General features: G+C 44.4%; 2 protein-coding genes across 4 annotated transcripts; one reads left to right on the top strand and one right to left on the bottom strand.

Annotated features, from left to right (window-relative positions):
- Nucleotides 1-49,163: 49,163 nt before the first annotated feature.
- Nucleotides 49,164-174,088, bottom strand: CTNNA1 (catenin alpha 1). 2 transcript variants are annotated; one of them, XM_060232955.1, is made up of 19 exons: nt 174,019-174,088; nt 173,777-173,894; nt 165,621-165,727; nt 164,600-164,795; nt 162,389-162,555; nt 157,490-157,609; nt 155,233-155,499; nt 148,593-148,796; nt 106,819-106,899; nt 106,063-106,215; nt 86,087-86,179; nt 85,119-85,275; nt 82,916-83,116; nt 81,539-81,690; nt 60,463-60,573; nt 59,172-59,353; nt 58,025-58,130; nt 55,050-55,184; nt 49,164-50,537 (listed from the first exon to the last, which is right to left on the bottom strand). In XM_060232955.1, exons 3-19 carry the CDS (start codon nt 165,723-165,725, stop codon nt 50,250-50,252), a joined length of 2,718 nt encoding a protein of 905 aa, XP_060088938.1. In that variant the 5' UTR covers nt 165,726-165,727; nt 173,777-173,894; nt 174,019-174,088; the 3' UTR covers nt 49,164-50,249. The 2 variants fall into 2 exon arrangements, with proteins under 2 accessions (XP_060088938.1, XP_060088931.1); XM_060232948.1 differs by having other exon boundaries at nt 173,777-174,036.
- On the top strand, nt 122,011-124,601 carry LRRTM2 (leucine rich repeat transmembrane neuronal 2). Of its 2 annotated transcripts, none has more exons than XR_009555087.1 (2): nt 122,011-122,605; nt 124,151-124,286. XR_009555087.1 is itself a non-coding variant. In XM_060232934.1 (2 exons), the coding sequence occupies exons 1-2, from the start codon at nt 122,602-122,604 to the stop codon at nt 124,378-124,380; spliced, it is 1,551 nt and encodes a 516-aa protein (XP_060088917.1). In that variant the 5' UTR covers nt 122,119-122,601; the 3' UTR covers nt 124,381-124,601. The 2 variants fall into 2 exon arrangements, 1 of the variants encoding a protein (XP_060088917.1); XM_060232934.1 differs by having other exon boundaries at nt 122,119-122,605; nt 122,834-124,601.
- Nucleotides 174,089-268,908: the final 94,820 nt, after the last annotated feature.

Raw genomic sequence — 268,908 nt, 5'->3', positions numbered from 1 at the left:
TGGTTAATCAGCAGCATTACCAGGAGGAGTGGGAGGGAAAGTATCTGTAGTAAGCTGTTGGAAAGCATTTCATGTTTTAATTGCCTTTCTAAACATTTCCACTAGCTTCAGAAGTCTGCAGATCTCCCCCTTCTAATGAGGAAGCCAGCATAAATGATAACATACAAAACTGTCTGAGTAATGTGTTTCTCAGAGCCAGTTTACACTTGAATTATGCAGCTGTTGTGGGCTCCAAGTGATCTCTGGAGCACATGATTTCAGGTCAAGTTGATCCATGTGTCCCACTTCAAACATTACTTTGAATACAAATGTGAAGTGCAAAAACGGGATGTTTTTGCAAGCTGTGCATTTTGATGGGCACACAAACCAGCTCAAAGAGCTACATGTTGGGAGGCAGGCAAATGTGTTTTTAAAGATACTCTGCCTCATTTTTAAAGATACCCTGAGTCCCCAAGACACGTGCAGAGTTTTTGCACAAGCATGCACTGGTTTTTTTTAAATCCACCTCTGACTCCCTCAGTGTGACTGCTCCCACAGGTGAACATGTTCTGTTTAGCACCCCAGCCTTACAGCGTTTGTGTGAAGCTTGTAAAATACAGGCTAGCTCATCAACACATAAACAGCAAGTGCTGGAATAAATTTTATACCCATTGGTGATAAACTAGACAACCTCCTTCCAGAAGTGAATGGATAGCACTTGGTTTGGTATCGATCTGGTTATTTTAAGGCTAATAGCTAAGAGCCTTTCCCTTGCTAGGCATGAAAATATTTGTTACTTTTTGCAGATTTTACAGATTCAGTCCTTGCTATTAAGTAGCAGAAGTAATTATACACATTGATTTTCCTTCTGGTGCATTTTGCTTGTTTATCTTTAATCATGGGGAGGGGAAAAATGAAAGGGGCTTTACAGGAAACACTCCTCTGAGAATGGCATGTGATTATTAGAGGCCGTAAAACATTAGAGCTTCAGAACACGTCAGAGTTTGGACAGCACAGAATAGGATGCTGGAAAGAGAAAGCCAGACTCACTGGTTTTCAGCAGTTCCTTCTAGAGCATGTTTACCCTAAAGACGCCTGGTCCCCAGTAAGGTGGAGGAAGGACAGATACTTGTTATGCATGTTACCCTTCAGGGATTCATCTGTCACTTGGGATACTAAGAACATGTCTAAGCAGATTGGAGCCATGGCTAAATGGGGATGCCACATCTGCAATTGAGTTTGAAGGTTGAGGAATATACACAACATTAACAAAAACATATGGGGGGATTAGTTTCCTGCTCAGAGGTTGCTCAGAGTCCTGGATAGTGCACTCTAGCCTGATCTTGTCAGAAAATTAAATTAAAATTAAATTACCATATGGCATTGTGTGTAGAATAGCCGGGAGATACTTAGATTGTATGGCAGCCAAAAGGTCTCTCTTAGCATTGTGCAGACTTGGTTTTAGGGGATGAGAGAGAGCTCTGAAAGAGCTGTGACTGGCCCAAAGTCACCTGGCTGGCTTCATGTGGAGGAGTGGGGAATTGAACCCAGTTCTCCAGATTAGAGTCTGCTTCTCTTAACCACCACACTGCAAAGAGAGCGCTGCAAAGAAATACCAAGGTTGTGATGCAGAGGCAAGCAATGGCAAACCACCTCTGAACACCACCAGGGGTCGCCATCAGTCAGCTGAGGCTTGACAGCACTGTCCCCCACCACTCAGAGGTTGGAAAACACTGCAAATAACCAGCACTGAGATGGTCTTCTAGGTTTTGGTGTCCTTGTCTGATCGATTGCATTACTTACTTTTTATGGCAATCCTAGATTTGCTTTGAACAATAGTCTCTGTTCACACTAATAATTGTTGTAAATTCTTGTTTTTGGAGGGCAGGAGAGTGTGCATGGGTTTATGGTATTTTGGAATCAGAGCAATGCTGTCCAGTACCAAATCTGGCAGGCTTGAATTCTTCTCTTTACACAGTCCTGCATGTTCCAGCAGAGTGTCAAATACTACCCAGAACACTGCTAAGTGTTGCAGTAAATTCTCTGTATCGCTGTTTTGCCCTGACAAATGCAGCAGCAGAGCAAGAGAACTCTTCTGTTTTAACCCATGCCAGCTGCCAGTGTTTGCATAGCTGTAGCCTCCTGAGAATTCCTCCCCCTCCCCACAACAAAAAGGAGGCAAAAATAACAATCCTTCCCTCTCCACTGACATTTACATTTTGTGCTTGTTGGTCAGTTTATTAAAATGTTTTGTGATGCTGTTCTTGTACTATGATGGCTCTGAACTACTCAGCCCAGGGCAAAATTCCTGTTCTACAGATGTCCAGGTAGGGTTGCCAGCTCCCCCCAGCAACTGACAAGGGATGAGGGGACTTCTGAGCAGGGTCGGCCCTAGACTATCTGTTGCCCTAGGCAAGGTTAACTTCTGCCGCTCCCCCTCCCCCCACACGTTATCAAACACATTTTTGGTATCAGATGAATCATCACCATGATTTCCAGATGCACACACACACACATTTAAAAACAAACAAAGAAACCAACTTGAAATTGCTGTTTAAAAAAAATAATTGTGAGAACAAGTAATACAACCATCCTTCTCATTCCTATCTTTTCCAGTTAGTCTTCCCATGATGTGACCAGAGCACCAAAGATTCTGTTTCACTTTTGTGAGAATCAACTAATTCTTTACTTTTGCATTATTTTACTGGGCCAAAACCCACATACCCTGTAATACATACTCATGTCAGTCAGCCACCAGCATACAGTTATAGAAATCTGTTATGCTTATGAATGATGTGTACTGTGCAAATAAATTGCATGTCAATCTCACCTCAAACCTGTACCATGTGCAAAAAGATACACTAACTCAACAGGGAAGTTTCACACCCTCCTGAAAAATGCTCACGTTTTGGAGGGTGGGGGGAAGGGAATTCTACAGTTTCAAGGCCAGTAACTTCCCAGAGCTGACAAAGTGAAGAAGATTTTTGCCTCTGCCTCCCTCCACGCCTTGCAATACCCAAATTCTAACCCACCCTTTCTAAAGCCTCTGGTTGCTGCTGCAGTGTACAACATCAAATGTGATCCAAGACTGCTTCCAAAACAAAAGCCATCACCTCCAGTAGACAGGTCCTGCCCTGCTGAGAGAAGAGAGAGGCTTTGGATGTGTTGGGACTCACTTCTCTGTCATTTTGCCAGGGAGCAAGGACAGGGTTGACTTTCTGGGTGAAGCAATGCACTGTGCAAACTTCACTCCTCACATAGGAAGAAAACACAACACCAGAGTGGCAGCTCTGAGGTGCTTTTGGGGGGGGGGGAGTGGAGAAGAGCAGCTGGAAGTGGCCAGAAGAACCCAACCAGAGCCAAGCCAAGCTCCAATTGGGACCAAAGCCGGATTCCACTCTTTCCAGCCCCTCCATCTCTCCCTCTCTCTCTCCTTATCCCCTCCTCTTCCTCCCTCCTCTCTCTTTCCTTTTCTCTTCCTCCCCCTCCCACTCTCTCTGTCTTTTCCTCTTGCTTTCTCTCCCTCCCTTAGTTTTTTCTCTCCTTCCTTCCTCCCTTTCTTTGGGTCCCTCTTCTCTTCTGTCCCCATCTCTCTCCCCCTCTGCCTCCCTCTCCTGCCCCTGGCACAGCTCAGTTCCCAGGGAAAGGGGCGCCTCTCCAAAATCCCTTAAGTAGATCTGCCCATCTTTCAGCAAGTCTGGCTCAGGGGATTTGGCCCTCCACAAGCTCCATTTGTTTTCATGCTCCCCCCTCCCCCACCAAGACAGCTGATGTTTGCTTTCATGCTCCCTGCCCCTTGCCAGCACCCTCTCTGGCAGCAGAGGGGAAAGCAGCCAGATCCAGCCTCGTGGTCCCAGGAAGCCGCCGCAGCATGTTGCCCACAAGACTGAGTTTGCAGTCACATGGGTAGTGGCCAGTTTGACACCCCTGGGAGGCCAGTGCCAGCCCTGCATATGAGGACAAAGATAAAGGCCTAGGCTTCCCAACTCCCCCGCCCTGGCGGGGGACCCCCGAATTTGCCGCTTCCTCCCCCGCTCTCAAAAAATCCGATAGCGGAAGAGGGGAAACGGCGCCCAGGCGCAGCTGCCGCCCGCCGCCACCGCCGCAGCAGCAGCAACACCAGCACCAGCGCTGCTGGCCCAGGGCAAGGCGCAGCTGCCGCCCACCGCAGCAGCAACACCAGCACCAGCGCTGCCGGCCCAGGGCAAGGCGCAGCTGCCGCCCGCTGCCCGCCGCCGCCGCTGCAGCAGCAGCAACACCAGCTCCTCCGGCCCAGGGCAAGGCGCAGCCGCCGGCCGCCGCCGCAGCAGCAACAGCTCCTCCGGCCCAGGGCAAGGCGCAGCTGCCGCCCGCCCGCACCCGCCCGCCGCAGCAGCAGCAGCTCCTCCGGCCCAGGGCAAGGCGCAGCCGCCGCCGGCCCGCCGGCCGCTGCCGCCACCGCAGCAGGAGCAGCAACAGCTCCTCCGGCCCAGGGCAAGGCGCAGCTGCCGCCCGCCCGCCCGCCGCAGCAGCAGCAACACCAGGGCTGTGGACCATAATCCTATTCTGCACAATGATTAATGGCATGGCCCAGAAAAGCCTTCCTTCCGCTGCTGCTATGGCCCACCAGCAACTGACATCCGAGGTATGCTCTGAAGACGGAGGCCCACTTCAGTCTTCATAACTGATAGCCACTGACTCTTTTCCCATGAATTTGTCTAATGTCCTTTTAATGCTTTCTAGGCTAACAACTGTCCCTATATCCAATGGCAGTGAGGTTCACAAGAAAGTTATTCACTATCTGAAAAGGTGCTTCTCCGTACCTTCCAATGAAACAATCATCTCCCACGCAGAAAAGTCTTTCTTTTATTCTGATTAATTGGCCCTGCCTTTTTAATACATACACTAACAAGAAGGTGGGGTATGTGTCAGGTTCTTACTGTCCTCCTGGTGCAGTGCTAGGCATTAAATTACTGTTTGCATCAAGCTGATGATCTCCTAGGAATGGGTAATAACAATTCCTGTAACAGTCTTTCATGTTACTGGGCTGACAAAGTTGGTATAGAAACTGTAGTTTAAATTTAAGTTTAAATTTCTAGCTAAGAGAGTGTAACTAATAAAACATAACACAACATTGTTTTAAGGGAAATTTATTCTTTCAATAATTTCTGTTGGGCGCCATTTAATGATCTTCTTGTTCTTAAGAGCTCAAGTTAAAGTCTTTCATCTAGGCAGCAAAGATTTTTATAGACAGGGAGAGAGATCTTTGAGCAGCTGTCAGACATAGTAACTAAAGGGAACCCCCATGTTCAGAGACATTATACCTCTGAATGACAAAACAATCCTATAAGGTTTTTAAGCTGTTCTGTATTGCAGCTGTTTTTGCATGGTAATCCAATTGCATGATTTAATGGACCACATAATTCCCTCCCCCACAAGATAGAAGGACTGGCAATAGTGGGGGCAGACTACCCCCACCCCACCCCTAGGGTTGCCAATCCCCAGGTGGTGGCAGGGGATTCCCCGGTTTGGAGGCCCTCCCCCCCCCCTTCAGGGTCGTCAGAAAGCGGGAGGAGGGGAGGGAAATGTCTTCAGGGAACTCTGTTATTCCCTATGGAGATTTATTCCCATAGAAAATCATGGAGAATTGATCCGCGGGGCTCTGGGGGGGCTGTTTTTTGGAGTAGATGCACCAAATTTTCAGTATAGCATCTAGTGCCTCTCCCCAAAATACCCCCCAAGTTTCAAAAAGATTGGACCAGGGGGTCCAATTCTGTGAGCCCCAAAAGAAGGTGCCCCTATCCTTCATGATTTCCTATGGAAGGAAGGAATTGAAAAGGTGTGCCGTCCCTTTCAATGTGATGGCCAGAACTCCCTTTGGAGTTCAATTATGCTTGTCACAGCCTTGATCTTGGCTCCACCCCTAATGTCTCCTGGCTCCACCCCCAAAGTCTCCTGGCTCCACCCCCAAAGTCCCCAGATATTTCTTGAATTGGACTTGGCAACCCTATAAAGGCCTGGGCCTTGTTACTGGCATCACACAGGAATTGACATCATCATGCCAATGCCATCCGGGCAATGCTCTAGTATTTAGGCAACGTATAGTAGAAGGCAGTTTTACCACAAGAGTTTTTGCCCAAATACCAGACTATCACCTGGATGTTGCTGCATGATGACGTCACTTCCTAGGCCTCTTTCTTTCTCCTGGTAAGTCCCTGCCTCAGGTGGCCAGCTGATCAGCAGCTGGGGGTGGGGCCTGGCAGTGCAGACCACCACCAGGGGGTCTGGCAACCCCTCCCCCACATATAGATGTGTCCAGGGATTTCTTTGTAGCAGAAGCTCCTTTGCATATTAGGCCACACACCCCTGATGTTGCCAGTCTTCCAAGAGCTTACAGGGCTCTTAGTACAAGGCCAACTGAACAAAGCAATAGTTAAGTTGCATCTTTAAGACCAACAAAGTTTTATTCAGAATGTAAGCTTTCGTGTTCTAAAAGCACACTTCATCAGACAACAGTATGGAATGGCAAGCAGTCCTAAATATAGAGAAAGTGGGCAGTGAGTTAGTATGCAGAGTCATGGAAATGTTTTTTAGCAGATTAAAAGAATCAAAAGTTGGGGTCTGGTATTTGTTAATTTGTGTTAACTGGGCTGAAACAACAACAAAGGGTAATATAAATTGGAATAGCAGATTGATATCCATTACTAAACCCATTAAGTATCCTGGGTGTGAAGTGCAATAAAAGAGTCTGTTGTAATGTTAGCTCTGGTTTAAAATGAGGGCACAGGTTTCTCAGAGGTTTGATTTAGACATGCAACACACTTATAAACATAATTCTAGTTTGCCATTAGAAAAAAGAATACATTAAAATATAGTGGAAGATGGGTTAGTATATGTAATGAGATAAACAGCCAATATCCCTATTTGAGTATGTCAATACAAAACACATTATTCTGATACACTATTCTAAAAGAGAAATACATTGGAATACTGTGGATACATAGTTATATTTGGTGAAAGTGGGTTTAGTATATGTTATGAGATTTTAAAAAACCCAATATCCCTGTTCAGTCCTGGGGAGGTGTTTGTTCTGAGTTTCATAATAATTTGTAATTCAGCTATTTCCTTCTGCATTCTGTTCTTGAAGCTCCTTTGCAGCAAAACAGCAACTTTGAGGTCACCCATTGAGTGTTCTGGAAAGTTAAAATGTTCTCCTATGGGTTTCTCAGTTTTGTGATTCCTGATGTCAGATTTGTGTCTTTGTCATAGTGTTTGTCCTAGGTAGAGGACTGAAGGGCTTTGTTGGCATTTAATGGCATATATGATTTTGGAAGATGAACCAGACAACTCCTCACATACAACAATACAACATCTCACTTGAGCATGGACACTGGTACCAGAGCTTGCAATAAACCCAAGTGCCAACTTTGCCGCCACATACACCCAGACAACACAATCACGAGGCCTAACAGCATTAACTACACCATCTCAGGTTCCGTCACTTGTTCATCTTCTAACATTCCAAGGTTTAGATATCTAATAAGCAATGGATTAGGACAAAGATTACTATAGTCTCCAATGTACACATAAAAATATCTGTGCCCTGCCTGCACCTTTATTGTGCAATGCCCTTCCTGGCTATGTGTATACAAAACAGAAAATGAATTTCGCTGTCATAAAACATGACCAAAATTTGGAAAACTACCAACACCACAATGGGTCCTTCTAGACAGGGACTGATAGAACCCCTTTTTTTGAGTTACCTAAAACAGGGATGCCCCCCTGCCCTGGATAACACAGGCTTCTCAGGTCTCAGAAGCCAAGCAGGGTCTACTCTGGTTGGTACTTGGATGGGAGACCACCAAGGAAATCTAGAGTTGCTCCACAGAGGCTAGCAATGGCAAACCACCCCTGTTCATCTCTTGCCTTGAAAATCCTATGGGGTCCCCATGAATCAGCTGCAATTTGATGGGAAAGAATATATTTAGAGTCAGTTAGAATGTGTTTTGAATGCCCAGGGGTTGTAAACACTACTGTAGGGGCCTCTTGGATAAATGCATCTACTGTTACCACTGGGTCTGGCTGTGGCTGTGTGCAGGAGGCTTTACTTGGAAGCTTTTCTTGCTCAGAAAGAGCCAGAGCCAGAGCCAGAAGAACCTAAAGCACAGCTTTATGACAAATGTAATTGGACAAGAGCTGCCTGAACACAGTTCCTCTGCCAAGATGGGAAACAGGTGAGCGGCATCCTCCTGAGCAGGTGCTGGAGGCGGCTAAGACAAGAGAGGAGGAGAAGCAGCCCTCCCTGATCAGATTCTTACTCGTTCAGTTGAGAAAGCAGCCCACAAGGACATTCTGCTATAGAAGCAGGAGGGAAACACCTGAAGGATCTCCTGTCTGCTCACATCTCAATTTGTGAGGCTGCCTTTAAAGAAACAGCCATGCTGAACTCTAAGAAGTGGTGCCTTTTCTGGGATCTGACAGTGCAAAAATGGAGCCCTGGGATTGTGAGAGACTTTTGCCCTTTGCTCCCCTGCCAGCCATGGCCCTAGACATAGGCTCTGGAGCTCTGCTAGTTGCATGGGCGAGGAAGGAAAATAAGTCCGTATACCACCCTATGGCCATTTGGCTGGCAGGCTTCAGAAAGGTACATCAAACTGAAGATTTCCAGTTAGTTATGACCTGTTAAGGTCATGAGGATGCTCTGGAAGAGCCCAGGAAGCTTCACTTTTTGTGTCTTCATGGAACACCCACTTGGAAACAGCTTATAGGGTTGCCAATCCCCAGTTGGGGGCAGGGGAACCCTTGGTTTGGAGGCCGTTCCCCTGCTTCAGGGTTAGCAGAAAGCAGGGGGAAAGGAAATGTCTGCTGGGCACTCCATTATACCCTATGGAGACCAGTCCCCATACATACGGTATAATGGAGAATCAATCCATGGGTATCTGGGGCTCTTGGCTGTTTTTTGAGGTAGAGGCACCAAATGTTCAGCAACCCATCTGTTGCCTCTCCTCAAGAAAATCCCCAAGTTTCAAAAAGATTGGACCAGGAGGCCCCCCAGGTTTCTATGAGCCCCCTCATTATTTCCAATGAAGAGAAGGCATTTAAAAGGGGTATGGTCCCTTTGATGGCCAGATCTCCCATAAGAGTTCAGTCATGCTTATCACAACCTTGCTCTGCCCCCAAAGTTCCTGACATTTCCTGAATCAGACTTGCCAATCCTAAAACAACAGCTTCCATTGTAGAGTGATGCTTGGTTGCAACTTCCTAACATTTTGTGATTGGCCCCGACCTCCACAACTAAGGTTGCCAAGTCTAACTCAGAAAATATCTGGGGACTTTGGGAGTGGAGCAGGAGACTTTCCCATTCCCCTAAATAAAAAAATAAAAATACAGCAGTGCAGTTCCCCTGAATACAGTCTTCATTTCCTCATTCCCCAGTGGCTGCATGTCCCCCCACACACACACACACACAAAGCAGCCAAAATAAATAGTTTGCAATCCCACACTTTTGTGATCTCACTGGGGCAATTTACTCACCATGGGTTGTTGAATGTGTGTTGTATTCAATAAAGTTCTTCAGACTAACATAGGGAAACCAAATGTTCTCTATTTTACTCTGCAAACGACTTCTGAAAAGAATGCAAAACAAACAGGGGAACTGTGCTGCTTTCCCTTCCTTTCTCACAGCTCACTGTGAACAGCCATGTTGTTCTGCTGGCTCACCTCACCCCCATTCAGCCTGGCTCCTACAGATTTAAAGACATGCACACCTTCCAAAAAGCAAGCAGTTTCCAAGCTTCTTCTAGCCTTCCAATGTGGAAACGCACATGATGGCTGTTGGGGCCAGGCTTCCTCGCCCCCCCCCCCCCCACTGGCATCTGGCTGGGTGTGGGAAGGAGCCTGAAAAACTGGGGTTCCCCTTCTGGGCCCTGGGGATTGGAAAGCCTATCCACAACAGCTATTCAGAATTTCAAGAAAGGAGAGTGGGCACCACCACCAAAGGTGCCTACAAGGTTCATCAAGATTGGGGGGCCCAGGTACAAACACTTTATGGGCATGTAAACTTCTTTAACTTGGAAACTGACTGCAGCGCTTGGGCTGTAATCTGCTTTCCAGTGCTTAGGTTACTTAGAAAGGGAGCTTTCTCCTCACATACCACAAACCAAGGTAACAAACAGAGCCAGATTTCTAAATAGGCCTACTAGGCACCGGCCTAGAGGCCCCGACACCTTAAAGGGCCCCGCACCACACCCTTGCCTCAAGGAAGAGAAGGGTTGTCTGCAGCAGAGCCACGGTAGTACTGCCAAAGAGAAGCAGGGGTTGAGGTATTCTTTTCTTTTTTGGTCAGGTTTTAAGGTGCTACTGGACTCTTTGTCTTTTATATTATTGTAGCAGCTAAGCTTCCTTTGTGTTCTCCCATCCAAATTCCTACTTTTCCTCAGTCTTCTCTTCTGAGGGAACCGGTGCCCAACATGGCAAAAACAGAACATATAAGGAGGGTATGAAGTTCCAACCTAGGATCAGTGTAGGGGTAGTATATAAACACCTAGTTTCTTTAAATGAAATTAAGTCCTCAGGGCCAGATGAATTGCATCCAAGGGTTCTAAAAGAGCTTGCGGATGTAATTTTTGAGCCTCTGGCTATTATTTTTGAGAATTCTTGGAGAACAGGAGAGGTGCCAGAAGATTGGAGGTGGGTGAATGTTGTCCCCATTTTCAAGAAGGGGAAAAAAGACGATCCGGGTAACTACCAAACCGTCAGCTTGACGTCTATACCTGGAAAAGTTTTAGAAGAAATCATCAAACAGTTGGTCCTGGAACATTTAGAAAGAATGAATGTGATCACCACTGTTCCCTCTAAGCTGAGTCAGCGTGAGCTAGCTCACAGATTTTTAGCCTCCAACTCACACATTTTTGTCTTAGCTCAGGAAGAATGGCCCTAGAGCAGGGTTTCCCAAACCTTTCTTTCCTGTGGCCTGGTTATTTTTACACTTCTCCTTTGTGGCCCACTAAAATTTGGGGATGGAGCCAGGATACTTTGGGGGTGGAGCCGAGAGACAGTAATTATGTCATTTCCTGTGGTGAAGGACCAAATGATGTCACTTCCGGGGCACACTGAACCAAAACTCCACCTTTTCCTTTGATGTCACTTCCAGGGCACTCTCCCAAACCTGTCTCTTCTTCAGAAGTAAATTCATTTTCAGTAAAATCTCTCTGAAACTCATGCTGAGCCAAAATGGGGTTGGAAAGTGGGCGGTCCTCTCTTTTCACCCCCACACCTTCATGCACCTATCCGTTTGTATATTCTTCTCCAGCTTGCAAACACTCCTCATGCCCATGTTCAATTGCCCGCACCACCTGCACCTACACACCCCTTCCTCAACAGTACTGGCCAGTGTGTGCAGTTGGGAGTGCTGTTGCCCTTGCCATCAGGAATGCCAGCACTGTACCACCCACACTGGGCCCTGGCAGTTGCTCTACCTCAAAATATGCTGACACATTTAGTAGGCCCTTCCTTCAGCTGCTACTACTGGAACCCTGCCTCAAGCTACAACCAAGCTTGCTTGGTTTCAAGAAAATCTTTTCAACAGCTATTTTGGTTGAAACACTGGGAAATTGCTGTGAAAGGCAGCAGAGAATTGTACTGCAATTAATGAATTAATTTCAAGTTATATGAAGTTCATACAAGCTTTTCTGCAGTTATCCCAAAAAGGATATGTATGAGAGGCTTGCAGCTTTTTATTGACTGTTTTTCCCATGCCTTTAAAAGCAGTCTGTTGTGCAGATACTTAGCCAGTGAACTACTTTCATCCTTTTTAATATCTACAGGAGGAGTTTAATTTTGGTGTCAGACAGCTGTTAAAAACAGGACCAGTAAAATGGTGCGAAGTTCATAGTACTATCTCTTCCAATGCTGCTGAGATATACCGCAGTAATCTCCAATGATCTCTTTCTGCTCCACACCTCTTACTCTCACTCACTCACACAGAAATCTCATAGAAGGCCACCTGGCTACAACTGGGGGTGCCAACTTTTCATTGGTAGAGCACCTATGTCTGCAACAACAGTATGATAAACAGAAAAGTTTCATCCAGCAAAAATGGAAGGAAAGAAAGAGAAAGGGAAAGAATAAAAAGGAATGAAAGGAAAAGAAAGACATGGAAAGAAAAAACATAAACATAAGAGGAGCCATGTTGGATCCAGTCCAAAATTCCCTCATCTCTCTCTTGGCTTCGCGAACGAAGATTTAAGAAGGGTGCAATAGTCCACGTTTGCTGCAGGCTCGCTGGTGGCTGACAAGGCCAATGTGGGACAGGCAGGTCCGGCCACAGCGGCTGCAGGGAAAAGTCTGATTTAGGGTTGGTCCTGTAGCAGTGCGATTCTTCCTCAATCTCCTTTTGTCCTCAAGACCAGCTATGCGTGCGTTCTCAAAGGAAGAGACAGCCTGGTGGATAGTGTGCCTCCATGCTTTGCGATCTGAGGCTAGGTCAGACCACTGATGATGGTTGATGTGACAGGTGCTAAGGGATTTCTTCAAGGAGTCCTTGTACCTCTTCTTTGGTGCCCCTCGAAAATTCCCTCATACAATGCCCAAAAAGCACCAGAATGTTCACCAGTGGGGCCAGGGCACTAGAAGCCCTCCCACTGTTGCTTCCCACCCCCCACACCAGCACCAAGAATACAGACAGAGCATCATTTGCAGGGAAGGAAGGAAGGAAGGAAGGAAGGAAGGAAGGAAGGAAGGAAGGAAGGAAGGAAGGAAGGAAGGAAGGAAGGAAGGAACAGCCAAAGGGAAAAAAAGCCTTCCTCACCATCAGATGACCCCAGCCAGCAAAAATTCTGCCCAGGGGTCATTTGGTAAAAAAAACAACTACTGGAATGCCCACTCCCTGCCCCTCCCAGCTGAAAAAAACACACATACCCTTCTTTGCTGCCCAGGCCTCCCAGGGAAATCTCCCCAAAAGAACATACTGCAAGGCACAGAAAGCTCATACCTTGAAAAACACTTCATGGGTCTAAAGTGCCAATTGATGCCAGTTTTCTCTCAAACACTGGGAATGGGGGAGAAGGAAGGAGAGGCATCCCAGCTCCTCTCTGCACAACACAGAGATGGGGTAGGAGTAGCTTTGTTGGGGGCAGGGCTAGCTTTGGCTTTTCTTGTGGCCCAGTAGTGAGGCTTCCGTGGCCTGGTACCAGGTCACGGCCCTGCAAATGGGAAACGCTGCCCTAGAGCAAACTAATTTATGCATTGCTCACAACTTTAATGCCAGTAGCTCACAAAGTAGAATTTTTGCTCACAAGACTCTGCAGCTTAGAGGGAACATTGGTGATTACTAAGAGCAAGCATGGGTTTCTCAAGAACAAGTCATGTCAGGCTAACCTGATCTCTTTTTTTGAGAAAGTGACTACCTTGCTGAATCAGGGGAATGCTGTAGACATTGTTTATCTTGATTTCAGTAAGGCTTTTGATAAGATTCCACATTCTATCCTTGTTGACAAGTTGGTAAAATGTGGTTTGGATCCTGTTACTGTTAGGTGGATCTGTAACTGGTTGACAGATCGCACCCAAAGAGTGCTTGTGAATGGTTCCTCGTCCTCTTGGAGAAGGGTGACAAGTGGAGTGCCTCAAGGATCTGTCCTGGGACCTGTTTTGTCCAACATCTTTATCAATGATTTGGATGAAGGAATAGAGGGAATGCTTATTAAATTTGCAGATGATACGAAATTGGGAGGGGTTGCAAACACAGAAGAAGACAGAAACACAGGATGACCTTGACAGGTTGGAAAACTGGTCTAAAAACAATAAAATGAATTTTAACAGGGATAAATGTAAAGTTCTGCATTTAGGTAGGAAAAATCCAAAGCATAGTTATAGGATGGGGGAGACTTGTCTTAGCAGTAGAATGTGCAAAAAGGATCTAGGGGTCTTAATGGATCATACGCTGAACATGAGTAAACAGTGTGATGCGGTGGCTAAAAAGGCAAATGCAGTTTTGGGTTGTATCAACAGAAGTATAGTGTCCAGATCATGTGATGTGATAGTATTGTTTTACTCTGTTCTGGTAAGACCTCACTTGGAGTATAGTGTTCAGTTTTGGGCACCACATTTTAAGAAGAATATAGGCAAGCTGGAACGGGTCCAGAGGAGGGTGAGGGTTCTGGAGATCAAGTCCTATGAAGAAAGGTTGAAGGAGCTGGGGATGTTTAGCCTAGAGAGGAGGCGGCTGAGAGGTGATATGATCACCATCTTCAGGTACTTGAAGGGCTGTCATCTAGAGGATGGTGTGGAATTATTTTCTGTGGCCCCAGAAAGTAGGACCAGAACCAATGGGTTGAATTAAATCAAAAGAGTTTCCGGCTCAACATTAGGAAGAACTTCCTGCTCATTAGAGTGGTTCCTCAGTGGAACAGGCTTCCTCCGGAGGTGGTGGGCTCTCCTTCCTTGGAGGTTTTAAAACAGAGGCTAGATGGCCATCTGACAGCAATGAAGATCCTGTGAATTTAGGGGGAGGTGTTTGTGAGTTTCCTGCATTATGTAGGGGGTTTGACTAGATGACTCTAGAGGTCCCAACTCTATGATTCTATGAAATACTGACCAGTGCCTACCTCTCCAAGCCTGCTCTCGCCAGTCGTTTAGCTTGGAGAAAGCAAGCAGGCACTTAGAAAGGCTCCTGCCTGTCTCTTAGGACAGAGCGAGAGAAGCCGCAGCCCTAGCAGCCACCACGTGCAGTCTTTCCAGACGGAGGCTTTAACTCTTTAGGAGCAGTCTGAATGGAGTAGGGAACAGTGGCTGTTCCCAGTGCTGTAAGTAAGAAACTAGCCCAATCCTTGTGTTTGTTTTTGCATTCCTTTTAGTTAGAACTCATTGCACAGTAAAAGAGAGAGACAAGAATAAGCTAGAACCTTTGGTTTCCCTGTGTTGGTCTTGAGAACTTGGTTGCATTCAACAGCTTTCCTGTGTGTGTGCTACGTTTAATTTTGGCTGTTCTGTGTGTGTGTGTGTCTTAATTGGGATATTCTAAAACGAATGACAAGATTGCCCATAGGAAACAATGGGAGAGCCTAGATTGCTCATTCGATATAATGGGAGAGAAGATTGCCAATTGACTTGCATGGGCTCCATTGAAATACACTGAAGGACAGAAACAGCTGCAATAAAAATCTGGACTGGATCTTCCAGAAAAGTCAAAACAACCCAAAAGTGCCCTGGACATGGATTGCCAGGGGAAGGGCAGATTTCCAGCCCCTGGGACTGGCACAGGTGTTCTGGATTTGAATTGCCATGAGGGAGGGTGGGTTGCCACCCTCTGGGATTGAATTGCAAGGGGACAGAGCACAATGCCGGGGAAAAGGTACTTTGCCAGCCTCTAGGATTGGGTTGCCAGGGGAAAACGTAGGTTGCCAGCCTCCAGGACTGGGTAGCCAGGGGAAAAGGTAGTTTGCCAGCCTCCAGGACTTGATTGCTAGGGGAACAGCTAGTCTGCCAGCCTCTGGCACTGGATTGCCAGTGGGAAAGGTAGTCTGCCAACCTCCAGGACTGGATTGCCAGGGGAAAAGGTGGTCTGCCAACCTCCAGGACTGGATTGCCAAGGGAAAAGGTAGTCTGCCAACTTCCAGGACTGGATTGCCAGGGGAAAAGGTCATTTGCCAACCTCCAGGACTAGATTGTTAGAGGAAAAGGTAGTCTACCAGCCTCTGGCACTGGATTGCCACAGGGAAAAGGGAGTCTTCCAGCCTCTGGCACTGGATTGCCATGGGGATAGGTCATTTTCCAACCTCCAGGACTGGTTGCCAGGGGAAGAGGTAATCTGCCAACCTCCAGAACTGGATTCCCAGGGGAAAAACTAGTCTGCCAGCCTCTAGCACTGGATTGCCAGGGGAAAAGTTACTTTCTTAGCCTCTACCACTGGATTGCAGTTGGCAGGCTACTTTTGCCATAGGTAACCAACAAGGTTTCATGGCAGCAGTTTTCACCACCACTCACACACACACAAAAAATGCCCTGGGGGTGTTGGTGGGAGGGTATGTGAGAAGTCCCCTGTCTTCAACAGCAGTTATAATCCATTCAGATATGGTATATAGGTTTCTTATTTAACACTGGTTGCTATTAGATTCTGTATTATGAAATGTATTATTAAATGCTTGTATGTTTGCTTCTAAGTCTGTAGGAACTAGAAAATAGCTAACTGTAACTGCTCTAAGTTATTTTATATTTCCAGCAACTTTAGCTATGCCAATTTCCTGAGCTATATTTTAAGATAGAGAATGCTTACAAGTGTGTGTGGGAAATGTGTGTATGTAGTATAAATATCATATAGGTGATATTTCCACCTCTCCCAGTGGAGAGCCAGTTTGGTGTAGTGGTTAAGTGTGCGGACTCTTATCTGGGAGAACCGGGTTTGATTCCCCACTCCTCGACTTGCATCTACTAGCATGGCCTTGGGTCAGCCATAGCTCTGGCAGAGGTTGTCCTTGAAAGGGCAGCTGCTGTGAGAGCCCTCTCAGCCCCACCCACCTCACAGGGTGTCTGTTGTGGGGGAGGAAGGTAAAGGAGATTGTGAGTCGCTCTGAGACTCTTCGGAGTGGAGGGCGGGATATAAATCCAATATCATCATCATCATCATCATCATCATCATCATCATCATCATCATCATCATCATCATCATCATCATCATCATCATCATCATCATCATCATCATCATCATCATCATCTTCTTCTTCTTCTTCTTCTTCTTCTTCTTCTTCTTCTTCTTCTTCTTCTTCTTCTTCTTCTTCTTCTTCTTCTTCTTCTTCTTCTTCTTCTTCTTCTTCTTCTTCTTCTTCTTCTTCTTCTTCTTCTTCTTCTTCTTCTTCTTCTTCCCCAGCCCATGGCCCAGAAATCTGCTGTAAGGTCTTATTTGCCCTAAAGTAAAAGAACTAATGTCTGTAAAATATCCTGTTGCCACAAGGCACATACAAACTGATTAGAGACAGACACTTTGGTGAATGAAGGCTTCCCTTGAATCTGGAGGGTGGCTTTGTAAAACGAATAATAGAATCATAGAGTTGGAAGGGATCTCCAGGGTCATCTAGTCCAACCCCCTGCACAATGCAGGAAACTCACAAACTCCTCCCCCTAAATTCACAGGATCTTCATCGCTGTCAGATGGCCATCGAGCCTCTTTTTAAAAACCTCCAAGGAAACCTTGTTGGTTACCTATGGCCACCCTGTGCCTCACAGGGTTTGTGGGAAGATAAAATGGAGGTGATAATGTTGTGAGCCACTTGGGATCTTCATAGGGGGAAAAAGTGGAACATAAATGAAGATAATAAATTATATTGAAAGCAAAGCTCCATGATGCTCAATAATAGCAGCCAGATGTTCCAAGCACATTTTCAAGCCTGACTTTTGAGTAAAGTTAAGGAGGTAGTTTTTTTCATGAAAGACATCAGAATTTGAGCTGTTCCCGCCTATGCACTATACTTTTATAGCACTGAAGATGTTCCGATGCTACTATGAAAAAACTGGTGAAAACTTGTTTGCACCCTGTTTGGTATGTAGCCAATGTTATTCAGGTCAGTGCGGTATTGCTTCATGCTTTAGGTTGGTGAAAGATGGTAAATCTCTTGACAGTTTCAGAATTTCCCTGTATGTCTAGGATCAAAAATAAAACCACCTATGATGATATTATAATACTTATTCTCACAATTTTTTTTTTAAAAAAAATTAAATTAAAAAACCTTACAAATTTAAATAGTTTCAAGTTCCTTCACAGTTCCTACAATTAATGTAGTAGCTCACAGCTTTAATGCCAGTAGCTCACAAGGTATAATTTTTGCTCAAGAACTCCAAAGATTACAGGGAACATTGTCACTCACTTAGAGAGGGTCTCAGAGACTAGCAAAGCTGCCATGCCTCACATGGCACCCAGACTGGGGCAGGCCCGTAGCTACAAGGGGGCCTGTGGGGGCACAGCCCCCTGATTGCTAGGCAGGGCCCCCTGACTTGGGGCCTCTAGCCAGCCTCCAGTGCCTCATCATCATACACCGTTGCTTCTGCTTGCATAGGGGACGTGATCATACACAGTTGCTTCTGCTTGCTTACGCGCCAGAAGAATTCTCTGACCCCTCAGCAAGCAGAAACAACGGGGCACTTTCAGCACCCAAGACTGAAAGCTAAGCTCGGTGTTGCTTCTGCTTCCTTAGAGGCTGGAAGAAATCTCTGACCCCTCAGCAAGCAGAAACAATGGGGCACTTTCAGCGCCCAGGACTGAAAGTTAAGCTCTGCCTTGGGCTGATGTTGGGCTAGAGGGCACCTGCAAGAAGAGGCTGTTCTGGCCCTCAAGTGGGGCAGTGGGGGTAGGGAGCGGATAGCTCCATTGCAGGCTTTCTCTGCCAGACAGGGCAGGGTAAGGTAGGCTGACGCACACAAGTGGAGGTCCCGGCTGCAGTCTGGGGCTGGGGATCAGTGGAGAGGTGATGTTCGCCTGCAGGGGTTTTCTGGCCTGGTCTCGCTGGCCACCCGAGCGAGGGTGGGAGCTGCGCTTGGGAAGTCTCAGCTCACCCTCCAACAGGAAGAAATCCGAATTGGAGGTCTTGTAGCCCCAGAAGTCGGTTGCGACTTGGTGGTGCCTTCCGCCACCACCCTTTGTCCTGCTGGGCTTGCCTAGCTGGATCATGCTACAGGTAAGGGCAGGAGACTGTGCGGCACGTATCTAAACCTCTGAGTGGCTCCCCACCAGAGCTGCAGGAAGAGGGGTGGAAAGGGATCACCTTGGGGCAACTGTGGGGAGGGGGGAGGCTGTATGGCAGTGAGCTGGCAGCTTTCCTCCTCAGCGGTGGTAGGAGAGAAGACCATGGAGGTTGGGGCCACTATGTGCCCCCTGAAAAAATCAGGGCCCCCCAATTGTTCAAATCCTGGCTATGGGGCTGGACTGGGGTGAGGTGGGGAGTCAGCGTCACCTAGCAGTCATAACCTAGTAGTCATAGTCTTTTGGCTCTCAGGGGAACTGTTATGGGTAACTGTTATTGGATGAAAAGGCCATCAAGGAAAACTTGTGGATAATAACAAACCTCATCTCTTGCCTTGAAAACCCCATGGTCCTTGGGTTGCTATGAATCACTGGGAACACAGTCGTTTCTTTAAGGCAGTGGCAGCCTTAGGGGGATGTGCTACCCTTTGGCAAATCCAGATATGGCATCAGAGTGCATACCTGCAACACCTTTCTGCTCCTTTTGGGGTTCCCAGTAATCTGGTAGTTAAACAGAGAGTGGCTGGAATCCTTTAACATATGAAGAGATAATGTGGTGAGGGGGGGGGCACCCGAAGTGGGGAGGGGAAAGCTGCAGGTCTTGACAAATAATATTTAATAATTCTTGTTTATAACATAATGTGTTAACTTTTAAATTAACTTAAATTAACTTTTTAAATTAACATTAATAATTGCTAATGTTTGTTTTGTGTAATAATAATGTTTGTGTTATTAACATTGTTGGTTGTTAAAATTTAAAACATATTAGGAGATAATTTGTGAGGAGGGACTCGAGATTTAGAGTGCCTAGGGGCCTCCACAGGGTTTAATCCGGCACTGGTAACAAAATATCACATTTCATCCTTATGTCAAAAACATTTATGTAGACACTCTTTGGCAAAAGGAAGTGGGGCTGTGAGGTATTCCTAGGTATCATAGCCTTCCACTCTGTACAACTCCTGTACTTTACCTATGCCTCATGACTGAATCCACAGATGTAAGTATCACACTGTCAAACCACTGGTCCACGTAGCTCAGTACTCTCTACTCTGTAGTTGTAAGTCCCCATCTGGCGACTGTTGGGAGGATTGGGGAGGACACAGACACAAAGAAATGACACTGCAATGTCATTTTCAGCTGAAAAAGTGGGAAGTGATATCACTTTATTGCACAACACTAGGAATCCTCCTGATCTCTGTGGTAAAAACCATAGAGATTGAGGGGATATCTAGAGTATCATGTGACATCACTTCTGTTTTTCTGGCTGTTTGCATGGTTTTTCATGCACCCCACTTATTGCCAATGGCTGCTCCTTGGGAGACTTTCACTGGCAGCAGCTCAGCTGCAGACCAATCGTATTATCTACCAGTGACCCTTCCCCCAACAAAAGCTGAGTACTGTACCTATGCAAAGGGGACCTTTACACTGTAACCAAGAACCGTTTAGCAAAGCAGCAGGAAACCAGAGACAGAACATTTTCTGAATAATTATATACCCACAGGCATTTCCTTTTATGACTACCGATGGAACAGTACTTGTACAGAACAAACAGGATGTTTCGAGGAGGCCAGCAGCAGCTTGGTTTAGCAGAAAAAATGCTTAGGAAGAAACAGACAGTAGTGTTCCAAGAACCAGGTTCCATTAACAACCCTTTTTCCAATTACTTTTCCCTGTATTGTTGTGGGGAAGTCTATGAAATGTGCATATTAGAGGCCTCAGACTAACTTTCTCCTTCTTTCTTGGGCTATAGTTCTGGAGGAAGGAGGTGAGGCCTGCACTAACCTAAACCTGGCATTTCTTTGCTGCACCAAAGGCAAACCTGCCATTGGCTCAATAGGAGGTCACTGCTGTGTGAGGGTTAAGTGCTGTCAAGTTCCTTCTAATGCAACCCTAAGAATTAATGGCCTCCATAATGTCCTTTTGTTAGCAGCCTTGCTCAGGACTTACAAACTGAGGACCCTGGCTTCCATCCATTTCATGTTGGGTCTTGTTCTTTCCCTGTTGTCTTCAGCTTTTCCTGACATTACTGTCTTTTCCAGTGAGCCTTGTCGTCTCCTGCTGTGGCCAAAGAATGATAGCTTCTAGGTAGAGTTCATGTCTTCCTGCTACTTTCCACCATTTTGAGACAGAAGATTTCTGAAACCCAGCACTAGGAGGAGGCAACAGTGCTGGAAGGCATTGACCTCTGTTGCCCTGTTTGTTGGCCCTCCGGGACAGTTGGGTGGGCATTGTGTGAACCCTGGACAAGATAGACCTGGGTTCTGATTCAATAGGACACCTCTTCTGTTCTTACATCTTATTCACAGAGATGGCCTTCATAAATTGGTCAAAATGAGGGTTTCCTCCTGCCCTCTATAATGTTTACTTAGTTAAAACCAATTTAGCTCCATCCCCCCCACCACAGAGGTTTCTGCTTTCTTAAGAGTTTCCTAGTATAGAGCCTCCTGAGAGGTGCATAGTTTGAAAACATAGTTTGGTTTTATTTAGGAGGTTCTTGGTCTTATTGGGGTTAATATTTATTGTATTGCGGATTGTTAAATTGCTGGTTGCTAATTTATGGGTCAGGGAAGGAACAGAGAAACAAAAATAGTTTCTGGCAACACCTAGAATGCTAGTGTTGGGTCAGGAATCCCAGTGATTGGGGGTAGAGGAAGATATGGTGGCGAGAGAAGGTACTGGAATGGAAGGAGGTGAAGATACAAATACGCTTGGTCTCCTTCCAACCTTCATCCTATTCAGAGACACATTGGTGAGGGGGCTAGGAAAATAAACCTTCCTCCAACACTGATGCTGTGTAATGCCAGGTCCATTAATAATAAGACCATGATACTGCAAAACTATTTTGCAGTGCAAGAAGTGAACTTGCCATGTGAGACCTGGTAAGGGAGGGTGAGATGGTCGCTTTGAAAGAGCTCCCCCCCATCCCAGTTTCTTGGTCCTCCATCAGTCCCAGGTAAAGGGTCAGGGTGGTGGCAATATTCATCTGAGAGTCATTTTCCTTCAGGGCACTCCCCACACCAAAGTTCCCTGGTACTGATTGTGTTGGCATGGTTTCGGATACTGAGGAGAGTATAGTCATCTGACTGGTGTCCCAACTGCCTAGTGCAGGACTGTCAAACTCCAAGCCACAGCTGGCATGCCTAGGACTTCAATCAGGCCCATTGCAATATTCTCCCCCTCTTGTCCTCATCCTTTGAAGCTCCAATGATGGCAGTGATGACATTCCCAGCTCTTTCTACCTTGTCTTTGCCTGATTCAGCTGAATTTGCAACGCTTCAAAGAAAATGCAGAATGGATTTTCCATTAAGGTCTCTGCACCCAAATAGACTGGTCTATCTGAGTCCAGTGACCTTAATGGAAAATCCATTCCCTGTTTTCCTTGCAACTTTGTCTGTGCTGCAATTTCAATGGAGTGGAACTAAAGCAGTTTCACTTTTGCAGTGTTTATAGCCACTTGAAGCTCCTTGCAAATAAAGGGCTGATTATTTGAGCCAGCTTGTCTTTGCTGAATGGACCTGAGAACTGGTGCCTAGTGAGTATTCTAACTTGGAAACCCACAGCCAAAGAGAGATATTACACTGGAGAGCCATTGCTAATCTGATTCAACCCAGGGCAGGGTGGGATGGGGAGCTTGTAATGCCCTGCCATTTAATGATTTTCCAGACTGACAGCATTTTATATTTTTCAGTTTATATTTTTAGTTCCTGCTGTGATTCTTGTGCTTTTTCTTGATGTTTTATTTTTAAAATTGCATTTCCAAATCCTGTTATTCCTCTACCTTTCCATTTTAAACAAAATATTGCAAGAATTTTAAGCATGTTTGTATTTTAATTTTTTTTTTTAAAAAAATATTTAATTGTGTTTATCTGTGTCCTTTATAAAGTCTTTACCTGTGCTGCCTGACATTACATTTTATTACATGTATGGCTTGGCCCCACAAAGTCCAATTTGTGTCAGATCCAACCCTTGAAACAAATGAGTTTAACACCCCTGGCCTAGTGTCTGCTGGAGATGGTAGTGGGTTGGGCCTTGGCATTCCCAAGACGGATAGTTCTGGGAGACTCCAGCATCCACACTGATGTGGCTGCCTCCTCACAGAGTTCAGACTTGGTGCTGTCCGTGGGCTCTCCCAGATTGTATCATGTCCCACACATCAAGCAGGCCACACACAGGATCTGATCTTTGGCATGGGGTTAAGAGGTAGATCTGATTGCCACTGCCAGAGTGACATGGTCAGAGACCATTTTGCCCCAGCCCCCTCCTGTATAGGCAATTAGCAGATTTATGCTCACCCACAGAGACTAATAGACCCAGGTGGGTTCCAGAATGCTCTGTGAGATACAGTGCCCCCCCACTGATGTGCTGATAGTGGGCTGGAATACCCATCTTTCTAAAGCCATCAATGAAATTGCTCCCCAGCATCCTTTTCACTTCTGCACAAACTGGAGCTCAGGGGGAGGAAGCAGGAACTTGGACAACTAAAGTGAGCTTGGCGACAGCCTTGTGACAAAGCTACAAGCACATCCCATAGGACAGGGGTGGCCAATGGTAGCTCTCCAGATGTTTTTTGCCTACAGCTCCCATCAGCCCCAGCCAGCGTGGCCAAACATCTAGAGAGCTACTGTTGGCCACCCCCGCCATAGGATATTTATGAAAGTCTGTGAGGTGGTGGTGAAGACTGCTGAAAGGGGATTCTAGCTCTCACCCAGCACAATTATTTAGAGTAATTAGGTCTAACTTCTGTTACAGAGAGAATTCAAAATATTAGAAATCTGGCAATTAACTGTGAGGCTTTTGCAAGCTTTTTTGTGGATAAAGCGTTGTCACTCTGCCACGACCTGCTTGCCAACACTGACACAGTATATGAACTAGAGGCCCCTTGACTGTCCTTGAATTCAGCATTTTAAACTTCAGCTGACTTTCCCAGGCCAATGTTGACAGGATCCTGGGTGCTGTTAATCTGACCACTTGCCTCTTAGACCCATGTCCATTGTGGCTGGTGAGGGAGGGGTTCTCCAGTGTCCTTTAGTTTGAGGATTTTTCTGATGGGATTAAAAGAGACAGTAGTAACACGGTGCTCCTAAAGAGACCATCCTTAGACCCTATGGATCCTATCAATTACTGCCCAGTCTTGAAACTTTCTTTTATTAGCAAGGTGATTGCAAGAGTGGTAGTGGAGCAGCTCCAGAGTTTACTGGAGGGCATGTCAGACCCTAGACCAGGGGTGTCAAACTCATTTGTTATGAGGGTTGGATCTGGCATAAATGAGACGTTGTTGGGCCAGGTCAGGTGTGTCATAAAATGTAATGCTGGGTAGTAGAGGTAGAAATTTTATAAAGGTCACATACAAACACAATTAAAGATGTTTTTAAAACTTAATAAACCATGCTTAAAACATTAGCACGCACTGGTCTTAAAGATGCTTTCTTTGTATCTCTTCCATGTGATCCAGGGAACTGAGCAAAGGAAGCTGTGTCTCTTTCCTTCCTTCCCCAGGGGACCATGAGGGGGAGGAGCCTCAGCCAATAGAAAGAAGAGAGGCTTGGCTCAGTGGCTCTATTGTGCAATTGAGAGAGCCTGACAAAGCAAGCTCTATCCCCCTTCCTTCCCAAGGGAGGAGCCTCAGCCAATGGAGAAAATAGAGGCTTCACTCTGCAGCTCTGTGCAATTGAGCAAGTCTGACAATGCCAGTTGTGATGCAGAAGGCAGCAAGAAAGATGGGGACAGAAGCAGATGACAGCCAGTTGTTTGGGGCCTGATAGGAGCCCTCCAGGGGCCTGATTTGGCCCCTGGGCCACATGTTTGACACCCCTGCCCCAGACCCTGGGGCTTCCACCCTTGGTATGGGGCAGAGATGGCACTGGTTGCCCTCACAGGTGATCTTCACAGGCAGCGTGAATGTTGGCAGTACTGTTATTGTTAGACTTGACAGCAGTGTTTGACACGTTTGGCCATGATTTGTTAACTCACCACCTTGCTGATGTAGGAGTTCGTGGGGCAGCCTTGAAGTGGCTTACCTCATTCCTCCAAGGTTGGAGACAGAGGGTGGTGCTGGGACACCCCTTGGCATGTGGGGTCCCTTGGGGGGCAATCTTGTCTCTAATCTTGTTTGACATCTACATGCCCCCCCTTGCCCAGCTGGGGGCTGGATACACACAGCTCTATCTATTGATGGGTGGGTGGTCAGAAGCCACCCCAGGTATTTGGCCAAGGGGCTAGATGCCGTGGATGGAGGGTTGAAACAGCTGGCTGAGACTGAATCCATCAAAGGCAGAGGTTCTGTGCCTGGGAAGGGGATATTCAGGCCTGGGGTGCCAACCCATCTCTTGGCTGGGTGCCTCAAACACTGGCTACAACTGTCAGGAGCCAGGGTGTGCTTCTGGAGGCCTTCTCATCAATGGAGGCCTAGGTCACAAATGTTGTCAGACTGGCATTCCTCCAGCACCAGATCAGGCAACAGGTTCCCTTCCTATCTCACCCTGACTCAGCCACAATAATTCATGCAACAGTCACCTCCAGGTTAGACTACTGTAACTCACTCTACACAGAGCTAGTCTTAGGACTGATCGGGAAATTACAACTGGTCCAGAATAGCCCTGATCTGGATAGCCCAGGCAAGCCTAATCTCATCAGATCTTGGAAGCTCAGCAGGGTTGACTCTAGCAAGTACTTGGATGGTGATCTCTTTGGAATACCAGAGCTGGAGGCAGGGGCAGGCTTTATTCATGCCCCAAGTAGGGGTCAGTCACCAGAGGTCACTGTGGCTTCCAGGTGCACTCACAAACACACGCACACACAACTTTTTTAAAGAATGGGCACCCAGAATGCAGCTGCACAAGTTTTTACTGAAACGTCATTGATAGCACACATCCAACTGGTGCTTCGCTAGCTGCACTGGCTCTGGGTTGAACAGCAGATCATGCTCAAGGTTTTGGCACTAACCTTCAAGGCCCTGAGCAGTCTGGGACCAACGTATCTATGGGACTCTCTCTTCTACCCCCCCAAAAGCATTATGATCTGGGGAGCAGAATCTTCTGGTGATCCCTGGCCCCAAAAATATACGGCTGCCCTCAACCAGGGCTTTTTTAGCCCTCGCACTAACCTGGTGGAACTCTGTGCTGAATGACATCTGTGCCCTGAGGTGTCTAGTGCAGTTCCACAGAGCCTGAGAGACAGAGATGTTCCACCAGTCTCATTGTTGAGGACAGGAACAGTTTTCCATTGAGCCTGGTTCTTTCCTGCTTTCCTTTCCCCCCACAGGTAAGGATATAAGTTGATTTCTTAGTGTCATCTGTAATTGAAACTGAAATTATATCAAATTGTTTTACTGTTTTAATTGTTTTTAACTTGACTTCTAAGTGTGTTTACAAAAATGTTGTTCACTGCTCTGAGCCCTGCTCACAGGGAAGGGTGGTCTACAAGTTGAATATTTAAATGAATAAATAAATTCAGGTACTATTCCAAGAAAGAAATACACTGAAATAAAGAGGATTTATAGCCCTTTGTGGTGAGAACACAGATGTAAGGACTGAATGAATTTAGCATATGTAGTGAGATAAGAAACCAATATCCCTGTTACAAGCACGAGTAGGAACTAGGGATGTGCAAAACCCCCCAAAATTCAGTAGTACACGGATTCAGAAATATACAGGGGGAAAAATACGGAATCCCGTATATTTCTGAATTCCGTAGTCGGAATAGCCGCATATACGATAGATGCACGGCTATTTCCGAATATACGGCCCCATTATACCCTATGGGCCATTGAAATCAATGGCAAATAGGGTATATTTGAAGCCACCTAGAGGGAGGAAGAATCGCACTGCTACAGGACCAACCCTAAATCAGACTTTTCCCTGCAGCCGCTGTGGCCGGACCTGCCTGTCCCACATTGGTCTTGTCAACCACCAGCGAGCCTGCAGCAAACGTGGACTATTGCACCCTTCTTAAATCTTCGTTCGCGAAGCCAAGCCGAGAGAGAGGGAGGGGGTTTGAGGGAGAGCCCCCAAATTTGCAGGGGACCTGCAGGGGACTCTCCCCTACAAACCCCCAAAGTCCCAAAAAGATTGGGCCAGGGGGTCCCATTCCAGGGGCACCCAAAGAGGGTGCCCCTATTCCACTATTATACTCTATGGGTCATTGCAATCAATGGCAACATAGGGCATAATTAGAGGCTATTGGGGGGCAGGGGGTTTGAGGGAGAGCCCCAAAAACTGCAGGGAACCCGCAGGGGACTCTCCCCTACAAAACCCCCAAGTCCCAAAAAGATTGGGCCAGGGGGTCCCTGTTTTTAGGCTCCCCAAAAGGCCCATTGCCAACAATGATGGGGAAAGCCCAATTAGCCACTTCCTCTACTATAATTGCTGTGGGGAAAGTGGCTCTGGCCAGAGGGGAGTTTGAGGGAGAGGCCCCAAAACTGCAGGGCAGCTTCAGAGGACTCCCCAGCATGAAACCCCCCTGGCCCAAAAAGACTGCACCCATCTGTGGGCACCCCAAAAGGAACACTGCTCCCAATGGTGAGAAAAAACCAATTAGAGCCACTTCCTCACTGTAATTGTCATGGGAAAAGTGGCTCTGAGGAGCAGGAGGTTTTGAGGAGAGCCCCCCAAACTGCTGTGCAGCTTCAGGGCACTGTCCCACACAAAACCCACAAGGCCAAAAAAAAAAAAAAATTGGACCAGGGGGTCCAATTCCTGTGGCACCCAAAGCCAAACCTAACTTCACACCAGAGAATCTCTATAGGACCCAAATGCACTACATCCCTCTATCTACTCTATGAACCCTGCAGGCCTGGAACCAATATAAACCCAGTTGCCAACGTCACTGCCACACAAAACACAATCTGCTCAAGTTCTGCTCTGCAGACCTGGCTGCAGCAAACCCAGATTCCAGCTCTCCAGCCCTGCCCCAAACAACACAGGGAGAGCTGGCCAAGTACAACAAGCATGCTGGCTCTGGGTCTCTCACCCAGGTGCCAGCTTCCCTGCCACAGAACACACAATCTGCAGATGCCAGCTCTCCAGCCCTGCCCCAAACAACATGGGGAGAGCTGGCCAAGCACAACAAGCATGCTGGCTCTGGATGTCTCACCCAGGTGCCAGCTTCCCTGCCACAGAACACACAGTCTACAGATGCCAGCTCTCCAGCCGTGCCCCAAACAACACAACTCTCAAACAAGAGAAGTGGTGGACCACCACACCTAGCTCCACATTATTCTGTATCTGACACAAAGCAAGAAGCATTTTGACTTACCTTGAGTGATGGATGGTTGGCTGGTCCAGGCTCTTTTGCATTACCCAGGGTGCACCATGAGGAGGCGAGCCAGAATTGCACCCCAAATGAGGAAGATCACTGGGAGGGCCTCAGATTGTGTGAGAGGAAGGCAACCATTCCTTCTCTCTCAGCTCAGCAGTAACACACCAGCATCACTGTCCCATTAGAGGGACCTCAACATTGGTATGGCTGCCTGTCATCATCACTGGCACCTCCCTCTTTCTTCCTCCTTCCCCTGAAAAAAAACCTGGGTTATCCGGGCTGGGTCTGTGGGTGCTGTCGGTTACAGTTGGGGGCTACAATGGCCCTTTCAGTATTATTAGGCATGTGTTGATGGGGGACTGGGGAAATTTGGATTGCTTTGCAGTTTTTAAACCAGCAATCACTTTTGGTTTGGGGAGGGATGAGGGGTGGGGGGGGGATGCACTGCCAATCAATTTGTGAGTGAGTTTTTGGGCTGTCTTTGGACTCTAGTCTATTTTTAGTGGAGGAGTGTTTTACAACCACCTTCCAAGCACGGGCCAAGAGAGGATGCAGGCACAAGTAGGTGCTCACTTCATTCACTCTCAAAGTCTACGTTCGGGGAGCCAAACAGAGGCAAGTTGACCTTCAGGAAGACCAACTGCTCAACTGTCCAGGGTTGCAGGCGATTGCGATGTGGACAGACAATGTCGCCCATATGCGAAAAGACGCGCTCGCTCTGTACATTCATCGGTGGGCATGAGAGGAACGCCTTGGCCACGGAGGAGAGGGCCAGGCAGACCTCCTCCTTTGTGACCCAGTAGTCCAAAGGAGACACTTCCTGTGGCTCAAGGGGCTCCAAAAGATAATCCCTCACCATCGCAGCACCCGTCTTCACTCTCGGTGCCCTACCGCACCCAGAGGGGCCAACGACCCGCCTGATGAGTGTCACCTCAGGACTCTTCGTGGCGTGAGTCTGGTGGGAAACACTGCCTAGCTGGGGAGGTTGGGGATGAACAACAGCAGTGGAAGTGGCAGATGAGCGGCTTCCACCCCCCTCCTCCTCAACTACTGGCACTGGAATGCTCGACCTTCTGGGAGAGCTCGTCTCACCAGCGATCGAGCTCGTTGGCCCGCTCAGCGACTGTGCCCTTAAGGCACGGGTCTAACATGGTCACCATCATGTAGACCTTATCCTGGGTGAAAGTCTGAAAGCAAGCCTTGAGCCCTTCCTGCAGCCTAACAACCAGGGCACGCACTGCTGGAAGAACGTCTGCACGGCCTTGAGCTGGTACTAGAAATGAGGCCAGGTCCCCACGGGCCATCTGGACCATGGGGACAACCAGTGCGATGCTCGCCGTGTCAGACGAGAGCATTTCTGTGTGGGTCTTGAAGGGCCCAAGAACCTCCACAGTCTGAGAAATGACCACCCAATCCTCTTGGGTGAGACGGTTCTCATCCCAATAGACCCTTGTCTCAGATACAAAGGCATCCAGGGCCGTTCTCTGCTCCACCATGCACTCCAGAATGCACAGGTGGAGTTCCAGCATGTGCTGACGTCACCAATCAGGCGGTGCCCACCTGTCAGTGTCTGTTTCTCACGCAGCAGATACGAGTCCATATTGCTGCGTGAGAAGTGACCCGTGATGTGTCGACACTTCTGGAGCAGAAGTCGGTACTCATGGGTCGCAGCTAGATACTGACGATCCTGGCTTTTCGTCTGGCCCAATGCGTCCTTAACCACGAGGTGGAGAAGGTGGGCCACACAAGGAAGGCGTTTTAGGCCCTGACGCTGGACAACCGCCTTGATGTTGGAGCCATCAGTCACGATGAAGCCCATGGCGACATCCCCGCTGCCTACCCAGCCCTCTAACTGCCATGAGAGGATGGCTCTGAGAGTGTCCACTGTGTGCGGTGCATCGACTGCTTCGGCGTGCAGCAAGGCACAGCAATAGCCGCCCTGGCAGCCCTGATCCTGCCTGCCACTACTGCTGCCACCCCCACACTGCACTGCCCCCAGCTCTCTGGGTTGCCACCAATGCACAGTCAGGGAGAGATACCCCTCGAACACATGCTGGGAGCGCCAGATATCTGAGGTGAAATGAACAGTCCCCCCCGGCAGCACAGGACAAATGCTCCTTCACCACAGATCTGGTCACCCTGAAAACAGATGGCACAATGGTCCTGCTAATGGTGGTTCTTGCAGGAACTTTGTACCAGGCAGCCAGGTACTTGAGCAACCCTAGCACCCCAGGATTCTTGATCACTGAAAATGGAAGCCCATGGGCGACTGACCTGGAAAGGTTCCAGGCGATAACCCTCCTGCTGTACCTGATTCCCCCTCTTGGCACACAGGTGCGTCCCCCAACAAACATAGGCAAAGATGTCTGGCATCCCTGTACTCCCACGGAATGCTTCTGGAGAGCGGAGGTAGTCGCAATGGGACCGCTTGGGCACCACAGCACCAGCCTGCTTCTCCCCCTTAAGAAGCATCCCCGGGTGGTGCTTCCGCAGGTGATTCCGCATCCCCCCTGAAGTCAGGTGGGCAGGGTCCTGCCCACGACTGATCCGGGCCCTGCACAGCTGGCACTGCGCATAGCGTGGATCCTCCATAAGTTGGAAATGCTTCCAGACTTCAGAGGTGAACGGATGCCCAAACTGACTGGCAGCTTGGGTGTCCGGAGCCACCTCCTTTGAGGTGCTCGGGGCAGACACATCGTGTCTCGTGGTGGCAGGAGGGGCTGGTCACCGGGGAGAAGTGGGGGAAATGGAGGCACCTCGTATGTCTCCATCTCTTCCCCCTCCACCCCATGCGGCCTCCATTCCTGGTCATCCCCTGAAGGACTGCTGGTGCCTGAAGAAACCGAAGAAGGGGGCTGGTCCTCTTCAACCAGCTTCTCCTCCAGCTCCTGCACGATACTCTGCACCCTCCTTGGGGTGATAGTTTAGGACAGAAAACTGTCCCCAAAGCTCATCTCCAAGGAAGGCTGCTCTTGTTGCCCCTCCTCTGGCTGCTGAGGCCGAGCGACATCAGCTGGAGGAGAGACTGCCCGAGCAGCAGACCCCTGCTCAGTGCCAGCACCTACTGGCACCTCTGCTGAGGGTGCCCCAGCAGCAGCCTCGATGAAGGGCCCAAGGCGGGCCTTCTTCTGGAAGGTGGCTGTGGAGTGGCCCCACACACAGGTGGGGGAGAGACCTGGGTCCTCCCCCTCCCCTCCACCCCTCTAGCCTTCTCCTTGGCCTTGCCCCCAGGGCCCCTCTTCTGCTGCCTGTCACTCATGTCACCCTTGGCCAGTCTCACACAACCTGAACTGAGAGTGGGTTTTTTTACAAACCTAACTCACTGCACTGTACCCTGAACCAACAGGTGCCCTGACTTCTTTTTAAGAACCCTCCCACCAAAACTTGTTTGTTTGTTTTTTTGGTCCCTAACCTGTCCCTCTTTGGGTTGGGGTAGTAGTAGTCTAGTAAAGTTTAGGAGACTAGGTGATCCTGCCTCTACCTGGCTACAGTTTTTAAAAGGCTACCTTGAGATGAAGGCAATCCTTGTTATATCCTCCTAGTTAAACTTCTCCTAACTAGATCCTGGGACAAACCTGATTTCCTTGCAAACTAGAAATCAGGTGTCTCCTATAACTTGAGAGAAGCTGTGGTTTACCCTATGGAAATCTTAAGGATGCACCGGCTTTCAGTGGCTGAAAGCCAGAAGCACTGCAACCCTAGTCTCTTTAAAAGGGAGCCTGATGTGGCCTAGTAGTCACGCTGCCTTTTATGAGAAACCTAAAATCTTTTTAAATCACCCCTATCTGGCCTACTTGAATTTTGAAAGGAGATAAAGCCCTAAACTGGATTAATTTTTTTTTAATATCAAAAAACACAATCACTAAAAACACCCTTATTAGTGGGGCAGCCTATTTAGTGGCCCTAGCCAAACTGAAAACACACTCAGACTCCAAAAATAACTCTATAAAAACATGAAAGTGACCCAGCCCACACACACCCTCACCAACCCCCACACCAACCAGAGGTAATTTAAAAAAACCAAAACATGTCAGAAAGAAACTTAACTTTTAACCCACCCCCGCCAAAAAAAACCCAGCACAATCAGAAAAGGCCAAGCAACTCAACTGTTAAAAAGTGGCCTTTTCACCAATAAGAAACCTCAGGCCAAATCAGTCAACAACACCCCCCCACCCCCACCCCAAACCGGAACCAGGAAAAGGGACAACAGGACAGGAGGATGCAAAACCTGCAGCAATAGAGAATAGATCCAAACAGAAGGCCAACACAAACTCAACTGTTAAAAAAGTGGCCTTTTAAACAATGAAAATTAGGCCAAACAGCACAGCCCCCCCCCCCCAAGAACCAGAACCAGAAGAGAAAACGAACAACAGCAGCACAACACAGCAGCAACAAATCAATACAGAATCCTTTTAAAACAAGAAAAAACTTAACTTTTAACAATGCAGGAACTTTCCCAGCCCCTCCCCCCCCAAAAAACCCTTCACTCTAACCCCAAGAAATCCAAGCCACCCAAATCAGGAAAAGTAAAAGGACACTGCTCTTTTAAAAGTCCTCTCACTAAAGTAAGATATGGGCAAATTGGGCCATCACTGAGATATCACTGATATTGGATTTATATCTCAGAGTGGTCACAATCTCCTTTACCTTCCCCCACCCCCCACAACAGACACCCTGTGAGGTGGGTGGGACTGAGAGAGCTTTTACAGCAGCTGCCCTTTCAAGGACAACTCTGCGAGAGCTAAGGCTAACCCAAAGCCATTCCAGCAGGTGCATGTGGAGTAGTGGGGAATCAAACCCGGTTCTCTCAGATAAAAGTCCGTGCACTTAACCACTACACCAGTTAGCTTACTCTCAACAGCTAATTGAACCATCCTGGGGCCAGGCACCTGCAAGAGGCCCTGATAGGATGACAGAAGGGCACAGGAGAAATGGCCTCATAGATATGACTTTCTCAAGCTTTAAAAGTTAACACCAATACTTTGAATTCTATCTTGAAACTACTTGGGAGCAAATGAAGCTGCCCCCAAATTGGAGTAATATGAGCTGACCATGATGTTCTCGAGCATTGATATGCAACAGCTACCAGCTGCTGCATGGTGACCACAAAAGGAGAGTTCTACTTTCCTCAGTCAAGTCCAAAAATGATGCACAGGTTAGGAGCAAACAGAACCAGCAGTCCAAGAAAAAAAGCATTTGCAGTGGGAGAGGCTTGATAGTCATGCCTCATTTTTTCCTGCAGCAGCTTGTTTCCTCCTCTCTCCCTAATTGCAACTCTACCACTATCTCCCTCTCCCTCCCTCTCCCTCATTTTAGGGTCTTTCATTCCTCTTGTATACCAAAAATAAGGTGCTCATAAAAGAAGCTTTGAAAAGTCATCTCCTTCCTTTCCATGCCATGTTTACACAGCTTCATCAAATATAGATCTCCTGATATTTTTAAACAGATTGATATTTAGAGCCTACAGAAAGTTCATTTTTAAATCACAGCAATGGAGTCATGTGCTGGAATGAGACCGGATTGGGGAAGCTGGGGCCGATTGATTATGCAAGCTGTATTCCAAGTGGAAAAGGTTATGTTGATAATGTTGGCTGTTCACTAACAACTTCCTGGCTTGCAATCCCTAGAAGCTCGCGGGCAGGTGTTCTACCTAAAACTGGGTCACTACAGTCATTTATGAGGAACATCAAGCATGGCTCTCTATTTTTGCTCTCTTTCTCTCTCCCTCTCCCAATGCTTGTTTAGCAGCGTGCTACTCTTGGCAATACAGAGTCTGAGCCTCAGCTGTTGGCTCAAAGGGCATCCAAAGAAGATCTCAGGAAATAAATGCTCTGTAGAGTTACCAGGCCAAGCCTGGCAACCAAAAGGAAAGCTGGGACAAGGACATGGAGGGGAGGGGGGTTGATGTCTGCTACATTGCCACATTATGTCCAGGGAAAACCTGGAAGTAGCATAGGATAGCTCTAGGAACTGCCAGAAACTCTGTAGCATAAAGATAGATCCAGGTGGGCAGCTGTGTTGGTCTGAAGCAGTTGAACAAAGCAGGAGTCAAGTTGCACCTTTAAGATTAACCAATTTTTATTTAGAACGTTCTGTGCTGGATTCCTCTGATGAAGTGTGCTTAAGAGCACATGAAAGCTTATGTTCTAAATAAAAATTGGTTGGTCTTAAAGGTGTGACTTGACTCCTGCTTTGTTCATCTGTAACATAAAGTTTCCAGTGATTCCTAGAGCTACGCTACCCTATATCACTTGTGGGTTTTCTCCAGCAGTGACAGCTGATGTCACTGTTTTTCTTTCTTGCTGGCAGCAGGCAATGAGGGCTGCCAGTGGGAGGCCTGGAGCCCTGGCACACTGGTAAGATGGCCAGAACTCCATTTGAAGTTCAATCATGCTTGTCACAGCCTTGCTCCTGGCTCCACCCCCAAAGTCTCCTGGCTTCACTCCCCACAGTCCCCAGACATTTCCAGATTGAACCTGGCAACTCTAGATCATACCAAACTAAACTGTAGGGTGCAGAGTCGTTAGAAAGCTATTCATCTATTGTGATTACAGGCACCTATTTATTTTACTTATGCAATATATTTGTATGTTACTTTTCTCCCCAGTGGGGACCATTTATAGGGTTGCCAGCCTCCACGTGGGCCCTGGAGATATCCTGCTTTTCCAACTGATCTCCAGCTGGCAGAGATCGGTTCCCGTGGAGAAAATAGCTGCCTTGAAGGGTGGACTCCATGCCGTTGTTCCATGCTGAGGCCCTCCTCTCCCCAACCCCCCACCCTCTCTTGGATCCACCCCCAAAGTCTCCAGGTACTTTCCAACACAGACCTGGCAACCCTAGGATCTAAGGCAGTTTACATTACAGGAAAAAAACAAGAAGGGGAGTGTTAAGTGGGTTTTCTTTCTCCACCAGTTGGCCCATCCTGAGCCCAGGCCAGGAACCAAAGCAGAAATGTCCTTTCAATGGCACCAGCAGGATCTTCCCATCTCCTTCCCAGCTGGTTGTATTTTACTCATTTCTTGATTTTCCCAGACTACTGGAGACAATGTTTTCTTTTCAAGGTAACAAAGAAAGCCTGGTTCATCTGCATGGTCCAATCTGTTCACTGCCATTTCTCCCCCATATGGTAGGGTCTATCTCAGTCTACTTCACAGAACACTTGTGAAGGTAAAACAGAGGAAGAAGACCCATGTACATTGCTCAGAACTCCTTGGAGAAAATGTGAGCATAATGATGTGAAAGATTGGCTGGGTTCCCCCCTTGAGAAACATCAGCCACTTGACTGGGTGGACAGTCAGCTTACTCAGGGAGCACAGGAGGAAATGATGTTAGAAAATTAATGGCTTTCTGAGGACACCTGCTGTTTTAAGGGTTCAGTACAAAATAATGGAGTAAAAAAAATTAATACTTTAAAATGTAGAAACAGAAACCAGGCCCGACCTGTGGGCACATGGCGCCCCAGACAGCCTTGATGCTCGCTGCTTCCACGCTGCACCCCCCATGCAGCGCCCTGCTACCCTCCCGCCCCTCTCTGCGGCACCTGCCCCCCAATCTTTAATGCCCAGGGAATCGGTGGTGAAGCGCCAACTCCTGGGGCTCTTTCAAGGCACCCCGCCTCCCCTGCCAATCAGCTGATCGACAGGAAAAGTGACGGGGAGGCCGACGCTCCTATGCTGGCCTTCTGGCAATCTCCAGACCTTCAGCGCTGGGGCGGCAGTGAAAGGAAGGATCTAGGCTTCCCAACCCTGCCGCCCTGGCGGGGGACCGCTGAATTTGCAGCCTCCTCCCCCACTCTCAAAAAATCTGGGGGCGGGGGCGGAGGGGGAGAGAGAGAACATACCTGTAGGCATCATGTTATTGTAGAGCTTCTGATCCGTTTTTAAAATGTGTCCCTTTAAGGCTGCACAGGAAACAGGAAGGGCTTCATGGGAAAGGGTCAGTAACAGTTTCCATGGAGAACGGCCCCTCCCTTTCTTTTCCTGTGCAGCCTTGCTTTCGTTTTCACAGGAAGTTCTGTTGGAAGAAGACCAAGTAAGTATTTGTGTGTGTGAGAGAGGGAGGGGGCAGGGAGGGGGGATTCCCTGGTTTGGAGGCCCTCCCCCCCTTTAGAAAGCGTGGGGGAGAATGTCTACTAGGCACTCTATTATTCCCTATGGAGAACGATTCCCATAGGGAATAATAGGGAATTGATCCGTGGGTATTGGGGGCTCTGGGGGGGCTATTTTTTGAGGTAGAGGCACCAGATTTTTAGTATAGCATCTAGTGCCTCTCCCCAAAATACCCCCCAAGTTTCAAAACGATTGGACCAGAGGGTCCAATTCTATGAGCCCCAAAAGATGGTGCCCCTATCCTTAATTATTTCCTATGGAAGAAAGGCATTTAAAAAGGCGTGCTGTCCCTTTAAATGTGATGGCCAGAACTCCCTTGGAGTTCAATTATGCTTGTCACATCCTTGTTCCTGGCTCCACCCCCAAAGTCTCCTGGCTCCGCCCTCAAAGTCCCCAGATTTTTCTTTAATTGGACTTAGCAACCCTAGAAGGATCAGCAAGCTGCTGAAAAAGTGGCCGCCACAGCTGCTGCTTCCTCTCCACTTCCTTCCCACGTGATCCAGGGAGGAAGTGGGGAGGAAGGGGTGGCGGCTGCTGCCACTTTTTCAGCAGCTTGCTGATCCTTTCGATGGCACCTCTGGGCCTAAAACCCCTGTGTGTTGGGAGGAAAGTCCGGAGAGCGCCGGAAGGCCGGCATAGGAGCGCCAGCCTCCCTGCCACTTTTCCTGCTGATCAGCTGATTGTTGGGGCAGAGGGAGCACCTTGAAAGAGCCCCGGGAGCTGGCACTTTGTCACTGGTTCCCTGGGCATTAAAGAGTAAGTGGGTGGGTGGGGGCCGGGGAAGCAGGCAACTAAGGATTTGCCTAGGGGGTGGTGCTGGGGCCGCTTTTGGTGCCCCTGCCCTCCTAGCACCTTAGGCAAATACCTTGTTTGCCTAGTGGGCGAGCTGGTCCTGACAGAAACACATGGCCTGGGCATGTAGTGAAAAGTCAAGAAATTCTAGTTTGCTGATTAGAAATATCTTCATTGCCTCATTTAATAAAATATTTATTTATTTATTTATTTATTTATTACTTACTTACTTTAGATTTCTATCCCACCCCCTCCGCAAGCGGACTCAGGGCGGCTAAAAGTCAATTTAAAAACAATTTTAGGTTACATTTTAAAACGATAAAATAACAATTAAAATACATTTCATGGTACTGCTCAAAACTTCAGTAAGGCGTAATCATAACTTTCTTCTGACAGTGATCCTATAGTGATCATAATTCCTCATGAGTGATGTCGCTCAGCAGTGTAGGGTGGCAGTCCTCTCCCATTTAGGTATTAAAGGCCTGCTGAAATAATTCAGTTTTACATGCCCTGTGGAATTGGGAGAGATTCCATAGGGCCCTTATGGCCTCTGGGAGGGCATTCCATATTGTTGGTGCTGCCACTGAGAAGGCCCTAGCCTGTGTATGAATGAATGAATGAATGAATGAATGAATGATAGTATTTTATACTATCTTAGGTATTTTAGGAGGGTTTTATATGATGTGTTATAGTTTTTATATTGGTCTATGACTGTAATAAAGTTCATTCATTCATTCATTCAAGCCCCATTAACAGCCGTGCTGCAGTGTTCTGCATTAGCTGTAGTTTCCAAGTCAGGATCAAGGGCAGTCCCATGTAGAGAGCATTACAGTGGTCTATTCTTGAGGTTAGCATAGCATGGATCACCATTGCTAAATCGTCATGCTCCAGAAAGGGGGCCAGCTGCCATATCCGCTGAAGATGAAAGAAAGCGGATTTGGTAGTGACTGGGCCCAGGGCCAGCTTGCCCACCAGGCAAACTAGGCAGTTGCCTAGGGCGCCAGGATGCAGGGGGCGGCAAATTGGCCTCTCCCCCCCATGCTCCAGGGAACTGCTTAGTTTGCCTTCCTCTCCACACACCCCCTGCCGTGGCCGCTGCTGCGGCTGCCCCCGCTAGCTCCCTCTGGCCCACCACTAGCACCCTCTGGCCCGCCGCCCCTGCCCCCCACACCATCTGGCCCGCTGCCGAGCTCTGCTCGCTCTCCCCCCTCCCACCCACTTGCTGCCTCCACAAGTAAGACTAAGGACTGCTGAATCCTCACAGCCCGCACCTGCACATTTTGACTCTTAACAAAATGTGTAGGTGCAGGCTGCAAGGAGCCGGCAGCCCTTAGTTTTACTCGCGGTGAGAAGGATGTGGGGGGGGAGCAAGCAGCGTCGGAGGGGGCGCGTCGGTGGGCTGGAGGGAGGTAGTGGCAGAGGGGGGGGGGGGGAAGGAGGTAAACCAGAAAGGTAGAGAGGGGAGGAAGGGAGGAGGCGAGTGGACATCGTGCAGGGCAGCGGGGGGGTGGGGCAGCAGGGCACAGGGGTGCCTGCCTAGGGTGCCAGGCACCCATGAGCTGGCCCTGGCTGGGCCTCCATAGCCAAAGAGGGCTCCAGGAGCACTCCCAGGCTCTTGACCTTAGGGGCTGGTGTCAGTGGCACCCCGTCAAGAGCTGGCAAAGGGAGTCCTGGGACACCCCGACTCAAAGGAAGCTGTGGGACACATGTACATCTGAACACAACAGAAAGATTCCTCAGTGCGTGTTAAGGGAGAAGCTGCTGCAATCTGTGAGAGGCTGATCAACAAAATTAATTTATTTATATTTTATCGAATCTCATTTATTTATTTATTTAATTAATTTTATTCAATTTACATCCCACCCTCCCCACGAAAACAGGCTGAGAATTTATATCCTGGCCTTCCAGCAAGCGGGCTCATGGCGGGAAACGTAAAGTCAATTTTTACAATAGCAGTAAAAGCAGCAAAAGCAATAAAGCAAGTTAAAAGATGGTGAAATATTTACTCTGTAGCCCTGACAGCCAGATAGTCACAGCAGAGTAAGGACTCCAACACTCCATCTGTTAGTACTGCTGAAGCTCACCTATCTGGCTGTCAGGGATATTGTCTCTCCCCATAACCCTGTATTTATATTTATTTTAACATAATCTGGACCAAAGCATTTACAAACCAGACTTGCCAACTCCAGCTTGTGGAATTCCTGGAGATTTAGGGGTGGTACCTGGGGAAGGGAGGGAGCACAGTGGGGATGCAATGGCATAGAGCCCACCCTCTTATGCTGCCATCTCCCTTGGGGAACTGATCTCTTTAGTCTGCAGATAAGAAGAGTAGTTTTTAATACCCCATTCTCCTCTACCTTAAGGAGTCTCAAAGTGGCTTACAATCACCTTCTCTTCTCCTCCCCACAACAGACACCTTGTGAGGTAGGTGGGACTGAAAGAACTCTGAGAATTCTGTGTCTGGCCCAAGATCACCCAGCAGGCTTCATGTGCAAAAGGAGTGAGGAGTCAAACCCAGTTCTCCAGATTAGAGTCTGCCACTCTTAACCACTACACTACACTAAACCATGATTCCAGGAGATCTCCAGGCTCTACCAGGTGATTGGCAACCAGATTATGAAGACAACTTTCCCTGCATCCAGGAAAAATATATTTTAAAAACTGATGTGGCACTTTATCTTTCTAGTACATTTTAATCTCACCATTCCTCCAAAGAACTGCAAACACAACTCACCTTTTCCATTTTATCCTGTGAGTTTTTTTATCCTGTTTTCCCCTACCTTAAGGATTTCAGAGTGGCTTACAATCACCTGTGTTGTTGCAAATGTGTTTTCTTTGGTCCAAAGTCATCCAGCAGGCTTCCATGGCAATGTGGGGATTTGATCTTGGATCTCCTAAAGCCTAGTTCAACACTAACTATAATACTATAGTCTCTCAGCTAAAATTCCAGCTAGAACTCTGCCTAGAATTTATATCACTGCTAAAGTGTCATCCAATAAACAATGGAAAAGTTGCAAAACACAAGGGACCATCATATCCCATGTGGTGGTCCAGTACAAATCTTCAAAATATTATTTCAACTTTACTCTGGAAAATGAAGCAGAGGGAAAACTATGTCTAAGGAGCACAGATGGGAGCTGTCTGGTATTTCCTTGTCAATGCTTTTTATGCAGAGATTTAATTACTTAGATTCTAACAGCAGTGTACACTGAATTAGGTAGATATGAGTCAGCATCTGCCCTCTTTCTTTAGTCTTTTGGAATGACTTATGGATGAATAAATTCTTACACCAAATAAAACCTCTGTAGCGATCAGAAGAAACCTGAAGATTTGTAAACAAGTGAGAGTCTAGTTTTGATGACATAGTTTGAGAAACAATGGAAGATATTTCATTTTTAAAAACTTTATACTCTACCTTTCTCTCCAGAGGGGACCCAAGACAGCTTACATGGTTCTCCTTGCCTTATAATTTCTCCTCACAAAAACCCTGTGAGATCGGTTAGGTTGAGAGTTTGTGACTAGCCCAAGGTCACCCAGCAAACATTAATGACAAAGCAAGAATTCGAACTTGGGTTTCCCAGATCCTAGTATGACAGACATTCTGTCAACTACACCAGTCTAGCTATGGGTTGGGTCTTACAAACTGTGAGCAGAAGACTGCAATGAGGAGAAGGAATTGGGCTGAATCACCCCTGCAGCCTTCTGCCTCCACTGTCTCCATCGAGCTCATGCAAGAGGGGCAATTTCACCCAATTCTTTCTTCCCCCTGCAGGAGCATGTGGCATTTTGTCCATGAACAGTTCCTCATTCCCTGCACACAGTGGTCTTCTGGGGTGCACAGTGGGTTTGCTGAGGAACGTCCACTTCTCCAAATGCCTTCCACTTGCAGCATATAGAACCCAACCCAAAGTTTCTTCAAAAGACAGGCAAAGTTACTTTGATTAGATCCATGCATGGTGCCTTGCTTGGAAATAATACAAAATATATCTTAGAGATGTTGACAAAGCTAATGGGTTTTTGGTTGGTTGCATTGTTTAATTTAGCATCTGCAATTACATTGAGTCAATATGTTGGATATTTCAATTACTCTTCCTTAATTACTATTTGTTTACAATGTAAAATATATCATTATCTCATAGAGCAGATATAAAGGCAGACAGGTACATGATTCATAATGTTCTAACTTGTTTCTTCAATAAAAAATAAGCACAGAAACTTGTTCTGAAGCAATATCTGTCTGGATCTTGTCACTCTCTCTTTGGAAAGATTGCTAAGAACCAGTGTGCATCACAGGACAAACTATGGTTGGTAGGGGAATAAACTTAGGGAAATCCTTCAGCTTGTGTATGTTGTCTATCCTTTGGATGCAAGTTCAGAATTGAAACATTTTCATCGTTGCTGCAAATTATAGTTTGTTGTTTCATCCATGTAACAAACTAGGGTTTGTTCTTTGCCCTCTAAAGCAGGGTTCTGAATCTGTGTTTGATTGTGGCTTGGAATCGTTTTGGAGGGCAAAGAACAAATGATAGTTTATGATTCTGATAAAACAACAAACTTTGATGCACTGCGGCGGTATTTAATTCCCTAATCATGCGTGATGTGAGAGAAGAGGAAGAAGGTGTATAAGAACCTGAGACCTTACCAGGGTCCTGAAACAAACAAACAACAACCCCCTCCCCTGTCATTTGTTCTTAAAAGTGAATCTGGACAATGACCTGTGAAGTTAATAGCTATGCACAGACCTGTTGTTCATGAATGTGCCTTGTCTTTTTAAAAAGTCAGCTTGTAGTAGTGAAGTCTATAAACTAATGAGGCAGTGTGTGGAAGTATTTCCTTTTTTTCTATCATGAACCTACTCCAATTGATTTTATTGTGCTATAAATTAAGGAGGATAATTTCTCTACCTGCACTCGTCTGTTTATTATTCTATAAACCTCTCTCATGTCCCCCCACCCAGTTGCCCAAACTAAAAAGCCCCAGACTTTTAGCCTTACCACATAGGAATGATAAACCCACTCCCTTGACTATTTTGGTTGCCCATTTCTACACTTTTTCTGGTGTGAGGCTATCCTTTTTGAGATAACAGAGACACACACGCACAAACTGTCAGTCAGTCAGTTTATTACAAATAAGATCAGAAATTGATTCTTTAGGAAACATATCCTTTAGCAGTGTTTTTTCTAAGCCGAGTTAGTGTGGGCTAGCTCACAGATTTTTAGCCTCCAGCTCACACATTTTTGTCTTAGCTCAGGATGGATGACCCCAGAGCACAATAATTTTTGCAGTAGCCCACAACTTTAATGCCAGTAGCTTACAAAGTAGAATTTTTGCTCTCAAGACTCTGAAGCTTGGAGGGAACATTGCCCTTTAGATACAAATCTCAAATATACGCTGTAAAATACATTTGTTCAATAAAATTTGTTAAAACAATAACTGAACATGCCAAGGCACAAAATCTGGCTACTTTAAAAGTAATTTCATTGCATTGATTGCCAAGCAAAGAAGAAATATAAAATTGGTTAAATCTACCAGGATGATTGGTCATAATTGGATTAATATACGCACTCTGAATGTTGGTGAAACCAAAAATAAAAGAGGATGTGCTCAATTATCTCTACCATACCCAACTGGCATGGGCAGAGGCATTTTGCATATGGGGTACATGCGTACCTTCCTTCTAAAAGGGCAGATGGAAGAACATTAAGTCAAGCCAGAGTGAAAGCTCTGTGATATTTTGAGAATTCCAGCATAAAGAGAGATGGAACAAAATTTTGGTTGCAGATCCCCTACAGAGTAGGCTTGTCATCTGTCCATTTGCAGGGAGTATTGTGTGCAGTTCTGGAGGCCCCACTTCAAGAAGGATGTGGACAGAACGGAGCAGGTGCAGAGGACAATGACAAGGATGATCAGGGTCTGGAGACCAAGCCCTGTGAGGAAAAGCTGAGGGACATAGGAATGTTCAGTCCAGAGAAGAGGAGGAAAAAGGGCTAATTTGGGCTGTCCAGGTCAGGGCTGTCACTCTCCTACACTACTATTTTTCTCCTTAGCCACAAGGGCCCTTGTCTTGCCTAAAGCCAATATCTTATTTTTTGGAAGACTATAGAATGCAGGTGGATGGGAGGAATGAAATTGCAGCTGTAAACAATGTTCTCTCTAAGATGCAGTCTTGTGAGCAAAAATACTACTTTGTGAGCTACCAGCATTAACGTTGTGGGCTACTGCATAAATTATTGTGCTCTGGGGTCATCCTTCCTCAGCTAAGATAAGAATGTGTGAGCAAAAGGCTAAAAATATGTGAGCTAGCTCATGCTAACTCAGCTTAGAGGGAACACTGGATGTAAAGAAGAGATGGTACAGAGGTTGGCTTGTCTGCATACTGAAACTTCCCTTTGTATGGAACCCATACGTTGTTATGGAGCACACAGCAGCTTCAGGATGGATATGCTCCCTCCTCCAGCAGTGCTCTACCAGCTCAATTCATCCCCCCCCCCAACTTCCGTTAACTTCTGTACAGAGCAGGAAGTGAGATCACAGACCTTCTGACTCATTTGGGCTGAAAGCTTCCTGTGCTTGTGGACAGCACCAGGGGTGTCCTTCCCAATACTGACTGTACTATGTGGCACAGTTGCTTCCCATATGGACCTCCTGTTCATGGTCAAAGAAAACTTTGGGTGGTTTCTGTAGCTCAGTGAAAAAACAAAGTTCGGCTTATGACATACTAGTCATCTCACTGAGTAAGCTCTCAAGATCAGACTTTTACACCCTGGCATCAGATCTGCATTCCACCCTTATCTTCTTAAATCTTGTAAAATCAAGCTTGATGAAGAGTCCTGGTGGGCTTGAGAGCTTGCATAGTTTATTACACTAATTTGCTTGGTCTAATACAAAAGATATTCCATGCGTTTTATGTTTGGGTGATTTAGCAGGGGCCAATATATAGCTGTACAACTTCCTCATGCACACAGAATGTGCATGGAGTAGCTTTATGTGTATTTGGATCTCTGCATGGAAGTCTTGTATCACATGATACATGGTGGAAAGCCCCTCCCCCCAAGGAATTAAGATTACTGTCAGACCAGAATATGAATTAGACATGATATGAAGCCTATTTCCACATGGAAATAAGAGTTCTAGGGGATTATCTTCCTGACAAGTCCATTTAGGACTGCAGCATCACTGTATCCAGGGCATAAGCAAGAACCAACAGGTTATGCCACACTAAATTCATCCTCCATACTTTAGTGGAAGTCTGAAGTATCATGCATAAAATGCAGTCCTTTGCAGGATCATAAAAATTCATAATCCAAGTGCAAGTAAATCAGCTTGTTGACAAGCTACTTTAGGACAAGGGGAGAATGATAGAGCCCATTCTAATAATCCCCTTTGCAGCTACTGGGACAGAGGCAGATGCTTCACCAAGGCAGGGAGGAGCACACAGCAGCAGAAAGACTGCCGTTGCATATCTGGGGACAGTTGACATGAACAGATAGCATGGGACAAGAAATGGCAGGATATTTTACTTTTAAAAAAAATTGCAGCACTTGATGACGGTTCATCGGATGCTGGTAAGAAAATGGGAGCTTTTGAACGGTGTGCTTACTTGCCTCTCTTGGTTTTAAATTTGAAGCTGCAAGGAACACACATCTGGAGCTGTAAACAGACCCTGCAGAGAATAAAGCTGTCTGTTGCAAGGATGCAGGAGTAATTTACTATGCCCTCCATGGCCAGCATTCTTGCCTGGTATCTATTTTGGCTTCCTGGCCTCCAAACAAGGTATCTACATGAACTCAAGGGAACAGGAGAGGGAGCTGGTCACAAAAAGAGACATGTAATAGATCCAGGTGGGCAGCCATGTTGGTCTGTAGCAGTAGAACAAATGTTTCGAGTCCAGTGGCACCCTTAAGACCAACAAAAGTTTATTCAAGGTATGAGCTTTCATGTGCAACCATACAAAAAAACTTCAGGAACAGACTGGAAAGGGAAACAGCTGAGCTACAAGTTATTACAAAACTCGGAACAGAAACACCCTCACCCCCCAGGACTAAACAAAGATACTGGATTCTTATCTTGAGTCATTACATATGCTAAACTTGTTCAGTTCTTATGTATGAATTCTCACCAAGAAGGGCTAAACATCTTCTGTATTTTAGTGTATTTTTTTAATAGTAAAGATAATACAATTAATGAACGTGTTCTTCTGACACAACACAGCGCTCCACCTCAAAGGAAAAGATGCTATAAACTCCATACTTTTGAGAGGAGAAAATGGAGCATGACAGCAGTCTCAATTACTCTTAACAATTAAGAAGATATTTTTACACATTAGTCTCCTACTTTGCTATTTATTGCTCTACTAGTTGAAGTAAAGGTAGTCCCCTGTGCAAGCACAAGTCGTTTTCAACTCTGGGGTGACGTTGCTTTCACGTTTTCATGGCAGACTTTTTTACGGGGTGGTTTGCCATTGCCTTCCCCAGTCATCTACACTTTCCCCCCAGCAAGCTGGGTGCTCGTTTTACCGACCATGGAGGGATGGAAGGCTGAGTCAATCTTGAGCCAGCTACCTGAACCAGCTTCTGCTAAGATCGAGCTCCGGTCATGAGCTGAGGGCTCCGACTGCAGTACTGCAGCATTACCACTCTACTAGTTCCCCCCCGTAATTAAATTCAAACATATTGTGACCTATAAACGTAGATTACTATTTAGTTTTTGCATATGTACAAACATCTTCATTAAGTCATTCACCTATGCAGAAGCATCTGCCTATATGTATGAAATATTAACTTCCATTTCTATGTACCTGAAGTGTGCTTGCACATGAAAGCTCATGCCTTGAATAAACTTAAAGGAGCCATGTAATATTTAGTGTTCATAATGGCACTTTGTTCAATAACATTAAAAGCACAAAGTGGAAATGGTTATAGATACTTGATTATGCTAAGTACCTAATGTGTCAGGTTTGCTAGAAATTTTCACAAAGATATAATAAAGCTGTGAGCAGCCAAATAAAATCTGCAATTTGTTTCCCTTTGGTTTGGAGGTACTGTGCCTCTGGTTATACCAAGGCTGGAGACTTTCAGCAAAGCCAAAGTTTTTGGCCTATGCTCTGCGTGGGCCGGATCAGTGGATCCAGGATCAGCCTAAGACATTGTTTAGTATATTTCCCTCTTTCATTTAAATTGCATATTGCTTCAATTACTTAAACTGTAGTTTTGGTAAGTTATAAGCCATTTGGGGGGAGAAAAATGGTATAAAATGCCCCAATACATCAATTGCTGCGTTCTCCAGCAGACATACTCTGTCGACCAATAAATGCCTGCATGGGGGGGGGGGGGAGTGGGAGAGGTGGAAAAAGAGCAGAACACAAGCTCCAGGCAGCGGCATACCATCTCTCTCCATTAGACCCCCATTCCATTGCTCTTTTCCCAGCTATCACTTTTCTTCAACTAAAACACTTGGAAATAAAAAGGTCTTTATTTAAAAAACAACAACAGTTGAGGCACTTAACTTACCTACAGCCATTTACACAGCTGTGTAACTGAATTTCATCCAGGGTCCTGGTTGCACAGTGTACTTTGCTCTTTGTCCCCTTTCATTTTGACTCGCAAGGCTGGGTAATTTTAGTTATCCTGAATGCCTCTACAGAATAAATGAGGCTGCACTTTTCTTGCTCCTTGTAGCCTCCCATTTTTCTACTACATCATATGACTGAAGAAACCCTTGAGGCACATTGTCAGGAGAGCTGCTTCTTACTCCATGGTTAGCTTGAAGAAGGAGGCCCTTGATTTAGGCAGGCGGTTCAAAGGAAAGCCGATCTCAAAGCAGCGGAGGAACTTGTTCAATTAGCTGCACATATTGATGCAAATCAATCTCATTATAGTTAAACAATCCATTTTAGGTCTCATTTCTCAACTTTGGTTTAAGGCAGAAGGTGACAAAGTGACACTAGTGTGTGATGATACCTAAGCATATAGCATACTGTCACTTTTGTCACTTTTGCCAGTATCTTTGTCTTTGATGGATAGGCCCATATGCTTCAAAAACACTGACAGCATAATGCATCAGAATCCTCCGATTTCAGATTTGCAGCAGCAAACGTAAAGATATTTGAAACTTTAAAATGCACTTAGCAGGCTCTCTAACATACATGCATAAATAGACAATGAACAAATAAGTGACCAGCCCACCCATCCCCCTTCCCAAGTCTGTTAATCTGATTCAGTATACGGCCAGCTGGATTTTGCTGTAGCGTTCGTCTGCATCAAGCTTCCTACCGCCATATGATTTTTGGTCTGTGGCTTTATATGTGCATTGAACTAGACAAGGGAAGATTGCCTCCCACCACTTTCTGGGACAGGAAACCTCTTCTACTAACACAATGTATTTATTTGATTTCTATCCCACTCTTTCCACAAGAGGGTCACGACGTACAAATACTAACAAAGACGAATCAGCTTTAAAAACTCTAAAAACAATTCCAAAATCCCTAATAAACAAGATGACATTCCAAAAACTTGTGGTGTCCTGGGCCTATTTCCATCAGAATGAATATGGAACCTGGTTGACATGGGCTCTCAGAACGGTAAATTTGCTGCCATCAAAATCAAGGGCAACTTGAGCAGGAAGAGCTGAATTGGTTAGATGCGTGCTGCTTCAACCAAAGGCCAGGCAGAACAGCTGTTTTAGAGGCCCTATGGAACTGTAATAGATCCCGCAGGGCCCCAATCTCAATTGGGAGTTTGTTCCACTAATACACCTTGGCTGTGGTTCAGGCAAGATGGATGTATTTTGGGCCAGGGATTAGCAGTAGATGTTGATCTACTGAGTACAAGGCTCTTTGTGGCTCATATGGGGAGAGGTGGTCCTGCAGGTATGTTGATCCCTGGCTGCATAGGGTCTTAAAGGTTAACCTCAACACCTTGAAGTGGATCCAGAATTCTTATTGGCAGCCAGTACAATTGGCATAGCACTGGCTGAATGTGAGCCCATGGAGATGTCACAGTCAGCAACTGTGCTCCTGCATTTTGTGCTAGCTGTATCTTTTGGATCAGGTACAAGGGTAGCCCTGCGAAGAGTGAGTTACAATACTTTAACCTGGAAGTGATCATTGCATAGAACCCAAGTCATGGGAGGAAAGGTAGGGAACTAGCTGCCGAACTTGCTGAAGATGGGTGGAAAAAGGCTGATCTGGCAGCTGTGGTAACCTGGTCCTCCACAGATAGCGAGGCATCCATATCACTCCTAGTCCCAGCATCAGTGGTGCCCCACCCAAAGCTGGGAGCCAAATATCCATATCCAGTCCCCTGAGCCTCAGGTACAGGACCTCCATCTTCCATGGATTTAACTTCAGCTGGCTCTGCTGCTACCTACCAGCCAGCCATAGCCCTCAAAGCCCTGTCCAAAACATCTGGAGTCCATTAACATATATAGTGTGTCATCAGAATATGCTACAATCATAGAAAAATCCTCTCAAGTAACACTCTGTCCCCAACCCTGGAGAAAGTTAGAGAGTCATTGCAGGGCAGTTCTCCGGTTCCCTGCGTCAGTGAGGCGGTGGGTCAAAAGATCATGGTTGACTGTGTCAAATGCTGCTGTTAAGTTAAGAAACTATAGCAGCATGATCCGCCTAAGCCCAGGTGCCTCTAGAGGGCGACTAGTATTGTCTTGGTCCCATGGCTAGGACAAAAACCAGACTGGAAGAGATCCAGGATAGAGGCATCATCCAAGAAAGCCTGCAGCCGTTCAGCCATTGCTCTCTAAACTACCTTACCTAGGAAAGGAAGGTTCGATACTGGGTGGTGGTTGGCCAGGTTTGTCCTTAAGTGAACTCTTCAAATCCAGGGAACCAGACTTAAAACAAATTTTCTGTGCAGAGATCTCTGGCAGTGGTCACAAACTCAGTGTGACACCAGGCTGAAGAGTGCATATCCCAGAATATCTAGTCTATCTAAAATTCAATAACAGTTCATATCAAATTGGAAATCTTTGGTTTGTGACCAATTTTATTTGGAAAATCACATTCTTGAGCCACAGAACAGACCCAAACAACTAAAAATCAAAGCAAACATTCCGGTCAGTTGCCAAGAATGCAGCTGATTAACTTCTGACTGCCTTTTCCCCAGCCAGCAGTTCAAGTCCATTTTAAGATCAGATTCATTTACTATAGCAGGCCTTCTATTTAGCGCATTGTAACTAAACCAAACAAGTGAATCATGCATCAATTACCAATGACTGGCCTGATAGAGCACTCAGCTAATACAGGTGGAATGCTTTTTGGAATTCAGAATTCTTTGTGAATTTTAATAAAAGCTCTGACCTGTGGCAACTAGATCTTATACCGGACTTTATTGGGAAAAAAGGTATAAAAACAGAAATTCATAAAATTTAAAACAGCAAAATTATGCTGCGAAGCTGCAGTGATCACAAATAATGATGTCTAAATTGCAGTCTGAATAAACACTATTTGCTAAGATTCTTTTTAAAACCTAAGGCAGGATGCATAGCAATGTTTTTAGAACACAATGATGAATTTGCATTTGAATGCTAAGGGGGAGAACATGCCCCCACTTACAGCACAACCACACTGGCTGGTACAAGCAACTTTTATTGGTGCCCTGTGGCCCAGATAATTGAGCATTAAAATTCTCAGGCTAGAGAACAATAATTAGTTCCCTTTATGGTGCACCACTCATCACACCCATTTTCTTTTGTGCTGCCTTCCCACAGGTACCCACAGAAATTCTTATGGAGAGTCTGAGGAAGTGCAAGAGCAGGCGCATGACCTGCCTTTCTCTGCTATATAACTCTAATTTGCACACTCTCAGGAGATAACTGGACTCCAGTCATTTAGACAAATGCATCAGTGTGTTCAGTTTCACACAACAAAGGCTAGATTGCTTAAATTAAAAAAGGAATGCTACAGTATATTACTTTGTCAAATTATTTTTCTTACAGTCATCTTAGTGTTGTAAACAGCAACTAGTGTTTTTCATACTGATGGTCATTTCAACATACAGAGCTTACCTCTTTACCCAACCTAAAGTGTATAACAGCTTGAATAAACCCTCATGTGTTCCATTTATACATGAGTTGGGAAAATTTGCCTTATGCTTCAAGAGGAATGACATGATCCAACTATGCAAATGATTAATGTTGCCATAAATTTGTCTTTGGTTACATAATAAAATTTAAAGCAGGATTTGTTAGTTTAAAAGTCAGCTAGAAAAAGTGACAAATCTAAACAGCATTGTCATACTAAAATTAACATGTCTGCAGACTTAAAAGTTTTACTGTCATGCTCATTACCTCCCATTTTACTCTAAATGATTTTATCAAAATATTTAAGTAAATTAATTTTAATGTAACACAAATATTGGAAGAAATTCAGAGAGGAGCAACCCAGAATCCTCTGTTCAAATGCTCTCCATTGCTTTGAATTCACTGAGTGCTTGGACGGGGTTCACGTGCTTCTTCTGAGAGGCCCGCTTGATTTTGGTCTGTGTTTCGTCTTGCTTCTCCCGCTTGACTAGTGGCTTCTTCTCAGGTGCCTTCATCTTCCACGACACTGCAGGAAGGTTCAGGGATGCCATCCCTTGAGACTTCTGGTACTTTGTAGATGCCACATAGGAAGCTTTCACAGTTTGCACCACAGCGTTCATCAGGTTCTTTGCCGCTTGAATCAATGACATGGCACTATCCACCTAAAACCACATAAGTGGAAGACTGCTTAGCTGCAGATAGTTACAGTAACACAGCGTATACAAAAAAAAAGAGGCTTACAGCAGCTGCAAGAATGGAAAAATAGTATTTCATATAATCATAGAGTTGGAAGGTACCTCCAGGGTCATCTAGTCCAATCTGTGCACAATGCGAGAAATTCACAACTGTGTCCCCCTAGTGACCTCCGATCCATGCCCAGAAGATGACAAAACAAACAAACCCACCCCCAAGTCCTCCAGGATCTCTGGCCAAACTGGCCTGAAGAAATTTGCCTCCTGACCCGGAAGTAGTGATCAGCATTTCCCTGGGCGTGTAAAGAAAGGATCACAAGAACTAAGCACTGATGCAACCCTTCCTGTCTTCTTTCTCGTGATCTGCCTAAGTTCACAGAATCAGCACTGCTGTTGGCCATCTAGCCTCTGTTTGAAAACTTTCAAAGGACAGCTCACCACCTCCCGAGGAAGCTTGTTCCATTGAGGAACAGCTATAACTGTCAGGAAGTTCTTCCTAATGCTTAGCCAAAACCCTTTAATTTCATTTTAACTCACTGGTTCTGGCCCTACTTTCTGGGGCAACAGAAAACAACTTTATATGACAGCCCTTCAAGTAACTGAAGATGGTATTCATATCACCTATCAGTTTTCTCCTCTCCAGGGTAAACATAGCCAACTCCTTCAGCTTTTTCTCATAGGACTTGGTCTCTAGACCGCTCACCATTTTCGTTGCCCTCCACTGGACATTTTCCAGTTTGTCTATATCCTTTTAAAATTGTGGTGCCCAGAACTGAACACAATACGCCAGGTGAGACCTAAGCAGAGCAGAGTAAAGCTACACCATCATTCAATGCGAACCAGACACTATACTTTTGTTGATACAGTCCAAAATTACATTTGTCTTTTTCATTACTGTTCAGTGTATGGTCTACTAAGACTCCCAGATCCTTTTCACACATACTACTTCCAAGGCAAGTCTTCCCCATCCTATAATGATGCATTTGATTTTTCCTACCTAAATGCAGAACTTTACGTTTATCCCCATTAAAATTATTTTGTTTTAGTCCAGTTTTTCCAGCCTGTCAAGATCATTCTGTATCCTGACTCTGTCTTCTACTGTATTTGCTACCCCTCCCAATTTAATATCATTTGCAAATTTAATAAGTATTTCCTCTAGTCCTTCATTCAAATCATTTATAACAATGTTGAACAAAACAGATCCCTGAGGCACTCCACTCGTCACTCCTCTCCAAGAGGATGAGGAACCATTCACAAGCACTCTTTGGGTGCAATCTGTCAACCAGTTACTAATCCACCTAACAGTTAGGTGTTAGGATCCAAACCGCATTTTACCAACTTGTCAACAAAAATATTATGTGGAACCGTATCAGAAGCCTTACTGAAATCAAGATTAACAATGTCTACAGCATTCCCCTGATCCAGCAAGGCAGTAGCTTCCTCGAAAAAAGAAATAAAGTTAGTCTGGCATGACAGGAAAGAGGAAGCTGTCCTGACCTCCTTAGGCAGACCATTATAAAAGTGGGGGCCACCTTAATAGCAGCTTGACGTTCAGTTCCCATTTACTACAGAAGCTTTCTTTCTGAGTGAATATTTGAGATGGAGGCTGTGATCTTAAAATATATTGATGGCATGGACTCTGGGGAGTGACCATGGCTTAGTGGCAAAGAATCCACCTTTGATACAGTGGGTCTCAGTTTCAATTCTTGCCATCTTCCTCTCTGGGCAACAGAACCAAATAGCTGGTGATGTGAAAGGCCCTGTTCCCAAGATTAGAGAATTGCTACCAGAGTAGATAATATAGGCCTTGATTTGCAACTGGTCTAACTCAGCAGCTTTATGAACCTAGAACATGACAAAAATTGTTCATGATTTCTTAAATATTGGTAAATTGATGTTTTAATTGGAGGGGGGGAGCCCATTCCATAAGAATGTAAGAGAAGCATGTTGGATCAGGCCAATGGCCCACACAGTTGCCTTCTTTTCAGCAGACTATAGATCAATATGTTAAGGGAAGAAAAAAAAAATCCCCCAAATAACTACAGTGATGATTAATGGTAGATGTTATCCTTAAGGTTATATTGGTTTTCTAATACCTTAAGTTCAAAGTCTGAGTATTGTGAAGCCTTTTGGCTCTGTTAGTGAATCTGCTAGTTCACAGTTGGAATTTGGAATGGAATGGAAGCAGGGAATGTACTGCAGAAATGACTTTTTGTCATTTTCAAAGTAAAACCTAACTTGCAGTCCTAGGCATCCTAGAACACAACCAAGGAAAATGGAAGGGTAGATTACTAGAACACACTTGCTCTAGTGCAAACACAGAAAGATAAGAATTATTTTGGCAAGGCATTCAAGTGTTTTAGCACAACTAGTGAGATCTGACATTTCTCTTCTAATAGCAATTATCACAAAAACCATGTCAAACAGCATTTCCAAGTTCTGACTTGCGATGAAAGTTTTACAATGGGACAGAAAGAGGAAACTGTTCAAGAAAAACTAGACTAAGGTCCCCTTAAGTGTGTGTGGAACTAGTTATGAAGTTCTCAATCCCAGATGCAGCACAGACTAAGAAAATCCCCAATTGCTCCAACAGTCTAATATGCTGAACTTAATTTTCTTTACAATATTTCCATGCCGCCTTTCCACCCAGTTCTGGGTCCCCAAGGTGGCAAACATTTCAACATTTCCAACATTAAAAAGCATGCACATATATATTTGTGTGTGTGTATATATAAAATGTTTAAAGTAACTAAAACAAAACCTACAAACACATAAAAGCACACCAAAAGAGAGGAGAGCTAATGAGATGTAGTGAGGAAATGCCAAACAAAGTGTGAAGACTCTACCTCTTTCAAATAATGGAAGAAGAAGAAGATATTGGATTTATATCCCGCCCTCCACTCCGAAGAGTCTCAGAGCGGCTCACAATCTCCTTTACCTTCCTCCCCCACAACAGACACCCTGTGAGGTGGGTGGGGCTGGAGAGGGTTCTCACAGCAGCTACCCTTTCAAGGACAACCTCTGCCAGAGCTATGGCTGACCCAAGGCCATTCTAGCAGGTGCAAGTGGAGGAGTGGGGAATCAAACCCGGTTCTCCCCGATAAGACAGTAAGTTGGTATGTAGTTGGAATGTTTTTAGCAGATTAAAAGAATCACAAATTGGGGTCTGTGTTTGTTTGTTTGGTATTGTTAACTAGGCTGTAACAGCAGTGGAGGGTGATAAAAAGCAAGACATATCATAGGTGTGAATTGCCATAAATCTGGGGGTCATTCTGACTTCTTAGCTGTGGATTTAAATGGAAGGCATTAGTATCTCAAGAGATTATAACATCATTATAGTTTGCCATTAGAAGAAAAGAATACATTATAGTGGAAGATGGGTTAGTATATGTAATAAGATACACAGCCAATATCCCTACTTGAGTATGTCAATACAAAAAACCAAAGTACATATGACCAGTATAAATGACTATATATAACACGTATATATGCAAAGCAATTGCACTCAAATAACATAAAACCATTGGCAAGAAAAGCGATCCTGAGCACTCAATGAAAATAGTGAGCAATAGACTTAGAACAGATAACAGGAAGTACTTCTTATGTAACACTACTGCTGGGCAGCAGGCAGCCTCACTCTCCCATGAGTTTTTAAAAGAGCCACATATCAGTTTTTGTCTCATGAGGTGTTTATTTTATTCATCTTCCACTTTTCTCTCCAAGGAGGACCACCCCCCCCCCAATGCAGCTTACACTAGTCTCCTCTCATTCATTTTAACATAACAACCCTTTGAGAGAGGTTAGGATTGAGTTATGTGACATTGGCCCAAGGTCATTTAGCAACTTTTCAAGGGAAAAGGGGTAGCACTTGAGAGCAGAAGACCCTGGAAAAGCTAAGCGGGGTGGAATTATGAGAGACAGTTGTCAGCTGGAGCACAATAGGAAATAGTGGCCCAGAGAGTGTGAGGCAAGCTGGATGATGAACATCAAAGCAGGGGCATCACATAGCCTGGAAGAGATGCGTGGTTTGGGCAGTGGGAGGTCAGGATACAAGGGATAATAAGCTAAATATCTGTACACAGCCCAATTCTACCAACCTTGATGCTTCAGTGCCAGCTCTCCAGAGCTAAAACAACAAAACTTACAGCTTGAACCCAACATGTTTATTTTATAGGAATTTTTAAAAAGTAAGATAAAAGGAAGATACAGCACACTTGTGAGAAACTGCAGAGTACTGTGAAGAGCCAGCATAAGAAAGCATTTATAATTCCCTCTGCCCCTGCTCAAACACAAAAGAAAAAAAAACCTGAAGATACCCTGAGATTCTTCAAAGTGAGAATTATTGAGGATGCTTTCCACAACAACGAGTGCATATATAGGTAAGTTTATAATTCTATCAAGTTTAACAAGTTTAACTCAAGTTTGTTTGGGCATCTAGCAGTTTATACAAGCAAAACAGAATAGTTATAATATCTTACATACCCCAGACACAACCAATTCTCCACCAAGATTCTGCACTTCTGCCTTCACTTTGCTGCAAATGTTCAGCTGATGGCAATATAAAGCAATACGCTGTAGGTAAGCCAGCAAGTCCTGTTTGCAAGCAGAATCTGGACACTGAAGACAGGAAAAAATGTGTTTCATTTGAAAAGCTTGAAATATCGTTACCTGTAGATCAAATCTTACTAGGCAGAAATAAGTAAGCAAAATCCTCCACAGTACTCTCCAACATGACAGGGGAGTCCATTGTTTACATTGCATATATATGATTTAAAGCCCATTACCCAACTTATCCCAGCAAGATGTCATTCCAAGAGTGACAATATATAGAGATTGCATCTTTAAATAAATAATCATTCATATACCTGTCCACCCTCAGTCTATGAAATCTATGCCTGCTCAGGCCCATTGTGACATCACGGCCGATCAGCCAATGGTATTAACAAGCAAGATAGGGAAAGAGGTCAGAAGCTGAGGAAACTGCAAGAGGCCAAGAGGGAACTGTAAGAGTTGACAGGTCTCAAAGGCACCAAAACACACATCCTGGTCACTGATCAATGTGCATTTATTATCTTTTTTAAACTATCCTTTGCAAGAATTGAGGTGGTTTGCAAATGTAAAACAAAACACCACAGTAAAACTGACTGCATAACATGACAGTTAAATCTGATGTGCTGCAGCATAACAAAAGAACCAAGAACAAAACCAGTAAGAACAGTACACAGCAGCAAATCCATAAAAGTAACAGCAACCTATCCAATGAGCAATGAAAAAGGATCACCTTTGATCTGTCTGCATGAGGCAGAAGCAGGTAACAGCCACAGTGCTCCTCATCAGTTAATGTCTGTACTAAGAAATTCTTGCCTTAGAATTAAGAAGTGACTATTTGACCTGGTTTTCTTAGGGATTAGGGAAGTAGCCTAACCTAACTCACAGGTCTGTTGTGAGGATAAAATAGAGGTGAACCACTATTTCCCGCTACAGTGAACCACATAAGATGTCCTGAGCTCCTTGGGAAAAGGACGGGATAAAAATGATAGGACTGATCAGTAGTGGAATCAATGTTGCCAAAAGCTTTTTGTCCCTGCTGTAGGGCTGTGAAAATACATTGAGATAGTGCTGTAAAAGATATTCACTGGAAAAACCCAAAGACCTGCAAGCTCTCCTTAAGGATCCCATAGCAAATCTCCTATGACCTTGTGGGTAAAGCCTTCAGCCATCCCCAGAGTGTGTCAGTGGAAAGCAAGAGAGGGGTAACTGATCAATGTTGCATATTACTAGGTTCCATGTGGCCAAGTTGCTTCAGAGTGTTTTGAAGAAACAAACCCTGAATAGTTTACCTCTTGAAGCAATTTTCTACCTCTTTTTAAAAGGAGATGCCCTTATCTATTATGCACTAGAAATTTCCCAAATAATCAGTGTGAGGATATTATACGGCATGCTGATTGTGGCTCATTGTTCTTCTAAATTGGGGCAAGGAGGCTTTAACACAAATTTCAGAGAGTATAAAAATCAGAGGAACCTGCTGGACCCACTTTAGGAGCTCTTAATTGTAGAGTGCAAAAGGTGGGAGGAGAAAGACAGACAATGGACTAGCTGTACAGATGCACAGATTTTCCTGTTCCTAGCTACACTACAAAATATCCATGTCTTCATTTTTAGGGAATGTATGCGAGTGCTCTGAAATAAATTTTGCAAGGAAGCAAAAGCATCAAATTATGGTGGCAAAGGGACAGAGTACTAAATTAATCAGATTATCAGAAAGGGTGAAATGTTCACCTAATTGCTGATTTGCCTTTAAAGTGCAAATGAAAAGGTATACTTCATTTATATCCCACTTTTGCCCTCAGTGAGGACCCAAAGTGGTTTATATTGTCCCCCCCCCCCTTCCATTTCATCCTCACAAATACCGTGAAGCAGATTAGGGCAACAGTGTGTGACCGGCCAAGGTCACCCAGCAAGCTTCCATGGCAAAACGAGGTTTCAAACTTGGGTCTCTCTGATCCTAGTATGGCACTCTAACCACTCCACTGGCTCATTTTATTTGCGCTCTCTGTCAGAGACAGCTGACAGATTCAAACAATGACAGCCCTGTTAGAAGGATGTAAGGCAAGGTTGTTTATTGAAGGCATATACAGTTAAGCACCAAAGAACTGCTTCCCACTGGTCAGCCTGTGCCAAGCCCTTAGTCAATAAAGCAACTAGGAAGTCTGCCAGCACAGGACTTCATAGCACATACATTTTTTCTTGTCCCCCCCCCCCCCGCCCCCGGGGTGCTCAGGCTGCTACATACTGGAAACAGTATTGGTAAACTGGTGAGAAAAACGGAATTGTGAAAGTGAGCAACTATTAATGCTTTTGCCTCCTCCCTCTAAAATGCAATATCTCCAGCAAAACCTGAGCCTTAAGAAAATCCAGAGCAAAACTAGGTAACACATCTCTGTGTGTGTGTATATGCATATTGAGAAGAATAAAGAATGAAAAATGTTTGTTAGGAAGATGCCATACAAACAGCAGATAGCTACAGCATTCTGTTCTGTGAACCAATGACTGAAAGTGACAGCTGTACTGAAAGCTTATAAAAATCCATGACTTGAGTGGTCAGCAACTGTCCATCCTAGCTTGTCCATTTTTTAAAATTAGAGAATCAAAATTTTAACATCTCACTCACATAAAGAAACAAACATATCCAGCACTACTAGCACCGTATAATAAAATGTCATTACTGTGACATCCACTTAAGGGAACCCATAAGGAATCAAGTAAACGTTAAATTAACATAAATCTCCTTTATTTTCTATAACCAGTCAAGGGTATTTGGGGCTATATTCTACTTCCAGAATCTAAGAAAGACAATCCTGGCTCTTGAAATTACATAAAGTAAAATTACCTGAAACCTCTTAGAAAATCTTCAGCACAGTTGCACTGCAGACTTGTAAAAATCTATCACAACTTACATGATCGGCAATTGTCCGTCCTAGCTTGTCCATTCTTGACCCAGCTTCTGCAATTTTTTTTGCTGCACTAATAACATCAGATGTATTCTTTAATGGCCCTTTACCTCTGCAAAAAGAAAACTGCATTAGTCTTCTAAACCAGAGATGTTTTTCCTTGCCACATATTTTCCTATTGTGTAGCAGTCACATCTAGTTTGCACAGAAGCCAAACTACACACAACGCAAAAGAACAGCTGCTCAGTTGGGGAGGAGGGAAGGATAAGGGGAAAAGAATATGGACTAAAGTCTCAAAATGGAGGTTTACTCTACCCATGCTACCCCTCCCAGTTTTAAGGTTCAAGAAGGAAAAAAAGACAGCCACTATATGGTACCTGCTCTTTTCCTTCCCCAGGACACGGGTCCCAGTCTCTACTCTTGCTGCTAAATTGCACATCACACATCTATTCTACAAAATGGCAAAGAATCACTTCACTCATTTTGCAAGTTCAAGGCTTGTATTTCTTGAATGGAAAGTCTCCTACCCCACCTCCACCCAGCGACATGGCACCCACTTCTGCAACTTAAAGCAGTTTTCATAATAGTTTGATGTGACTTGGGGACTTGAGGGAAGGGAATCCACCTGTACATGCCCAAGGCCTTGATTACACTTAAAGTGGAATCTCTGCCACTTATCTATTAAAAAATTCAAAACTCATCACGAGTGAGACTAATTAAATCATGAACAAAAAAGTCCTTTATATTTAAATTTGAGTGCATTCAAAACCTTGCAAGCTTTTCTATTTTGTACCATTTGTAAAAATACATTTTAGTCTAGAATGAGAATGTGAACAAACTACAGGAACAGCGGACAGTTTCCCACCAGTTTCCTAGAAGTTGCATGTAAATCACAATTAACAAATTTGGGCAGTGACACTTTAATCTCTAGAAAATGTGGGGATTTCAAATTACTTTATATTTAGGTTATGTTTTCCACTAACGCACATGCAAGGCAGAAAGTTCCTGACAAGACTGAATGACTGCTAAAGTAATACTAATCAGCATCTGTCAACAGCACCCCATAGGGACCAGTTTCATCTACAACAACCCTCATTGGACAAATTACCCCTGAAATCCTGACTTAAGGAGTACACCCATGAAGAATCCTTACCTGGTGAAGTCTGTCATTTCCATCATAATCATGCACATTTGTTTTGCCAGAACAATGATGTCATTACCACTGTCATCCCATTTGGACACTTCTGCATCTAATTTACTCTTTTCTTCCTGGAAGCTGGCTACTTGTTCGGCAATTTTTGCTTTCTGCTCTTGAGGGAGCTGAGCCATGATAGCCTGGAATGAAGAGTTGTCTGATGTAATTCTAGCCATTCATCAGTAGGAAGTCTTTTCAAGGTGTATTTTGTACCAGCCGATCTTATGCATGGAGGTAGGATTAAATTATATCCATCTGAAGGGCTGATGAGACCATTTAATCCCACTTAGATCTGAAGCTTGTGGCTATGTGAATTATCTAGTAACACCGTAAGTAAACACTACTAAGAAATAAAGCCACTGGTAACAAGGCTGATTTCTAAAGCAATGCACTGAGAAAAATGGTCACCCCCCCAAAAAAAAGATTTGTTTTCTCTTCTCTACTATAAAGAACAGCAGCTTTCACAGCAAATTATGCACTATTTCAAATTGCTACAGAGTTCAGAGGAGTTATCACGCAACCCTTCAGGCGTATAAATGAAGTGGACAAGTTTAAACATTTGTTTATTGTACAAAGCCACCTGTTATTCAGGGAACCCAATATTTTAAAGCAAGAATACATCCTTAGGTCAGTGGGTATCATATTGGTGTGTAAATAGCCAAAGCTCAGGGGATTCAAGAAAACTTATTGGAGTAACTTAAATGGATGTGTGAGGCTGTAAGGCGCATTCTCTGTTGGTCAAACAACCTTACAGCTAGAGATGGACTGGTGTGATTAGAAAGGTGTGTGTGGGAAGGGAACAGATGAACTGACTGAAGCTGAACAGTAGGACATCTGCTCCACGAGCCATGCTATCATCTAAGATCAGACTGATGAAGCTTCTTGCTTTGGTTCTTTAAAAAAAAAAAGCAATGGAGAAGGAAACAGATTAGAAAAGGAAAGCCCAGTATATGGGGTCCCGTCTTTCAAGTCAGGGGTGAAAGCACAGTGTTTGTAAGCAGAGGATTCAATGTTTCAGACTGGGGTGAGAGTACGAAAAGTATAGTAAATATAGAAGAGGACTGCGGTTTCTTCAGGTTTTAGAAACAGATAAATGGGCAAACATCTATATTTGAATAATCCTGCATACAGACTATTCTACTTCTTAAAATAAAAAGTCTGCTGATTTTATTATGATTTTTGTATAGCAGTCCAACGTTTTACACAGGTTGTATTAATCAGACAAGCAGTGATCAGAATATTTTCTTACCCTTGCACTTTGGCCAGCAATAAGTTGATCATCTTCAGTCTGAACGCTTGTTCTGCTTCGAACGTCAAAGTCTTCTGTCTCAAAGTCTGAGTCATCCAATTCTTCAGGAGTCTAAGAAAGCAAATTTGAACACAAATCAAACCCAAGATCAGTAACCCAAAACAGCCAGTTTGATATAGTGGTTATCTCTTATCTTGGAGAACCAGGTTTGATTCCCCACTCGTCCACTTGCAGCTGCTGGAATGGCCTTGGGTCAGCCATAGCTCTCACAGAGCTGTCCTTGAAAGAGCAGCTTCTGTGAGAGCTCTCTCAGCCCACCCACCTCACATGGTGTTTGTTGTGGGGAGGAAGGTAAAAGAGATTGTAAGCCACTGTGAGATTCAGAGTGAAGGGCGGGGTATAAATCCAATATCATCATCATCCTCTTCTAAAAGGGAATGGTCATCTCTAGAGTTTAATTGACTTTGGAACACAATTCAAAATTTCAACTGAACAAAACTGAACTTTAGATTTGGAGAAAACATAGTTTCTCTGAAGCATCTACACATTTGTCAACCAATCCCCAGAGGGAATGTTTGGGTTTCCTCAAGCCAGCACTGGAACTTTCTAGTCTAGTACTGTGGAAAAGGCTAGAACAGGACCACAGCATTTAAGAGAATACCTTTTAACTTTTCAAATGTAAGCAAGTGTTTAAGCAAATGTATGTTTTATTTGATTCCAGTCTATTACAATCACTTTGCAAATTAGTTAGGAAGCTGACAGAAATTCAGCCAAGTAAAATGCAGCAGCTGCTTGGGCTTGGAATTACAGATGACTCTGTAGTACAAACCGTTTAGAAACGTTTTTTTTTTTAAAAATAACAGTTTCTGAGTATTGTTTTATTAAAGCAGTCAACTCTGATTTCTGCATTATTTATAGCTGGCTTTAAAGGTGTCTAACAATTTTAAAACAACCTTAATAAAAATATACTGTAAAGTCAATTAAAAAAACCAGAGCTGAAAATACGTACATATTTTTAAAAAATTAAAATGTAAGGTAGGAAGGAAGGATTACTGAGTAACCACCAGACAACACAAAGCAGTCTTCACTCACTGGCAGAAAACGTGAGGGACAGACAATTATCTCTGGGATGATTAACAGTGGGTGGATTCAGCCACGAGGAAGAGGAGGAAATTGGATTTATACCTCACATTTCACCTAGGAGTCTCAGAGCAGCTTACAATTTCCTTCCCTTCCTCTTCCCACAACAGACACCCTGTGAAGTAGGTGGGCCTGAGAGAGCTCTTTGAGAACTACTCTTGAGAGAACAGCTCTGTGAGAACTGTGGCTGACCCCAGGTCACCCAGCTGGCTTTATGTGGACGAGTGGGGAATCAAACCCAGTTTTCCCAGGTTAGAGTCCACACACTTAACCACAACACCAAATTGGCTAGCGAAGTATGAAACCTTTCTGCAATTCAACTGGCTCTTCCAGAAATTGGAGGAATGCTTCAAAATGTGGTGAGCAGAGCAGCTGGATCCACTACAGTGCTCTATCTTGCTTTTAATAGGTTCAGGAAAAAATGCAGTTAGCTCTACGTTGTGTCAGTTCTCAACTTCAAAATACTTGCAAGATAAAGAAAGTTACTGAAGTCAAGCGGAGCCCATAAAGGCTAATATAATCATAAGCACTACTAACAGAATCTACTTTACAAATTCCATCTCCCTGAGAGGAATATGAGAAAACAAATAAAGGTCAACGTTACCTCTTCTACTCAAGCAGAGAATGAATCCCTGGTCTATCCTGTATTAATTCAGAGGCAGCAATTTGGAAACTAACAGCTGATAAGGAAGACATCCTGGGTGTACTGCCCAGCCCACATCTACATTTATGAGAATATGTTATTTATTTACCTCACTTCTATCTCATTTTTCCACATCTACATTTATGGAAATATTTTATTTATTTACCTCACTTCTATCTCATTTTTCTATCAAAGTGAATCCAAAATGGCTTAAATTGTTTTCCTCTCCTCTATTTTATCATCACAGCAGGTAGGTTTGAATTACATAAACTGGCCCAAGATCACCTAAGTAAGCTTTAAGCCACAGTGTGTCCTTTTCTGGCTGCTTTTATCAGGAAACTCTGCTGAGTCATTTGAGAGAGGTGCAACACACCAATCTGCTGTGTCATCCAGAGATTGGTGCAACTCATCCGTGGTCAAGCAGTCTTTGTGACTGTCAGCCCTAAGCTGCTAGTCACATGTTACAGTGCCAGACCTGCATCTCTCTTTGGGCCTGCCTTCTCCAACATTTCAAGAGCTCTGATGACCCTGGGGTGAGGCTGGTGGCTGCAAGCTTCTGTTCTGCATTCTATACTGCCCTTGTATGCAAAGTTCCCAAGCTGGTGAACATTAAAAGATCAAGACAAAGGATGCATAAAATGTTTAAAGTTCCTCATCAAAGGCTCCTTAGAAAGCTTGAGAATCATGGAGTAAAAGGACAGGTCCTCTTGTGGATCAAAAACTGGCTGAGTAATAGGAAGCAGAGAGTGAGTATAAATGGGCAGTCTTCGCAGTGGAGGACGGTAAGCAGTGGGGTGCCACAGGGCTCGGTACTGGGTCCCATGCTCTTTAACTTGTTCATAAATGATTTAGAGTTGGGAGTGAGCAGTGAAGTGGCCAAGTTTGCGGATGACACTAAATTGTTCAGGGTGGTGAGAACCAGAGAGGATTGTGAGGAACTCCCAAGGGATCTGTTGAGGCTGGGTGAGTGGGCGTCAACGTGGCAGATGCGGTTCAATGTGGCCAAGTGCAAAGTAATGCACATTGGGGCTAAGAATCCCAGCTACAAATACAAGTTGATGGGGTGTGAACTGGCAGAGACTGATCAAGAGAGAGATCTTGGGGTCATGATAGATAACTCACTGAAAGTGTCAAGACAGTGTGCGTTTGCAATAAAAAAGGCCAATGCCATGCTGGGAATTATTAGGAAGGGAATTGAAAACAAATCAGCCAGTATCATAATGCCCCTGTATAAATCGATGGTGCGGTCTCATTTGGAGTACTGTGTGCAGTTCTGGTCGCCGCACCTCAAAAAGGATATTATAGCTTTAGAGAAGGTGCAGAGAAGGGCAACTAGAATGATTAAAGGGCTGGAGCACTTTCCCTATGAAGAAAGGTTGAAACGCTTGGGACTCTTTAGCTTGGAGAAACGTCGAATGCGGGGTGACATGATAGAGGTTTACAAGATAATGCATGGAATGGAGAAAGTAGAGAAAGAAGTACTTTTCTCCCTTTCTCACAATACAAGAACTCGTGGGCATTCGATGAAATTGCTGAGCAGACAGGTTAAAACGGATAAAAGGAAGTACTTCTTCACCCAAAGGGTGATTAACATGTGGAATTCACTGCCACAGGAGGTGGTGGCGGCCACAAGTATAGCCACCTTCAAGAGGGGTTTAGATAAAAATATGGAGCAGAGGTCCATCAGTGGCTATTAGCCACAGTGTATGTGTGTATATAACATTTTTTGCCACTGTGTGACACAGAGTGTTGGACTTGATAGGCCGTTGGCCTGATCCAACATGGCTTCTCTTATGTTCTTAAACAATTCCACAAAATGTACAGACACACAAACATACATCACCACCACCAGGAAAGAGGGCTAATAACAGTTAATGGGGGAAATGCCAAACAACAACAACAACAGTTTTTATCTGAAGGCAGAAGACAATGATAAGAGGTAGACAAGATGGTATGTAAAATGCAGTATTTCACTACAGCCTGACTTTTCTACCCTCCCCATTCAGACCAGCCACCTTGCTTCACTGCTGCTGTATTTAGGGGCAGTGGTCAAAGGGTGAAAGAAGAGAAGCAAGCAGCAGGATATCAGTTTCCTTTTCTTCAGACAGTGCCCTTCCTGGCACCCTGCTAGCTTTGGCTTCTGTAGGCTATCCACTAGTGACAAGCATGGATTCTCAACTTCAGTCTTCAGCAAACCCTTTTCACAGATGTGCAGTGATGGGGCACAGGTACAAACAGATATGCAGCAAGTTTTGGGGCAAAAACGCTTACCGCTGCTAAATCCTGGAGTAAAATATAGTATACTTTTAACTGAAACTCTGATGATTCTATGGAAAAAAATATGTGTCTCAAAATCTAGACTGGATGTATGGAAGGGATCTATATCATTCTCTGTGCAGGACAGGGGTAACTTTAGGGAAAATATTCTCATGCTGAAAACACAAAAAGCAATCTTCAGAGTCTCATGATGAAAATGCATGACAGCCCATATTCCTGAAAGAAAGTAATGTTGTTATGTCCTAGCAAGTTGCATTAATCTCATAGCCATCTTTTTACCTAGAGCCATATTTCATTGTACAAGAAAGGAGGAAGCACTGAAAGACTGGTCCTCAGCTGCTCTGTAGTTAATCCAAGACGACTGCTCAAGGTAGCTTCTATTTTTATTGTGTACTTGTTTAATTTAAAGCATACAACAACAGCAGGATATTCTTGTGCTTCATATTCTAATGTTTAATTTTATTTTGATATGGATCTTTTCTACCACTTTAATGATGTGGGCTTTCAACTTCAGGTGAAGAAAAAAATAAAAGCCATTTAGATTTTAATGGTTGATTTCTTTATTAAAATCGGAGTAGACACTACCAAATGCAAACAGAATATTTGGCTTTTGAATTTGCTTGCTGAAGTGCTGGATCTGATTTTACAAGGCTCTCTCTTCGCTCAGCACTTGCTTCTTGTAAAACAGGGTACCTTCTGCTCTCCAACATAAGTAATTGATATTTTATCATCTTTGATGCCTGTCCCTAATCTGTCAACCTTGAAGTCATTACCATAATAATTATCCCACTCTAGTTACTAAAACGATGAGATACCTAGGGGTTCAAATCCCTGTGCTTCTTTAATGACATTGTTTGGGTAAATATTGACGAATCTTTTAAAATCTGTGTTGATCCTTTTTTCTAAATGGAATAAACATCCGGACAGATCTCATTGGTTAAATCTTTCATCCTCCCCAAATTTATGTTTGTTCTGTGTCCTCCCAGTTAAGATACTCCCAAATAAATTACAGCATTTAATGAGTTTATTGGGTCTTACTGCAGACCTAGAGTTGGGTTTCAGAAACTATGTCAGCCTTCAAATTTGGGTGGTCCCAGACCTGCTTCCTCTCTGGCTCCATTGAACCCTATGGAAGGCTGGATAGCTGTAGAAAATTTCTCTTCATTGTTTTTGTTACCAATAACCATCTGGTCCTCCACTAAAAGTAGACCTGTTTTGATTTCCTCCAATTCCCTAATAGATAACATGCCAGTTTGGCGTAGTGGTTAAGTGCGCAGACTCTTATCTGGGAGAACCGGGTTTGATTCCCCACGCCTCCACTTGCACGTGCTGGAATGGCCTTGGGTCACCCATAGCTCTGGTAGAGGTTGTCCTTGAAAGGGCAGCTGCTGTGAGAGCCCTCTCAGCCTCACCCACCTCACAGGGTGTCTGTTGTGGGCGAAGAAGTTAAAGGAGATTGTAAGTCGCTCTGAGTCTCTGATTCAGAGAGAAGGGCAGGATATAAATCTGCAGTCGTCTTTTTCTTCTGCTTTAAACTTGAGACAAATGTAGGAAAATCTTAACTCCAGGTATTTTTTCCCTTAATGACCTTCATTAATTAGGACTGGTTCCCACTAGGGAAGATTTTAACTGAGTTTAGGGAATGGAGATACTCCGGTCTGTTGACAATTATTAACTGGATTAAAGAAGGGGCAATTTAGATAAATCCATAGTGGAAGAAAGATTTGGAGTTAAGGTCTCTTGGTTTCAATATTTTTAGTTGAAAAATCTGATAATTGATTTGATCAAGTCCAAGGATTTGCTCCTGTCTGGGAGAAATTTTCTGATTATGTGATGTCTTTGTCTAGGAAATTCCATACTGCTCAGCTCATGATTTTTGGTGATTTTAATACTCGGATAAGCAGTAATAATCAGAAATGGATCTCTCATTTTGGCCTTGAAGCGGCTGAATCCCTTCCACTACAATTATGTTTGCCCTGTTGTTCTAAAGATACTTTAACCAATAAGGTGGGTCTTAGATTAATTGAATTCTGCATAGCACACAATGCTATAATATTTAATGGTCTCTCCAAATTTCCGGCTGCAACTGATTTTACTTTTTTTCCTACACAGGGTTGCAGTGTGATAGATTTTTGTTTGGGTTCACCCAGCCTTCTGTCATCTATTGATAACTTTTGCACTGATTCACGCACGGAAAGTGATCACTTGCCCCTAATTCTATCTTTAAGATTGGATCTGGAGGTTAATATGGTATCATCTTCCCAATCTGTGAAGGTCTCTGAGAATGTTCTAAAAAGATCAAGTGGTCCCCAGCCCTAGAAAGGGAGTTTTCTTCCCTCTTTGGCTCTGAAGCACTGTGCAGATTAAGGGATTCAATCATAAATTCCAATTCAGATGATACGATCCTTTCAGGATTCTCATTATTAATTGATTACTGTAGTGCTAAAGCTAAACCTGTGATCTTGTCTAGGTCCAGTTTCTCTAGCTACAGATTGTTTAATTTGGAAAAAAGAACTGAGAATGCTATTTAAAGAGGCCTATCACTCCAAAGACCCAACAAAAATTAAGGCCTATATTGCTTGTAAGACAGCCTACCTGGAGCTTATTACATCCAAAAAGAAAGTTTTCTTTCAGAATAAATGGGACCAACTTTACCATTCGATAAAATCTCACGATAATAAGGCTGTCTGGAGAATCATTTCGGGTAATCCCAAAAACAATTCTGTTACTGACCCAAACATTTCTGCGCAAACATGGGCTGATTTCTTCTGTAACATTTTTGCTGCTCCATGTGTATCCCCTCCTATCTTAGCAAACCCCACAGTTACTGATATGATGATCTGGCCTCCAGTAACTCTAGAGGAAATCAGTGATTTATTGAAGGATTTAAAAGCGGGTAAAGCACCAGGCCCTGATGGCCTTCCCGCTGAGGTATTCACAAAGTTTGCTGATTGGTGGCTCTTGCCCCTTGCAAAATTGTTCTCTTTCATTGATCTGCATGACTCCATCCCAGACTCTTGGCTTGATTCTATAATTATCCCAATTTACAAAAAAAGGGGGGGGGTTTGGAGTTACCAGAAAATTTCCGCCCCATTAGTTTATTATCTATAGTGGGCAAATTGTATGCCAAACATTTAGAACTCCGATTACCCGACTGGATGCGCCTATACAACATCATAGGTCCTGAACAAATTGGCTTCTCCAAAGGCAAATCTGCTATGGACCATTGCTGCACTCTGGCCTTCCATGTTGAAAAATATATGCATGCCGAGACAAAAAAATCATATGCTGCCTTCATCGACTTGAAGGGTGCATTTGATTCAATAGATAGAGCCCAACTATGGATTAAGCTAGGTTACCTGGAAATGGATCCCCGTCTGCTGTTTCTCTTGAGGAAACTTCATTCTAATACTTTTTTGCCAAGTGAAATTTTCTTCCTAGTGGTGATTTGACTAGCAAAATCCCAGTGTTAAAGGGGGTTAAACAAGGTTACGTGCTGGTCCTGCATCTTTAAAATTTATTTTTAACTGACCTGGTACAATTTATGAACCCTATTAATGGTCATCCACCTAAACTAGCAGGCCGAGCGGTCCCCTTATTACTTTATGCCGATACTACCATCCTCTTTTGCACAAGTGTGACCCTGCAAAGGTATCTGAATGCCTTCTATGACTACTGTAATTGTAATTCACTCTGAGCCCGCCTTGGCGGGGGAGGGCGGGATATAAGAATAAATTTATTATTATTATTATTATTAAAGTAGTTAAGCTGGGTTTCACATCATAACAACACCGTCAACTTGGCTAAATGTTCAGTTGCTCAAATTAAACAGTTTTTCTTTGCAAAGGGCAACCAATTAGTTCCGGTAGCAAATAAAACGCTAGCCCAAATTCTCTATGGTATCCCTATATGGATCTCAGCATTTACCAGGAAAGTGGAGGGCATTCAAGCCTCATTCTTTAGACAAATTCTTGGTATGCCAAAATGCGTGTCCTACTTTTGCTCTCTGCTCTGAAGTGGGTCACTCTTTGGTGGAGACAAAAGCATGGATTGCAATGTTTAAATTCTGGCTCAAAATTCACTTTAGAACAGATCCTAACAGCCTTCTTGATTGCATGAAAAGAGACCCATATATTTCATCCTGGTCAGCAGTTCTTATGTCCAAACTTAACCAGTTGGGGATAGAGGCTGATGATTTTTTTACTTCTGATGAGTCATATATCTTCAGATGTATTAAACTAAGACTGCTGGAGTTGGAGGAAACGAAACTACACCCAACAGACCCTTATATCTGCTCCCCAGCTTCCTTAGGGCTTTATGCTTTCTGTGGCAAATGCCCCATTATCTATCAGACTTAACCATTCCAAGTCATTGCAGGGCATTTATGTTGGCTAGACTAAATGTGTTTCCCTCCAAAGTTTTACAAGGGAGATATCATCGAGTCCCTTTAGGCGACAGACTCTGTTCCTGTGGAGTGAATATTCCCGACTCAATTCAGCATATATTGCTTGATTGTTTCTTTTATCATAATCTCCATAAAGATTTATTTTGCAAGCTTTCTTTCTTCCCAGATTTGTCTATTCTGCCACCCTGTTATTATTTATTGAATGATTCTGAGGGGGAGGTTAGCAAGGCTTTGGCAAAATTTTTGGCTGACATCCTTAAATTTAAATCTGACCATGTATGAATACATCTGTAAACTTGGTTTCATTTTGATTTTATCTCCAACGTTTAAATTTTTATATTCTGTGTATTTTTATTTGCAACTGTTATGCCACTAAAGGTTTGGTATGGTCTCTACTAACCACATTTGAGGACTTAATTTGGAATGGGAATGATGGTAAACAAGGTGTGATTTCTGTCCTTTATGAATTATTATTAATTACCTCTGACCATTAAAAAAATGATCTGGTTCTTTAAAATTTGTCTTCTCATAATCTGATTGGAAACAGATATGGAATTCTCCCTCCAACAAATCATGCTGTTGGAACATTAAAATCCAGTTTTACAAGTTGTTAATCTAATTAATATTTAACACCACACAAATTGAACCTGATGAACAAGACTTGAGCTCACTGCGTTGGGAGATCTTGTAAGCAGGAAAGCATATACGTGGTGGGAATGCCATCTTGTTCAGGACTTTTGAAAGATGGTTCTGTGACAGACTCAAGAACTTAGCCTGAGAAGCTGGGAATAGGCTTGCAGCGATTGGCTGAGACACAGCCATGGTAACTGAAATGTAGCGAAATGAAGAGGATTGCAGGGAACGCCTCAGGGATCTTCAGTTTAGTTTGAAAGTCTTCAGTGAGAGTCTGGAGAGTGAATACTGGGGCTTAGGCTAGTCAGTTGTGGTGTGGAGCAACTGGATAAGAAGCTGAGAACAGTCAGTGGGGCCGAATCCCTTGTGGAGACAGAGCTGAGCTAAGCTTCTGTCTGAGAAAGTGTTTGAAGTCAGAAGGGACCTTCTGTGAGGGAAACTCTGTGGGGGATCTGCCAGCACATCTAGGCAGTCTCCTTGTACAAACTGAGATCACACAAACACTCAGAAGAGTGGACTGGGTTCTGCTGGTCAGCAGGGTTTCCTAAGATTCAGACCAGAAAACTAACTGGGGCTGAGACATACCAGGAGTGAGGGGCTGGTATTAGCTCTCAGTGGTGTGAGTTCTGTTTGGTGCAGTGGTTAAGTTTGCGGACTCTTATCTGGGAGAACCATGTTTGATTCTCCACTCCTCCACTTGCACCTGCTGGAATGGCCTTGGGTTAGCTATAGCATCACAGGACTTGTCCTTGAAAGGGCAGCTGCTGTGAGAGCCCTTCAGCCCCACCCACCTCACAGGGTGTCTGTTGTGGGGGGAGAAGACATAGGAGATTGTAAGCTGCTCTGAGTCTGATTCAGGGAGAAGGGCAGGGTATAAATCTGCAATTCTTCTTCTTCTTTTGGATGCTAGTGTGGAATGTCTGTGAGGGAGAATTAATCTGGCACCAGCCAGGAGTTCTCTGTGTGTGGAAAAGAGTGACTGACAATTTGTTATTTTTATGATTTGAGTAGCCAGAGCATAGGGCTATATCATCTGAACTGCAAAGCATTCCTAGTGCCCAGTAGACACTGCCTGCCTGTCATAGAGTTCTGTAGAATTCTAAAGCCTGCCTGTTTGGTAGTTAAAAAAAAAAAAACTTTTGCCAGAGTTATATATCTAATTTTACCTCAGCCTGATAAATCTTTGTTGTTTAGAGACCATCTGCCTGCCAACTGATTTGTTGTTGCTGATCAGATCTAATCAATATTATTTTACCCCTCTCCCTTGCCTTTTGCAATCCAATAAATATTTCTTTGGTTTTTGAATTTAAAACTGTCTGGTGCCTATATTTCTTAAGAGGTCTGACAAGATTTCTGCATATGTGCCTGAGGGACTGAGGGGAGGTGACTGGGGAAAAATTTATAGTGGTCACTCTCCCAAGCTGACCCTGACCGGTTCCTCACAGGTTCATAAAGAGATATTCAACATGGTGGGTTTTCCATTGCCATATTCTCTGGAATTTTTGTTATTGGATTTCTGGGCCAATTCTTAACTTGACAAAAATATCAAATCTTTTGTTTCAGCACTGGTTGCTTCCGGTCGCTTGGTCATTGCCAGAAACTGGAAATCCCTCACAGGCTCTTTGCTCAAAAAAATGGAACCAGAAACTCTGGGAACAATTTTTGATTAGTACAATTATGCATAATCCGGGTTGTTTTTGGGATTCACGCATGGTGGTTCCTTTATTTAAATATGAAAAAATGTGGAAACCAGCCTTGGATTTCCTATGTGCTAAGGATGTAATTCCCTTGATGCAATGAAATTTAGGAGGTTGTTCATTGTGAATCTTGGGTTTGTAATACATTGTGAATTGTTGCTTTTGTTATTTTTTATAGTTTGTTTGTTTTTTTCCTGTTTGTAATTTTATGGTTTTGTCATTTTTTCCAGTTTGTCTCCCAGCTTATATGTTAAACAAATATTAAAAGGGGGGGGGGGGGACAAATTACCATAATATTTATCCCATTCTTAAAGAATCAAAGAAACTTACAATAAAAGGACATTAATTTTATAACTAGACAAAAATCTGGAAAAGCATGCAAACTTCTTTAAAAGGCTGAAAAAATGACTTGAATGCTCTCCTCAAGGAAGTCCTGTCTAACACCGGGACCAGGGAGACCTTGCACTACTCTGTAGCCAAATATATACATGAAGGCTGGCATGAGGAACAATCCTCACAGATCTTAAAGAGAGTCTGAACAGGAGAAAGAGGATACTCTAGATTTACTCTGCCAAGGTGCCTTTATAGTTTGTCACTAGACAAAAGCAACCCCATATCATTCAAAGCCTCATGATACCTTTTCTGGGTTCCCATAACAGTATGAGGCAACATTCTATACAACAGCTGCAACAGGACAGCCCCAACTGAAACACAGTCAATCCTTGGTTACAGAAGAACAGATTGATTAAAATTCCTCAGCCAAGAATTAACTGCTTTAACTCTGAGATACTATAGACTAGGGGTGTCAAACATGTGGCCTGCGGGCTGAATCAGGCCCCTGGAGGGTTCCTATCAGGCCCCCAAGCAACTGGCAGTCATCTGCTTCCTTCTCCCTCTCTCTTGCTTCCTTCTGCATCACAGCTTGCTTTGCCAGGCTTGCTCAATCGCAGAGAAGCTAAAGAGCAAAACCTCTATTTTCTCCATTGGCTGAGGCTCCTCCCTTGGAGAGGAAGGGGGGAAAGGGAGAGCTGGCTTTGCCAGGCTCTTTCAATCACAAAGCAGAGCTACTGAGCCAAGCCTCTTCCTTCTATTAGCTGAGACTCCTCCCCCCTACTGGTTTCCTGGGGATGGAAGGAAAGAACCAGAGCTTTCTTTGCCCAGCTTCCTGGATCCCATGGGAGAAATACAAAGAAATAACCTTTAAGACCAATGTGCTAATGTTTTAAGCATGTGTTATTTTAAGTTTTTTTAAAACGTGCTTGTCTGTGTCCTTTATAAAGTTTATATCTCTGCTACCTAATTTTAAATAGGTACATACAAGGCCCAGCCTGACATGGCCCGACCGGACAAGGTCTCATTTATGTCAGATCTGGCCCTCATGAGTTTGACACCCCTGCAAGACTGTCTGCAGAGCACAGAGAATAATTCTTTCAAATTTCAGGGTAACCGTTCCTTATCATTCCAATTATAAGGAGCCTTTACAAAGCACCTTTATTGGGGAGACGAGGCAGACAATTGGTAGAGTCTTTGCCAGCTTCTCAACACTTTGTGCCGCAATGCAGATTCTACAGCTCTTTTATTTGGGTAAGAGAAGCTATGAGGAAGGACTAAGGAAAAACAGGTTGCTTACCTGTAACTGATGATCTTCGAGTGGTCATCTGTGCAGTCACACACATGGGTCTTGCCGCAGGCAACGGATCCATACCTCGGAGCTCCCATAGCTCGCCTATAGCGCCTTTTTGGCGCGCTTTCCTCCCGCCCTGGGGAGCAGGCAGCGACCGCGCATGCCTAGAGCGGGGGGAGAGCGCCCATTCCACTCAGTTTCTTCCAGCCGCCGTTGGCACTGACACTATACAAGGTTAAGCAACAATTACAAGAGGCCAGCAGCGGGGAAGGCTGGGTGGGCGTGTGTGACTGCACAGATGACCACTCAAAGATCATCAGTTACAGGTAAGCAACCTGTTTATCTTCTTCGTGGTCTCTGTGCAGTCCCACACATGGGTGACTAGCCAGCTAAATGTCCTGGAGGAGGGTGCTGGGAAAGAAAAAGTTAGTCACATAACCCAATCAGAACATATGCAATCACATCATATTATGCAACATAGTATGCAACATAGAGATGGAAGCGGATGCACTCACCCCTGACTTCAGTGGAAGATGGATCTGAGGACCGCTTGACCGAAGGAGGCGTCACGTCTCGCACGAATGTCTAAAGCATAATGGGAGACGAACGTGGATGGAGAGGACCACGATGCAGCCGCACAAATGTCCTCTAGGGAGACGCCTTGCAGAAAGGCCGAAGACGTCGAGACCGCTCTTGTGGAGTGGGCCTTAAGACCTTTGGGCAAAGGCTGTTTAGCCAGTTCGTAGCACAACCTAATGGCACTGACTACCCATTTAGACAATCTTTGGGTAGAAATTTTGTGTCCCTTGTGAGGGTTTCCGTAGGCCACAAACAGGTTAGGGTCCTTACGGAAAGGTTGTGTACGATCAAGGTAGAAAGATAAAGCCCTTCTAACGTCCAGAGAATGCAGGGCTCGTTGTCCCTGGTCGGATGGGTTGGAGAAAAACGTTGGTAGAGAAGTTGAGGTTGATAAGTGGAACTGGGAGACAACCTTAGGCAGGAACGCAGGGTCCGGTCGCAAAACAACTTTGTCCCTGTGAAAGATGGTGTAGGGAAGATCGTAACGGAAGGCGCATAAGTCACTTGCCCGTTTACCTGAGGTAAGGGCTACCAGCAATGCTGTCTTCCAGGAAAGAAGGTTGAGGTCTATGGTAGCCATAGGTTCAAAGGGAACTTTCATCAAGCAGGAAAGGACTAACGATAAACTCCAAGCCGGAACAAAGGGCTTGACAGGTGGGTTGAGGTGCAACATGCCCTTAAGAAAGGACTTACATAAAGGATGGGAGAACACAGTTTTGCCATCGACCGGATTGTGGAACGCAGAAACTGCAGAAAGATGAACCTTTAAGGAGGAATAACAGAGTCCTGATCTTTGTAGAGAAAGTAGATAATCCAGGATCAGGTTAAGAGGTGCAGATTCCGGCTGCAGATGATTAGATGTCGCAAAAGAACAGAAGCGCTTCCATTTACGTTGATACGAAAGTCTCGTGGAAGGCTTCCTTGCGTTGAGGATGATATTGGCTACCTCTGCAGAGAGGTAGGTAGATGTATTCTCCAAGCTGCCAGAGCTAGGGCCCGCGGGTTGTGATGAAGAACCTGACCTCTGGCCTGAGAGAGAAGGTCGCCCACCGGAGGAAGCCGGCGGAAAGTGTGGCGGGACAGTTGAAGAAGCTTCGTGAACCACGGTTGCCGAGGCCACCATGGCGCAATGAGGATGCAGTCTGTGCCATCCCGTGCTATCTTCACCAGCACCTGTGTCAGAAGGGGAGTCGGTGGGAAGAAGTAATGAAGGGGACCTGTCCAGTTGTGTAGAAAAGCGTCGTTGCCCCTCCTGCAATAAAACTGAGGACATTTGGCATTGTCCCTGGATGCAAAGACGTCCACCTTGGGTGTTCCGAAGCATCGGAAGATACGCCGAAGGTAGGTCGGATTGATGGACCATTCGTGGTCGTCTATGCGAATCCTGCTGAGGGAGTTGGCCAGAGTATTCTCCACACCGGGAAGATGAATGGCAGTCATGTATATGTTGTGCTTGACACACCATTCCCAGAGCATTACGGCTATACGGCAGAGACGGAGGGATCTGGTGCCCCCTTGCTTGTTTATGTAATAAACAGTTGCCATATTGTCCGTAGAGATCTGAACATGTCGGCCCCTTATCAGTGGGAGAAAGGATTGAAGAGCTCTGTGTACCGCAATCAGTTCTAAGCAGTTTATATGCATGAGTCTCTCGGAGGTCGTCCAAAGCCCTCTGACAGTTTTGTCCTCTAGGTGGGCTCCCCATCCCCACTTGGAGGCATCTGTTGTTATTGTGGCCGTCGGGGAAGTCGGTAGAAACGGCTTGCCCTCGAGGAGATTGTTGGGTACAGTCCACCACGTGAGAGATAGAAGCGCTCTCTGTGGAACAGTGAGCAAAACACTTTGTGGTTGTGTCTGAGGGTGGTAGGCTCGTACAAACCAGATCTGTAGTTGTCGCATTCGTAGCCTGGCAAAGTGAAGGACAGATGTTGTAGCGGCCGTAAGGCCCAGCAGGCGTTGGATTGTGAACGCAGACTGACAAGGTTGTTGTTGAACTGACCTGGCTAGGGCAATGATAGTCCGTGCCCGATCCTCGGGGAGAAAGACACGATGCAGGGAGGTGCATAGAAGGGCGCCTATAAACTTGAGGTCCTGGGTAGGTGTGAGGTGTGACTTTGATGCATTCACGCGAAGGCCCAGGGAACTCAGGAGAGTGAGAGCTGTGTCGAGGTTGTGCTGCAATTGCTGTTGGGTCGGAGCTACAAGAAGCCAGTCGTCGATGTATGGGAAGACTGGGATGTTCCGAATGCGAAGCGCAGCTGCCACCACTGCCATGCACTTGGTAAACACGCGGGGCGCAGTGGAGAGGCCGAAAGGTAGGGACACATATTGGTAGTGGTCCCGGCCCATGGCAAACCGCAGATACTTCCGATGTTGAGGTCGAATGGTCACATGGAAGTAAGCGTCCTGAAGATCTAGGGAAGCCATCCAGGAATTCCTGGGAATAAGGGGCAGGATGGACTGCAGGGAGATCATTCTGAACTTCCTGTATTCGATGTGCTTGTTGAGCTTCCTTAGATCTAGAATGGGACGCCTGCCTCCATCCCTCTTGGGAACTAGGAAGTATCTTGAATAGAAGCCTGTCCCTCGATGTAGGGGAGAGACGGGCTCTATGGCGTCTTTGTGGAGCAAGTCCAGAATCTCCTGATGGAGGAGAGAAGACGGAGGGGTAGCTATGAAATAGTGGTGGCGAGGTGGAGAAATGAACTCGATTGCGTAACCTAAGCGCACGATGGTCAGCACCCAGGAGTCGGTTGTTATCGAGTTCCAAGTGGGAAGGAATGGTGACAGACGTGTGTGGAAAACCGGAAGGATGTGAGGAAAGTCAAAGAGACTGCTTAGAAGGAAGGGAGGACTTTTTGAGCTGTTGTGACCGAGGCCTTTGTTGAAACTGAGGCTTCTGCTGTCCACTCTTCCTCTTCCAGAAATCATTACGTTTAGGTGACCTTTGACGCCTCTGGAATGATGGTCTCCAGGGTTTTGTACGGTTGGACTGTTGGGAGAACGGTTGGGAGACTCCCAAGCGCTTCGCACGCTTGCGCCCGTCATCTACTGAGGTGAGGACCTCGTCAGTAGAAGCATGGAAGAGGCCCAGGCCATCAAAGGGGAGGTCTTCGATCTTTTGCTTAATGTCCGGTTGCAAATTGGTGGACCTTAGCCAGGCGTGGCGATGCAAGGCAACAGAGGACGCAAAGACCCTGGAAGAGCAGGAGACAGCATGGCGTATGGTGTTGATCTGTTGCTTCGACACTCTAGACAGCTCTGATACCAAGCCGGAGGCCGTCCTTTGGGAAGGTTCAGGAAGGGATGGAATAAGAGGCGTAAATTGGTTGGCCAAGTTGAAGACGTAAGCTGAAAAGTAAGCTAAATAGTTGTTCAGCTTGGAATTTGTGGAGGCAAGGTTGAATATCTTCCTGGCCAGGGTGTCTAATTTCCTGCCCTCACGGTCTGGAGGTGTCGGATGTCTGGAGGGCTTAGCCTTAGTGGCTGAGTGCACAATAATAGAGTTGGGTGCTGGATGAGAAGCAAGAAATTTAGCCTCAGGAGCGTGAACTCTGTAGAGAGAGTCAAAGCGCTTAGAGGTGGGTGGGACTGAAGCAGGTTTGTCCCAGGTTTCGCGGAGGCCTTCGAGGTGCACCGGTAGCATAGGAAGCAATGAGCCAGGTGGAAAGTCCGTTTGTACGAGGTCGTGTACGATGTCAGAGACCTTAGGTGAGTCCGACGGAAGAGTAATGTTCAAGGCTTCAGCCATGGTGGTGATTAGATGGAGATAGGCCTTGGACGCATCTGATGGAGAGAGTCGGGGCTGTGGCGCCGAATCCGAGACTACCGAGTCTGGATGGTCCTCAGAGTCTGATGATGCTGACGAGTCGGCGTCGGAACGGAAATCGTCACCCGACGGGGGATGTGGAGGCGGGATCGGGTCCGAAGGAACGGTCTTAGGCTTTGCTATCTGATCGCGCTGATCCGTAGGAGTGGAGACCGGAGGAGCAATCGAAGCCGAGGCTGACGGAGTGCGCGGCCTAGCGCCCTCTCTTTGGTAGTGGTCCCGGGATCGCTGCAGATTGGAGTGGCGTACATATTCCCGAAGCCGATCACGGAGTCGAGGGGAATAGCGAGAGTAATCAGGTTCTTGGATCCGATCTCGAGAGTAATCAGGCTCTCGGGTCCGCTCTTGATCGCGGGGCCGTGGATAAAAGAAGTCACAGGGTCGAGGAGAATCTGGAAGCCGATCGAGACCACGGGGTCGTGGAGAATCATGGAGTCGTCGTGGGGAATCACGGAGTCGATCACGGGGTCTAGGAGAGCCCTCGTACCGGATTGCTGAGTACGGGGAGTAACCTGAGCCCTCCACAGATGGGGACCGAGAAGGACGATGGTAAGGCCGGCGTCTAGGCGAAGGAGACCGAGAGTAGTGGCGGTCGTACCTTGAAGGGGCGTAGTAGTCCTGATAGTAACCCGAGGAGTCGGAGTCTCGACGCCGACGTGGCGATCTGGAGCGGCCTCTGAGAGGCGGCGACCGGGATCGGACTCGATGGGAGGGCGAACGAGAGCGACCTTGGTTTGAAGCCTGAGTAGCTGAGTCCCTATACAGGGGAGAAATCCCGATATCTCGGAAGGAACCGATCCGAAGCGGAGGTTTAAGGTAGGCCTGAGTAGAATCGGTAGTCAGGTCGGGTTCTAGAAAGTCGGTAGGAACCACGCTGTGCACCGAAGGTGAACGAGAGTGGACTGGTATAACCTCTACTGCTGTGGATGAGTGAGGTGTCAGTTGCGGCATGTCGGTGATGACGTCCGACGGAGCCGACAATTCAAGCGGAAGCGAGGGCTGCGTTGGGGCCGCGGGATCCATAGACGTCGAAGTCGAGGTTGGAGCCCGAGGCTTCTTAGGAGCCGAGTGCGAGTGGTGGAGTTTCCTCGGAGCCGAATCAGCCGATTCGGAACGACGAGGTTTTTTGGGCGCCGGATCCGTGGATTCAAGATGGCGCGATTTTTTCGAAGCCTTATGGCCGGTCCCGGCGTGCTTCGATGACTTTTTCTCGGACTTGTGCTTCTGTTTAGAGAGAGACACGTCCGTAGAAGCCGAATCTCCCGCCTGTTGTTGGGGAGGCGGCGAGCCCGACGCGGGCATAGCCCTCAGGGACAACTTGATTAGGAAACTCCGGAGCCTGGCTGCACGGTTCTTCCGGGCCTGCTTGCCGAAGTTCGCACAGTGAGGGCAGGAGTCGACTCGGTGAGCTTCCCCCAAGCAAAAAAGGCAGTGGCTGTGGCCGTCTGAGGAGGGGATTTTGGTCCCACAGCGCGTGCACTTTTTGAAGGTAACTTTCCCTTCCATGCGCTCCGGACAAGGGAGGGGAGGGAAGGGAGAAAGGGGGGAAAGATAGCGCAGAAACGGATTTTTTTTTTTTTAAATTTTTTCGGGACGAAAAGGGATATAAGAAGAAGAAGAATACGATACCAGGTGAAGAAAAGAAGTCGAAAGGATGAGGTAATGGACGAGCTAAGGAGGAACGCAGCGAGGAGGGTGTTGTCCGGGCGGCGGTAGGAAAGAAACTGAGTGGAATGGGCGCTCTCCCCCCGCTCTAGGCATGCGCGGTCGCTGCCTGCTCCCCAGGGCGGGAGGAAAGCGCGCCAAAAAGACGCTATAGGCGAGCTATTGGAGCTCCGAGGTATGGATCCGTTGCCTGCGGCAAGACCCATGTGTGGGACTGCACAGAGACCACGAAGAAGATCCTCAGTTCCACACCTTTGTATATCTACTAACAGGAGGCAACTGGTATGAAGAAGAGTGTTGTAGCCTAGGATCAGTACACCTAGTTTCTTTAAATGAAATTAAGCCCCCAGGGCCAGATGAACTGCATCAAAGGGTACTATAATGTTTTGCAGAAGTAATTTTTGAGCCTCTAGCCATTATTTTTGAGAATTCCCTGAACAGTTGAAATGGCAGAAAACTGAAGGTGAGCAAATACTGTCCTCATCTTCAAGAGGGGGGAAAAAAGAGGATCCGGGTAACTACTAACCCATCAGCCTGATGTCTATACCTGGAAAAATTTTAGAATAAATCGAACAGTCAGTTGTGGAACATTTAAAAAGGATGGCTGTGATCACTAAGAGCTAGCATGGGTTTCTCAAGAACAAGTTATATCAGACTAACCTCAGCTCTTTTTTTGAGAAAGTTACTACCTTGGTGAATCAGGGGAATGCTATAGACATATCTTCATTTCAGTAAGGCTTTTGATAAGGTTCCATATACTATTCTTGTTGACAAGTTGGTAAAATGTGGTTTGGATCCTGCTAGTGTTAGGTGGATCTGTAATTGGTTGACAGATCACACCCAAAGAGTGTTTGTGAATGGTTCCTCATCCTCTTGGAGAGGAGTGACAAGTGGAGTGCCTCAAGGATCTGTCCTGGATTCTGTTTTGTTCAACATCTTTATAAATGATTTGGATGAAGGAATAGAGAGAATGCTTGTTAAATTGTCGTAAATATAGCAGAAGACAGAGACAGGATACAGGATGATCTTGACAGGTTGGAAAACAATATCATGAATTTTAACAGGGATAAATGTAAAGTTCTGCATTTAGGTAGGAAAAATCAAATTCATAGTTATAGGATGGGAGAGACTTGTCTTGGCAGTAGTATGTGTGAAAAGGATCTAGGATCTTAGTGGGCCATACACTGAATGTGAGTCAGAATTCTGATGTGGTGGCTAAAAAGACAAATGTGATTTTGGGTTGTATCAACAGAAGTTAATTTGCAAGGCTCATCCTTGCCAGAGGCAGAAGTGGCTCAGCTGCATTAGAGGAAAGTGCTTGGAGCTAGGACAGAACTGCTGGTAAGGTGAGTGTTGATTTGCTTTTCTAAAACTGCTGGGGAGAGAACTCTGTGAGTGCTTGGTGCATGCTAGAGAAGGATTTCTGATTGCTTTTGTGTGTCTTTTGTGCTGCTGCTGCTGAGTGAGGAGAGCTTGCTTGCCTGGGGGTAGTTGCTGGCCCCACCCTCTGCTGTTGCTCTGGCTGTTGAGTCAAAGATAGGTGGGGGCTTGAGCCTTTAATTTACAAGGTTCATCCTTGCCAGAGGCACGAGGGGCCTGGACACCAAGTCCTATGAGGAAAGACTGAAGGAGCTGGGTATGTCTAGCCTGGAGAGATGACTGAATGGGGCTTCTCCCAGGTATGCAGAAGCCTCCTTCCCCCTTGTGCCTAGCCCTGTTTTCTTACTTCCATCAGCAGCAGAGGGGACACCCACATCACTATTAGAGGGCAAAAGAAGGAACTTTCAGTAAAAGGCTGCAGATTGTTTTTAGTTTGCTCCTAAAGTACTCCTCCAATCATGCTGAGCTGAATTTATGGAACAAATGCAGAGCAAGCTGAACACTACAGCTCTTCATTCACAAACCAGATTTCCTGAACTTGCGGATCTTAAGGCCCATATTGCTGTTTCTGCAATGGAGAAACTGCAGGATGGCTCCTAAAACCCTCAGATTCAGCCCCAGAAAAACTCCTGCTTGGGTTGGATAGTAGGAAGGAACTAGCTCTTTATCTACCCACTACTGTCTTCTGATCTTTAGGACTCCAGGTTTAAAATGCTATATTGATATTTCTCATCTCATTAAAAGCAACTCAGGACCTCCAGGGGGCCTGCTAATTGGAAGACTAAGCATTGGATTCAAATCCTGAGTCTTCAGGTTAGTAGGTGTGTGTGTTAAGTAAACTAATAAGCAAATGTGTTACGTTTGAATGAAAGCAAGAAGCTTGGGGCTATCCCTCCTTTTGGAGGTGAACAGGGGAAGATAAGCAGAACCTTTCCTATCCTCTGCAGATGGCCCTACTGTGCTGCTTTCATAACTGGCATGGGAGCCAAGCACTTCCTTCTTTGAAGGAAGGACAGCTACTCAACTGTAGACTGAAGTATGGACTAATGAGCTCTATAGGATGGGAGCTCTATCTGATATAATAAGCTCCATGGCTTGTGGAGATTTGTGCATGGATTCATTATTTAGTGTTGTGTGCTTTTAATAAAATATGTTAAGAAAAAAGAGAATGCAGTCTCAAGCAAGTAGAGGCTTGCTCACTTACTCTAATCATTAACACAGCTTTTCTGATGTCACGAATTCCATCATACACCAACCGAGAAGCATCAATAAATTCATTTTCATCCATCGGCTGAGCAGGGTCAGAACTCAGCGCTTCCACAGCAGCTTCTACTTGTTCAGTAAAACGTGGCATAACTGAGGAACACACAGAACATACAAAAATTCTAGAAACCAGAATGCAACAATGAATTTTTCAGCAAGGCAAGGGTTTCTGTTGCCTCATTTCACCAAAACCAACCATAAACATTACTCTGCATAGAATTCAATCCATGTGCTCCTCACTAGAATTAAAGATTCATTAAGGAATGTTAAGCCCAAATATGTGGTAGCCTGTATATACTACAGAGTGCTTCTTGGCAGAAAAAAAATAAAGCTAAAAAGCTATCAATGTGTAACTGGCAATGTGGCAAACCGGCCATAGGCTGCATAAGAATCTTATATGGGTTGCAGCAGGTATAATCCACTGCTACAGTGACACTGGGAATTGGCACAGTTACCTTGTGGAATGGAACAGGGTAGGTCTTATCTGTGCAAAGTTTTGCTTAATGTTCCCTAAGGACATTGGAACCTAGTACTGAACTGATTACAACCTTTTAAAAATGTGCCCTAACACACTTAGTATACATAAAAATGCAATCAAATTTATGGCACCTTATACAATACTATAGCCTCAGCACAAAGATGCCTCAACATGTTCTTATAAGTTGAAGCTTACAATTTACACAAACACAGCATTTGAGCTGAATACAGCACAGAACAACAAATTATTCTGAACTAGGGTATTGATTTTTATGATTAATTCATCTTAACTCAAGGTCAGAAAGAACCAAGTGCCCACTGTGGTTTTCTGTAAAGGCCTAAAGATGAAGCAGACTTTTCAAATATGCCTTTACATTATGCTGATAAATAACTGGTGGCTGGCTGGCATTTGATAGTTCTGACAGTGCAGGCACATTTCAAGGCCAGAAAAATAGAAATGTGCATTAAAATGCACACTTTTTAAATGCACCATTTAAAGCCAGTTCACCCTAGTCCACGCCATTCTGCTTCTACACAGAGAAAACTGTTCTAATAGAACACTTGTTATATCCTGTCTCCACAAGTCTGTCACTTCCTGATGACTCTATTTTCTGTACTTTGAATGGGGTACACCAATACAAGATTAAGGCAACATTGAAGCCAGCTTTCCAGGAAAAACACTGAGCGTAAGGGGACTGATCTTGACACTAATACACCCAAAACACTAATAACACCCAAAACACACAGAGAATTTCTGTATGTCTACAGTAGCTAATAATATAGATACTTTTCCAAATACTTTTAAAAGGTTAAAACTGAAAAACTAGATGAAACTGTTTACCTGTGTTTGACAACAGCTTTGTTGCTTCTAGAACCTTTTCTGTGTAGACTCCAGGTTCATAATTATCCATTTCAGAAGTGACAACATGAATTACCCTGGCTGCACGGCCACGAATTGCACCGGCAGTGCGATCTAAGCCATCAACATCTTTTTCTTGAAGAGCAATGACACACTTGTTTACATCTTCCAGAATATGATTCTCTGGTGGTAAAAAAAGGAATTCAGAATGTAAAAATTTCCCCTGGTGACTACATCAACAAGAGTATGCTTTAAATTCACTTCTAAAAAGCATTAATAAAAATGGTTAAGGTGTCAAAAGCCACACACACTTGATGCAATGAGCATGAACCAAATTGATTATAGAGTTCCCATGCATAAAGAATTCCTTTACTTCCATTTTTCAACTTTAATCATCTACTGGTTTAAAGTCATTCATGTGATATGTGGGTATAAAAATATGACTGTGTTACAATATGTTTATATATCAATCTGGCAACTGAGTGCTGCAGTCCAATTGAATATTTGAACACATGTTTAATAACTATTTGATCAGAACAGAAGGACTGTTATAGAGGATGGTGCAGAACTGTTTTCTGTTGCCCTAGAAGGTTGGACCAGAGCCAACAGGTTGAAATTAAATCAGAAGAAATTCTGGCTCAACATTAGGAAGAACTTTCTGACAGTTAAGAGCGGTTCCTTAGTGGACCAGGCTTCCTCAGGAGGTAGTGGGCTCTCCTTCCTTGGAGGTTTTTAGATGGCCATCTGAGAGCAATGCTGATTATGTGAGCTTAGGTAGATCATGAAAGGGAGAGTAGGAAGGGTTGCATCAGTGCTTAGTTCTTGTGGCCTTTTCTTACATGCCCAGGGAAATGCCAATTGCAACTTTGGGGTCAGTCGGCAATTTTTCTCCAGGCCAGTTTGGCATGGGATCCTGGAAGTTTTTGCCATCTTCTGGGAATAGATCAGGGGTTACTGGGGATGTATGTGTCTGTGTGGGAGGTATTTGTGAATTTCCTGCATTGTGCAGGGGGTTGGGCTAGATGACCTTGGAGGTTCCTTCAAACTCTATGATTCTATTGTTAACTGTGAGTGAAATCAAGAAAATACTTGTTCAGAATATTTTCAGCGAAGAATAGCCCCAGTTAAGCATAACATTAAATCTTAACGAAGTTTAGGCCACTGTGGGATGACTATTGGGCTAAGGAAAACACACAGAAGCAGGCAACACAATAGGACTGAAGCCAAAGGTGACTTAATAAGGAAGGAGAACAGGGTTCTGCATAGAGCAAGAATCTGAGCTTCTATCATCGCTGATTCTTCTGAGAATGAGGTCATAATACCTTCCTTGCCATTATCTCCTCCAAAGTACATGCAGTAGCCAGGCACTTTAAAAGACAGAAAACAGAACCCTGGCTGCAGGCTATAGAATCAAATACATAATTCAAGATACAGCCTGTAAGGACACAGCATGCTAATTTGGCAGAATCTAGATTGACTCTATTCATTTATCCAAAACAATTTGTGTCAGCAAATAAGCTGAGTAGAATAAATAGCTTTGCTTCCTAAAAATGTACAGAAAAAGCATTTGTACATCAAAAGCTAACTTATTTTACAAAACTGGTATCACTCATCACAAGACAACCATAATGAGCCTCACCATACTGCAGCATGTATAGATAATGCACAAAGAAATCAATGAAATGAAAGAGCTGAGAGTCTTGTTTGAAGTTAGTTACTGAGGAGATATTGTGCTGGGGACACCATGAATGTTGACAAATGGGAAAATGAATTTGCCCAGCCAGGGCAGTGTCAATGACCTTATAATCCCAGCTGTCCCCTAATGTGAAGTAATAGTGGGCGAGGACCAAATGTGAAAGCTTTTACAGCTCAACAGGTTGTGGGCTAAAAGCTCTCAATACTACATGTTCCAAGAAGTTTATACGCTCAGGGCTTCATTAATTTCAGCTGATTGGAGTATCTTATTGTAAATTAAGGTAGATACACATGGATTTGTCAACACTTGTTCTGCACTAGATACTTTCGCTGTCCACATATTTGACAAAATAGGCTCTTGCCTACAGAATAGGCTCTTGCCTACAGAAACACATGCTACATTCCTGCAGCAAGACAGGACACCAGTGCCACTGTTTGATAAGCAATAAAGCTAGATTGAGAAGAATCTTTGCCAACCATAGTTCATTACCTGACACTGCCAGGAAGTCATCAATGGAAGTGATGTCATCCACTGCATCTGTCAACACACGGACCTGCTTTTCCCACTGCTCTTTAAACAACTCCATGTTTTCTTGAGCTAGCTTGCTTTGTGGCTTGGCAGCCAAAGCTAATGCTGCATTAATAACCTGTAATGCAGGACAAGGTTCTTAAGTTTTAGCACTGAATTTTCAGATTTGCATTTTTATGAAACTGAGAATTAATTAGCAAACCTTAAGGCAGAAGAAGAGTGGCTTTCCTAAGGTTCCTATGGTGAGATTCAAGCTTGGGGTTTACTGATTGTAGCACCATTTTTTGCTACATGTGCTCTCAGTAAAACAAGGAAGAAGATGAGAGAATTTTTTCATTCTTAATCGAAATACATTTTAATGTTCTACTTTCAGAATTCGTGCTTATGTTCTGCCTTCAGATAATATCTTGGTGTTTGCTTTTTTTTTTAATTACTTTGTTATTTACTGTCTTTAAAAATCATGACAGTAACAAAAAGATAACAGAGGACATATTACTACGGCAAGTAACTAACAAGAATTGCTTCAGACCAATATGGCTATCCACCTGGATCTGTCATGATTAAATGTGTTAATGACTTCAAGATTATGACAGTGTTTAAATGTCTGGTAGATGTTTGAGGGTTTTATAAGCTGTGACTCAACACAGAGCCATTTTTAAGCTCCCATATTAAGAACTGACTTTGACAGAGGTCATGTTTGAAAGAAATGACATTTCCAGACTTACACACTAAAAATGCCAATGTACTTCAAGTTTTAAAGTTACACCAGGTAGTTACATTATCTTTCATATATCCACTTGAAAAAGCAGCCAACCCAACCCCCTGATCTGGTCACAGCATTGTACAAGACCAGTAGATACAAATTTTCCTTTTTTCACAGGAGACAAAGCACAGGATTGATGCACAACTTCATTTGCTTGTTAATTTACCTGAGGACAGAGTGCTTCAAGCTGGCTTGCTGACATGTGAACTAATTTCACACCTTCTTCGTTATTTGAGATGGAACAGGCCAAGTTGGCAACCTATGCATAAAAAGAAAGGAGCTTTAGAAAGTGAACCTGTTTGAACTTAGCATCTGGAATTAAAAAAAATCTTGTATATTTATTGCTTCAGGTAGTTCACAAGGAAACTAATGTAGTTTGCATCTCTCTTCCAATAAGCAAGATCCATTCTCAAGGACACAAAATATAAAATAATAATTTATTTGGGGAACAGATTTAAAGCTCTCATTTATTATAATTAAATGATAGCCTCCAAACAAATAGCCAAAGGCACTATTTAGCAACACTTCACTGAGCAGTTTGTTTTTTTACATATATGTTGTGCTGGCTGTACATTTGTGAAACGCAGCTGTTGAAGAAGCTGATCACCATCTGACAGCAATCCTTTGTCAGTCCTTTCCTGAAAGTCATCATGACATTACGTCTCATGTGCAAGCCAGTTCACTGGGCTAATCTAAACACAACACACATATAGCTAAAACTGCATCCAGAACTCCAGTCTATTGCTTCACTTAACCATTTGGCCTCTCAAAAGCATAGCCTGGTGTAGGAACATCCTCCACTCATGTGCAAGACATTTTTGTGCATTCAAGAATTCTACAAAACACATTATATTGCTGCCAACTGGTGCAGAAAAAAGATGACAACCGGAGGTTTCTAGAGATTTGCTGGGAGCCTTACACTGTTAGCTAGAGACAAGTCCTTCCATTTGCTTTCTGGGAGTGTAATGAAAGGGCACACAAAGCAGTGTTATTTTTAAGTGAAAGTGTTCTATATTTTGGAACTTGTTCTGAGAAGAGGGATTCTAAAATGGTTTATAGTTATTAACTGACAGGTGAATGACAGCTTGTTATTTAAAGCCTAAATCTGAGTGTAGAAATATGTAAAATCAGTACAAAAAGACAAGAATGCTATGTTCTATCCCAGAGCAGATAGGAGGGGGGGAAGCCTCCTTTCAGCAGTTTCTCAAATGATGTCAAAACTATGGTCAGTAAACTAGTTTTTGTAAAGATTTTTCTTGTCTATAAGAATAAGATATGCTTTTCCCTGCCTTGTTGAAAAGCAACGGGTAGGAGTTCAGCTTTACCATTAACGTTCCATTATTTTTGCTGTGGAGGCTCCTGGCTTCCCCTTTGCTCAGCCCCAAAAATTGACATGCATATTCCGGCATCTATACCCTCGTAAACAACACACTGTACAGATGGGATACTTTTCCAGTGATAGAAATGTATCTGGGACTGTTCCCAGCTTACAGCTATGTGGCTCATTAATAATTTTAATGTTAGGATGAACATTAATACATATTTATGTTCATTTAAGCTTAGCTGAAGAGAGGTGTTAATATCAACTGGACATCTGTTACAAACACTATTAACTGCTAAAATCAAGGTTTATTAAGTAAAGGTAAAACATACCAGCCCACAACATGATAATTTGCTGGTATCTTTAAAAAGAAAACAACAGCAGCAGCAAAGTGGACCTAAATAATACAAATCTGACATGCTATGCGTGTTTCCCTTGTTGTTTCTCTGTTTTTTTATCATGAGGTTAAAAAAGATCCAAGAAATACATGTAACATTTTTTTTATATTTGAATGAAAGCTTAAACTTTTTAGACATCTGATTAACAAAGATGATTATTTTAATTTATTTAAGCCAACTCTGCGTTGGAAAAGAAAGGAAAATATTAACGTTTAAGAATCCTATTGAGTTGAATCACTTAATAATGAGGGTTATAGTTAAGTGATAAAACCTCTGCTGCCAACTGTCTTATTTGAGCATATGCACTTAAGGGAAGATGGTTGAGGAGTTAAGGACAGCAGCTTCTCAAATATAAAAATAATGTTCTTTGAACATAAAAATATAATTCAGTTGAAGGGAAAGAAAGTGGGACGTTTTAAAGACTTTCGGGCCTTCCAAGCATATTGACTGAGGAGGAAAAAGGAAAGGGAAAGGTCCCCTGTGCAAGCACCAGTCATTTCCAACTCTGGGGTGATGTTGCTTTCACAACGTTTTCATGACAGACTTTTTACGGGGCGGTTTGCCATTGCCTTCCCCATTCATCTACATTTTGCCCCCAGCAAGCTGGGTACTCATTTTACCAACCTCAGAAGGATGGAAGGCTGAGACAACCTTGAGCCGGCTATCTGAAAACCCAGCTTCCACTGGGGATCGAACTCAGGTCATGAGCAGAGCTTAGGACTGCAGTACTGCAGCTTTAACACTCTGCGCCACGGGGCTCCACTGACTATGGAGAGTACCCCTTGAAATGCTAGCTTGCTACATATTAGTTGTGTACTAAAAGTAAAGGTAGACCCCTGTGCAAGCACCAGTCGTTTCCGACTCTGGAGTGACGTCGCATCATGCAGACTTTTTACAGGGTGGTTTGCCATTGCCTTCCCCAGTCACCTACACTTCCCCTGCAAGTGAGCTGGGTACTCATTTTACCAACCTAGGAAGAATGGAAGGCTGAATCAACCTTGAGTCAGCTACCTGAACCCAGCTTCTGCTAGGATCCAACTCAGGTCACGAGCAGAGCTTGGACTACAATACTGCAGCTTACCACTCTGCGCCACAGGGCTCTTTAGCTGTGTACTAAAGGTAAAGGTAGTCCCCTGTGCAAACACCAGTCTTTTCCAACTCTGGGGTGACATCACATCATGAAGTTTTCACAGCAAACTTTTTATGGGGTGGTTTGTCATTGCCTTTCCCAGTCATCTACACTTCCCCCCCAGCAAGTTGGGTACTCATTTTACCAACCTCAGAAGGATGGAAGGCTGAGTCAACCTTGAGCCGGCTACCTGAACCCAGCTTCCATGGGGATCGAACTCAGGTTGTGAGCAGAGAGCTCAGACTGCAGTCAGTACTGCAGCTATACCACTCTGTGCCATGGGGCTGAGCTGTGTACTAGGGGTGTGCAAAAAAAAAAAAGTATTGTTTTGGGTTCGGGTGTACTGAACCCAAAAAGCATCAATACTTCCTGATATTCCCAAATATTAGGATTAATAATTAGGATTGTCAAATTTATTTGGCTCCATTATATCCTATGGGGACTGTCTTCAGAGGGCATAATGAAAAAGGGAGTGGGTGGGTGAACTCACACCACTTTGAGTTCACTGGCTTGGCTTGCAAAAGTCCCCTTTAAATAGCTTCTGCAAGCTAAGTCTTGCGTCAGTGAACTCGAAGCTGTGTGAGTTCCCTGCAGGCTCAGCTGGGGCTCTCAGAATGGAGGGAAGGAAGATATCAGACCCCTCCCCCTTCCATTCTGCTGGCACTGGGGAGAGTTCTCCCCACAGGATTGGGTCCTGACTGATAGCCCCATTGGACTGCAAGGTTTAAGTGGCTGGCAAAACAAATGGTGCAAAGGATGGAGTCTTTAATGGTTGTATAACCCTCTATTTTTTGGCAATTAAATGGCTCCCCAATGGCTCTTCCAGGAGCTGATCCTGTAGGGAGAACGTTCCCCAAGGCCAGCAGAATGGAAGGGGGAGGGAAGATCTTGCCTCCCTCCATTTTGCTGGCAGCAGGAAGTGAAACTAGCCTATGCAATGGCTGCCAAGCATTTCAACCTGATAACCCAATGGATCTGCCCATCAGCTGTTAGGTTTAAATGGCTCACAGCCATTTAACCCATCCACTGTGCTCCGATCATTGAACTGGCTTCCAGACATTTTAGCCTAACTGGGGATGGGTGTGTCCATCTGCTGTTAGACTAAAACAGCCGCCCTGAGCTCGTTTGAGGAGGGCGGGATACAAGTGCAATAAATAAAATAAAATGGCTGCAAGCCTTTTCAACAATCTGTTTCACTCCCCCCGGGGGGGGGGGGGAGGGACGGACTGACACTGACCTGTGCAAATTGCTGCCAGCCATTTAAACCTGACAGCTCAATGGACCTGACTGTCAGCTATTAGGTTTAAATGGCTAAAGAAAAGCTCAAATGAACACTGAGAAAAAAGATGGTCAAAAATATTTACGATTATAATAAAAGTACATTGAATAACACTTTACACCACGTGTGTTTTTTCTTATCTTTCTCGAGATTACAAAAACACATCAACTACTTAAGAAAGCTGGTGGTTGCGGCTATTCCTGGCACACTGTGCTTCAAGCACTTAGCTCCAACATTTGAAGAGACAATAACCTTGTCAAAGCCAAACAATGAGTAATATAGCAGTCTAAAGCATGGTTTCAAAGGCACATAAGCTCCACATTAACCCACTAAAAACAATACACAAAGCTCCCAAAAATCCTTGTGGCTTGTAATAAAGAAATCTTGACAAAGTCTGATGAAACAGTCTAAAGCAGTGTTTCACATAAGCTACAACAGGTGTGCTGACCAATTGATCTGCAAACATATTTTTAAACTATATTTTATAAAGAATATTTTTAAATGGAGAGGGGAAAGCAGCAGAGCTGTTAATTAGAACTCTACTTTTTAACTAGCCCATTGAGAAACAACTCATGAGAACCTGTATTTCAAAGTTAAAGATGCAATAACTAGAAAGCTAGATGTTATATATGAGAATATGTGGGTGAGTAGGGCTGTCAATTCAGTAAAGGGTTTATCAAATATTTACCGAACAACAGCCTTTTTGGTAAAATTTGGAATTAGGGAATTCCAGATAGGCATCTGAGCCTATTTCTGGAATGCCGAGTAGTTGAATTCAGTGGTATTCAGAAATATTCTGTAAAGTTCTGCTGTCCACAGAAAGCAAAGGGGAAAGGGAAAAGGCAGTCTGTAATTGCTTTTCCCACCTCTGGCTGGGGTGAGGAGGGGGGGTGTGTGTGAGGAGGCCCTTGACCAATCAGATCATGCATTTTGAAAAAGGCATAGCTTTGCAGGATCCTGAAGGGCTGTTTTTGTTGTGCATGGTAGGGGAAAGGGAGAAACTGCCATTCTCCAATGGAATTGCATGTTTTCCCCCTCAATCCAATCAGAGAACAGAATAATTTATTTTCAAACTGTTCTGTTCATGGGCAGAGAGAGGATATTTATTAACAATCTCTTGTCCCCTTGACTCCATTGCTGCTGCTGCCGCCATAGAGACTATGTGAGTGTGAGCTTCTGCTTTTGGCAGTGCTCTGCTATTCTGCTCTCTGGCCTGGTTGGCAGTATTCCTGAATCCTGGACCTGGACTTCACTTCATCTGACTGGTGAGATCTTTCCTTTTTTGTGCTGATTGCAGTGATTGGGGAATTTTTAGAAGGTTTTTCTTTTTAACTTTTTGAAAACCTTTTGTTTGTTCCTCTACTTGCTTCTGCCACAGGCCATCTTTGTGTGACCTGAGCACCTGATTGTGGGGTGTGTGGTGTTTGGGCATCTGGCTCCTTCCTGGTCTGGTTTTTGGGACCTACGGTGTCTGTTGAGAGGGGAAGAGATTAGGGAGATTGTTGTATCTTGTATATCACTCTAAGATTATGAGATTCAGCATGAAGGGCAGGATTGAAATCCAATGTCTTGTTTTCTTCCATTTCTTCTTTTCCTTCTATTTCTTCATCATTGGAGGAGGAAGATGGGGGGGCAGGCTGTGATGAGGAGGGCAGCCACACCTTGGCTAAAGTTTCTCTAATGGGACTGATGGCTGGTGCATGTTGCTGCTGAGAGGGAATGGTTCCCTCCCTCTCACTCTCTGAGGCCCTCCCAGAGAACTCCCTTGTTTGGGGTGCAACTCTGACTTGCCTCATCGTGGTGCACCCTGGGTCATGCCACAGAGCTAGACTGACTGACCATCCACCTATCTCAAGGTAAGTGTAACTGCATCTTCTTTGTGTCTCCTAGGAAGCTGAATGTTCTCCTCCTAATGGTTAGTTTTCTGATTAGATATCCAGGGAGGAGGATGAGCCAGAACTGACATGGTTGATGTGCTTGGCTGACTCTCATGTTGTTTGAGACAGGGCTGAAGAGTTGGCATTGTCAGAGCACGTGTCCTGTGGGGGGGAAGTTGGCATCTAGGTGAGGAAACCTGAGCCAACATGGTTGATGTGCTTGGCTGACTCTCCTTGTGTTGTTTGTGGCAAGGCTGGAGAGCTGGCATCATCAGATTTGATTTTTTGGTTGACAGCCCTATGGGTGAGTAATACTTTATAAAACATGTGGCTGCATGTTGTTATTTTTTGTTATACAGTTCCAATTGAAAGGCAAAATAATACTGATGTGAAGAAGCAAGCTGAAATGCGAGTATACCTAGGATACACGTATTGTCATTTTCCCAAAAGATTTGGACATTATTTCAAGAATTTGGAGACTGCTTACCTCAGTGGGAACACCCTTCCTTTAAGATTTGGTCAAGATTTCTCCATTATATGCCATGAGGATTTTTTGGAACTTAGACTTCTTTATTATAAGCCACAAGGATTTTTGGGAGCTTTGTGTATTGTTCTTAGCAGGTTAATATGGAGCTTTCATGCCATTGAACCCTGCTTTAAACTGCTGTATTATTCAGTGTTCGGCTTTGATAAGGTTACTAGCTCTTTAAATAGTGGAACTGAATGCTTGAAGCATGCTGTGCCAGCAATAGTCATGACTGATGGTTTTCTAAAGCAGATGTAATCTTTTGTATATTTGTTATAAAGAAAAATAACAAACACACATTGTAATGCATTATTCAATATATTTGTATTATAATTGCAAACATTTTGACTGTCTTTTTCTCAGTGTTCATTTGCACTTTTCCTTCTACCTCTACACTGAGAGTCTTGTTTGGTTTGATTTGGGGTTTCCCCTCCTGGACCACGACGACCCAAGCAAAGGACCTCTGTCTTCGCCGGATTTAGCCTCAGCCCGCTCAGCCTGAGCCACCTAGCCTAGCCTGTAACACCCGGTCCAAATTTTCTGGGACGCAGACCAGCCGGGCGTTCATAAGCAGATAGAGCTGGGTGTCATCAGCGTACTAGTGACAACCCAGCCCATACCTTTGGGCAATCTGGGCAAGGGAGTGCATATATATGTTAAATAACATCGGGGAGAGAACCGCCCCTTGAGGCACTCCACAATCAAGCGTGTGTCTCCGGGACAGTTCACCCCCAATCGCGACCCTTTGTCCCCGACCCTCAAGGAAAGAGGAAAGCCATTGTAAAGCCAACCCCTGAATCCACGCGTTGGTGAGGCGGCAGGTCAGTAACCGATGGTCAACCGTGTCGAACGCTGCCGACAGGTCCAACAACATCAGCACCGCCGAGCCGCCCCGGTCCAGATGCCATTGAAGGTAATCTACTAGGGCAACCAACACCGTCACTGTCCCGTGGCCCGGGCAAAAGCCGGACTGAAGGGGATCAAGGATGGAAGCATCCTCCAGGAAACTCTGTAGCTGCATCGTCACTGCCCTCTCGATAAGTTTGCCCCAAAAGCGCAAATTCGAGACCGGCCGGTAGGGTGCCAATTCGGCCGGGTCTAACGTTTTTTCAAGAGGGGACAGACCACCGCCTCTTTAAGCGGTGTTGGAAAGTGCCCCTCCATCAGGGATCTATTTATGATATCCCGTAAGCTTCCTCTGGCAGGATTTAATCAGCCAGGATGGGCATGGGTCCAAACTACAAGTTGTTGGGCATGCAGATAAGAGGATCCTGTCAACTTCCTCCAGGCTGAGAGTACTGAAACCATCCAGAACACAATCCAAAGACAGGCACGGTACCTCGGGTTTGCAAACTGTTACCACTGTAATTACCACTCCCCCTTCCCCACCTCTGCTGACGGAGGTGAGCAACCTCTTACAGAAACAAGCTATAGAGAGGGTCCCAATGGAGGCCAGGACGGGAGGCTTCTACTCTTGTTACTTCCTGGTTCCCAAGCGGGACGGGGGTCTAAGACCAATCATGGATCTTCGGAATATGAACAAATTTATTTTGTACCAGAAGTTCAGAATGTCCACTCTGCAAACAATTCTGCGCCTCATCAACTAAGGCGATTGGATGGCAACACTGGACCTCAAGGATGCATACTTCCACGTCAGCATCCATCCTGCGTTCAGACGTTTCCTTCTGTTTGCAGTAGGTTCTCAGCACTTCCAGTTCAAGGCTCTTCCGTTCGGTCTGTCCACTGCACCTCGGGTGTTCACGAAGATGATGAGCGTTGTGGCTGCCCATCTCCGGCTTCAAGGGATAGTCATCTTTCCATACATTGACGACTAGCTCCTTGTGGCAGAGTCGAAAGAGAGTTTGTCATTCCACATTGCCATTACTCTTCGTCTTCTCGACACCTTGAGTCTGCAGGTCAATTTGGAGAAATCACACCTTACTCCGTCAAGGACAGTTCAGTTCATAGGGGCTTTGCTGGATACGAACCTTCATCATGCGTTTCTGCCTTAGCAGAGAGCGATGGACATTATCAACCTTGTCGAACTTCTGCAGAGTCGAAAGTGGGGCACGGTGCAGCAGCTGCAGCGGATGCTGGGGCTGATGGCGGCGACTACAAGCGTGCTGCTCTTTGCGAAGCTGAGGATGAGAGGCCTACAGCTTTGGTTCCTTCGTCAGTTTTGCCCGTTAAGGGACTCACCTCGAAAGAGGTTTGTAATTCCACCTGTGACACTTCAAACACTGCAATGGTGGAAGTCAAAGGACAACATTTGTCAGGAAGCTCCCTTCCATCTACCTGCACCAACTGTGACTATCACAACAGATGCATCTTTATGGGGTTGGGGGACCCACATGGACGATCTGTGTGTGTGTGTGTGTGGGGGGGGGGTCCTTGGCTTTTGAAATTGACTCACTGCCACATAAATTACTTGGAACTGCTGGCAGTTCACTTTGCTCTTCGGTCTTTCTGCCCCATGGTGGTGGGGAAGATTGTTGCTCTGCTAACAGACAATACCACTGCCCTGTGTTACATCAACCGATAGGGAAGGACAGTCTCTCGATGGCTTTGTGCGCTGGCACTGGATCTGTGGTCGGAGTGCCTGGACCACGACATCTTTGTGAAGGCAGCGCATCTCCCAAGGGTCCTCAACTTGCAAGCAGACTCCCTCAGCAGGGGTGCGGCTTCCTTGCACGAGTGGGAGTTACAGTGGCGCTTCCTTCAACCCGTGTTTCAGCTCTGGGGGTATCAGGTGGATGTCTTTGCCACAGCCAAAAACCGGAAATGTCCTCTGTTTTGCTCCAGAGGGGGCTCAGATCCAGAGTCGTTGGGAGATGGTCTGCTGTTCCCGTGGGAAGGTCGGTTCCTTTATCTATTCCCACCTCTGCCACTACTGACAAGGGTGGTCAACAAGATCGCAAGAGAGAGACCATGCTGTATCCTGGTGACTCCCTGGTGGCCTCGCCAGAACTGGTTCCCAATCCTGCTCCAACTGGTGAGGGGGGTCTTCTACCAGTTTCCAGCGGAACCAGACCTTCTGTCAGCTCAGGACAGTCATGTACTCCATCACAACGTGACCCACCTGAAGCTGACAGCGTGGTTCATCGACCCTGTGGGTTCTCTAGCAGAGTCCAACATGTTTTCTTGAACAGCAGGAAACTTTCTACCCGCGCTTCCTATGATAGGAAGTGGAGGAGGTTTCTGCAGTTCTTAGTTGATCCCTCAGTTTCACCCCAAAGGGTGGGATTGTCGGTAATTTTTGAGTTTTTGTTATCTCTGGTGGATGCTGGCCTTGTTTTTTTTTCCATCAAGGTTTATTTGGAAGCAATTTCTGTGTTCCATGAACCAGTTGAGGGGCACTCTGTTTTTGCACACCCTCATTCTAAGAGGTTTTTGAAGGGTTTGCTTAGGCTTCATCCTCCATCAAGATCACCCCCACAGTTGTGGGATTTGACTTTAGTGTTGGATAGGCTGACTCAACATCCCTTTGAGCCGATGGCCACATGTTCGTTACAGCTTCTATCTTGGAAGATAGCCATCACATCAGCACGCTGTGCAGGGGAGCTCATGGTTATGCGTTGTGACTACCCATATCTAGTTTTTCAGGAGGCTGGAGTGTCATTAGCCCCTGATATTTCTTTTCTCCCCAAGGTGGTTTCTCAGTTCCACCTCAGCTTAGAGGCTTGGTTGCCCACTTTTAATCCTACACCTTCCTCAGATGAGGAACATAGGTTGCATGCTCTAGATGTGAAGACTGCTTTATTGTTTTATTTAAGTCGCTCCAAGAGTTTTTGTAAGGACCAGCAGCTTTTTGTTTCTTATGCTGCTCCTAAGTTAGGTTCCAGGATATCGTCTCAGCGGCTTTCAAAATGGCTCACTGAGACTATTAAACTGTGTTATTTGTTGGCAAAGAAGCCGTTACCTGGGCCTATTCGCTGACACTCTACAAGAGCGATGGCGACGTCGGTGGCGTTCCTGAAAGGCGTTTCCCTATCGGATGTTTGCAAGGCTGCCACCTGGTCCCCTCCGCATGCCTTTATAAAGCACTACGTGCTGGACGTGCATGCTCAGCAGAGGACTTGTTTGGGAGCTGCGGTGCTGCAAGCTGTTTCTTCCGGATGACCGTCTTCCCGCCTCCAGGTCTGTCTTGCTTGCTAATCCCCCATGAGTGTGAAGCACAGAGACCACGAAGAAGATAGACAGGTTGCTTACCTGTAACTGTAGATCTTTGAGTGGTCATCTGTGCATTCACACTACCCACCCTCCTTCCCCACTGCTGACTGTCTCCCTCCCGTAGGGGCTTCCAGCGGTCAGGAAGGAACTGACGGGATCCTCGCTCTGGCGCCGGTGAGCATGCGCATTGGGACGCCTGCGCATGCCCATTGGTGCCGAGCGCGAAAAAATCCCGGGCTTTTTAGGTACCGATTCGGGGATTGGCGCAGGCGCTCTATCCCATGAGTGTGAATGCACAGATGACCACTCGAAGATCTACAGTTACAGGTAAGCAACCTGTCTATTTGCCTTTAGATGGTTACCCAGCTAAATGCAGAAGAATAAGTTCCTCAGAATTAGAAATATTTCTTGCAGTGTGTAGAAAGAACAGTTATCAAGGCAGGGGCTTTTTGCACCAACTTTGTAACCTATCTCCAAGAAATTTCCCTGCCTATCCTAAGAGGCACAGATGGCCTCAGGCTGCCTACTGAAACTGCCAGAATTTGAATGAACAAGTTTCTATTTACCCTCCAGTGACAATCCTGCCAGATACAATAGTAACAAATGCATACATACAACTACTTCCTGAGCACTCTTTGCCACAACCTGAGTTAATGTGCTGGTGACAAATCAAATAATGGAAGGCTGTCCATTCTAAATGCAAATCAAGTCTGAAATCTTGTTTTGAAATTAATTAACAATGGCACTAGAGAAGGAAATTAGGTTGATGTCTCAACTGAAGCATTCTTTGCTCTGTAAGGAAGTTTACTTGCGAAGAACAAGCAGAAGTCTCTTCTTTGAGATAAGAATCAGTGATAGACGCTTTCTGGGCCAAAATCCTGTCCATCATTTTCTTCAGTGTGCTTCATGCATACTTTAATTTTCCCACCCATTTTCTGACTGTCAACACCACTGACACCTGACAACAATGACTGTAAAAATGCAGGAGAATAAAAAATTTCTTCAGAAAGCAAACCATATATTCTAAATCCAAAGGTGTGGTCCAAAGGCATGTGATAAAGCAATCTTGCTGAATCTCAACCGGTCTAAAAATAGCCAGTGCCAAGATGGGGTACCCCATGGAAACCCTACTGTCAAGTCTGCTGTAGTTTAGAACTGTATCTTTGGTTCAGGAAAAGGATCCTGGGTAAAAGCCATACTGTATACTGATGCTGCTAGCTTGATCTCTCCTTCCTTCCCCCCTCCCTTCCTTTGTTATGTAGCACTGCTTTGAAATGGGAATATGGGAACAAGATAGTAAAGCCTTCTCAGGAGAACACAGGTGAGAGTGGTGCCAGGGAGACGGCCAAGGCTGGCCAGGCCTGAGAACGAAATAGTAACAGCAATGTGTGAATGTGCCCTGCATAGAGTACCCCTCCCTCAAGAATCCTTTTGATGTATACCTTAAATGCTTGCTTTGACCATGTACTTGCCAGTCTTTCAATTTAACTCCATAGTCTAACAACATGTTACAATAAACTAGAAACTTTTATCAAAAAGGTCTCGTTATTGAAACATCAGACTTCACACCTACATCCTCCTTGCACAATGGAACTCAATATGGCAAAAGCACTAGTTATAAATGAAATAAATAGTGCCTTATGGTTGACCTGCTCAGTTTGTTTCAATACTGGAGGATTTTTTTAAAGGGCAGGTTACCTCTCCTGTCCCTTGTGAAAAACCCAGCCTTTTCCATTCTCTTTCCTAAAAGTGTTCAACTTCAATATACCAACTTAAAGTCAACCATATGCTTCGTCAAGAGAACTGAATAAAAATACCAAGAATTTCACAGTCATTTCTGTTAGCCATCAGAAATTATTTGTACAAACGTGCAACTTAGTGCCTCCCTAAAATTTCTACCACAGCAGTGAATCATCAATCATCATCATCAGAAGGATTTATACACCACCCTTCACTCAAGAGTCTCAGACCAGCTTACAATCTCCTTCCTCGGGTGCTTTTTGCATAACGAGCAGTTAATTTTTTTTTATTGTCCGATTACTCCCTACACATCTCAACCACACATGTCAATTGCCTCTAGAGACAAGCACTCTGTGATTCAACCCTAGGAATGGGCACAAACAGGGGAAAGCGTTTGTCCCAGTTTGTGGGGTCTCATGAACCATGAAACTTCCCATTTACTGAATGCCCCCCATGGGGTAGGAATCCAAACTTGCAGTGAGTCTTCAGTTGACTCTCCTCTATCTGCCTTCCAAGTTTGGAGAAGACTGGAGAGCAAAGTTACAGCCCCCCAAAGCAAGTGCCCCCTAGAAAGCGCTCCATGTGAAAAGGAGAACATCTTGGGTGTTTTCCACCATCTACCCAGGGAGGCAGTAAATAAAAAAATTCTTCTTCCTCTTTCTGTGGTGGGAACACCCATCTCCTCAGTTCAGGGAACTCTGAGAAGCAGTCCCATAAAACATCCTTACTCTAACAAAGAAAGTAAACATTAAACTTGAACCATGTAGAACAACAGGAATAACTCTCAAGTGGCAGAATAAACAGATTAAAGTCAAGCAAAGCAGAAGAGAGATGGAAAATGGAAGACAGCAAGCAATGTGAATGGGAGGGCAAGATGTCCTCCTTTCCTCAGAGTAGAATGACCCCTCTTGGTAAGTGCCAAGGGTTGTTCTCCCTCAGAAGTGGAGGACATCTTGGGTGCTCCCAGAACAGTTGTCTACATCTTGGGTGGGGCATTGCTGTCTTCTGGAACCACACATTGCTGTTTTCTGTTCTGCCACACGCTGCATCTGGAGAGTTATAAACATTCAATCTGTAATTGGACAAAGGTGGACAACAAAGACCAAGTCACAGCCTTGCACACTGCTTACACTGAGGCATGTCTACTGAATGCTGCGTTAGTGGCTGCGCTTCTGACTGATGTGCTGTTATGCCTGAAGGTACCTCTAGTTTCAGAGACTGATACGCCTCAGTGATGCATTGTTTGATTGTGTAGCTGATAGCTGACAGACATCTTCAACACCAGGTTGGGAGAAGTGATGTTAATAAACATGGAATCAATCTTTTGAAGATGTTCTCTTCTTGCCAAATAGGTCCTGAGAGCCCTACAGACAATCAGGTTGTGTCACAATTTTTCCTTGGAATGTTTTGGATCTGGACAGAAAGAAGATAGATTTCTTGTGATCTATGGAATCTAGAAGTGAACTGAGGTATAGAAGTAGGATTAGTATGGAGCACCACCTTGTCCTTGTGAAAAACACAAAGATTCCTCTTAACCAAGAGGGCCCCAAGCTCTGAAATGCTTCTTGTTGAGGTAACCATGGCTAAAAAGATGGTCTTCCATTTCAGCCATTTTAACGCACTGTCTTGAATTGGCTCAAAAAGCAGCTTCGTCAAAGCTGTCAGCACTGTGTGAAGATGCCAGGTAGGAAATCAGTGTATCTGAGGAGGACACCTGAGAGTGGCCCCCTCACAAATCTTCAAATGTGGGGACGGCTAGAAAGGCCAGTCATATCAATTAGGCTGAGGACTGAAAAGAGGGCTGGCCCCTATTTCTGTAAAGTAGCTGGTTTGAGCCTGGATTTTAGGCCGTTTTGTAAGAATTCCAGAATTGACTGTATGACAGCTTCAGAAGATTAAATGCTTTCCTTCTGCACCACCTGTGCAAGGCTTTCAACAAAGTGTTGTAGATCCTGGTGGTAGAGTCTTTTCTGGAGGTTAACAAGATGTCCAGGACTTCCGCTGAGTACCCCAGGTTCAGGAAAAATGACTGATTAACTGCCAAATGGTCAGCTGCAACTATTCTGGATGAGGGTGCCAAATGGGTCCCTGAGTCAGCATGTCTGGAATCTGTTAAATTGTGGAGAACCAGGGATGGCAGGGCCACCATGGAACCACTAGCTATAGTTGTTCTTTTAGTTGCCTAACTCTTCTTAGAAGCTTTAGAATGACAGGTATAGGAGGAAAGGTGTATAAGAACACCTTGCGGCCACTGATTTGTCAAGGCATCCACTACCATCACCCGTGGCTTAAAAAACCTGGTGTAATACCTGGGAAGTTGAGGTGACTGGCAAAGAGATCCAGTATTGGAAGTCTGAAGTGCTTGACTATTTGCTGAAATTGGCTCTTCTTCAGAGACCATTCTCCCCATTGAGCTGTTTCCCGACTGAGCCAGTCTGCATCTTTGATGTGTTCTCCTTGGCTTGACAGAAGGTGATGCTTGACCCTAATGAACAGTGTCTTTGTCTTCTTGCCTAGGGCACCTGACTTGAACTCACCTTGGTTGTTCAAATAGGTCTTGGCTGCTACATTGTCTGCAAGGACTAGGATGTGTCGCCTTGTCACCTGAATGTTGTAGGGAAGTAGAGCCAGCCAGATGGCTCTCAGTTTTAGCACAATGATAGGTAGCTGTGCTTTGGCAGAGGACCACCATCCCTGATTATATTGTTTAGGGTGGTTCCCCATCCGGAGAGACTGGCATCCATGAACAGCTGAAATCTCCTGCTCCACATAGTAAACCTTACTTTAGTGAGGGTTGGTGGCTTTGGACCACCATTTCAGGCTTTTCCTTGACTGAAAATATCAACAATCCAAATTGTGCAAAAATTAACTGACAATTTTAAACTGTTAAAAGTCACTTTCTATATATTATTATAAACACTGAGGTTCAATAACATCAACACATATGCTTAAGTACAGTTTACAATGTAGTGCTAAAGTCCATAAGCGAAGTTGAATTCAAAGTTCATTCAGAAAATTCAAAGTCCATAATTGAAAGACTTCATGAAGCTTCCAAGCATCATTGTCATCTCACCACTCAAGTGGGCTGGTTAAAGTGCTTGTGCCAGTCTCGTAATAAAGAATGTTGCAATACATGTAGAGTTCAAGGCTGATTTCAGCTTCATAAATTTCCAAGAAGTCACTCATAATCTCAATATGGATCTTGGATAACCTCTGATGGAAACACCAGCCTGTAATTTCTCTATAATCTCTTTATCAAAGAGGCATCTCACCCATACAACATATTCCAAAGAACCACTCTCGCCAGTACAATTCACGGACCACTCTCATCAGCACAAAGTTGCAATTTTGACTTTGTTCTGTGGAACTCCTGGGTTTGCTATTTACTTGACTGAAAGCAGAACTTTGATCGAGATATTCCTTTTCTGCATGATTTTGGTATCGGTAGGAACGAAGCAGAGATTGGAGAGGTCTTGAGCGCAAGTGACCCCACTGAACTGCATCTATGTTTGAGATGAGAATTCCCATCAGCTTCGCTAAGGTCAGAAGGGAAACAAGAGGTACTTCTGGTGATTTGATCTGCCAGCTGTTTGATGTTTTGAATCTTACCCTCTGTAAGAAAAAGGAAGTTATGTGTTGTGTTTATGATCATTCAAAGATGTTTTAAGTGTTGAGAGGAGATCACGGAGCTCTTGGGTAGGTTAATGAGAAACCCATGTAGTCTGGAGGCAATGGATGGTTTTCTCGATGTCTGACATCAACTTCTCTTTGGAAACAGATCATATCCGAAGGTTGTCCAAGTACAGGTGTGTCACACAGCAGGGGAAGGGCTTTCTATTGGCTTGGACTTTTTATGCTTTCCTCCCAGGTTCCACCCCTCTGGGTCAGTTCTCTCTCCAAAACGGCTTTCACCCTATCAGAGGGACAGAAGGGATCCTGGGAGATGTAGGCCCTATAGCTACTCCAACACAGGCTTCTTTGGAGCCTGTAGGCATCACTAGGCCTAGGTTCATGACAGGGTGTATGTGGATGCTTTGCTATCTCAAGTGGGCTATGATGTTGACCAGTATTTTCATGAATATGCTTCACAACTGTAGTGAGGCTGAATGAGAGTGCTCTGAACTGGAAGTGCCCTACATAAAAATGCAAAAATCTCCAATGAAATGGTAGAACTGGTATGCGCAGGTAGGCTTTGGTACTCTCTGGATTGCAGGGCCTCTGTGATTAATGAGTGTCTTCATATGGAAGTGAAAAGGAGAATTAATTTGTTTAGAAATTACCCATGTTTCTTGGATACGGTGAAGAATATGGAATAGATACCCTGTCCCCTTTGATCTGCTGGAACTGGTTCTGTTGCTTGAATCTCTAAGATGATTGATAGTCTTGTGTATAATTTCTCTTTTGGCTGCGTTTTCCATAACGGGGATGCTAGGAAGCATTCTGGTGGGGTCTTTTGAACTCTATGGCATAGCCTTGTGACATGATTTCTAATGTTCAAGAATCTGCTTGAGAAGTAGCCTCCCGCCCACTGGTATGCTGTTCCAAGTCATGCCTTATTGGGCTGGGAGTCACTGTCTGTTTGTCTGCCCTGTCGGATGATTGTCTGGAGAACTTTGGGTTGGGGAAATTCTTTCTGAAGGACTGCCTGGGCTGGTTCCAGGAAGAATGTCTGTTGGGGCATGCCAAGGTGCTGCATGTACAAAAGGGCTGTGAAGAAAAACCTTTTGTTGGACCTCCTGTGTGTTTTGGGCATAGCCTTTTTGTCTCTAGTCTCCACCAATATTTTCTCCAAGGTGTTACTGAACAATTTTTTCCCTTGGAATGGGTAAGATACTACGACGCTCTTTGGTTATGGTAAAATGATCTGAAATTCTACATTAAATGTAAATTAAATGCTAAGCAAAATTTTATGCTCAAATGTTTTTTCAATAATCAAAATAAATACCTTGTGCAAGAGCTAAGAAACATGATATAGACATTTCCAATTTAATTACTTCGGTCCCCAAGTGCTTGTCTGTCTTCTGGTTTATATCTGGACCATTTATCCCCACGCCCCAGGAAGATATAGTCAACTTGTCCCTTTTTTTCTGGGACCTTTCCAGCGGGGGTGAAGGAGGTAGTGATACAACCCTGTGGTCCTATCCAACTACCACCCAGTATCAAACTTACTGTTCCTGGGTAAGGTAGCTGAGAGGGTGGCAGCTGAGCTTTCTTGGATGAAGCATCTATCCATGGCTCATTCCAGTCTGGTTTCCACCCTCATCATGGGATGGTGACAGTGCTAATCACCCTCACAGATGACCTCGAGAGACACCTGGATCAAGTTGGCACTTCTGCTGCTTTTTGATAGTACAGCAGTGTTCGACATGGTCAACTATGATCTGCTGACCCACCTTGCTGACACAGAAGTTAAGGAGTCTGCTTTACAATGACTTTCCTCCTTTCTCTGTGGTTGGGGACAGAGAGTGGCACGCTTGGTGAGTTGGTCTCGCAGTGGTATCAACTGGAATGTGGAGTGCTTCAGAGGGTTATCCTCTCACCAATGTTATTTAACATCTACATGCACCCCCTGGCCCAGTTAGCACAGAGGTATGGGCTGGGTTGTCACCAGTATGCTGATGACACTCAGCTCTGTTGATGGACAGCCGCCCAGACTCCACTTCGGAAAATCCTGACTGGATGCTGGAGGCCGTGGCTGGGTGGCTCGGAGTCAGCTGAAACTTAATCAATTGAAGATGAAGGTCCTGTGTGTAGGCCAGGGTGGGGCAGGTTTGGGGATCAGAATCCCAACCCTTGGTGGGGTGCCAGTGCCAAGGGTTAGAAGCCTTGGGGTGATTTTCAATGCCTTGCTTTCTATGGAGGCCAAGATAACCATGATTGCCAGGTCTGCCTTTTATCACCTTCAGTGGTTCAGGCAACTGATCCCCTACCTCTCCACCCAGGATCTTGCCACAGTGATCCATGCAATGGTCACTTCCACGTTAGATTACTGTAATATGCTCTATGCAGGCTTGCCCTTGAACCTGACCTGGAAAAATGTGGTGGTGCAGGCACATATCCAGCAGGTGTTCTGCCAATTGCACTGGCTACCAGTTGAGTACCTGAACCACTTCAAGATGATGGTTTTACCTTCAAAGCCCTTAATGGCTCAGGATCAGCATATCTAATGGACTGTGCCTTCCTATATACTCCCTGGAGAGCTCTATGCTCTGTTGAGCAACGTCTTCCAGTTATACCTGGCCCAAAAAGATGTCCACTTAGTCTCAACTAGGGCCAGGGCTTTTTCTGTCCTGGCCTCAACCTGGTGGCAATGATTACAAAGCTATAATGCTCTATAAGACATGAAGTTACAAACCCAGGTAATAACTATTTAAAAGAACCATTAAACTACCGGGCTATAATTATAATATAATTATTTAATTATAATTATCAGCTATGGATTTATGCTTGAAATTTGCCATCTTTTATCAAGTTAACTGTTTATAAATTCTTTAATTTATTATGTAACTGGTTTTCATTGTTCTATCTGGTGGCCCGCCCTGAGCAGGCCACAAAGCAGAACAATTAAAAACGAGTTACATAATGCCTAGAACATTCTATTTACTGGTACTAACCATTTAGTTGTTTTTTATCTTTATCATTTGATCTGTCATGTTCCCAAACTTACAATTAATTTTTTCGTTGATTTCTTATTAAAATAAGTAGTGAAACAAAACAAAAATTAAGGTTTTGTGTACTGTACAGCTTATTTCTAAAGAACCAACAAGTTAAAGCAGATTTCAGAAACCAAGATTGTAGTCATAAGCCTAGGCGAGCAAGATCCCAGAGACAAAGTGGCTTCACATTACTTAGTATGGCATGTAAAACAAAATCAAGCAACATTAGAAAGCATCACAAGCTGAGGGTGCTTGGGAATTGTCACTTTGCTTAGAGGCTATTTTAAAATAACCCAAACCCCTCAGTTGGGTATATCCAGAACTATGTGCCAGGTGATCAGATTTCCTAAGCTTCTGGATGGAGAAAAAAGACACAGTCTGCCTTGGAAAATGCTACGGGACAACAAAATGTAGAATACAGGCTTTTAATGTTTTATATGCATTGGATACTCAACATAGCATTTATCTTGGCACTTCTGGCAAAACGGCTTCCATGCTAAAGCCGCGCTCTCTCTCTCTCCCCTAAGACTTCTATTAAATATATCACATATCCATCCTCCCCCCATTAGTTAAAAGGACTGGATGGTTAATGATATAAGAATGGTTACAGTGATGCCACAGTTAAGTTATACAATCGAAGGTTTTCATGCATATTACAAATTTTATATGGTCTATGAATTTAAGAAGCACTTCCATTTTCCCAAGCAGAATTTATAAATAGACAGTTCTACTCTGAACAGACACCAAAATTTACAGATTTTATGTTTTTATTGTGACATTGTATTACACAGGTTTGGGGAATGAGTGGAATAGAAATTCCACCAAATAAATAAAATTTAGTGATATTATGTACATTCTGGTGTATTGGGGGAGAGAAATCCTCTCTCCCTCAACACAGTGCTTGAATAATCTGATGAAATGATTGGCAACAGGTTCCAGGCAAATGAGTAATTTCTTTGAATTTTGCCTAATTCACTGACATAAATTGAGCCAAGTTGAGCTTATATCATAACAAGATGAGCTAAGTTGAATTTATATCACATTACCTCAATCAGCTTGTTAGCATGTTCACGGAAAACTTGTGCATACTCCTTTACTTCTTTCTCATTCCCATTCTTGGCAGCTTCAATCAAAACTAAAAGTGGTACATTTGTTTCCAGAAAGGAATCTGAAACATGGTCCATAACAGCTTTGCGGAGCTAAGAATAGATAACAATTTTAGTCTCATTGAAATAAACTGCCACTTTCAACCACTGCATTAATGATGATTAGCCTTTTACTTTGTCAACATTCCATCTCCACCAGGCTGAATCTTACTTTCTTCACTCTCCCATACAACTGGTACTGCTGGATAGTAACAATTTCAGATAATTCCTTCAAAACACCATTTAATGGAAATAGATTATAAATCCAGTTTTCAAAAAATGTTTTTGGGACATGTTTTTGTACTGCCATGGGACAAGAGGTAACTGTTACTTTAGCTAATGGCCTTTTATGGCCTCTTTTCCCCAAACAGGGGTCATTCTGCAAGCAGTGGTTTGGTAAAGTTTCTGATGGGGGCGGGGGAAGCTCCTCAAATTCCTATTACCAGGTAAGCTCAAATAGGTCACTGATTCTCCCAGGCCTCTGTGACATCCCCTTCCTCCCAGCCTTGCTTGACAAAGTTCTAGCCTATTCCAAGCTTTTTGCTTTCAGCCATGACTGGCAGAACTAGAGAGACTACTGAAATGGAACAAGAGAAAATAAAACTTTATGTAGCTTAATGGTGTGCATTAGCATTTTATACATAATTAATACTATACCTGTCTACGCAGATCTCTTGTCTTTTTTGTCATTTTGTCTATGGCGGAATTTAAAGCATCGCTTCTTTCCTTGCGTCCAGCCTAAAAAATTAGATAAAAGAAAGCTTGTGTCAAATACTTTTTATGCTACTTTTCCACTCAGTTTCCAAAAGCTGACCAAAAATTTACTAACAATATTGGTATACTGTACTTTACGGTTGCCATGTCTAACTCAGGAAATATCTGGGGTTTCTGGTGGTGGAGCCAAGAGCAAGGCTGTGACAAGCACAACTGAACTCTTAAAGGAATTCTGGCTATCACATGCTCCTTTTAAATGCCTTCCCTCCATTGGAAATAATGGAGGATGGGGGCACCTTCTTTTGGGGCTCATAGAATTGGGCCCCCAGTCCAATCTTTTTTTTAAACTTTTTTTGGGGGGGGCTATGCTGAAAATCTGGTATCTCTATCTCTGAAGTGGGAAAGGCCTCCAAACCAGGGAATCTCCTGCCGCCAACTGAAGATTGGCAACTCTACTGTACTTTTGGGGCTCATAGAATTGGGCCCCCAGTCCAATCTTTTTTTTAAACTTTTTTTTGGGGGGGCTATGCTGAAAATCTGGTATCTCTATCTCTGAAGTGGGAAAGGCCTCCAAACCAGGGGATCTCCTGCCGCCAACTGAAGATTGGCAACTCTACTGTACTTGCTGAAATGCCTTTGAACTCTGTACACTTCAGCTTCTGCACCTCCACATGCGCAACAGGCCAATGTTGAAGTCAGCAGGGAATGTAGCATACACAGGGGCTATATACCAATAAGTAAGGGCCAGATTGTAATCAGGTCAGCTGTGCAGCTCAACTGTACACTGTGCTGCCACAAGTGAGGTATGGGACTCCGCACCCAAGTCACCTAACTTGACCATATAAATTCTTAAGGCTGCAGTATTTCCACATCTCTTTTAAAAAAAGGTGGGCCCAACAATAATTGGCTTCAACATAAGCTAAATTGAAACGGCCTCAGGCATGGTCTTAGACAGCACTCTTTTCAGACAGTATGTATCAACAAAGCATCAAGAGACCTGGGCTACTTTACTTTACAAGTTCAACTAGTGAGAGAAGAGAGCACAGGAACAAAGCTCAAAATTACTTTTTACACTCATGTAACAAAAAGCATAACCAAACCCAATCTTTAAGCAGCTACGTAAGTGATATGAGAGAAGAAGCCCAACAGGATGGTGAGTGCTGTACGGTATTTTGCGCTGATTTTTACATGCATGTCAGCCTTCCTGTTGAGTAGCAGTTCTGTGCCTGGGAAGTGCATTCTAGGAACAAGTATTTCAAAGTTTAAGGTGGCCCACCTGGGAAAGCAAAAAGTACCTAGACTAAACAATAAAGCACTGTGCAGGGTCATTCCACATTCATGACATTCTAGTGCTATTCACAAATGAGGTTCTCAGACTTGGGCAATAACAGAATATCTTGGAAGGAAGCCATCTTTTCCCTTTTTTTGGGTGGTGAGGATGCTCTGACAGGGAGGAAATGGACTCAGAGTGGGAGAGTCAATCAGATGCATGAGGAGGTCCTGTTGCACTGATGTGCCTGGGGGAGCACGCATGAAAGTAATCTGTGGTTATAGGACAGAGTCAATATCATAATGCTGGAAAATCTAGTCAAGAGATCCTCAGAGTGCTAGCTAGGAAGTGTAAGTAGATGGCCAAGAAAACACTATATATTCTGGAAGCACAGCCTCAGTGTATGGAGAGACAGAAAAAATTAAATCTGTTGGGCACTGGAATATACCGTGGGGCACAAGATGATGTATGAACAAAACTGGCTCCATTTACAGGGTAACAGAATAGGCACATGAAGTCTTTAAACAATTTTTTAAACTGAATTCGGGGGGAGGGGGGGAGAGTCAACAGGAATGAAGAATTTGCTGGTCTGGGATGATTAATTTATTCAGGCTTTAGGTCCTCCCAGGAGAGATCAAAATGAACACAATCTAATGACAGCCTGTTGAATGTCAGGGTGTCATAGGAAAATGAACACAAAAAGACATTTAAATAATAATAATAAGAAGAAGTTTTATTTATATCCTGCCCTCCCCGCTGAAGCAGGCTCAGGGCGGCTAACAGGACATGGTATATACCATGATCAGTTATACAATTCATAAAAGATAGTTAAAATACAGTTTAAAAATTACATAAAAATTAAAGATGAACATATGGAAGTGTTTGTATGCTACTACCAACAGCCTCAAAGCCAAGATGGGCATGTTAAGAGTGCCAGACACTAAAAAAAAAAATGCAAGAGGTATATAATAACCTGAAGGTATACATCTCTCCCCACCCACTGTGAAATACATAGAAGAATGCAGCACAAAGAGGTGGTGTACTCTATATATAAATGATTTAACGTATTTAGAAAGTGTAATGTAAAGTTATGCATAGTATCATTATAGAAATGCCACGACTACATTTCTAGTTCCCCTCCCAAAGCAAATCACAAAGGGACCAAAACAGTTGACAGGAAACATGGAATGCAAGTTACATTAGCCATGAATCAGTCAAAATTAACCAAACCCAACATCAATACTTCCCATGATATAAGGCTCACGACAGACAAATCTGTCATCAAATCAACCAAAATGCTCTCTGGACCAAGACTGCCATATATTTCTTTCTAAAGGCCAACAACAACAACAAACTAATAACGGGAATCTCCTACTTCTCTTCTGGATCAACAGCTAATTAAAATAGGAAGCAGAACCTAAGAATGAATAGACCAGTTGCTTACAACTGTGCTGGTCCAGAAATAAAATACAAAAAGCCACTCAGTCCATATAATACCTTTACAAGTAGGTGATTCCCATCCTACTTGTAGGGAGGCAGGAACAAATTTTTTCACTGCCTGCTCCTGCTGGGAGTCACCCTCAATCTCAGTTCGGTAACTCCAACAGCAGTAAACTCTAAGAACTACAATGTAACAATAAGAATAATAAAACAAGCAATCCCAGATAGAACTAACTGCAGGAAACACAGAGGATAATTAGGGTTATATCTATATGTATTAACTATATGACTTACAGTTTCTGAGACACAGGAGGAAAGTAATGGTGACCTGGGAGGGCCAAGATGCCCTCCTGTCCTCAGAGGAGAAGGACCCTTCACGGTAAGTGTCTAGTGGTAGTTCTCACTCTGAGGTAAAGGACATCTTAAAGCAGTCCTAGGCACTGGGAAGGTGTTCGCCACCTCCATTCCTCAGAATGTGAAGCAGGATTCTCTGAACAAAAAAACCACCTCAGCCAACTCTTAGATATTGATTTTGTAATGTCTAATGAGTGCAGATATGGAAGACTACGTAGCTGCCTTGCACACCTCATCAACTAAGGCCTGTCTTGCAAAAACTGCATACAATGCAGCACTACACACAGAATGAACTGTAATATCAACTGGATCAGATAGCTTTGTCTTCTGTAGGGTTCTGTTATGCAATGCCTTATGGATCTGCTAATGGCCATACTCTTTTTACCTTTGTGTGGTACAGAAATATAAATAAAAAGTGTGTCTGTTCAGCAAGTGTTTGGTTCTCTTAATATAGCCATTTGTCAAGCTCCTTGCCAGTATAGGGTTAAAACTAAAGATTTTACTGCTAGTAGAAATGTTTCTTCTCTGGAATGTCTTCTCTTCTCCTCTTATCTATCCTTTGCTTTCCCAGCCTTGAGTAACCCTTTGCACCTGCTGTTTAGATATATGGAACTGCCTTAACTGTAACAATGTGTATCTTCTTCACAGCCTTGGGAATGAATGTTGAATATCAATATTGTTCTCAAAGTAAACCACAGTAAAATTATTGTGGGAAAGTTGAGGGGGGGGGGGGCCTTCTAACATTCTTGCATTGCTTGCTGTAATCATTTAATATCGCATTCATGCATATTCATGCCAGTTCTAACTCGGACCTAGTCCGGGCTGGTTTATCTGCCCGAAGCCTTGAATAAATTGAACCTTTTGAAATAAATGGACTGTTTATTGAGTGAAGGGGGGGGGGAAGCCTGACACCATTCAGCGTTCTTCTAACATCAAGAGAATTCCATACCCGTACCTTTGTATGAGAAGGATGTGGATAGAATGATGGTAAGAATATTTCCTGTGATCTATGCAATGTGGAATTAACCTTTGATTTGAAGGTTAGGTTTGTGTGTAGAACCACCTTTTCTTTCTGAAAAATAAAGAGCACAGACTTTACTGAACAAGTATCCAATTCTGATACTCTCCAGTCCAGAATGATGGCAACTGGGAAAAACATTTTTCATTCTCAGATAGATCAGAGGAACTTCAGCAATAGTTTCGAAGGAGACACTGGTTAGAGTGGGCATGATGGTGTTAAGCCTCCAGGTTGGAAACTATGAGTTTGTGGTGGTTGAGACAGAGAGGTCCCTTGGAGGGAGCAAAGAAAAGTAAGAATATTTTGAGATGCTCATTCCCTACACCTGAGGTAAGACTGATGCCGATGCCAACACTATCAGCTGTTTTCTCAATGTAGCTGTATTTAAATTGGATGATAAGATGTCCTGTGGACATAAGATGAACATCACCTTCAGTCTCATAGGGTCAAGACACTTCTGCAGCATCAACAAACAAAGACCTTCAGATGGTATTGTAAATCCTGTTAGAAGACTGCTTTTGCAAAATCAGGATGATATTGTTCACCAGCAGCTAATATCCTAAGAGAAGAAGCTTCATTCTTTCCACTTCCATGCGGTCAAACGGTGTCATCTTGGCCGAGGATGACAAATCAGCCTCTGGTGTAACGTCTTCTGAACCTGGAAGAGTTAGTGGATCTTCTACTGACATCTCCTGAAAGGACACAAACCAAGGATGTTTTGACAAGTAAGGAGCCACTACTAGAATTTCTGCCTTGAGATCCCAAATCCAACTGAACAACTTAGGAAGGAGGTTGATTCAGGGGAAATCAAACAGGGGGTTCCCTCTGCCTGAGGACCATAAGAACATCCAAGGGCCTCTGCCTTACAATGGAATAATCTGAAATACAAATGGTCCAGTTGGTATTTGCTGGAAAGGGAAGCTGATGATGGTTCTCTGAAGTGGTTGATGATTTGTTGGAAAATCTTGTTGAGGGACTGCTCCCCCTGCCAGATGACCCGACAACTCAACCAGACAATCTAAATGTTGATTGTCCCTATCACAGGTTCCATCTTGATGGATGCAAGGTGAATCTCAGACCACAGGAACAGACTGTGTGCTTCCCTGTGTTGAGTAGAAAATTTGGAACCCCCCGCTTGTTGATGTAGACTTTGGTGGACATATTGTCTGTCTGGATGAGAATGTGACAGCCCACAATCTGGATGGCGAACTACAGACAGCCCAATCTGATCACCCTCAGCTCCAGGACAATGGTTGGAAGTCTTTTCTGACCACTGATCTTGAACTGGTTAATCTCAGACCATGGCTTCCCAGCCACAGAAGCTAGCAACTGTGAATATTCTGAAGGCATTGAGGAATCCAAAAATGTTTTCCAGGAAGGCTGTTTGATGTCTTGGTCCACCAACAGAGGCTGTATTGCACAGACATTGGGACACAAAGTGATCAACCTGATTTCTGCAAAATAAGAGCCTAACTGGGTCAAAGAAACATGTAGAGTTGTCTGGAATGGAATCTCCCCCATTGTATGGTGTTGATGGTGAATATCAGAAGGCACTGCAGTTTGGCCAGATGCACTAGAGAAGAGAGCTTGCTCATGGTGACTTGTGAAGCCAGGTCCTTGATCTTTCATGCTATGTTTTATCTAAATTTTATTTTATTTCTTTGAAATGACAAAAATTGTGTTACTGCAGAGACTATAATTACCTCAGGTGTTCTAGACAACAAGATGGTGTTAGATAACTCTTCTATATATTTACCAGGAAAAACAGATAAACCTGATTTCTCACAAGCTAACATTGCTATTCACTACCACTTCTGCGAACATCCGAGGCACCAACGTCAGGCCAGAGGGAAGTGCTCTGGATTGAAGTATCTCTTCAATGCAGAAAAGAAGGAACTTCCTGTGTCCCTTGAAAAAACTGGAACCTGAAGATAAGGCTCTGTCAAGTTGGTTGAAGTTAAAGGTTCCTGATGTTGAAGGAGCTTTGTAATTGATCAAGGAGTCTCCATTCTTGAAGTGTTTTGGCCTGACAAATTGTTTAAGAATTTTAAAATCTAGGGTGGCTCTCCAATCTCTGGACCAGGGGTGTAAAACATGCTGCCCGGGGGCCATATCAGGCCCCAGAGGGCTCCTATCAGGCCCCCAAGCAACTAGCTGTCATCTGCTTCCTTCTTCCTCTCTCTTGCTCCCTTCCGTGGAACATTTTGTTTTGCAAGGCTTGCTCAATTGCACAGCAGAGTTACTGAGTGAAGCCTCTCTTCCTTCTATTGACTGAGGCTCCTCCCATTCCTGGTTCCCTGGGAAGGAAGGAAAGAGTCAGAGCTTCCTTTGCCCATTTCCCTGAATTCCATGGGAGAAATACCAAGAAAGCACTTTTCTGCTACCTAATCTTAAATGGTCCAGCCTGACATGGCCTGGGCCAACAAGGTCTCATTTATGTCAGATTCGGCCCTCATTACAAATTAGTTTGACACCTCTGCTCTGGACATTTTTGGTACAATGAAAAAAATGGAATAAATCCTAGAGGATTGTTCCACATCTGACACCATCTCTATGGCATTGATGTCCAGTAGGTGCTGCCTGGCTGCCAAGGTTCAGGTTCTTTTCTAGGGGCCCTGTGAGATGGAGACCTGATGAAATGTGGTGGAGAAAACATTTAAAATTTCTAGTCTGTAACCATGTGCAGCTATTTCTTTTACCCGGGTGCCTGGTTGAGAACTTTTGCACTGCTGTTGAAATGGAAGCAGATGGTCTTTGACTAAACAACCCATAATATAGTCAATAGCCTAGCAATCTTGGAATCTTTGTCGGAGCAATGTTGCTTACTACCTGTAGACCTGTTGAACGAGTTGGGGAAAATGACCCTTCCGAAATGGCTGCTTGTTGGGTCCCCAGGAAAAGTGTCTGTTGTCTTGACAAAATCTAGAAAAGTGTGTTGTGTGCAGAAAAGGAAGGAAAGGAAAATGACTTCATATCAGGCCAACATATCGACTTAGGTAGCGCCTTAGGATCTTACCTATCGGCTCCCAAAAATGTCTTCCTCCAAGGACAGGATATACTGAAACAAAATTGTTTTGAGTGGTAGTCAGCAAACCAGACCCTCAACCACAGTGAGCATCTAATGGCTGCCACGAAGGAAAATACCATAGTGTCCAGAACAGAATTTGTAAGAGAGACACAGCTTCCAAAACTGTTAGCTCCCTCCAATAAAATGCTGGTTTATCATCCAGTAGAAGAGTAATGATTTTATGCTCCCAAAACTACAGTGACATGTGCAACCATGGATGACATGGCAAATGCCCTTTATAGCCATGGAAAAAGCTTCATGACCTCTTCTGAGAGCGAATTTAGCTTATTCTGTCCAGATTGTCCTTGACGGTACTATGAACGTCCTCTGAAAGTAACCCATAGGTTTGTATTGCTATAAGTGTAACAACAAAAGAAAATTGGAGGAATTGGATAATGAAAGATGAAAATCCATAAAGCCTTTTTTTTTTTTAAAGAAACCCCGGGTATCCTTTGTTTGTCAAGGACTTTTTCACTCTGCTCACAACTGTCTCTAAAAAAACTCTGGAAAGAGGGCTCTCTTGGAAAAACTCTGTTTTCCTTTTTTTAAAAAAACCTCTCCAAATGAGAGTATGATTCCTGCAGCACAGCACTGGCTTTTGGCGCCTTTAAGAGTTTTGCTACCTAATGGCTGACTCATTGGGGAGTCCACAGTAAGCCACTACATGATTTTGTTGGCTCCACAATGCCAATTGATGTATGGAGCCTCTCACTCCCCGGCTGAAAGAGAAATGTAGTTGTCTTCTGTGCCGTTAAGTCAGCTTCAAAAGGCTTCGAAGTGGCAAGCCCCATTGATTTCTAGTGTCGCTTTGCTTTTTTACTCTCAATGAAGCAAAAAGAAAATGGCCACTGGAGGGCAGGAGAGAACAGCCCTCACCTGCAGGCCCTAGGAAAGATTAGAATAAAGAGGGAAAACACAGCACAGAACACAAAGAAAATGGCTGAAAATGAAAAGAACACTCACTCAGTTAGAAGACAGAATATGTATAGGCAAAGCCTAGCTGCTCTTGCTACTGAGGCAGGAAAAGAACTAAGGTTGAGAGTGAGAGAGTGACTCCAACCAGGAATAGGAAGAGAAGAAATTTGTTCCTGCCTCCCTATGTAGGATGGGAATCACTCACAAGATGTCCTCTGCCTCAGAGAGAAGTTTAAACTTCTCCACAAGCTGAATGACTTGATCCATAGAATATGGCCACTGCTTCACTGTCACAGATTTATTTTTAAAACTACATTTTCAGTTTAAGACCTTGGAGAGAATGACCATTGACATTTACTATGAGAGGTCACTCACCTTTGAAGAAAGGAGGACATAGAATCATAGAAAAATTCGCTGTGTTAAGATTTCAAAGCCTTTGATGCCTTCATGGTGGTCTCCTTTCTCTGAGTTCCAAGGTGTTGATTTTTTTCTTGGTTCCAGTTTTGTTATTCTTGTGCCTCTAATGTACTCTTGTCGACATTCAAGATTTGTCTTGTCCTCCACTTTTCTGTATTATGCATTTATTTTTTGCCTTATCCATTTCTTTGGCTATCAATAATATTTCTAGGCAGACAACCTTCAACTTAACTGTTCCTTGCTTGATTTCATTGATTTTAAATTTTCTGATGCTCTCTGTTTCCTCCCGGATGGCTACTTTACCAGCTGATAACTGAACTTATGCTCTCCTGATCCATGCTATTCACTCTTTTTCAGTTTATTCTGATATATTCCTGACGTTTTCTTCTATCCTTTAGAATCAGAATAGTGGTGTCCATTCTTTCCCACAATTCACTTATTTACTAATCTTGCTAATTTAGTCTATAAAGTAACTCTCCTTTTGATGGAAAAGTTCTTATTCAGTCATCATTTCTTGCACTGACTGTTGCTGCATAATCTCATTATGAATACAGCACAGGTATAAGATTTTTTTTGGGGGGGGGGTCCACTGGGGAAGCTGACTACATCCCCTCTTCTCACAGAATTTGTGTAGATATGTAAGGTTCAGCCTGGTGATACTGGGTGAAACAAACTGCACCCTTAGAGAAGATGGCAGCCTCCAAGCAAAAATAGCACAAATTAAACAATAACTGTCTCTAGAGTACCAAACAGATTATACTACAGAGTCAACTAGAATACCAAGTCCAGTTCTGGATCACCTCATCACAACATTTTATATCAAAATGAGAAAAAGAAAATGGCACCTGACATGAGAAAAATAGAAAATGGCTTCTGATATGATAAATGCCTGGAGTACCTTCACTATGAAGAATTACTGTATTTGGGGGCTTTCTTTTTAGAGACAAAAAGGATAAATAAAAGGAAATATGTGGGTGGGTAGGTGTGAACCATAAAATGATGAAGGAAAGTTTTCTGCATCACTAGTAGAACCTGAGTTGTAATAGCCCTCTAAATTGTAATGCATAATTATCCTACAGGACTCAGTCATAGATTACTGCGATAGCAGAGATTGCTTTTAAAGATTAGATAAATTATCAAGAGAAGACATCTGGTGGTAACAAACTGAACCTTCATATGAAAAGAGTCTTCCCTCTTTCCATTTACCAAGTGCTGGGGGTGGCTATCACTAGTTTACCCTGTTTGTGAGATTTCCTAAAGCATCTGTCTGTCCATTGTGAGACAGTGTTAGGTTAACAAGAACTGTACTTCAGTCTGACCCAGAATGGCTTGCTCTTTAGAAGAGGTCATGACTGAATTAAATACAGAAGGCTTCATCCACTTCAGAGAAAGAAATAATCTGCTGTAACTCAGTTCTGACCTCCTATAACGTGGCTTAAGAAAAACATTCACACAGCTACTTTATAAATTTTCTGGAAAACCCTATAAGCGTAAACAACATTAGCACATCTATTTTTTAAGAACAAGTCATTTTGAAAAACATTTTACATTTCTCCAAATTACCTAGAGCACAGTATCTCAGGCAGGACTTGGCATTCTACATTTAAGCAGTATTTAGAAGCAGTTTCTATTGAAGTGAGTGGATCATGACCCCAAGTAAATATTTTAAAAATTAATTCATGGAAGTTGCCAGAAAAAGGTATCAAACTTCATATTAGCGATCAACAACTTGTAAATATTTCATCTGATGGTGCTTTCCCCTTTCAATGTTAACTAAAGAATACAGTCTAAGATGAACTGATTCTTTCCAAAGAAGCATGGAGCTTCCCAGAGCTTTGAGAACTGTACTTTGAAAGTAGTTTGTAGGTGCTCTTTGTGAGAAAAAAATGTAATGGTAACAGCTGAAGCAGCAGCAACAAAAACAATATAACACTGTAACCAAGAGCTTTTTGTTAACCCCCCCCCCTACTACCACCACTAGTAGTACAAGAGAATTTAAGAGGCCCAGAAATAGGATGGTGCGTGACCTTATCCCAGACTGTTAAATCCAGAAGCTGTGCTGCAAACACAGCAAGCCTGAATATGATGGTACATCAACACATGAACTGATGCAGTGGCAAAAGATGAAGCACTGTGCCAGATACACAAGAGCATGAAAAGAGCAGAGAATGGGAGAAAATGATCCCACCTAAGCTGGGCCAGTATTCTATCACCACCACACTGTTTAATTTTAATAACAAGTTGCAGACTGTAATGCAAGCTGCAAAGAGATAGCTAGGATATGTTTACTTAGTGCATTTACTCTTATTTTCTAACACTGTAATATGTGTACAATGACCCAATTTCTGATAAAGGATCACTAAAGGATCACTAAAATAATTCAGTCTTTTGTTTCTGCCCTCCTCTCAACGGCTGTTTGTGAAAGAGGTAGAGACTGAGTGCCAGAACTGTGCTCTTCTCTAGGCAATGGGGATGCCTGGGCTTTTCAGCAGATTCATGCCCTAGTTGATTCTGTAGATCTCTTAGCCACCTACCATAAAGACATTTATGAATTTAACCAGGTAATGGTAGAAACCTGACACAATGGAATGACAGATATGTACAGATCAAGTTAGGCACTGTGACAGATGGTGAATGAGACTTTGCACCAAGCACAGAGAAAAGCACTAGTACAATTCATGAGAACACCACTAGCAAACAAATATCTAACTCCTGCGTTTCCAGATGCCCAACTGAAATCCTGCCTCAAACATTAATCTTCAAAGCAGTTTTTTAAAAAATTAAGCATTAATACCTCCATCACAGTTTGGTACCTGGGATTCACATAATAGATAAATACATTATCTCAGTCATTTACTTATGGAGGCACCTTGGCATCTGAAACTTGTTTTAAAATGGAGGAATGGAGCACCACAAAAAGCAACTCTTTCCAGAAGCTCTACTCCTAATACAATTGCATATGGAGACTCGTGTAAGGCCAGAGGATGCCAGTTCTTGCCTAAGGATGGTTGGGTTTTGCACAAAATTAAGACAGATTTCCTGAGATCTGTGAAAAACTTAAAAGATGAGATCTGTCCTAGATATCACCTCCTTTTGTTGATGGATATGACAAGGCTCCATCCTATGACAGTTGCCAAGTTAAGGGAAACTGAGAAACTTCATGCAAAAGCTTGAAGACAGCTGTGTTACTGCCTGATAAGCAATGTGGTCTCCATGAATAAAAACTATGATCATGACGAAGGATGGAGAATACCCTTTTGCCAGTTCCATGGAACATGTGGAAGCATCTGGTTTCCTTTTTACTTATGTCCAAGCTGAGTCTATTATCTGCATGCCTGCATCATCAGTAGCCAACTGCTCCCCCACCAGTCCAGGCTGAAGCTCTGTTTTGGAATCAAAAGAGCACCTCCAGAGTCATCTTTTTCTGCTCTGGAAGAACTGTGGCCTGTGGTTCACCCCAGAGCTTTGCTGCTTCCCAGAGCTTTGCTGTGACTGGCTGCACAGTTTGCAGAGCCTTCCTGTACCATGGTTTGGGAATACAATCTCAACACCCCCTCTGATGAACATGCAGCATCAGACACCTTGCCTGTAAAGCTGTATCCTGGCAGTGCTGCTGCAACTGAGGTTAACAACAGGTTGGTGCCAGAGCAGCAGAATAAAAGGTAAGGAAGAGCACTGCTTCTCTCCCCATCCAGATTCTTAGGAGGAAAAAAGAAAAGGGACTAGAAGAAAAGCAAAGGGGGAAATACACCGGGGGTGGGGGGTGGGTGGGTTGGAATTGACTGCAACCAGACAGCTTGACTGAGCAACCTCAATAGAAGTTTCAATCCTGTCCTCACACTGTAGTGAGGCAGGATGAGAACTCGAGGTGCAGGACACTCCCTAGTGGTAGAGATGGAAATTGCAATGTACTTCCTGCCTCCAGGAATGACGGAATAGGAAATGTTCAACTGTCAGGATGCCTTCCCCTCAAGTGAGGATGGTCCTACTGTCTTTATGCTTCTTGGCTCAAAAACTAATGTTTACTGGAGACAAAAATTCACATCTGTGCTTTGCCCTGCATGGATCTCATTACGCATGTCTAGGTTTGGAGACATGTATAGTACAATAGAATCATAAGAGTTGGAAGGAGCCATACAGGCCATCTAGTGTAACCGCCTGCTTAATGCAGAATCAGCCTAGAATATCCCTGACAAATGTTTGTCCAGCCACTGCTTAAAGATTGACAGTGAGGGGGAGCTCACAACTTCCCTAGCTAGCTTGAGTCCACTGTTGAACAACTCTTACTGTAAAAAGGTTTTCCTAATATCCAGTTGGTATCTTTCTGCCCGCCCTTCATAGAAACGCATTATTGTGAGTCCTCTCCTCTGCTGCCAACAGGAACAGCCCCCTGCCCTCCTCTAAGTGGCAGTCCTTCCGATACTCACAGAGAGCAATCATGTCCCCCCTCAACCTCCTCTTCTCCAGACATTTCCAAGTCCCTCACAGCCTTTCCTCACAGCCCTTGATCATCCTCATTGCTCTCCTCTCCATTCTCCATGAAGAAGCAGTGTTCAAGTCAATGACCGCATTCCAGACGAAGCAGAACTGAGCTCCTTAAGTTCTAACCTTTCCTTCATTCTTGCTGTTTGCCTTTGGGGGGCACTCCTCATTATTTTGCAAAGGAAAAGCAAAGGGGCACAAGGTTAATTACTATGCCTTATAAACTGAAACAGTGCTTCTGACTAAGCATATGATCTTGCCTAGTTTAGACAGAACCCTCTAGCTCAGTTGACCATTTTTTCAAATTCATTAGGTTAATTTTCTGTCCAGACAATGTGTGCACGCACTCACATAAACACTTATACCTCTAGGACTCAGGCTGCCAGAAAAAAAGGTATATTCTTTGAGTCTCATAATCTAATTCGTTCTAATTCTTTCAAAACTTTGGAGGCCTACCACATGTTCCACACCCATTTAAGGTTTGAATGACAGGGCCTTTTCTCAGTAGTGATGCTAAAATTATGCAACTTCATCCCCAGGAAAATTCCCTATGCCCCAACACTACAGCGATCTCTAGATGCCAAACAAAGACTGTTTTATTTCAAAGGTGTTTTGCATTAGGCACAGTTTTTGGTGGACAAGTTTTTGATTCACTTGCATCAAAAGTTCACATTCTGCAACAAAGGTCACCATAGGGAAATAGCAGATCTTACCAACCTTTCCCTGTTTGTTATTTGCTGGATATTATTCTGGATGGCAGTACTGGCATTACAAAGTGAAAACCCACAGATCTGCAGAGATACTAGGGGAGACTAGACTCCTCCTGACATCCTGAATGCTGGAACCCACTCCAGCATCCAGACAGCAAAAAACAAATAACCCCCATTTTATATTCTTTGGCTACTCCAATTTTGTCACGTATTCTGCAAAGATTACCAGCTGAATGAAGTACCTGCAACTCATAAAGTCAAGCTATGACAAGATTTTAAAAAAGTAGTACTACTACTTAACTCCTGGGGACAGTTATGGCAACCAGTACAAAAATTTACTTTAAACAAATATTTGAGTTTGCCTTTCACTGACTTTATGAGTTGCAGATGATCAAACAAATCCGGACAGTAAACTTTAATAGAACCAGGTTTACAACTAGTCAATATTAATTGCTGCAACTGAAAATTATGTCTAAATAGCACCATAGCTTAGTTCAGTATTACACAATTTTTTTTGTAAAACTGAGCTAACAATGGATTTAAATCAGAATTTCACAACAATCAACCAGGGATAGCTAAAATTCAACATATTCACACTCTTGTTCAACCAGTAAGTGATGTTAAATTGGGTTACCTCAGTATTTGCACATTTTGTAAACTGCAAAATTTATGAAAAAACATACAGCTGAACTAGAATTCTCAAAACAATCATCTAAATTGCAAGCACCGCCCACAACCAGCATTGCATGTGATACAGCTCAAATATAATTTCTTCTGATTAACTTAAGAAACATGCACAAATACGTAACGATTAAGCAGATTTACTTGCAAGGACTCCATCAGAGCAAGAAATTAACATTTAAAGGCCTTGCCGGATTCAAGTAATATTTGCCTTGTTTGAATAGGAAAGAGTAAATTTTGCATTTCTATTGAAAAGACAAACTTTAAAAAGAAAAGTTAATGGGAATCTTCACAAACTATTCCAAGTTTCCCCAATATTTCATTCATTTCCTTCTGGTCATTTCTAAACTACACAGGATTCAAATCTAAATGCATGCCATTCCTTTTGTTGTTTGCTTCTCTGCGTTCTATTTGAGGAACACAGAAATAGAAACACAGTCTTGGTGGTTCAAAAACTTTGACAGCATTTGGTTGAAGTCTTTATACTTGGTTAAGCATCCCTGAAGTGGTCCATCAATAAATATATTCCCTCCCTAATTTGTTTCACCTACATCTATAAATGTATAGATCCTTTGTAGAGTGCAAGCGTTCTGGAAGGGTTTTAAACACCTTTCTTCTATACATAAAGATTACCTTCTCTTGTCTTGCCTAGGAAGAATTAAATAAAGTCACTGTCATCACCACACAATAACTAAGCCATAACTCTAATTACAGTTCACGAATGAGATGTACAGGCTGTAGCAACACCCACTGCCTGTAAGGACACTCCTGCAAAGTCAATCCTATTCCAAGGAAAGCCAGAGGAAGAATTCCTACAATTAGTTTTTCCTCTTAGTGGTAGTCTAATATCACAATTCACAATATGCACCACAGTGCATCCAACTGCAAAGCTTCTGGAAAACCCAAACAAAAGGAACGTCACAGGATGACGTCAGCCTATATACAGTTGTATGGTCGCAGCACATAAGCAATTGCATTCCTGTACCGTATTCCCTGAAAGCTTTCAGCAAATGCATTCAAGCGACTATAGAAGCTTCTCACAGCATTAAGCCACCCATCTGCCATCAACAAGTTAAAGACAAAAAAGCCATAGCTGTAGAAAGAACTGCCAATTAAACAGCTGTACACTATAAAAACGGAGAACTTCATTCAAACCTGATTCAGGAATTATCGGATCCCTTACTGAAAGTCAAGGATATGAATTTAAAAGGAATATCTGAGAGAAGGGATGTAAAATCATTTTTACTCTAATATCGGAGGATGGTAGAAAACAGTACATTATTCAAAGGTTGTCTACATTAGAGCTTTTTACAGACTCACTGTGCTGAGTCTAATACTACGACTGAATGCAACCTCCAATGTCCTCAAAAGAATGGGTAAGTTTAAACCTTTTGATTTGTTGTACCATTTGCAGTTTATCTTCAGAAATACTAAATCAGCTATCAATACCTTTTAAATCCGCAGTCTTTTGTTTTAAATGTAAAAAAACTGAAACATTTTAATGCATGTCATGATCTGCAGCAATCTTTCTCCTTTATGTTGTCAGCATACATCATCTGATAAGAATATCCTATTTTATTGTTTCCCTGAATTATATTCTGCAGGCTTACATTTCAAGTGGCCATTAGGGGCTCCTATGCTGGCAGCAATATATGCAATGAGTATTGTTTTTAAAATGCTGCCTGCCTTGGGCACGGCTTGTCCGCCAAAATGCCGTTGTGAGAAGCTGCTCTTTTACTGTGACTCTCAGGGGTTTCACTCAGTGCCAAACACCACTGACAAGGGCTGTCTAGGGTTGTCATTGAGGCACAATTTTATTATGGAACTTGAAGGGGATCAGTTTGCAAGCTTCAGTCAACTTACTTGGCTTCATTTAGATCATAATCAAATTGATACAGTAAGAGAAGATGCTTTTCAAGGACTGTATAAACTCAAGGAGTTAATTTTAAGTTCAAACAAAATCTCTTATTTGCCAAACGCAACTTTTAGTCAACTGCTTAACCTGCAACATTTGGACCTCTCTTTCAATCAGTTATCTGCTTTGCATCCTGAGCTGTTCTATGGCCTTCGCAAACTGCAAACCTTGAGTTTACGTTCCAATTCCCTGAGGACTATGCCAGTCCGCCTCTTTTCAGACTGTCGTAGTTTGGATTTTTTGGATTTGAGCACAAATCGCTTGCGAAGTTTGGCACGCAATGGATTTGCAGGATTAATCAAACTGAGGGAGCTTCACCTAGAGCACAACCAGCTGACAAAGATTAATTTTGCTCATTTCCTACGGCTAAGCAATCTGCACATGCTCTTCTTGCAGGGGAATAAAATTAACAACTTGACATGCGGGATGGAATGGACCTGGGGCACCTTAGAAAAGCTAGATTTGACTGGAAATGAGATCAAAGCCATTGACATGACAGTTTTTGGAACAATGCCTAACCTTAAAGTACTTCTAATGGATAACAACAAGCTAACCACCCTGGACTCCAAGGTTTTATACTCACTTACAGACTTAACTACCGTGGGCCTTTCCAACAATCCCTGGGAATGCAGCCCCAAAATATGTTCATTAGCCACATGGCTGAGTGGTTTCCAAGGTCGGTGGGAGCATTCCATACTTTGTCATACTCCAAACCACACCCAGGGAGAGGATATTCTAGATGCAGTTTATGGTTTTCAGCTTTGCTGGAATTTATCAAGTGTTGTTACATCCACTGCTACAAGTTACAGAGCTCCAACAACTGAATACACAAAAAGAATAAGCTCCTCAAATTTCCATGTGGGAGACAAAGAAATTTCAACTACTACAGGCATAGCCATTACCACAGAAGAGCAGTTAACTGAACCAAACAATGCCATCTTCACCCAGCAGGTAATTACAGGAACAATGGCTTTATTATTTTCTTTCTTTTTTATCATTTTTGTAGTGTTCATCTCCAGGAAATGCTGCCCTCCCACACTAAGAAAAATTAGGCAGTGCTCAATGATTCAAAGCCACAGGCAACTACGATCTCAAACACGACTACATATGTCAAACATGTCAGACCAAGGACCATATAATGAATATGAACCCACCCATGAAGGACCCTTCATCATCATTAATGGCTATGGACAGTGCAAATGTCAGCAGCTGCCATATAAAGAATGTGAAGTGTAATATCTACAGGTAATGAAAAAAGCAGATACTTCATTTTAAATTGCAGGGACCCTGTACACGAATCTGATTTTTACAAACGTTGACAAAGCCTAAATTTTTTCCAGACTACTTGATTGTTTTGAGTAATGCAGTATAATATTTTCATAAACCCATAATATGTTCAGTGTTAAAGAAGCAATGTTTGCATTAAAATTTACATTCCTGATGTTTGGAAGTCTAAATATGCTCAACCCAAAATATGTAAACTGCCTCATGTTATGTAATTGTATGTATAAAGATTTTATTCTCAAAACTCCAGATTTAAATTCAGAGTAGTCTACAGAAGAGGACTTAGGTGTTATATATAAGACCCAGTGAAGGAAGGACAATTTACCAGCTACCAGTGCATCAGTTATGATACCAAACATCTCAGTTGACTCAAGATTAATTTGTAGGAAATTTAATGGGATTTTTGTTTGCTTTTCACAAGTTGATCCTCAGATTTACAACAGTGGAATTTTTCAGTATAATGAAGCATAGAAAAAAGATTTCCTAGCTCCGTACTGAGAGTTTAGCTTTTCTTAATGTATTCTAGATTCATAATGTAGCTGTTGATATTTCTGAATAAACCAGGATTTATACTCCTTGCTTTAAAAAAAATCTACCTTGTCCTGTAGATACTACTAGATGGAAGTATAGACTACAGTCTGGTCCAGAAATATTAAGTATTTCCACCATATCAGGCTTGCTCTGACTTTAATAGGATATGTATCAGGCTAACATACACTCAAATTAAAAAACCCAAAACAGTGAAAAATCGAACAAAATTGTAGGCACAGCTACCCCCCCTCCCCCGCTGCTGGGAATATAATCTAGACCAGAGAACTCTTTTGTGAACTACTGGTTTCTCTGGAGACCAAAATTAGCCCTTGCAATACAAACATATGCCCCATTGTGAAATCTCAATCCTGTAAGATGTCTATACTATCCTGAATCTGTTTAGTTAGAAGAGAGGCTTCTGCAGGAACAAAAGACTCCCATTAAACTGCAAGTAAATCTTACTGCAATAAAATATGCTGGGAGCTCTACCTTGTGAAGAGAGCAATGATCTTTTAAAATTCAAAGGTGGATTCTAAAGCTGATAGCTTTTTGGGAATACTACTTTACTTGTCATCTACAGAATGTCAATAAACATTAGTTAGGGAAGCATACAATGACTGGAAAACAAAAAATGGTTAATTTCTGGACAAAATAACTTAGATTGTGTTGTAGAATTGTATTATATAGTTGCATAGTAATGCCTACTACATGAGGGAGAAAAACATTTAATACAACTGCTCAAAATCATAACCAAAGCTATAAAACTAGGGAGAAAATGTACAAATGTAGATCTTCAAATATGCCAAATTAGGATGTGACAGACATTTACAGGTACATGCTGAGAGGAAGAAACCTTGGTGCTTGGACACTTTAAGTCAGTATAATGTTAATTGTATGTTGTACTATGCTACAAAATTTTCAAGCTAATTATTATTGGCTCAAAAATTCATTCTTACATATGTAGCCTCTCTTACTGGCATACTTGGATAAATATTGCAATGCTTTAATATGAATGAGTAGTTTGGAGATGTGCCAATGAGTCCAAACCCATCACTCCACTTTTCATCCTGGGCACTATCTTAACCTAACACAAGGGTCCCCAACAAAATTATTTTTGTATTGCTGTTAAGTCACTGAACTGTTTGCTGTTCAAATGAAACCAGCTGGATCAATATCCACAAATCTGAAATAAGCCATTATTTTTAGTCATATACAGTATCTTCTATGCATCTGGATAAGGGGAATTATTTGCATCTAACACACTACGTTCACTGAGAAGCCACAATTCGGCTTACATTAACGTTAATGACTATGTACATAGTCTACCTTTGGTAGTTTATTCAATTTCAGAAAGATCAAATATTCTTCACAATAAACTCTTGTGAATTTCTGTGGTTCAGCTTCTCCCCTCCCCACCATATGCAGTTACATTTTAATGTCTTGCTGAGTGTCAGATGTTGCATATAACTATACAAATGTATATTATATGCACGTAGACAGATGTGTATACACCACAAAAAACTTTGGTTTTTTTGTGCATAGCAGGTTCAAAGTTTAAAGCAAAGTATTTCCCACCCTTCTATGGTTAACAGATTCACACCATCCTACCAGGCTGAATGGTGATGAGCCAGTTCTCTACAATTAGTGTAAACTGGAAAACACCTATCCGAAGCTCAAAGCCTTCAGAGCCATTTACAAAACATGACAATTAATTCCACACATTTTGTATCCTATTGGTTACTCCAATAAATATTGTTCAACACTGCATCATCAGTTTTTCCCACACAGCTGTAATGAGCACTTACACCTGTACACACGGGAGGCATTCCCTGTATCTTACAGGATATCTCTGGTTTGCAGTCCTAAATCAGATTCAGGCACAGAATCACAGTTTGGCTTGGCTTACTCATTACTCAAAATATGTGGCCATCACCAGTCACAACTTCAGAATGGCTTTCCTTGCATATGTCAAGCATTTGCCCGAAGCATTAGTAGTGCACTGCTTCTACTACCCCGCCCCCCTGCAAAAGCTGAGCAGCAAGGAGATCTTGCAAAGGATGTACAGAACACAAAAACTTACCACTGGCTGGAAGACAGGAGGACTTATGGAACTCTAGATGTAGTTTGGCATGCTCTTATCCTTTCAGCAATTCTCAGTAACCAAGTATAATCCTATTGTCTGCTTGCAATGTCAAACAATCTCCTTTTCCTCTGAACTCCTATCAGCCTCCTCTGTCATTTATTTCTGTGCTCATGCCAGCTTGCAATACATAATTGTCTTTTACATAGACACTTAGATTGCTAAAGTACCCATATCCATAAGACATTTTGCTGCTTTTACCAAAAGGCATACTAATTATTCTGTATGGCTTCTCACCTACTCAAAGCACAGGTCAGTAGTATTCACCTTAAGTGTAATTACAAGACTTGTGTGCTAAATCACAGGCAGTCACCAAAACAAAGTTCAATAATTGTGTTGCATACTGCACAGCAAGCATCCTAGGAATAGCCCATCTAGTAGTCTATAATTGTTACAACTCTTAAGTTTTAGTTTAATTATCCCTCATGGAAGAAGAAGGTATCCCTCTTTTGTGCCATACAGCTGTTGAAATGAGTCTCCATTCAGGCCAGTACTAGAGTTGCTAAGAGTATCATGATGGTCAACAGAAGGAATACTATGAGGGCTAATTTAAATATGCATGCTCACTTATTACCTATAGTATTATTAAGAAACTGCTTGCATTTTTGAATGAGCCCTCACAGATATAATGTTCACAGCACCTGATAGCAAATCCTTTACATGAAGAGTATCAATATACATTTGGCCAAGACTAACCAAATGGGATGTTACTGCTCAACACTGCATCACGGACAGCAACAATAAGTTAACAATGATAAGAACACTTATAAGTGATCGAGGGGGTGTGCATACAAGAGCCACAGAACTCCATGTAACTGAAGCCCCCCCCCCCCCCAAGCACTGTCATTAACCCACAGTTCCTGCCTCAGGTAAAACAGGACTTTTGTTAAAAACCACCAATTTAAAACACCTATACTCTGAATCTCAGGGTCTCAGAGAGGTCACAATCTCCTTTACCTTCCCCCCCACATACACACACAACAGACACCTGTGAGGTAGGTGGAACAATACAGAATACTCTGGAATTATACTGATACTGCAGTAACCACTGCTCTGGCATATTCTAGAGGGTTATAAACATTTAGGTGAGTTCTCATTATCCAATATAATGCTAATTCATAAACAATGAAATGGCAAAATAGCCACATGCATGATGTAAACTTCTGAACATCTGTCTTGTACTTCCAGTTCAACATTCTGTGATAATGAGAACATTTTTCTGGAACTTTTCCACACATGCTGAGAATCATTAACAGACATTCCAAATGACTTGTGTTAGTAATGTTTCAAGATGCATTTTCTGGTGAAGGAAAAAGATTCATAAGTACAGTGTAAAAAACATTAAAATATGCATACTGTAAAATAGAAGTTGCCTTTTTTTTGGTGCCATTTCAAACAAGAGAAATGTTCTTCAAAACAGTAGTCAGGACGGCTCTCTTGTACTTGGTTCCTATCATAAGGGTTACCTAGGAAGGTCTCCTTGAAGGATAACCAAGTCATTTCATTATGCAAATCAATATGGTATATTTAATTATATTTCAGTGAAATGCTACTGATTAGCAAGTTCTTGATGGACATTGCTGAATACTCGTGAACTATTTCTGTACTCAGGGGGAAAAAGTCACATAATAGGAGCATCTGTAATAACATACATCAGTTTCTCTTAAATTTCAGAGACTGAACAGTCATAAGCATATACAGGACTGATTTACAAAGATGGGCCAACAATGTGCAGGGGAAGACTGCTTTTGTTCACTACAACTTTTAAAAACCAAAGTATTTTCTTATTGGAGGGGAATTGCCAATATTAGAAGCTAAGATGAAAGCAACTTCCTTTTTCTACCTAATAGAGACTGTCACAAGATGCAAAACAGTTATTCCTCTAAACCAAACTATTTTGATGGATAAATTCTAACATCAAAAGATTACTGTTCAATACTAGAGGAAGAGACACAAAACTGCTGTAGTAACTGAGGTGAAAGATAGTTCTGTTAACTGTAGCCTGTACTTAAGCACATGAAAAATTCTGCAAGGATTCCCCCCCCCACCCGCAAAAAAAATAAGCGTATTTAGGATGATAGCTTAATATCTTTAGCTCATGAATACCATAAAACCTAGTAAGAATTGAGTAGCTGAACAGCAGCTTTATGGAATCAACAGAAGATGCCATAATTATTTCCAATTTGTGGAAAATATATTTGACATTTCATAGTTAAACAGAGGACTTTTTACATAATTCATGTGGTTACAAATTTCAGCAGAAAGGCCGACAACAGCCACTGTGATGAACCTGACCTCCACTGGTCTTGATTGACAATCTGATTTTAGCTTCTTCTTTAAGAATACAATACACTTTTGGGAAACAGCCAGCAACAAAGGACAGATAATCCCCCTCAAAGCATTTTTACAAAGTCAGATTTAGGGTTCAGCAATTTTTTAAAAAATTGACTTGAAGATTTTAGTTATAAATTATAACTTAGCTTAAATTAAAATGTGAACTGAATGTAAACAATTCCTTAAAACTAAAAACTTATGATCCTCTTATGAAAGTCTGCTTTTCTAGGGACAGAAACATGGTTAGAAAACATTGACTTCAGGCAGCACAGTGGTTCCATGCATTTCTATTACCATTTGATACACTGGGCCAGAAACAAGCAAATCACTATTGGTATACCCACTAATTCATCTGCTGACTTCTTACTCTTGTTTTATGCTTAAGAACTACCTAATCTCTGCATTTGGATCAGTATTTTATATGTATTTTAAAAAGCAGACATTCATTCCCATCTCAAGGCAAACAGTACCACAAAATACTGCTGATACCTCTTGTTACTGGTTTAGATCATCTGCTTTTAAGGAATGGGACAAGGCAGTTCTATGACAGAGGATGAACTAAACACAAATGGAATGGTGGAAAGAGGCACTTCTTCCAAACAGCACCTGTCAAGGGCACAGACTGTAAAATGAGATCCTACAGGAGTCATGACCATCATTAGATTATCTAAAAATAAGCAATGTATTGTGGATCACTTTCCTAAAATAGTAAACAGCAAATTTAAGAAAGCTTAGTATACAATTATGGCTGCATGAAGAGACTATTTTAACTCGGTGATGTAAGGATGTAAGTAATAGAAAATGTTGATTTCAGTCATAATTTAAGTCACAATCCAATTGCAGCAAAAAACCCCACCACCCCAACAAGAATTTGCATGTGTCGTCTACCAATAGCTACTCATTGATCTTCAAAGAATCTTACGAATGTTTACATTTTTAAAAAAATTTATGACCAGCCTTTGAAAATTAAGAGATATTTCTTGTATGACCACTATTTTTCTCCATGGCCAGTATGCTAATTCAACATACTAACACTGGGCTTTTCAGATTAGCTTTTCAAAAGCTTCATCTCCTACAAGGCATAAATTGGTTATTACCACAAAGAGTGGGTTGCCTGGTTTAGACTATTAAAAAGGACTTCAGTTGCCTAGGAGATTTTTTGACTACTCTCTTTAGGGCTAGGCACAAGTACTTGTTATAGCAGGGGTGGGGAATGTCAGGGCAAGGGCCATTTATGGCCCTTGAGTTCACTTGATCTGGCCCTCGGGGATTGCTGGGCAGAGCCCACCCCCTCTCTTGTAGGCCTTGTGAAGAAGAAGATATTGGATTTATATCCCACCCTCCACTCCCAATCTCAGAGTGGCTCACAATCTCCTTTATCTTCCTTCCCCACAACACTGTGAGGTGGGTGGGACTGAGAGGGCTCTCACAGCAGCTGCCCTTTCAAGGACAACCTCTGCCAGAGCTATGGCTGACCCAAGGCCATTTCAACAGCTACAAGTGGTGGAGTGGGGAATCAAACCCAGTTCTCCCAGATAAGAGTCCACACACTTGACCACTACACCAAACTGGCTCTCTGGGATAGGAGTGCTGCTGGGGTATGTGGGTGCCTTTAAAGGGCTGCTGGGAGCAGCTGAAGGGAGGGAGGGAGGGCTGGCAGGGACAGGAGCCAGCTACCACATTCAATTTGCACGTGATTATCCCAGATGGTGTGGCCTAATATGTTAATGAGGATGTAAACTAATATGCTAATATTGGGGATGTAGTCTAATATGCCTGGACCTAGGCATTTGCCTAGGGCAGCAGGCCAGTGTGTGCGCGTGTGCTGAATTAGGTTCTCCCCACGTGACTTCAAATAGAAAAAAACATATTTGCATTAATTTTGCCAGCCTGAATCGTTCTCCCTTGGCAGGGCACTGTTTTTTGAGTTGATAATTTTGTATGGCCCATGAACGATGTTATAAATATCCAAATGGACCTTGGCAGAAAAAAGGTTCCCAACCCCTGGATTGTGTTCTTATTTCTTTCATAGCCAACAGCCTCTCTACTAGATACTAGGACCTAGCTTTATCAATAGCCTCCTAGATGATAGGCAGTTGAAAAATGTGTGTTACCCTATTTTGACCATCATGGCATAGTGTTTTTAGCTAGTTGTTTTAAAAAAACTGGATTCCAAGATAACCCATTTCCTAACAAAATATATGATCTGTTGCATCCTGAACAGTTTCAGGATTTGAACTTCTGAGTACGTCTATATGCAGAAACACTGCTCAATTACATTATTCTAATTACATTATTCTAATTGCAACAATTGGTAAAGAGATTGCTTGATTTTACAGGAGAATATGAGACACACCCAAGAGAGCAAACAGAAACCCACATGGAAAATTAAGCTATGTTGTACTTTTATCACCTGTTCACATTGAATTCCCAATCATAACTCCCTGACAGGAAAAGCAAGTAATGTAACATTATTATTATGAAGTATAAAACCTGAAACAAAGCTTAACTAGTAGTGATTCAAGTAATTGAAGCTGGAACAGCTTTCTGAATGTGGCTCCCCATACTGTTAAGAAAGTTCGTCCTAAAATCAGATGGGACTTTATGGGCAGCTTGAGGCACATACCATACATCTCCAATCCCAGGTAATTTATTTGCCATTCATGACAAATATGCTGATACTAGTCACATATTTGCTGTAACTATCCTCTTAAAGCTCTTCTCCCCAGTGTCTCACTACTACTCTAAAAAGTATTGTTGAAGAATCTTCTGCTTTACTTTCAAAATATCTTCCGCACTCTGAATGCAGAAATGAAATTTCAGTTGTCTTGTATGTTTCAACCACATTTAGACTACTGAGCACAGAATATACTCTACTATAGGATTATTTTTTTCTTGACAGCATCTCTTCACATGCTGCCCAAAATCTAGTGCAGTATCTAAAACTTTTCCTCTTCATGTTGAAATACCATGCCTCACTGCACTCTTACAAACACATGATCTCTTACTCCCCACAATGCTGCCCACCCAATCCTGTCTCCTGACTCCAGACCCCCCCCCCCCGCCCACTACAAAGAGTGAGAAGAGAGGAAGAGGACAACTACCAGGAACACAGCATAGTTCTCCCATTCACCAAAAAATTATAATGAGCTTAGTTGAATTCTTTAGCTGGGTAAAGAACAAGCCCTACTAGAATAAAATAACTTCTTTCTTGTAATGAAGGAGAAAGCACAACTGGATTGCCTGGTCACTTGGAGACAGCTCTTCACATGTACAACTAGGTAAAGTTCCTCTCTTTTACAAGCCTGGTACATCACTTTGAAACTGTTAAGAACGTGTCCAAGATAGGGATGGGTGTTGTCCAGAAAAATCATGGGCCACAGAGATTCAATGTCCCTGGGATTTACAAATCCGCAGACCACAAACCTCCACATCTAACGTACCAGGTTGTGGTCCATTTGGTCCATGACACCACACAGCTTATAAAACCATACACTGCACAAATGAAGGCCAAGCAGCAACTTCACCCAATTTCAGTTCACTTCCAGGTGACCATTCCAAATTCCAGGTGAACTGGAAGTGGATGAACTCGCCACTCAGCCTTCACACAGCAACTTCACCCACTGCATCTGTGTTAAATGGCTTTTGCAAAGCTATGTGCTGCACAAGTGAAGGTCGAGCGGCAACTTCGCCCATCTCGACCTTCACTCATGTGCCATGCAGTTTTGCAATCCTGGCTGACACAGATCTTACAAACCTCATGGGGGGCGTTCTGGGATGGGACAGACCAGGCTCATGGACCACAAACTGGGCCCCAGTCTGTGAAAAACTTAGGTCCATGGTCTGGTCCATGACCGTTCCGAATCCAAAGTTTTAGTAACACACCAAGGCCTAGATATGGAGGAATGAAAGCTTGTGGATGCTGCTGCATATATGCTGTTATATTCAAAAACACAAGGCACAGTACTCATGCAGTAAGTTGTTATAGGCAGAACTTATTCATGGAACAGATTCCTGACTAAGTTAAGCCTGTTGATCCAGTAAGCCCCATTTGAAGGGAGATCAGTGACTGCTTAAATTGGTTAAGACCTTCTTAGAGTCAGAATACATACTAGTCCACCACAGCAGGATTTAAGTCCTAGTAACTGAAATTTTGGGGAGTGTATGACATTAGCCTTACACTAAGGACAAACCCTAGGTCACGTCTTCATTGCAGGTTAACTTGCGTCTGTATTACAAGTGCACTGAGTATCAGCACCTACTGGGCTATGAAATGGTGATACGAGAATTTGTGGAACCCTAGGGTTTCCCCCCCACCCCCGGTAGAGGGAGAGAAATTAAAGCTAGACAGTACATGAAATTGATGTTTTGGGAACACTATCCCTTTACATATGCTTCAAGACATCACTTCCATGGGGTTTGAATGGATAAAAAATCTAAGCTTGCTACAGTCATGTTAAGAGGATACTCATTTCTCAAGGAGTTCAATATGCAGTTCTGTATTGTTGTTTTAAACTAAGCAAAATCACTATGAAATGAAGCACCACCACATTGTAGCAGTTCTACAATAAACTTTCCCTACTCATGCCAAAATTTTACAATTTAACTAGTAATCAACCTTGCCTGGAAGCCAGCTGTTATCCATCCGAGAGAGGTCTGGGTCTTTCAACAATATTCCCCATGGCCCAAATATTACAGGGCAAATTATTTTTGAAACTGAGAGGACTATGATCAGGTCTGACATTCAGGCAAATTCTATGGGGCATGATCATGCTTAGAACAGCCTTCTGGAGTCTGGTCATTCTATTGTTAAAATCTGTATTGGTTACAAATGTCTAATTGAGTGATACAACCATTTGATTTTTACTTCTTTAGAAATGGAATTACGGTAACACAAATACCGGGTAACATCAGATGCTGACAAGCAGCAAATCTTTTTCACATTCACATTCACCCAACATCTAACATCAATTTGCTAGTGATTTATAAGCTGGTATTTCAACAGTTAATCCAGATATTTTGATTTGTTAAAGAAGTCTTTGCACCATTTTGTTGAATGTGATTTTACTGTGTGTTGGGTTTTTTTGTGAGAAGTATTAATATCTGCAAATTTTATTCTCTCAAGACTCATTACAGGAGAACAAAAGGTAAACCAACTTCTCCATGAACAAAGTGATTATACTGGCCAGGCTCTATAGATCCTGGCTTACAGTGGCAGGGAAGTGTTAATATGATAGCTCAAGACCAATGTTCCCTCTAAGCTTCGGAGTCTTCCAAGCAAAAATCCTACTTTGCGAGCTACTGGTATTAAAGTTGTGAGCCACTGGAATTAAAGTCGTGAGCTACAGCATAAATTAGTGTGCTCTGGGGTTATCCCTCCTGTGCTAAAACAAAAATGTGTGAGCTGGAGGCTAAAAATCTGTGAGCTAGCTCACGCTAACTCAGCTTAGAGGGAGCACTGCTCAAGAATAACTCATGAATCATTAATTGTGAATACAGAAGAATTTCTGTGAAGTGTCTTTTAAAGAAGACAGTTCCTATAATATCAGCACTTGCAGTGTTTCACATTTATTCTGAATCTGAACTACTAACAACTGTAGACTGTAAACTCTATGGGGTAGGGAGGGTTTGTTTTGGGTTTTTTTGCTTCTGAGACTCTTGTTTAAATGCCTAATTCCCAAGGGTGGCCATTGAATGCCATCCATTCACAATGCCATCCAAAGCTGGGATAGATTAAAAAGCTGGGGAAAACTGGGGTTAGTATCCAGTATCCTCAGTATCCAGTGATGTTTACAAAAACCTGGCTGGTATCTTGGGTTGCTTAGCAAACAAGATGCCATACAAAAAAGGTAGGGATTGGTCAGGGCAGGAGGAGAGAAGAGATAAGTTAATGGACAACTGGGTAAACTCGAAACATGTCAACAGTTAGGGGGAACAAGGATCTAGAACAGTAGTTTGGGGTGGAAAGCACAGCTCCAAGACTGGAGTTCATTTGGTCAACCACACACCAAAATGAAGGGCCAAGGGAGGGAAAATAAGATTTCTTCCCCCATGAGGAACTGTGGGCTCCCTGCTTACAAAGCAAGATTCTTGGTAGACAGCATTTTTTATTCTCTACCATTGTAACAACTAACCATTCACTTCTACCCGGAACTTCCTAAATAGCAGCCTTGTAGCACCTTAAATCTGAAAGGCAGAATTATCATCTTGGGAGTTACTCATAAGCCACTACTGAGTCCATGTCTGATGGAATTCATATGTTTTATATTAACAGCACCTTCTTGCTAGAGCCTCCCTTTTAAAAATTATTCCTTTTAAGTACTGCAACCTTTAAGTCTGTTATCATTCAAAGAAGCTGAAGTGCTCTCCCACTGATTTCTGGGCATCTCCATTTCTAATAAGCATTCTTCAGGTTTATGTATACTATTTAGATTCATCCTACTTCACCAATTCATTGACAGTTGGGAGCATTCCCTACCCACTGAGAATCATTTGATCTTTAATTTCTACTCTGCAATGCAGCATACCTAGGTCCTAGGAAAGCTTCTGAGTTCTTTGTAATGACCTCTTTTCCTAAACCCCAACCATCTGACAAAGAGGACTCTGGCTTACAAAAGCTTATTATGCAATTAAAGGGCCGAACATTAAAAACAAAGTGTAAAAAAATCATAAATCAACATACATGTATTTATTGTTGAAAGCTAAAACCATTTAAGGGCCCACCATGGTGAAACACTGGACTTCATCAAATCACTCTGATAAGCACCTGCAGTTCTTTGCCTTGGAACAAATACATGCTCCAAAATTACAGCTTGCGCAACGTCTGAAGGACAGAGAGACATTTTGGATTCGCACTCTAGGGACTTTAACGCCTTATGCTTTGAATGAGGAAACTGAATGGTTTTGTGTATAATGAAGAGAAAATTTTGAAATTATTTTTGTAGCTTTTTAAAGTTTTCCATTTTACCTGTAATTTCCAATTTATCTTCCCTCATGACCTTTGTGCTCTGATTGGGCCAGGATTGCATCATCTGGTTCCTAGCATTTTTAAACTGAGCACCAGCCACACAACTCTTGGCACATAGGCTCTGACTTTACTTGATCAATTCTGGACCACGTGGTGAGACAACTGATTAAATTTGAAATTTATGGTTTTATTCGGTATTATTTTTAGCGTTGCTTAACTTTATTTTGGTTAATATTTTGTTCTTAGGCATACAAACAACACTGAATGCTATAGGTATGCTCTATAAGTCTATAGAACAAGAGGCCTCAAGAATATCTGTAAGTCTTTGTCACTTCACTGTAAGTAATTAATTCTAAATATTATCCTTAAATAGCATGAAAAAATATTTTTACAAATTTATAATTTTTCTCTTTTATACTACAGAAATTTCCTTGTGGTCCAGCATTGTTCTATTGTTTCATTCTGTTCTGTATTATGAGCCAATATGTGTACTTACCTTTCTAACCTCTGAAGACCAATTCAGGTCGAAACGCATCACGTTTTATGATTTTACATAGGAGAGAGGCTTATGATGGGCCCTTAAATGGTTTTAGCTTTCAACAATAAATACATGTATGTTGATTTATGATTTTTTTACACTTTGTTTTTAATGTTCGGCCCTTTAATTGAATATTAACCTTTTAGGTTTCTTACTCCAGTTTTTGGGTTAAGTTTCTTTCCCTTCTTTGTTTTTCTTTACAAAAGCTTATACCAAAATGAATTTACCTTCAAGATACTACAAGACTTAATTTTAGCTACTGTCAGAACTGGCAGAACGTCAAACAAGACCCAAAACTTGTTACAAAGTGTAGGCATTTATTCGAGAACTACAGTGCTGAAGCTTCAAGATAACACTGATGCCTGGGCCTGGCATCTAGTTACATTTTATGCGGTCAAGACAGCAACAATAAAACGATCTTTCACACGGTTTACAGACAAGTGTCTCGTTCTCAGGATTCGTTATCAGAAGGGAGGATGCAGTCCCGCTGAGAGGGCCTGCTCGGCCTGGCTTCAAAGGGCCACCTGCAGATGTTGACCAGGGGTTATCTGTCACCCTCCAGTGATCACAGGGTGTTTGAAATGCAGAGCAGTTTGTGTTACAGAGGCAAAGCATCATGTGTTAGTATTGGATTACAACATGGAGTCAGTGTGGCTAACATCATATATAAAAGTTACAAGTTCTGACATACTGCCCCCCCTAAGCTCTTCGCCTTGGGCTTGTGTGGGTACAGCAGGTGGAATTTCTTAAGCAATTGGGGAGCTGATACATCGCTAGCTTTGACCCATTCGTCACAGCTCGGGGGAAAGTACTTCCACCTGATGAGGTAGTACAGTACCCCTCGCTTGACTACTGAGTCAGGATCTCCTGCACCTCATGGTGGCTCTGGCCCTTCACTCGAGTAGGAGGTGGCTCTGGAGGGCGAGGGTGCCAGGATGTAGCTCCAGGATCTTTGCGAAGAAGGCTGCAATGAAAAACAGGGTGGATCTTACTCAGTAGTTTGTGTAGTTTCAATTCTACAGTTACCTTGTTAATCACCCTCTTTATTTTAAAGGGCCCTAAGTACTTATAGGCCAGTTTGCGGCACGCTTGAGGGAGAGGGAGATTTTTGGTCGACAGGAATACCTTCTCCCCTTCCCTGAACTCCCACTGGGGGGAATGCTTTTTGTCGAAGTGCCGCTTATACTCCTCCTTGGCCTCGTCTAGGTTTTCTTGGATCACTTTCCACCCTTTGCGTATTCCCTCCCACCATTGTTGACAAGAGGTTGGCTCGGGGGACCCGGCTGGCAGGGGGAGGTGTGGAAAAGGTTTCCCTTCGTACCCGCTCACTATCTGAAAAGGGGAGGTTTTGGTGGAGCTATGGAGGCTGTTGTACCCATATTCTGCGAAAGCTAATAGCTCCACCCAGTTTGTTTGTTGGTAGTTGATGAAGCACCTGAGATATTGCTCCAGGAGCCCGTTCACCCTCTCCGTCTGTCCGTCTGTCTGAGGGTGATAGGCTGAGCTGAGCCCCTGTTCCATTCCGGTGATTTTGCAGAACTCCCGCCAGAAGTTGGTAATGAACTGAGGTCCGCGGTCGCTAATGACCTTGTCGGGGAACGAGTGTAGGCGGACCACGTGGTTAAAAAATAGTTGCGCTAGCTTTTTGGCATTGGGCAATTTCTTTTAGGGGATGAAATGAGCCTGTTTGGAGAATGTGTCTACCACCACTAGGATTACTGTTTTCCCTTGCGAGGGGGGCAGTTCGACTATAAAATCCATCGACACGACTGACCAGGGCCTGGTTGCCGTGGGGAGGGGTACTAGGTGGCCGGGTGGTTTCCCCCCTCTCCGCTTGGCCATGATGCATGGCGGGCAGGAACTTACGAACTCCGACACGTCTCTCTTTAAGTGGGGCCACCAGAACTGTCTGTTTAGCAGGTTCAGAGTTTTCACATAGCCGAAGTGCCCCGCTAGGCGGCTGGAGTGACACTGTTCTAGTACTTCTCTTCTAAGGCTCTTGGGCACGTAAATTTTCCCTTTGTAGAACCAGAGTCCCCCCTCCCCTTTCTCTACTCCTTCGGGCCGCTCCCCCCCCCTCCGCTTCCGTCTCGGCCACGAATCGTTCTCTTTCCTTTAGCCCGGGGGCTCCTGTTTGCTTTCCGGATTGGGTTGTGACTCCCCCCGCCACTGACGAAGGGGGAATGAGGGAGTCTATCACTTCCTCTCTTTGGCTGTCGTGTTGGGGCATTCGTGACAGCGTGTCGGCTAAAAAGTTTTTTGTTCCGGGGATGTGTTTCAGCACAAAGTCAAACTTGGCGGTTAGTTTGCGGCGGCCGGTCAGGGCTTCTAGGTTTTTGTGATCAGTCCAAATTTCGAATGGGACTCGCGCCCCTTCCAGCCATGACCGCCATGTTTTTAACGCAAACGTGACCGCAAATGCTTCCTTGTCCCACACCGACCAGTTTCTCTGTTCGTTCGAGAACTTGTGCGAAATGTATGCGCAGGGTCGGAGCCCCCCCTCATCGTCCCTCTGCATTAATATGTCCCCCACCGCGACGTCAGAAGCGTCGCATTGCACCACAAAGGGTTTTAGCTCGTTGGGGTGGGCAAGGACTGGTTCAGAAGTGAATAACCGTTTGAGCTCATCAAAGGCGTGTTGGCACTCAGGTGACCAGGTCAGGCGTGCGCCGGGTTTTTTCGCGTCCTCCCCCTTCCCCTTTGTTTTGAGGAGCTCCGTAAGGGGCAGCATGACCTGGGCAAACCCCTTGATGAACCCGCGATAAAAATTTGCGAACCTGAGGAATGATTGTAGCTGCCGTCGGGTTCAGGGTGGCTCCCAGTCTAGGACCGCCTGAATTTTCACGGGGTCCATCGCTAACCCTTCCCCCGACACTCGGAACCCCAGGTAGTCTAGTTCCGTCTTGTGAAATTCACATTTCGTTAGCTTGGCATACAATTTGTTTTGGTACAGGGTAGTTAACACTTTTCTGTGATTCAAGGTCTTTTGACTAAATAATGATGTCATCAAGGTAAACCACTACCCCCGTATACAAGTATTCTCTTAACACTTCATTGATAAAGTTCATAAACACCCCGGGTGCAGTCCGAAAGGCATCACCAAGTACTCAAATTGTCCCATTGGCGTATTGAACGCCATTTTCCACTCATCGCCCTCCTTGATTCGCACGCGGAAGTACGCATCGCGGAGGTCGAGTTTGGTGAACACCTTGCCCTCGGCCACTGTGCTCAGTAGGTCTTTTATCAGCGGGATCGGGTAGGCGTTGGACACAGAAATCCTGTTTATCCCGCGAAAATCTGTGCAAAGTCTCAGACTAGCATCCTTCTTCTTGCGGAATAGGACGGGGGCAGCGTGGGGGGCCGTGGCCGGCCTGATGAACCCCCGCTTCAAGTTCTTGTCAATAAACTCTTTCAGTTCCGCTTTCTCCGCCCAACCCATAGAGTACAGTTTGGCTTTTGGTAGTTCTTGCCCTGGTATTAGTTCGATGGCGCAGTCAGTGGGACGGTGCGGGGGGAGTTCATCCGCCTCTTGCTCGCTAAAGGCCTTTCTCAGATCCCTGTACTCCGCCGGGATCGATCCCACCTCCTCTATCGTAAGGCAGAGCCTCTCGTTTCGAGGCGGTGCCTTGGGTCCCCATTCGGGCCGCCAGTGGTGGTGCTCACACCGCCAGTCGGGGAAGCGCACAATCTGCTCTTCCCATCGTATGTCCGGCTGGTGCCGCGCTAGCCACCCCGCCCCCACCACTATGTCGAAGGAGGAGGAAGGGGCTATCACGAATGTTTCTATCCCCCAGTGGTCCTCCGTCCCTAACGGAACCGCTTGGGTCTCGTGGGTGCACGGTTCCCCTTTCATCACCGACCCGTCCATCTGTTCGAATAGGATCGGATGGGGCAGGGGGGACCGGGTTAGGCTGAGGGCCTCTACTAGTCGCGGGGTGATGATGTCCCTGGTGCACCCAGAGTCTATTAGGGCTTGGGCGTGCATGAAGCGCTTTAGGCTGGGGTTCAACATTGTCACTGCCATGAATAAAAGTTCCCCGGTAACTCTCACCGTCATTGGTGCTGGTGTCTCCCGGACCTGCTTTGCGGCACCGATTAAAGCAGGTTGTTGTCGTTTTCTGCCGACTCTTGGTCCCACGACTCCTCGCTCGACTCAGCAACGGTGGCAAATTCCTCGTCAATCGCCATGGAAGCGGCGACGGCGCCCCGACTGGGCTCCTTGGTGCGGCCTCCTCCCTTCTTCGGGGTGCCCGCGAACGGCTTGGACGGGGTGGGGGTTGGCGGGGGCTTCACGGGGCAGTTGGCAGCGATATGCCCCGGGTCTCCGCACCTGAAGCATTTCCTGCTGGCCGTCACGGGAGTGGAGGTGGTTGGGGACCGTTTCCCCTCGGGTTTGCCGGTGGCTTGGGCTGGCTTCCCCCCTTTCTTCCCCAGTTGCTGCTGGCGGTGCATCCCGACGTGCTGCAGGTTGGTCTCCACCTCCCCGGCCAGTTGCATCCAGCCGACCAAGGTGTCGGGTCGCCCCTGGTGATAGCACCTGTCGAGGATGTTTGTGTTGAGCCCGTTCTTGAAGGCTGTGTACTTCATGACTTCGCTCCATCCTCTCGCCGCCGCACAATGGCCCATGAATTCGGTGGCATACTCGCGGGTAGTGCGGTTCCCCTGTTCGATCCTCTGGAGGGCTTCGATGGCCTTCTCCTCTCGGAGGGGGTCCCCGTACTGCCGTAGCATCGCCTGGAGGAAGTCGGCCACCGTGGCCAGCTCGGGCTTGCGCCCGGTGTATAGCCCCACGTACCACTTCCTTGCGGCCCCTTCAGCTTTGAGGCGATGTGGTCCACGCGGCTCGCCTCCGTGGGGTAGCTCGCTCCCCAGTGCGTAAAAAAGCTGTTGCACTGGATGGTGAAGTATTCCACCTCGTCCCCGTCGAAGGTGATCTTCAGCTCCCTGGCTCCCCCACCGTCGCCTCCCCCCGGACCTCCGGGCGCGGCTGGTGGCGGCCCCGCTGGTGCCGGGGCGGCGGGGCCCGGGGCCGGGAGTGCTGCAGCGACGGGGCCCGCCGGCAGTGTTATATAGTCAGAACTGGCAGAACGTCAAACAAGACCCAAAACTTGTTACAAAGTGTAGGCATTTATTCGAGAACTACAGTGCTGAAGCTTCAAGATAACACTGATGCCTGGGCCTGGCATCTAGTTACATTTTATGTGGTCAAGACAGCAACAATAAAACGATCTTTCACACGGTTTACAGACAAGTGTCTCGTTCTCAGGATTCGTTATCAGAAGGGAGGATGCAGTCCCGCTGAGAGGGCCTGCTCGGCCTGGCTTCAAAGGGCCACCTGCAGATGTTGACCAGGGGTTATCTGTCACCCTCCAGTGATCACAGGGTGTTTGAAATGCAGAGCAGTTTGTGTTAGTTACAGAGGCAAAGCATCATGTGTTAGTATTGGATTACAACATGGAGTCAGTGTGGCTAACATCATATATAAAAGTTACAAGTTCTGACAGCTACAGCAGACTAACTAGGCTATTTCATGGAACCTGCACTTCCCGTTTAGTTATTGTCCCATAATAAGTGTCTATTCTCTTATACCACAAATGCCAACTTCGTTTGGTGAGAAACTGTGGTGAAATCTTTTTGAAACTAGTTTAACAATTGCCTTTTATGTACTTGGGAATGAAATTGTGCTACAGACTTTTATGAAAGCCTGCTGGTTCTTCCTCAGCAACATCTATAAGTGCATTTGACAATTCTAGCCTCAGTAGTGTTTTCTACCCCTTAATCCAAGATCGTAATTACACATCTCAGTTATTTCCTGAAGCTCTCCACCTCCCCACAATTCAGTTTTAAAACTGTTTGCTAGTGGCCTGCCTCACCGCATGTCAAGAAGCTAAGCAATACTTCACAGTTAAGATACAATTTCACGTTTTATTATTTTATTTAAAAGCATTTGTATGTCACATTTCCATCCAACTATAAACTGATTTGTTCCTTTTAGAAATTTACTTCTAAAGCTTCATCTTCTACCATTACCTCTACCTGATGTGGTTTATCAAAGCATCCCCACCCAACAAGTGCTATTTCAACTCTTTTCTTTCAGTACCTCTTCAATAAATATCATCTAACTGGCTTCCTGCCCTTTAGGCTGACTGGCCTACTTATTAATTTCTATCAAGTTTCTCCTTAAGTTTGCTCTCTAACTGCATTAGCTGCCAAGGAATGTGTGCTCTTTTATCATTTGAGGAAGACTTCCATTAACTTTTTAAGGGAAAACTTCTTACCTCTTATATTCATGCAGCATTACAATTCACTAAAAGCCAATCATGAGCAACAATTCCTTCTGGGCAAGTAAGCCTTCCAAACATCCTCCTCAAGCTGTTATATGACACAGATGGCAGGTAAGCTTTTCATCTTGCAAGACTATGAGTCAGGCAATGATGAAAGGACTGTGAAGCAGAGGGAATATGCATGTAGGAAGCAATGGCAAAAGGCAGGGGTTATGGCATACATTGTCAGGTGCCCAGCTGGTCAAAAACCACTGGATTAGAATATTCAGCTGCCTTTCCTCTACATATTGCTATACTTTTATTTTACCATAAGAAACATTTTGAAACACATTTTTAAAAATGTCATGCTATAAATTTACACTGCCTCAGGACAACATGAAGAGTGGCTCAATGGAAAAAAGTCTAGAATGTTTTAATGAGTTATATTGACATTTCTGATGTTTTTAAACTGCATTATTTTTCATACCTATTTTTATTATATATATCTATTTTTATTATTTATTATTATTTACTTCTCATGGAGGAAGTCATGATTTAGGACTCTGGGTTTAAGTATACCATCAATTCTTAAAAAGTGCGAGACTGTACAGTGGCCCAGCTCTCATGATATAATTCAAGTAAATTCTCAGTGGTGAAGTATGCTGAAAACAGATGTTCAATTTATCAAATGGATCCGAGTAGAAAAGCAAAGAATGATAAAAAATAAAGTTTTACAGATTCCCAATTGTGTCTTCTGCTTTAAAAATGGTATGGTCAATTTGACCCCAAGTAAGTTTTTGTGCGATTTTGATGTTTTCCATGAGGGGTATTTTTGACCCCAATTTTACTCTCCTTTGCCCTGCATTTCTGAAGAAAGCTACTCTTGAGGCCTGATTTTTTTTCTTAGTAGCTAATGCCATGACAGAGTTATCAGGTTTCCACTGTTTTTCACTGTGATGTGGGGTCACTTTGACCCCTATGCCAAAGTAGCATAGGTGGGAATTTTGACCAGTATTTTTGACTCGAGTCATGGAAATAAATTGGTCTACCCATTTAACACAGCTTCTCCCCCTCCCCTGGATCTTCATTACATTTAACTATTTATAAATAAGCATGTTGACCTATCATGTCTGTGCTTTAAATTAAAATTTTTACTGTCTGCAAATACCCAACAAGCTAATCGAACAGGGAGCAACTGGTTGATTATGAAGTTCCTATGCCTAAGAGTAGGAATATAAAACATCTTGCCAGCCTTCATATTTAGGGATGGAATACCATTAAACTTCACCTTTTTCTTTTTTATTCAAACTTAGTGATTGCCTATATGCCAATTTTGCTTCTGTGCTCTTCCGTACCTCCCATAACTCTTCCATAAGGAGTTATAGACATAAGAAAGCTGCACTTGGGATTTGTAGATTTAGCTGACTTTTACCTTGAAATTACTACGGTGTACAACACAACTCCAAATTTCAGTTCCTCTACTTTAAAAATAATGTTTACCTGCCTTACAGGAAATAGATCAAGACGGGAAGCAGTTGTGTTAGTCTGTCTGTAATAGTACAAAAGAATAGGAGTCCAGTAGCACCGTTAAGACTAGCAAAATTTGTAGCAGGGTATGAGTTTTCATGAAAAAAGGAGTACAAAAGCTCATACCCTGAAAAAGAGCCGCAAATGTTAAGTCTTTAAGGTACTATTGGACTACAGCCTTACAGGAGTGCAAGCACAAGGCTTTTTACTATTGGTATATCCCACAGACACAGTACTTAACACTGATTTGGTAATCCTCTACATCTTCATGTTTCTACCCCCATTCCTCCAGTTCCCTCAACCATTTATAATTTGTAGCCTTTTCCCTTCTTTGAGTTCTCTCCTGCCACTAGCCATTCCAACACAGTCATGAATCACCTCTCATGACGGGCCACTGTTTTATTCTTATGATTTCCAAAGCCTCATCCCACACATTGTGGAAAGCAGATCTTAATTCCCACTTGAAAAAAGAAAGACGCTGAACTGCTGCTTGAGTTCCTAATGCAGAATATTTCTAGACAACTACTCAAGAGAGCCACTTTATTACAAACACTTTCTTTGGGATGAAATAAACACTGTGCAGACCAATTGCAGATCACCAGCTGCAAGAAGCTACAGCAATCTTTTGAGCCAACTGCTCTCTCAGGGGCTGCAGCACCATCTGACCAGCCATTTAGCAACCTTCTCATACTGTAAATAGCAACAAAGTAAACCAGAGCAGTGGCACAGTCATCAACTGAACTTACATCTGTTGTTCTGCAATCCACTATTAAGGCTTCTTGCATTTTCTTATCCTCTTTCCCCTGGTCATAAGACCAAATTTTCACAGCAGTAGCTATTTCTTTTAATACATTAGTTCCTTTTCTTATAATGATAGTAGAGAAGCAAGAAACATGAGTTAGGACCTTTGGTGGGTCATGGAGTCCAACCCTCTGGATTGCACATCCCTAAAACACCATTATTGTTTTGCTACCTTTTGGGAGGCTCTACTGTCAGTTTGTGTGTATGGAGGACAAGCCATGCCTCTCACCTCTTTGTATGTTGAGATCAGGATGGTGAGGCAAGATCACTCGGTGGTTGCACATAATTCTTCTGAGGCTCTGTCTCTTGATTTATTCCTCAGTATGGTATGTTTTGTAGAGCATGGCTTCAGCTCCCTACCCAGGCTGCCCATGGTTATAGCCTTTGGCACCAGTAATTTCATGAAACTGGCTCTCATTCTTCCTGTCATGTGCTTGCAGTTTAGTGGAGTCCCAATCCACAAAGACCACAGGTGTAGAAGACACTAGTTCTCCCCTTCCTGTTAGATAACTGTTTTTAACCTAAAAGATCAAATTTTATTTCAAACATGGTCTTCCCACCCACTTGTGGGATTTTATATAGGATGCTTCTTGTTAATCAGGACAGTTTTATAGGTCAACCTTCCTACAAAACATTTCAGATATCCAGTCTCCCAAGAATGCTGACAATCAGTTGCTTAATTCAGTCAGAATTCTTGTCTTTCATAGACACAAGCAAACCTCTTCATATCACAAAAAAGTCACAGTATTATATATACTGTTGACATTCTACTGCTCGATTGTCATTGCACTTTAGAGCAATTCTCAATCCTTTGTGTCATGCAGAACAGCAGTTACACAGTGATGGAATCTGGAAGTCTTTGCACATGATTTAAACCAAGGGTGGGTAACATCTATCCCGAGGGCCGAGATCGCTTGGTCTGGCCCTCGGGGATTACTGAGCCGAGCCACATGGCAGCCTCCCTGAGGCCTGGCTGGCCAGTGAGGATCATGGGATCCAGCTGCGCTGTGCAGTGGCCTCCCCGGGGCCCGGCAGGGATCCCAGGGCCCAGCCTTGCTGCACAGCTGCCTCCCTGGGGCCTGGCTGGGCAGCCAGCCACGACTGCTTTGGGGTCTGGAAAAGTCACTGTCACAACTCAGGTAAGTTTCCCTTCATTTCTTTATTTTCCTTTCTTTCTATTTCTTCCTCCCATTTCTTTGTTTCCCTTAATTTCCCTTTCTTTATTTCCCTTTATTCCTCTTTCTTCCCCACTTTCTTTATTTTCCTTTATTACTTTTCTTTCCCCATTTATTTCCTTCTTTCCATTTCTCCCCCCATTTCTTTCTTGGAGCCAGCTACCACCAGTTCAATTTGCACTTTATTATCCCAAATGGTGTGGCCTAATATGCTAATGAGTTCCTGCTGGGTTTTTTCTATTAAAAAAAGCCCTGGACCTAGGCGAGCCGGGTGTGTGTGTGTGTCAAATTAGGCTTTCCCCACATTACTTCAAATTGAAAAACAATTATTTGCATTAATTTTGCCAGCCCAAATTCTTTCTCCCTCAGCAGAGAACTGTTTTTGAAGTTGATTATTTTGTATGGTCCACGAATGACGTTATAAATATCTAAATGGCCCTTGGCAGAAAAAAAGGTTCCCCACCCCTGATTTAAACTTTCCATTTTCATGGCTGCAGTTATTTGACCCAACAATAGCACTTCCATAACTTTGATGTTTATCACAACAACAAAGGGGGGAAAATAACAAAACAATGAATATAATTAAGAGCAACAGGTAGTACACTGTTTAATAAAACAGTATCTCAAATCACCAAAGCAAAGGAGAGAATACACAGTAAAACAAGTCAAGGAATAAAAGAGCCAGTAATTAGTAGTAGTGCTGGGGGGACCACAACTCAAGAGAACATGATGGGGGAAATTCATCTAGTGTCTTACACTTGGCACCAATCAAACTGATGTAGGAAAGGAGCCGAAGTCAGGCACTCTCTCTGGCTACCACCCACTTTACCTATGAAGGTGGCAGTGCAGAGCTTCTACAGAAGACATTAGCTAACAGGCAGTTATGAAACTCCAAATGCAATTTTTCAATAGAAAATGCATCAATTTAAGTTGTATAATAAAAACTTTTGCATGGCAAGGATTGTTGACGCATTGATTTATTTTCTCTGTTTCTGCCTGTTAAAGTTTGGCCACATCCAATAGAAAGTATAGGCTACAACGTTTAGACTAAAGTTTGGAAACCAAGCCATATGAACCTTAAAGCAGCAGGCTTAACCAAGAAGAAAAGAAGACTGATGAGAAGGGAAATGCTGTAACTTAAAAAAGGGAACAGCAATCATGATCCCAAGCCCCAGTGAAGATTTGGACAGAACTTTTCTAAATTTAAGGGCAATTTAGGCAACAAAATAAAGCCACCCAGATATATCTTTAGTATAAAAATCCATTCTACCCATTGACATACCCACACCCTTAAGTCAAATGATCTACAATAACTTAAATATTAGTGTGTGTTTTTAAAATTAACACAGCCAAAAGGAAGCACAAGATGGTGCTGGATTAATTCACTATATATCTCTTTCTCAAGCATGGCCCCAATCCACAGATCTCTAAATCTGTGAATCAGGGTCACACTTACACACTTACCTCATGTTGGTAGAAAAATCTGAAAATTTTAAGACATATAGGGGTTTAAATTTCCCCTCGCCCCACACACAAAAAGGCTGGGAACCACACTGTTTGCTGTGACTGAAGGCAAAGGGGCAGGCCAAGCAGCACTGTAAGAGATGGGAGAGGAGCTGGAAATACAGGCAGTGGAGGTGATTGCGGGGGGGGGGGGGTAGCTACAGTGGTTTCCAGAAATGGTGTGGAAGAGGGGGAAGCTGCAGCTAAGAGGGAGCAGTGATCCCTCCTCTACAATTATCACAAGTTCCCACTTGTTTCATTTATATTTGTAGGGATCCTGTATTTAAACTCAAGCCATACTGTTTCACTGCTTCTCTTGAAACCCCAAAGACGTACACATTAAAACTTAATTTAAAAACCACGTGCATACACTTTGGTTACTCACATTTCCCATGTATTCTGAAAGGAGATCTTGCAAGGCTTGTCGCACAGCATTACACTCTGCAACTATGCGCTCCCGTCGGTCATCACGTGTGCAAGACGAATCAGCCATCAGGGCTGCACCACTAATGATGCTCTCCAGGCGCTCTTCCAGGGAAGGCCTAAAACGCTCCTCACTGAAGTTCAAAGGATCCACAATAATTTGTTTCTGGTAAAAAGAAAGGGTTTTCAACTTTTAATAACAGACTCACTACTATGGACCAGTGTGATGAACGTTATCATAGAATTTCCAAGAAATGTTAACAGTTGTAACAGCCATCCTTTGACAAACACAACATTGTCATAGTTACATTAAATCATATCCAGAATTATTCAGTTTCATCTAATTAATCCAGTGAAGCCCACTGCAATAATAGAGTCTGAATAGACACAACTATTTTGCATATAAGAGATTCCAACTGTAGAGGGTTCTAGTCACCCATATTTAGAATGTTATACCACAAACAAAAATCCTTCAAGCATATCAGCATTTTGCATGAGTATGGATCATAACCAGTTATACCAAATTAAAAATGCCTCAGTGATTAATTCCCCTTTTTAAAAAATATAATATGGCTCCATGAGGTTTCAGTCATGAGAGAGATGGTTTGTTAATGCAAGAAATATTTTAGGAATGTCTTGTTAATAGTACAGGTTTAGCTAAAAATGCAGCTGTACTTGACTTTCTTTTAGAGAAGCTGTTGAACAATAAGTCTGCAAAAGTGGGCTGGTATCACACAGCCTCACATGCATATGTATGTATTCTATTCACACTAACAGTAAAGCCTTGCAACTATTTCAACAGTTCACACACCTTCATTCCAGCCAACATTCTGCTGTGTCCCATCCTCAACTAGCATGCCAATTCATGCAGGGGAGATCTCATTCGAAATACAAAAGGGGAAGATAAACTCTGACCTTTTTACCTTCAAAAGCACTCCCTAGACATCCTTGCCCCTCCAATCAACCCAATAACTTCTCTGAAGCAGCCCAAATCAGTAGCCTTTGCAGCATCACCAGCCAATCCCACTGTTTTTCTCAAGGCTATCTGCCTATTTCCATTGCACAGCGTTAACCAAACAAGCTTTTCAGTGCTGCCAATTCAAAATGCCTAGCAGCCAGCACAGCTTACATGCATGCATGCAGGGAAGGAGGCATTTTGAGAGTTCTGAAGTGCAAAGTCTCAGGGGAAACAAGCCCAGGATAATAATCTCATTTATTTATAAAACTCCTTACTCTTTCTGACGTGAAATACTCAAGGATATTTACAATAAAACTACAGTGGTGTTGTAATAATAGTAAATCATCAGGCAGACACACATTCATGTGATCCCAAAAGGGGTGCTAAGGTGGCATCTGAATACTGGCCTTATTGCCACAAGTAAAATCAAGCAAAGAGCCAGCCTTCTTAGGGAGGTTGCTCTACAGATGCAGAGCCACTGAGAAGCCCTACCTAGAGCTTACAGAAGATCTAAGGAGAAAATGGCCCACATCAAGGCTTCTCCAGTAGAATTTCATGGCCGATTCAATTTACACGTGATAGGTTCATGATGTAATGCTTTGTAGTGTAAAATAGTACTACAGATATGCCTGACCATTTAAAAACTTCAAAAGCAATTCCTTGAACCAGGCTTGGAAAAACTGGCAGCCCTGGATACAGACCACTGATTGCCATCTATACCAAACAGGGGAAAAAAAGATCAGGAATGATTGTGGAGCAGGCATGCCAATGTGAGCACAGTTATGGAAAACTTACAGTGGACAGCCAATGTGGCTGGAATGCTGGATGACAGCTGGGAAGGACTTATGTTCAAATCTGTGCTCTGCCATGAAGTTTGCTAGCTGATCTGGGACCAGTCAGGCTAACCTACCTCATGCTGTTGTTCTCAGGATAAGACTGAAAGAAGGGCCCACGTGTTGCCTTGAACTCCTTGGAGAATGGATAATAAATAGGTTTTCCAGGGAGTTCTCTTAACAAGCTAAAACCCAACTCTTTCAAAAATAAGTTTTAATGGTGAAGGAGGTAATAAAGGGGAAAAGTATCAAGGACATAGGGAAAGGAAGATGAAAAAGCTTCAGAATACTATAGAAAACAGAAATAAGTAACACAAATCTGATTAGAGAAGGAAGAAATTGGGGCCAGAACTCATACAACTTACGTCAACACTTCAGCTAATTGATGGCCTTCTCACTACTTTGGGCACAAGCCAAGAATAGGCAGTTAGCTGTCTACAGCAAACCTGCTCTAGCAATGAAACTGTTATGATGCCGTAGATTATTCAAAATAATTGCCAACAGAATGCTGGGAAAATGAAGTAGTTTCTCTATTGAGAACCAATGGGTTGAAGCTGAATCAAAAGAGTTTTTGGCTAAACATTAGGAAGAACTTCCTGACAGTTCCTCAATGGAATAAGCTTCCTCAGGAGGTGGTGAGTTCTCTTTTGGAGATTTTTAAACAGAGGCTAGATGGCCATTTGACAGCAATGCTGATTCTGTGAACTTAGGGGGAGGCATTTGTGAATTTCCTGCATTGTGAAAGGGGTTGGACTAGATGAACCTGGAGGTCCCTTCCAACTCTTTAATTCTGTGATTCTATTAGAAAGTAAATTGGTTGGGGAAAATGTTTTATATGGGGACAAGAACCTTCTGCAGTTTCCCTGGAAGAAGCAAATAGGACTGTCAACACAATTTGTTGAGTTTAGTTCATTCACCTTCTACCCCCCTCAAGGAGTGTATATAGCATTTCCAACTACATGACATCCTTTTGAGTTCTAAATAAGCATTCTGAAATCCTGTAAAACCTTGAAGAACTTGGGGATGGGGGAATCTTGCAAAATAGTCTATCAGATAAAAGTGAAATGTTTAAAGAGTGTTAAAAACCACTAACAGCCAAATCACACCACTGCAAATTTTAGATCCAGTATTCAAGCAATATGCTAGCAATCACAGCATCACTGCCTTCAATTGGATTACTAAATAAACATTCTTAAGTCCAATGTTCAAACTTCAAATATGGGTATTTGTCCAGGAGAATAGTCAGGAGGTGTCTGAAGCATACATGGAACAAACACAAATATGAGATGGAGCCCAACAAGCTCTGAATGAAAGTTCATTAAAATAAAAAGCCGTGTATCTTTCAATTTGGAGATACATTTATTATTCTCCACCTCAATATGTATTTACGATCACTAATCTGATCAGTGTGGTGTCTGTGACCTAATTCTATACTTGATTAGTCAGAAGTAAGCCCCACTGAGTTCAACAGGATTTATTTCCAAGTAACTGTAGAATAAGGGTGTAATACTGAAGAGGCCAGCATTCAACCAAACATCCAAATTAATTGCTAAGTAAGCTTCTCTTCTAAAATGCTTATATAGAAACAGAAATATGTTGCAGCCTGTATACCAGGAGTGACAAACATGAGGCCTGGGGGCCAAATCAGGCTCCCAGAGTGCTCCTATCAAGCCCCCGAGCAACTGCCTGTCATCTGCTTCCTTCTCCCTATTTCTTGCTTCCTTCTGCATAACAGCTTGCTTTGCAAGGCTTGCTCAATTGCACAAGAGCTACAGAGCAAAACCTCTATTTTCTCCATTGCCTGAGGTTCCTCCCTTCGGGAGAAGGGGGGGAAGGCAGAGCTTGTTTTTCCACGCCTGTCTTCCTTCCTCCTCCTGGTCCCCGAGGAAGGGAGGGGAAAGGGGAAGGAAATAGCCAGAGCTTCCTTTGCCCAGTATCCCTGGGAGAGATACAAAGAAGCACCCTTAATACCAACAAGTGGTAACGTTTTAAGCATGTTATAAGATTTTTTTAAAAAAAATTGTGCTTGTGTTCTTTATAACGTTTATATCTCTGCTACCTAATCTTAAATAGGTATACATATGTCCTGGCCTGACATGGTCTGGCCCAACAAGGTCTCATTTATATCAGATCCGGTCCTCATAACAAATGAATTTGACACCCCTGCAATACTGTTTCTATATTCAGGTAAACAAACCCTTCTTTTTATTTGCTACCACATTGATGGTCTCTATTTCCAAAGTATTTTTTTTCTAGCCGAGCCTCTCCCCAATGATGATGATATATTTGGGTATTTTATAGCACACCAGTTGCAGTTCCATGACAAATGCTGGTTATATCTGGAACTTCTCCTATACAAATGAATGCATTGGTTGGGGCCAAAGGGAGAAAGCTTAACCGACTATGTTATTGTTTCAATGGAACACCTTTGCTATTTCAATCAACTTAAAGTTGGCGGTTATATGGGTGCTAATCATCTGCCCATTTATTTCTCTTTGTGCCCTCAGCATTTAGCCATACCACAAAGTTTATCGCTCTCTCAAAATTTGAAAAGCCTTTGTTATCTGTGCTGGAGGCCTATCTCCAGTGCCTCAGCTTGTGCTATTATGAACTCTGAAAGATTGACCAGATATTTTTCCTCACCAACTAAGCCAATATAAATCTTGCCAACCTGTCCAGATTCTTGAATCATTCAGTTCTCTATATGTCAAGGTCCAGGATATTCTATTGGATCAGAACATAGAGGTAAATTGAAACACGTGGTTTAACAGAGACCACAGATTACTTAAAAGGCAGATTCAGTAGAAACAAAGAATTCAGAAGAAATAATACCATCACAATTCTGAGGGAGTCATTAAACCTGAAAAAGAGTACAAATGAAGGCATTTATACCTTCAAATTTCATAAATCTACTGAAGCACAACTTTGTGCTAAAGTTGCATACTATAGTTCATGTTCTTAATGTAGTAAAAAAATTAAGGCAGATTACAATTTGGCTCAGATGCTGCTACCTTGTTTAATAGGTTCATCTACCTCCCCTACCTGAAGTTTGGAGGTTGGAAGGGTGGCAGGAGGAAGGGGGAAAAAAGACAAAGACAGTATGTAAGTAGAAAATATTGAGTATGGAAGTGAAGAGACCAAGACTAGGTTAAGTAATAGGACTGAACAGCAGATTAAAAAAGAACTTGTTCAGCCTCAAGGTAGGAACCTGTCTTTTCCTTCCCTTCTGTTACTGTTAAAGCACCATGTAGGCTGGCAGCAATATTCTAGTACTGATTTCTGGAAAGAATGGGTGGTGGCAGCAAATGCCTGAAGGACTGAAAGCACAAGAAACAGGACGAAGGAGGAAATTATCAGGGAATGATGCTGGAGGAAAATCTCACAACACTGTGGGCTACTGTAGGAATCTGTACCGAAGCAGGAAAAGTCTTAGGCAGGTTATGAAGGTGAGTAGACAAGCATCCTGAGATTTTGGCCTGCCTTAATATCTGGCCCAAATCTGCACTTTCATAGGAAGAGGAGAGGCCTTGTTTGATAACCCATGACTGCACTGGGGAGGGATGTAAGCTTCTGACTTCCTAAGCTGGGAAGGAGGGGTTGAGTTATAGGGAAAAGCCAGAAAGAAATTGTTATTGTTTTCCAACTGCTGAAGTTTGGCTCAGTATCAGAAAGAACCCCTGCTTTCTTCAGGTTCAGAAAATGGACAGGGAATCTGATGCTGCAATCTGACAAAGGTGCACTCATCATGAACCTTGAGAACAGGAAAGAGAGTGGACCTTGGAAACTACACTGAAAGAAATCTGGAAGTCTTGAAGAAATTCTAGAAGGCAGCAGAGGCCTATGGGAAAGCAGCACAGAGGTATGACAAGGGGAAAAGAAAATATGCTTACAGAATTGAGGCCCAAGAGTGGCTATTCACAAGCTGTTTGGTGTACATGGAATCTTTGGTCATAGGCCCTTTTGGAAAATGCCGATCCTGCATTAAGCAAGGACTTGTATTAGATAGCCTATATGGTGCCTTCCGTGATTCTAATAAAACTGCTATGCTTTGTACAGGCCCCCTCATCTGACACACTTCCATGAATATAACAAGTGCAGTCTTCCAAGACAAGGGACATGCCTTGCCTAAAGCAAAAGATGAGTCCCTCCATTTATAAATATGGATGCTTTAATCTGTATTTCAATAAATTGTGTTTAAAAGGAGCATCTTTTCAAATGGAAACTCAGAGACATCTTGACATCATAAATAAAGAGCTGGCTCACAAGTTTCAAAGGGATCTGCAGATGTCTGAACCACCCTGCATTAGAAGAGGAGGAGGAGACTGGATTTATTCCCTGCCCTTCACTCAGAGTGGCTTACAATCTCCTTCCCTTCCTCTTCCCACAACAGATACCCTGTGAGATAGGTGGGGCTGAAAGAGCTCTGAGAGAACAGCTCTGAGAGAACTGTGACTAACCCAAGGTCACCCAGCAGCTGCATGTAGAGGAGTAGGGAATCAAACTCAGTTCTCCAGATTACAGCCTCTGCTCTTACCCACTACACGAAACTGCTCTCATCAGTATTAGGTACACTGTTTATAGCTCTCCCCCTCTCTTATGTGTGTGGTATAGTCACAGCTGACTTACAGTGACCCTATAGGGTTTTCATGGCAAAAAACATTCAAAGGTGGCTTGCCATTGCCTGAATCAGCATCACAACCCTGGATGGAGGCCTCCCATCCAAATACAAGCCAGGGCTTCCTGGGCTATACAGGTCAAGGCAGCTGCCCTTTATACTATGCACATTTTTTCTTGTTAAATTCAGTACTTACATCAAAGTTGTTAAGTGCATAAGCCAACTCTCCCCCACCGCTGTGCTGCTGAACTGAGTCCTCAGAAGCCGTTGCTTGGGCTGCATTAGAGATTCCTGTCACTGCTTGCTGCAATTGTTTATAAATCAAGTCCCTGTTGGCTTTATAAGCAGCCACATCAGGATGTTGCAGGCATGCTTGAGAAGCGGTGTACAGTATAGGAATGTTTTTCTGAAGAATTCCTCTGGCTGCAGCCATCTGATCACGATGACCTATGTCTTTTAATTCCTGCAGGGAATATATTCAAATAAAAGTATTTTGCCTAGTGAAATAAAGGTTTAGACTCCCACACAACTGAACACTGCATTTTGCTACTTTTTAGAGGTCTAGCATTCAACAGAAGTTACAAAGTTCTACATAGTCTCCAAAGCAGCCAAGTTGAAGCCACAGAGGCCTGGATGCTCAGCTTTCAGTACCAAAAGCATAGAACATCAAAAGAGAAAAATAAACGAGCACAGCCTCATTAGTTTTACTAAGAACTTCTAAGAGTCAGGTGACAATATCTCAAACTGCTCCTTTATGCAAGTTCTCGGCACCAACACACTACAATCTCTGCAACAAACACATTAGACTAATCAATGAAGTACAGTTAGGGAAAATGATGCTGGAGGGAGCAACAGTGGTGGCACAGGCTTAGTCTTCTGTTGAGAAGAGCAGAAATTAGGCTCTAGAGATGTGTACTTTAAGAAAATCAACATTTTTGGATTTGGATTTTGGAAAGAGCATGTATCAGGGGTGGCCAACGGTAGATCGCCAGCATGGCTGATGGCTGGGGCTGATGGGAGTTGTAGGCAAAAAAACATCTGGAGAGCTACCGTTGGCCACCCCTGGCATATATAGTGCACCTGAGCTTACTTCAGGGCTCCACTTTCTCCAGTGTCTGTTTTCCTATGCTGACCAAAGGCTTCATTCTTCAGACAGCTTTTCCTCAGCTGTCTTTTTAGCTCTTTTTGTTGCACGCTACGGGCCGAATCCAGTACAAAATTTCTGCTTGCGCTAGAGCTCTTGCACAAGAGGAAGTACAAGGCAGACCACAGTACCTGTTTGTGCTAAACCAACTTACTGTATCTGCACTTGCATTCCTAGAAGGTAGGCAAAACTGCACCATGTCTGTTTATGTTTCAGCATTGCAGGATCCAAGATAATAATTATCACTCTGGTAAGTCTGAGGGTAGCTTTTTATTTTCTTCTACTACGGACTTCAACCAATTAAAGTTCACTATAGCTCTGTGCATAATCCCCTCCTCATATTGACTGAATGCGAAGAATCATATTGCATGCAGAAACATATTGGCCCCATTCTGGCCTGTTGGCTTGTGAGAATGGCATTTATATGCACAGATAGCATCCACATGAACGCTTCTTTCCTGTGATGGGGATGCTGAATTTGGAATCTTGCCAATCACAGGGGAGGGAGAGTTCACATGGCCACTGCCTCTGCAAACAGATACCATGCTCACAACCTGGAGATCATGTGGAGGTTGGGACAGCATGCTCCTCCCCAGTTTCTCCCTCCACATGCTCAGTCAATGTGTGAAGGGGTCATACATGCAGGGCTCATGTCTCCCGCCCTCATGTCACCCATTCTAAGCTAAAGGCTAGTAAAAGTGGTTAAACTATCCACAAATTGCAACAATCCTCCCATATAATCACTGAAAACCTCAGAAATCACTCCATTGGTAACAGTAACAAAGAATCAACCCACTGTTTGGCAGACTGCCCCCAAAGCCTGTATACTTTGTTGCATTATTTCCCTCACAGAAGTAGAATCGCACATGCTGAATAATACACTTTCAATCCGCTTTAGCCATCTCCAAGTGGATTTTGCTGTTTCACACAATAAAAACCAACTGTAAAGTGGACTAGAAGTGCATTATTAATTGAATGTAAAAATACTCCTCCAATGTTTAAATGTTATAATTTCTTTAATATTAAATCTTTAATTTTCAGTATAGATTTACATTATATTTGGTAACTTTGCACACGTAATTTTTTCTGGTTTCCAAAATTCCCAGACTTATTATTCACTAATGCGCAATTTGCCCACATGTTTTCTATAGTTAATTTGTGCTATCCATATAGATTACCTTTTAGATGGCCTTTAAGACATGATGATAAACTGCCAGGTTTATCAATAGCTTCCATTTTATAATATTGACCAACATGGATTCTGTCCAAACATGAGCCAGTTTGAAAAAATGTAAAATTTGTACCATACCTGTTGCCTCTTGCCTGCCATTATATTAAGTTTATCCACCTCTGGTTTAAGAGCTTTGTACTGTATTCCTAAATCCTGTTCAGTACCAGCATTTCTGAGTTTCAGGATGCCTTCTTCTACCTAGAATATTAAAACAAGTTTTAAACTATGTAGAAAATTGGAAGGTTTTACCATTTAAGAAGATTCTGGAAGTGCTCAAGCAGTACAATGAACTGTTACTGCCCTCTCCCCAGAGGTGTGTTAATTTAGTGAAAAGTACTGATTGTAAACTGCACGGATTTAAGCAAGCCATTACCACTTTTTAAGGCATACAGAATTAAACACTGGGTTGCAACCTAAAGCATGGAACAAGTTCATAAAAAAGAATAAAGCAAGTTCATTAAAAGTCCACTATAGTTCTGTACATACACTCCTGAAAAATACTTGAGAGACCAAGAAGACAAGGGAGGTAGGGATGGGTCATGAACTGGACCCAGTTTATGGTTTGCAAGCCTTGGTTCTTGCAGTCAGTTCTTCCACAAACCATAGTGTTTTTCAGGGAGGTTCGTATGGTTCATGGGAGTGGTATGTGGGCCAGGCATGCTGGTGCCAATGAATCAATTGTTAAGGTGTGTGTGTGGGGGGGGGGGGGGGAGATGGATTTCTGCACCTCTGGAAACACCAATCTTAGTTCTCCAAATTTGGATAGGCAGCTCTGGTTGCCAACAAGAGAGATCCCATTCTGCTCTATGGAAGCAGAAAGGATACAAATCCCCAGCTCACACCCAGCTGCTTTCACTTATTAGCAGGTAGTTAGGCAGAGAGGAAGTAGAAGACTGTTAAGAGGCAGAGATAGAAGGATTTGGAATACTGGCAGAGGGGCAAATCCACTGGATTCCTTGGTTGAGGACTCGCACACTCCCTCCTGAGTCGGATTTTTCTGCACCTGTCCCAAGGCTTCAACCCACACCACCTGTTCCTCTGCTACAGCCAGGCAGAGGGGCAAAGCCAGTGGATTCCTCAGCTGAAGACTCGCCCTCTCTTCAAATTATCAGCACTCCTATGCTATGAAGGCTGAGAACGGGCCAAGGGTGCTCGACATGGGGCAAAGAAGTCCACCCTCTAGTCCCACAGGTCCCTGTTCCTTTGGGACGAGCCTGACCTGCTGGCCCACTCCTGACTAGCAGTGCCCAGCTGCAGTGGCATGTCACCACCAAGGGTCTCAGAGGCAGAGCCTTTTCCCCGGATGTGCTCTTGGGGATGGAGTCAGGGCAGAAGAGCTATTAGTGCTGTCCAAACAGGAGCAGTTGCTAAGACTCTTTGCAGAGGAGGAGGAATCTGAGGGTGGTGAATTAATCAAGGGGTGGCAGAGAAACATCCAGCTCCTTCACATCCCAAACTCTTTGGGGATGCTTCCATTTCCAGTCCACCCCTCCATCGGTCCTCCCAGTTCAGCACTAGACTGCCCCATTTTGGGGTCCCCGTTTTCAGCCCACACTCAAACCCTTCGCAACAACCCCTGTGTTGAAGAATAATGGGTCTGCAACCTCCAGGTGCGGAGGGGCTCAGACCCTAAACACCTGCTGTCCTCCACCCTCTGTAGGCACCTAAAGGCACCACCCTATTCTGTTGCCTCTAGAGCAATGGATGCCACCCAGTAAGGAGAAGAAGAGGCCTACACGGCAGGGAGAAAGAGGGAGCTGAATCCTTCTCAAGTAAAAGGCTAACACAGAGGGGGCTGTGGGTGGGAATGGAACCTCCAGGCAAGCCATCCTCCAAGAGGCCATTCCCATGGGGACACTGGCACCACTGGGCAAAAGGGCTAAGGGGAAAGCCCAGGAGGCATTCACTCACCTCACTGGTGAGATGGTTGCCCTGGATGGACAACCTTTGCCTGTTGTAGAGGATATGAGCTTTCGCTGGCTGCTGTGCCATGTATTCCATCGCCCCACATAGGACTCCTGGCCAGTGAGTTGTGCCCTCCCTGCATCATTCTGATGTAGATAGTCAAGTCCCAGTTGTCCAGAGCATGAGGGCAGACCACACAATTCATGGCAGACCTATGGAGCAGCCATCAGCATGGCTCCCTATCCCCCTCACTACCCACTGACAGCAACCACAGGACCTCTGGACTGCCAATGCAAGACCAGGGCCCTGGAAGGAGAGAACAATCCTGCCACTAGGCTACAAATTGGTTCTGCTCCACACACAGGTGATGGATGCAGACCACTTGGCAAAGAACATTACTTCTACGATCTGCACTAGCCTGCAAAAGTGGATGCCTATAGATGACATCGTCACAGATGTGGGTGCTAACATGTTGGCAGGGGTGAAGGCTGTGGGCCTCAACGGCATCATCTGAATGACACACATCCTGCACCTGGCAATGAGGGATGATCTTGGGTTGGGAACAGCATCAAGCCCATCTGGGACAAGGCTACACTTCTCTCGTGGCATCAGATCTGCCTCCAGCTGCACAAGAGGCCTGAACAGCTCCTACAGGACATCCCCACCTGCTGGAACTTCACCTATGTGATGATTGAGCGACTGGTGGAGCAGAAGGCTGGCAGTGCTGGATGTCATCTCATCCATGCCCATCCTGCATGGAGGAAAGGAGCTCAGCATAAGCTCAAATGACTGGGTGGCCCTGTCCCAAATGGTGCATGTCCTGAAGCCTTTTCCGAACACCACTGCCATTTTCTGCTCCTACACAGTCAACCTGAAGCAAGCCACAAGCTGGATAGGCTGCTGGCCTCTGCACTGGAGCAGGAGCCAGCTCTTTTCCCTCGGACATGTTAAAATTTGCCACCTTGAGCAAGGTGGAGAGATTGCAGGTGGGCATGGCCACCCAGTTGCATCCTCTCTGCAAACAGGGAAACTATAGACTGGCCTGTATCTGCAACCCTCATAAAAGACAACTCCTCCCAGCTGTGGCAACTTAAAAGGCCCATTCCCTTTCCCCAAGGTGGCAAATTTTAACGGAAGGTGTCATCTCCCAGAATACCAGATGCCTACTTAAGATGGCAAATTCAGGAGCATCTGGGAGAACTGGGTTTGATTCTCCACTCCTCCTCATGCACCTGATGGTGTGACCTTGAGTCAGTCACAAATTCTTTCAGAGCTGTTATCTCAAGAGCTCTCTCAACCCCACCTAACCCCACAGGGTGTCTGTTGTGGGGAGGGAAAGGAGATTGTAAGTTCTCTGAGACTCCAGAGTGAAGGGCAGGGTCTCCAATTTCCTCACCCACCCCATTGGGGAGATGGATTCTGGCTGTGGCTGCTCTCATCTGGGGTTGTATTTCCAGTTTCACTGGTGTCTTACATCATGCTCAAGGGCTGCTCTGCCTCTGATTGGCCCATCCCATTGGGGAGATGAATTCTGGATGTTGCCAGCTGCTGTATCCCATGGCTACATTTTGGACTTGGTGTGCCCTCTTTAAATTCTAGGGCTGCTCACTCGCCCATCCACTGGGAAGATGAATTCTGGGTGTTGCCAGCAGCTCTTTCCTGTGCCTATATGGATTTCCTGGCTATGGCTGCACCCCCCCCCCCCCCCACATATGCCTCGTCAGAATTTGTCTCCCCAGGACTTAGTGCTTCCAGCCTCCCTCTGTCCACGTTTGCCTCCTTGCAACCCTCCCAAGAATTGGCACTCCCAGTCCCCCCAATCCATCTCTTCTCAAATACTGTCCCCATAAGAACCACTTCCACTGGGGAAGGCAGATGAGTGACTGCCTCCAGGGCTCGCAAGGAAGGAAAAAATCTCTACAACAGCAAGGAGGCAGGCAGGTGACTGCTTCCCAGGCCTGCAAGGAAGGGCTGGCCACCCCCAGAATCCATCTCTACTACCTCCCAGGGCCAAAGGGAAGTGTGGTGGGCCACCCTCACACCAAGGGGGAGGTGGGCAGGGGATCTCCTCGTGGGCCCGATGAGAAGGACTGCCCCCCCAAGCCAATCCTCACCAAACTTGGAGGGCTGGTAGAGGAGCATCCTGGAGAGATCTGCTGTAAGTTGGAAGGCTCCAGCTTGTGGGGGGGGGGCACTTGACACGCTCCCCCATTTTGCACATCGGACCCTAGGATCTTCTCCCCCCACCACATCCTATCTGCCCACAACTGGGAAAGCAGATAGAGGAGCCGCTGTGAGTTTGATGTTTCTAGCTTGCAGGGGGGGCATCCTGATCCTGTGGCTGTGATTTCCCAGAGAGCACTTTCCTAGGGCACCTGCTTTGGGGAGCTGTACTTGGCCCTCTTAAATCCAATCCTCATCAAGCTTGGAAAGCAGGTAGAAGAGAATCAGCTGAAGACTCCCTATGAGTTTGGTGGCTCTAGCCCACAGGGGTGCCGGTATACTACACCACAAACTCACAAACTGGTTCGTTAAATGGAGAAGTTCATGAAAGTGAGATCTCATGAACTACCCTGAACCTCCATTTTCCCAGTTCATACCCATCCTTATATGTAGGCTGTGGCACAAGGGACCAAATCAGAATGGGGAATTAGCAGGAATTGGTTCCAAGTCACATATCAAAATATGTGTAGTTCTTGAGGGTCTGCCATGGAAAAGGGAAGTTCACAAAAATTCTTTTCAATTTTTCACAGAATCTGACCCATTATTTAGCAAGATGGTTAACGCATCATTCAAATTACAGGCTAAATGTTACTGAGGAGCAAAAGCTTGCTTTGATTTTCTTCGTGAAATCTGACAGCCATTAAAGATAGCAACATGTATCAAAGGAATGCAAAAGCCCTGCTGAATCAGACCAAGGCATCCATTTCAACAGTAGACTGATGCTTTTAGGAAGCCCACAAGCAGGGAATAAAGGCAACAGCCCCAGCCCACTTCAAAATTTGGGATTCCTTCTATAATATACCCACAAAAGCATCACAGACAAAAATTAAAAATGGAGTTTCTACTTACAACTTTTAGCTGAACAAGTAGCTTGTACACATCTGCCATGTCAGCCAAAATAAGCAGCCGGGTAACTGCTGACAAGAGGGCACGGGCTGCTCTAACCATGTTCCCTCGTTTTACAGATGAACATGGGTCATCAGCAAATTCTCCTGAGGCACTCTTCATTAAGTCTCCTATACACACACCACGTTAGCAAAGAAATGGTTACTGGACACATTTATTACGAGAATTTGAAAAAAATATGTTTATATAGCCTTTAGTATACTAGTACCAATAATGAAATCAAGAAGATGACTGCAAATTTATACCCCACCCTTCTCTCTGAATCAGAGAGAGTGGCTTACAATCTTCTCTATCTTCTCCCCCTGCAAGGTAAGTGAGGCTGAGAGGACTCTCACAGCAGCTGCCTTTTCAAGGACAACTCCCGTGATAGCTATGGCTAACCCAAGGCCATTCCAGCAGGTGCAAGTGGAGGAGTGGGGAATCAAACCCGGTTCTCCCAGATAAGAGTCCGCACACTTAACCACTACACCAAACTTGCTTATGCTCCTGTGTGCCCTTCCCTTTCCCTCTTCCCCCCGCAAGTGGTTCTAGTTTCTGTCTAATTCCATGTCCCTTTCCACTGTCTCCATGACTGGCCCTTTAACAGGCTCTAACTCGCCTACACCTCCTTTGCGCATATCACCGCATATGGCATTCTGAGAGCTGACACCTTCCTCCTGTCTCCAAGACCCACAGTGGGGAAGGCTGTGCTACTCCTAACAGCATGGTCTCGCCCTCCCAGGCTTGCAGCTCTCTCCTCTGGCTCTTTCCTCAGAGCTTCTGTTTGCCAGCCCTGGCTTCAGGGCTCATAACGGGGGGCCCCATGCGGTGATTTGCCATCATTTTGGAGACAGCAGAGTCACAGCAGCTTGGAGGAGGGGATATTGGGCCACTCTTTGGGGAAGGCTGGATTGGGCCTCCCCCACCCAACTGGAGGAAGCGCCATCACTGGACTGCTCCCTTTTGTCAGGTCACAGATGAGGTAAGACAAGTCCAAGCCTGGACAGAATGAAAAACACATTATTCCAAATAAAGAAATGAGCAGGCTTCTCTCAGATTCCAACTTAAGTAGAGCTACTTGCAGATAAGCAGTCTAAAGGTTCATTTTATTCAAACAGGAATCCAAGCTAACGGAAAGCTCAGAACATCATTGGATGGACTATGGTATATATATGAAATGCTTTGGGGTTCTTGATCCCTCCTACAAATTCTGCCTGCCCTCTTTTATACCAGCCCAATTCACTTGCTGCACTGCTGAATGATGTGGTGGTTACAGAAAAGGGAAAATGCTGTTCTTCTATCTCATTCTTTGATCTCAGGGGAAAAAGAGGGCCTTGGGAATTATGTCCAAAATACATTATATTAATTATGATGTGCTTTGGGTACTACAGTTCCCAGAATACATAGAGAAAGTGAAGGAATAAAGACTGGAGGGGGAATCTGCATGCTTTTTCTTCCTTTTTGGCTACTTCTCACTGTCACCACACCACTTCCCAACAGTTTAAATAAAGGTGGGATAAAAAATGGTATCCTTCTGGCTCACAGCCCCAGAAAACAATCTGGCATGTAGGAAGCCCTTCTCATTTTAAAGATGTTTTTCCCAGCTTCTAAAGCAACTGTTTTGAGCTAAAGGACTATAAACTTTGCTAGCTTCTCTAATTAAAGACCTCTGAAATCAGCGAATTCATGTTTTAGAAGCTTAGTTCAAGTTCAAGTTTATTTATATCCCGCCCTTCCCACCAAAGTGGCTCAGGGCGGCTCACAACACATAAAAATCTAACATAATTTGAATTTAAAACATCTTACATAATTAAAACAGTAGAATAATAAAACATATAAAACATATAACAGCGGTCTATCAGAGCTTAGAGGTTAAGAACACTGGGGAAATTTTTCAACCATTTATAAATTGAGTTCTGAAAGATTGATACATTTTTAAAAGGAATATTGAGTAGAATTCAATTATTACATTGCATAAGCCTCAGTGGGTGACTTTGGGCCAATGTTTTTATTTCAGGCTAACCTCCCCGAAGAGCTCAGAAAATACAATGGACCTGAGGGCAGAAATTGCCATCTTTCCCATTCTGACTTCCTTGGAAAAAAAAATGGTAAAAATGTTCATTTAAAAAGGTTTTTTAAAATCAGAGTCAGATTTTCCCAGGTCATAATATATACCTTGTTTACGAACATCTTCCACAGCAGCCACCAACTCTTCTTTAAGAAATTGGCTCTCTTTTGCAATTTTATCTCCTTTCTCCAAGAAGTTCTCTGTGGCTTGCTCAACTGATGCAGCTAAAACATGTGCCTTTTTAGAACGGCCTCTTTTCTTGTTGGAAGGACCCTTGTTACTAGTATTGACGAGTGTTGTAACCTAGAAAAAAAATCACATTTTTCCGCACATATACAGGAAAACTTCCTGACTTTATGTCTCTTTCACAACTCAAGAGTTTAGACAGTTTTAGAAACGGACTGAAAAAGTATAACCATTCAATGCATTCTTAGAATTTTAGGTTTCATAAGAAACTAAGAGATTTTCATTTGCCAGTTAATCAACCCAAAAAGTTTGAAAGCAAGTGCTGAGACAATGGAATCTTCACATCGCACACTGACACTGCTGCATAAGCAAGTGCCAATGAGCAGCCTTATCTTCCTGGAGCAGGAGATAGTTGTACAGTACAGCCAAGTCCCCTAACTGTATACTATGCAAATCTTGTTCTCATTTCTAACTCTTGTGCCTTCATTCAGTCTTCCCTTTTGCCATCCAGTTCTCATGCGCCCTTTGTTCTACTTGTAACCTACTTTCACAACCCTGCCTCTTTGCTTTTTTCTTGTACTTGCTTTCTAACATAGCATCTTCCCCACTTCCATGCTGTTTTTTAAAAAATTGCTCAGAAGTAATTTCTCTTATTCTTTTCTAGTTCTCCTGATCCAGTATTCCAGTAATTTCTCATGAAAAATCTTCCATTTATACTTCATGTATTTCATGAGCAGAAGTGCATACTAATTGCTTGATATGCCTTTTCAGCCTGCTGATTTACAACTAAAGAAGCCTTTGTGCTACCTAACAGCTTATATTACACATTTGATAAGCACAATACAGATTCTATAACTGACCAATGATACAAATGCAAGTAAATCCATTCATCTCCCAGTGTGACATCATGGAGCCAAAATATTAAAAAGGCAGGGTTTTTACCTGTGTAACAAGAGGTTCTAACAATCTCTCCACTGCTAGTGTTCTTATCTCCAGGCTTTTGGGATCCCATTTGAAGTTAACATTTCCTGTGTTAATGGCAGTCATCTCTGAGAAGATAGAAGTATCTGGTTATTTCACTCTCACTGCTTTCCATTTAGCATAATCCTATACCTGCTAATCCAGACATTAGTCTCAGTTTCACAAGGCTTACTGCCCCCAGAGGTTAACAAGCCTCTGACTGAAAGATCATGACCATTTTTTTCCTGCAAGAGTAATAGTTTCCCCTTACACACATCAAAGAGGAATCAGGTTACTCTGGGGATCAGCAAAGTTAGAAGGCAGCATATCTATGCAATTGAATACATAAACTGATCAATGAGAAATAAGCTAGCTAAAAGTCATGCTTGAACAGTAGGATGGACTTGAGGTGACATCTCACTCCTTCAAGTTATATAACTGAAATCACACACCAGGACCCAAGCAATGGGTGGCACTCTGGAAAAAGCCTAGATGGTGGGAGCCTAGCAAACACTCTGGTTCCCATTTATATAATAGAAAAATAAACATCTACACATAGCAAGCTCCTGTTGCATCACAGTGTGTAAGATCTGCACTGGGGAGAACTGCAGGGTATAAATATTTAACAAACAAATGAATCACACCCAATATTACAACGAATTTCTATATATACACATTAAATTAAGAGAGTCAACTATATAGCAAAAGCCAACTGCTGTTATCAGCACTTTAGTACAGACTACCACAAGGCTTTCATCTCATGAGGTGATCTGATTATGTCTGACCCATCCCCAACCATATCCTCTGACTGAGGTGGAGGTACAGTCATCTGCCCAATACCCTTCTGCTGTACAAAGACGTAAAACTTCTAAAGCCACAGATAGCGTGACTACTTCAAAGATAGACCTAATGAGACAGCCAGAAAGGTATTCCATTCTCAATTCATGGCATTTGTATATGTGTTTCTAGCTATCATGGTTACCAAGATACTTCCATGTTTATCAAAAACTTGTCCAAATGAAACCAAAGAAATCAAGCTTTGATCATGAGTATGCCTCAATACATAAACTGCACGAGATAGAAATGTGCTGCAATTTGTATACATGTAATAGAGAATTAGAACACATTTTGAATCTCATATTGCAACTAACCACAATTATCTAGAGACTCTTGCAAGGAAAAACCCAAATCATCTAGAACAGGGGTTTCCAAACTTTTTTCAGCATGTTGAATTCTAATACAGGGACCACTGAATGGCCACCACAGAAGGCAGAACCATGCACACACAGAGGAAACCAAAGTGTAAAGGGGCTGTAATTTAAAAAAAAAAACACTAGGAGAGAGAGAATAAAACCCAAACTTTGGTAGTACAGCCAATTAGCTCTCCAGTGGCAAGTCAGAAGCCCTGCTGTAAAGAACACCATCTGAGCCCACCCTCTTTTTTAAAAGGCTTTGTGGGCAACAGGAAAGGAGTTGGCAGGTGCAAGGATGCCCATGAGCACCATGTTGGGAACCCATGATCTAGAGCAGGGGTGGCCAAACTTGCTTAATGTAAAAGCCACATAGAATAAATGTCAGATGTTTGAGAGCTGCAAGCCATGAATGTCAGAGGTAGGTAGGTAGGAAAATAGATGGGGAGAGGGAGGTAGAAAGAAAGCAACTTTAAATTTTAAACGCCTTCTCCAAACTGCCAGTTGTCTTGGCTTGGATAAGTGATTTAAAGAGAGAAATGCTGATGGGGCAGTGGGGTCTTCTGTCACACAGTATGTGTGAAAGAGCCACATGTGGCTCCCGAGATCCACTCCTGATCTAGAGCTATTCTTGTATAAGCACCTCTTGCCAAATCATGGGTCAAACCAGTCTGAAGAGAAATTTTTGCCATCCACAGCAACATTCCATCAAACATACCCTGTTGAAGGAGGACACAAACATTCAGGAGATGGAAGATGAGGTTGGAAGGTATTACATTACTGTCTCTATACTTGTTCCCTTGTAAGCATAGGATTTTACCACAGAGAAGCTCCTCTCAGACAAATGTGGCTTCAAGCTACTCCCATTGCAAAGGAAAACTAACACGAGAACAAAGAGGCAGCACTTTTGGATTATGGCAATAGTGAGATCTATACTGTGAAAAGAATTTCCACTACAGGAACTAACACAACAGGCTAATCCACCACATTCATCCTTATAACACCCAGAAACATGGAATGGAATATTTTCCAGGGGGGTTTGCTGGTGGATTTTTCCCCCCATTTCTAAAGGTTTATTTTTGCGTTTCATAAAATTAACAGAGGATGCCATTTTCAATACATTATTTGACAAGCTTGAAACTTTCAAAATGTTAGTGTTTTTCAGTTGATTATCCCTAGGAATAGAGTTCCCAATCTACAAATAGGGGCAGGGGATCTCCTAGTCTGGAGGCCCTCCTCCCACTTCAGGGTTAACAGAAAGCCGGGGGGGGGGAGGAATGTCCACTGAGCACTCCATGATATTCTATGGAGACCAATTCCCATAGCGTGTAATGAAGAATTGATCTGTAAGTATCTGGGGCTCTGGAAAGGTTGTTTTTTTGAGGTAGAGGAACCAAATTTTCAGCATCACATCCAGTGCCTCTCCTCAAAACAACCCCCCAAGTTTAAAAAAAATGAAACAGGGGGTCCAATTCTATGACCCCCCAAAGAAGGCCTGTCCTACGGGAAGGGCGGGCTAAAAATCGAATAAGATACATAAATAAAATTTAAAAGTCCATTTAAATGTGATGGTTTAAATTTACTGGTTTTTAAGGAAGCTTTTAAGGTTTTAACTGCTTTAAATGTTTAACTGTTTATATATTTAAATATTGTTTAATTTTATGCTGACTAATTGTTGGGAGCCCCCCTGAGCCACTTGTGGGAAAGGTGGGATACAAATCATAAATAAATAAATAAATGGCTAGAACTCCCTTCAGAGTTCAATCATGCTTGTCACACCCTTGGCTCATGGCTCCACCTCCAAAGTCCCCAGATATTTCTTGAGTCAGACCAGGCATCCCTACCTAGGACTGATATATAAATGTATGTGTATGTTTTACTGATTTTTAAACTGAGGGGTAAGGAGATAAAACCAAAAACATATAATCCACAGTACAAATCAATTATGAATTCACTTGATGAGGTGCCACAGTAACCTCTGTGGACAAGAGCTACATTCAGAGGAAATAGATGAGTGGACAACCATGTCCATAGTATATAATTCCCATCTCTTTGGCTGTGCTAAAATTAGTGTTTAAGCTTTGCTTTCAGATGAAATAGATGAGTGGACAAAACCATGTCCACAGTATATAATTTCCAGCTCTTTGGATGTGCTAAAATTAGTGTTTTTCAATGCTTTCATTTTTTTTTTAAATTGCACAATGTAAAGGCCGCACATGCTATACCATCTTCTTTTATAAGCAGTATTCCAATAAAAATAATGTCAAAATAAGACTTGGAATTTGTCTGGATATTAAACCTTTGAACCACACCTTTTCTTAATTTGTTGCTAATGGGACATAAATGCAAAATCTATCTTGCTTTCTAATTCCTTCTTGCCAACATGACATAGTATCTCCATCCTGTCCTTTGGAGTCTTGTACATGATGTCCCCAGAGTTCTCATTTTATCTTGGCCCCTCTTTCCCTCAACTTCCTGTCTACTCTGACCTTTTCCTTGGGCCATTGTCTCCTCCAATTCTTCCCTTGGGTTCTCTCAGCCTGCTGCGTATTCTATCCCTGCCATTCAGCCACTTTGCCTCAGGGCTCTTGTCATATTATTCCTAACATGTTTTCCAAGTGAACAGTGTATTATCTGCAAAACTTCTAAAAACAGGAAAGATTTTTTTTTTTTTAAAAAGGAAAGAATTTCCTCCACAGATTACACAATGAAATCAGCCTTAGAAGAAAAGTGCTGCTGAAAAGAAGTAATTGCCCACTGATGTCATATCATTCCATTCTAGAGGCTCAGACTTTTGTTCTATGCCACTTCCATTCTAGTCACAGTGAGCAGCTTCAGAACACAAACCAGATACTGAACATAGCAATACATCAGTTTTGGCAGGAGGCCTAGATGACAATTAAACTACTGCATTAATAGAAGTACTGTACTTGTCTGGCAGACTACATACCAGACATTAATCATCTGACACAGATCTTTGACTACGCAACACGCTAGGCAGAGTCCTAACATTGCTACAGTTTGAAGTGCAATGGATAGAACGGTGACCAATTCCATATTAAACCAGCTAATGGGGGAAGTAACAGACAAAAGCAGTACTAGTTATTCCTGCCAGAAAGCACACACACAAGCTCACTAAAAGTTACATCATTTCATCAGTTTATGATAGCAATTTGTTATCCATTCCTCCAATTTGCCCAGAGAGATTAAGAACACAGAACTGCTCTTCAGAGAACAACCAGGCCAATTCAGATTGGGAATGGGATACCAAGATACCAATGCATGAAATTACTATATTGTTTAAGGCTGCAATATTAAATATGCACATATAAATTAAGTTCCAGGTAATTCCATGGGATTTATTCAAAGTTGATGTTGATCAAGCCATGGCATACATTACTTCATAGCTTGATATATGCAAACTTAACATTTTGAGAATTACTCGAAACAGAAAGACAACTACAGACCCTGCTTCCTGACACTGGTAACCCACTCTCCCAAAACATAACCACTAAAGATACATTACACAAAACAAGAGAAACTGCAGTGGCTCACTTCACTCCAGTTGTCTGCCCTACAGTCCCAGAAGTTCTTCAACACTACAGCAGGCATAACCACCTAAGGTGAAAACCAAACTAAAAAACTGCATTCCTTCAAACTAAGATACAGCTACAGATATATGAAATGATCTTCACAACATCAAAAAGAAGCTACTGGAAAGAGCAAGATAGTATTATGTGCAGGGCTGGAAAAATCCTAGGCCCCTGGTTCTTCAAGAGCCTGGAGGTGAGAAATACAAAACTTTGTAACACCCTGGAGCAAAAAATGATGGAAGCCACAATTTCTTTCAAAAACTACCCAGAACACTTCAACTAATTTCATGCCAGGTAATTTCAATCTATGACTTAGAAAAGAATGTGCATATCATGGTTTAATAATCTAACAGTGACCATCTGTTAAAAGCAGATCTCCAGAGCATCAATGACATGAGTTTTCCAGAAATAATTTTTTTTCAATTCAGATAAATAATTTAAATACATAGTGTTTGCAAAAGAAGGCAGAAACACAGGTTTTGTCCATACTTCATACCTTACCATCTAACACAACTGATTCACAGCACAACAGCCAGATAACTACAAACAGACTATAGAACAAAGTAGGAGTCTAGTAGCACCTTTAAGATCAACAAAGTTTTATTCAAAATGTAAGCTTTCATATGCAGACATTATCAGACAATGGAATGGGGTTAAGTGAGCAGTGCACCATATAGCTGGTGGGCAGTGGTTAAGAATGCAAAGTGTTATAAAGTTAGAATCCAATGGTAAAATAGTGAAATTAACAAACTGAAAGAACATTTTCACCACTGTGTGATGAAATATGCATGCATATGAAAGCTTATATTCTGAATAAAACTTTGTTGGTCTTAAAAGTGCTACTAGACTCTCACTTTGTTCTGTTGCTTCAGACCAACACGGCTGCCCACTTGGCTCTATGTAAACAGACTATACTTACATATGTGGGGTGAAAATTTTCCACAGAAAAATATAGCAATGGAAAAATATCACTCTGGAAAAATTGCACCCCACACCACTGCCTAACATCCTTTCCCTTAAAGCTAACGCAACAGTCACATAAGTAAGTCGAAGAAACTTGTGGCATTTTAATTAGCATTCTACATATTGCAAAATTCACTGTGCTCTTAAAAGTAGCTGAACTAAACAAAGTATGCCATGCTTCTTTAGAACAACTTATATGGCAAATATGCTTGCACTAGTAATGTACCTTGCTTTCCGAAATCTCAGAGTGAACTATGCATACCGTTTTCACAATCTTGTAGTTAGGACATATGACAACTGGACAACAAAAAGCAGAAGGCAATTTCTTTCTGAACAGACACAGCAAAAACCCAAGCTTCAAAGAAAAAAAACAGTAAAAAAACTAAAAGAAATTCTTTATACTAAACTGTAAAAAGAAAAGTGAAGAGATTTGACAAGACAAGGAGCAAGAGAGGATACTTTTGCTCTTAAAACTTATTTTCTTCTTTACTTTCCAAGAAAGTTAAAATTAATACAGAAGCTAATTTGGAAACTAATTATAAAGCTGATAACAGTAGTGAGCAACCACATGGTCAACATAATGTGGTTCTTTCCCATGGAAATGCTGCACCTTTCTAGAAGCTGGTGATGCTGGCATGAGAAGGAGCTGACTTCACTTAGATGAACCATGTAGTTTCTTCCGGTATGGGGAAACTACCGGTACAGCTTCAGCAACTATGACTCTAGTCTGAATTTAGGGGAAAACGCTTGTTTCACATGACAACTGAGTTACATTTCTCAGTCATAGTGATAAATCATTCCACAGACAGTAGTTCCTTCCTGAACTCTTTCTCAATTAATTTCCTCTCAGAAACAGCACAGATACTTTAAACGCAGAAGCTGCTGTTGAATCAGATGTTCCTCCAGAAGTTCAGATTGCACATGGGTGTCTCTCTCAATGTGTCTTCACATTCATCAACACTCTTATATGGCCCTTCAAATTCCACCCAGCATATTTAGAAGAAAACGTAAGTCAAATAGAAAAAGTATGTGGCAAACAAAAGAATCTGCCACATTGGTTTGCTGACTCTATGGGGCAGTCAAGTTTTTGGGAATCCACTCAGTTATGATGCTCACCTGGTTGTTCTTGTGCAGTGCAAAATAAATGGTAACTGGCATAAAATGATCAAGGGAAAGTGAGGGGAAGGCCCTTTAAACTCAGCAGGATTTACTTCCATGCAAGCATGAATAAGACTGAGTTATGATAATGACACCAGTTCCAACAAAAAGTTTAACATATGTTAACTGGGAGACATGGATCTATCTTAAACAATAGAATTTATCTCAACTAGATGACAAACGATTTAAATTTTGGGATGTCTGGATATGAGGTGACAGCCAAAAATATAACAAAACAGACTTAAGGCAGTTTGAGCAATAATAACACAGCTTCATAAATATGGAATCCTGTACGTTTTTATATTAAGCACCACCTAAATGGAATGTTTATGCTTTTCTATTGCAAGATGTATGGGGAAGATAGAACTTTACCTGGATTTTCCACTGTGTACAAAACTCTGATATTTTTAAAAATGAAAGAACAGAGTGAAGGAATACATAAGGCAGCTATCCAATCAGTTTCTTAATTACCAAATAATGAGTCAACTTTTGAAGTTGAATCAACCTTTTCCCAGTAAAAGTAAGCCTCTGAAGACTTCCACGGAAGTGTATTTTTCCCCTAATGGGTCTTCTAAATAAACTTTTTGTTGCTTTAAAGAGAAGCTTTGTTATGACAGAAAGGTGATGTAGTGCACAGCGATTGCTACCCCCCTATTAAAAGCATTATCCACCATTACAGCCACATTTTCGCACCCCCCCCCCCAAAATTCTGGCGACAGCCAAGCCTCCCCCAAAAAAAATCTGAACAGAGGCAAGGGAGCCACAGAGGCGAAGAAAATGTGAAGGAACCAGAAAAAAGAACTTTTTAAAGGGGGGAGGAGGGAGGAAGAAGTTACTAGCTTAAAAACCCTTGCAGAGAAAAGAGAAGCATATCCTACCCTCCCCTCCCCTTCCCCGCCATAGGAATTCACAAATCCCTGGAATGAGGACACCGCCCAGAGCAGGAAGGGGGGCGGGAGGGAGGGAGGGAGGGGGGCGAGGAAGGCCTCGAGCGCCGGTAGGGTGGGGGAGGGGGGAAAGAGAGACGGTTGATCCCCAGGGAGCGGCTACTCCTCCCACAGGGGAGAGGGGGGAGCGGGGAAGTGGTGAGGGACACTGCCAAGCCCAGCACTGGTTTATTCCTTCACTCGGCCGGGCCGCGCCGGGCCCCGACACGCCTCAAACTTTCTAACTCGGCGAGAGGAGGCCCAAACCGAGCAGACTCGCCCGTCCCTCTCCTCCCTTGAAAAGTTACCTGCCGCTCCTCTTCCCCCTCGTTGGTGTTTCTGATGTCCGGTCTGCGAATCCCCAAGGCCCGCGGTTGCCGTTTCCGAAGCGCTTCTGCTCTTTCCGCTTGGGCTCGCCGCCGCGCCCTGTCCCAAACCAAGCCAAAGAGTGGGTGAGGAAAACCAGAGCGGGGGGGGGGGGGGAGGGAGGGAAATAGAGTCTTCCGGGCACCTCCCCCTGCAGCCTTTCCTGGTTCGCTCTTCCACTCACCGCCCTCTAGCCTTCGCCGGCTCTTCTGTTCAACCCCAGTTCTTCCGCGCACCGCCCTCCGCTCACTGGCGGCTGTTCTCAGCACCGCCCTCTGCTCACAGATAGCTCTTACCAATACCGCCCTTTGGGCGCCGGCGATTCACAGTAATTTCCAAACAACAGTATTGAACAGGAGGAGATCGCGCAGGTGAAGAGCAGCTGCCTCCCTCGCAGCATGTAAAAAGGAGAGAAAACACCGATTGAAAGCCGTCACAACAGGGAGCAGAGTAAAGGGAAGTGAGTAAATAAGGGAAGAGAGTTTCAGGTGAAAGTGTAGTGAGATCACGGTCACGTGCAATGCTCTCTCTAAGCTATGAGCAAAAATTCTACTTCAGGAGCAAAGACAAAAATTTCTGAGCAGGAGGAGAAAAAAACCCTGTGAACTAGCTCACACTAACTCAGTTTATAAGGAACACTGGTCACATGGATAAAGATCAGGTTTCTTTTGCAAGGCTTTTTTTTAACGCAGGGTGTGTGCTTTAAGTATTGCTCACCTGTATATTTTCCATATATGGATGGATCTTCTTGAGACACCATAGAGTGAGGGTTGCTAATTCTGGATTGGCAAATTCCTGGAGATTTGGGTGCAGTGAGTCGCAGCCTGGGGAGAGGAGAGAGGTGGGATTATGATGCCATAGAGTTGGCTCTCTTACTATTAGAGTTACTTATTGGAGTTATACATAATCTTGGTCCCTGACATTTTGTGGTTTGCTGTGCCTCCTGCAGTGGCCATTTTGCAGTTGCATCCACCACCCTGTGTCAAAATTCCAAAGGTACCTGGAGGCTCAAAAAGGTTGGAGACCCCTGGTTTAGTATTTCCACTGATTTCCGTGAGCCTAGACTGGAATCCCTCTGCACAGGAAAGGATTGCTGTGTAATAGAATTACACAAGAAAGGCAGCCTTTATCTTGTATGGGTGGCATAAAAAAACAGTAAGTAAAAACAACCAGGAGCCTTATGGCACTTTGCATGATTTTATTCCAAGCATAAGCTTTTGTGGACCAGAGCCTGCTTTGCAGATACATGAAGTTCATAGTCACTAGACAGAAAATTATGTGTAAATTTATTGAGGGGGTGGGAATTAAGCAGCAGGTTCAAAGGGCCAAGAAATGCAGGCAGTTTAGGATAAGATGTAATGTAAAATTAAATTGCAAGCACAAAAAGGATATTCACAAGAGCAATTGTCTGACTTTTTTAATAGATCACCTGCAATGGCCAGGGAGACTCAGGTTTAACTAAGATAGTTAAGAACAGCCCTGACTAGTAACTTCCTCCAGTTTCTTCATTTTGACTCTTGTGTCTGAATGTGGCACTAGAGTTGAGTTGATCTCTGCAATCTGACTAGCTCATGTAGCCCAGTTTGTGCTGGGGAGAAGAGGTGGTATCCCTTGCCCCACCATCCTGGGAACACTTAAAAGAGACTCCAAGATTCCATGGCATCCTTCTATTTAGTGCATTATGATTCTGTAATCCCGCCCTTCCTCCAAACGTTCAAGGCAGCATACATGGTTCTCCCTTCACAACAACCCTGTGAGGTAGGTTAGGCAGAAACAGTAGCTGGTCAAAAGCCACCCAGGGAGTTTCAAGGTCAAGTGACGATTAAAACTTGGGTTTTCCAGATCCTAATCTCAGATTCCAATGGATTGTGCCTCTTTCTAAGCAAACTCTCTGCGCTGGGAGAAGAAGGCACTGTACCCTGGTATTCCAATCAGGGCCTTTTTTCTGGGGAGATGCGGTGGAATGGAGTTTCAGAACCTCTTCATGGAAACAAAATTCTCAAAAAATGTTTTAAAGGTCATGAAGAACAGCTATGTGTTTTTCTTTCATTTCCCTTTTGAGAGGTCTGGCACCTCTTTTTCCAGATAAAAGCCCTGATTCTATGAAAGGTAAAGGTTTTTTTTGTTTTTGTTTTCTTTATTCCTGAAATTGTTAACTGACATTTTGGAATGATTCACACAGTCTTAAATATCAAATTGCATAAAGACAAATCAAATGAAAAAAAACTATTTGTAATAAAATACAACAGTAAAAAAAATATAACTTATTTACCATCAGAAAACCTGTCCTAAGGGAACAATAATGACTCAAGAAACCTTCACATAGGACTAAGATTAATGACTACCATCAAATAATAGCCAGAAACCAAACACATGTTGGAGGAGAGCTGCTTTACAGGTCATTCTGAAACTGCCTTCCCCCATCTAGCAAGTCTTTGGAAGTCATTATTCTCTCTATCATCTAGGTAAGATGAGTCTATCCAGGGTCACAGATGGTCAGGTCAAGTAATTAAGTGACATGAAAGGGGGGCATCTCCCATGAAGCTGTATGGAAATGCACATACATGAAATAATGTTGATAACAGGGACGTGATGAACTCCAGACAGTAAGGCGGGTGGGGGGGGGAGAAAGTGGTATAAATAATTGCTGGCTAACTGATTTGCTTCCTGTGTATTTTTGGCTGCTAAACAATGAAAAAAAGTTTGGAATGTGTGTGTAGGATTCCTGCTGGGCTATATGAGAATGTGGATGGGTAACCCAGCAGAACTCTGGCTACAGATATGTCTATCATAAATTGCCTTTTCTAATTGGAGCGTTTGAGGAAGGGATTCGAGTCAATAACTGACAGCACCCTTGTGGCTTAGCAAGCAATTATGAAATGCTTCAAAAAGAAAACATTAAAAGTGTTATATGTTCATTTATCAACTGGCATTTGTAACAACTTTACAAATGCCAGTAAAATTGAATTACTATAATAGCTATGAATATATCAACATTTGCAGAGAAAGGATATTTCGTGCCCTTCAGAAAGGGCATTCTGAATGAAGACAAGTCCTAGCAAATGGTGCCCAGTAACACACAGAAAACAGCAGGTCCCAAATGTTAATTTAAAAAAGTGCAGGGTTGCATCTTCTCCTGTGTGCTTATCACTCTGCTGCTGCTCTTGATGCTTTATTTCTCTGGCTTGGACCTGCAAAGAAATGAGCAGTTCCTTCAATTCAGTTCTAGGCCTTCTCCCTATCGCAGGGCAGACTGACTGAGAGGCTGGGGCTCTTGCTTGCCAGTCCTCAGGTCTGGGCAGGTGATCTCCCAGTTTTTCAGGCTCCTCCCTGCTGCCAGCCAGCTGGCCAGTGGGGGGAAGCCCCATTCTAATAGCCACTATCTGCCTTCAAACCTCGGCAGGTTTAGAAGAGGCTTGCAACTGTTTGTGTTTCTGAATATGTGTGTGTGTGCCCTTAAATCTTAGCAAGAAAGCTGCAGGGAGGCGGGGCAAGCGGACAGAGCCACATTGCCCTCAGTTCCTCTGTTTGTTTGGAGGCTGTTCTTTTATTTTCCTATTAGTCTGAAGAAGTTGATTGAAATACAGCAGATAGTTGTATTCAGCAATGTGAATAAATTACCCCAGTGAGATCACAAAAGTGTGTGCTTGCTAACTGTGTTTATTTTGGCTGCTTTGTGAGAGTGTATGTTCACTTTCATTTTGTGGAAGTTTAGCTACTGGGGGATGAGGAATTGAAGACTGTATTCAGAGGAACTGCACTGCTTATTTTTATTTATTTTAGGAAATTAGAGTCTCCTGGCTCTATCCTGAACGTCTGCTGGCTCCACCCTCAAAGTCCCCAGATATTTTCTGAGTTGGACCTGGCAATCCTAAATTGATAATATGTGAGGATCTCTACTAGCAGCACATGCTGGGCCCTGTATTTATTATTATTTATTTGTTATGTTAGGTTTATATCCCACCCATTCTGCAAAGATTCAAGGCGGCTAAACATATGCTAAACATTTTCAATAGAAATAAAATAACATGCTAAAGAAGAAATTGCATGGGTTACACATGCATGAAACACTGCTGACTGTACTATACTGTATGGTTTGAATACCTGAGAAGTAATCCAATAAACAGACTTGAACTGCTTGTGAAAAGGCTGTTGGAAGAAAAAACAGGCTCCCTCTTCACGACCAGCAACAGACCATGATTTGAACCAGTGGGTATTTGAGCAACTCTGCCACAGACAGGGGCTTCTGCATGATGATACCCCCCCATTTAATAACCTCCCCAGATCCTTGTATGACAACAACTCTGTTAGAGTGTCAGATTAGTATCTGCAACACTCAAGGTTCAAATCCCTGCTCTGCCAGGGAAGCTTGCATGGGTGATTTTGGGCAAGTCATTCTCTGTCAGCCTAACACAGTGCTCATGGGATTATTGTGAGTATAAAATGGAGGTGTGGGGTGTTGTTGTAAGCTGTTTTGGGTCTCCATTGAGGAGAACATTGAGTGTAAATAACTAAATACTAATAAAAATTCTCCGAAGTTTTTAATGGTTGACTTTTTTTTTTAATGTGCTCCTCTACATGTGTTTTGTTTCAACCTTTCATGCTGTTTTTGGGTGAGAGTTTTACCTCTTCTATAAGGTGATGTGTTTGATATTTTTCAGTGCAAAGAAATGACATCCATTTTCTAAATAAATTCAGAGGAGAAAAGTGAGACCAGGAGAAATTGGTAAGTCTGTCCTAAAAATTGAGGACAAATGTTGGCTCACCAAATGGCTATCAAACTTCCAGCTGAAATTTATACCTATGTATTCTAGCACGAGCTGCATAGTAAAGATGCCCAATAAGTGGATACGTTTTAAATATCTGATAGTCAAAACATACATGCAGTTTACCTTAGCAAACCAAACTGCATAATGGACAGAAATTTAAACTATGAGAGTTCTTCTGACTCTATACCATGGAATCAGGGATGGATTTGGGAAAGGCAGCAAATCAGATGTATCCTGGCTGGCAGAATGCAAGTTTTAATTTACTTGCATGTCTGATTAGCTGTCTACCCACATGTTCACATTGGAAGTCGGGTAGGGCCCGGATCTCCACAGGAAGCTGATTCCACCAGACAGGGGCCAGGACGTCCAACTTGCCTGGTTGAGGCAAGTTGGACGTCCTTAGGGCCCGGGGTGGCCAGGAGGTGTTGCGTAGCCGATTGCAACGACCTCTAGGGTGTATATGGGGAAAGGTGGTCCCTCAGGTATGTTGGTCCCAGACCACGTAAGGCTTTAAATGTCAGTACCAAAACCTTGAAGTGGATCCAGTACTCAATAGGTAGCCAGTGCAGCTGGCTGAATGCTTGCCTGTAAAGGCAATGCGGTTAACAGCCATGCTGCCGCATTCTGCACTAGCTGGAGTTTCCAGATCAGCCACAAGGGTAAGCCTGTGTAGAGCGAGTTGCAGTAATCCAGCCTGGAAGTGACTGTTGCTTGGATCATAAATCCTGGGGGAATAGATAGGGCGCCAGCCACCTGGTCTGCCAAAGGTGGTGAAAAGCAGATCGAGCAGTTGCTGTGACCTGGGCCTCCATAGTAAGTGAGGCATCCAGTATCACTCCCGGACTCCTCAACTTCTGAACCAGTGCAAGAGATGCACCATCCAGGGTTGGGAGTCGGAGGCCCAACTCTAGTCCCCCATAGTTCAGGTACAGGACCTCCATCTTGGTTGGATTGAGTTTCAGTCAGCTTTGTCGCAACCATCCAGCCACGGCTTCCAAGGCCCCAGTCAAATGCTCCAGAGTGGTGTCTGAATGGCCGTCCATCAATAGAACTGGGTGTCATCCACGTATTTGTGACAGCCCAGTCCAAAACCTTGAGCAATCTGGGCAAGGGGGCGCATATAGATGTTAAACATCATTGGTGAGAGAATAGCTCCTTGTGATACACCACACTGAAGTGGGTGTCACAAGGACATCTGCTCAGCAAGGGCTACCCTTTGTTCCCAACCACAGAGAAAGGAGGAAAACCACTCTAAGGCAATCCCCTGGACTCCTATGTCAGCAAGGCAGGGGTCATTAGATCATAGCTGACCGTGTCAAACGCTGCTGAAAGATCTAGCAATAGCAGCAGCGCTGACCTGCCTTGATCCAGATGCCTTCTGAAGTCATCTGTGAGGGCAACCAAGACAGTTTCCGTGCCATGCTTGGGGCGGAAGCCAGACTGGAAAGGGTCAAGGATAGAGGTGTCCTCCAGGAAAGCTTGAAACGGCGCCGCCACTGCTTTCTCAATTACCTTACCCAGAAACAGAAGATTCGAGACTGGGCGGTAATTGGCTGGGATCATAGGGTCCAAAGATAGCTTCTTCAAAAGTGAATGTACCACTGCCTCTTTAAGACTAACTGGGAAAGTCCCTGATGACAGGGACAGATTAATAATATCAACCCGAGGGCTCCAGACTTCAGCACCACCTGCTTTAACAAACCAGGATGGGTATGGGTCTAGAGGACAAGTGGTAAGCTTCACTGCAGCCAAGATCCTGTCCATGCCTTCCAGAGAAAGCCGGCTGAAGTGGTCCAAAGAAATGTCCAAGGACAGACAATGAGCTTCCAGTTCATGTACCGTATCAACTGTGGCTGGAAGATCTTGGTGGAGAGCCAAGACTGTCTGTGAAATAAGTTGCAAAAGCCTCACAGCCAATATTCAATTCCCTAACCTTTTGGTTGCCTATCGGCACTGTAGTTAATGATCGAATTGTTCTAAACAATTGGGCTGGGCACAACTTCGCAGACACAATGGAGGCTGCATAGAATTCCTTCTTAGTGGACTTCACTGCCTTATAGAGCTTCATAAACGTTCTGTAAGAAGTTCTTGACTCCTCGTCATAAGAGCGCCGCCACACTCGCTCTAGCTGTCTAAGTTGCTGTTTCATCCTCTGCAGCTCCAGGGTATAGGTATTTGTCTTATTACCAACATGGCACCCATCTGTATTGTTCCTGATGTTTGCTTGCTGCCCCCACTTTCTGACCCCTCTCACACATCTTCCTTTTCCCTCTCCAGGTTCCTTCTTTGCCCTCCTTCAAGTGCCATGTTCACACTCCAACCTTTCTTTTTCTCTGATTGCATTTCTTTTGTCCTTTTCTGTCTTTCTTGAGACTCTCTCTGTTCTTGGCCCACATCGCATGCTACTCATATGCTAAGTGTGATGGGCAGATGCAGAGATTACATTGGTGGTGATGGGATTGGGAGGGAACATAGAGAACCACACCGGGGAGGGACGGTGGCTCAGCGGTAGAGCATCTGCTTGGGAAGCAGAAGGTCCCAGGTTCAATCCTTGGCATCTCCAAAAAAGGGTTCAGGCAAATAGGTGTGAAAAACCTCAGCCTGAGACCCTGGAGAGCCGCTGCCAGTCTGAGAAGACAATACTGACTTTGCTGGATCAAGGGTCTGATTCAGTATAAGGCAGCTTCATATGTTCATATGTTCCTGTCTCTTCCCAGGAAATCCAGGCAGCATCCTCAGCTGAAAGGGCTTCCTAGGGTTGCCAGCTCTGGGGTGGGAAATACTTGGAGATTTTGGGAGTGGAGCCTGGAGAAGGTGGAGTTTGGGAAGGGGAGGGGCCTCAGTATGATACAATGCCAGAGAGTCTGCCTTCCAAAGCAGCCAGTTTCTCCAGGGGAACTGATCTCTGTAAAGGAAAGGTCCCCTGTGCAAGCACCAGTCATTTCTGACTCTGAGGTGATATTGCTTTCACAACATTTTCATGGCAGACTTTTTACAGGGTGGTTTGCCATTGCCTTCCCCAGTCATCTACACTCCCCCCCAACAAGCTGGGTACTCATTTGACTGACCTCGGAAGGATGGAAGGCTGAGTCAACCTTGACCCGGCTACCTGAAAACCCAGCTTCCGCCGGGGATTGAACTCAGGTCGTGAGCAGAGTTTAGGACTGCAGTCCTGCAGCTTTAACACTGTGCGCCACGGGGCTCTTAGATCTCTGTAAATGTAGATGTAAAACCAGGAGATCCCCAGGCCTCACCTGGAGGTTCAAAACTCTTGGGGTTCCTGCATCTACCTTTTTGTCTCCTTTTGTCTTAATCAGTGTTGTGTGTTATCAACTGTTCCTCCACCAACAGAAAGGAATGAGTGGGTGGGAAATGAGAAGGATCTTGGAGAGTTGGATGTGGAGCCAGAGGAGGGGAGGGTTTGGGAGGGGAAGGGAGGGACCTCAGCAGGGTAGTGGCAGAGGGGCCATCCTGCAAAGCAGCCATTTTCTTCAGGGGAACTAGACATTGTAGCCTGGGGAATAAATTGTTAATCTGGGAGATCTCCAGGCCCAATCTGAAGGCTGGCAACTATATGAGGTATGAAAGTAAAGACAAGAAGTGTTCCATAAAACCAGGAAAGAGGAGAAGAATTGAGAATTTTGCCCATGAACATTTTTATTTTACTGAAATTTAGGGTTGCCAATCCCCAGTTGGAGGCAGTGGATACCATAGTATGGAGGCCCTTCCTCCACTTTAGGTTTATCAGAAAGTGATGGGGGGGGAGTTGAATGTCTGCTGGGGACTCCATTATACCTTGCTTCTGGCTCCGCACCCAAAATCTCCTGGCTCCACCCCCAAAGTCCCCAGATATTTCCTGAGCTGGACCTGGGTGAAACTATTTTCCAAATGAGTGAGGAGGGTTAGCCCCTCCTGTGGCAGCCAGTCTGTGGAGGCATCCTCTACCATTTCTCAAAAAGTGCCTGCAGGCTCAACAAAGGTGCGGTTCCTAGTTGAGATGTGCAATGGTTTATGTTGCAAAGATGCTTGGAAAAGACTGACTGGCTGACAGGCTCATAGAAATTTTGGGAATAACTTCAAAAAGAGAAAGAGACATAGGGACTGTTTTCTCTGTGAGAATAACCAGTGAAATTACATCTGTAGTGACAGATGTCAATATTCCTGGAAACATGTTTTTCAGGAGATGACATCTGTATCCTATTTGTGAGCCTTCTAACATCACTTTCCTTTTTGTTTGCTGTAACCTTCATGCCTTCCCTCTTTTTTTGTTGTAATGTGCCCCTCCCTCCATCTTCCAGCTAGTGAAAAGATATACTTAGGTGCCTTAAGAAGCTGCAGCTTGTGGCTCCATGTCTAACACTGGGTATTGTTTTGTAATTATTGTTTGAAAAACTGCTTAAAGCTTATGTACTGTTTTTGCTTCATAAATATACCAAATAGTACGTTTTTAGATGCTAACTGTTAAGGTATGCATAATGCATCCTCTGTTCTTAAAATGGTAGATTATATTTAGGCTTGACAGGAAACTCGTTATTAAACAGATTTCGATTCCCCTCATCACCCTGTGGACTTTTGCTGGGGTGGGGGATTTCTGTGCCCTAAGTGTTTCTGCAAAAAGGCTGCATTTGTGTTGGTTAGGCAGCGTCTCGCCTAGCAGCCTAAATTTTTCCTCCAGGACCTCACAACTGCATTTCCCCACATCATTGGTGCCAACATGCACCACGATTACCAGCTCCTCCCCAGCACTGTCTATCAGCCTATCTACTACACGTGTAATGTCCGCTACCTTCGCACCAGGCAGGCAAGTCACCATACGGTCAGTATGCGGTTTTGCCACCCAGCTGTCTACTTGCCTAAGGATCGAATCACCAGCTACCAAGACCCCCCCTCTCTCCCTGCCTAGGGATGGTTCCTTGGTGCGAAAGGATTCCTGCTCACCAACTGAAGAAGAGGTCCCTTCTGAGGGCGCATTCCCCTTATCCTCAGCCCGGTGCCCTGTTCCCTCTTGACCTTCATGCTCCCTGGCAGCAATGGGGCTGCCACGTTCAGAGCGTGACTCATCTAACACGTCCCCAAGAGTCTTCTATGAGTGCCTAACTGACTGTCTCTTCTTGTCTAGGTCAGTCACCTCAGCCTCAAGGGTACAAACTCATTCCCTGAGGACCAGGAGCTCCTTGCATTGAGCACACACCCAAGACTTCTGTCCTGTGGGCAGATAGTCATACATGTGACACTCAATGCAAAACACTGGGAAGCCCCCACCCCCCTGCTGGCATTCTACCTTCATGATAGCTTTTTAAAAATATGCAGTCCCCTTTTAAACCCTGTTTGTTTATGTGGCTCCCTACCTGGAGAGTCTACTTACCTTATTGGGAACACAAGGAATCTGGGTTCCTGGTCCTTACACAGCCCCCAGGTAGGGGTGTGCAAAAAAAAAAATACGGAATTACACGGATTCGGAAATACACGGGGCCAAAAAGATACGGAATACTGTGTATTTCCTATTACCGTACTCGGAATAGCCGCATATACGGTAGATGCGCGGCTATTTCCGAATATACGGCCCCATTATACCCTATGGCTATTGAAATCAATGGCAAAATAGGGTATATTGGAAGCCGCCTGGAGGGGAGGTGGTTTGAGGGAGAGCCCCCAAATTTGCAGGGGACCTTCAAGGGACTCTCCCCTACAAACCATCAAAGTTCCAAAAAGATTGGGCCAGGGGGTCCCTGTCTTTGGGCTCCCCAAAAGGCCCATTGCCAACAATGATGGTGAAAGCCCAGTTAGCCACTTCCTCCACTATAATTGCTGCGGGGAAAGTGGCTCTGGCCAGAGGGGGTTTGAGGGAGAGGCCCCAAAACTGCAGGGCAGCTTCAGGGGACTCCCCTGGACCAAAAAGATTGCACCCGTCAGTGGGCACCCCAAAAGGAACACTGCTCCCAATGGTGAGAAAAAACCAATTAGAGCCACTTCCTCACTGTAATTGTCATGGGAAAAGTGGCTCTGGGGAGCAGGAGGTTTTGAGGAGAGCCCCCCAAACTGCTGTGCAGCTTCAGGGCACTGTCCCACACAAAACCCACAAGGCCAAAAAAAAAAAAATTGGACCAGGGGGTCCAATTCCTGTGGCACCCAAAGCCAAACCTAACTTCACACCAGAGAATCTCTATAGGACCCAAATGCACTACATCCCTCTATCTACTCTATGAACCCTGCAGGCCTGGAACCAATATAAACCCAGTTGCCAACATCACTGCCACACAAAACACAATCTGCTCAAGGTCTGCTCTGCAGACCTGGCTGCAGCAAACCCAGATGCCAGCTCTCCAGCCCTGCCCCAAACAACACAGGGAGAGCTGGCCAAGCACAACAAGCATGCTGGCTCTGGGTCTCTCACCCAGGTGCCAGCTTCTGTGCCACAGAACACACAATCTGCAGATGCCAGCTCTCCAGCTCTGCCCCAAACAACATGGGGAGAGCTGGCCAAGCACAACAAGCCTGCTGGCTCTGGGTCTCTCACCCAGGTGCCAGCTCCCCCCCCCCCCCAAAAAAAAAACCAGAACCAGGAAAAGGGACAACAGGAGAAGGCCAAGAAACTCAACTGTTTAAAAAGTGGCCTTTTAAACAATGAAAATTAGGCCAAACAGCACCCCCCCTAAGAACCAGAACCAGAAGAGAAAAGGAACAACAGCAGCACAACACAGCAGCAACAAATAAAACACAGAATCATTTTAAAACAGTAAAAAAAACAACTTTTAACAATACAGGAACTTTACCAACCCCTCCCCCCCCAAGAACCCCCTTCACTCTAACCCCAAGAAATCCAAGCCACCCAAATCAAGAAAAGTAAAAGGACACTGCACTTTTAAAAGTCCTCTCACTAAAGTAAGATACAGGCAAACTGGCAAACCCCCCACCCCCAGCAGAACCCCCTGACCCCAAATAAGCTACCCAGTACTCACCTATCCAAATCTGGATAAGTAAAGGGACTCTTGAGTCTTAAAAAGTCCTTTTACTAACTAAAATAAAAACAAGATCCCCAAGACTGTCTTACCTTAGAGATGTCTTCTCTTCTCAAGGCAGGTCAGGAAAGGCTGAGAGAGAGCAGCAGCAGCTGAGGCCAAGGGCCAGCGCAGCACAATCTCTCTCTCACACCAACACAAAACACAACAGCAATGGAATGGAATCCAGCCAGGCAGACTCTGACCCTACACAGAGCAGTTTCAAAAAATAGCATGGCTCTGTGATTGGCCAGAGAACACTGTTTACTTGGATACCCAAGTAAACAAAAGAACAACAATGTAGCTGATGGCTGAGGGATTAGCCCAGCCATCAGCTACACAAAACCCTTCAAAGCATGCATTTGCAATGCATTTTGCAAATACATGCTTTGGATTGGCTGCTTGGGCTCCTGTCCCCCTCCCCCTCCCTCCCTGATCCCAGGGAGGCTCTTAGAGAGGTGGGAAAAGGCTTCCAAAGGCGGGAAAGGAAGCAAGCAGCTCCCCTGAGGCTGCAGAAGCTCCTTTTCCGCCTTTTCCATTGACTTCCGTATACTTCTGAATATCTATACGGAAGTATACGGGGAGCCATATACAGCTCCCGTTTAATGGCCTGAAAATGGAATCGGAAGTATACGGTGCCGTATACTTCCGAATCAGGGGTGATTCGGTGGCCTATGCGGTTCGGCCGAATGCACACCCCTACCCCCAGGCTAAGAGTCACAGGCCAAGAGCCCTTTAGCTCTCTGGCAAAGCGCAGCTTAACAATGCAAAGAGGGTGGGGAACACAGCCACTCTAATCAATCAGCAACAATCACCTTCAATGACCTTCACCTTCAGCCCTTCACATGAACTCAGAAGTTTTCAGCAACTTCCCCAGCTGCCAAGCCACAAACTTCACCCTTGTAGCACTCTCTGCTCTATTCCAGTGGTCTCTGCAATGCCTGATTAATGGTGCCTGATTAAAGCGTGTGTGCCTTAAGGACTATGTAATTAACGATCATAGTGGAGTATAAAGGTACAGGCTGACCAGTGGAAGTCAGTTCTAGCAAGACTAGTCCTTGCTGTGAATATGCTTATCATTAAATAAAGGCTAATTTGATCATGTTCCTTGATGAAAGAGGACTCACTAAGCACAGTGGCCATCACACAACACAAGCACCAAGGCCATCGTATAACGTTTGCAACTTGGGCAGACGTTTCCTGGGGAGAGGCTGCCAGGGGGAGGCAAGGAGGAAAAGCTGAAGATGAATTGGAGGAGGGGCAACTAAAGGTAGATTGGCTGGTGAATTAAAAGGAGAGAAGGAATCAATTTGGAAAGGCTATGTGAGCTTCCAGGTCAGGAAATGAGATACTTGCTTCCTATGACAAGGAAAAATGGAAGGAGCCTAAAGAAACCAAGGAGGCTCCATAAACAGCTTTCTAAAGACTCATTTAGAAAATGGAAGAAGGGTGAGTATAAACAAATAACCAGGGCTTATAGAGAAAGAGTTAGGAAAGCTAAAGTTCGGTATGAGTTTAGGCTAGTGAGAGATGCTAAAAACAACAAAAAAAGGGTTCCTTTCTTATGTTCAAAGTAAGAAAAACAGCAAGGACATGGTAGGCTCCTTGTGCGGACAGGAAAGTGAAAATGTAACAGGTGATGAAGAGCGAGCAGTACTCCTCAATTCCTACTTTCCCTCAATCCTGTTCTGAGGGAAACTGTGCTCAACATGGCAAAAACAACGCATGTTGAGGGAAGGGAGTTACAGCCTAGGATCAACATAGTGTTACATAGAGTTATAGCCTAGGATCAGTTAAATAAACACCTACTTTATTTAAATGAAATAAAGTCCTCAGGGCCTGATGAATTGTATCCAAGAGTAATAAAAGAACTTGTGGATGTAATTTATGAACCTCTGGCCATTATTTTTGAACATTCCTGAAGAACAGGTAATATACTAGAAGATTGGAGGTAGGCAAATGTCCCCATTTTCAAGAAGGGGATGAAAGAGGATCCAGGTAACTATTGAGCTGTCAGCTTGACATCTATTTCTGGAAAAGTTTAAGAACAAACCATCAGTCAGTCAGTCTTTGAGCATTTAGAAAAGATGGCTGTGATTAGTAAAAGCCAGCATGGGTTTCTCAAAAACAAGTCCTGTCAGACTAACTCTCTCTCTCTTTTTTTGTGAAAGTTACTACCTTGCTGATCAGGGGAATGCTGTAGACATAGTTTATCTTGATCTCAGTAAAGCTTTTGATAGATTTCACATACTGTTCTTGTTGACAAGTTGGTAAAATGTGGTTTGGATCCTGTTACTGTTAGGTGGATGTGTAACTGGTTGATAGATTGCACCCAAAGCATGCTTGTTAATGATTCCTCTTTCTCTTGGAGAGGAGTGAGAAGTGGAGTGCTTCAAGGATCTGTCCTAGGACCTGTTTTGTTCAACATCTTTATAAATGATTTGAATGAAGGAATAGAGGGAATGCTTATTAAAATTGCAGATTTATTTATTTAGTATACTTATATTCTGCCCTTTCCCATAACGGGCTCAGGGTGGATCATTGGCCATGCTGGCTGGGACTGATGGGAGTTGTAGGTAAAACACATCTGGAGAGCTGCCATTGGCCACCCCTGCAGTAGAAGACAGACTCAGGATACAGGATGACCTTGACAAGGCTAGAAAAATGGGCTAAAACCAATAAAATGAATTTTAACAGAAATAAATGTAAAATGTAAAATTCTGCATTTATGTAGGAAAAATCCAATGCATCATTATAGGATGGGGGAGATTTGGCTTGGCAGTAGTATGTGCAAAAAGGATCTACACTGAAAATGTTAGCAGTGTGATGTGGTATCTAAAAAGGCAAATGCAATTCTGGGCTGCATCAATAGAAGTCTAGTGTCCAGATCACGCAAAGACTGTCTGTGGTTTAGGGCACCACAGTTTTAGAAGGATATTGACAAGCCAGAGGAGGGCAACGAAGATGGTGAGGGGTTTGGAGACCAAGTCCTGTGAGTAAAGGCTAATGGAGCTTGGGTATGTTTAGACGACTGAGAGGTAATATGATCACCATTTTCAGGTAGGTGAAGGGCTGTCATATAGAGGATTTTTGGGAATTGTTTTCTGTTGTCCCAGAAGGTTGGACCAGAACCAATGGATTGAAATTAAATCAGAAGAATTTCTGGCTAAATATTAGGAAGAACTTCCCGATAGAACGGTTCCTCAGTGGAACAGGCTTGGCAGGTGGTGGGTTCTCTTTCTTTGGAGGTTTTTAAACGGAGGCTAGATGGCCATCTGAGAGCAATGCTGATACTGTGATCAGGAGAAGGAAGGCAGGAAGAGTTGCATCAGTGCTTAGTTCTTGTGGCTCCTCCTTACATGCCCAGGAAAATGCTGATCGCCACTTTGGGATCAGTCAGCCATTTTTCTCCAGGCCAGTTTGACCAAGGATCCTGGAGATTTTTTTTTTTATCATCTTCTGGGTATGGAGCATGAGTCACTGGGTGTGTAGGGGGAGGTATTTGTGAAGTTCCTGCATTGTGCAGAGGGTTGGACTAGATGACCCTGAAAGTGTCTTTCAACTTATGTTTCTATAATTCTAGGTCTCTGCAGGTTCTCTCTTTGCAGTAGCAGCAGCAGCAATAAAATTTTTATATAGAGCAGGGGTGGCCAACGGTAGCTCTCCAGATGTTTTTTGCCTACAACTCCTATCAGCCCCAGCCAGCATGGGCAATGGCTGGGGCTGATAGGAGTTGTAGGCAAAAAACATCTGGAGAGCTACCGTTGGCCATCCCTGATATAGAGGAATATGGAAAGAGATGTAAATAGATTAATAAAAGTTGTTATTGTCAGTGAACAATAAATATAAATGCAATGAAACAGTGTCAGGATGGCTTTGCAGTATCCATACATGGTTTACCTCCTTGAACTGCAGACAGGAACCATTTTGCAATTACTGTCTCTGTCTTATGCATGCAATTTGTCAATTTATGTATTAAAAACAATGTCCTCAACTTTAATTCACCACTGAGCCCCAGAAGGGACATTATTAGCATGCTAATTACTAACCAGAACAGCTTTCAATTGCAGTTAATGAATAAATAGCAAGAGCCTTTTTACCTGCAGAAAAGTGAAATTTTTGAAAGTGCTTTAATAAAAGTACCAGTGGGTCCTGTTGGGATCAGATACTCTGATATTTATTTCAAAGCTCTGCCTTAAATGAAAATAAGTACCTTTCTGAGCACACATTTTCCAGCAGCTGTCTCAGCCCCTTGGGAGAATTTGTTTAAGTCTGTGTGATTTTAGATACAGGACCCGCCCTAGGGTGCATGGTGCCCTAGGCAGACTTGTGGCCTGCTGCTGAAGCACTGTGCCCCCCTCACACCACCTCTTCCCTCCCTTCCCCATCAGGTCTATTTCAATGCCTGGGAACCGGTGGTCAAATGCCACACTCGCAGGCTATCTAAAAGTGCCCCCTTCCTCCGCTGATCAAGTGATCAGCGGGTAAAAATGCATGGCACACCCACTGTCAGTGCTGGGGCAGGCCAGCAGCAGTGGGAAGGACCACAAAGCCTATTTAGGAAGTGAGGAAGAGGCAGAGGCAGCACCACGGCTGCCCTTTCAGGCTTCGTGGTTCTTCCTGCTGCTGCTGGCCTGCCCTGGCACTGACAGTGAGTGCGCTGCACACTTTTCCATCAGCTGATCTGCGGTGGGGGGCACTTGACCGCCCATTCCCAGGTGTTGAAATAGACTTGGTGGGAGAGGGAGGGAGGTGATGGCTGGGGAGCAGGCAAACTAGGCTGAATTCAATGACCCCACCCTGTGGGCGAGCCGGCCCTGGTTAGATAATATCTTTCCCTTGAAGCGCCAACTGAGCCCATAGGGAGAGGTCTCCCCACAGGATTGGTTTCTCTGCCAGCTCTACTGCACTGGCAGTTTCAACCAGGCACCCCAGCAGAGCCTAAAGAACAGCCAATCCTGCAAAGAGGCCTGTCCCTGCAGGATTGTCTCTTTTGTGCCCATTGAAACTGGGCAGCACAGCAGAGCCTGTAGAACAGCTGGTCCTGCAGGGAGAGGTCCCCCCCACAGAATCAGCTGCTTTGCTGACTCTGCTGCACTGCCTGGTTGAAAACAGACACCCCAGCAGAGACCACAAAAGAGCCAATCCTGCAGAAAGAGGTTTTGGTTTTGCTGGGGTGGCCAGTTGAAACCTGGCAGTGCCGCAGAGCTGGCAAAGCAACCGATCCTGTAGGGGACCTCTCCCCACAGGATCAACTGCTTTGCCAGCTCTTCTGCACTGCCCAGTTCATCCATAGCTGGAAAGAAGTCTCCCCGATCCTTTACTTGCTTCCCAGCCAGCCTGCCAGGGAAGAAAATTTGGGGAGAGATCTCTCCATTGTATCCTATGGACATATGGTGTATTTCCCCACCTCTATGCATATCTTCTAGCTCTAATCAAAATGATTTTCATTGTGCCTCTGCATATTTTCATTGTGCCTCCGTCTGGCCCTTCTTTGCAACACCCCTCCCACCCTCTGACTTTGATATAAGGACTGCTGGGTTGTCATTCCTTTTGTATCTGACAAAGTGAACTGTGACTTATAAAAGCTTATACCCTGGAAAAAATTGATGATCTTTAAGATGCTACTCAAATGGAATTTTCTTTTTGTAATAATGGTATCAATATAAAAGGGTGCCTATACTTCTGAGTTTCCTTCTGTTTCATTCAGAGAAACTGCAGTTTGGTGAGGCTGGATCATCATGATAGCAGAAAGCCCAGTGATGGTATTCTTTCAGAAAAAAAGCTGTCTCTTTGCTTTTTATATTCTGTATGTATGGAGCCATTTGGATGTCTTATACGTGGTGGGAGTAGGGAGTGTCTCAATGGCTGATCATATGCCTGGCATACAGAAGATCCCAGGTTTAATTCCCAGCATCACCAGTTAAAACAATCAGGTGGTAGATCATAGAATAGAATAATAGAATTGGAAGAGACCTCCAGGGTCTCCTAGTCATCCCCTCTGCATGATGCAGGAAATTCACAAGTAACTAGGAAACTAAACCCTCAGGATGCATAAAACATGGATTCCGATGTCTCCACACTAATGCACAGAATATTGGAAACAAACAGGAGGAACTGGAAGTTCTAATACAGGAAGGAGACTATGACATAATAGGCCTTACTGAAACTTGGTGGGGTGACACTCACAACTGGAATATTAGGATTCAGGGGTACAACTTATTTAAAAGGGACTGACAGATGAGAAAGGGCAGAGGCATAGCAGTATATGTGAAGGAGGTATATACTTGTGAGGAAATATATGAACCTGAGCATGGCAGTTCAGTTGAGAGTCTCTGGGTAAAAATAAAAAGAGTAAAAAATAACAGTGATATTATGGTGGGCGTCTGCTATAGACCACCAAGCCAGGCAGAGGATTTGGATGAGATACTCCTACGACAGATTGCAAAGTTCTCAAAAAGAAGGGACACAGTGGTCATGGGAGATTTCAGTTGGCATCTGTTGGAAGTCCAACTCTGCAAACAATGAAAGGTCAAATAAATTCCTGACTTGTCTTGCTGGCAACTTCATTTCCCAGAAAGTGAGGAAGGAAACAAGGAGATCTGCTATCTTGGACCTGATTCTCACCTACAGGAAAGAACTGGTTAATGAGGTGGAAGTAGTGGGCAACAACCTGGGTTGTAGTGAGTGATCAGGTGATTTTGGAATTTACAGTCTTGGAGAAGGGAAAAGCTGTACATAGCCAGACATATAGGTTGGACTTCAGGAAAGCAAATTTTGACAAAGTGAAACTCATGGTCAGAAATACTTAAGAAGAAAGGAGTTCACAAGGGGTGGGAGTTTCTTAAAAGTGAAAAGGCACAATTAAAAACTGTTGCTATGAGAAGGAAAAATTGGAGGAGCCTAAAGAAGTCAAGGTGGCTCAATAAACAGCTTCCTAAAGACTTGAGAAATAAAATAGACTCCTTTAGGAATTGAATGAATGAATGAACTTTATTACAGTCATAGACCAATATAAAAACTATAACACATCATATAAAACCCTCCTAAAATACCTAAGATAGTATAAAATACCCTCCTAAAAAAACATAAAATACAATAAAATACATAAACATTTCCCCACCTATACAATCCAAGATAACTAAAATATAATTGAACCAATTTTAAAATTCAAGTCAGTTCCAATTTATATAAATCCTTTAAATCAGAGTATAAAAAACATTTATAAACTAAAATTCCAAGAGATCATACAAGACATGCAGTTTCTTGTTTCTTAGTATGGAACTTCACAAGATAATGGCAAAATTTGGCTATCTGTCTAGAGATAGTTGGACTTGCATCTACCAAAAGTTTCTCCAAACATGCCTTGTCCGCGTCTGCCATTGGTTTAACTACAAATGGGGAAACAAACCTATCCCTCTGTACCTGGTGGAAAGGGCATCGAAAAAACATATGAGTCACTCCTTTAGGAATTGGAAGGAGGGCCTTATAATCAAGGATGAATATAAATAAATCACCAATGCTTGTAGAGAAAGAGTTAGGAAAGCTAATGTTCAGTATGCGCTTAGGCTAGCAAAAGATGCTAGAAACAACAAAAAGGGTTATTTTCTTCTGTTCAGAGTAAGAAAAAGAGCAAGGACATGGTAAGCCCATTGGGGAAAAGGAAAGTGGAACTTTAACAGAAGACGAAGAAAGGGCAGAACTGCTCAATCCCAACTTTTTCTCAGTCTTCTCTTGTGAGGGAAACTGTACTCAAAATGGCAAAAACAGAACATATAATGAGGGTATGACGTTCCAACCTAGGATCAGCATAGGGGTAGTACATCATTTAGTTTCTTTAAATGAAACCAGGTCCTTAGGGCCAGAAGAACTGCATCCAAAGAATCTAAAAGAACTTGCAGATGTAATTTCCGAGCCTCTGGCCATTATTTTTGAGAATTCTTGGAGAACAGGAGAGGTTCTGGAAGATTGGAGGTGGGTGAATGTCATCCCCATCTTCAAGAAGGGGGGAAAGGAGGATCCAGGTAACTACCCACCCGTCAACTTGATGTCTATACCTGGAAAAGTTTTAGAACAAATCATCGAACAGACAGTCCTGGAACATTTAGAAAGAATGGCTGTGATTACTAAGAGCCAGCATGGGTTTCTCAAGAAGAAGTCATGTCAGACTAACCGGATCTCTGTTTTTGAGAAAGTGACTACTTTGCTGGATCAGGGGAATGCTGTAGACATCGTTTATCTTGACCTCAGTAAAGCTTTTGATAAGGTTCCACATACTGTTCTTGTTGACAAGTTGGTAAAATGTGGTTTGGATCCTGTTACTGTTAGGTGGATCTGTAACTGGCTGACAGATCGCACCCAAAGCATGCTTGTTAATGGTTCCTCATCTACTTGGAGTGGAGTGGCAAGTGGAGTGCCTCAAGGATCTGTCCTGGGACCTGTTTTGTTCAACATCTTTATAAATGATTTGAATGAAGGAACAGAGGTAATGTGTGTTAAATTTGCAGATGATATTAAATTGGGAGAGGTTACAAACACAAATATTATTATTTCATTTTACCTTTTAATTTTGTTAGGGTAAAATAAATAATGTTTGAGACAATTAAAGGAAAGGGTTTTAGCATTTTAATCAAAATATTATATATGTTAGTGTAATACAGTGTGTGGAGGGAGTAGGTTAGAGTTATTGGTTCTGCATATATTTCCAGTTCTTGTTTTATGCTTGTGGCACATTGTACTAGTCTGGGTTATGAAAGATAAGATACCTGTGGCCTCATATCATCTCTGGGAGGAGTGATTTATTTATGCTGCCTCTCTCTCATTCTTTCTTTCTCTCTATCATGCATTCACCTCCCCCTGCCCCCCCCCCCCAAACAAATGCTGTATGGCAAAATGGCTCTTTGGGGCTGGGGGCAGAGCCTTTCTTCATGCAAGTCTGTGCATGAGAATGTTTCCTGATATATTGAAAAAAGCTTTTCTTTTACATTCATAGTCCCCTTTTTGGAATGTGAGTTTTTTACCTTAATATTTTTGATAGGTTTAATTTTTTTCAAAGACAAAAAACCATGAAGTCTTGACTTCAAACAGGTTTTCTTAATAAAATTGCAGGAGTCGAAAAATTGAAAAGGGGGGAACCCTACTGAAATATAAAACAGCTGTCACCCTTTGGGAATGTGAACGAGGAAGACTTCAGAAAATGATGCAAGCTATTTGAAATGTCTCATTTACTAACACAGTATGAGAGCCTTAGTCAGAACAAAAATGTTCTATTTTTTTTAAATGAAAGAATGTATAGCTAATGTAGTTGAGGCAGACTTGATCTGAGGTATCTTTGAATAGATTGTGTCTCAAAGTTTTTCATGAAGAAACAGATTTATTCTTTTGTTGGAAACTGACCTCTTTTTAAAATAGTCATAGATTTCTTGGTGCTTTTACTGCACAGTGCTTTTAGATGGCATTTCATATAATAGGTTTTTATGGACAATAGAAGTATTGACTCCATTTAATTAGTATGTTTCATAACTGAAACACTAACAAATGCATCACTAATTTCTGCTGCTCTTCTCATCTTTATTGTCTGATGTCAAAGTTGGCAAATTGGGGAAATCCTGAATAAAAGAAAAACGAAGAGCGGGGGAAACCTAACCCAAAACCTGGAATAAAGAATAAAGAAAAGTTATGGCATACTAGCTCCGATCTGATCAATTCTGGACCATTTTGGCATAGAGTAAGACACATGATGCAACACGTATGCCCTTGACCAGAACATAAGGCTGTATTATAAGTGGCCTCAATTACATCTCTTGGCCTTTGTCACTTTATTAAACTACTTCCTTTTTGGTTCAGCACTGATTTATTGATTCATTGTATTTTGTAATATGAGCTTGTATGTGTATATATTTGTTTGACCTCTGAAGAAGACCATTTTAGGTCAAAACATGTCAGGACAAGTGGTTTCCCATTGCTGTATGATTTTACTAAGTAAGGAGGCTAATGATGGGCCCATAAATGCTTTTAACTTTCTGTAATAAATACATGTATTTTTGGTTATGATTTTATTTTATATTCTGCTTTTAATTTTTGGCTGTTATTGTACATTAACCTTTTAGGTTCTGAAATCCAGAATAAAGGCACAGCCATAACCAGAAAAGGCAAAGCAGTGTGTCAAGCATGCCATTTCTATATGTTATTCCTAATGGCATTCCTTAGACAAGCCAGATACAAAGCAGAACACTCTTCATGCTCTCTTCCCTCCTCCCACCCCCTGCTTTCTCCTTCTAACCAAAGGGTGCATAATAAATCCATCTGGACCCAGGATGTTTAGAATAACCTTGTGCTAATGGTGTAGAGTGCCTCTCCCCCATATTCACACAGCCTGGTCTTATCGGTTCCCAGAGAATGTGTGAGAAAGGGAGATGTTTTTATTAGCTGACATTCCTTAGGTACAAAGAGATACTAGTGCCTTTGCACCCTCAACTCAATTTGCATCTTTATGTTATCCTTTTGAAGTTATCTGTAACCTTTCCCTTTGAAGCATGCCTATAAGTTACTATACAATGCTATATATGTCATTACTTCCAAGGAGTCCATCCTTGGCAAGCTATGGAGTTTCAACAATAAAGCAACTTTTGATTGAACAACAAAAGCCTGATTATTGCAAAATATCGATGCTTGATATTTTGGAAGTAATCTTACTTGGGGACATAACTGAATTGGCAACTTTCTGACCGTATGGCGAAGAGAATTCCAGACAACGGAAAACTCCTTGTAACTCCGGTGAGACCATGAGGTGAACTGAGAGGAGAAGGTGCCGGGGTGCAAACACCTCCGTGGAACATCCTCGACGCTCGGAGAGTTACAGGGAGAGGATCTCCCCTGTACATCCAGCAGCTGTTTATCACCCCTAAAGTGTGGGTCCCCTGAACGTCCACCTCCTTTTTTTTTAACAATTTATTGTAATATATTGTAATAACATATCTTCATTTATCATTAAATGTTAGTACATATATAACATTTTCTCCACCCCTCCCACCCCTTTTGTGACCCCCAGCAGTGCATGCCCCCTTATCAAACATCCCCGTATTATTATTTAATCTAATTTGTTATAAGGTAATACACTTTGTCTATTAGAAAATCTTTCTCCAAAAAACTCAAAAGTTATAATCCATCTTCATGGTATTTCTTCTTTGTCAATGGGAAAAAGGAAAAAGGTTATAATCCAATAATCATGTCTTTTAAACTGTAATCATATATCGTTTCTTTAAAGATTAACCATTTTCAAAAATCACCAAATGTCCTTTAACGTTCCATTGTTTTTCAATGTATTTTTGAAACTTTCCCCAGTCATTTTTAAATTTTTCAAAATCTTGCTCTTTTAAGATTCTCGTAAGTTTGTCCATTTCACTCCAATGCATAACTTTCAGAGTCCATTCCCATATTTCTGGTATTTTGTCTTGTTTCCACATTTGCGCATATAATGTCCGTGCAGCTAAAAGCAAATTATTGTTCATCTTTGCTAATTTTTTTGGAGTCATATACCATCTATACATCATCTTAAAACAGTTTTTTTTAATACTATGACATGTTGCGAGTTTCATAGAATTCTTCCACAGATATTCCCAAGATTCCATCTTTATTTCTTTGTTTACATTAATTGCCCATTTTATCATTTGAGATTTCACTACTTCATCTTCTGTAGACCATTGTAAAAGTAATTTGTATGCTTTTGAAATTAATTTCTCACTATCTCCAAGCAGAACTCTTTCCATTTCTGTTTGCTCCTTCCTTATTCCTTCGGTTTTAATATCATTCTCCACCAAACTTTTTATTTGTTGCATTTGAAACCAATCATATTTGTAACTCAGTTCTTCTGCAGTTTTCAGTTCTATTTTTCCACTTTGTATTTTTAGTAACTGGTTGTATGATAGCCGTTTTTCTTTGGCTGTTTTAGCCGTTATCTTTATCACTTCAGCTGGCACTATCCACAAAGGTCTCCTCTCATCACCATATTTCTTATACTTTATCCATACATTTAGTAGATTACTTCTTATATAATGGTGAGAGAAAAGGCCATCCATCTTCTTTTTTCCATAATATAAGTATGAATGCCAGCCGAATTTTTTTCCATGGCCTTCCAGTACTAAAAGTTTTTTATTTAACAACGTTATCCATTCTTTCATCCATACTAAACAAAATGCTTCATGATACAATTTCAAATCTGGTAATTGGTATCCACCTCTCTCTTTTGCATCTGTCAAGATTTTCATTTTAATCCTTGGTTTCTTCCTGGCCCACACAAATTCTGAAATTTTCCTTCGCCATTTATCAAACTGTTTGGCATCTTTCACAATAGGAATAGTTTGAAACAGATACATTTTCCTTGGTAGAATATTCATTTTTATTGCAGCTATTCTGCCCAACAATGACAAATTGAGCTTGTTCCACTTTAGCATATCTTCCTCTATTCTACGCCATAGCTTCTCATAATTATTCTTGAACAAATCAATATTTTTCATTGTTATTTCTACCCCGAGGTATTTTACCTTAGAGGTAACTTCACAGCCCATTAATCTTTGTAATTCTTGTTGTCTATTTACCTGCATATTCTTGCACAAAATTTTTGATTTTTCTTTATTTATATAAAGTCCCGCCAACTCCCCAAACTCTTGTATTCTCATTAATAACAAAGATGTAACTTGTATGGTAAGTTTGATAAACGGTTCCTGATGGCTCTGCGGGATCCCTGGCCCCCTGGCGATTCCCTTGATGACCTGGTGGAGTCTTGGAATGATAGGCTCTCCGGGGCCATCGATGAGATCGCACCTAGGCGCCCTCTGCGCCCTCGTTCAAAGCTGACACCTTGGTATAACCAGGAGTTGCGGCGTTTGAAACGGGGACTCAGACGACTAGAGAGGCAATGGCGGCGTACTCGAGACGAAGCGGCTCGAACATCTTATAGAGAGTTTATTAAGTCCTATGAGATCGCAGTCAAGGCCGCAAAGAAAACATACTTTGCGGCGGAGATTGTGTCTGCAACTTTGCGCCCGGCACAACTGTTCAACATAATTCGGACTCTTACAACACTGCCACAGGGCAGACTAAACTCTAACAAATTGGAAATTGGCTGTGAGGCTTTTGCGAATTTCTTTGCGGATAAAATCGCATCACTCCGTTCAGACTTCCCTGCCATATTAGATACAGTTAGCGAACCTGAGGCTCCATGCCTGTCTTCGGATCGTGTTCTGGACGGCTTCAGTGCTCTCAGCCTGGAAGAAGTTGACAGGATCCTCCTATCTGCACGCCCAACAACTTGTAAATTGGACCCGTGCCCCTCCTGGCTTATTAAGACCTGCCAGAGGGAGCTGAGATATCCTATACGGGATATCATAAATAGATCCCTATTGGAGGGGCATTTTCCATCAGCGCTTAAAGAGGCGGTGGTCCGCCCCCTCTTGAAAAAACCAACGTTAGATCCGGCTGAATTGGCACACTATCGGCCGGTCTCGAATTTGCCCTTTTTGGGCAAACTTATTGAGAGGGCAGTGGCGTTGCAGCTACAGAGCTTCCTGGAGGACGCTTCTGTCCTTGACTCCTGCCAGTCTGGCTTCCGCCCGGGCCATGGGACGGAGACAGTGCTTGTCGCCCTGGTGGATGACCTTCAGCGGCATCTGGATCATGGCGGCTCGGTGGTGCTGATGTTGTTAGACCTATCGGTAGCGTTCGATACTGTCGACCATCGGCTGCTGGCTTGCCGCCTTGCCGACGAGGGGATTCAGGGGCTGGCCTTGCAATGGCTTTCCTCTTTCCTTGACGGTCGGGGACAAAGGGTGGCGATTGGGGACGAACTGTCCCGGAGACACACACTTGATTGCGAAGTGCCTCAAGGGGCGGTACTTTCCCCGATGTTATTTAACATCTGTATGCGCCCCCTTGCCCAGATTGCCCGAAGGTATGGGCTGGGCTGTCATCAGTATGCTGATGACACCCAGCTCTATCTACTTATGGACGGCCGGCCTGCCTGCGCCCCAGAAAATCTGGACCGGGCGTTACAGGCAGTGGCTAGGTGGCTTAGGCTGAGCGGGCTGAAGCTGAATCTGGCGAAAACAGAGGTCCTTTGCTTGGGTCGTTGTGGCCCGGGAAGGGAAATCCCCCTGCCAGCTTTTGACGGTGCGCCGTTGATAGAGGCGCACAGGGTCAAAAGCCTGGGGGTACTATTGGAGCCTTCATTGACAATGGAGGCTCAGATAGCAGCCACTGCCAAGTCCGCATTCTTTCATCTTAGGCGGGCGAGGCAATTGGCCCCTTTCCTGTAACACGACGACCTAGCAACGGTGATTCATGCCGCGGTCACCTCGAGGTTGGACTACTGTAATGCCCTCTACATGGGGCTACCCTTGTGCCGGACCCGGAAACTGCAGTTAGTGCAGAATGCTGCTGCCCCGCTGCTATTAGGGCTCCCAAGATGGGAGCACATTCGGTCGGGGCTTCGGGATCTGTACTGGCTGCCAATAACATTCCGAGTCCGGTACAAGGTGTTGGTCATTACCTTTAAAGCCCTATATGACCTAGGACCTGCCTATCTTAGGGACCGTCTCTCCCCACACGTTCCCCAGAGAGTACTACGATCGGGTTCACAAAACCTGTTAGTAATCCCCGGAGGCCCGTCTGAAATCCACCAGGGATCGGGCCTTCTCGGTAACGGCGCCTTACTGGTGGAACCAGCTGCCGGAAGAGGTGAGGGCCCTGCGGGACCTAGGGCAGTTCCGCAGGGCCTGTAAGACAGCCCTCTTCCGGCAGGCCTACAACAACTAACTGACACTGAGAAATTTTAGATGGAACTAAAATGCATGTAATAGACCGCTGGTCTTTATGTTTTTTATGTCTTATTAATTTATTGTTTTAATCTTCTTATGTAAATGTTTTTAAGCTAAAATTATGTAAGTTTATTATGTTGTAAGCCGCCCTGAGCCACTTCGGTGGGAAGGGCGGGATATGAGTAAAATATATATATATATATATATATATATATATATATATATATATATATATATATATATATATGGGATTTTCATTTATAAACATTATATCATCAGCAAATGCTCTGTACTTTTAGGTATATCCTTTTATTTGTAACCCTTCTAAATCTTTTTCTTCTTGAATCTGCATCAATAAAATTTCAAGAGTCATTATGAACAACAATGGTGAAAGCGGGCAGCCTTGTCTAGTACCTTTGCTGATTTTCATTTCATCTGTAAGATCTGCATTAACACACAACCTTGCCCTTTGTTCAGAATATATTGCTTTTATCATTCTTATAAAACTTTCTCCAAGCTCCATCTTTTCCATCACTGCAAACATAAAGTCCCAGTTTTAATTATCAAATGCTTTCTCTGCATCCACAAAGAATAATGCTACTTCTTTTTCTGGATGTCTTTCATAATATTCTACAATATTTACAACAGCTCTAATATTGTCTCTTATTTGTCTTTTGGGAAGAAAACCAGCTTCATCTTCCTTTATAAAATTTGTCAAATGTTGTTTAAGTCGTTCTGCCAGAATTCTTGTAAATATTTTGTAATCATTATTCAAAAGCGAAATTGGTCTGTAATTTTTCACATTTGTGGCATCTCTATCTTCTTTAGGTATCAAAGAAATAACGGCTTCTTTCCATGTATTTGGTACATTCCCTTTGGTTCTTATTACATTCATCAGCTTCTGCAATTTTGGTATTAATTCATCCTTAAAAGTTTTAAAGTATTTAGCTGTATATCCATCTGGCCCGGGAGCTTTGTCATTTTTCATCGCGTTGATTGCTGCTTCAATTTCTATTTTTTCAATTGGATCATTCAAAACTTTTCTCATATTTCCAGTTAGGGGCTCAATTTTTAATTTTTGTAGATATTCATCTATCTTTTCTCTCTTTACTTCAGCACCTTTAAACAACTTGGCATAGTACTTAAAAAATTCTCTTTTTATTCCCTCTTGAGTAACTACTTCTCTTCCATTATCACAATTCTACTAATTATTTTATTTTCTCTCTTTTTTTTCAATTGCCACGCCAAATACTTTCTCGTCTTATATGCCCCTTCAAACGATTTCTGCTGAAGCCTTTTCAGGTTCCATTCCACTTTTTTATTTAACAAATGTCTTAATTGAGTTTGTAATATCGAAATTTCCCTTAGAATTTTCTTTTTCCCTGGTCTTTTCCTCAGCTCCCCTTCTTTTTTCTTTATTTCATTTTGAATGTCCAATAATTGTTTTTCTTTTTTCCTTTTGTCTTTATTGTTCAGAGTAATCAACAACCCTCTCATTACTGCTTTATAAGCATCCCAGACCATCTGAAAGTCAATATCTTCTTTGTCATTCACTTGGAAAAATTCCTTAGTTTCTTTTTCTAGAAATGTCACTGTTTCTTTGCTCTGTAGCAAATCTTCATTCAGTCTCCATCTTCTCAATCTTTTGGACAATTTTGTAATCCACATTATTGGGTTATGATCAGCCCCAATTTTAGATAGAATCTCTATCTTCCTTGTTATGAGGCCTAAGTCTCTAGTTCCCCACAGCATGTCAATTCTGGAAAAAGTCTTATGTCTTGCAGAATAAAAAGTATAGTCCCGCACTTCAGGATTGAACTTCCTCCACATATCTTCTAAATTTTCTTGTTTAACTAATTCAAAGAAAGACTTTGGCAGCTTCCCTTCTTTCCCATCATTTTTTTTCCCTCCAGATCTATCCAATGAGTTCTCGACTGTTCCATTAAAATCTCCTATTAAGAATATTTGATTGTAAGTCAACTCATCTAACTGTTGTGTAATGTCTTTAAAGAAAACATCCTTTGCACCGTTAGGTGCATATAGTCCAAATAACAACGTTTTTTTCCCACTTCTCTCTCGGCTTGGCTTCGCGAACGAAGATTTAAGAAGGGTGCAATAGTCCACGTTTGCTGCAGGCTCGCTGGTGGCTGACAAGACCAATGTGGGACAGGCAGGTCCGGCCACAGCGGCTGCAGGGAAAAGTCTGATTTAGGGTTGGTCCTGTAGCAGTGCGATTCTTCCTCAATCTCCTTTTGTCCTCAAGACCAGCTATGCGTGCGTTCTCAAAGGAAGAGACAGCCTGGTGGATGGTGTGCCTCCATGCTTTGCGATCTGAGGCTAGGTCAGACCACTGGTGATGGTTGATGTGACAGGTGCTAAGGGATTTCTTCAAGGAGTCCTTGTACCTCTTTGGTGCCCCTCTATTTCGATGGCCGGTGGAGAGTTCGCCATACAGGGCAATCTTGGGAAGGCGGTGGTTTTCCATCCTAGAAATATGCCCTGCCCAGCGCAGCTGCGTCTTCAACAGCAGTGCCTCGATGCTGGTAACCTCTGCCCGCTTGAGGACTTCAGTGTTGGTCACAAAGTCACTCCAGTGGATGTTGAGGATGGTGCGAAGGCAGCGCTGATGAAAGCGCTCAAGGAGTCGCAGGTGATGACGGTATAAAACCCACAATTCGGAGCCGTAGATGAGGGTTGTCATCACAACCGCTTTGTAAACATTGATCTTTGTGCCTTTTTTCAGATGCTTGTTGCTCCACACTCTTTTGTGCAGTCGGCCAAAGGCACGGTTTGCCTTTGCCAGCCTGTTGTCAATCTCCTTGTCGATCTTGGCATCGGAGGAGATGATGCACCCCAGGTAGCTGAACTGCTGGACTGTCTTCAGAACTGATTCACCCACAGTGATGCAGGGAGGGTGATAATCTTCCTGGGGTGCAGGCTGGTGGAGAACTTCTGTCTTCTTCAGACTAACTTCTAGGCCGAATAGCTTGGCAGCCTCTGCAAAGCAGGACATCATATGCTGCAGAGCTGATACCGAGTGGGAGATGAGTGCAGCATCATCAGCAAACAGTAGCTCTTGGATGAGTTTTTTCATTGTCTTGGAGTGTGCCTTTAGTCGCCTCAGGTTGAACAGGCTGCCATCGGTGCGATAACGGATGTAGACACCATCGTCCTCATCTAGATCTACTGCGGCTCTTTGAAGCATCATGCTAAAGAAGATCGTAAAGAGAGTTGGCGCGAGAACGCAGCCTTGCTTTACACCTGTGCCTATTGGGAAGGTCTCCGAGAGGTCGTTGCAGTGTCTGACTTGGCCTCGCTGGTCTTCGTGTAGCTGGATGATCATGCTGAGGAACCTTGGGGGACATCCTAAACGTTCCAAGATTTGCCACAGGCCTTTCCTGCTAACGGTATCGAAAGCTTTGGTAAGGTCGACAAAAGTCACATACAGAGCCTTGTTCTGTTCCCTGCATTTCTCTTGGAGCTGCCTGAGAACAAATACCATGTCGGTGGTGCTCCTGTTAGCTCTGAAGCCGCACTGGCTCTCTGGGAGGAGTTCTTCTGCAATGGTGGGCACCAGTCTGTTCAGGAGTATTCTGGCAAGGATTTTGCCTGCGATGGAGAGCAGGGTTATCCCCCGGTAGTTGGAGCAGTCTGACTTTTCCCCTTTGTTCTTGTATAGGGTGATGATGATTGCATCGCGAAAGTCCTGTGGTAATTTGCCTTGTTCCCAGCAGGTGACAAATACTTTGTGAAGTGAGCTATGTAGTACTGTGCCCCCATGCTTCCAGATCTCTGGTGGAATTCCATCAACTCCTGCTGCCTTGCCACTTTTCAGTTGCTTGATGGCTTTAACAGTCTCTTCTAGGGTGGGGATCTCATCCAACTCTGTTTTCACCGGTTGAAGTGGGGTGAGGTGGATTGCTGAATCTTGAACTACGCGGTTGGCACTGAAGAGAACCTGAAAATACTCCGACCACCGGTTCAGTATGGATGCCTTGTCTGTGAGGAGCACTTGGCCGTCTGCACTATGCAAGGGACTCTGAGCCTGATATGATGGACCATATACTGCCTTCAGAGCTTCGTAGAACCCTCTTAAATCACCAGTGTCTGCACACAGCTGGGTTCTCTCTGCAAGCTTGGTCCACCAATCGTTCTGAATGTCTCGAAGCTTGCACTGGAGGTTGCTACATGCAGCGCGAAAGGTTGCTTTTTTCCCAGGACAGGAGGGCTGAGCAAGATGTGCTTGGTAGGCAGATCTCTTTTTCGCCAGTAATTCTTGGATCTCTTGATTGTTCTCATCAAACCAGTCCTTGTTCTTCCTTGTGGAGAACCCGAGGACTTCTTCAGAGACCTGCAGGACGGTAGTTTTTAGGTGTTCCCAGAGTGCTTCTGGAGAAGGGTCTGTGGGGCAACTGAGGTCCTCAATTCTTGACTGGAGTTTTGCCTGGAAGGCAGCTTTAACTTCGGCTGACTGGAGGCTGCCAACCTGAAACTTCCTCCGAGGGATACCTCCTCTCCTGGGTGTGGGTTTAAAGTGAAGACGGAGATTGCAGCGTACAAGACGATGATCCGTATGACATTCTGCGCTGGGCATTACTCGGGTGTGTAAGACATCTCGAAGGTCTCTCTGGCGCACCAGAATGTAGTCGATAAGGTGCCAATGCTTGGACCGTGGGTGCATCCAGGTTGTCTTCAGACTGTTCTTCTGCTGGAAGATAGTGTTGGTGATGGTGAGCTGGTGCTCCATGCAGAATTCTAGCAGGAGGCGCCCTTTGTCATTGCAGTTGCCAATGCCGTGTTTGCCAAGTACTCCTTTCCAGGCTTCCGAGTCTTTACCTACTCTGGCATTGAAGTTGCCAAGGATGATCACCTTGTCCTCTGTAGGGGTCTTCCGTACGAGGTTGCGTAGATCAGCATAGAACTTGTTCTTTTCTGCAGGATCTGCTTGAAGGGTTGGGGCATACACACTGAAGAGTGTTGCATGCTGCTTGTTTTGAAGTGGGAGGCACATGGACATGATGCGATCTGAGTGACCTGTTGGAAGGTTTTCGAGTTTGGAGGCAATGGAGTTCCTGACCATGAAGCCAACGCCAGAGAGGCGGCTCTCAGCCTTTGACTTATCCGACCAGTAGAGGGTATAGCCAGCACCGTGTTCTTGAAGACTACCTTCCTCAGGGAAACGGACCTCACTGAAAGCTGCTATGTCGATATTCAACATGAGAAGTTCGTGGGCAACTAGAGCAGAGCGTCGTTCAGGGCGTCCACTGCCTACTGTGTCAAGCATGGTTCTGATGTTCCAACACGCAAGCTTTAGTCTTTGCACACTTTGTGAGGCAGGTGCATGCCTTTTCTTTGTTGTTATTTTTCGACCGCAAGTAAGGATGCCCGTTGACCGCGGCTAGCCAACTGGGGTGGGGGAGACGAGCTTTGTTTAGGCCACCTTTTCTAGGCCCCTCTCCGTGTGGAGCAAGCAGTGCTGTCCCTAGATAAGGCTGCTTGGTCGTTCAGGGTGCTGCCGAAAGATGCTTTCGTCTCCGGGTTAGCATCAGGCGACCAATATCCTGAACCGCCTACATGCAGGATCGGGACTGCGGCTTCCAGTGGCACCTTCCACCTGCCGTTTCGCCCCTTGCCTATCGCTGCAGGACTTGATACGTTGTGGGTTGTGTGTGTGGATATGCCCTTCAGGCCTGCGCAGAGGAATTTTTTAGGTGAAGCGCAGTGTGCGCGGTACTGGCTCCACCCTTTCACCTGGGGGTCATCTGCCATGGCCCAGTAAGCCGGGACGCCGGCAGTGAGTCCTCCAGGTGGTAGGTGTTACATTAACGAGCTCTATCTGCCCGGGTTTGATGTTAGAGTTTTCCTTCTCTTAGGCTGACGAGGTTGGTGGGTCTAGCCTGCCCATCCGGTTATACCGCCGGACAATTCGGTCGCACCATGACGTAGCAAACTCTGTGAAAACGGGGGGGACCAGCGAGAAGGTGTTGCTACGGATGCAGTAATGCAGGAGAGGCCATTGCAGTGACCATCTGCCAGGCATAGCCAGACAGTGACCACGCGGCGTTCACTACACCGGGAGAGGAGAGGCTATGTATTGCGCATGCACTTTCCCTGGGGGGGTAGGATTCCCAGAGGGAGCCCACCCCCCACCCACCCATTTCCCACTTAATATTATCTCAACTGCTACAAATCTTCCATCTTTATCTTTAAATACTAACTTTGGCTCCAGTTCTTGTTTAATATAGAAAATTACTCCCCTTTTCTTCTGTTCAGCTAATGAAAAAAATTCCATTCCCAATTGTTTGTTCCATAAAAATTTATAATCCTTTTGTTTAATGTGTACTTCTTGCAAACAAATTATATTACAATTTTGCTTCTTGATCCAATGAAATGTTGCCCTTCTTTTTTGTGTTGAATTTAGTCCATTAACGTTCCAAGACAGTAATTTGTAATCCATCATGGTGGAAATTCTTTATTCTCTTCAAAAAATCTACTCAACTCCCGAGCGTTTGTAATTGTAACTCTCTTCCCCTGAATTTCAAAGCTCAAACCTTCGGGTATTATCCATCTGAACCTTGTGCCATTGTCTCAATTTTTCTGTCAACTTTTTGTAAGTTCTCCTGTCGTTTATCACTTGTCTTGGCAGCTCCTTCATGATTCTCACTTTACTGCCTCCTACTATCAGTGACTTTTCAAAATTTTTGTTCATGATCCTTCCTACCATTTCCTTTGTCATATATGTTATAACAACATCTCTTGGTAAATTGTTTTTCTTGGCAAAAAGTGAATTAACTCTATACATGTAATCATACATATTTTTGGTCTCATCAGGGTCTTCATCTAAAAATTCTGCAATTTTTTTTTATTATATATCCTTTCAAATCACCTTTCTCTGCTTCAGGTACTCCTCTCAGACGTATCTGAGTTTCCATTAATTTGCAGTCGTGGATTGTCATTTTTTCTTGAATTTTCAACAAGGTGGTGTCATATATTTTAACTTTCTCTTCCATCCCCTGCACTTTCTTATCTGTTTCCTCCATTTTTATTTTGAGATCATCCACTTCTTTTTTAATCTCTGTAATAATTTCTTCCATTAAATCATCTATCATTCTCTTAACTCCTTTTATTAATCTGGCTTCCATGGCATCCATTTGCTCCTGCATTTTCTCTAATGAAGGGGCCCTTTGTCGGGTCTGCTTGGGTTCAGACATTTAGGCAAAACAAACAAACAAACAAAGGGATAGAAGGAATAAAAAAAATACCAAAAAATTCAGTCTCACAAATTACAAGTTTAACTACCAATTTCAAAAGATCTAAATTTACTCTTTTAATTAAACTTTATTCTATCTTCTTCTGAGCTTCCCAGGCCCAGATATAAATTTTTTTAAAAATTTTCCCCTTTAAAAAAATGACGAAATTTTTGTCCTCACCAATTTGAAATCTGACAGTCAGGTTCAATAGAGTAGGACTTGCCCTTTCCAGCAAGCCCAATTTCGCTGGTTTCTGAGCCCCCAAAGTCAAGATATTTATCAAAGAAGTCTTTAAAATTTCCAAGATGGCGGCCGCGATTTTTTACTCCTTCTTCAAAAAAAAATTTCCTTTTAAACTCACCCTAGGAGCCCACAAATAATGTAGCCAATAGATCCTGTCTTCTTACCCTTTTTCCAGTTGATTCTGTCAATTTTTAAAGTCCCAAATTCTTTTAAAAACAATGTTTTAGATTTGACCTCCCAGCAATGGCTGCCGATGTTTCTCTATGGTATAGAGTAGGCTTTTTTCTTTACTGCTTCCTGCCTCTGTCACCATCAACTCTCATGGAGATCTCATGATACTTGACGTACTTCCTGTCTTGCTCAGTAGTGCTGCAGGTCTATTCCAATGTATTCCAGTGCGACGTGGCTGTTTTTTGTTTTTTTTTCAAAACCGCAAATAGACTAAACAATGATTCCTTCTCACTTTTTAGCCGTTTTTAGCACTGTCCTTTATATTTAAACAATCCAAACTTCACCCCTTCCTCCTTCTTCTTGCAAGCTTCCTATTTTTCCTTTTCCCCACCTTTTAGTTTGTCCCTTTAAGCTATAAATAGCTCCGGAATGTACCTTTTTCTCCACTTATCCAAGTTTCCACTGGTCTTTCAAGGCTGTAGTTGTTTAGGAATGTCCAAGAAGGTTAGGATCCTGGCGAGCTTATGTCAAATCAATGACTCTGAGAACTCTTACAGACGTTGGCTATGCAAACTCCACGAGACCTAGGGTGGCCAGACCGTCCCGGTCACCCGGGAAAGTCACGATTTTGCCCCCCAATTCCCGACTCCCGCCCTGGCTATACCGGGACCATTAGATGTCCCGGTTTAGCCAGCGGGGAGCCGGCGGGCCGCGCGCGCGGGCGGGGAAGGCGGTGAGTGAGGGAGCCAGCGTCCCTGCGCGTGCGCACGGCAGTGTGGCGGGCTCTGCGCATGCGCGGGGCCCGCCACAATGCCGTGCGCACGCGCAGGGACGCTGGCTGCCTCACTCGCCGCCTTCCCCGCTTGCGCGGCCCGCCGGCTCCTCTCGCTGGCGTAGGGCCTCAGCAGCGGCGGCGGCGTGGCGGGAGGCCCCGGGTCAGTGGGCTCGGCCTCCTCCTCCTCACCCGCCGCCAGGCCAGCAGCGCCGCCACCAGCACCAGCCGGGCTCGGAGCTCGGCTTAGCACCGCTCGGGGGGCGGGTGGGGGCCGGAGCCGCGTGGCCAGGGGCGCCCTCGCCAGCCATGCCTCCTCCCGCCTTGCTGCTGCTGCTGCTGTTGGCCGCCGCCGAGCTCCGCACGTGGAAGACGAAGGCATTGACTACGAGCGTGAGTAAATCTCTTCCATTTATTTGAAACGCTGGCGAGAGGTGGGCGTGGCTGAATCGCTCTGGGGCTTCCAAACTGAGAAGCAACGTTTGGCGTCGAAGGAAGTAAGTTGCAGCTCTAGTGTAAAGGGGCCGATGACTAGAGTCAGGGACGCCGGGGGAGAGGGGCTGAGGGTACAACAATCAGAGGGCCCTGCTCAAGTCATCTGGAAGGCCCCCTTAAATTGTATTGGCTGAATGCATTAAAAAAAAAAACACCCTGGTGCAATTTGGACTGCTACGGCTGCTAGTGGAACAGTGGGAACAGCCTCACCCGAGAGGGAGCAAAGCAGACTTTTCAGCACAGGAGGCAAGGCTTGCTGTTGCTATCTTCATGGGGAACTCTAAATCGATCAGGAAGAATGCTTTCTGGAGACCAGCCAGAGCAGTTTGCCTCTCCTCCCGGCGGGAGTACAGCCCTGCTCGGAGTTACTCCAGAGAAGCCCTGTCGAGGTGCATTACAGGACGTCGCTAACTGCAGCCCGGCTGAAGTCCAGCCTGGTTAGGTCTGGACGCCGCTCTCTCTGGGAAGGGCTGATCCATACAGGCAGCCGTGTTGGTCTGAAGTAGTGGAACAAAATAGGAGTCAATTCCACCTTTAAGACCAACTTCGTTTTATTCAGAACGTAAGCTTTCGTGTGCATGCACACTTCTTCAGACGCGGAATGAGGTGCAGTAAGCAGAGACACATACAGCTGGTGAGGTTTGGAATGCCAGGTGGTACAAAATTAAAAACCAATAACAGAATAGTAAAATTTTACTATGTTACGTTCTGAATAAAATTAAGTTGATCTTAAAGGTGTAATTGACCCCTATTTTGTTCTGGGAAGGGAAGGAATCTTTTTCATGCGTCTGCAGCACTGAAAGGGTTAAAGCAGCCGTTCTGTTGGCTAGAGAGGCCGAGCAAGGGAGGGAGGGCGGATCGGAAAGGAAAACAGGAAGGGTTTCAGACACGCCAAAGAAGGGGGAAGTCTTGCAGCCGGAGCTTGGGGAGATTTGCTCTCAAGTAAGTCATTTCCCTCCGGAAAAGAGAGGGAAATGATAAAAAGATGAATGGAAACTGTAGCATAATAGCTAGTGGTCTAAACAATGAGGCCAGAAATCTGTTTAAATTCTCATCTCACCTATACTAGTTAGTCTCAAGAAACAAACCACTGTTTTCCTCAGCCTGAACTTTCATCTGTTTTGTGAAGTTTATAATACTGGTCTACCTAATAAGTTTGGGGCAGGATTATTGTGGTGATGTATATGAAATCATTTTAAACACTTAAACTTTGCAGTATAATATGCAAAGTTGTAATAAAGAATGGTATTCTTGTCTTATCCACTATGTATTTTTATACTTCCAGTTTAGAGAAAGAAATTTTGAATTGATGGGGAAAATGTGTAAAAGCTGAATGGTTAGAAAAATAAAATCACACACTATTTCTGTTTATTAGCTTATACTAAGAAGGCAGTACAGATTGCCCTGTTAGTGGGGCCCAGTGTAGTCAATAGGATGTTATAGTCAGTAAACTATGAAATAGAATTTGGGCTGTAGAACATTTGAAAAACAATATTGAAGGCAAGCATAAATGTTAATGTGACTCAATAAATGACGAGAAATTACATAGCAGAATAAAACTTACAGCAAACTCTATGCAGTAATATAGATTCCAGTCCCCAGTAATTCATCTAAGTATCTTTGTGAAGCCTTTTGAACTGTGCTATTCTATTGCTTGCATAGAAAAGCTCTCTGGAATAATTTAGTTTAGCTTAGCTTGTGGAAAGCCAGGAGTGTAGGTGCCTTCTGACCTCAGGCACACCATATGCAGGGTCCAGAATGGAGAAGGCACACGTACAGGCCAGCCATTGGAAGGACTGCAGAATGGTAGTAATATGCATGCCCCATCTAGCTGCCTATAAGAGCCACGACATGGCACTCTGCACCAGCTGGATTTCTGAATTGGTTTGGTGGGGAGAGCAATGCACAGTGCACTACAGTAGTCTAGTCTCAGTGTCACCGTGGCATGGCCAGATGAGCTGATTCAAATTCAAAAAACCTTTAATGGCATAAAATGCTGATTCAAGAGTTTTTCAAGCTAGGCTGAGTTGGCTTCCCTGCCAGATATTTCTGTCTCTGTGTTAACTTCCATTAAGTTACTTCCAACTTATGGCAACCCTAAGAACTTCCTATTGTTAACAACCTTGCTCAGGTCTTGCAAGCTGAGGGCCATGGGTTTCTTCATTGAATCAACCCATCACATGCTTGGTCTTCATCTTTTCCCAGCATTATTGTCTTTAGTTGTAGATTTTTCAGGCTGTATGGCTGTGGTCTTGGCATTGTAGAACCTGATTTTTGCCAGCGTCTGTGACTGGCATCTTCAGAAGTATAACACAGAAGGCTAGAGTTCTGTCTGTGAGAAGTGAGAAGAAGATGGTAGGCAAATATTTTATAACTACTCAGGAAGGTGGGGTAGGGCTGAGTCATTATCTTGTAGGAGTTTCCCAGGCTGTGATAACACCTCACAGGGTGTTCGTTGTGGGGGAGGAAGATGGAAGAAATTGTGAGCTGCTCTGAGACCCTGAGATTCAGAATGGAGGGTGGAATATAAATCCTGTTATTAGGTCCAACTACTTACTTCACAAAATAGTGAGCAAGCTTGTGACTGGATGGGACTGTCTTATACCACTCCTTCCCTAGTCATGTTACCTTTTCATCTTAACCTGTTTGACAGTAATTCCAGAGAGGTAGCAATGTAGTTTTGTTTGAAATGCAGCTAGGCTTCAGTTTCTTTTACCGTTGCCAGTCTTATGCAGGTCTAACTCAGAATCTGTTCTGTGGGGCTTTCCCCCCTCAGTCAGCCTCTGAGTGCTGACCCATAGGTAGGTGACTATTTCTGCCGTGTGTGAAGGGGGGAAGGATGGGAAATAGGTAGGCTTTCAAGCTCTTCTCCAGCACCATAGAGGTCACCTGTAGATGTAGAGTGGGGAAAGAGAGCCTAAGAGCCAAGGGAGCCACTGGAAGGAGGGACAGAATTAAAGATGGTGATGCAGGGTTCCCGCTTAGTTTTATAGCTCTTGTAGGAGTTGTATTTACTAATCTTGGTGTCAAGGCAAAGAGAGATGCATAATGATGGTCAGTGATTTATGTTTCCTTTTCCCACTGCTGCCAAAAAATTAATTCCCTAACCTTTCCCTATGCTGGTCTTATGGGGAGTGTTATTCCTAGCTTGGTGGGGGGCAACAGTGGGAGGGCTTCCAGTGTCCTGGCCTTGAATCGCTCCCGGGCCTCCCGTCGCCTCTGGATCCCCCAGTGGGGTGGGCTCTCGACTCCCTCCGCCGGCTGTTTCTGATAGCCCTGCGCCCCCTCTTTCATTTGATATGTGTCCCGTGCGGGTGCCACCCTCCTGCCGGGAGATGCCGCAAAATGAGCCCCCTTGAGGCTTATAGCGGCAGGGCTCGGGGGAAGCGAGCTAGACTACTGTTCTTTTGAGGGGTTATAGAGTGTTTCGAGCCCATCCCTGTGGCATCGGTCCCATCACTGTGGGACCCAGGGGGCCGGCGCAGCGGCCTGCCGAAGCAGCCTGTCACTAATAACACAGGTCGAGATGCAGGACAGGAACCCGGAAGTGACCGACAGGCTGCTTCAGCGTGCCGCTGCGCCGGCCCCCTGGGCCCCACAATGATGGGACCGATGCCACAGGGACGGGCTCGAAACACTCTATAACCCCTCAAAAGAACAGCAGTCTAGCTCGCTTCCCCCGAGCCCTGCCGCCATAAGCCTCAAGGGGGCTCATTTTGCGGCATCTCCCGGCGGGAGGGTGGCACCCACACGGGACACATATCAAATGAAAGAGGGGGCGCGGGGCTATCAGAAACAGCCGGCGGAGGGAGTCGGGAGAGCACCCCACTGGGGGATCCACACCCCGAAAGTGATGAAGGTGGCGCAGATAGAGCCAACAGAGCAAACAGGACAAAATAAATAGGCTGCATTATGCAGCACAGTTGAGAAAGTGCCTTATCCCATATACTGATGAAGTATATACAGGATTTCAGAACAAAATTGTTTCCGGCGGTGATATTTGGGGGATTTTTGGGGATGTCACAGGAAGTGCTGTGAAGTCACTTCCTGTTTCCGGCAGTGGCATTTGGGGGAAATGATGTCATTTGGGGGAAATGATGTCACAGGAAGTGATGTCACTTCCCATTTCCGGCAGGTGACGCGGGGAAATGATGTCACAGGAAGTGATGTCACTTCCTGTTTCCTGTGGTGGCATGACGTCACCGGAAGTGACACCGAAAGATAGGACTTTAATCTGGTACTTGCTCTCAGCTGCTAGGACATTGTATGCGCAGTTGTGGAAGCAAGAAAAAATACCAGAGAAATTGGATTGTAAAAGTTATGACATGGAGTGAAATGGACAAGTTAACAAGAACCTTAAGAGACTACGATTTAGAAGTATTCAAGATGGAGTGGAAGAAGTTCAGAAGATACGTACAAAAAGTGGAAAATAAAAGGACATTGGACAATTTTTGATAATGACTAAGTATAAGAGGGAGGAAGATATGAATTTTGGTTCTTATTAATTAAGGGTACCTTTAATAATAATGTTTTAAGTATAGTACACCGGTGGTGTCAAGACGTGGAACTTCAAGCAGAGGCGGACCATGTTGTTTTAACAATTAATCCATTTATTGAGAACACACATGCAGTATAGAGGCAGATTGAGTTTGATACTGGCCCAAGGTTGGGGCCAGTCTTTTCTAGGTTCCTACAGGCGGGAAACAATACAGTCTTTTTTCACACCCCCAGAGACAGCCAGCTCTTCTCAGGGTGTTATCTCTCTCCCAGGGGAAGAGTCCTTGAGGATATGCACTTCATAGCTGCAGCTGGCTTTTCGTATAGGGGTGAGATTTCACTCTTGCGGTTACACTGTGCTAGGGAAAGGCATTTGCTACAGTTCTCAGGGTTAGTAAAACAGAGTTCATCATGGCGTTAGTCATGTCAAGCATTTTATTCCACATTTCAGTTCCAGTAAGTTACACGTCTGACGTACTGCCCCCCCTAAGCTCTTGCTCGGGGTTTGTCTGGGTGCAGTAGGTAAAACTTCTTTAACAGCTGAGGGGCTTGTAGGTCTCCTGATTTTACCCACTCATCGCAGCTGGGGGGAAAGTGCTTCCAGTGGACTAGATAGTACAGGATCCCCCATTGGACCCTGGAGTCCAGGATTTCTTGCACCTCATGGTGGCTCTGCCCCTCCACTTGAATAGGACGTGGCTCTGGAGGGCGGGGGTGCCAAAATGTGGGCCCAGGGTCCTTCCGAAGAAGACTGCAGTGAAAAACAGGGTGGATCTTACTAAACATTTTAGGTAGGTCCAGCTCCACAGTAACCTCATTAATGACCCGTTTTATTTTGAATGGTCCCAAGAACTTGTAAGCCAATTTACGACAGGTCTGGAGCAGGGGAAGGTTCTTGGTAGATAGGAACACTGACTCACCTACTTTAAACTCCCACTGGGGGGAGTGCTTTTTGTCAAAGTAATATTTGTAGGTCTTTTTGGCCTCCTCTAAATTTTCTTGAATCAGCTTCCACCCCTTTTGGATTCCCTCCCACCATTGCTGGCACATGCTTGATGCGGATGAATCTTTCTGAGCCGGCAAGGCGGGGAAAGGCTTCCCTTTGTACCCATAGACAATCTGAAAAGGGGAGGCCTTGGTAGAGCTGTGGATGCTATTATTATAACCATACTCAGCAAAGGCCAGTAGCTCTACCCAGTTGGTTTGCTGGTAGTTGACAAAGCACCGCAGGTATTGTTCTAGCAGCCCATTAACCCTCTCCGTCTGTCTGTCTGTTTGCGGGTGGTAGGCGGAGCTCAGCCCCTGCTCCATGCCGGTTATTTTACAAAACTCCCACCAGAAGTTGGCAACGAAGTGCGGCCCCCTGTCGCTAATTACTTTCTCAGGGAATGAGTGGAGCCGTACCACGTGATGAAAGAAGAGGTGCGCTAGTTTCTTTGTGGTGGGTAGTTGGGGGCACAGGATGAAGTGGGCTTGCTTAGAGACAGTGTCCACTACTACCAGGATCACTGTTTTGCCCTGAGAGGGGGGTAGCTCCACAATGAAATCTAAGGAGACTACGGCCCAGGGGCGCGTTGCCGTTGGAATGGGCTGGAGTAATCCCGAGGGTTTTCCCCCCCTCTTTTTTGCCATGATGCACACCGGACAGGAACTGACATACTCGGAGATGTCCCTTTTCATTTGTGGCCACCAGAATTGCCTATTTATGAGGTGCAGGGTTTTCACGTACCCGAAGTGCCCGGCCAGCCGACTGCAATGGCACTGTTGTAAAATTTCAGGCCGGAGGCTCTGTGGTACATAGATTTTCCCCGATAGTACCAGTACCCCTTTTCTACCCCATCGGAGAGGTTCCCCGATTCTTTTTCTACTTCGTTTTTCAGTTTCTCCCCTCCCCATGGCTCCTCGAGGTCGGTCTTTTTCCCCGATCGGGTAGTTACCCCCCCTGCGATGGCTGATGGGGGGATGAGAGAGTCTATTACTTCCTCCCTCTGGCTCTCACGCTGTGGCAGCCGTGAGAGCGCATCCGCCAGAAAGTTTTTCGACCCGGGGATGTGTCTCAGCACAAAGTCAAATTTGGCGAAAAATCCCGCCCACCTAATTTGCTTGGCGGTTAACTTCCTCCTTCCTGTTAGGGCTTCTAAGTTCTTATGGTCAGTCCAGATCTCGAAGGGAACCCTAGCCCCCTCTAACCACGACCGCCACACTTTCAGGGCGTAGGTGACGGCGAACGCCTCCTTATCCCACACTGACCAGTTCCGCTGCTCATTGGAGAATTTTTTGGATATGTATGCACAGGGTTTCAACCTCCCGTCCTCATCTATCTGCATTAATATTGCTCCTACGGCCACGTCGGAGGCGTCGCATTGCACCACGAAGGGCTTTAGCTCATCGGGGTGGACCAGCACTGGTTCGCTAGTGAAAAGCCTTTTATTTATTTATTTATTTATTTATTTATTTATTTATATTAAGATTTATACCCCACCCTTCTCACCTAAGTGTCTCAGGGCGGCTTACAACATAATAATTCAAACAACTTCAGTTTAAAACATTTAAAAATACAATTAAACCATAAATTAATAAAAACAAGATAGAATAAAACCGGCGGCCTATAGATACATTTTGTTCCATCCAAGATATTTTTCATTGTCAGTTAATGTCATAGGCCTGCCGGAAGAGGACTGTCTTACAGGCCCTGCGGAATTGCCCTAGATCCCGCAGGGCCCGCACCTCTTCCGGCAGCTGGTTCCACCAATAAGGTGCCGTTATTGAGAAGGCCCGATCCCTGGTGGATTTTAGACGGGCCTCCTTTGGCCCGGGGACTACCAACAGGTTTTGTGAACCTGAGCGTAGTACTCTCTGGGGAACGTGTGGGGAGAGACGGTCCCTAAGGTAGGCAGGTCCTAGGCCATATAGGGCTTTAAAGGTAATGACCAACACCTTGTACCGGACTCGGAATATTACTGGCAGCCAGTGCAGACCCTGGAGCCCCGGCCGAATGTGCTCCCGTCTTGGGAGCCCTAATAACAGCCGGGCAGCAGCGTTCTGCACTAACTGCAGTTTCCGGGTCCGGCACAAGGGTAGCCCCATGTAGAGGGCATTACAGTAGTCCAGCCTTGAGGTGACCGTAGCATGAATCACTGTTGCCAGGTCGTCACGTTCCAGGAAGGGGGCCAACTGCCTCGCCCGCCTAAGATGAAAAAAAGCGGACTTGGCAGTGGCTGCTATCTGAGCCTCCATCGTCAATGAAGGCTCCAACAGCACCCCCAGGCTCTTAACCCTGCCCGACGCTGTTAACGGAGCGGCGTCAAAAACTGGCAGGGGGATTTCCCTTCCCGGGCCGCAGCGACCCAAGCAAAGGACCTCTGTCTTTGCCGGGTTCAGCTTCAGCCCGCTCAGCCTAAGCCACCTAGCCACTGCCTGTAACGCCCGGTCCAGATTTTCTGGGGTGCAGGCGGGCCGGCCGTCCATAAGCAGATAGAGCTGGGTGTCATCAGCATATTGATGGCAACCCAGCCCATACCCTCGGGCCATCTGGGCAAGGGGGCGCATACAGATGTTAAATAACATCGGGGAAAGCACCGCCCCTTGAGGCACCCCGCAGTCAAGCGTGTGTCTCCGGGACAGTTCCTCCCCAATCGCCACCCTTTGTCCCCGACCGTCAAGGAAAGAGGAAAACCATTGCAAGGCCAACCCCTGAATCCCTGCGTCGGCAAGGCGGCACGCCAGAAGCCGATGGTCGACCATATCGAACGCTGCCGATACGTCCAACAACATCAGCACCGCCGAGCCGCCTTGATCCAGATGTCGCCGAAGGTCATCTACCAGGGCGACCAGCACCGTCTCCGTCCCGTGGCCCGGGCGGAAACCAGACTGGTAGGGGTCAAGGACAGAAGCATCCTCCAGGAAGCTCTGTAGCTGCAACGCCGCTGCCCTCTCTATAAGTTTGCCCCAAAAGGGCAAATTCGATACCGGCCAATAGTGTGCCAATTCGGTCGGATCTAATGTTGTTTTCTTCAAGAGGGGACGGACCACCGCCTCTTTGAGCGCTGATGGAAAATGTCCCTCCAGTAGGGATCTATTTATGATATCCCGTATAGGATATCTTAGCTCCCTCTGGCAGGTCTTAATAAGCCAGGAGGGGCATGGGTCCAATTTACAAGTTGTTGGGCGTGCAGATAGGAGGATCCTGTCAACTTCTTCCAGGCTGAGCGCGCCGAAGCCGTCCAGAACACAATCCGAAGACAGGCACGGAGCCTCAGGTTCACTAACTGTATCTAATGTGGCAGGGAAGTCGGAACGGAGCGATGCGATTTTATCCGCAAAAAAGTCCGCAAAAGCCTCACAGCCAATTTCCAATTCATTAAAATTTGGTCTGCCCTGTGGCAGCGTTGTAAGGGTCCGAATAGTATTGAACAGTTGTGCCGGGCGCGAAATTGCGGACGCAATCTCTGCCGCAAAGTAAGTTTTCTTTGCGGCCTTGACTGCCATCTCATAGGACTTCATAACCTCTCTATAAGATGTTCGAGTCGCTTCGTCTCGGGTACGCCGCCATTGCCTCTCTAGTCGTCTGAGTCCTCGTTTCAACCGCCACAACCCCTGGTTATACCAGGGTGTCGGCCTTGAACGAGGGCGCAGAGGACGCCTAGGCGCGATCTCATCGATGGCCCCGGTGAGCCTATTATTCCAAGACTCCACCAGGTCATCGAGGGAATCGCCAGGGGGCCAGGGATCCCGCAGAGCCGTCAGGAACCGTTCCGGGTCCATCAGGCTCCGCGGGCGAGCTAAAATAAGCTCGCCGCCCAAACGGGGTTGGGGTGGGACGTCCACACGAGCCTTGAGGGCATAGTGATCCGACCATGGCACTGCTATGGAAGCAAGATCGTTCACTAAAACTCCCGACGCGAAGATCAAGTCTAACATGTGACCGGCCTGGTGAGTGGGTGTCGTAACTACTTGGGAGAGTCCTAGTGTCGCCATGGAAGACACTAGGTCCATCGCCTGATTGGAGGTCACGTCATCGGCATGAACATTGAAGTCACCCAGAATCAAAAGCCTCGGGTGCTCCAATGCCCATCCTGGTGCGGCCTCCATCAGTGATAGTAAGGCGCTGGCCGGTGCGTTAGGCGGTCGGTACACCAGCCAGATTGCCAACCCCTCCCCAACATCCCACGCCAGGCCGGCACATTCAATGCCCTTGATCTCCGGAGCCGGGAGGGCCCAGAAGGAGTAAACCTCTCGAATGAACAGGGCCACCCCTCCCCCCCGCCCGCTAGTCCGCGACTGGTGAAAGACCGAGTATCCCGGGGGCGCCATCTGGGAGAGAGCTACGGTCTCCCCATCGCGGACCCAGGTCTCGGTCACGCATGCCAGGTCCATGTCCTGCTCGAGCAGGAATTCCCGGAGGATAGAGGTCTTATTATTAATGGACCTGGCATTACATAACACCAGTGACGGAGGCGAGTAATTTCGCCTTGCCCCGCTACCTGTCACCATCGGGATGGGATGCAGGCTGGAAGGTGGTCGAGCACTATCTTGTCTCGATCTCCTTCCCTTCCCTTTTCAGTTTCTCAAAGGCGGTCTGGCATTCCTGTGTCCAGTGCAGGCTCGCCCCGGGTCGCTTTGCCTCCGCCCCCCTCCCCTTCGTTTTTAGCAGCTCAGTCAGGGGCAGGATCACCTGGGCAAACCCTTTTATAAATCCTCTGTAAAAATTTGCGAATCTGATGAAAGATTGTAGCTGCCGTCGGGTTCGCGGGGCCTCCCAGTCTAGCATGTCTTGGACTTTGGCTGGGTCCATAGCCAGCCCCTCCCCCGATACTCGAAATCCCAGGTAGTCGAGCTCCGTCTGATGGAACTCGCACTTGGACAATTTGGCATACAGTTTGTGTTGGTATAAAGTGGTCAATACTTTCCCACCCCAACCCCGTTTGGGCGGCGAGCTTATTTTAGCTCGCCCACGGAGCCTGATGGACCCGGAACGGTTCCTGACGGTTCTGCGGGATCCCTGGCCCCCTGGCGATTCCCTCGATGACCTGGTGGAGTCTTGGAATAATAGGCTCACCGGGGTCATGGAGTGAAATGGACAAATTAACAAGAAAACTAAGAGACTATGATTTGGAACTTTTTAAGTTGGAGTGGAAGAAATTCAGAAGATACGTAGAAAAAGAGTGGAAAATAAAAGGGCATTGGACAATCTTTGATGAGGATTAAGATTTTTAAAATAAGAATATAACTTTTGGGGTTTTTTTGTTTTTTCTTAATAGTTAAGGGTACCTTTAATACTTGTTTTTTTTAAAGAAAATAACACTGGCGGGGGTCAAGTTACAGAGGGAGGGGTGGGGGAAAGTAAGATATGGGGTAGAAAGATCTTTCTTTTATCTTAAGCTTTTTATAAGTTGTGGATATAGTTCTGCTACCATATGTTACTAATAAAATTGTTTATACAATACTTTCCGCACCAGGGGCACATGGGACTTTAGGTCTTTAGAATAAATAATGATGTCATCCAGGTACACCACCACCCCCTTGTACAGAAATTCCCGTAACACTTCATTAATGAAATTCATGAAGACTCCCGGTGCCCCTTGTAAGCCAAAGGGCGTCACTAGGTACTCAAACTGTTCCATCGGTGTGTTGAACGCTGTCTTCCACTCATCCCCCTCCTTGATTCTAACGCGAAAGTAAGCGTCCCGAAGGTCGAGCTTGGTGAAAATTTTCCCTTCTGACACAGTGCTAAGGAGGTCTTTTATGAGGGGGATGGGGTATGCGTTAGACATGGAAATCCCATTGATCCTCCTAAAATCGGTGCAAAGTCTAAGGCTCCCATCCTTCTTCTTTCTAAATAGGACGGGGGCGGCGTGCGGTGCCATGGCTGGTCTAATGAACCCCTGCTTCAGATTCTTGTCGATGAACTTCCTAAGTTCTTCCTTCTCTGGCCACCCCATGGAGTATAATTTCACTCGGGGAAGCTCTTGCCCGGGATCAATTCAATCGCGCAATTGGTGGGTCTGTGGGGCGGCAGTTCGTTTGCTTCCTCCTCGCTGAACGCCTGCTTCAGATCCCGGTATTCACTGGGGATCGCCCTAACTTCTTCCACCGTGACGCAGACTTTTTCGTTCCGCGGCGGCGGGTTGGGGCCCCACTCCTCCCTCCATTTGTGGTGGGTGCATCTCCAGTCCATAAAGTCTATGGTGTGGGGGCTCCACTGGATATCGGGCTGGTGCCTTGCCAGCCACCCCACTCTGACTACCACATCAAACGTTGAGGAGGGGGCTATCACAAAGATCTCAATCCCCCAGTGCTCTTTTGTCCCCACCGGCACCGCCTGAGTCTCTTCCGTGCACGGCTCTCCCTTCATTACTGTCCTGTCCATCTGTTCGAACTGGATGGGTTGAGGGAGCAGGGTTCTAGCCAACCTGAGGGCCTCCACCAAGCGTGGGGTAATTATCTCCCAGGTACACCCCGAATCTATTAGGGCCTGGGTATGCATGAACCTCTTCAGGTTGGGGTTCAGGAGGGTTACTTGTATAAACATCAGTTCTCCCGTTATGCTCACCGTGATTGGTGCTGGTGGCTTTACGACCTGCGTCTTGTCGGTGCGGACGCTAGCAGAGTGAGCGGTGTGATGAGCCCGACACTGAGCTCCAGGAAAGAAATCAGCCAGACACCTGCAACTAGTGCCAAAGTAGTGTATTTACATTATATAAAGTACGTGCTCTCTAATGCAGTCCAATATATTGATCACAGGAACAAAACGTTCCGCCAGCAATTCAATTCTCAGAAAGAGACCTGTGCATTGCAGACACAGTTCATTTATAGTCCAGTCAGCCAATCCTGGCAGTGCATTGTCATGCTGACTCAGCAGGTTCCTTCACCTGTCCTCAGCCGGCTCAAACCAGCCTGCTGATAAGGTCACTGTGACCTAGCATGCTGGCTAGATCACCAGCTGTCATTGCAGAGCTGTCAAAGCTGGGTTAAGATAGATTCTTTCTCCAACACGTCTTGGCACCCATCAGTGCAGGTCGCTGTCGTTTCCCGCCGGCTCGACATCCCACGATTCCTCGCTGGAATCCTCGATGGTCATAATATCCTCGTCAATCGCCAGCAATGTGGCGACGTTGCCCCAATTGGGCTCTTTAGGCCTTCCTACCCCCTTTTTGGGGGTGCTCGCCGGTGCCTTTGCCACCGGGGTGGTGGCCTGCAGCTTTTCCAGACAGTTGGCAGCCAGGTGTCCGGGGTCTCCACATCGGAAGCATCGCCTCCCTGCGCTCAGGGTGGAGCTCGCCACGGGGGTCGGGGTCTTCTTTGCCTCTGGCCGAGGGGGGGTCTTAAGGGCTCGGACCCCCTTTCCGCTGATCTGCTGCTAGCGGCGCATTATTACGTGCTGCAGGTTTGTCTCAACTTCACCCGCCAACTGGATCCATCCCACCAGCGTGTCGGGCTGGCCTTGGGTATAGCAGCGGTCGAGATCGCTCGCATTGAGGCCGTTCACGAATGCCTCGTACTTCATGCGCTCGCTCCAACCCCTCACTTTTGAGCAGAGTGATTGGAACTCCGCTGCATATTCTCGGATCGACCTCGGCCCTTGCTCGATGTTGCGTAGTTGGGCCAGGGCTTTTGTCTCCTGCAGCGGGTCCCCAAACTGGCGGAGCATGGCCTGCAGGAATTCGTACACCGAGCCTAACGCCGGGCCCCTTGCGGCGCAGAGGCTGACGAATCATTTTCTGGCAGCCCGTTTCAGCTTGGAGGCCAGGTTGTCTACTCTGCTGGCTTCAGTGGGGAAGGTCACCCCCCCAATGGGTCATGAAGCAGTTGCACTGGATCGTGAAGTATTCCACCTCGTCTGGGTCCCCATCAAAGGTGATTTGGAGCTCCCTTCCCCTCACGCCATCCCACGGAGCTAGCGCAGGTGGTGGCGGAGGTCCCCCGGGTCAGAGGGGCACCGGCGGCAGGGCGGGCACTGGCCGTACTGTTTGCACCGGCGTGTCCGGCGGCCCCGCCGGCGGCTCCGGCAGTTCTCCCCCCCCCCCGGGGGCATCTTCGGTTCATCTCTGGGTTCCTCGCCCGGCTCTCCTCCGGGCGGACCTCTGGGTTCTTCCCTGCAGATGGCGCCGACCTGCCTCTGTATAGCGTCCAGCTGCTCCTGGATCTCTCGGGTGATCTGGAGGTGGCTGGCTTGGACTTCGTTCTGAATTTCTCTGGCCCAGAGGAGCATCTCGCTGCGTAAGAGTTGCAGCTCCTCTCCCCGGCGCGGCCTCTCTCTCTCCTCCTCGTCCCTGCTTCTCCCTGCGACGGCATCTCCTCCTTCTGCCCCGGTCAGTAGTGCTGTGTAGTGCCCCGCCGCTTCGTCCATCAACGCCGTTGAGGTTCGCGGCTTCCACTGCTTCGGGGTGTAGAGTAGGGTCGAGAAGTGAGTCGGTGATTTCACCTTCCTCCGCACCACCGTTACTCCCTTCGGGATGCTCGGCTCTTCAATCGGTTCGGTGGGCTCTCCGTTATCTGGCGTCTTGGCGGCCATCCAGCCAAGTTTCCAGTTCGGATAAGTTCCCGGAGTGGATCAAACTCAAAATGTCAAGACGTGGAACTTCAAGCAGAGGCGGACCATGTTGTTTTAACAATTAATCCATTTATTGAAAACACACATGCAGTATAGAGGCAGATTGAGTTTGATACTGGCCCAAGGTTGGGGCCAGTCTTTTTTAGGTTCCTACAGGCGGGAAACAATACAGTCTTTTTTCACACCCCCAGAGACAGCCAGCTCTTCTCAGGGTGTTATCTCTCTCCCAGGGGAAGAGTCCTTGAGGATATGCACTTCAAAGCTGCAGCTGGCTTCTCGTATAGGGGTGAGATTTCACTCTTGCGGTTACAATGTGCTAGGGAAAGGCATTTGCTACAGTTCTCAGGGTTAGTAAAACAGAGTTCATACTAAGGTACATCATGGCATTAGTCATGTCAAGCATTTTATTCCACATTTCAGTTCCAGTAAGTTACACGTCTGACAGGCGGGGGTCAAGTAACGGGGGGAGGTGGAGGTATAAAGTAATATATGGGATAGAGAAAAAAAGTAGTTATTAATGATGTAAGAAATTGAATATATTACCATATGTTACTAATAAAATTGTTTGAAACAACAAAGAGCGTGTGTGTGTTTGGACATCCACAGACTTACACCCAGCCCAATAGCCAGGATTTGAACAATTGGGGAGCCCTGATTTTTTTCAGGGGGCACATAGTGGCCCCAACCTCCATGGCCTTCTCTCCTTCCACCGCTGGACTTGGCAACCTGGTTGAGGAAGAGCGGGCTGAAACTGAATCCAGCGAAGACAGAAGTCCTTTGTCTGGGTCGGGGCGCTCGGGGAGGGGAAATACTTCTCCCGGTCTTCGACGGGGCGCCGTTGAAAGCGGCGCACCGAGTTAAGAGCCTGGGAGTTTTACTGGAGCCTGCATTATCAATGGAGGCCCAGATTGCAGCCACTGCCAAGTCAGCCTTCTTCCATCTAAGGCGGGCAAAGCAGTTGGCTCCCTTCCTAGAGCGCCAAGATCTGGCAATGGTGCTTCATGCAACGGTCACCTCGAGACTGGATTACTGTAATGCCCTCTACATGGGGCTGCCTCTGTGCCGAACCCGGAAGCTGCAACTGGTGCAGAACGCAGCGGCTAGACTGTTGCTGGGACTCCCTAAATGGGAGCACATACAGCCTGGGCTGCGCGAACTGCACTGGCTGCCAGTTACATACCGGGTTCGTTACAAAGTGCTGGTCATTACCTTTAAAGCCCTATATGGTCGAGGACCTGTCTACCTTAGGGACCGTCTCTCCTCATATGAACCCCAGAGAGCACTGAGGTCAGCCGGGAAAAACCTGCTGACTGTCCCCGGACCGAGAGAGGTGAAGCTGCAAAGCACCCGTAACCGGGCCTTCTCCTCTGTAGCCCCGAGCCTATGGAACCAACTTCCAGAGGAAATGCGGGCCCTGCGGGACCTAGAACAGTTCCGCAGGGCCTGCAAGACCTTCCTCTTCAGACTGGCTTTCCCTGATCGAAATGGAAATTGCGAAGGAAACCGCCATCAGAAAAAGTAAACATAGCACTAGCACTTTTAAAAATTAACTTAATTTTAAAGTTTAATCAGATTTTAAGTAAATGCTGATAATGTTTAATGTAGTTTTATTCACTTGTATAAGTTAACTCCGAACCATGTTGTTAGCCGCCCTGAGCCTGCTCCGGCGGGGAGGGCGGGATACAAATAAAATTTGTTGTTGTTGTTGTTGTTGAAAGCTGCCAGCTTGCTGACATACAGCCTCCCCACTATCCACAGATGTCCCAAGGTGATCTCTTTCCACCCCTCTTCCAGTAGCTCTGGTGGGGAGCCAATCAGAGGTTTAGATACGTTTCGCATGGTCTCCTACCCTTACCTGTAGCATGATCCAGCTAGGCAAGCCCAGCAGGACAAAGGGGGAGGTGGAAGGCGCCACCAAGTTGCAACTGACTTCTGGGGCTACAAGACCTCCAATTCCGATTTCTTCCTGTTGGAGGGTGAGCCGAGGCTGCCCAAGCACAGCTCCCACCCTCACTTGGGTGGCCAGCGAGACCAGGCCACAAAACCCCTGCAGGTGAACATCACCTCTCCACTGATTCCCAGCCCCGGACTGTAGCCAGGACCTCCACTTGTGTGTGCCAGCCTACCCTACCCTGCCCTGTCTGCAATGGAGCCATCCGCTCCCTACCCCCGCCGCTCCACTTGAGAGCCAGAACATGCTCTTCTTGCAGGCGCCTTCTAGCCCAATGTGGAGCTTAACTTTCAGTCCTGGGTGCCAAAAATGCATAGTTGTTTCTGCTTGCTGAGGGGTCAGAGATTTCTTCCAGCCCCTAAGCAAGCAGAAGCAACTCGGAGCTTAACTTTCAGTCTATGAATCCAGGTAAGCTGGATGTAGTGAAACAAGAGATGGCAAGACTGAACATCGACATCTTTGGAATCAGCGAACTAAAATGGACGGGAATGGGTAAATTTAACTCAGAGGATCACTACATCTATTATTGTGGGCAAGAGTCCCGTAGAAGAAATGGTGTGGCCTTTACAGGTAACAAGAGAGTGAGGAAGGCAGTAATGGGATACAATCTCAAAAATCATAAAATGATCAGTCTGTATCCAAAGGAAACCAATATCACAGTAATCCAAGTCTATGCCCCAACCACTGATGCAGAAGAGGCTGAAGTGGACCAGTTCATTAACACCAAAAAAAGATGTCCTCATCATGGGGGACTGGAATGCCAAAGTAGGAAGTCAAAAGGTAACCGGAACAACTGACAAGTTTGGCCTTGGAAAACAAAATGAAGCCGGGCAAAGGCTAGTAGAGTTTTGTCAAGAGAACAAACTGGTCATAGCAAACACACACTTCCAACAATCTAAAAGGCGACTCTACACATGGACATCACCTGATGAGCAACACAGAAATCAGATTGATTATATACTCTGCAGTCAAAGATGGAGAAGCGCCTTACAGCAGCAAAAATAAGACCTAGAGCTGACTGCGGCTCAGATCATGAGCTACTCATTGCAAAATTCAGGCTTAAATTGAAGAAAACTGGGAAAGCCATCAGGTCATTCAGTTTGACCTTGATCACATCCCTTATGAATATACAGTGAAGGTGAAGAATAGGTTTAAGCAACTAGAATTGATAGACAGAGTGCCGGAAGAACTATGGACAGAGGTTCGTGACATTGTACAGAAGGCAGCAATCAGTACCATCTCAAAGAAAAAGAAATGCAAGAAAGCAAAGTGGCTGTCTGATGAGGCTTTACAAATAGCTGAGGAAAGTAGGAAAGCGAAAGGAATGAAAAGGAAAAATTCACCCAACTGAATGCAGGTTTTCAGAGGACAGCAAGGAGAGATAAGGAGGCCTTCCTGAAAGAACAATGCAAAGCAATAGAGGAAAATAATAGATTGGGAAGGACAAGAGATCGCTTCAAGAAAATTGGAGAAATCAAGGGAACGTTTTGTGTAAAGATGGCCATGATAAAGGACAAAAACAGTAGGGACGTAACAGAAGCAGAAGAGATTAGGAAGAGGTAGCAAGAATGCACAGAAGAATTGTACAAGATGGACCTCAATGTCCTTGACAACCACGACAGTGAAATCGCTGACCTTGAACCAGACATCCTGGAGTGTGAAATCAAATGGGCCTTAGAAAGCATTACTAACAACAAAGCGAACAGAGATGACGGTATCCCAGTTGAGCTATTAAAAGTCCTAAAAGATGGTGCTGTTAAAGTGATGCACACATTATGTCAACAAATTTGGAAAACGCAGCAGTGGCCACAGGATTGGAAAAGGTCAGTTTATATCCCAATCCCAAAGAAGGATACTGCCAAGGAATGTTCAAACTATCACACCATTGCACTCATTTCACAAGCCAGCAAGGTCATGTTAAAGATCCTACAAGCTAGGCTTCAGCAGCATGTCAGTCGGGAACTACCAAAGTTCAAGCTGGGTTTTGGAGAGGTAGAGGAACTAGATATTGAATTGCCAGCATTTGCTGGATTATGGACAAAGCACGGGAGGATCAAAAAAACGTCTATTTCAATTTCTTTGACTGCGCTAAAGCCTTTGATTGTATTAATCACAACAAACTGTGGCAAGTCCTTAAAGAGATGGGAGTACCAGACCACTTCACATGTCTCCTGAGAAACCTGTATAAGGGTCAAGAAGCAACTGTCAGAACGGGATATGGAACAACTGATTGATTTAGAATAGGAAAAGGAGTTCGACAAGGATGTATATTGTCACCCTGCTTATTTAATTTATATGCAGAGTACATCATGTGGAATGCTGGCCTGAATGAAGCCGAAGCCATAATTAAGATTGCTGGGAAAAACATCAACATCCTCAGATATGCGGATGATACCACTCTAATGGCAGAAAGTGAGGAAGACCTAAAGAAGCTCTTGTTGAGGGTGAAAGAAGAAAGCACAAATGTAGGCTTGAAACTCAACATCAAAAAAACTAATATCATGGCATCCGGCCCCATCACACCATGACAAATAGAAGGGGAAGACATGGAAGTAGTGACAGACTTCACATTTCTGGGATCCAAGATCACTGCAGATGGTGACTGTAGCCATGAAATTAAAGGACGTTTGCTCCTTGGGAGGACAGCTATGGCGAACCTGGGCAGTATAATAAAAAGTAGAGACATCAGCCTGCCAACAAAAATCCATACAGTCAAAGCGATGGTATTCCCAGTAGTAATGTATGGCTGTGAGAGCTGGACCATAAGGAAGGCCGAGCACAGAAGAATAGATGCTTTTGAGCTGTGGTGCTGGAGAAGAATCTTGATAGTCCTTTGCACTGCAAGAAGATCCAATCAGTCAAGCCTAAAGAAATCAACTCTGACTGTTCCCTGGAAGGTTAGATGCTGAAACTGAAGTTCAAATACTTTGGCCACCAAACGAGAAGGGAGCACTCACTGGAGTAGATCCTAATGCTGGGAAAAGCAGAAGGCAAAAGAAGAAGGGGACGGCAAAAGATGAGATGGCTGGACAGCATTACTGATGTAACTAACACGAATTTGAGCAGACTTCGGAGGATGGTAGAAGACAGGAGGGCCTGGCTTGACTTTGTCCATGGGGTCGCAAAGAGTTGAACTCGACTGTGCAACTGAACAACAACAAATGTGTGTTTAGAGTGCTCTTCAAGTGATATCTTTTTATTTTTATTTCTTTAACTTTTATTAATAAAAATCATTTCATTAATTAAGGCCTGGTTCATCTGAGAGTTCTACTGAGGGGAAAATCCCCGTAAACATAGGTTGAGATCCTGCTTGGTACCCCATCTCGCATTTTTTGGACCTCCTAGCTAATTCCCCCAACAAACTCAGGAGACCCTCACAACCCCTTACGGTAACACTGCAGACTCAAAGGTGATGTCACCTGTATTATTCTGAAGCAACTTCTACTCCAGTGGAGTGAAGGATGGGCAGAACTAGCTCTTGGCTTTGGGATAGAAACCACTGGACACCTAGAAACCTATGACTACTATATTCAGAATTGGCGAGTTACACCATAACAAAATACAACCTTGAAACTTTGCTTACTGCGTTGTGATGTTTGCCATTGGTTCCAACCAAGATTTTACTGTTGCTTTTAGGACATTCTTTTCAAGATGGATGCCTTCATTTCAAGAGACATTTGAATTCCATGTTTCACTCTACCATCAGTCTTCTCTCTGATGGATTCCTCAGCATCTCCATCTTTGAGTTAGCATTGTCAACTACTGCACAATCTCCATCAATGATGACCTCTATAATAATGGATCACAGGAAATTTATTCAATTAATGAAAAGTTACAGAGCCAAGACTGAGTCTTGGTAGAACTGAGTCCTTCAGGTATGGACAGTCAGTTATATTAGATGGCTCACACCACTAGAAGTTTGAAGCAATGAGCTCCTTTTTTTCTCTACCAATGAAGCATCCAGCTAGAACAAGTTACTTAAAAAGTGACAGTCTCTGAGTGTGGCTGACCTTGATGCCGAGGTGTATCGCATAACTCAGGGTGAGAAAAGGTTACTTGTAAGTTTTACAGACAAAACATATCTGATTAACAAGCATGCAGTTCAAGCAACATAACAGTGAAATTACAGCAGCCTGGACCAAGATGGAAGTACTCATGGCAGGAAGTATTCTTGACAAGCATCCCTGTATGATGGTGCTCTAAGGGCAGGATGGACTTGAGTGATCTATGGATTATTGATCGTGGTCCAACAATGCTTTTGAAATTTTTGAAACAAGAGTGCATAATCAGAATTATATTTATGGGGAACTGAGGTTACATCCATTGGACATTGTGCTGTTGTTGTCTTGTAACAGTAGTTTGCTACTGAATTTTCCTGTGGGGACAAGACAATCCAGCTGTGAAAGATAGCAAAGGAACTGCACAATATTCAACAATGGTGTGGATGCATCCACTAAGTATGTTGCAGTTCTGCTTGAAAACTTAGTGCCTTGCTGGTTCTGATCAAGATCCATCTAGTCCAGCACTCCTAGCAAGAATTCTTGCAAACTGTGGGAATTGACAGGATAGATAAAGCTGCCTGAATGGGAAGACCCTTATAGACCCTTATAGGCTCACAATAAATTTCTCCCTCTGTCTTTGTGTAGAATGCACAGTGGAAGTACATTCTGATAAATGTTCTCAGTTGCCTTGTACATAGAGAAATGATGATGTGTCAGAATTTTCTGGTATCATCCCCTCCAGAGACTTAAGAGAGCATAATTTGGAATCTCAACACAACTTGTACATATGTAGAGATTAAATCATGGAAATAGCTCTCAAGGGCATGATCAGTCTTAATAAGGCAGAGATATGTGAAAAAATTAGGAAAAGCCCCATGGACTCCATGTCTTGATTAGAAAACTAATCCCTCAGTCTAATTTCAATCAGTGTTTTTGCCTGTTGTGGTTTCCAGTGTCATGAATTTTGGAGAATGGTGTCAAATCCCTACATTTAAAGTTAGCTCTGGGATACCTAATTATGTTTAAATTCATTCTTTCCTTGTTGTTTTATTAAATATTTCCCTGCTAATATACTGTCAACTATTTTAAGGGTATACAATACCCTAGAAGTAATATAAGAGCAGAAAGCCTCACATGCCTAAATCCCACCACTGCTGGTGCATCATACAGGGCACTGAGAAGAGAGCTTTTGTGTTCTTCCCACATTTCTTTTCTTTTCTTTATTTACAATTTTTGCTGTGAATTTTGATGTCATGTGAGTCTTTAATTACAATAGATTGCTGATTCCTGGTTCAGATTTTTTTTTTAAAAAAAAAGTTACTCTCATAGTAGTAGTTCTCTGTGGAGATGAACTCATCCCACTTATTTATTTATTTATTTATTTATTTATTTATTTATTTATTTATTTATTTATTTATTTATTTCTTACTGAAACTCAAGGCAGATCGCATGGTAGTGGATGGATCCCAATAGGCAGCTGTGTTGGTCTGAAGCAATATAACAAAGCAGTAGACAAGTGAACCTTTAAGACCAACTACGTTTTATTTAGAATGTAAACTTTCGTATCCTCTTAAGCAGACTTCATCAGACAAAACGGCAAATTTTGTCTGATGAAGTCTGCTTAAAAGCTTACATTCTAAATAAAACTTAGTTGGTCTTAAAGGTGCACTTGTCTACAGCTTTGTTCTATGGTAGTGGATGATCTGAAGGTGCCCAATATGCTACCCGAGAAGAGCGGAGGGCAAGTCCAAGTAACCACAGAAAGAGCGAAGCTGCTGGGCCAAAGCTGAAAGGACGCTCAGTTGTGGATGTGTCTGATGGTGAAAGAACAGTCCGATGCTGCAAAGAACAATACTGTATTCGAAGGTGGAATGCAAGATCTATGAATCAAGGTAAGCTGGATGTAGTCAAACAAGAGATGGCAAGACTGAACATCGACATCTTTGGAATCAGCGAACTAAAATGGACGGGAATGGGTGAATTTAACTCAGAGGATCTCTACATCTATTATTGTGGGCAAGAGTCCCATAGAAGAAATGGCGTGGCCTTTATAGGTAAGAGAGTAAGGAAGGCAGTAATGGGATACAATCTCAAAAATGTTAAAATGATCAGTCTATATCCAAAGCAAACCATTCAATACCACAGTAATCCAAGTCTATGCCCCAACCACTAATGCAGAAGAGGCTAAAGTGGACCAGTTCATTAACACCAAAAAAAGATGTCCCCTCATCATAGGGGACTGGAATGCCAAAGTAGGAAGTCAAAAAGTAACCGGAACAACTGACAAGTTTGGCCTTGGAGAACAAAATGAAGCCGGGCAAAGGCTAGTAAAGTTTTGTCAAGAGAACAAACTGGTCATAGCAAACACACACTTCCAACAATCTAAAAGGCGACTCTACACATGGACATCACCTGATGAGCAACACAGAAATCAGATTGATTATATACTCTGCAGTCAAAGATGGAGAAGCGCCTTACAGTCATCAAAAACAAGACCTGGAGCTGACTGCGGCTCAGATCATGAGCTACTCATTGCAAAATTCAGGCTTAAATTGAAGAAAACTGGGGAAGCCATCAGGTCATTCAGGTTTGATCTTGATCACATCCCTTATGAATGTACAGTGGAGATGAAAAATAGGTTTAAGGAAACTAGAGTTGATAGACAGAGTGCCAGAAGAACTATGGACAGAGGTTCGTGACATTGTACAGAAGGCAGCAATTAGTACCATCTCAAAAAAAAAAAGAAATGCAAGAAATCAAAGTGGTTATCTGATGAGGCTTTACAAATAGCTGAGGAAAGAAGGAAAGCAAAAGGAATGAAAAGGAAAAATTCACCCAACTGAATGCAGGTTTTCAGAGGACAGCAAGGAGAGATAAGGAGGCCTTCCTGAAAGAACAATGCAAAGCAATAGATGAAAATAATAGAATGCGAAGGGCAAGAGATCTCTTCAAGAAAATTGGAGAAATCAAGGGAACGTTTTGTGCAAAGATGGCCATGATAAAGGACAAAAACAGTAGGGACCTAACAGAAGCAGAAGAGATTAGGAAGAGGTAGCAAGAATACACAGAAGAATTCTACAAGATGGACCTCAATGTCCTTGACAACCACGACAGTGAAATCGCTGACCTTGAACCAGACATCCTGGAGTGTGAAATCAAATGGGCCTTAGAAAGCATTACTAACAACAAAGCGAGCAGAGATGACGGTATCCCAGTTGAGCTATTAAAAGTCCTAAAAGATGGTGCTGTTAAAGTGATGCACACATTATGTCAACAAATTTGGAAAACGCAGCAGTAGCCACAGGATTGGAAAAGGTCAGTTTATATCCCAGTCCCAAAGAAGGATACTGCCATGGAATGTTCAAACTATCACACCATTGCACTCATTTCACAAGCCAGCAAGGTCATGTTAAAGATCCTACAAGCTAGGCTTCAGCAGCATGTCAGTCGGGAACTACCAAAGTTCAAGCTGGGTTTCTGAGAGGTAGAGGAACTAGAGATCAAATTGCCAACATTTGCTGGGTTACGGAGAAAGCACGGGAGTATAAAAAAAATGTCTATTTCTGTTTCATTGACTACGCTAAAGCCTTTGATTGTGTGGATCACAACAAACTGTGGCAAGTCCTTAAAGAGATGGGAGTACCAGACCACCTCACATGTCTCCTGAGAAACCTGTATAAGGGTCAAGAAGCAACTGTCAGAACGGGATATGGAACAACTGTTTGGTTTAGAATAGGAAAAGGAGTTCGACAAGGATGTATATTGTCACCCTGCTTATTTAATTTATATGCAGAGTACATCATGTGGAATGCTGGCCTGGATTAAGTAGAAGCAGGAATTAAGATTGCTGGGAAAAACATCAACAACCTCAGATATGCAGATGATAGCAGAAAGTGAGGAAGACCTAAAGAAGCTCTTGTTGAGTGTGAAAGAGGAAAGCACAAAAGTAGGCATGAAACTCAACATCAAATAAGCTAATATCATTGCATCCGGTCCCATTACAGCATGGCAAATAGAAGGGGAAGACATGGAAGTAGTGACAGACTTCACATTTCTGGGATCCAAGATCACTGCAGATGGTGACTGTAGCCATGAAATTAAAAGACGTTTGCTCCTTGGGAGGACAGCTATGGCGAACCTGGGCAGTATAATAAAAAGTAGAGACATCAGCCTGCCAACAAAAATCCGTACAGTCAAAGCAATGGTATTCCCAGTAGTAATGTATGGCTGTGAGAGCTGGACCATAAGGAAGGCCGAGCACAGAAGAATAGATGCTTTTGAGCTGTGGTGCTGGAGAAGAATCTTGAGAGTTCCTTGCACTGTAAGAAGATCCAATCAGTCAGTCCTAAAGGAAATCAACCCAGACTTTTCCCTGGAAGGTCAGATGCTGAAGCTAAAGCTCAAATACTTTGGCCACCAAATGAGAAGGGAGCACTCACTGGAGAAGATCCTGATGCTAGGAAAGACAGAAGGCAAAAGAAGAAGGGGACGGCAAAAGGTGAGATGGCTGGACAGCGTTGCTGATGTAACAAACACGAGTTTGAGTAGACTTCGGAGGATGGTGGAAGACAGGAGGGCCTGGCGTGACTAGGTCCATGGAGTCACGAAGATTCGGACTTGACTGTGTGACTGAACAACAACAACAAATGGATGGTTATTACAAGAATTTTCCATTTATCTGATGGACGCATTAACATGATTCATCTGTTTATAATTGTTTCACGTGAGTATAGTAATAAAGACGTAATAAATTATGAGGATCGTCCCAGTCCCCAGCAAGGGGCAGCTGGTATCCCATATAGGACAGGGTTAGGGTTAGAGGTGTTTGGCTGACCCAGCATGGGGTGGGTGAAAGACATGTCCAGCCAGACCAGGGGTAGAGACGGAGGCTTCCGGCCAAGCTGTGCACAGAGCTAACTGGGCAGGACCTTTCCCCTCCCCATTCTTTTTTTGTGAGGCAAGGCCTTTTCATTTATTTATTTATTTAGTACATTTATAGCCCGCCCTTTCCCATGAAGGGCTCAGGGCAGATTCCAACAAGTTAAAACATTAAAACCAACAATAAAACATCAAAATAGTTAAAACAACTAGATTTTATAATTTTTAGTAATTTCAACTACAAAAAAAGACCAAAATGTTCTTAGTCATTTATCCCCTGACCACCAACACTTTCTAGACTCACCCATCTCTCCCTTAAAAGTGATTGATGCTATTAAATCTTCCAAACTTAATAAAACCCCGGGCAAGGATGGCTTACCCTCAGAGTTTTTCAAAAAAATTGGCCCATCCCAGCTCCCCATATTACCTCAATATGCAATCTAGTGATGGAGACTGGCCGCATGCCCCCTTCATGGTCTCAGGCAAAAATAATTCTCATACCTAAAAGAGACAAAGATCCATTAAACACTAAATCTTATTGCCCTGTTTCTTTACTTAACAACGATTATAAGTTATTCACTTCTATTTTGACGGCTAGACTGAATAAAATTATAGGGTTTTATATTCATATTAACCAATCAGGATTTATCCTGAATCAAGACATTACAGATAATACGAGACAAAAAATTAACTGAATTCAATACTGTGCCTTCCAACATTATGAATCTCGTATTCTGGCCCTAGACATTGAAAAGGCCTTTGACAGCGTAGAGCCACTCTTTTGCCACAAAGTTTTGTATCACATGGGCTTCGGCCCAAAATTTATGATGGTCATAGATTCCCTTTACCTATGTCCATCCGCCTTCTTACAAATTAATGGCCAACAGTCTTCTACATTTAAACTAGAAAGAGGGGCACATCAAGGTTGCCCCCTCTCACCACTATTATTCGCATTGGCTATAGAGCCTGTCGCGAATTTGATTCAGCTTTCCCCTAAGATTCCCGGCATGTCAGTTCAGGATTCCACTTTTAAAATTAGTTTATTTGCTGACGACATTGTTTTAGATCTTTCGAACCCCCTGCAGTCTCTTGATGTTATCTCCACCTTTTTAGATAATTTTGGGAATCTCTCTGGTCTGCATGTTAACCATTCTAAATCTATTTTCTACCCAACTAATATTCTTTCTAATTCTAAAAAAGAAATAAGCAGCAAATATCCCTTCCACTGGGTCACCAAAAATTGGCCATATCTAGGACTTAAAATCCCTTTAAACCTTTCCGGCTTATTAAAAGCAAATTATACAACTACCTTAACTGAAGTCTCTACTACATTAAAGCGGTGGGATATGTTGCAACTCTCTTGGTTGGAAAGAATTCAAATAATTAAATCTTTTATTTTTCCAAGATTTTTATATCTATTTCGGCCCCTTCCTATTGAGATACCTCAGATGGTACTAAAATCCTGGCAACAAGTGCTTACCTCTTTCATTTGGAAATACAAGAAAGCCAGAATTAAAATAACTATCTGTCGATCAAGAGCTAAAGGTGGTCTGGCGGTTCCCGATATTATTCGATACTACAAAGCTACTATCCTATCCCAAATGACCAGAATTTTATATCAACACCCTCCACCAGCATGGAAGCTTATAGAAGAGGCCCACTTCACCCCTCTCAAATACTATGAGCTACTATGGCTCAAGAAATCTGAATGTCCTTTATGGCATTTTGTAAATCCATTTCTGAGGGCACTCCTATCAGTATGGGACTTGGAGCGCTCCTACCTAGCACCAGGTTTGTCTATTATTTCTTCTTTTATCAGTCAAAAATGGTCCCCCCCGGCCCAACCCCTTCCTCTTATAAATCTTGGTGGGACTCTTCAAGAGTTTTCCTCTTTGATCTTCTCTCTTCTTCTAAACAAATTCTACCCAAAGTTAAGATAGATCAGAAATTGTTAACTCCTTCACCTTGGTTTGATGACTTTCAAATTAGACACTTACTTCAGGACTCCAAGCTGAATTAGTCATTCTCTCGCCCAGAAACAGATTTCGAATACTTGATCCTTCACCTGCAAGAAAGGGAGTTGATAAAAGGTCTCATTTTGCGGATATATCGTATTCTCCTTTCTAAATTGGAATCTTCTCTGAGGCACAGGGACTGTAATATCACACTTTCTCCAGAACAATGGGACTCTTTTTGGGCCAGTAAGATCTTGCACTCCAACATAATAAATATATCACAACAGTACTTTAAACTAATAGCTCGTTGGTACGTTACACCCACTCAGCTTTCGCATACAATCACTTCGAGCTCCTCTGATTGCTGGAGAGATTGTGGTCTTAGAGCCTCCTATTTCCATTGCTGGTGGGATTGCCCCAAAGTAAGACCATTCTGGACCTTAATTTGTACTCACCTTTCATCCTTAATGGGTATTATAATTCCTAATGACCCTACTGTGATACTTCTTAACCATTGGTCTGGCGTAAAACTGTCACCCTCGAAAAGATCTCTATTAGCCAAACTTTTAACAGCTGCAAAAACAACGGTTGCCCAATCCTGGAAAAATCCTAATATGTTGTCACTTGACACCTGGCTCCTTAAAATTTGGGAACATATAGCAATGGACAAAATCCAGGTGGCTTTAGACAATAATGGTCCTTATCAAGCTTATTCTAGGTGTCTAGCAACTTGGCTCCCTATCTTGGAAAAAATCGATAGTGACTCGCTCTATATCAACTCCTACAGCAAGAGCACATTGTATACAGACTTTTTGTGGTTATAGCTTTATCTTAGTGCATTTTATTATTTAATTCATTTACTATTTTATTCCACCTTTCCCTATTAGTATTGTCATGTGTTAATTTTGGTTTTGGTTCTTTATTTTCACTGTTTAAAGAGTCTTCGTTATTTTGTTAAAATTTAAGACCTGTTTTTGTATTGGCTATTTTACCATCTTTCATGTAATTCCTCCATTAACCTGTGTCATGTTTAATTTGAATTTACTTCAATAAAGTCATTTAAACTTTAAAAAAACTACAAAAAGAAGAAGCATAAGCACAAGTACAGAAACATCAAGAGGGAGGAGGAAATACAGAGTGGGAGATCAGAAACAGAGAAAGCTGCAAATACATTAGTTACATTTTTACTTCAAAGCAAAATACCTAATCCTTTCTACCTGCAAGTATTGAGTTTTCTCCTTATATTCTACCATCTTCATTTTCCATTGTATACTTTTTACTAAACTATTACTTAAAATACAAGTCTGAGCTATTCTTCTTCAGCAAACATAGATATGTAAAAAAAAATCACCAAGGTCTCAACACAGAACTAACTGGATAAGCTTAACCATATTAGAAATACAAACTGACTTAATATTTTAACAATGTCATCATTTAGATAGGCATAAAAAACAAATATTTCTTTATCCTTATAACTTACATATTTCAAACGGATAGAGAAAAAGATCAAATTTAAAATAACATAAAAAGTGGAGAGATAAGAAAGAAAAATGGTAAACAAGGAGCATATTAGTTTATCTATCTCAATATAAGCAATTTCTCCAAACAAACATATTAAGAGCAGATCTACCAGATTACAAAATAATTGTGTTGTCTGTCTTCTTAAAAATTAATCCAAGTTAATTGTTTATTTATCTAAATTTATTTCAGAACTTTTCAATTCTTTAGCTCTTATGTCCATATTAATCAGAGAGGAACAAACCTATTATGTTCCAAAGATCTCACTTTGCCTTTTAAAATCGCATATCTTGCTTAGAGTTACTTACAGAGAGGGAAAACAATTTAAAATCCCTTCTTCCTGAAACTTTTCCACATTTTGATTTTTTTTAATGAAATATGGATCCTCTCTCCTTAATGCAAGCACCCCTCTCAGTAACGGTAGTAAAAATCCCACACCATTAGATCCTCTCAAAAAAACTTCAAACAGCCTTAACCTCCAGTTCTTCTGTGCCATAAGGTTCCATTTTAGTCTTCTTTTCGTTTCTCGACAGATCTTTTTCCATTTTCAGCTCTACACACATCACCAAGATCTCTTTGTCACTCTGCCCATGTAGGTTCAAGTTTTCACTAGCTTTCAACATAAAAGCTCCCATTTGCTTTTTTATTTGCTGTTAGTAAACCAAGGTCCTGCTTTAGAGAAAATATGATATCCATTGTATCTTTTTAATGAAACATTTCGCTTTGTGATGCCATTTTACTCCACAGAATAACTCAGTCTAATAATCAAAGTTGAAAAGTAACTCAGAGATCCAGTTAGTCTATCCTTCCAAATCGCCACCAGCCGTATATCTTGATCATTGCCATTTCAGTTGCACACAGACAAAAAATCCAATCTCTCTGGAATATATTTCATTTGTTCAGACCAAATTATAACCAACTAATAGTCTCTATATCACTTATTCAATCATAATCCGGGTCGATTTAAGCATCTATATTCAGTCAAATTCAGATTGTTGCTGGCATTCAAAGTTGTTCTTTTTATCTTTTGGAAGCCGGATTCACGGGAAAGAGGGGGGGAATTCACCTCTCTCCCTTCCTTTGAACTGACCCATTTGTTGTTATGTAAAATGATCCATTAGCTGATGGTGTGAAAAGCAAACTTACTTGCAGAGTAGAATTGCCGTGTTTGAGGTAGGAAAGCAATGCAGTAAAGGCTTGTTAGCAGAAAAGAAAGCAAGCGGTTGGGTGTTTACCTTTTTCTGCCGTAATGGCAATCATGGCCATGGAGCACTGGAGCACACAAGAAGGACAGGAACAGCCGCCTCTGTATCCCTGTCTCCCTGCAAAAGCCCCATGCCGAAAGGAAACCCCTCCAGAGTCTCCCCTAGAGGTGCCACTTCTGTGGCACCTCTCCAACAGCCCGATTCAGGAGGGCCACAAGAGACAAGCTCTGCGGACCCCCGCTGAGCTCAAGGCGACAGAACCCAGAAGCCAAAATAGTTAGAACAATTAAACCAATACATTACATCAATCATTTAAGACAACATGGATGGTATAAGCACTTGAGGCATAATTATCGTGGGCAGCCTAAGCTGCCCCAAGATTTCAACAGAATTGACCCCAAATGAAGTGACAGTCATTGCTGGGAGGCCAATTGGATGGTGTAGTAGGGTGAGGATGTCCACTTGCTTCAACCATAGACCTGGCGGAACAGCTCCATTTTACAGGCCCTCTGGTATGGTAACAAATCTGGAAGGGCCCAAATCTCTGTAGGGAGCTGATTCCACCAGGTCAGGGCCAGGGCCAAAAAGACCCTGACCCTGGTCGAGGCAAGCCGGACATCCTTTGGGCCAGGAATGGCCAAAAGATGTTGGCTGGCCGATCGCAATTGCCTTCGGGGCTCATATAGGAAGAGGCAGTCCCGCAGGTATGCCAGTCCCAGGCTGCGCAAGGCTTTAAATGTCAATACTAAAACCTTGAAGCAGGTCCGGTACTCGATAGGTAGCCAGTGCAGACTGCGCAGCATCAGTCGACTACTTGCCTGTAAAGGCAATTCAGTAAGCAATCGTGCTGCTGCATTCTGCACCTGGAGTTTCCGGATCAGTCCCAAGGGCAAGCCTGTGTAGAGTGAGTTACAGTAGTCCAACCTGGAAGTGACTGTTGCATGGATCACTGTAGCTAAGTCCTGAGGGGCCAGATAGGGTGCTTGTTGTTTGTTCTGCCGAAGATGGTAGAAAGCAGATCATGCAACAGCTGTGACCGGGGCCTCCATAGAAAGAGTGGTTCAACAACAACAACAGCAAACAACAAAATTTTATTTGTATCCCGCCCTCTCCGCCAGAGCAGGCTCAGGGCGGCTAACAGCATCATTCAAGTTTCAGTTATACAGAGATAAATAAAATTACATTTGAACATTATAAACATTTTAATTAAAATTCTGGTTTAATTTTGGTCTAAAATTTTAATTAAAATTCTGGGTGGCATCCAGTATCACACCCAGACTTCTCACCTTCTGAGCTGGCACAAGAGGTGCGCCATTCAGGGTGGGGAGCCAGATGCCCAGTCTTGGCCCCCTGCGACTCATGAACAGGACCTCCGTCTTAATTGGATTAAGCTTCAGTCGGCTCAGTTGTAGCCAACCAGCCACTGCTTCCAATGCCCTGGTCAGATGGTCTGGGGCAGAGTCTGACTGGCCGTCCATCATCAGATAGAGTTGGGTGTCATCTGCATACTGGTGACAACCCAGCCCCAAACCTCTGGCAATCTGGGCAAGGGGACGCACGTAGATATTAAACATCATTTGCGAGAGAATAGCTCCCTGCGGTACACCACATTCTAGTGAATAACGCAGGGAGGTCTCCTCACCAATTGCTAAACTTTGTCCCCAACCATGGAGGAAGAAGGAAAACTACTGTAAGGCTGACCCCTGAACTCCAATGTCGGCAAGGCGGTGGGTCATTAGATCATAATCAACCGTGTCAACCGCTGCTGAAAGATCTAAAAGCAATAGCAGCGCTGACTCGCCTTGATCCAGATGCCTTCTAAGGTCATCTGTGAGGGCAACCAGAGCAGTCTCTGCCCCATGACCAGGATGGAAGCCAGACTGGAAGGAGTCAAGGATGGATGTATCTTCCAGGAAAACTTGGAACTACTCCACCACCGCTTTCCAGGACCATTTCACATACCACCCCCACCCCCCCCAAGTCATTCTCTATACACATGGCTAATACAACAATTTCAGTGAGGGTTTTATTACTCTCCTCTGGCAATCTCCTGAAGTAGGCTTGCCAACCTCCAAGTGGAGCCTGGAGATCTCCCGATTTTGCAGTTGATCTCCACCTAACAGAGATCAATTCCTCTAGAGAAAAAGGCTGCTTTGGAGGGTGGACTGTATGGCATTGTCCTATGCTGTGGTCCCTCCCCTTCCTAAACCCCACCTTCTCCAAACTCAATAAATCTCTGTGTATCTGTCTGTGTCTGTCTGTCTGTCTGTCTGTCTGTCTGTCTGTCTGTCTGTCTGTCTGTCTGTCTGTCTATCTATCTATCTATCTATCTATCTATCTATCTATCTATCTATCTATCTGTCTGTCTGTCTGTCTGTCTGTCTGTCTGTCTGTCTGTCTGTCTGTCTGTCTGTCTGTCTGTCTGTCTGTCTGTCTGTCTGTCTATCTCTGTCTCTCTGTCTGTCTGTCTGTCTGTCTGTCTGTCTGTCTGTCTATCTATCTATCTATCTATCTATCCATCCATCCATCCATCACCTTCATCTGCCCATATGGTTGCCAATCTCCAGGTGGGGCCAGGAGATTTTACACTATTACAAGTGATCAGACTACAAGTAGGGTTGCCGACCTCCAGGTGGAACCTGAAGATCTGCAATTACAATTCAGTTCCAGACAACAGAGATAAATTCCCCTGGAGAAAATGGCTGCTTTGGAGGATGGACTCTGTGGCATATAGACTCTATGACCTGCTGAGTTTAGTGTTGCCAGGTCCAACTCAGGAAACATCTGAGGACTTTGGGGGTGGGGCCAGGAGCAAGGTTGTGACAAGCATGATTGAACTTCAAAGGGAGTTCTGGCAATCACATTTAAAGGGACTGTTCCTTTTAAATGCCTTCCCTCCGTTGGAAATAATGGAGGAGGGGGGCACCTTCTTTGGGGGCTCATAGAATTGGACCCCATGGTTCTATGTTTTTGAACCTGGCGGGGGGGAGTTTGAGTAGAGGCACCAAATGTTATGCTGAAAATTTGGCACCCCTATCTCAAAAAAACAGCCCCTCCAAAGAGCCACAGGTACCCACAGATTGATTCTTCATTATACCCTATGGGGACCAGTCTCCATAAGGAATAATGGGATCCCCCCACACTTTCTAATAACCCTGAAGTACGGGAACAGCCTCCAAACCAGGGGATCCCCTGACCCCAAGTAGGGATTGGCAGCCCTAGCTGAGATCCTTTCCTCTCCAAATTCCATCCTCCCCAGGCTCCACCACCAAAATCTCCAGGTTCCCCCTGCTCATAACTGGCCACCCAGCTGTCCTGCCTAAGCACAGCCCTTGACTGCCTCTTTTTTCCACTCAGAATCTCTGCATGGGGAATGTTTCTCCTTCCCATGGAAAAGAGGGAGGACTCCATTACACAACCAGCTAGGAGGGAGATTGCATCTCAGTAAATTTGTAAGTTGCCATCAGTTGACTGGTGAGAAAAGTCTCAAGAGCTGCTCCTTCTTGTTTTAGACTAGAAATTGCATAACCCTGCAAAGCCCATACCCCAACCATGTCCCCACAAACAGCAGCAAGCTAAAATACACAGAAACATCAGACTGCTTCTACCTTTTTGGCTTGAAGAGTGGATCACTTGTGTATTGTCATAACAGATGACGTGACCTATCATGACACTTGAAGTTTCTAGTCCTGTGACAAGGCAGGGACAGAAGTGAATGAAGCAAGAAGGGAAGACCCTTGTGCCTGAGAAGGCTCCAATGGGGCCAAGACACAAATCAGCCCCTTTCTTAAGGGGGAAAAAACTCCATCTGGTCAGCATGGCTTGCTGCTCTAGCCAGAGGGGATATGTGGGTGTGGGGAGGTTATGTTTACATGAATATACATGGCATGGCCTTACACAGAGTCTAGGGTTCCCAAGTTCCAGATGGGGCCTGGAGATCTGCCTGTATTACAATTGATCTCCAGACAACAAAAATCAGTTCCTCTGGAGAAAATGGCTGCTTTGATGGCTTTGATTAGAGAGAAGATATTACATTTTTATCAAACTGGAAACCATTTATTGACTTTTCGCATGGAACAAAGAAATGAACTGATTTGTGGTTTTGAAGACAAGGGGGGAGGAGATTACGGAGAAATGAGAAGTTTTATTAATTCCATGATTATGCAAATATTTGTTGTGGAGAAAGCAACTTTTTAATTTCTTTCTTTTAAAACTTTTTAAATCCCTTAATAAAATTTGTTTTTAAGAAAAGAGAAACTGGCTGCTTTGGAGAGTAGACTCTATGCCACCATACCCTGCTGAGGTCCTTCCCCTCTCCAAACACCATCTTCCCCAGGCTCCACCCCCACCCCAAAAAATCTCCAGATATTTCCTAACCCAGTGCTGACAGCCCTAACAGAGTCAAATCATTGGTCTACTATGTTCAATACCAAATGGCAGTAACTCTCCATCATGTAAGTATTTCACATCACCTACTACATAACCCTTTTAAAACTGGGATTGAACCTGGTACCTTCTGCATGCAAAACAGGTGCTCTACCACTGAGCCAACCTGTTATCCCAGATAGGCACAGATATAGGGGAGAAGACAGCACCATGTTGTTCTCATGCCTCCTTTTCCCAGCTTTGTAGAGATGTCTAATCCTGTTTCCCTTTTATCCTGATCCCTTGACACTGCCTGGGCTCCACATTCTACCTTCTCATACTCTCCACATTTTATCACTTTCCTCCCTCACTCCCTCAACAATCTGGACTATTTTCCACTTCAAACTCACTATTCCTGTCCCCAAAACTGCTATGCCAAATGTGGAGTGGCTGGGGAATTCATGCCACAACAGGCCAGCCTGTCTAATGTCAAACAAGTTTTCTGGGATATTGCAGCCAAGTCTGGTTCAGCAACAATACCATCTACAGCTGTCCCACAGTAACATGAAATTATACTGTATCTGTCTGTTAGCCTTTTTGTATTGCCAGAGTCCCAAAAGAGTCTCCAATTAAAGCCTTGATGTTGCTTTGAATGAATGCCTCCATAAGATTCCTCCTGTGCAAAACTGTTGCTATTTTATTTCATATTACAGCAATGTACCTAACAGGCTTATTGATCCATGAATAGGCATTAAGAAAACATTGTAAAATTATTACAGCAAAAAAGAGGGGTATGCATATACCTGTTTGTTTTTTTTAAGAGCTTTTAATGCTACCTTTGGTTATTCTTGCCAACCTCCTTAATCAACAAGACCTGTGCACTATCTGTTCTGAAGCCTGGCATAGCCTGAGCTTGTCAGAGCTTAGGAACTAAGCAGCCTTAGGTACAGTCAATACTTGGATAGGAGACCAGATCACCAAGGAAAACCAGGGCTGTTATGCAGTGGAAGACAATGGCAAACCACCTCTGTTTACTGGGTGTGTGCAAAAAAAAGATATTATCCCGATTTGAAAATATCTGGGGGGAAGGTATTCAGCATAGCCAGCTATTCCCAAATATACTGCCGCATTATACCCTAAGAGCCATTGAAGTCAATGGTAAAATAGGGTATAATCAAAGGTAGCTGGAGGGGAAGCGGTTTGAGCGAAAGGCTCCAAAGTTCTTGGGCAGTTGCAAGGACCTCTGCCCCACAGAACCACCAACACCCAAAAAGATTGGACCAGGGGTTCCCACTCTAGGGGCACCCCAAAAGGCCCATTTCCCTCAATGGTGGGGAAAAAACTAGTCACTGTCAGAACTTGAAGAACTTCAAACGAAACTCATTACTTTGTTGCAAAAGTATAAGACGTTTATTGAGAACTGTGTTCAGGGAAAGCACAAGTTGACTCTGATAACAGGTTTAGCTATTGATACATTCTTTATGCAGTTCTAACAGAAACAATAAAACCATTTCTCACACTCTGGGAGACAGTTGTCTGTTCCCAGGGTCCCTTATCTCCACGGAGGAGGAAGGAGCCCTGCTGTGATGCTCTGGCGGGCTAGCTTCAAAGGACACCTGCAGATGTTTTCCAGAGGCTATCTGTCACCCTTCAGTGGTTACAGTTTGTTTGAAATGCAAAGCATTTGGTTAGTAGGCCTAACTAAAAGGACATAGGATTAGTAGGCAGTTACAATATGGAGTCGGTTAGGCTAAGAGCACCAAGCTCAGCATACATAACAGATACAAGTTCTGACATACTGCCCCCCCTAAGCTCTCGCTCGGGGCTTGTGTGGGTACAGCAGGTGGAATTTCTTAAGCAGTTGCGGAGCAGACACATCACTAGCTTTGACCCATTCGTCGCAGCTAGGGGGAAAGTACTTCCACCTTATTAGGTAGTACAACACCCCCCATTGGACCCTGGAGTCTAGGATCTCCTGCACCTCATGATGGCTCTGGCCCTTCACTTGAGTAGGTGGCGGCTCTGGAGGGTGAGGGTGCCAGGACGAAGGTCCAGGATCTTTGCGAAGAAGGCTGCAATGAAAAACAGGATGGATCTTACTAAACATTTTGGGTAGTTCCAGCTCTACGGTAACCTCATTGATCACCCGTTTTATTTTGAAGGGGCCCAAGTACTTGTACGCCAGTTTCCGACATGTCTGGTGAAGGGGAAGGTTCTTGGTGGAGAGGAATACGCTTTCCCCCTCCTTGAAAGCACACTGGGGGGAGTGCTTTCGGTCGAAGTGTTTTTTATAGTCCTCTTTAGCACTCTCTAAGTTCTCCTGTATCACCTTCCAACCCTCCCGAATCCCCTCCCACCATTGCTGGCACGAGGTCGGTTCTGGGGCCCCGGGCGGCGCCGGGAAGAGCGGGAAGGGTTGCCCTTCGTAGCCATTAACGATCTGGAAGGGGGAGGTCTTGGTGGAGCTATGCAGGCTGTTGTTGTATCCGTACTTCGCAAAGGGCAGGAGCTCCACCCAGTTAGTCTGCTGGTAGTTGACGTAGCACCTGAGGTACTGCTCTAATAGCCCGTTCACCCTCTCCGTCTGCCCGTCAGTCTGAGGGTGGTAGGCGGAGCTGAGCCCCTGCTCCATGCCCGTGATTTTGCAGAACTCCCGCCAGAAGTTGGCAACGAACTGAGGCCCGCGGTCACTAATCACCTTGTCCGGAAACGAGTGAAGGCGGACCACGTGGTGAAAGAACAAATAGGCCAACTTCTTAGCCGTGGGTAATTTTTTGCATGGAATAAAGTGGGCCTGCTTCGAGAAGGTGTCCACCACCACCAGAATTACAGTTTTTCCCTGGGAAGGTGGCAGTTCTACTATAAAGTCCATTGAAACCACTGCCCATGGCCTCGTGGCGGTAGGCAATGGTTGGAGAAGCCCGGGTGGTTTCCCCCCTCTTCGTTTGGCCATGATGCAAGTGGGGCAGGAGCTCACAAACTCTGAGACGTCTTTCTTCATCTGTGGTCACCAGAATTGCCGTGCTACTAAGTGCAATGTTTTCACGTAGCTAAAATGCCCCGCTAGGCAGCTGGAGTGACATTGCTTCAGGATCTCCCCCCTCAAGCATTTTGGTACATATATCTTCCCATTGTAATACCAAAGCCCGCCCTCCCCCTTCTCCACGCCCTCGGGTCTCTCCTCTCCCTCCGCTTCTGATTCGGCCACTAGGCGTTCCCTTTCTTTCGGTTCCGGGGCGCCTGTCCTTTTCCCCGACCGGGTAGTGACCCCCCCCCTGCAACCTGGGAGGGAGGGATGAGCGAGTCTATCACCTCTTCCTTTTGACTTTCGTGCTGGGGCATGCGGGAGAGGGCGTCGGCTAAAAAGTTTTTAGTTCCGGGTATGTGCTTCAGCACGAAGTCGAATTTGGCAAAACCCCCGCCCACCGGGTTTGCTTCGCCGTGAGCTTGCGCCGCCCGGTCAGCGCCTCCAGGTTTTTGTGGTCGGTCCAGATTTCAAAGGGGACCCGCGCACCTTCCAGCCACGACCGCCAGGTCTTTAGGGCGAAGGTGACGGCGAATGCTTCCTTGTCCCATACCGACCAATTTCGCTGCTCATTGGAAAATTTGCGGGAGATGTACGCGCAAGGCCTCAATCCCCCCTTCTCGTCCCTCTGCATCAGTATTGCCCCGACGGCGACGTCGGAGGCGTCACATTGCACCACGAATGGCTTAAGTTCGTTGGGGTGGGCTAGCACGGGCTCTCTCGTAAACAACCTTTTCAGCTCATCGAACGCCTCTTGGCATTTGGGCGACCAGTCCAGGCGGGCCCCGGGTTTCTTTGCTTCCTCCCTCTCCTCCTTGGTCTTGAGGAGTTCAGTGAGGGGTTCACCCTGGCAAACCCCTTTATGAACCCGCGGTAAAAATTTGCGAACCCCAAGAAAGATTGTAACTGCCGTCGGGTTCAGGGCGCTTCCCAGTCCAGCACCGCTTGGATTTTGGTGGGGTCCATCGCCAGCCCTTCCCCGGACACCCGGAACCCTAAGTAATCTAGTTCTGTCTGATGGAACTCACACTTAGTCAACTTAGCATACAGTTTGTTCTGGTACAAGGTCGTCAGTACTTTCCTGACTAGGGGTACGTGCGATTCCAAGTGTTTTGAATAAATAATGATGTCATCCAGGTACACCACCACCCCCTTGTATAGGTATTCTCTCAGCACTTTATTTATAAAGTTCATAAACACCCCCGGCGCCCCCTGGAGCCTGAACGGCATCACCAGGTATTCGAACTGCCCCATGGGGGTGTTAAACGCCGTTTTCCATTCGTCCCCCTCCTTGATCCGCACTCTAAAATATGCATCCCTGAGGTCGAGCTTTGTGAACACCTTGCCCTCCGCCACCGTGCTTAGTAAGTCTTTTATCAGCGGGATCGGGTAAGCGTTGGACATAGAAATCCCGTTTATCCCGCGAAAATTGGTACAAAGTCTCAGGCTCCCGTCCTTCTTCCGGAACAGGACCGGGGCCGCGTGCGGTGCGGTGGCGGGGCGAATGAAGCCCCGTTTCAGGTTTTTGTCTATGAATTTCTTTAGTTCCGCCTTCTCCGCCCACCCCATGGAGTAGAGCTTGGCTTTTGGTAGTTCTTGACCGGGTATAAGCTCAATAGCGCAGTCAGTGGGGCGGTGTGGGGGCAGTTCGTTGGCCTCTTCCTCACTAAACGCCTGTTTCAAGTCCCGGTACTCCCTGGGGATTGACTTAACTTCCTCTATGGTTAGGTACAGTCTTTCGTTCTGCGGCGGGGGTTTGGGGCCCCTTTCCCCCCGCCAATGGTGGTGCTCGCACCTCCAGTCTGGGAAGTTGACAATTTGTGCTTCCCACTGTATGTCGGGCTGGTGCCTCGCTAGCCATCCCGCCCCCACCACTACATCGAACGAGGAGGATGGGGCTATTACAAACACCTCTATCCCCCAGTGTTCTTTCGTCCCCACCGGCACCGCCTGTGTCTCCTCGGTGCAGGGCTCCCCCTTCATCACCGTCCCGTCCATCTGCTCGAATTGGATCGGGTGGGGCAGGGGGGATTTGGCTAGCCCTAGCACCTCTACCAGGCGGGGGGTGATAATGTCTCAGGTGCACCCCGAGTCTATTAGGGCCCGGGCATGCATAAATCGTTTTAATTTGGGGTTCAACAGAGTCACGGCCATAAATAATAGTTCCCCGGTTATTTTCACCGTCATCGGTGCCGTCGCTTCTTTGACCTGCTTCGTGGCACCCATTAAAGCAGGTCGCTGTCGTTTCCCGCCAGCTCGGGGTCCCAGGACTCTTCACTCGATTCCTCGATAGTTATAACATCCTCGTCAATCGCCATGGATGTGGCGACGGCGCCCCGGCTGGGCTCCTTCGCTCTCCCCCCTGTTTTCTTCGGTGCTGTTGCGAGCGGCTTGGGGGGTCGCGAGCCGTGGCTTCTCCGGGCAGTTGGTGGCTAGGTGCCCCGGGTCTCCGCATCGGAAGCATCTCCTCCCACCCGGTGGTCCTGGTGGCGTTGGGGCCGCTGGGGCTTTTTTCCCTTCGGGTTTGGCAGGGGAGGGGCTCGGATTCCCCCCCTTCTTCACCAGTTGCTGCTGGCGGCGTATCCCTACGTGTTGTAGGTTCGTCTCCACCTCCCCGGCCAGCTGGATCCAACCTACCAGGGTGTCGGGCCTCCCCTGATGGTAGCACCTGTCTAAAATGTCAGCATTTATTTATTTATTTATATTTTGATTTATATCCTGCCCTTCCCACCGAAGTGGCTCAGGGCGGCTTACAACATAATACTTACATAATTTTAGCTTAAAAAACAATTACATAAGAAGATTAAAACAATAAATTAATAAGACATAAAAAACATAAAAACCAGCAGTCTATTAAATGCATTTTAGTTCCATCTAAAATTTCTCAGTGCCAGTTAGTTGTTGTAGGCCTGCCGTTCAGCCCGTTCTTGAACGCGGTGTACTTCATCAGTTCGCTCCAACCCCTCACCGCAGCGCACTGCGCCATGAACTCGGTGGCGTACTCTCGGATGGTGCGATTCCCCTGCTCGATCCTCTGGAGGGCTTCTATGGCCTTCACCTCTTTTAGCGGGTCGCTGTACTGCCGCAGCCTTGCCTGGAGGAATTCTGCCACGGTCGTCAGCTCCGGCTTCCTCCTGGTGTATAATTCCACGTACCATTTTCTCGCGGCCCCTTTTAGTTTAGAGGCTATGTGGTCTACTCGGCTTGCCTCCGATGGGAAACTCGCTCCCCAGTGGGTCATGAAGTTGTTGTATTGGATGGTGAAATATTCCACCTCTTCCGCGTCCCCGTCGAAGGTGATCTGAAGTTCTCGGTTTTGTGCCCCCTCTCTGGCTCCCGGTGCGCCCGGTGCCGCTGGGCCTGCGGTGGCCAGCCCCGCCGGGGGTCCTGCTGGTTGGCCGCCGGGGCCCCCCACAACTCGTTCCGTAGTGCCTGGGCATAGTCCTCCCCTCGTGGTATTGGGCCCTCCTCTCTCTCTGGGTCGTGCCCGGTTTCGGTCCTGGTGCCTGTCACCAACGTCTTGTAGCGTTCATCCGCTGCGTCCATGAGCGTAGTCGACTTTCGCGGGCTCCAGCTCCTCGGGGTAAAGATGAGCATGGAGAAGTGCACCAGTTCCTTCACCTTGCGCCTCACTACCGTCACTCCGGGCTCGACCGGTCGCTCCCTTGGTGGGGTGCTGGGCTCTCCGTTATCTGGAGCCTTTGCTGCCATTCAGCTAAGTTGCCAGTTCGGATAAGCTCCAAAAATGGATCAGAGTCAAAATGTCAGAACTTGAAGAACTTCAAACGCAACTCATTACTTTGTTGCAAAAGTATAAGACGTTTATTGAGAACTGTGTTCAGGGAAAGCACAAGTTGACTCTGATAACGGGTTTAGCTATTGATACATTCTTTATGCAGTTCTAACAGAAACAATAAAACCATTTCTCACACTCTGGGAGACAGTTGTCTGTTCCCAGGGTCCCTTATCTCCATGGAGGAGGAAGGAGCCCTGCTGTGATGCTCTGGCGGGCTAGCTTCAAAGGACACCTGCAAATGTTTTCCAGAGGCTATCTGTCACCCTTCAGTGGTTACAGTTTGTTTGAAATGCAAAGCATTTGGTTAGTAGGCCTAACTACAAGGACATAGGATTAGTAGGCAGTTACAATATGGAGTCGGTTAGGCTAAGAGCACCAAGCTCAGCATACATAACAGATACAAGTTCTGACAGTCACTTTCCCCACTGTAATTACAATGGGAAATGTGACTCTGGGGAGCAGAGGGTTTAAGGGAGAGCTCCCAAGCCTTTCCCCCATAGGCAGTGCCATGTCCCTGAGCAGAACCAGTGCCACCATGCTACTGCCATTGGCACAAACTACCTTAGATCAAACCAGAGAATCTCATTCAAAAATTGGGGTGGTGGATCTCTGCAAGGACTGCTGCACAGAACCAGTGCATTGAGTGCACTACTGCCATGCAGCAGAGATGGGGCATGGACTTCCCACCCATGTGTGAAGCATCTGTCCACTGAACCGCAGCCGCACAAAAGAAATACCTGTGTGGAATCTCTCAATACTCGTTTTTTTCTCACTGGGAAAAAAACCCATTGGGTTTTAAAAGACATTGATGAAAAATCAATGCTGCTCAAAGGGAACCTTGACTGATACACCAGCTGGCATGCAAACATCACCTCTGCTCTTCTTTTAAAAACAAGTTTATTGGGAACCTTTCACTACAACATCCTTATCCTACATCTTGGTTCTGGCATGCCACATTCCCAAAGAGAGAAGCATTCTTTTTCTATCACAACAAAGCCAAGAGACCAGTCATTGTAAAAACAGTCAATACAATAGAACCCCCATAAGGACATAAAAGAGATATCGGCTTCCATAAGAATTAAGAACTAAGTTGCTTGGTTCTCAAATTTTCACAGAAATCAAACTATGTTGGCCTTAAGGATGCCAGTGCAGTCAAACTTAATTCTCAGGCTTGTTATTAACCCCATACCAAAGCAATATGGAGTGTTGGTATTATTACAATACAAATACCAAAAATCAAAACCCGACACTAGGCAATCATACAAAGGAAATAAAATCCTGCATAGACAGGTTTTAGCCTAAGTTTTCCAGACGAAGACCCAGGTGCTTTAATTTCTCTGTTTCAATTTCTTAATAAAAATATTCCACAGTGGTTAGACTTTCAAACAATGATGTTGCCATTCACATCATAGCTTATGTTCAATCAACTCCTTATTTCTGTTCTTATATTTTTTATTTTACTCTTGGATGCCAAGGAAATTATGTTTGTTTTGTCCTGTATTCTTTCTTACTGAGCTACTATCAAGAATCATGCTATAGAGTCCTCTTAAATTACTTTTGTTGCCAGCAGTTTAGACATTAATAGCTATGTGTTGTGTAATTTTGAGGGGACAGCACATTTACACTGTTATACAAGCTGTAGACTCACTACTTTACATTGTAGCCAAGTGTCATTTCTTCAGTGTTATCACATGAAAAGATATACTTAAATATTCACAAAATGTGAGGGGGTGTACTCACTTCTGTGTCATACTGTATGCCTTCTCCTATGTGAGAGGCTGAAAGCGGGCCTTGAGCCCTTCCTGCAGCCTAACAATCAGGGCGTGCACTATTGGAAGCATGTCTGCACAGCCTTCAGCTTGCACTAGAAATGAGGCCAGGTCCTCATGGGCCATGTGGACCATGGGGACGACCAACAGTGCATATAGTCTCCCATCTCTCCACATTTCTTCCAACAGTACTCAGATGAAGATGCTTGTGTTTTAGCTAACTAATGAGAAGTTAAATACCAAAAAGTTGTTAATTTGAAAGATTGTAGTTTTACTTCTATGATGTTAGAGCTGAAAGGAGATGATTTCTAAAAAAATGCTCCATGATTCAGGAGAGGAGTGACCACAGATTTTTTTTTTGCCACTGATGTTGATTTGCTAATTTGTTGTTATGAAGGTCAATTAAAAGATTATATAAGGATACTGAATGCTGTTTTGATGAGTGAGCTGCTTTAAGTATCAACTCAAAGTATGTCAAAGATTGCTTCAAAATAGCAGCTATGTTGATATGGGAGCACATATGGGACAATTGGAAATATTGCATCCAAGGAACTTCACTTTCAATATGTTCTCTAATTCAGTTTTTGTTGGCAGTTTACTCTTGTCCATAAGGTCCTTAAGAGTCATAAGATTAGCTTTTTTCCAGATATTATAATCATTATTTAACCAACCAGGCTGAAACCACTTTTGATTTGTAAAAACTTGAAATCTTGATATTGAAGGTAAAGGTTTAGGACATTTTCCATCCCAACACGCTAAGACTGATGTTAAAATACTATTCGGTTGGATGTTCTTAGGATGCTCTGAAGGTTTGTGCCAAATTAGTTCTTTGACATTAAAAGGTAATAAAAGTGCAGACTGCATATGGATCCAGTCAGACTGTGGGTTTGGTAATAGCATTTTTATGACATTTGATTAGTAGCCATATAGTATTGCTGAAGATCAGGGAATCCCATGCCTCCCCATTTACTATGTCTGTCCAAATCTGCGTGACTTATAGGACCAGAAAAAATCAAGTAGCATATTTTGCCACTTCCTCAAACATGGAGATTAGATTTTTATTGGAAGAGTCCTAAACAGAAAAATAAATTTAGGAAAAACAAATGCTTTAATGAGATGATATCTGTCCTTCCATGTAAGAGCCATTTTATGCCACTTAATCTTTTTACACTTCTCCCACCATTTTGTCATGATTGAATTTTTGTAGATATTCCAGGTCTTTCAGAATATTCACCCCGAGGTATACTAGAAAATCAGGAACGCATTTATATGAAAAGTGAGATTTGATGTCCTCTTCTATGTGCCTATCTATATTTATAGTCAATAGGCTGGATTTTGACTGGTTAATTTGAAGACTTGAGACATTGCCAAAGGTTTAGAGAACCTGGCGCAATGCAGAAATAGATTCCAAAGGTTGAGTTAGGAAGACCAATAAATCATCAGCAAAGAGTGACAATTTGTATTCCTTATCATAAATATATACCCCATGGATTTTTCTCTCTTTACCTATAATAGCTGGGTTTTCCACCACCAAGACAAATAATAAGGGTGATAGAGGACAACCATGTCGAGTACCTTTTTGGATATGGATGGTCTCAGAAGACATTGCATTAATTTCCAAATTAACTTTGGGAGCAGCATAAATTGCATTAATAGCTGACAAGACATGGGGACCAAACCCCATGGCTCTTAATAGAATTTTAAGGTAAGGGATTTCCACTGAATCAAATGCCTTTTCAACATCCAGTGAAATAAGAGCTGTTGCATGATTTTGAGTTTTGCACTGATTTAGAATTGTGAGTACTTTAAATGTGCTATCTGAATTATCTCTTTTAGGTCTGCAGCAAACTTGGTCTGCAGCTATGCAGTAATGAAAGAATGAGTCATTTAGCTAAAATGATGGTGAAAATCTTAAAATCAGTGTTGAGTAGTGAAATAGGCCTATATGAGGCTGCAATAGCCTGGATCTTTACCCTGTTTAGGCAAAACTGTAACTGAAGCTTGTGATCAGGATGGTGGAAGACAACTGAAATCACATATATAACTGCAGGTAGCAGCTAATGGTTCAGCCAGTAGATGCGCAAACTAATTTAAAAATTCCAGTATAAAACCATCTGGCCCAGGTGCCTTGTTACTTTTGAGTCTTTTGATTGCCTCAAGGACCTCTTTAGATGTAATTGGACTTTCTAATGTATGTATGGTCATCTGAAAGATTTTTTCTAAAGGGTGATCTTGAAAGAATTTTTCAATTAGGGCATCAGAAGCTGCTTTGCTATTATATAAAGAAGTGTAGAACTCCTAAAATATTTTAGAAATGTCTGTGAAGTGAAATATAGATCTCCTCTGTTGTCTTTCAAAGCAGTAACAAGTCTAGAATTTTGCTGGTCTTTGACTCTTCATGCCAGAAACCTTAAAGATTTCTGTTTTGTGAATAGTATGTTGTTGTTTTTAATCTGGGACATTTCACACATTTCCATTTTTTCCCATTCTGCCAATAATTGTGTGTGTGTATAAGGCAGGGGTGGGGAACCTCTGATCCACGGCTGTTTACGGCCCCTGAAGCCACTTGGACTGGCCTGCAGAGCAACCCAGGCCAGGCATGCACACACATGCATTTGCACACACATACTCCATATGTCTGTGCAGGTCAGAGGCTTCCTTACCTGGCCCCATGCTGATCTCGCACTAAGGTCTGGGGAACACTTCCTAGCCTGGCCCCACCCCGATCCTTTTGCGCTCACCAAGGAGCTCTGTGCAAGTTCGGGGAACACTTCCTGGCCTGGCCCCACCCCTTTCCTTTCTCATGTGCCAAGGAGATCAGAGCAGGCAGTGAACGAGGAGCACGTGCGTGCCGCCTGCCTGCTATTGCCAAGGCCTCTGCTCCCCCCTTTTGCACTGGCCGTTTTCGTCCTCTTTTCTGAAGCTGAGGGTGCCTGCGCTACTGCCCCCAACCATATTGACTTTGAACTGACTGAGGCACACTGGTAAGCAGCAACAGGAGTCAAGAATGCAGAACGTGTCCCCCACCCACCCGCACGGCGGGGCCAGGGCAAGATGAGCCTCAGAGCCAGGAGAACTGGGTGGGGAGGGGGAGACAGCAGGGGCTGGAGCACACAGAGCTGGAGAAATGAGGAAGGGGAGGCAGCCAGGCCCATAGCTGGGGGGGACCCATCTAATCAACCCCCCCGCTTGACCACTAGGGTCCCTTAAATGGGTGCCCATGTAGTGCGGGGGTGATGGAGGAGGCTCGGGGACCAAAGGAAAGGTTCCATTGGCGATTAGCTGCTCACTACAGCTGAGCACAGCCACTGAGGATGGGGAGAGCGGTGAGAGGGGAGCCGGCCTGAAGGAAGAGTCTGTGTGGGGGGAGGTGTTTGGGGGTGGACAGCAAGCAAAACTGGAGCCCCCAATCTCCATGTGCAGTTTAAAGGTCCTTCAAATGGCTTTCCATCACAATGAGGGGGAGGGAGGAGGCAGGCTTGAATGAAATTTCCATCTCCCTCCCCACCTGGACTCTGTTGTTGCAGCTGTGCCTTCGCTGAGGGAACCAGGAAGTACAGGGAGGAAAAAGAGAGAGCGATCGTCAGGAGAGGAAGAAGAAAGGAGAAGTGGGTGGGGAAGGGGAGGGGGACTGGCGCACACAGAGCCAGGAGAAGTAAAGAAAAGCTGTGGCATGTGCAGGTGAAAAGCATCAGCAGGAAGAAGTAATCACTCCTTTCCAGATCTATATTTGCAATGTATAGGATCAAACCAGAAACTTTTGTTAATGGCCATAGCCAATCAAATAGCCAGATGATTTGTGATGCTGAAAATTGTACATTAAATAGAATGAGTTCAGTTATAGAAAGGAGCTTTACCAATTTAAAAATAGCGCCACCCACCCCTCTGATCTATCGCTTTGCATATTTCTCAAGCATTTTTATACTTCTTTTCCCAAATATTCCAGTCACCCTGGTTTTTTACAAATCCTGTTTTCTCTAACTTGCTAGATGGCAGGACTATGTCTGTCTTGCTGTAACAGGCTAGAAATGAAAGCCTGGGGACAGGGTCTTCTTGACCCTCACTACCACAGTTGTTCATGTCTATATAAGTTCTTGCTGTGCATTCTCAAGTCTGAAGCAAATAATAAGCCTACCAGTCCAGAATAGTAAGGTTGCAATTCTGTGCTTTAGATTCAGTGAGTGAAGTACTTTTGAGTAAAGATCTAGATTACAATATCAGCCTGCAATCATATGCTTATTATCTCATTTTTAAGCCTGCTTTCCTCTGTTTTGTCTTCATAGCAACCCTGTGAGGAAGGTTAGACTGAGAGAAAAAGCAGATAGCCCAAGGTGAACTTTATCCCAAGAGAGTTTTAAGGCAATGGTGAATTTAATCTTAGCCCCCTTACTCTTTGTCTAGCATACTAATCACATCACCCATTGGCATTTTAAAGGTACCCAATTAAACTGGTTAAGGTTCCCTGCTGTGTGCATCTTTGATGGCAAACCTGGATTTGTTGCTTAGTTCCGATGCATAGTTATCTTTGTATGGCTCCATGCTGGCCATGCTATTTAGCCAGATGCTATGTAGCTGGTCCTGGGAGAGAGAAGCTAATAGTAAATGAAGAACACTTGAGAAAAGTGCACATGGCTAGCCCTGCAGGATTTGGGTGGCTTGTGAGGAACATTGACTGCTAAATCTTTATTATTCTGTGCTTATAAAAAGTTAAATGTAAGCGGTTAACTTCTGAGGCCTTGGAAACAAAACAAAGGGCAGGCTAACAGCGTGGTTCAAACCATGGCTGGCTGAGATGAGTCCTTGATAATTTTGTGCAGCCCTTGAATACTGTTATAAATATCCAAATGGTCCTTGGCAGAAAAAAGGTTCCCAACCCCTGGTATAAGGGATGGCCAAAGTTGCTTAATGTAAGGGCCACACAGAATAAATGTCAGATGTTTGAGAGTCACAAGTCATGAATGTCAGATGTTTGAGAGCAGAAGGAAGGAAGGCAGATAGATGAAGGAAGAAGAGAGAGGTGGAAAGAAAGCAACTTTAAATGCATTCTCCACGCCAGTCGACAGGATGTTGGGGGCTTCAAGAGCCACAAACTATGTGTGAAAGAGCCATATGTGGCTCCTGAGCCGCAGTTTGGCCACCCCTGATATATATATCTCAGGAGCCATATATATATATATATCTCAGGAGCCACACATGGCTCTGTCACACATAGTTTGTGGCTCTTGAAGCCCCCAACATCCTGTCGACTGGCTTGGAGAATGCATTTAAAGTTGCTTTCTTTCCACCTCTCCCTCCTTCCTCCATATATATATAATAATAATAATAATTATTATTAGCTGTTTGTTTATGTTGGACTTCCAATGCAGCAATAATATGAGCAAGCTCAGTCTTCATCTTTGATTTTTCTTTCCGGGTCCAGATGGCATACATCCGAGAGTTCTGAAAGAACTCAAAGTTGAACTTGTGGATCTTCTAACAAAAATCTGTAATCTTTCATTGAAATCTGCTTCTGTTCCTGAGGACTGGAAGGTAGCAAATGTCACCCCCATCTTTAAAAAGAGTTCCAGAGGAGATCCGGGAAATTACAGGCCAGTCAGTCTGACTTCAATACCGGGAAAGTTGGTAGAAACCATTATCGAGGACAGAATGAGTAGAGTAGGCACATTGATGAACACGGGTTATTGAGGAAGACTCAGCATGGGTTCTGTAAGGAAAGATCTTGCCTCACTAACCTGTTACATTTCTTTGAGGGGGTGAACAAACATGTGGACAAAGGAGACCTGATAGATGTTGTTTACCTTGACTTCCAGAAAGCTTTTGATAAAGTTCCTCATCAAAGGCTACTTAGAAAGCTTGAGAGTCATGGACTAAAAGGACAGATCCTCTTGTGGATCAAAAACTGGCTAATTAATAGGAAGCAGAGAGTGAGTATAAATGGGCAGTCTTTGCAGTGGAGGACGGTAAGCAGTGGGGTGCCGCAGGGCTCGGTACTGGGTCACATGCTCTTTAACTTGTTCATAAATGATTTAAAGTTGGGAGTGAGCAGTGAAGTGGCCAAGTTTGCGGATGACACTAAATTGTTCAGGGTGGTGAGAACCAGAGAGGATTGTGAGGAACTCCAAATGGATCTGTTGAGGCTGGGTGAGTGGCCGTCAACATGGCAGATGCGGTTCAATGTGGCCAAGTGCAAAGTAATGCACATTGGGGCCAAGAATCCCAGCTACAAATACAAGTTGACGGGGTGTGAACTGGCAGAGACTGACCAAGAGAGAGATCTTGGGGTCGTGGTAGATAACTCACTGAAAATGTCAAGACAGTGTGCGTTTGCAATAAAAAAGGCCAACGCCATGCTGGGAATTATTAGGAAGGGAATTGAAAACAAATCAGCCAGTATCATAATGCCCCTGTATAAATCGATGGTGCGGTCTCATTTGGAGTACTGTGTGCAGTTCTGGTCGCCGCACCTCAAAAAGGATATTATAGAGCATTGGAGAAAGTCCAGAAAAGGGCAACAAGAATGATTAAAAAGCTGGAACACTTTCCCTATTAAGAAAGGCTGAAACGCTGGGGACTCTTTAGCTTGGAGAAACGTCGACTGCGGGGTGACATGATAGAGGTTTACAAGATAATGCATGGGATGGAGAAAGTAGAGAAAGAAGTACTTTTCTCCCTAAGAACTCATGGGCATTCGATGAAATTGCTGAGCAAACAGGTTAAAATGGATAAAAGGAAGTACTTCTTCACCCAAAGGGTGATTAAAATGTGGAATTCACTGCCACAGGAGGTGGTGGCGGCCACAAGCATAGCCACCTTCAAGAGGGGTTTAGATAAAAATATGGAGCAGAGGTCCATCAGTGGCTATTAGCCACAGTGTGTGTGTGTGTGTATATATAAATTTTTTTTGGCCACTGTGTGACACAGAGTGTTGGACTGAATGGACCACTGGCCTGATCTAACATGGCTTCTCTTATGTTCTTATGTACACCTTAGAAATTAGTTGGCCTTGGAGGACTGGCTTCAAAGCACCTCACAGCACGACAGGAGACACATTAGCATCAGCATTGTCTGCAAAATAGCTAATAATATTATTTTCAATTTAATCAATTTGTTGATTTGAGTAATAAAGAGTTGTTGAAAGACCAAGACTGTTTTAGTATTATATATACTTGGCACCAAAGTACAATTTACCCAGCAATGATCAGACCATAGTTGGCTTTCAATCTGCAAAGACTGTAGCTTAGATAGCAATGAGTGAGAGAGGAAAATATAGTCAATACATGTATAGATGTTATGTCTCATCAAGTAAAATGTGAAGTCATGCACAGTTGGGTTCACTTGTTAACACTGATAACGAAAGCTAGCAGTGGATACACTTTATGTGGTTCTGTTGACAACAATAAAACGATCTTTCACACGCTCGGAGACAACAGTCTGTTTCTCAGGGTTTGTTATCAGGCAGGGAGGATGGAATCCCGCTGAGAAAGCTCAGGCCGGCCTGGCTTCAAAGGCCATCTGCAGATGTTGACCCTGGGCTATCTGTTACCCTTCAGTGATCACAGTTTGTTTGAAATGCACAGAAATATACAGAATGCAGGCTGGTTAGTTACTGGGGCAAGGTTGCATGGGTTAGTATGGGATTTCAATATGGAGTCGCTTAAGCTAACAGCATACAGGAAAGTTACAAGTTCTGACATACTGCCCCCCCTAAGCTTTCGCCCTGGGCTTGTGTGGGTACAGTAGGTGGAATTTCTTGAGCAGTTGCGGAGCAGATACATTGCTAGCCTTGACCCACTCATCGCAGCTCGGGGGAAAGTACTTCCAGCGAATCAGATAGTACAGAACCCCCCGGTGGATCCTGGAGTCCAGGATCTCCTGGACCTCATAGTGGCTCTGGCCCTTCACTCGTGTAGGAGGTGGCTCGGGAGGGCGAGGGTGCCAGGATGTAGCCCCAGGATCTTTGCGAAGAAGGCTGCAATGAAAAACAGGGTGGATCTTACTTAACAGTTTTGGCAGTTCTAGCTCCACCGTCACGTTGTTGATCACTCTCTTTATTGTGAAGGGACCTAAGTACTTGTAGGCCAACTTGCGACAAGCTTGCGGCAGGGGGAGATTCTTGGTTGACAGAAAGACCCTCTCCCCCACCTTAAACTCCCACTGGGGAGAGTGCTTCTTGTCAAACTGTCGTTTGTATTCCTCCTTGGCCCTTTCCAGGTTCTCCTGGATCATGTCCCACCCCCGCCGGACTCCCTCCCACCATTGTTGACAGGAGGTCGGTTTTGGCTCTCCTGCGGGCAGAGGAAGGTGGGGGAATGGCTTGCCTTCGTAGCCGTTTACTATCTGAAAGGGGGAGGTTCTCGTGGAACTGTGTAGGCTGTTGTTATAGCCATACTCGGCAAATGCTAGTAGTTCCACCCAGTTTGACTGTTGGAAGTTGATGTAGCACCTAAGGTACTGTTCGAGAAGCCCGTTCACCCTCTCCATCTGTCCGTCTGTCTGCGGGTGGTAGGCGGAGCTGAGACCCTGCTCTATCCCTGCGATCTTGCAAAACTCCCGCCAGAAGTTGGCAACGAACTGAGGCCCGCGGTCGCTAATGACCTTATCTGGGAACAAGTGGAGGCGTACCACGTGATTGAAGAATAGGTGGGCCAGTTTTTTGGCGGTGGGGAGCTGCTTGCATGGGATGAAGTGTGCTTGTTTGGAAAAAGTGTCGACCACCACCAGTATCACTGTTTTCCCCTGCGAGGGAGGTAGTTCGACTATGAAATCCATTGATACCACCGCCCACGGCCGGGTCGCCGTCGGCAATGGGACTAGGTGAACCGGTGACTTCCCCCCCCTTCGTTTGGCCATGATGCACGTCGGGCAGGAGCTTACAAACTCCGACACGTCCCTTTTTATTTGGGGCCACCAAAACTGCCTGGTGATTAAGTTCAGTGTCTTTACGTAGCCAAAGTGCCCCGCTAGACGACCTGAGTGGCAGTGTTCTAGCACTTCCTTTTGTAGGGTCTTGGGCACGTAAATCTTCCCGTTGTGGTACCAGAGCCCCCCTTCCCCTTTTTCCACTCCTTCGGGCCGTTCCCCTCCCTCCGCCTCCGTTTCGGCCATCATGATGCGGGTCTCGTGGACCTTGTCGTGAATCTCTCTCACCCACTGGGACAGCTCGTTGCGGAGTGCCTGCGCGGAGTCCCCGGTCCCGGGGTCTCGGTACTCGTCTTCGTCGCCGTCCCAGTCGTCTCTCCCCGCTCCGCCGGCGAGCACCTTGTACCTCTCTTCCGCCGCGTCCATTAGCTTGGTGGACTTTCGCGGGCTCCAGCTCCGCGAGGGGAAGACGTCCGTGGAGAAAGGAGCCGGGTCCCGGATCTTGCGTCTCACCGCTGTCACCCCGGGCTCCAAGGGTCTGTCCTCTATTGGAGTAGTGGGCTCTCCGTCGTCTGGAGCCTTTCCTGCCATCCAGCCAGGTTGCCAGTTAGGATAAGTCCCAAAACAAAGGGATCAGTGTTATAATGTCAGAACTGGCAGAACTTCAAGTAAGGCCCAAGACTTAGTTGCAAAGTATAGGCGTTTATTGAGAACTACAGAGCTGAAGGTACAGGATAACACTGATAATGAAAGCTAGCAGTGGATACACTTTATGTGGTTCTGTTGACAACAATAAAGCAATCTTTCACACGCTCGGAGACAACAGTCTGTTTCTCAGGGTTTGTTATCAGGCAGGGAGGATGGAATCCCGCTGAGAAAGCTCAGGCCGGCCTGGCTTCAAAGGCCATCTGCAGATGTTGACCCTGGGCTATCTGTTACCCTTCAGTGATCACAGTTTGTTTGAAATGCACAGAAATATACAGAATGCAGGCTGGTTAGTTACTGGGGCAAGGTTGCATGGGTTAGTATGGGATTTCAATATGGAGTCGCTTAAGCTAACAGCATACAGAAAAGTTACAAGTTCTGACAAATAGTTCCTGGCAAAAATCAAGTCTCCATCCAAGATTATGTCTCTCTGCTGGAAGCATTCTAAGTTTGTTCCAGGAAAGAAATCTGTGTTGTGTTTGGTGCATATAGAGACACTAGCGTGAGTGGGTTGTTTTCAAGTTGTCCTTTATCAAAAAAGAAATTGCTCCCATGGATCAGCTATGGTTCAATTATGAGTAAAGTTCACATTTTTGGCAATCAGAATAGCTATGCCACAAGATTTAGAGGTCTCTTGAGCCTGAAATTAAAATTGGTATTGCTTAGTGTTAAATAAAAGACTTGAAGGATGTTTATTGTGGGTTTCCTGAAGAATAATAATATCTGGTTTCAGCTCTGAAATTTGATTTTGAATTCTCTTGCATTTGACATCATTATTTAAACCACAAACATTATATGTGGAAATTTTCAAAGGAGCTGACATATTTCTGGATGACTGTGATCAGGTGGTATTTGTAATGTGTGTGAACATAATAATGTAGTCTGCTACAGGAAAAGCAAAGAATATAAATATAAATTATAAAGGTGAGTAATAAATAATATCTAATCAAATGTATAAAGTATATCAAAGCTTTAGTCCCCTATAGTATTCCCTTATAACAGCAAATACTTTAGCTATAACCTTAAGAGCACAATCCTTAGGGGTATGTGTGTGGAAAGTGTTTTGGGAGCAGATGATCCACTTTGTTGGTGCAAGTAGCATTTGTGCCGGCATAAGTCCAGTTCCACCGGGGTGGAGGGGACTTATGTCGTCATGGGGCTGCCGGAGCGCTGCCCCGTCCGAGAGCAGCAGCGCCTTTGGGCTGTGATTGAGGTGCTCCGGTGCAAGAGGGGGAGGAGTCAGGGGCGTGGCCAGGCTTAGGCAGCTCCCTAAGGAGTTCGGGCCATGACATGCCCCCCCGAGAGGGGTAAAGTTATGTCTGCAAAAACAGCGGCGTATCCTATAGGCACTCATTGAAACCGAAAACAAAGGTTGCCCTCGCTGCCACGTTAGATTGTAGACCCTTTAGGGAGCGGTGTAATTGCCTCACCAATCCCCTTGCGCCCCAGGCTGACGAACCCCCTCCCCAGCAGCCAATCTCCGTTCCCCCCCTCCTAGAAATACTTCCGCTTTGGCCTCGCACAACTCAGTTGTTAGGGATAGCCATGTGCAGTGAGGGGATCTGCCGGGGAGCTCCCTGCCATGCAGACTTAGAGCAAGGGCCAGGCACGTTGATGACGGGCTCTTCACTGCGCGATTGCTTTGGCAGTATCTTTGACCTGCGAGGGGGAGAGCGAGGTCTCTCCCCTGGGGCTAACTGCTCTTGTTTCCAGGTCTCCACAGGTTCCTGGCTCCTGGAGGCTCAACATGTGATGACTGTTGCCCATGGCTGGGTAAGTGCAACTATGCACCCCCACTGTCCTCCCCCTCCCCTTGCACAAGACTGGGTGGTGTGCAAGCATCTCCAGCACTTGAACCAGGCAGTGGGCTCAGGCAGGGGGCATTTGCTGGCCCTGCTCCCCTGTGCTGCTGCTTGCTCCCTTTCCTTGGTCTGTCCTCTGCCACATTCCCACCCCTGGCATGGAGGGGGGCGGGTCTGGCAGCTGCCCCGATGCAGGGAGGTGAGTTGGAGTTTGTCCCTTTAAGAGAGAGCCCAGCTGAAACACAGCCTGCTCCTCCAGCTGCCACCCCTGCAGGTGCTCTTGATCTCTGTCTCTGTTTTGCAGGTGGGAATCCAAGACAGAGGTGCTCCAGCCCCCCTCCACTCCCTCAGCTGTTCCTGCCCGCCACTCTGAATAGAGCCTCGCCCCCGTCGAGACTGCCCAATGTGCACTGGGGAAACCATCGCACTCTGTTCCGGAAAAATAAAGTCTGAGCTGTGCCCTCTATTGTCTCTCCTGCTTGGCATCTGCTGCATGTTCCCTGGGCGCCTCCCCCCCACTCTCTCAGTGGCCTCTCCGAGGGAATGCCTGAGAGGGTGGGCACACTTGGGGGTGAGTGGGGAGAGGGCTATGAGCCGCCACGCTGCCCCCATGTGGCTGGATAGGGGAGGAGGGATTGCCGCCCCTCAGCCTGGCTGGGCTGGTGGCCTACCCGACCCCACTGGGCTGTTGTGCACAGGCCACAAAGGGGGGCCTGATGAAGTGGATGCATGCCCAGTGGCTCGTGCTCTGATTTCTGCGGCCTCCGGGGGAGGTGTTCTGTACATATGGCAGGGGGCATCAGGGTGACACAGGGTCTCTGGGGGGGTGTCTGTTGGACTTGGTGGTCTGCTCATTCCCAGACACACATTCCAGCCGCTGTCTAAGGCAGCAAACTCCTGCACTTTGTGCTTCCTGTATGTCTGCACATGCCTCTGCCCATCTGTCTGCCATTGGCAGAGCCTCTGACAGTGGGTGAGGGGATTGACAGCCTCTCAGACGCAGGATTTCTCCTGATCACATGCAATGAGCTGGCCAATTCCATGGTCCCGCATGACCCTGCCCCTCCCCCACCCCTGCCTCGGTAGCAGGCCAATGGTGTGGCATGGGCGGAATCACCATGGCGACGGCTTCTCTCTTGCTTGTCCGCCCCGCTCCCTCTCCCCGCCTGGCCTAACGTTTCCCCTTTGGAAGCTGACTGTGACTGCTTACACTAGTTCTGTGCTCGAGCGCAGCTACACGACAGTTCTCAGGATTGGGCTGTTATGCACTTAGTTCTTTATATTCCCAGTATGGTAGAACAGGAATACCTAGTATGTAAATAACAGTATATTTCAACAATGAACTTACTCTTAGTAAAGTCTATAAATGGAAAGATATGCAATTAATTCTCAAGTAAGATCACTATTAATTAAAATTACAATTGATTATTACACTCTGCAATTAACAAATGTTTCTTTTCAAAACTGAACAGTCCTCAAATCAGTCCCCCACTGCCCTTTCCCTTGTAAAAATTATTTTATAATAGATTAAGAGATAACTATGTTAAAAATTGATGAATCAGAGAAAGTATTAAAGTGCACTTTAAAACAGGAACAATAACCACTAAAAAATAGCGTAGTATTGATTAGAACTGATGGGTTTCCCACCAATGTAAAACTAGTGGGAAAGTGGGAAAGTTTCAAAAGGGAGAGCTTACCGCACCAACACAAAACCAATTTGTACAGAGGAAAAGTCTCTGCCTGAAGTCTCCCACCAAGTCTCCCACCTCCCCTCTCCTATATTAATACTAAAATATCTGACAGTTACACGCCACAAGAATAAACCATGTCATAGCACAACAGAATATTTGCAAAAGTTTAGAAAACACAACAGTGTGAGGACTTCAAACAGATCCTGCTCCCAGGATGGCCGTTTCCGTTGGTCGTACCACGACCTTATTCACTCTTGGAGATGATGAATCAGTTGCCAGCTTTCTTTTGCCACGTTGTTTGTCTTGATAGGGCAGGAGTGGAACACCAAGCTCTGTTACCCTTTCCTCTCCTTCCCCAACTGTGACCTTGCTGCTATCCTGGTTTTGCTTATAGTGCTCATCTCATGGCAGAGACTCACTACATGAACAGCTCACTTACCATTGGCCACCTTATGGTGGGAAACCTTTTTTTGGGAAGCTTCAACCTTCCTAGAAAATGGCTGAGTCATGCATGCCTTCATTCAAACACTAGCCAAATAAAACTTCATCAAAAAACCAGGAAAACAATGTCCTGCTGCTGCTTTTAGTGCTCAGCAGCCACACAAATATAACCAAATATACCAACCAGAGCATTTTCTGTATAGTCCATGCCACAAAACCAGTATATACTGGGTTAGATCCAGTGGTAACTCCTGCTGATAGTGATTTCTGTATGGATATGGGCTTGGTGGATACACCAAAGGACTTGGCCAATGTTTAGGGGTGTTTATATTGGAGAACAAATATTGTGGGAATGTATGAGATAGAAGTGAGACCTTATTTTCTTTCGCTTGGCATCTGTTGTTTGTGTGAGGCACTTGGTCTCCTGCAAACCTGCCTGGAATCTATATCAGTCCTAAGAAGCTGGATCTCCTGCTTTGTTGGTAGGACCTATACTATGTCTTGATCACTGAAGATAAAGGACTGCTAACTAGGAACTGAAGCATGTTCTACTGAGTTGCCTGGCATGTCCAATTGTTTGATATTGCACCCACTGTTCATGTGGCTTCCGATCTTTTTCTGTTTTATTTTAAGAAGAAGAAGAAGATATTGGATTTATATCCTGCCCTCCACTCCGAATCTCAGAGCGGCTCACAATCTTCTTTATCTTCCTCCCCCACAACAGACACCCTGTGAGATGGGTGGGGCTGAGAGGACTCTCACAGCAGCTGCCCTTTCAAGGACAACTCCTACGAGAGCTATGGCTGACCCAAGACCATTCCAGTGGGTGCAAATGGACAAATGGGGAATCAAACCCGGTTCTCCTAGATAAGAGTCTGCACACGTAACCACTACACTAAACTGGCTCTCATGTTCTTCTGTGAGCCATGGTCTTCTGAAACTTTACCTCCCAGCCTGTCAACTCCCAAACAAGATGTACACAATAATGAAGCTTCAGTACAAAGCATACTCCTGTTGTGGCTACTAAAGTGAGGCTGGAAAAGAATAAGCATGGGTTTGATTCCCTAAGCCTGAATTTCCAGCAGCTTTCAAAAGAAATAAGACAATTCATCAGAACGTTTTTCAGTAACTGGTATGAGAGATTTAATAGCCTTTGTGACAGCTCAATAAATAATTCCTTGACTGGTTTTCCTTGACTGATTCTTGGTGGTGAGCCAAACTGGGACTAGAAAGAAACCAGAAACCCTGAAGCTTCTGACAAGAACACACATGCGTGAGTTATGTAAAAAAGCTGGATGACACTGGCAGGTGTGGGATCAGATACTTCTTCAGAGCATACGCAGAGATGAAAAAAAAAATCAGTGGGAGCCACTAAATTTTATTAACGTAAATGGACAGGGTGAGATTCTCTAGTGCCTTTCAAATTAGAGTGTGAGGGCATTGTGAGATGCTAGCATCTTGTATTGATGTGTTTTTTTAAACGGGTTTGTTTGTTGCATAATAAGTGACAGCAGAATGTTCAGTATCACCTCAAAATATATCCTGAACAAATTCAAAATTTCCATGGACAAGAGAGCTAATTCTTCAGAACTTGGCAGCAGCTGAATTTTTGTTGATTCAGCTCAGAGGCCCTCAGCCTGACTGAATCTGTGGATACTTCTAAATTTTTGAGATAGAGTAGTGGATAATGCCACAAAATGGAGCCCATGGTGAAAACCACAAAATCTGCCAAAGGAGGTGTGGCCTAACTCAAAAGATTGGGAGGTTCCACAATTGGGTAATTCTGAGCCTGAAGCTCAGAAGCTGAGGAAGGCAGATGCTTCCAAATTGGTGACACCTTTTGCGCTCTTCTGAAGCACTTGCAGAACTGAGGAAGCAGAGGAAAGTGGGGATCAGATCTTTGCTTGGGGGAAAAGCTGCTGTTTGGCTTCCAAGAAATGGGTGAGTTTGTTTCCTGTTCAGCCACAGGGAAATGTTTCGAAGTCCAGAGATGTAAACAAGCCTGTAACTATGACCAAGCCCAGAGTGGCTGCGGCCTCTCTGCCCAGGATGAGTTCAAAGTTTTGCTGATTAGTTAGCAACCTCTTTTATTTTTCCTGTTCCATTCAAAAGCCTTTGGAATTTATCCAGAAGAGTCAAGGTAAGGTAAGGTAAGGTAAAATTTTTCATTTGTATCCCGCCCTCCCCGCCTAGGCAGGCTCAGGGCGGCTAACAACATCTTATACACATACAATAATAAGTGTAAAACTTTAAATTTAACAATAAAACTTAAATTTAACATCATAAAAACCCGTTAATGTATTTAAAAGTTCATAATTTAGTTTAATCTGGCAGCAATGGTGACATTCTGACGCTAATTTCTGCCAATGTGATTAATTCCATGTTGACATAGGTCCTTGGACAGGACCATGTTGGTGGATCTTTAATTAACAGCAATTCAGCAGTCGATGTATGCTTGTTTAAAGAGGGCAGTCTTGCAGGCCCTGCGGAACTGATCAAGGTTCCGCAGGGCCCGCACCTCCTCAGGGAGCTGATTCCATAGGGCGGGGGCCGCTATTGAAAAGGCCCGTGCTCGGGTATTCTGAAGCTTGATCTCTTTCGGCCCAGGGATAGTCATTTTATTTTTTCCAACTGACCTCAGTGCCCTCTGGGGTTCATATGGGGCTAGGTACCCACAAGAAGGAGCTAGGTACCAGGAAACAGGTCAGTGGATACTGGACATCACACTGAGGATCACTGATCCAGTCTAAGAGACATCAGGAGTCTAAAGCAAAGTGAAAGACAGATATCCCTTTAGTCACTGCATCCATTCAATAACAGTTATACTCTTGCCACCAAGCAAGGTGTTCTGATTGCTGCACAAATTTAAACTCCCTTGCCAACTGTGTCAGGCTTGATGGTGGTAGTGGAAGAAAGGGCTGTCAAGTTGCAATTGACTTACGGTGACCACGCAAAGTTTTCAAGGCAAGAGACATTCAGAGATGGTGTACCATTGCCTGGTGTATCACATCGTAGCAACCCTAGACTTCCTTGGCATTCTCCCTGGGCCAGTCCTGCTGACCAGATTGGTCTAGCCTGGGCTATCCAGGGCAGGCTTGGCTATGTTTATTTCTCACTCTCCATGAAGAACAAAAAAGAGTGTTGTGGCACCTTAAAGACAAACAACTTCACTGAAGCATCAGCTGTTGCAAGCTAGACTTCATGAGATTCCACAACATGATACAGACATATACATCCTTCTATATCAGGGGTACCCAAACTGGTGCCTGTGAGTGCCATAGTACCCACTAATCTTTCCTGGTACTGACTAAATATTTTTAGAAAAGGGGTGGGCCCTAGTGGGGCTTTTGCCCAGCAAGGCTTCTGTTCATCAACAGATATTTGATTGACTGTACAGATTTTTTTTAAAAACAACATTGTTTTGGCAGCAGCTGCCACCACAGCACAAAGATCTTGTGACTAAATGTAAGCTATGGCAGCCATTTTGTAGCTGGATCCACCTTCTGCTTCAGCCATTTTGCCGCTGTGCCTACTATATTGTGTCAGAATTTT

The sequence above is a fragment of the Heteronotia binoei genome, chromosome 1, assembly GCF_032191835.1.
Source record: "Heteronotia binoei isolate CCM8104 ecotype False Entrance Well chromosome 1, APGP_CSIRO_Hbin_v1, whole genome shotgun sequence".
In the NCBI taxonomy this organism is placed as follows: Eukaryota; Metazoa; Chordata; class Lepidosauria; order Squamata; family Gekkonidae; genus Heteronotia; species Heteronotia binoei.
Note: the sequence above shows the minus strand (reverse complement) of the source record. Positions and strands in the feature narration are given on the sequence as shown.

Excerpts from the sequence above, each read along its gene's own strand:
- CTNNA1 (XM_060232955.1), bottom strand. The coding sequence starts at position 165,725 with ATGACTGCCATTAACACAGGAAATGTTAACTTCAAATGGGATCCCAAA. Across the intron at positions 164,796-165,620 it reads TAGAACCTCTTGTTACACAG|GTTACAACACTCGTCAATAC; the intron begins GTAAAAACCCTG and ends TTTTTTTTCTAG. Across the intron at positions 106,216-106,818 it reads CAAGAGATCTGCGTAGACAG|CTCCGCAAAGCTGTTATGGA; the intron begins GTATAGTATTAA and ends ATCTATTCTTAG.